Raw genomic sequence first — 264,333 nt, 5'->3', positions numbered from 1 at the left:
TTGGTAAACGTTAAGAGAGGATTTCCCTGCCTCCCTCCCCAGAGCTGGTTTCCTTAGTGCATTTCACTCAATCCCAGGCCGGCAACGATGCACGCTCACCTCAAGCGTGCAAGGCTCACAGCTGCTCGGCTAAATGCGGCTGTAATCGGCTAAACTCGGCCATTGTCATCTGCATTCGGCTGGACTCGACCCTTCGGCACGGATCGCCTCGCTTCGGCCGAACTCGGAGCCGCTCTCTGCGCTCGGCGCGGCTCGGCTCGCTTCGGCCGAACTCGGAGCCGATCAGTGCGCCCGGCGCGGCTCGGCTCGCTTCGGCCGAACTCGGAGCCGCTCTCTGCGCCCGGCGCGGCTCGGCTCGCTTCGGCCGAACTCGGAGCCGATCAGTGCGCCCGGCGCGCCTCGGCTCGCTTCGGCCGAACTCGGAGCCGATCAGTGCGCCCGGCGCGGCTCGGCTCGCTTCGGCCGAACTCGGAGCCGCTCTCTGCGCCCGGCGCGGCTCGGCTCGCTTCGGCCGAACTCGGAGCCGCTCTCTGCGCCCGGCGCGGCTCGGCTCGCTTCGGCCGAACTCGGAGCCTCTCTGTGCGCCCGGCGCGGCTCGGCTCGCTTCGGCCGAACTCGGAGCCGCTCTCTGCGCCCGGCGCGGCTCGGCTCGCTTCGGCCGAACTCGGAGCCGATCAGTGCGCCCGGCGCGGCTCGGCTCGCTTCGGCCGAACTCGGAGCCGCTCTCTGCGCCCGGCGCGGCTCGGCTCGCTTCGGCCGAACTCGGAGCCTCTCTGTGCGCCCGGCGCGGCTCGGCTCGCTTCGGCCGAACTCGGAGCCTCTCTGTGCGCCCGGCGCGGCTCGGCTCGCTTCGGCCGAACTCGGAGCCGCTCTCTGCGCCCGGCGCGGCTCGGCTCGCTTCGGCCGAACTCGGAGCCGATCAGTGCGCCCGGCGCGGCTCGGCTCGCTTCGGCCGAACTCGGAGCCGCTCTCTGCGCCCGGCGCGGCTCGGCTCTCTTCGGCCGAACTCGGAGCCGATCAGTGCGCTCGGCGCGCCTCGGCTCGCTTCGGCCGAACTCGGAGCCGCTCTCTGCCCTCGGCGCGGCTCGGCTCGCTTCGGCCCAACTCGGAGCCGCTCTCTCCGCGTTCGGCTGAGCTCGCCTCGGCTCGGCTCCCTGACGGCGGGCAAGCGGCGCCGCCTCACGTTAAACTCGCCCGGCTCGGGGCTCTCCTGCTGCCGCGTCCCGCGGGCGGCCCGGCCATCGCACGGACACGATCGGGAGCGCGGCGTGGCACAGGAGCTCATTGGGCAGTGACCGCACTCGCGCTAATTAGCGCGCACGAGAGCAGCGGGCTCGGTTCGGCTGAGCTCGGCTCCGTTCAGGCAGCCTCGCAAGCCTGGCCTCGGTTCGCTCGAGGCCGTCAGGTTCCGCCGGTCTCGCCTTGGTTCGGCCGAAGGAGGCGTCGTTCGCTCGTGTTTTTACAAATATCTTTCTATATTGACTGTATATTTCTATATTTAATTTTATACTTCTATAATACTTCCATTATTCCAAATAAAAACCCCGTCTCTAACCAAATAAATAAAAAAACCCTTCTTTTAAAGGATACTGAAATATTTTTTATTTATACTTTGTATAATTATACATTCATATTTTAATTTATCGTTTCTTTGGATGTATTACATTAATAATGATATATTATATATATAAAATTTTAAAATAGATTTAAATTATTATTTAAATTATGTATAATATCTACTGCTACAACTAATTTTTTCTGATATTTTAAATTTTTATATTTATCTGTATGTATTTATTATATATTTCTAAACTTAGATTTCTACCTTTATATTATTTGCATTTATAATTTTTACAATCAAAACACTGCCTATTGACCAATAAAGAAAACCCGCTTTATTTAAGTATTTTAAAAATATTTTCATGTTTATAATTTTCATATTTATATTTATAATTTGTTCAATATTACATGAGAACACACCTGCTCCTGCACCGCAGTGGGGCCCCCTCTCCTGGGGACCTTGGGGTGCCCCAACGGCATCAGAGCCCCGAGTCTTCACCCCCTTCTCCTCTATTTAGAAACTACACTGGAACTTTTTTCTGGAAATAAAGACATTACCTAAATCCTCTCCCCGTGTCCTAGACAGATGGATATTCAGTTATTAGTTGGCTGGGCAGCAGTTTCTTAAATAGAATGATAAACAAGATGTGAACATTTCAGCTACAAGCAAATAGGCAAATCTGAACAAGGTACTGGTGGGCGACCACTGAAGTTATTTTGAAGGAATTTTTTAAACAATAAAATATTGATACCACAAAAATAAAGCAAAAAGCTAACTACTGGCTAAGAAAAAATTAACTTTTGACAGCAACAACATTCCAACCACACAGGCTTTTTCCCGATGTCATACCTTATAACTACCTCTCTTGGGAATTCTCATCATGTATCCCAAAAGGAATAAATACCTCAGAGCGTCCTAAAGCAAAAAGTAGCACACATGAGCTCCTCACACTCCCGGGAGGCCTGCACAGCGTGCACTGAGTCTGCAACAAATTCTGCTCAGTGAGAGTCTGCAAACAAAGGTTCAATTGATGAATTGAACTGATTGTAAAGGGAGGTTTTCTAAGCACAGAAGCACAACAAAGAACAAGCAAAAACAATTCTTAAAAAAAACCTGCAAGTTTTATTTAGCATATATGCGACTGATTTCCACCCTGTGGCTTCTCACTTTGATTCGCGTCTGTAGGTTCAGGAAGATGACAATGCACACTCTGCCCTCCCTGAGCCCCCCACAGCAGCTGAGCGCTGCTCCGTGCGCTCAGATCGTCAGGAACTGGATTGCCCGCATGGACTGGAACTGCTCTGCTGCAGATTCAGGAGAGAGAGGCTGGCTGAGGCGTCGTCCCAATTCCATTTCTGTGTGACGAGAAGCGGTTTGTTCCCAACGGGTGCAACAATCCCCAGCTCGCTTCCATGGTGAGTACCGATGGCACACAAATGGCAGCCTGAGGAAATCGTGTTCTGGGCTCTAAGTGGTCGGGACAGGGTCTGATTTTTTGTTTTGCATCTGTATGATGATTAGTACGACAGGGCCCTGATCGATGACATGGCAGCACAGAATTAAAAACTCCTCAATAGGATTACATCGACTTCTAGGAAAAGACAAAAGCCTAGGACCCTTCTGAAATCTATTTTTAATGCGAAGCACACGGATTGTCACTATGCTGTGCCTTCCAGCTTTTCAAAGCAGCTTACCTCTGAAGACCAGAAAACATTTATTTCTACAGAAACAATGGGCAACCCCCAGGCTAATCTCAGCACTACTGTTTAATAGGGGATCTGCCAGCGTGCCAGTCCAGCTTCAAGTGTGCTTTATTTCAGTCTAACATCCCCTCAAAATTCTTCTCACATCTCCCAACCCTGACATCTTATTTTTCCCTAAAGCTTCTCATCATTAGCAATTTCCAAGTAACATGGTATTTTTACAACATTCAAAAATGTCATGCTGGACTGTGCTAGAGAGTAATTTGCAAATATAAGCTTAGCAAAGTTTGAATTGACTTGTCCAGAGAAAAAACCTACAAGTGAACACCTACACCTGCCTACAAAGAGCTAACAAGCCCCTGGCAGCTGCCAGCATCAAAGCACAGCGGATGTTTCTAATACAGGGTAAGGATAACAATATCACCTTTTGTTCTCTCCAGCTTGTTTTCCCTGCAGTCATATTTTGCTTCTTATGATTTTTTTAGTCTCTGCATCTTCTTGGACAGCACCGAGCCCGACGACAAGGATACGAGAGTCTTTCCCTGCCGTAGGGAGAGAACCAGGAAAACAGTTAAAATAAGAACAGGGTAGTTTGAAATTCATACTTCCAATGAGAAGCAGCGCCTTACAAACAGAACAAAAGTAAACAAAGCATGGTACCTCCCTGGGGACAGAAGACTTACAAACTCTCCAGGATTTACAATTCTAGCGACCAACCCCTTCAGGACGGCAGCCAAGTGTCCCATGAGGTGGTGCTGCACCAAAGAACGATCTGAGAGGTTCCAAAGAGTGAAATGCACAATATTTTGCAAAGCCGTAAAATCTTGCAAAATAACAAAAATACAATAGATGTAAACTACAGGGTAAGAGTACAAGTGTTCACTTTAAGAGCTGGAACCATCCAGGTGAGCACCTGATAACTGGATCCTCACCAGAGTTTGAACCCTTCAGGACACAGAAGGGTTTTCCCCAGAAATTTCACAGACTGAGTTTTGATAGAAGTATACTTGCCAGACCCTCAGAAACATCACCCATTCTCCAGGTGTCTGGAGAGAACTGCAAATGGCTCTCACGTAGTTTGAGCTAGCTCTGTAAGGTCTCAGGGTGAATTTCACCAGATGCAACCAAACTGGGCAACTCCCAGTGGGACAGAAGGAACCCAAAGCTTGGGTTCGCAGAGCTGCAGCAAATACTGAGGAAACAAACATAACAGCGTAAAAAATAATAAACCATCCTTTTTTTTTCTCTTGCTTTTGTTTTTTTCTTATTCAGATCAGCATAGCAATTAAAGAGAAGGTGAAAAACTCACCATTACTGAACATTTCATCATCTGTAGGCTGAGCATCCTTAGCACAGAGGACTCCAAAGTTAAAATTCACCGATCCCTGGGAAATAAAACCAAATATTGTATGATAAACAATCAAACAGCAGACGTAAAAATTTGTTTCCTCTAAGGACTTTCGGGTACGTATGTACCTTTGCATACATCCAACACATTGGAACATACACTTTATACCATCTCCTAATAAGTAAAAATTTACCTTTAAACTTTGATAGTACAGCATAAAATTATGAACTTAAATTGGTGATCTGTTATTATTAAGTTGGTGCCTAAAGTTATTTCTGCTGTCAGGTTCAAAAAAACATTAATTTTTTTTACTGGAATGAGCAATTGATTTCAAAGTCATCACAAGCCCACCAAAACACAAAGCAGTATTCACTGGATGGGTCTGTGAGCTAGAAGTAGTTAGGCTTGTACTTCCCTCTTGCTATTCCAGAACCAATAAATCCTGTCAACAAAACCAGGATCTATGGCCCACTGCTGTGAAAGATTCTACGAGGATGATGGTTTGATTTGTGTTTAGAAGTTTTGATTTGAAATGGCCAGTTCAATGGATAAAGACAGTTTAAGTAGTATTACATTGCTATTATTATTATTTCTATTATTATTTTTACTATTACTACTGCTATTGTTATCATCTGCTACTGGAAGAAACAAACCAATAGTACCTATACTTAATTACTTTTATTTCCAGGAAATAATAAAGAAAAAGAACCAAACCAAAAAAAGTCACTTCCTACCTTTTATATCAAGGGATGAAAAATTGCTCTTGGGCTCTTCTCCAATTTATCAAGACTCATAGCACTGAAAGGCAAACAAAACAGTGCTTTATAGAAGGGCAAGTGCACATTTCAAGGCTGAACCACCAACTGATTGCAGTGACAGCAGTTACAACATGAATCGTTCCCAGAGCCTCTGTTAAATGGAATGTTCTGTGGAACTGCCGTTTCTTTCCCAAAACACTAACTTCCAACACTTCCTAATAATATTTTGTATTTTAAAACAAAAGAAGTTAGTGAGACTCTGTGCGGAGGTCAGGTTTAAATTTATTTCCTTCTAAAGCACAGAGCTCTGTTCCATCACCCTTCACTTCGGCTCTACACTGAATCGTGGTGAGCATTTGAGGAGTGCTCAATAATCAATTCTATTTCTCTCTTTTTCTAGCTCTCTCTATTCCTAAATCATTCCAGACAAGTCAAATGAAAAATGAAAAAAACAAGTTCAGCATCAAAGTCACACTTTTTCCCGTTGTCTGGTCAAGAACAGGCTCTAAATCCACTTACTGCTGCCTTCAACGATTCAGACTTGCAAAAGCAGTCTTACATATTTTACAGGTTTATCATAAAACCCACAGAACGCAAGCTCTGAATTACAGGAAAAGGTACACAGGCAAATATCTAAAGGGATCACTTATTAGTAAATACATACCTTGGTAGAGATCGCACTGAGAACCTTTCTGAGGGACTCTAAGGGACGCATGTTTTCTGAGCACCCTATAAACAAGAAAAGCTAGGATATAGTACAGGACATCCCCACTTTTTCTACATATTCAAATGGTATTTTTAATAAAAACAATTCAGTTAAAAAAGAAGGAAGAAAACCAAGCTAATTTTACTCAGCTGTATTTACTGCCGATTTAGAGAAAAATCCCGGGCAGCGTCGGCCGTTGCGGCACACGTCGCGCCGGCAGCAGGGCCTGCCGGGAGTTGGAGTCTCGGGCTGGTAGCCACTCATGTGCCGCGATAGCCGTTGCGTCACACGCCGCGCCGGCAGCAGGGCCTGCCGGGAGTTGTAGTCTCGGGCTGACAGCCACGGCTCCGTCCCCCGCCACCGGGAGCTGCAGTCCCTCCCGGGCATCAAACGGGTCCTTCGCCCCAGGGCGGGGAAGGACCTGAGGCAGGACCGCTCCTCCCGAATGCCCTCTCTTTTCCCCTCCAACTCTTTTTCTTTTTTTAACGCTGTTTTTCACCCCTTTCCCTTCCCTTCCCTTCTGCTCTCCTGCTTTCTTTCCTTTCCTTTCCTTTTTTTCCCCTTCCCTTTCCCTTTCCCTTTCTTTTTCTTGTATTTGTAATCTTGGTTTTCCTTCCTAGCTTTAGAATCAAAAAGCAGCAGTAGTAACTTTCTGGCTACCTGGGAGTAAAAAAAACCCCAAAACTATAATGATTGAAAGAAAACTATTTATTCCCTGGGAGCCTGAAATTTTCTACTGCTGCACATGACACAGAGCTTTTTATTCCTTCTTATATACAGTTGATATTTTATACTCGCTTTATACACCGCCCCCTGCCGTCTGCACCGGCGCTCTGCAGGCAGAGTGCTGCGGCGTCGTTCGGTTCTGTTTAAATAAACTCGGCTAAATTAGGCTTGGTTCGGCTTAGGTCTAAAATCGTTTCGGTTCGGCTTTTCGTCTAAATTCGGCTTTTCCGGCTCTTCGGCTGAACTCGGCCCGGTTGGGCTAAAGTCGGTCATATTCGGCTCTTTGTCTAAATGCGGCCAATGTCGGCTACAGTCGGCTATCGGTTACACTCGGCTATCATCGGCTCTTCGTCTCAAGTCGGCTGTGTTCGGCTACACTCGGCTCTTCGTCTCAAGTCGGCTGTTCGGCCACACTCGGCTCTTCGGTGAAACTCGGCTATTTTCGGCCACACTCGGCTCTTCGGTGAAACTCGGCTATTTTCGGCCACACTCGGCTCTTCGGTGAAACTCGGCTGTTTTCGGCTACACTCGGCTCTTCGGGGAAACTCGGCTGTTTTCGCCCACACTCGGCTCTTCGGCTCTTCGGAACTATTCGGCCCGGCTCGGCTCCCTCAGGGCGGGAAAGCGGCTGTCAGAGGACCCCGGCACAGCGAGGCGTTTCCCCACATGCCTGTCACAAACCCGCCGAAATACGCCCGCCCGCGGCGCCGCTGAGACGACAGCATGTGTCGGGTACACTTGAAACGTCACAGAAAATACCACCGGGGCCGCGCCGGGGTCGGTATTCCATGCAGGCAGTCCACTGACACCCACCCCGGTCCTCCACTTCCCCGCCCTTTTCGCCGCCCTGTTGAGAAGGTCAACCAAAAGTCCGCGACATCCGCGACGCGCCACTCCCAAGGTGGCGGCCTCTCGGCGCAGGGCTGCAGTACCGCGCTCTGCCCACAAGGCGGCAGCACTGCCGCCCGCCCCAGCCGGGGGCGCAGCGCGCCTCGGGGCTGCGGGCAAGCAAGGTGGCAAAAAAGAACAGGGGCGATCCCCGCCGAAAACTGCTCTGAAATAAATGCCCCAAAACAACCGGGAAGAGGAAAAAAAAAACTTCTGTCTCTTATCTAATAGAACAAAACAAAACAAAACCTCAACAATTTCTTTAAAAAAAAAATTAAATATTTAAAAAAATATTTTTTTCATATTAATATTCACATTTCTATTTACAATGTATATTGATGTACACTGTCCATTTATACATTTGTTTTTATGAATACATTTCTATTCCATATTGCATATATCCCTAAAACTTAAATTTATTTTTATATGTTTATACATATTTTTACATAGTAAGTATATATTTCTGTTAGGATTTTTACTTCTGTAACACTCGCAGTACTCAAAATAAAACCCCTGCCTCTACCCCATACATGGCAAATAAAACCCCCTTTCATCTCAACTGTATTTAATTTTTTTAAAAAAACATTTTTCAAATTTATATTTAAAATGTTTACTGATGTATGATCGATTTTGCATTTATATTTAGCGATTTATTTATAAATTTATATTCTATGTTACATGTGTTCCTATTACTTATATTTTTATATACTTTTATTCATATCTTTATATATTTATTATATCTTTCTGTGTTAGGATTTTTACATCTGTAACACTTACATTATTTAAAATAAAACCCCTGCCTCTACCCACATTAAAGCCAAAAAGAACCTCAGTCTTCTCAACTGTATTTAAATATTTTTTAAAATTCTGTTTTTCAGGTTCATATTCACTTTTACATTTAAAATGTATACTAATGTATACTCTTATTTGTATTCTCCATTACATCTCTTCCTATTGTTTATATTTACTTACATTTTGTGTTTATATATATATATTTATATCTTGATTTTATATCTCAATATTTAGAAATATATAACAATAATATCTACATTAATATTATTTAAAATAAAAACCCTGCCTCTAACCCAATAATAAAAAAGACCCCAACCCTTTCTTTTAAAAAATATTTAAATATGTTTTATCCTTATGTCTGATTTTTATATTCATATTTGTATTTATAATGTATATTAATGTCTATTGCTTACTTATACATTTATCTTTACCAATGTCAAGTTATAAATAAATTTATATTCTATATTACATCTGATGCGAGTAGTTATTTATATATTTTATACATATTTTTATGCATTGATTAAATATTTCTGCGTCAAGATTTTTACTTCTCTAACACTTATAATATTCAAAATAAAACCCCTGCCTCTACTTAAATAAAAGCCAAAACATTCCCTTTCTTTTAAACTATATTTACGTATTTTTATATTTATATTCCCATATAATGTTATTTATATTCTATACTACAACTCTTCATATTACTTACATATATTTATATATAAATTTATATTCATACTTTAGCAATTTCTCTTTATATATTTATTATATATTTCTATCTTAAGATCCACATTTCTATATTACTTATATTATTTAAAATAAAACTCCTGCCTCTAACCAAATAAAAACCAAGGACACCCCTTTATTTGAACCAGATTTAAAATTTAGGAAGTAAATTTATTTTTCAAAATTTAATGATATTTATATGGATATTTTTATTTATTTTATTCATAGATATTATATATATTAGAGAGAATACCTTCTAATATAATAATAGATATATATTTTCTGTATCATATTTTTTTACTTATATTTATTTAATTTAAATAAATATATACAAATATATATATACAAAAACAACCTGATAAGAGACTAAGAACTTTTTCAACAGATAACCACAGTACTAATTTCAGACTTAGAAAAACATTTAGGCGTAATCACTACCACAAAATTAACCCAAAGTAGAAAAATTACCAGAAAACCAACAAAACAAGCTAAACTCATTTCTGAGCACCATAGTCCTTCCTCACTCACAATATGCAATTAATTCTCTCCTGCCATTTACATCCCCAGCATCATCCCATACTGAGCATTCCTGGCACCAGAAGTCACTCGGAGCCAATTAACATCCAACTTTCCCTTCCTCAGGACTGTGTGCTTTCTGTGTCTTTATGCACACAAGGAGCAGCTGTCAGACCCAACTCTCAGCAGCCTAACAAGCACTCAGATGTTCTCTCCAGGTTCAGGGGTTGCTCACTGTGAGGCAGCCTTCAATCCAGTGAGGATTGCCTCGCTTCTTCCCTGGCAGTAGCCTTGCACAATTACCTCAGCTGGAAGTCAGACCCCACTCCCTGAATTCTCATCTCTGCCTTTAAGTAATGCGTTGTGTGGAAGACTGTGCAGCGGTTTCTGAAAGAAAGTGATTTCAGGAGAAATGGGAAATTCATGGTGTCCAGTTTCTCAGTTAGTTGGTGTCAGGTGTCATCTAATAACAGCACCATCAACAGTTTCAGCACTACCTCTGTGCAACCAACACTTGTTAGGACATGAAGTGCAGTGCTGTCATGGCTAAAGTGAAGTGCTGTCATGGCTAAACGCTTTCAGGGATCAGGGAAATGGGGAGGAAGCAGGAAGGCAGGAGATCAGGAGTTTCACAGTGCCTCTCACCATAGCTCTGTGCCAAGTACTTGACACTGGCAGGGGTCTGTGCACAAATCACAAACAGGGCAGGGCTGCTGGGAACTGCCTTGAACCGTTTGATTTTCCAGCATCAGCCTCATTCCATGGTTACGGCAATGGGAAGATGCCACCAGCTCACATCCCAGGCAGCAGACCAAGAACTCAATGTCACAACTCACTTTATCAGTTTTTTGCCCAATCACACAAAGCAAAAGCACATTGACAGTAGCTCTATCCAACCACTGTAAGCACAGGTACCTTTGGTTAAACAATGCTTGCTTATTTCAAATACAATACCTGCTTGTGAGCCTTAAACACAATGCACAGAGCTCCAGTATTAAGCCTAGAACTTCCTAATATCTTGCTAGATAAACTTTCTGTAGCTTAGGGAGTTATTCTAGGCAAGTGTTAATACACAGACCATTGTTCCATTTGTTCTTGCTTTTCCACAGTTTAAATAGTTTTTCTGCTGACCAATCTCATGGCTGCTGCTCAGCTCTGATCACAGTTCTGCTGTCTCTGAGGCCTGCCTTTTGCAGCTTTCCCAAACCCCTCTGATTTTACGCATTCCCACAGTACTCAGTGCTGGATGAACCCTAGTGCAGAAACAGAGGAAGCAGGATTTAGTGAGTCTACTCACCCAAAGTACTGGGAAAGAAACTCCCTATCAGATGAGTTCTGCAGATCACAGACAGGAGGAAATGTAGTTACAATGGGTTACGCCTGAGAACTGTGCTCACATGCAGTTTCCCGGGGGGTTTTTGGCCCTGCTAGCAAACGTCACCCTTGGAAGCACATGAGCAGAAACAGATGGGTCCCCCAGTGAGCGCCTTGCTAAGATAACCCTCACAAAAAAACCATTCCATCCCCTGTGGTAAATTATAACTGCTGAACTGCCAGCTGATGGCATTGCTGCCCCAGGGCTCTGTGTTTGTAACTCTGCACACGTTGGGAGCGAGAGCAGCTGAGCTGACACCTTTCTATGGGGAAGAGCCTTCAGTTTGCACGTCCTTTTCAACCATTTCAAGCAAAGACACCGGCCCAGGGTTACAAGGAATAACAGCTGTGGAACTTCTCCTTGAAAATGCTACAGCTGAAATAAAGCTGCCAAGGTGTGCTGATATGGGCCATTCTTGTTTCTCACACAGAACCTGTCACAAAACTAAATGCTGCAACAGGAGCAGACAGCATGCCAAGCAGGCACTGCTGATCTGAAATGCATCCAAAATAACTAAACCTCCTGAGCCTGGAAATCCTGGCTTGAAATTCCATTACAATAAACTTTCCAGCACTGGCACTCTGGGATTTGGAAAGTAGAGTCTGTTCTCTTGGTCTTGCTAATTCCTTGATTTATCCTCACTTTTGTGTTCAGCCCCAAATAAGCCAGATTCTACTCAATTACAGTCTGAACTGGACAATATTTCCCTACTCAGCTGAGTGGTGTTCCATCACAGTGAAATAAAAAAAAAGGCTACAGGTCTTTTCTTTCCTTAGCTTGCTATGCCTACTTTTTTATTACTACTCCATTTTCCTAGAAACCTACTTAGACTGGGAGAATACTACCAGTTACCTGCCTATCTGTGAAAGTTATCACAAAAACCAGAAGAAATAATCCAGATTAGGACCAAAAACAGCCCCCCCAAAAATTGCCACATCTGCAGAAAAGAATTCCACCAATAAGCCTGTTCTGGTGCAGATATAGCAGGCAGAATTTTTTCCCAAGCAAAATACCGCTGGACCTTGACTGATCCTTCACATTGAAATGAAGTTGTACTTTTGTACCTGGGAAAATCACTGCCAGTCTCAGTCACAGGTGCATTGACAGAATCCTAAAAGATGCTGAGAACCAGTCCTAAATTCATTTATGACTTCAGTTCTGTTATCAGAAGGATAGCATCAGTTTTCTTTGTCCCTATCTAGTTTTCTTCCTCGATTTTCAATTTCCCAGAAGGGAAGCCCCAGACTCCCGCATTTGTCCTTTCCTTACTGGAAGCCTCCTCAGGGAAGATGAGGTATTATCAGATGTCATTTCTTCCCTTGTCCTGGGGACCCTCAAACACCACCACAGTCTGATTACTTGTTTAGAGACAAAACCATTTGAATTAGTGCTAGGAACCTTGTCCCACCTCTATTGGACCTCTATTTCTGCTTCTCTTGTATTTTTATTTCACCAGACTGCAACTTGTTCAGATTTGTTTGTCAGCAAACCTGGCATGTCAAAAAATTGTTCAACTGAGAAGCTCCATCTCAAAGTGCTTAGGCTATCAGATAACCCAGGCAATGTTTTACTCACACCCTGATAGTTAAAACTATTAAACTTGCATCCCACCTAGCATGTTGACACAGCATTACCAGGAAACAAAGTTTATTTTGTCTATACATGCAAAAATCATGAGGTGAAAGACGTGGCAGAGCATTTTGACTGATACAGCAAAGTTCTTACAACATAAAGTAGTGTGTGTGGTTTTCCTGGTTGGGTTTTTTTTTTTTTTTTTGTTTTTGTTGTTGCTGTATCTTTATTTTTTTTAATAATACACAAAGTTCAGTCATTTGAGAAAATCATCAAAGAGTAATTGCCACACCAGCGCTATTTAGCATGTTCCTTTCTCCTTTTTTCCCTGACTGAAACCCACATCAAGTAATTACATGCAATTAAACATATTCTTTCCAATGCTTTTGCCTTGTTTTCTTTTTTCATTTCACTACAATTACTGTGAATTCTCTTTTACTCATCAACTTGCACTTTTCAAGCAAATTTTCATGCATTTTATGCATCAAAAGGGCCAATACCTCAAAGAGGAGGATCTTTGTAGCCTGCCCTGATGGAGGGCCATTTCATCCAAATCTCATCATTTTCATCCAAATCTGTTCTGCGCCTCATCAAGGCTCTGATAATGGGCTCTACACAGCAGAAATAGTCAAATTGCAGTTTGAACCAGAGAAATGTTTTTTATTTGCTGCAAAGTAGCAATTACACGAATCTTCAGCTACACAAGGGAACCTCTCAAACAACAGTGCTGTAAATCAAGCAGTTTGTTCACTTGAGATAGGAACCTAATAAGAGAAAAATAGTCTCCAAAAGAATTCATCCCATCATTGAATTTTTAGGCTGTTTGAGATACAGACTGTGTCTGGATGCCTAAGGGGGTCTTAAGAGCTACACAGGCAGTGGTATGGTGCAAATAACAAACACATGTGAGTCAGCACTGACAGACAGAAAGGGTAGGATCCCTGTCCTTTATCAAATCACTATGGACAGGATCTTCCTTGTCTCAAATACTTTAGGAGCACAAACACTCTTCAGCCTCCATTAAATAACATGGTATTGACTCCTCTCTATGCCAAGGATTGAAGAAACATGCTACAGCCTCACCTAGAGGAGTTATAACAACTCCCAGTCCTATGCACAGGTGACCTGTCCAATTACTAACTAAAACAGATTAATAACAGAAATATAGTCAGAGACCAACAGAACTAATAAACCTTCTTCTATAGAACATCATACTTGTTTCTCATCCTCTCCATGAACCAGTCGCCACCAAAAACATATTGGGAAACCAGAGAGCCTGAAGGAAACCATTCCTCCATGCACTCCATGTTCTTAGCACTCAAAGCTCCAAGGAATTTTCCTTGAGCAGGTAAGGATATGGTGACAATGCACTTTGAGACTATTACTGCATGATGCTCCCAGGCAATCCATTCAAACAGACTGATTCACCTCAGCCCAGCTGAGCACACCACAGGAGCAGAATAACTCTGCTAGAGCTGGTTTCTGTATGGAACAGGCTGATGAGCTCCAGCCACTGTGCTGTGCCCAGTGATTCCAGCTCACCTCTCTGAATTTCTGCTGAAATGGGAGGGCAGGTTGCCAACACAGGCTGGGATTAGACAGAAGGCAGCACTGGAATCAGCTGGGGGCTCAGGACTCAGGAGCTCCCCACCTGAGAGCTCACATGTGTTTTGTTCTGCTGAAAATCCAATTTTGTCACTGGTCTGGAAAGAGGAGTGTTCTTGAATCATTTTCATCTGAGAAGCAGTTGAAAATATGTATATAAATATATAGTATTCATAGAAATATATCTTATATAGAATATATACTTTATAGATAATATTATATCTATTGTTATATATAATTATATATTTTATATATTATATATTATTAATATATATTATATCTAATTCTATATATCTAGAGCTATATCTAGAGCTATGTGTTAAACCATCCATTTTTGCCTGAACATCAGTTCCCTGTCTGAAGTTAAAATTATGAACAGTGAACATGTTATGGACAGTGGAAGCTGAAAGCCAAACTAATTTACAGATGGATCCTGAAAACTCAGCAGAGTTAGACTACTGAAGTCAAAAGGCTCCAATATTTTATTTTCTATTTTAACCTAAAAAGGATAGTCTGGTGACATTTCAGGTTCAAATTGAGGTTGGGACAACAATTACAATTGAAGAAGTAAAATGCCACAAGTTCTGTACATGACTGGAATCAACTTAGTCCACACAGCTATGAAGGGGGTGATACCAGCAGTAATCAATTCCTAATGTTATTTCCTGTGAGTACAATGAATTGTATAAACATAAATGCTCAAGAGTTAAGTTTATGTTTGGATTCTTCAAAACACAAACTTTTAGGGATTATAAAAACGCCTGGCTTTTCCTTCTTCCTCAGAGAATTCTCACCTGGTATTTTGCTTTGACAATTTATGCTTCTATTCTGAATCTGAAAATAATCATCAGTAACTCAAACGGGCATAGGAAAATACATTATTTTTTGCCAGTCAACCCATGATACCACTGCACAGTTTTGTGAGGGAAAGTTTCATTTGCCTTCCAGCCATCAGGCACTGGCAAGCATTCAAGCAAGCACATCCATTCAGATGAAGGACCGGCTTGTTGCATGACTGAGCAGCCAAATTCAATTCATACTTGGAGTGAAACTAATTAATATTTGTAAATAGAATATATACTTTATATATAGTATTATATAGATTATATAGAATTATATATTGTATGTATTATATATTATGAATATATATTATACATAATTCTAGATAACATAGAGCCATACCTAGAACCGTATCCGGAAGCATACTTAATACATATCTAGTAGATATACAGAACATAACATTCTGGAACGTACCTAGAACTGTATCTAGAACGGAACCCAGAACACACCTAGAACACAATCTACAAATATTCGTAGAGTCTAGAACATGTCTAGAACGCACCTAGATCGCAAATCTAGAGCCCAATACAAAGCAATATAGAACGCAATTTAGAGTCTAGAACGTGCCTAGAACACAATCTAGCGCCCACCTAGAACGGAATCTAGAACATAGCTATAACGCGCTTTAGAACACACCTAGAACGCGATCTAAAACACGCCTAGAACGCGCTCTAGAACACACCTAGAATGCAATCCAGAACGCGCTCTAGAACATGCCTAGAACGCGCTCTAGAACACAATCTAGTACACGCCTAGAACGCGCTCTAGAACACACCTAGAATGCAATCCAGAACGCGCTCTAGAACATGCCTAGAACGCGCTCTAGAACACAATCTAGTACACGCCTAGAACGCGCTCTAGAACACACCTAGAATGCAATCCAGAACGCGCTCTAGAACATACCTAGAACGCGCTCTAGAACACAATCTAGAACACACCTAGAACGCGCTCTAGAACACAATCTAGAACACACCTAGAACGCAATCTAGAACATACCTAGAACGCGCTCTAGAACACACCTAGAATGCAACCCAGAACGCGCTCTAGAACATACCTAGAACGCGCTCTAGAACATACCTAGAACGCGCTCTAGAACATACCTAGAACACACCTACAACGCAATCTAGGACATACCTAGAACGCGCTCTAGAACACGCTTAGAACGCAACCTAGAACACACCTAGAACGCAATACAGAACGCGCTCTAGAACGTACCTAGAACGCAATCTAGAACGCACCTAGAACGCAATCTAGAACATACCTAGAACGCGCTCTAGAACACGCTTAGAACGCAATCTAGAACATACCTAGAATGCGCTCTAGGACAAACTTAGAGCGTAACCCAGAACATGCCTAGAACGCAGTCTAGAACGCAGTCTAGAACGCACCTATGACGTAATCTAGACCACACCCAGACCATATTCAGTGTACGGAACTACATCTAGAACATACCTAGAACGCACCTAGAACAAGACCTAGAACTGTATCTAGAACCTACCTGGGGCCTTTTACGACAGTCGCGCTTTACGGCCGGTTTTACGACAGTCGCGGTTTACGGCACCTTTTACGACAGTCGCGCTTTACGGCGCCTTTTACGACAGTCGTGCTTTACGGCACCTTTTACGACAGTCGCGCTTTACGGCATCTTTTACGACAGTCGCGCTTTACGGCACCTTTTACGACAGTCGTGCTTTACGGCACCTTTTACGACAGTCGCGCTTTACGGCACCTTTTACGACAGTCGCGCTTTACGGCACCTTTTACGACAGTCGCGCTTTACGGCCGGTTTTACGACAGTCGTGCTTTACGGCACCTTTTGCGACAGTCGCGCTTTACGGCACCTTTTACGACAGTCGCGCTTTACGGCACCTTTTACGACAGTCGCGCTTTACGGCACCTTTTACGACAGTCGCGCTTTACGGCACCTTTTACGACAGTCGCGCTTTACGGCCGGTTTTACGACAGTCGCGCTTTACGGCCGGTTTTACGACAGTCGCGCTTTACGGCACCTTTTACGACAGTCGCGCTTTACGGCCGGTTTTACGACAGTCGCGCTTTACGGCACCTTTTACGACAGTCGCGCTTTACGGCCGGTTTTACGACAGTCGCGCTTTACGGCACCTTTTACGACAGTCGCGCTTTACGGCACCTTTTACGACAGTCGCGCTTTACGGCCGGTTTTACGACAGTCGCGCTTTACGGCACCTTTTACGACAGTCGTGCTTTACGGCACCTTTTACGACAGTCGCGCTTTACGGCACCTTTTACGACAGTCGCGCTTTACGGCCGGTTTTACGACAGTCGCGCTTTACGGCACCTTTTACGACAGTCGCGCTTTACGGCACCTTTTGCGACAGTCGCGCTTTACGGCACCTTTTACGACAGTCGCGCTTTACGGCACCTTTTACGACAGTCGCGCTTTACGGCACCTTTTACGACAGTCGCGCTTTACGGCACCTTTTACGACAGTCGCGCTTTACGGCCGGTTTTACGACAGTCGCGCTTTACGGCACCTTTTACGACAGTCGCGCTTTACGGCACCTTTTACGACAGTCGCGCTTTACGGCCGGTTTTACGACAGTCGCGCTTTACGGCACCTTTTACGACAGTCGCGCTTTACGGCACCTTTTACGACAGTCGCGCTTTACGGCCGGTTTTACGACAGTCGCGCTTTACGGCACCTTTTACGACAGTCGCGCTTTACGGCACCTTTTACGACAGTCGCGCTTTACGGCCGGTTTTACGACAGTCGCGCTTTACGGCACCTTTTACGACAGTCGCGCTTTACGGCACCTTTTACGACAGTCGCGCTTTACGGCCGGTTTTACGACAGTCGCGCTTTACGGCACCTTTTACGACAGTCGCGCTTTACGGCACCTTTTACGACAGTCGCGCTTTACGGCCGGTTTTACGACAGTCGCGCTTTACGGCACCTTTTACGACAGTCGCGCTTTACGGCACCTTTTACGACAGTCGCGCTTTACGGCACCTTTTACGACAGTCGCGCTTTACGGCCGGTTTTACGACAGTCGCGCTTTACGGCCGGTTTTACGACAGTCGCGCTTTACGGCACCTTTTACGACAGTCGCGCTTTACGGCACCTTTTACGACAGTCGCGCTTTACGGCCGGTTTTACGACAGTCGCGCTTTACGGCACCTTTTACGACAGTCGCGCTTTACGGCACCTTTTACGACAGTCGCGCTTTATGGCCGGTTTTACGACAGTCGCGCTTTACGGCACCTTTTACGACAGTCGCGCTTTACGGCCGGTTTTACGACAGTCGCGCTTTACGGCACCTTTTACGACAGTCGCGCTTTACGGCCGGTTTTACGACAGTCGCGCTTTACGGCACCTTTTACGACAGTCGCGCTTTACGGCACCTTTTACGACAGTCGCGCTTTACGGCCGGTTTTACGACAGTCGCGCTTTACGGCACCTTTTACGACAGTCGCGCTTTACGGCACCTTTTACGACAGTCGCGCTTTACGGCACCTTTTACGACAGTCGCGCTTTACGGCACCTTTTACGACAGTCGCGCTTTACGGCACCTTTTACGACAGTCGCGCTTTACGGCACCTTTTACGACAGTCGCGCTTTTACGGCCGGTTTTACGACAGTCGCGCTTTACGGCCGGTTTTACGACAGTCGCGCTTTACGGCACCTTTTACGACAGTCGCGCTTTACGGCACCTTTTACGACAGTCGCGCTTTACGGCACCTTTTACGACAGTCGCGCTTTACGGCCGGTTTTACGACAGTCGCGCTTTACGGCACCTTTTACGACAGTCGCGCTTTACGGCACCTTTTACGACAGTCGCGCTTTACGGCACCTTTTACGACAGTCGCGCTTTACGGCCGGTTTTACGACAGTCGCGCTTTACGGCACCTTTTACGACAGTCGCGCTTTACGGCCGGTTTTACGACAGTCGCGCTTTACGGCCGGTTTTACGACAGTCGCGCTTTACGGCACCTTTTACGACAGTCGCGCTTTACGGCACCTTTTACGACAGTCGCGCTTTACGGCCGGTTTTACGACAGTCGCGCTTTACGGCCGGTTTTACGACAGTCGCGCTTTACGGCACCTTTTACGACAGTCGCGCTTTACGGCACCTTTTACGACAGTCGCGCTTTACGGCCGGTTTTACGACAGTCGCGCTTTACGGCACCTTTTACGACAGTCGCGCTTTACGGCCGGTTTTACGACAGTCGCGCTTTACGGCACCTTTTACGACAGTCGCGCTTTACGGCACCTTTTACGACAGTCGCGCTTTACGGCACCTTTTACGACAGTCGCGCTTTACGGCACCTTTTACGACAGTCGCGCTTTACGGCCGGTTTTACGACAGTCGCGCTTTACGGCCGGTTTTACGACAGTCGCGCTTTACGGCACCTTTTACGACAGTCACGCTTTACGGCACCTTTTACGACAGTCGCGCTTTACGGCACCTTTTACGACAGTCGCGCTTTACGGCACCTTTTACGACAGTCGCGCTTTACGGCACCTTTTACGACAGTCGCGCTTTACGGCACCTTTTACGACAGTCGCGCTTTACGGCCGGTTTTACGACAGTCGCGCTTTACGGCCGGTTTTACGACAGTCGCGCTTTACGGCACCTTTTACGACAGTCGCGCTTTACGGCCGGTTTTACGACAGTCGCGCTTTACGGCCGGTTTTACGACAGTCGCGCTTTACGGCCGGTTTTACGACAGTCGCGCTTTACGGCACCTTTTACGACAGTCGCGCTTTACGGCACCTTTTACGACAGTCGCGCTTTACGGCCGGTTTTACGACTGTCGCGCTTTACGGCCGGTTTTACGTCAGTTTTTTCTTGCCCATCTTGGCGTTTTTTCTTGCCAGTTTTGGGGTGTTTGTTCCAGATTTCTTCTTGCCCATCTTGGGGGTTTTTTTTGTGTTTTTTTCTGGGTTTTTTCTTGCCCATCTTGCGGATTTTTTCTGAGGTTTTTTCTGGAGTTTTCTTGCCTATCCTTGGGTTTTTTTCTGGTTTTTTTTTTTTTTTTTTTCCTTGGTTTTTTAAGGGTTTTTTCTGGTCCATCTTGGTTTTTTTTCCTGGGAGTTTTCTCACCCATCTTGGGGTTTTTTCCTTGGTTTTCTGTGGGTGTTTTCTGGGTTTTTTCTTGCCCTTCTTGGGGGTTTTTCTGTGATTTTTCTGGGTGTTTTGTGGATCTTCTCCTTGCCCATCTTGTGGTTTTTTTTGGGGGGGTTTTTTTCCTTGCCCATCTTGGGATTTTTTTCCCTTTTTTTTCCGGTTTTTTTTCTGGTTTTTCCTGGGTTTTTTCTGGTCCATGTAGCATTGTTTTTCTGGGATTCTTCTTACCCATCCTGGGGTTTTTTTCTTGGTTTTCTGTGGGTGTTTTCTGCATTTTTTTCTTGCCCATCTTGGGGGTTTTTTTCTCGGTATTCTCACCCATATTGGGTTTTTTTTCTTGGTTTTTTGGTTCTTTTCTAGCCTATCTTGTGGTATTTTTCTGGGTTTTTACTTGGCCGGGACCAAAAAAAAAAATCAGCCAGGGTGGAAGGCAGCTGGGGATTTTTTATTCTAAATTTAACAAGGAGTTGCAAAACCTGGAAAGCAAAAGTCACACACACAAGGTTAAATCCAGTCAGCATGCGCTCACACACACAGAGACGAGCAGACAGACACAGCCACGTGCTCTCACACATACTCCTTCCACTTACATGCTCACTGTGGCCCTTACCTGAGATGCTGAAGAAGGTGCTTTGACACATCTTCTGGCTGCCGCTCCTTGAGGTAAATGGCAGATCCTGGGGAAAACAGCAGCCACGAGGACCTGTGAGACAACAGGAAGGGTCAACAGGTGGCTGACAGCTAGGACTTGTCCCCACTCTGGACTGATAAATTTTCTACCCAAAATCCCACGAAAGACAGATGAACAGTAAAGTTGTTATAACTGTTCTACCTAACTGTGACTACGTGCCAGGGCAGGGCAGCTGCGATCATAAGTGGTACAGTGTAAGTACACACAATATAAGCTGATGCATACAGTGCAAGTCCACATAGAGTGTAAGTACACACAATATAAGGCGACATGCTTACATACATGCCAATTTTTAAATCTGTCCCAGGGATTCCCAACCTGCTACTCTCCCATCTCCAGGCCGTGGCCCCCGACTTATCTTTTGGATGATAGGTGATGGGAATCCATGTTGCACCTGCAATGAGTCTGCCTCGGAGGGCCCCATGATCACCTGTTAGCCTCTGGTCAGCTACAATAAAGAAAACCAAAACCAAAGTGTGAGTTCAGAGTTATGTGGGCCTAATCCCAGCAAGGCAGCTACTTGCCCTCTCCTGAGTGTGCCTGGCTCCTTCAGGCTCCAGCTTCATCCCGATTCCCAGGCGGTGGCCTTCATTAGTGGTGGCACCTGGGTTAGAGAAAGGCAAAGTTAAATGGCATTCCTCTGAGTGCAGTGGAGGACCTTGTATGCTGTAAGACATGGGAACGCCTCTATTTGGCTTCTGAGAAGCCTTGTGTGGGGGGGCCCTCCAATAAACACCCTTTCTCACTCTGCTGCCTGCAAACCCCCTCCCAAGAAATCCTAAACTGGATACCTGCTCACCCTCCCTCTCCCAGTCACAATCCTCAACTCACCTGAAGCCTCAGTTGCAAACGTCATCCTTGACACTGGGCAGATCCCTCTTGTGACACCATGAATCTGCTGAAAAATCGTTATGCCTAAGAGCTGAGCAATAACAACTACTTCTCTCCGCTGCTCACCTTGGCTGCTGGTATCCAGATTGACTTCCTAAAAAGAAAGACAAAACACAGAGCTGTAACAGAGTCACCATACACACTTCTGCTGCAGAGACAAATGGGGCCTTACCTCCTTGGGGGAATCCCCTCACCTGGGATGGGGCTCGCTGGCACAGATTTAAGCCATCTGAACCTGAAAAAAAAAATTAGGACAAGAGTCAAAAAGTTGCATGATAACTGAAGAGCTCCAGAGATCCTATGTCCATCTGCAAATCCCATCTAGAGTCCAGGTACACCCCACATTACAAACTTCAAGTCCCTGGGATTCTCCTATTGCAGCTGGCTATGTGGCAGGGCAGAGCAGCCCCATCCCAAATATGTGCAGACACCCGTGACACAGGACAGACCAGACGTGACAAACAAAGGACACAAGACACAGACAGAAATCTCTTGGCAAGGAAAACAGCTGCAAGGACTGAGAGAATGCAAAAGAAGATGACCGAGCTGAAACCGATGGTGAGCTGATGAGGCTCAGAGAACCCTGGAGGAAGAGGATGCTAAACTGAATTATTTCTTCCAAGAACTGCAAAGATGGATGCCTAGGAATCCTACAATCAGAAGCCTCTACCTAACTTTGTATTATTACAAAGTCCTAATCCACCATAATGGATCCTGGTGGGGCATAGCTGTCCATACAACTGAGAACAAGACCTGAAAAGACAACTGACTGGATGCTTCCAAAGAGGTAACTTTTGACTGGGGAGCTCAGACAGGCATCAGAATTGCATCTATGGCCTGGGTGCCAGGCCAAGGAATGCAGAGATGACAGATGCTACCAATGATGCCAGGGTTTCTGACAGGACCCTGAAAGGGCTAAGGAAAAAGACATGAGATACACAAGCAACACATAAGGCACAATAGACAAGTGACACGAGACACACCAGGACTGCTCTGCCCTGCTGCACACATCAGCACTGTGATCAAAAGTGAGACTTGGCTTTCATGGGGCCTAAGGGGCCACTTCATGGACACCCCCAGCTCCAAGGGGACTCCAAAACCCCTCCCAGTAATTCCAAAACTGCTTTCATCCCCTCTGTGGGTCATGGCCCTCTACTTATCTCTCAGACATCATGGGATGCTGGTCTCAGGTGCAAAGAAAGGCCACCTCGTCAGCTGGGAAGGTCCTCCTGTCACCGCGCTGGTGGCTCTCAGACAGCTGTATTATAGAGAAAACTAAACATCAGTGCCTGATCTTGGCACCACATCACCCAAAACCCCACCAGTGTGCTACTCACAGTGCTCCTAAGAAGGCCCGGCACCTCCTACTCCTAACCATGACCCTCTGCCAGGGATGCAAGGCATCTGCACCTGAAAGAAAGTTAGAACATATGTCAAACGCCTCCAGGACAACTCACAAGCTGCAAACACCTTATGCCAACCTAGGAATAGCATCTAGAGCCCAACTACAGCCCACATTACAAATTCCAACTTCCCAGGCTTGTCCTACTGCAGCATGCCACGCGCCAGGGCAGAACAGCTCCGGCACAAATACCTGCAGACACCCGTGACACAGAACGTGACAAACAGGGGGACATGAAACACGACACATCATGCTTGTGGTGAGGGGATTGAGGGGGGAAGGCAAAAGGCACCCCAAAGACACACTAGGGAACGCGGCACACCGGACAACGTGACACAGACCGGAGCTGTTCTGCACTGCCCGCCTAAAAGCTGCCATCAAAAGTAAAGCCTCTCCCTTTAGCTATCCTAAGAGGCCCTTGCAGAAGATTGCTTTTCCATCTGGTAATTTTTAAATCTGGCCTGAGAACTCCCAACCTGCTACTCTCTCATCATCCCATCTCCAAGCTATAGCCCCCAACTTATCTTTTGTTTGATTGGTGATGTGGATCCACATTGCACCTGAAATGAGTCTGCCTTGGAGGGCCTCGTGGTGGCCTGTTAGCTTCTGGGTCAGCTACAATGAAAAAAACCAAAACCAAAATATGAGTCCAGAGTTATGTGGGCCAAATCCCACCAAGGCAGCTACTTGCCCTCTCCTGAGTTTGCCTGGTGCCTTCAGGCTCCAGCTTCACCCTGATTACAAGGCTGTGGCCTTTATTAGGAGTGGCACCTGGGTTAGAGAAAGGCAAAATTGAATAGCATTCCTATGAGTGCAGTAGATAACCTTGTGTGCTGTAGCACATGGGAATACCTCTGCTAGGCTTCTGAGAAGCCTTAGGGGGGGGTCCTCAAATAAACATCCTTTTCCACCCTACTACCTTCAAACTCCCCCCACCCACACTAATTCCTAACTGTATACCTGCTCACCCTCCCTCTCCTAATCACAACCCTCAACTCACCTGAAGCCTCTGTCTCAAACATCATCCTTGACACTGGGCAGATCCCTCTTGTGACATGACGAATCTGCTGAAAAAAGTATGGTACTTGACACAACCCAGAATCTCTGGAAGCTGCACTCCTTCTAAAAAAAAATACAAATCCAAACAATACCTAAACCAGAAATTACAAATGCACTTTACCACCCCTAAACACAAAACCCAAAATCGTGAACCTAAATGCGCCTTCTATTCCATGCTGTTTACTTCACAGAATCTTCAAAGCTTCAGTTCTTTAGATGCCCAGAAACACCCGCTAAAAAGAAGCTGAGATAAGCTGAAAGAGCCTCTTCACTGAAATGAGAGGAGAGCTCTTACCCCAGCACATCCCAGAGAGGGAATGAAGCCCCTCAGCCAAGGCTGGGGTTAATATACCCCTGATTGTGCCCGCCTCTCGTTCCCATGGCACCCAGGAAAAGGGAGGGGGCGAATCCCACCGGGTATAAAAGCCCTCAGAGCAGCTGCAGCTGCTTTGCTCCTCTGACTCAGATTCAAGGGGAGTAAAGGGCTTGTTATAGAAGAAAGCTCTTCATAAAAATAACAGTGCTTTCTTTTTGTATTGACTACTTGGAGCAGAAGAACAGAAAACTGGTAAGACATACAAATTTGTGTTTGGGTAGTATAGCTAGATAAATTGGGTAATTTGCTGTTAACTTTCATAATTATTCCTTGGTGATTACTGTGTAGTATATCACTCAGTAGGATGGAGGAGAATACTAATGATGTACATAGGCTAAGTCTCCTTAGGACTCCTAATTAGGCCTATCTACTTTAGAAACAAAAATAGGAAAAAAAAAAAAAAAACAAAAAAAAAAAACAAAAAAAAAAAAAACAAAAAAAAAACAAAAAAAAAAACCAACAAAAAACTCCTGGGCAGCATAAGGGTTAAGTACATGCCAGGCTCACCCTTCTCTGAGATAGCTGGCCCAAAGGCACAGAAAGAAGTGCCCAGAAATGAATGTTTAAATCTTTAAAATGCTGAAAAAGACAGAGCTTCCTTCAAGTGAACCCATAAAAATGAGAAACCAGGGCAGTTAGCTCCACTGAAACTGATAAAATGGCAAATAAACCAAATATGCCCTTTAATTTATTCTCCAAAAATATTGTGAAAAGAAGGGTTCTCCTCAATTTAAATTCCTCCAGCAATGAAAAAAGAGAGATTTTTCCCTCAATCAAAACCCTTAACAACAAGAGACAGCTGGGAAAGGTTTGCAGGAGGCACTTAAGACTCACAAAGCAGCCTTACTTTGTGGTGGTGGCAGCTTGAGTCAGGGAGACATCTGGTGTGATGCACAATTTTCAGCATGCAGCCAGCCACTCTGGGCCACAGGCCCTGAACACCACTGCTGGCCCTTTTCCCTGGCAAACAAAAGTCCAGGTTCCTGGACTTTTAGTCCAGGTTCCTAATGGCATTTTACAGGAAGCACTTGCCGCTATCAAAGTACCTTGATTTGGCACTGGTGCCAGCTTGGGTCTGGGAGGCGTCGTACGTATTGTGGAATTTCAGGAGCCAGCTGGCCACTCCAAGCCTGTCACGATCCGTCCCAGTGAATGGATGATGTGATGGTTTGCAGGGGTGATCTCAGGTGCAAAGAACCAACAAGGCACAGGGGATTTGCAGTAATAATCAAAACAAATGCATCTTTATTGAATGACCACAGCAAAATGTGATAGAGACATTAAGGGAGAGAAAAAGACAGAGAAAGAGAGAAGAAAAGGGGCGTGGGGGGAGGGCAGGTATAGCTACCAAACATAGATGCGTAGAAGTCCTTTGGTCCAGTCCAGTTGAGGATCTGCCTGTTACGTCGGGGAGATCTCAAAATCTCTAGCTAACTCAGAGATTTTTATTATGATAATTCTATTGAAAATTCTGAGGAGGGGGGAGGAGACAGACACAATAAGGAATAGATGTAACAGTTAGTCCATGTTCTCAGCAGTAAATGAGAGCCATTGTTTTTTTGGTCCAGTGGTCACAAGCTGCAGGCAAACATCTCGGTTTGGTCAGCTTGCCTCCCACACACACTTCCTCCGGGTTGGGGGTTTCAGTCCCAGTCCTTGGAAGGAGCAGAGAGAAGCCTTCTCACATAGGGGTTTCATGTCTCAGTCCTTGATGGAGAAGCTTCTTACATCTCAGTCTGTCTGTCACAGTGGTTGTAAAACAGGTGAAGGTCTTCTGTGGGAGACCCTCTGAAACTCAGGAGAAGTCCAGCCAGGCCGAGAGGTGGAACAGCTTCCAAGGCTATTGTTGCAAAAAGGGCACAGTGCCCCTTCTTCTCATTGGGCTCAGTGTAGCATACAGCAAGCAACACCTGTGAAAACAATAACTTAACACTGTGCTTTCAGATCTCAGGGCCTTTGGCGTGTGACTTTCTCCTTCAGAGCCAGAGATTTTAGACGGGCGGGGGTCTTCTCTTCAGTGGTCCCCCAATGACAATTGTGAGGCAGATGAGGGAAAATTCGGACAGACTCTCATAGGGCCACAGGTCCCTGAACATCAGGGCCGGCCCTTTTCCCTGGCAAACAAAACTCACCAGTCCCGGTTCCTGATGGAAGATTGCAGGACTGTCAAAACAGCCCGAGTTGCTACTGGTGCCAGCTTGGGTCTGGGAGGCATCCGGCACAATGCGGATTTCAGGAGCCAGCCCAGGGGACAATGGCCACACCCTGCCAAGCTCCACCCACGGAGGGGACAGTGGCCACACCTTGCAAGCTCCACCCACCTAGGTGACCATGGCCACACCCTGCCAAGCTCTGCCCATCTAGGTGACAATGGCCATACCATGACAAGCCCCGTCCCCAAGGTGGCAATGCCGACTCCTGCAGGTGACAAAGGGCCCCTCTCCTTTAAGCCCTGGCCACCCTATCTGACAGAGACCCCGCCCTTTTAAGGCCCGCTCATACCCTCAGGTGCCACTCTGGGCGCCGCCATCTTTGAACCGGGCGCAGCCTCCGCCGCCGGTGGGCGTTGCGCGAGTTCCCAACGGATTTTTTCCACCGCGCCGCCCTGATCAGTCTTCCCTGCCCATCCCGCCGCTCCTTCCGCCGCCGCTTCCGCAAAGACGCAACGCAGCTATGCTCGGCCTTGACCTTAACAAACATGGCGGCGGCGCGCCCTGCCTGCCCCTGCCGTAGGGGGAGGTGGCGACGGCGTGCCGTGATGATGCACAAAGCGCGCGACGGCCTGGCGGCGGGGCCCGGTAGGAGCGGGGCCGATTCGGGGCTGGGCGGGGCTGAGAGACCGGGCCGGGCCCGGGCCGGGAGCGAGGGGAAGGGATGACACCGGGGACACCGGGCACGGCCGGAGGTGGCGGGGAAGGGAGGCCTGGGGGGGCGGGCTAGGCTCGGGGGTTCCATTTTGCCGCCCCTCAGGTGAGGCCCTGCCCCGATGCCGCTCCTGGGCAGGCTCGGATAGCGCGAAAAAGGATTTTAGGGACTGTGAAAATGCAGGGAAAAGAATATTAGGATGGCTCCGAGGATGTTCTAGGCAGGAGAAAGGAATGAGTCCATCCCAGGCCTTGAGTCCATTCCCAAACCTCGGGAATGGAGCAGTCATTTATTTTCAGTTTAATTTAATTAATAATTATCTGCCATTAAAATCAAAGATTACGCCCTAGAGCTCCCCAAGCTGTGATTTCCCCTGTGTCTGGTTGATTTGAAATCGCCTGTTTTCCTTGGATTTGACTTTTCCCACCGTGGATAACAATCACAGCCCGTTTTTGGGGCTGTTTATCCTAATTAAAGGAGTTTCTCCTCTTCCTCTGGATCCCCCTGGACCGGGATAGAGGCACCAGTTTTGGGACTTCCAGGTGCTTTTTCCGTGGAAAAAGGGAGGCTGGGAGGCTGGAGTTTGGCCTGGAGGGAGCAGATTTGGGATCAGCCAGGATCGGGAGGAAATCTGGGAAATTTGTCCCAGGGGTATCCCAATCTGAGGTTGGGATAAATCTGGGGGGACTATCCCAGTCTTTTCCTCAGTTTTGGGGACTTTTCCCCCTCCAAAACCCTAAAATCTGTGAAGGGGCTGGAGAATTCCTGAGGAAAATTGGGAAGGGGCTAGGGAATTTTTGGGAAGGGGCTGGAGAATTCCTGAGGGAAACTGGGGAAGGAAACCTTGGGAACTTTTAATCCCCATCCCTGCACATTTCCAAGGGTGCAAACTCCCAACTCTGCCTGCCTGACCCCAAACCTCAATCCCAGTTTACCCCATAAAAAAACCCCCAAAAATCCAACCCCAGATCCTTGAAGAACCCTGATTTTTCCCGGTTTCCCAGAGGTTTTGAGGGATGCCCAAGAAATTCCAGGGAGAGAACAGCAAGTCGGCGGCGGCGCGCGCCCGCAGGGCCGAGGCCAAGGCGGCGGCGGAGGCGCGGCGGCAGCAGGAGCTGGAGGATGAGCTCTGGAAGGACGAGGACAAACACGTCCTGAGGAAGGAGCAGAGGAAGGTGGGGATCCCGAAATCCAGAGAGGGAGGAGGTTCCTGGGGTGGCTGTGACCCCCGTGGATCTGTGTGCCCTTCCCAGGAGGAGTGGGAGAAGCGGCACCTGGAGCAGCTGGAGCTGCTCCATCCGTGGGTCAATCTGTGGGTCCATCCATGGATTCATTCACTAATCCATAGGTCCCTCCATGAATCCCTCCATGGATCCCTCCATGAATCCCTCCATGGATCCATCCATGAATCCCTCCATGGATGCATCCACAAATCCATGGGTCATTCCGTTGATCCGTCCATGAATCCACTCATGAATCAATCCATGGATCCATCCATGAATCCATCCACGGGTCCATCCATGGATCCATCCATCAATCCATCCACAAATCCGTGTTCCCTCCCAGGAGGAGCGGGAGAAGCGGCGCCTGGAGCAGCTGGAGCGCCGCAAGGAGCTGCAGCGGCTGCTGGAGGAAGAGGACTCCAAGCTCAAAGGGAAAAGCCCCAAGCAGGGAAATCCTGGGAAAATCACCCGGGCCCAGATCGAGGAGAATGTGCGCAAGGAGCAGCAGCAGAGGGAAAACGCAGATGCAGGTTTGGGAATTCCTCTGTAATTCTGGGCTGGGCAGCTGCTGCTGCTCCAGGAGACACCTTGGGAATGGCTGAGGGAAGCTTGGGGTTCCCGTTCCCTGCAATTGTCCCCAAGAAATCCTGGATGTGGCGCTTTGGGGATGGGGTTTGGTGTTGTGTTTGATCCCAAAGCTCTTTTCTGGATGTAGAATTCTGTGATTTACACTCCTGGTCCTGGGCTTCTTGATTTTCCATGTCCACGTCTATCCCATTCCCACATTTCCCATTCCTACATTTCCTTTTGCAGAGGAAAAACTGATTTGATTTTTTTTTTAGGAAAAATTGAGTTTTCCAAGGAAAAAAAAAATTTCCAGAGGAAAAATTGAAGTTTTTTTAGAGGGGAAAATTCCAGATGAAAAATTGAATTTTTTAGAGGAAAAATTAGGGTTTTTAGAGGGGAGAACGGACTTTCCCTGGGGGGTTTTAAAGGAATTGACGAGTTTTCCAGAGGCATGATCCGTTTTTCCCGAGGGAGTTCCTTAGCATTCCCAGTTTTCCTGGCAGGGGAGAAGGAGAAATCGCACCTGGAGCTGCCGCTGGAGGAGAACCTGAACCGGCGGCTGCCCGAGGAGGGCTCTGTGGAGGCGCGTAGCATCGAGGACGCCATCGCTGCCCTCAGGTGTGCCCCAACCCCGAATCTCTGCCAGATCCCCCCGAACCACCCCCCAAAGGTGGTCCCCTGGGAGTTGGGATCCTGGCGGGAAATTTGGGATTTGGGGTGGCTGGGGAGGGGGTGCTGTGTCCTGGGGTTCTGGGCAGGCAGGGGTTGGGATGGGGGTTCCTGTGGGATTGGAGGATCCGGGAAATCCTGTGGGGGTGGGGGGTCCCTGAAATCTGTGGGGGATTCCTGTGGGATTGGGGAATACAGGAAATTCTTTGGGACTGGGGCCACTTCCTTTGGGATGAAGCTGCCCCTGCTGTCCCTGGGGCCATTTTGTTTGGAATTGGGCCATCCCTGGTGCCATTCCCTTTGGGATCGGGGCTGTTTCCCTCAATACCAGCTCCATGCCTGTCCCTGTGCCCTTGGGACTGTGTCCCTCCATGTCCCCATCCCCTTGGGATCAGAGCCATCTCTGCTATCCCTGGTGCCGTTCCCTTTGGGATCAGGGCCATTTTTTTGGGTTTGTGTCTATCCCTCTCCCTGTCCCTCCCATCATGTCTGTCCCTGTCCCCATCCCCTCCTGACCATGTCCCTGTTCCTCACTGTCCCCGTCCCCCATGACTATGTCCCTCCCTGTTCCGTGGCATGTCTCAGCCCTGTCCCCATCCCTTCCTCAAGCCTGTGGCTCGTGGGATGTGTCCCCGTCCCCCCTGATGGACACATCCCCGTCCCCCCTATGGCTCGTGGGATGTGTCCCTGTCCCTCCCTGTCTCCCCAAGACCATGTCCCTCCCTGTCCACCAGCATGACCGTGTCCCCCCATGTTGCCATCCCCTCCTGACACGTCCCTGTCCCCAGTGTGTCCCTGTCCCCCTGTTACTATGTCCCTCCCTGTCCCCTGCATGCCCCATCCCCTCCTGACCATGTCCCTCCCTGTCCCCAGCGTGACCCAGCCCTGTCCCCATTCCCCCTGTGACCATGTCCCTCATGTCCCCAGTGTGTCCCAGCCCCTGGAGCGCCACCCTGAGCGCCGCCTTCGCGCCGCCTTTGCTGCCTTCGAGGAGCTGCAGCTGCCGCGCCTGCGGCGGGACAACCCCAACATGCGGCTGAGCCAGCTGCGCCAGCTGCTCAAGAAGGAGTGGATGAGGTCCCCCGAGAACCCCCTGAACCAGCGCCACAAACCCTACAACAGCCACCAATAGCCCTGTGCCTCCCTGGACTGGGATCCTCACCAGGACCCTTCTACCCCCGCGGGGTTTTGGGGGTTTTTCTCTCTCCCCACCCGTGGATTTGGGGCGAGCTCGAGGTTGGACTGATGCCACCTTCTCCTTCCTGAAATTCCCTGGGAAAAGCGGCTCTCAATGGCTCTCAGGTGTCCCTTGGCATTCCCTCCTTGGAGTTCTGGAGTTGTCACGTGGAAAATGCTCCTGGGGTGTGAACCTGAAGTGATTCTAGACCCTGGATCTCCCCTGGGTGTCCCTGGTCCTGTTTCCTCTGGGACTGGGGTATCCCTGAAACCCCTGCTCCTGGGATATCCATGAAATCCCTGCTCCTGTTTCCTTTGGGACATCCCTGAAATCCCTGCTCCAGTTTCTCTGGGATTGGGATATCCTTGAAATCCCTGCTCCTGTTTCTTGGGAATTTGGATGTCCTTGAAATCCCTGTTCCCATTTCCTTTGGATTGGGATATCCCTGAAATTCCTGCTCCCATTTCCTTTGGGATTGGGATATCCCTGAAATCCCTGCTCCCATTTCCTTTGGGATTGGGATATCCCTGCTCCTGTTTCCTTTGGGATTGGGACCATTTTCTTTGGGATGGGCCTATCCCTGAAATCCCTAGTGCCATTTCCTTTGGGACTGGGGCAGAAGCATTGGGAAGAGGGAAAATCCCTCAGGGAGGAGTGGGAAAAGCCTTTCCTGGGGGGGACAGGCACTCCAGGTGACATTCCCAGTGTCCTCTGGAATACTGGGCCCCAAATCCACCCAGAGGAGGGATTCCCATCCTTTGGGAGTGGAATTCCTTCCCAGGAATTGGTCTGGAGGTGCCATGCAACTTCCCCAAATCCCATGGGATTCATCCAGGCTCATCCTTTTCCCTCTTTTTGGGACTGCCCCCACTGGGCTGGGCACTGTTCCCACATCCCAGAATTCCCAAATCCAGCCAAGGAGGAGTGACACCCCCACCCCACCCCCCCCTCCCTTTGTGTGAGTTTGGTGTGTTTGAATTCAATTAAAAATTTAAAGAAAAAAAACCAAAATCTGATTAAATTGGGGAAGGGATAATTTGGGAAGGGTTTGGGGGGACACTTTCCCTGCCTTGCTCAGTTTTATCCCTGAAAATGTGGAAGATCCCCCTTGAACTGGGGGTGGGATTCCTGCTTGGACTGAGGGGGGTTCTCTCCCTTTGGGACCCCCCCCCCCAGGTTGTTGCTGAGGAGGGGAATCCCCCATCGCACTGCTTCTGGAATGAGGAACCCCCAGGAGTGTGTCCCCACCTGTTTCCATTCCGGGAATTCCCCTTCCCGAATTCCAGTGGTGTCCCCTGGGAATTCCCTTTCCCAATTCCCTTCCTTTTCCCATCCCCATTCCCCACTCCCATTCGCTGTTAAATTCCCCATTCCCTGTTCCCATCCCCATTCCTGTTCTCATTCTCTGTTCCCCATTCCCATCTCTGTGCCCCATTCCCATTCTCTGTTCCCCGTTCCCATTCCCCATCCCTATTCCCATTCCCTGTTCCCATTCCCATCCCCATTCCCTGTTCCCCTTTCCCCTTCCCAATCCTATTCCCAATCCCATTCCCAGTGTCCCCTCATCTCCCCCCAAATCAGCCCCATGGGATCAGGGGGAATTGAGGGGACCCCAAAATATTTCCGGGGTACCCCCCGGCTTTAGGGGATTTGGGGGAGCCCCTCCATGCCAGGGGGTCCCCATTAAAGGGGGGAATCCCCCAGCGGGGGAAGGGGCGGGATTAGTGGGGAATCCCCTATTTCCCGTGGGATTTGGGGGAATCCCGCAGTGCGGTATCCCGCAGTCCCGGTATCCCACCCGCGCCGTCCCCCGGCAAAGCGGCTCCTGAGGGGACGGGGGGGATCCCCGCTGCAGTGGAGGGAGGGGTGGAGTAGGGAGGGGATTCCCTGTCCCTCCCCCCTCGGGGACTCCCCTCCTCCCTTTTTCCATCACTTGGTGGGGGGAGAGACGGGACATTGCCATGGCAACGAGCGGGGGGGAGGACAGCGGGATCGGCTGGCATGGGGGAACCCCCCCCGGCCCCAAATCGGGCATCATCCCGCCAAACCGAGCACCCGCCCTGTATCGGGCATCCTCCCCCTATCCCCGAGGCCCCGCCCTCTCCCGCCCGGGTCCCGCCCTCTGCAGCACGACCCCCCTTCAGCATCCCCTCCCCCCGGCGCCGAGCGGGGATTGCGGGCGTGGGACCGAACAGAGGGATAGGGACACACGGAAAGGTGACACACGGTCAGGGACAGGGACATACAGTCAGGGGACACGGACACAGGGACAAGGGCACACGAACAAGGACATAGAAACAGGGACAGGGACATACGGACAGGGGACAGGGACACAGAGACAGGGACCCCGTGCTTTGCACATACACCCATGCTCACCGCTCCTCGCCCCCCGTTCTTTGTTCCCCGCAAACCTCCGCCCCTGTCCCCCGAACCCGCCGTGCCAGCCCCGCTGCTCACCCCCCCACTCCCCCCGTGTCCCCAAATCCCCGTGGTGTGACAAAGGACCGGGGCTGCGGGAAGGGGGCGACACTCCAGCCTCCCCCCCACCCCGTGTGTGACACGCCCAACCCGGGGTCACCCCACGCCCCCTCCCCACCGCCAGCACCCCCGGGGGCGACACCGACACCTTAGCGGGAGGCACAAAGCCCCACCTGGGGGCCGCCCCGATGTCACCGGTGTGGGGGGGGAGCCGCGGGTGGGCGATCGCCCCCGGCCCCGCGGCTGCGGCGGAGCGCGGGGAGGGGACCCCGTTAGGCGGCGGGATTTATCCGCAGCGGCGGCCCGGAGCCTCCGGGAAGAACCGGGAAGCCCCGGGAAGCCCCGAGAGGCGGCGGGGCGGGTGCGCGCGGCTGCGCGTGTGGAGCGGCATCGTAACGGCGCCGCATCGCCGCCCGCAGCCCCCGCGGCCGCCGCCTGCGCGCTGGGGAAACCGAGGCACGGCGCGGCAGGGAGGGGCTCGGCGGCACCGCGGAGCCGCTGTCCAGGCTCGCCCCCGGCCCCTGGTTGTGCCACCGGGACCCGCTGGGATCCCGGGCTCGGCGCCGCACGTGTCGCCGCCACCGGGCCATGGTCAGCGGCGGCAGTGCCCGAGGGCAGCGGAGGCCGGGGGTTGGCGGCAGGTGGGTGAATTTGTGGGGGGTCCGCGAGGGTGGGGACCCCCACCGCCCCTCCGCTCCAGGGGCGGCTACCGGTGCTGGGGAAGCCTGTGGCTTGCGGGAATCCCGGGAATCCCCTGGCTCGGGAGGATCCCCCCGCTCGCGGGAAGCCCCCGGCGCAGAGGCGGGGGGGTGCCCGGGAGGGTTGGCAAGGGGAGGGGGCACCACGGAGGGGTTCCCCGGGGGTTCCCCGGTGTTCCCAGGCTCCGGGGTGTCCGAGGCCTACTCAGCCCCATCCGGTGCGGCGGCGGTGGGGGGGAGTTGGGGCAGGGGGGACGCGGGAGCAGCCCCCGGCGGTGACAATGAGGACGCTCTGGGAGTGACAGTGGCCGGCTAAAAATATCGCGGGCTGCCACCCACCGCCAGCGCCGCGGCCTCAAGGTCACTGCCCTGCCGGGGGGGACGCGGGGGCGTGGGGCGGGGAAGCCCTCGACCCCCCCCGCACGCTGCCGCTGTCGCCAGTGTTGCTCCTCCGAGCCGAGAGCCGACAGCGCCCGCCGCCCTCCGGGGCCCCCCGACGCTCCCCGTAGCACGGGGCCGTGGCAAGTGAGCCGGCGCGGGGGTGGCAGCGGCGGGGGAACACCCCAGGGGTGGCAGCGGCGGGGGGGACACTCCGGGGGTGGCAGCGGCGGGGACCCCGCGCGTGGCGTTCCCCGGTGTAGGGTGCGGGGACAGCGGGGATGTCCTACCTGGGTGGTGACGAGGGTGGGGACAGCGGGGATGTCCTGTCTGGGGGGTGTTGTGGTGTGTGGGGACAGTGGGGACGCCCTCCCTGCGGGTGTGGGGACAATGGGGATATCCAGCCTTGGGAGGGGACGGCTGTGGGAACATCAGGGACGCCCTCCGTGTGGGTGTGGGCACAGCAGGGATGTCCTGCTTGGGGGCTGTTGTGGTATGGGGACATTGGGGACGCCCTCCCTGCGCTGTTTGTGGTGTGGGGACATCGGGGACTCCCCTCCCTGCGGGGTTCGGCTGCTCGGGGCACCCCCGGCTGATGGAGTCAGGGAAGTTGGGGATCCCCGTCCTTGGGGACAATGTGGCTGCTGTCACCAAAGGCCTGAGCACGGCTAAGGGCTTGGTGGCACTCGGAGCTCCCTCGGTTTTGGCCGCCAGCTGCTGGGGTGGCACAGTGGGGTGGCACTGATGGCACAGGGGAGTGACAGCGATGGCGCAGTGGGGTGACACCTGGCTCAGCAGCCACAAAAAGCAGGGGGACCCAGCGCCACAAGCACAGCTGTGACACCGGGGTGGCACGTCCCGCAGCCACCAGAGCCGGCGGGCCCCGGGGCCGCAGCCGAGCCCGGGGGGAACCGGGGGCTCCGGGCGGGTTCGGGCACCGCGTGGCCCTTGCGGCTTCGACGTGCGGGGCGCAGCCTTTGAGACGGGGACCGTGGGGACACATGGGGGCCTTCCCGCCCCTCGCGACCTTCCCGGTGACCTTGGTCCGCCGCTGGGGACCCTGCGCTGGGGGGGACTCCCTCCTCAGGGTGGGGACCTCCGCCCTGCAGCGGGGACACAGGGCTCCACAAGGGCGTGGGCTGGTTTTGGGAGACCCCCCCCGTCGCCGAGGGCTTTGTGGAGGTGCCAGGGGCGGCGGGCACGGCTGTGTCCCCCGCGGGTGGCCCCGAACGGAGGTCGGCGGTGGCCCGGCGGGGGCAGCCAGGCGGAGCGGCTTTGTCCTTTGGCTGAGCCGAGCGCGTGGGGGAGGCGCAGGGAGAACCCGGTGCGGCGGCTTTGTCTGGGGACGCCGGCGCGGTGGCGGCCAACGGGGGGCGTGGGAAGCCCGGATCCCCCCCGCTGCACCCCCCGGGAGCCCCCAGCCCAGCCCCACGCACCCGCGGGGCCCCAAGCAGGTACAGTGGCCCCTGCCGCGCGTCCCCTCCCGAGGCGGGCGGGATGGGGATGGGGTCCCCCCTTGGTTTGGGGGTGTCGCGAGGGGGATCACGTCTGTGTCTGCCAACCCTCAGGACATGGGGGCTATGGCCGTGTCCCCTGGATGCAGCGGCGGTCCCGGGTCTCCCGGCGGGGCTCTGCAGAGGGATTTTCTCGGGGAGACCACGACACTAGGCGGGGATTCCCCGGCGTCGCGGTGGGGCCGGGGAGCTTCGGGTGTCCCCGAGGGTGTGCCACCTCCTGTGCCTCCCCCTGAGCTGTGGGGGACACACGGACGCCCCACGGGTGGCACCGGGCCCGATCCTGCGTGGGGGAAACCCCTCCAGGCCGGGCACTGCCCCTGTGCTCCCACCCCGCTGTGCCGGGGAGGGGAAAACAGGGAGACCTGGGGGTTAGGGTGTTACCACCCCCGGGGGTCCCCCGGTGGCACGGCTGAGCCCTCCCGCTGCTTTTAGGGGAGCCGCGTGGCCTCGTCCTGCTTCCTCTCAGCCGGTCCTGTGCCTCTCCAAAGCACAGTGAGCCCCCCTGCCCTGCCCTCGGAGGGCAGCGGCGGTGCCGCCCCCGGCCCGCCCCTCGCCGGCGGGTGGGCAGCGGGGGCCGGGGGCTCCCGCGGGCACCGCCAGCTGCTCCCGGCCTGGGACATATGGCCAGGATTTGGCGGCGGCCGCAGGAACCGGGACCACGCGGCGGATTTTTGGGGACGGACGGGGGGGGCAGCCGGAGGTCTGACGCACTTGGTGCCCCCGGCCAGCCCCGGGCCGCGGTGGCGGCTGGCGGGGAGCCCCGGTGACCCCGGGCGGGGTCATCGCGCTGAACCCGCAACCCCGAGCACCGCAAGCGGGGGTCACCCTGCTGTCCCCGCGGTGCCACCAGCCCGGCTCCCCCCGGATTCGTGCCTCACTCCGCAGCGATGCCCGGGCAGGAATTAGCGAGAGGAGAATAAATAAAACACCCGCGGGGAGCCCGCCGCTATTTATAGCCGCGCCCTCCCCTCCTCTGCAGTTGCTCAGAGGCAGCGCCGCTGCTCCGGGCACAGGGGGAGCAGGGGGTCCCCTTGTCCCCCCGCTGCCACCCCACTGTCACCCCCGGGGCTCTGGGGGCTGCTGCAGCCCGGCCATGGGGTGTCCCGACACGTGTCCCGGCCGCGGGAAGTGCTGTCACTCTTTGCTGTTGCCACCGTGGGTCCTGCCCTAGCTTGGTGGCATCTGCAGCTCTCCCTTGTCCGTTGTCCCCGAGTAGGGGGTGGCAGAGCCACCCGTGGCTGTCCTGATGCAGTGTCACATCCCGGAGCAGGGACCCTGGTGGCTGAGGCTCAAGGACATGCAGTGACTCTGGACCTGCCATGTCCCCATCCCCACCTTGGGGACAATGGGGACAGGCAGGACCACCCTGGGCATGCAGCCACCAGCCAGACCGTCCCCTTAGGGACAGGGGACAGGGAACAGAGACTAGGGACAGGGGATAGGGGACAGGGACAGAAGGCCTCCCTGGCATGCAGAATCCATCCCTGGGGATGCTTGGGCAGGGGGAAGATGGATCTGGGCCCTGTTTGCGGCCATCCAGAGCAGTGAAGCCACCACGGAGCGGTGCCTCATGAAATATTCAGCGTCCCCAGCCCACGGTGGCCTCACCCACCCCCATCCGAGGTGACAAAAACTTTTCCGGGCTGTGGGGCCTGGCACAGCCTCCAGGGCCCTGGAGGCTGGGGGGAACATTTCCCCTCGTCCCTGCCCGCTGCGGCTTTTTCTTCACCACACCGAATATTAAAAAGAAATCGGAGCCCATTTTCCTGCCATAAATTTGGCAGAATGGAGAGAAAACGATCCGGCCCTGGAGAGGAGCCAGGCCCGGCCACACATCGGGAGCAGGGGTGCGCTGGAGCCGGCCCCGCTCCCCCGGGGCTCCCTGAGGTACCAGGGGTGGCTCAGGCACCGCGGGCCCTGCAGCCCCCTGGGAATGGGAACAGTAGGGGCTGTCCCCTCCTGGTGGCCCCAAAGCCTGGGAGGCGCTGCAGGGATGGGGGAGCGCCCGGGGGCTCACGGGTGATTTGGGGTCTGGGGAGTTGTGGGGTTTTGTGCAAGGGGGGTTTGTGAGGCGGCAATGGGGGTGGAGCAGTAGGGCCGCTCATGCTATGGGGTTTTGGTGTGACAGAGGCCCTCATGCTATGGTGTTTTAGTGTGGTGCAGCCTCTCACACAACAGGGTTGTTGGTGCAATAGGGCCCCTCGTGCAATGGGGTTTTTTTAATGGTGCAGCTCCTCATGCAGCAGGGTTTTAGTGAGACACAGCTCCTCGTGCAATGGGGCTTTTATGGGATGTAACCCCTTGTGCAATGGGATTTTCATGTGATAGAGCCCCCTCGCATACAGTGGGGTTTTCCTGTGGTGAGCTCCTTGTGCAATGGAGTTACTGGTGCAATAGGGCTGATGTGCAATGGGGATATTTTTATGGGGCAGGCCTGTGTGCAATGGGATTTTTATGTGATGTAATCCCCTCATGCAGTGGGGTTATTTGTATGGGGCAGCCCCTCATGCAACAGGGTTATCATGTGATGTAACCCCTTATGCAATGGGGTTGGTGCAGTAGGGCTGCTTGTGCAATGGGGGTTTTTGTACAGTGCAGCCCCTCGTGCAATGGAGTTTTTATGGGGTGTAATCCCCCATGCAATGAAGTTTTCGTGTCAGTAACCCCTCGTGCAACGGGGTTTTTATGGGATGGAACCCTCCGTGCAATGGGGTTATTGGTGCAATAGGGCCCTGCATGCAATGGGTCATAGGTGTGGTGCAGCCCCTCCTGAACAGGGACATCAGTGTGACACAGCCCTGTCTGCCAAGGAGACACTCGTGTGACACAGCCCCTTGTGCCGTGGGGACATTGGTGTGACACAGCCCCTCGTGCAAAGGGGACATTGGTGTGACAGAGCCCCTTGTGCCATGGGGACACTCGTGTGACATCCCCTCGTGCCTGGTGCTTGCTGGTGCAGGGCATAGTGTGACCCCTGGGGGTGGCACTGCCCGGGCAGGACCCTCCTGGGCTGTGCCGGCTCTGTCACCGGGAGGGTTTGGGGACCCCCTAATGCCGCGTGTCCCCTGGGCAGGCGTGGAGGGAAGCCCATGGCCCCCGGACCCCCGGACCGGCCCCACGCCTGGCCCCGGCCCCGCAGCCCCTGACGGTCACGGGACCCCTCCGGGCAGCCCCGGGGAGCCCCAGCAGGTACGGAGGGGTCACGGGGGGTGTTTTGGGTTGCACTGGGGATATTTGGGATGCACCAGGGGAGTTTTGGGGTGACTGGGGGTGTTTTGGGCTGCACTGGGGGTGTTTTGGGGAGCATCGGGGATGTTTTGGGTGCACGGGAGTGTTTTTGGGGGGGACAAGGGGGAGTGATAAATTTTGGGGTGCAGCGAGGCTCGAGAGTGGGGAGGGGGTTCCGAGAGGTGCTGAAGGGTTGGGATGGGGAAGGGGCGTTTTTGGGGAGGGGGGCGCGGGGTCCGGGGGTCTCCGGGAGGGCACGAAAGAAGCAGGGGGCGTGGCCAACACAAGGGGGCGTGACCAAGGGCGTGGCACGGGCTCGTCAGCGGGGGCGGGGGCTGCACGGACCAATCGGATCGCGGGATATGCTCGGACCACGCCTCCAACCCCGCTCCCGGCGCTCCGGTGCCGCCGCCGCGCGCCCCCGGGGACCGGCTCGGGCTGCGGCGGCGGCGGGACCGGGACCTGGCCCTGGCCCGGCGGGCAGGCCCCGGGCACGGCAGGTACCGGGCACGGCAGGGCCGCACCGGGAGTGGGGGGAGCCGCGGCGGAGCCCCCCCGGCAGCCCCGGGCACGGCGCGTTTGGGAGCGGCGGGGACGCGCAGCCGCCGCTCGGGACCAGAGATGTCCCGCGGCTACGGGGAGGGGACAGGGGACAGCGGCCGCCGGGAGCGGAGGTGGCCGAGTCCTGGCTGCCGTGTCCGCAGCGCGGGGGGCGGGACGCGGTTCCGTGGGCAGGACACGGACACGGCCCCGCGGACAGGACGTGTCCCCTCGGGCGGGACGCGTCCCTGTGGTCACCGTGTGTCCCCGCCATGGACAGGACACGGCCGCGTCCCCCGCGAGCGCCACGCGTCCCCGCCGTAGGCGGGACACGGACCTGTGGTCGCTGCGTGTCCCCGTATGGGCAGGACACGTCCCCCACGGGCCGGACATGTCCGTGTGGTCACTACGTGTCCCCCACGGGCAGGACGTGTCCCCACCGCCGTCGAGGCCGGGCAAACACCCCCCGAGGCCGGGCGAGATCCTCTCTCCCCGCGTCCCCTCCCCGGCCACTCACCGTGTCCCCCCGCGCGTCCCCTATCCCACAGGTCGCCCCCGCGCCGCCGAGCCATGCGGGATCGCCCGGTGCTGTCGCCAGCAGAGCAATGAGCAGCTGCCGCTACAATGGGGGGGTGGCACGGCCCCGGGGCCCCCCAAGCGCCGCCCGCACCCCGCAGCCGCCGCACCGGGACCCGCAGCCGCCGCTGCCCTGCCCCAGCCCCCGCCTGCAGGTAGTGGTGTCCCGGCCCGAGCAGCCCGGGACGGCGGAGCCCGGCCCCACCGCGGCATCCCCGGGGCAGGGGGCGGCGGAGGAGCGGCGGAACCAGAACATCGGCTACAAGCTGGGCCACCGGCGAGCGCTCTTCGAGAAGCGCAAGCGGCTCAGCGACTACGCGCTCATCTTCGGCATGTTCGGCATCGTGGTGATGGTCACCGAGACCGAGCTCTCCTGGGGGGTCTACACCAAGGTGGGGAGGGGTCTCAGGGTAGGGATGCGGGAATCCGGGGTCCGGCTGAGCTCACGGTGGTTCTATGGTGTCGTAGGAATCGTCGTATTCGTTCGCCCTGAAATGCCTTATCAGCCTGTCGACGCTCATCCTGCTGGGGCTCATTGTCATGTACCACGCCAGGGAGATCCAGGTGAGCGCCCCTGGCCGGGGGGGGCGGGGGGCACCTGCTGGCACCTGGCTGGGGGTGTGAGACCGGCAAAAAAACCCAAAAAACAAGGAAAAACCTGACCCCAAAAATAAATAAAAAGAAGTTTTGGGTTTATACTAAAACAAGTCATCCTTAAAATAATACCCATGAGTTAACATAAGTTAATACCTCCTCAAATTAATTCAAAACCCCTCAAATTAACCTAAACTCCTCAAATTAACCCAAAACGCCTCAAATTAACCAAAAAAACCCTTAACTTAACAAAAACACCTCTCAAATTAACCAAGAAAATCTCAAAGTAACAAAAAAATTCAAATTAACCAAAACCCCCTCAAATTAACCAAAACACCCCCTCATATTAACTTCAGACTCCTCAAATTAACCAAAAATCTCGTTAAATTAACCAAAATACCCCTCAAATTAATAAAAAAAAGCTTTACTCAACCAAAAAAACCCCTCAAACTAACAAAATAAATTTCAAATTAACCAAAAAAACTGCCTTAAATTAACCCAAAAGACCTTCAAATTAACCAAAATACCCCCTCAAAATAACCAAAATTACCCCCTAAATTATCTCAAAACCCCTCAAATGAACCCAAACCTCCGCAGCTGTTCATGGTTGACAACGGCGCCGACGATTGGCGCATCGCCATGACCTCAGAGCGTGTCTTCTTCATCGCGCTGGAGCTGCTGGTGTGCGCCATCCACCCCATCCCCGGGCAGTACCTGTTCACCTGGACGGCCCGGCTGGCCTTCACCTACGCGGCCTCGGTGGCCCACGCCGACGTGGACATCATCCTGTCCATCCCCATGTTCCTGCGGCTCTACCTGATCGGCCGCGTGATGCTGCTGCACAGCAAGCTCTTCACCGACGCCTCGTCGCGCAGCATTGGCGCGCTCAACAAGATCAACTTCAACACGCGCTTTGTCATGAAGACCCTCATGACCATCTGCCCCGGCACGGTGCTGCTGGTCTTCAGCATCTCCTCCTGGATCATTGCCGCCTGGACAGTGCGTGTCTGCGAGAGGTGAGTGGCTGGGGAAGGAGAGGAAGGTTGTGGTTTGAGGGTTCTTGTTTTGGGCTTATCATGCGGTTTTCATGGGGTTTTTGTGGGTGGAGGGAAAGTTCGGGGTTTAGGGGTTCCATTTTGGGGTTTTCATAGGTGGAGGCAAAGTCCATAGTTTAGGGGCTCCATTTTGGGGTTTTCTTGGGTGGAGGTAAAGGCTGTAGCTTACGGGTTCCCATTTTGAAGTTTTTGCGGGTGGACTGAAAGGTCAGGGTTTGGAGGTTACAGTTTTGGGGTTTTCATGGGGTTTTCATGGGTGGAGGCAAAGGTTGGGGTTTAGGGGTTCTATTTTGGGGTTTTCATGGGTGGAGGCAAAGGCCATCTTTTCGGGGTTCCATTTTGGGGTTTTCACGAGGTTCTGAGTGAGGAGATTTAGGTGGGAGGGGCTGGGGGTGCAACTGAGGAGGTATCAGGCAGTTTGAGGGGTGGGGAGACCCCCATGGTCAGGATGTTTGGGGTTTCTCAGGTGGAGTTGTCCCCAGGCTCCTCTGTGTCACCTTGGGGTGGGGCCTGATGGGTCTGGGGGTGACAGAGAGGGGACCAAGAGCTGGGGGGTGGCAAGAGGATGAAAACTGGGGGTCCCTCAGCGGGAACCAAAGGTTTGGGGTCCCACAGAGGGGTCTGAAGGTTGAGGGTCCTGCAGAGGGGTGCAAGGAGCTGGAGCTGCCAAGGGGACCAAAGATTTGGAGTCCTGCAGAGGGGACCAAAGATTTGGGGTACCACAGAGGGGTCCGAGATTGTGACCTTGCCACCGAGGGGACCCTCCAGGACTTTCCCTCAGGACGCTCCTCAGCTGCTCCCCGCGGGTGTCTGGGATGTCCCCGCAGGGTGTCTGGACTGTCCCTGCAGGGTGCCGAGAATGTCCCCGCAGGATGCCAGGAATGTCCTCGCGGGGTGCCCGGGATGTCCCCGCCGTGTCCCCGCCCCTGCTGGCCCCGAGCCCCCCCAGCCCCCCGGGGTCGCGCATTAACCGCTGTTGTTTTCCCTCCCTGCCCGCTCTGCTGCTTGCAGGGACAAACTGTGAGTGACCGCGGGGACCGTCCCGAGTGACCGCAGGGACCGTCCCCCGCCCCAGGCTTCTGCTCCCCGAATCCCCAGAATTTAGGATTGGCTGCGGCCGAGGGCGGGCGGGGGGCGCGGAAAGGGGCCTGGAGCCCTTTTCCTCTTGGAACCTCAGCAGCTGTTTCCTGTCCCCTCCCCACTGTCTCCCGCCTTGGGGACCTCCGTGGTGGCCGTGGGGAACTTTCAGAGAGACCCTACAAGGAGCTGGGAGTCTCCAAAGGGTTTTATTTTCTCCTGGGATCCGACTTTTGTCCCTTCACCTTTCCCCTCCTGGCCCCGCGCGTTTTGTGTTCCTTGAGGGGGAATCCCGGGTGTTCCTTGGGAATGCGGGTCCCGGGAATTGTCACCATGCTGTCACTTCCCCCCTCGCTTCGGGCAGTCCCTGCCGAGTCCCTGCCGGGTGAGGTTCCAAGCCCATACCGGGTTGGGAAGCAGCAATCCTAAATTCCTGATGCTTGAGACCCCACAGTCCCACCCCGGCTTGTTCCTCTGTCCCTTTTCCCTTTTCTGACCCCATTTTGCCTTTTCCCACCCCCTTTCCCTTTTGCCACCCCATTTCCCCTTTCCCATCCCATTTCTCTTTTCCCAGTCCCATGTCCCTTTTCCCACCCCATTTTCCCCTTTCCCAATCCCATTTCCCCTTTTCCCACCCCATTTCTCTTTCCCCAGTCATATTTTCCCCTTTTCCCACCCCATTTTCCCCTTTCCCCAGTCCCATTTCTCTTTGTCTCATCCCATTTCCCCCTTTCCCAATCCCCTTTTCCCCTTTTCCCATCTCATTTCCCCGCATGTCCCTGTCTCCTTGCCCGGCTTGGCCGCTGCTCTGTGTCCCCCAGCTGGGCTTGTCTCCACCCTTGGGGACAGGGGGGTGGTGGCACCATGGTGTTTGTGACATCGGAATCTCACAGTGTCCCCCGCTATCCCCTCCGGTGTCACCTGCGGTGGCCTTTGGGGATGTACAGTGACATCGGCATTCCGCGTTTTTGGGGACAGTGGTGCCACCTCTGTGCTGTCCCCTCAGCGTCCCCCAATGCCAAGGGGACACAGCTCGGCTGTGGGACACCCCTTGGTGTCTCCAATTCTGGCTTGGGGACAACGCCCCAAATCCACGATGGGCACAATGGGCACAAAATGGGGGGGGATCCAACGACCGTGGTGACATCGCTGTCCTGCACTTCTGGGGACAGCAGTGCCACCTCTGTGCTGTCCCCTCATTGTCCCAGTGGGACACAGCCTGGCCATGGGACATCCCCATGGTGTCCCCAATTCCATTTTGGGGACAACGCCCCAAATCCACTGCAATGGGCACAAAATGGGGGGGAGGAAACAAATTATGGTGGTGACAGCGGTGACAGCAGTGCCACCGCCCTGCACAGGTACCACGACAAGCAGGAGGTGACCAGCAACTTCCTGGGGGCCATGTGGCTGATCTCCATCACTTTCCTGTCCATTGGCTACGGGGACATGGTGCCACACACCTACTGCGGCAAGGGCGTGTGCCTGCTCACCGGCATCATGGTGAGCGTGGGGACAGCCGGGGGACACGGCTGGGGACAGGCTGGGGACACGGGGACATGGCTGGGGACAGCGACAGGAGACAGGCAGGGACACAGCAGGGTACACCAAGAGGGGACACTCTGAGGGGACACTGCATGGGGACATACCAGGGGACACCAAGAGGGCACATGGAAGAGTACACCAAGAGGTGACAACATGAGGGGACACGGCCTTGGGGACACCGCGAGGAGATTTTCCACTTGGGAAAAGTGATTATTTTTAACTCCAGATTGAGAAGCAAACTGGAATTTCCGTTTCCTGCCATGTTTTTGTTTTTAATTTTTAAACCCAAAATAATGCAAAAATGCAAACGAACAGGTGGAGATAACACTGTCCCAAATGTCCCCGCAGGGCGCCGGCTGCACCGCGCTGGTGGTGGCCGTGGTGGCCCGGAAGCTGGAGCTGACCAAAGCTGAGAAACACGTCCACAACTTCATGATGGACACGCAGCTCACCAAGCGGGTGAGAGCGCCTGGCTTGGCCCAAAAAATGGGGAAATCCTGGTAACAATGGGAAAAAAATGTTAAAATTGGGGAAAATTCCATTAAAATGGGGGAAATCCCATTAAAAGTGGAAAAAACTCTGTTAAAATTGGGGTGAATCCTATTAAAATTGATTAAAAGGGGAAAAAGTCCTGTTAAAACCCATTAAAATGGGAAAAATCCCCTTAAGACTGGGAAAAGCCCATTAAAACCTGGAAATACCACATTAACCAAGAAAAAATTCCATTAAAATAATGAAAATCTCAATTAAAACTGCAAAAAAAATTAAAAGTGGGGAAAACCCCATAAACAATGGGAAAAACCCCCAAAAAACTGGAGAGGAAATGGGAAAAAATGGGAAAAAGCCAATTCTGATGTCCCTTCATGGGTGCCCTGTGGGATTTGGGGTCGCAGGTGAAGAACGCCGCTGCCAACGTGCTCAGGGAAACGTGGCTCATCTACAAGCACACCAAGCTGGTGAAGAAGATCGACCACGCCAAAGTTCGGACCCACCAGCGTAAGTTCCTTCAAGCCATCCATCAGTAAGTGCCACCGCTTTTCCTGCTTCCTTGTCACCCTCCCTGGCCACAGGCCTGTCTCCAAAGGGGGTGTATCCCCTCTGGGTGGGTGACAGATGGTCAGCATTGGGGTGGCCTGGGTTTGTCACCCTGGCGGGTGTCTCTGCTGGGTTCGTCACCTGGTTTTGGTCTCTGTCCTGTCCTTGTCCCCGGCCTTTGTCCCCATCTCTTGGCCTTGACCTCTGCCCCATTCCTTGTCCCCATTCCTTGTCCCCAATTCTTGTCCCCATTCCTTGTCCCCCCATTCCCAATGTTCCCCTCCCCTGGCCTTGTCCTCTATCCTGTTCTTGTCCCCATTCTTGTCCCCTGTCCCTGTCCTTGTGCCTTGTTCTCTGTCCCTCATTCCCTTGTCCTCTGCCCTCTCTCTTTGTCCCCGTCCCCTGTCCTTGTCGTCCATCTGCTGTCCCCATCCCTGTTCCATCCCTGTCCTCTTGTGCCATTCCGTGTCCCCCGCCTCTGCTGTCCCCTGTCCCTGTCCCCATTACTGTCCCCCTCCTGTCCCTGTCCCTCACCCCCCCACCGGTCACCTTTGAGGTGACCCTTAGGCACCTCCATCTCCCGGGTGGGGTCTGCGGGTGGCCTGGCTGGGACAGGGGGGTCCCTTTGGGTCCCTTTTTGGGGTCTCTTTGGGGTGGTGGTGGTGTCACTGCCGCGCTGTCCCCTCGCCTTTAACCCTTTGTTTTCCCTCTGCTGCGCCGCCCCCGCAGAGCTCAGAAGTAAGTGCCCCCCCTCCCCTGCCCCCCCAGCTTTGCACGGGCTCTGCCTTCACATTTGTGGTGGGGGGGAGACCCCAAAAACCCGGGGGGGGCTGATTTGGGGGGGAGGGGCTGAGCTTGATGGGAGGGGCTGCACGTTTGAGGGAGGGGCTGCATGGGGGGGGACAGGGGGGACAGAGGTGACAGAAGTGACAGCACTGCCGGGGGAGGGGGGTCACAGAGCTCCTGAGGGGGGTGACAGTGCTACCGGGTGGGGGGGGGACACCACGCCTGCATGGTGACAGTGCTGCCGGGGGTGTCCCCAAGCCTGCCATTGTCCCCTCAGGCTAAGGAGTGTGAAGATGGAGCAGCGCAAACTCAACGACCAGGCCAACACCCTGGTGGACCTGGCCAAGGTGAGCTCCTTCCAAAAACCCCATTGCTGTGGGGTCAGACCAGCTTTGAACCCCACATTTTTATGGGATCAGCCCCTCCCTAAACCCCCCCTTTTTATGGGGTCAGACCCAGCTCCTACCACTCCCTGTTTTTATGGTATCAGACCCCCTGACCCCAAAAAACCCCATTGTTATAGGATCAGCCCCCCCCAAATCCCCCTGTTTTTATGGGATCAGACCCTCCTCAAACCCCCCATTGTTTTGGAGTCACACCCATCCCTGACCCCGAACCTCCCATTTTTTGGGGTGGCACTGATCCCTGCCCCAGACCCCAATGTTTTTGGGGTCTCGCTGACCTGTGCTCCCACAGCCCTGTTGTTTTGGGGTCCCCCTGACCCCAACCCCCATTGCAGACACAGTCGGTTATGCCTGACCCCAAACCCCTGTTGTTATGGGGTTTCACTGCCCCCAACCCCCATATTTTGGGGTCTCGCTGCCCCCAACCCCCATTGCAGACACAGTCGCTGACCCCTTCCCCCAAAGTCCCCCTATTTTTGGAGTCCCCCTGACCGTGCCCCATTGCAGATGCAGTCAGTGATGCCTCACCCCAAACCCCCCCTATTTTTGGGGTCCCCCTGACCCCAAATTCCTTTGTTTTGGGGTCCCCCTGACCGTGCCCCATTGCAGACGCAGTCGGTGATGCTGGAGCTGCTCTCAGAGCTGCAGGAGCGCCATGAGGAGCTGGGCCGGCGCCTGGGGGCCCTGGAGGTGCAGCTGGAGGCGCTGGGGGGGCTCCTGCAGGCGCTGCCCGCGCTGCTCGGCCGCACCCTGCGCCAGCCGGCGGCCCGGACAGCCCCGGGGACAGCCCTGGGGACAGCGGGGACACCGCGGGACACCACCGCGCCCTGCAGCCCCCGCCACGGCAGCAACAGCAGCGACAACCCCGAGCTGTCCCCCCGGGCCGCCTCGGACAGCGGATGAGGGACAGCGGCAGGACACCTGTGTGTCACCCGTGTCACCGTGTGTCACCCGTGTCGTCTCGGACAGCAGCTGAGGGATGGCAGCGGGACACCTGTGTCACTGTGTGTCACTTGTGTCACCCGTGTCACCGTGGCCGAGGGACAGCAGCGGCACACCCATGTCACTGTGTGTAACCTTGGGGTGATGGGGACAGCACCGTGTCACCGTGTGTGACCATCACCCTGGACGGCAGCTGACAGACGGCAGCGGGACACCTGTGTGTCACCCGTGTCACCGTGTGTCACCCGTGTCACCTTGGACAGCAGCTGAGGGACAGCGGCAGGACACGCGTGTTATGTCACCATGTGTCAGTCACCTCGGGGTGATGGGCACAGCACCATGTCACCGTGTGTCACCACGTGTCACCGTGTGTTCCCTCGGCCAGCAGCTGAGGGGTGCTGGGGCCACCCTCCTGTCCCCTTCTGTCACCCTCCCACCCCTTTGGACTGTGGCAATGGGGTGGGGGGGGCATGGGGCACCCCCCTGTCACCTTCTGTCACCTGGGACAGCGGATGACGCCGTGGCGGGGAGGGGGTTGGGGACACCCCCAGACACCTTGGTGTCCCCCCCAGTCCCAGGAGGGCGGTTTTGGCGTGTGGGGGGAGGGTCTCAGAACCCTTTGTACCTCCCTGGTTTTGGGGTGCAGGGGGATCTCCCATCCCCTCACTCTCCCCGCGGTTTTGGGGTGCGGGGGATTCCCCGTGTTTATCTCTGGCCATCGTGTGGCTGTTCCCGTAGCTTTGTTCTGGAAAGCTCTGTATAAAAACTCCTGCGTTCACTGTGCTGGACCCCCCCAAACCCCCCCGGGACCCCCCAAGTGGTGGGAGCCAAGCTGAGCCTTTTTTTTTGGGGGGGGGGGGGTGCTGGAGAGGGGAGGGGACAAGGGACAGAGGGGACAAACCAGGAGCCATGAGTGGTTTTTGGGGGGAGGCTGAAATTTGGGGACAGGGTGGGGGGGGTTCGAAGAGGGGGGAGACCCCCGTGGTGAGCCCCAAAATGCGGGCAAGGGGGTGTATTTTTTCGGGGGAGGGGTCTCCATTCGTGGCTCTGCCCCCAAAGTGACCTTGGCGACGTCACCGTCACCTCTCCGTGCCTCAGTTTCCCCCAGCTGGAAATTTGGGGGGGGGGGGGAATTTGGGGGGGGCACCCCTGGATGCAATTCTGAGCCCATCTCCCACCCCCTGGAGGAGCCCATCCCTCCCCACAGTCCTGGACCCCTGCCCAGGGTCCGGTTCTGTCTGCTTCCTCTTTGCGGGGGGGGGGGGGGGGGGGGGTCGTGGGTGGGATTTGGGGGGGATTTTGGGGGGATTTGGGGTTTTTTGGGGGAGCTGAGGCACAAATTAAAGGAGCCTGAACTGGACGTGTCGCTCTCTGCTCGGCCTGGGGACGGGGGTTTGGGGGGATTTTGGGGAGGTTTGGGGGGGATTTTTTTGGGTTTTGGGCGGATTTTGAGGGATTTTTGGGTTTCCCCCTCCCCGTGAGCTCCCCCCACCTTGGGAACTTTGTGGAGGTGACAAAACCCCGCGTGGGCTTTTGGGGCAGATTTTGGGGGACCCCAGACCCTTTTTGGGGCGCCGGGAGTGTGAGGGACACTCCGCGGGTAGGGGAGTGGGGTGGTGGCCCCGTGGTGGCCCCGTGCGACAATCGGGGTGGCGCAAGGCTGTCAATGATTAACGCACGGTGCCGGGCAGCGGTGGCACTGGTGGCACTGCTGGTCGGGTACTGGGGAGCAGCCAGGAGACATCGCGCTGTGCCCGGGCGTCGCGTGTGTCCCCTCCCCATGCGACGGGCAGGTAACGGCGGTGGCAGGGGACCGGACACCGGCCATTGTCCCCAAGGGCTGGCGCGGGGAGGGGACAGGAGGGGACACGGGGTCCCTGAGCGTCACCAGCGGATGTTTTCCGCTCATCCCAGCCCACACTGGGGGGACAGGGAGACCCCGAGGGACACGGTGGCCTCGCGGTGCCACCAAAGAGGGATGACCGCAGGTGGCCCGTGGGGGAAACTGAGTCACGGTGACACCGCGGCTTTTGTGTCCCCTCCAGGGGTGGCCTCGAAGCGTCAGGAGCCCCCGGGGGTGCCGCGGTCGCCAGGGGCGGTGACATCCCCGCGAGGTCCCCGCCGTGTCCCCCCGCACGGCGACAACACCACCTCAGCGCCGCCACCCCCCGGGTGGCGATGTCGCCGCCAGCGCGTGCCAGGCGTGTCACCTTCGAGGACGAGCTGGTGACAGCGCGGGGGACGGTCGGTGCTGCCGGGGCGCGGGGGAGGCCGGGGGACGGCGCTGGGTCCCCAAAGGGGCCCCCAAAAGTGTCATTGCCGGACAATCCATCCCGATCCCGGCGGGATTCATCCCGGCATTCCCGATCCCAGATAGATCCGTCTCGATCCCTGTTGGATCATTCCCGATATTCCCGATCCTGGCTGGATCCATCCCAGCAGGATCCATCCCAATCCCAGCGGGATCCATCTTGGAAGGACCCATCCAAACATTCCCGATCCCGGCTGGATCCATCCTAGAGTTCCCGATCCCGGCTGGATCCATCCCGATCCAGATTGGATCATTCCTTGCAAGAGCCATCCCGATATTCCCGATCCTGGCTAGATCCATCCCAACAGGATCCATTCCAGTCCCGGTGGGATCCATCCTGGAAGGATCCATCCCAACGTTTCTGATCCTGGTTGGATCCATCCCAATCCCAGTGGGATCATTCCCGACTTTCTCGATCCTGCCTGGACCCATCCTGGCAGGATTCCCGGTATTCCCGATCCCGGTGGGATCCATCCCAACAGGATCCATCCCAACATTCCCGATCCCGGCTGGATCCATCCCGATCCCGGTGCCACTGGTACCGCGACAATCGGGGACGGCCGGGGACACCCCCCGAGACACCCCGGGGTCCCCTCCCCTCATTTTGAGGTTTCTGGGGAGGCCCCGCCCCCGTTGCGCCCCCCCTGGATGTGTCCCTTGCCCCTTCCACAGGAACTGGGATAATTAAACATTGATTAATTCATTAATTACCTTTGGTAATTAAAAAAAACCTCCAAGTTTTTTTTTTTTTTGGGGGGGGGCGGGACGATCTCAAGCCTTCCCCGCTTTGGGGACGCTTCTGTCCCCAGTTTCCCCTTTTGTCCCCCCAGAATTTCCCCAAACCTCCCCCGGGGGCTCCTCCCGATTGGGCCCAGCCCCCTTTTAACCCCTCCGTGCCCGGTGCTGCCCCCCGCCCTCCCCGGGGGCGGGACCCGGGGCCGGTGCCGCAGCGCCGCCGCCGCCGCCGCCTCCGCCGCTCCCGGCTGCCATTTTAAGGTGAACAAAGCGGCGGAGGAGGCGGCAGGTGAGCGGCTCCGCGGTACCGGGAACCCCCGGTACCGGCACCGGCAGCGCGGGAGGAGGGCGGTACCGGAACGGGAGGGAGCACCGGGGGTCTCCGCTCCCCGCTGCGAACGGGGGTGGTTCGTCCTTCCCCGAGGCACCGGGGGCCTCGCCGGGCTTCTCTCCGGCACCGCGGGCCGGACCGGGAGCGGCCACAGGATTCCAGTGTCGGTACCGGGGTCCCCACCGGCACCAGGGTCCCAGCCAGTACCAGATTCCAGAGCGGTACCGGGGTCCCCACCGGGTCCACACCGGTACCGGGGCCCCAACAGGTTCACATCGGTAGCGGCCACGGGATTCCAGAGCGGTACTGGGGTCCCCACCGGCACCCGGGTCCCCGTCGGTTCCGGATTCCAGAGCGGTAGCGGGGTCCCCAGCGGCTCCGCGCCGGTACCGGACTCCCCGACACCACCGAAATCCCCTCCGTGCTGACCCCGGTAGTGCTCCCGGTACCGGAGCCGTCCCCGGCCCGGCTGCCACCGGCGACACCGCGCTCCGGTCCCTGCTGCAGATCCCGGTGACCTCCCGGGGGTCCCAAGTGGAGTCAAATGGGGGGATCCGCCCGGCACCAGGAGATTTGGGATCGCTGGGACCGGGGCATTTGGAATCGGTGGGATTGGGAACCGGGACCTTTGGGCACCCCCAAAACTCCTCCCCGCCCCTCTCGGGGGTCCCGCCGAGCCCCAGTACCGCCGGAACTGGCGCCCACTTTGAGTTTCCCACAGGAACTCGCCTTTCCCCCAGCATTTTGGGGTTTTTTTTTGTGTTTTTTTTCTGGGTTCTCTGCATGGCACGAGGGGGTCCCCACATTAATTTTGCTGATTTTAACCCCCCACCCCAAATTTTCCAGCCGCTCTCCTCGTGGCTCTGCCTCACGTGGACTTGGTGATTATAATTATTTTTAATTATTTTGATTTTGATTGTGATTATTTTGATTTTTAATACGTCCGGATCAGCTTAGGCTACCTGCTTCCCATCGGGGAATTCCAACAATCCCAATTAATTCCCTGCCGGCTTCGGGCTGTTGGGGACAGGGAGGTGACACCGAGAGCCTGGGGTGGCACCGGCTGGTGACTCACTGTGCCTCAGTTTCCCCACGTCAACCCACGGTGATGCCGTGCCTCAGTTTCTCCACAAAACTTTTGTGGCGTCTCTTTATGGAGTCTCCAAGGTGCTTGTGAGGTCTCCAGAGTTTTTTTTGGTGGGGTCTCCAAGGTTTTTTGGGGGGGAATCCCCCGGTATTTTTTGGGGGGGGTGTCTGAATTTGTTTGTGGGATCTCCAAGGTTTTTGTGGGGGTTTCCAAGGTTTTTTTGGTGGGGTCTCCAAGGTTTTTGTGGGGGTCTCTCCAGGTTATTTTTGAGGAGGTTTCCCAGATTTTTTTGTGTGGTCTCCAAGGCTTCTTTGGTGGGATCTCCAAAGTTTTTTGGACACCCCAACTCTGTGTGACAACCCTGTGCCTCAGTTTCCCCACACAAACCGCCGCGCCTCCCACTCCCTCTCCAGCTGGGTGGCGACGATGACAAAGGGACCAAAGTCCTTCCTCCACCACCTCCTCTGGCGACAGAACCTCCCTCGAGCATTCTGTCCCCTGTCCCCTGCAGGGATGTTCACCAAGAAACCCTACGACAGCGCCTACGGGCCACCCCCCGCCTCCTACGGGCCACCCACGGGTGACTACGGCTACGATTTCGGCGCCCGCTCGCCGCCACCAGGCTCCTACTACATTGAGGACGTCCCTCAGCATTTCTACAAGTGGTCGTCACCGCCGGGGCTGGTGCGGCTGCTGGAGGGCGCGGTGATGCTGCTGTGCATCGCCGTGTTCGCCTGCGTGGCCTCCACGCTGGCCTGGGACTACGGCTATGGCTACGGCGGCGTGCTGGGCACCGGCCTGGGCGGTTTCTACGGCTCCGGTTACTACGGCAGCGGGGTGAACTACGGCTACGGCTACGGGGGATACTACGGAGGCGTCACCAACCCGCGGGCGGCCAACGGCTTCATGATCGCCATGGCCGTGCTCTGCTTCCTGGCCCAGCTGGGGCTGTTGGTGGCCAGCTTGAGCAAGTCCAGCAGCTCGCGGTCGCGCCGTTTCTACCTGGTGGTCATCGTGGTGTGCGCCGTGCTGGCCTTGGTGATGCTGGTGGCCAGCATCGTCTATGTGGTGGGGGTGAACCCGCAGGCACAGATGAGTGGTGGGGGGTACTACTACAGCCCGCTGCTGGCCATGTGCAGCCAGGTGTACGCCGGGGGCACCGTGCTCAACCAGTACCTGTACCACTACTGCACCGTGGACCCACAGGAGGTCAGCGGGGACACCCCGGGGGATGGGGACTACTGGGAGGGAATGGGGACCACCAGGGGACGGGGACTACCAGGAGGGGACAGGGACCACGAGGAGGGGCAGGGACTACTACGAGGGGATGGGGACTACCAGATGATGGGGACCACGAGGAGGGGACAGGGACTACTGGGGGACAGAGACCACCAAGAGGCGATGGGGACTACTGGGAGGGGAGGAAGGGCCACCAGGGAATGGGGACCACTAAGAGGGGACAGGGACTACCGCGAGGGGATGAGGACCATCGGGAGGGGACAGGGACCACCACGAGGGGATGAGGCTATCGGGAGAGAATGGGGAGGAAGGACCACCAGGAGACAGGGACCACCAGGATGGGACAGGGACTACCAGCAGGGGACAGGGACCACCAGGAAGATGGGGACCACCGGGAGGGGAAGGAAGGACCTCCAAAAGATGAGGGAAGGACCACCAGGAAATGAGGGATGGACTGAGGGAGGGACCTCCAGGAGGGGAGGGAGAGACTGAGGGAGGGAGGGAGGGAGACACCCCCAAAAAATGAGGGAGGAACCCCCAGGGGGTGAGGGAAGGATCCCCACGGAAAGGTTTGGGATTCGGGAAGGGCAGAGAAAAATTTGGGATTCAGGAATCAGCCCCGCCCCCTCGCTCACCTCCCCCCTGCTCTTCCCCGAGCCAGCCCCAAACAGCAGCGATCCCAAAGCATTCCCGGACCCCGGTGCCGGTCTCAAATCATTCCCAGATCCCAATCCTGGTCCCTATCCCGATCCCAATCCCGGTCCAGGTCCCGCTCCCGGTCCCGTGCCTGACCAGGCCGGGGCCGCTCCCCCCGCCAGGGCTGGAATTGGAATGCGGCGTTTCCAGCCCGGCCGGCGGAACCGGGAGCGCCCGGGGCCGCCCGGGACTGGCACGAGATGGGGGCCCGGCAGTGCCCGGCTGGCACCGGGAGCCCCCAGATCCTGCCCGTCCTTCCCAAACCCCGAACCTTCTCAAACACCCCAACCTTTTCTGTCCTTTTAGAATCCCAAAACTTCCCAAATCCCAAAGGAGGTTTGGGAAGGAGAGGAAAGATTTGGGGTTTGGGAAGGTTTGGGAAGGACAGAAAAGCTTTGGGATGTGGAAAGATTTGGGGTTTGGGATTTGGGAAGGACAGGGAAATGTTTGGGATCTAGGAAGGTTTAGAGTTTGGTATTTGGGAAGGTTTGGGGTTTGGGAAGCACACAGAATCTTTGGGATTGGGCTCACCCAACACCACGAGGATTTTGAGGATGAGAGTCCCGATGCCAGGAATCCCTAAACCCCAAATTCCCAAACCCCTGAATCCCCAAATTCCCAAATCCTGAATTCTTGAATGTGGAATCCCCAAATTCCCAAATAATTCCTGAATAATTCCCAAATAACCCCTGCACTCCCTCAGGCTGTGGCCATTGCCTGTGGGTTCCTGACTGTGCTCCTGCTGTGCCTCATCTGCGTCCTGGCGCACAAAACGCGCAGCAAGATCTGGAAATACGGAAAACACAACATTTACTGGGATAAAATCCCTGCTGAGCCCCAGGGACCTGATGTCGAGGAGTGGGTGAGAGCTGCGAGTTCAGGATTTGGGGTTGTTTGGGACTTTGGGATTGTTAGGATTGTTGGAAATGTTGGATTTTGAGGTTTTCAGATTGTTGGAAATGTTGAGAGTTTGGGATTGTTGGAATTTGGGAATTGTTGGGATTGTTGGAATTGTTGGAAATGTTGGGATTTTGGGGATTGTTGGAATTGTTGGGATTTTGGGAGTTTTGGCAGTTTGGGATCATTGGAAGAGTTGGATTTGGGGGATTTAGGGGATCTGGAGACACTGGGAAGGGGTTCGGGGACACCAGGAGGGAACTTCAGGGGAACTTGGGGACTTGAAGAGGTGTGTGGGGACACCAGGAGAGGTTTGGGGACCTCGTGTGGCGACGTCAGGAGGGGGTTTAGGGACCCCAAGAGTGCTTGGGGACACTGGCAGGTGATACTGCCAGGCGACACTGCCAGGTGACACCGGGGCCACGGCGCGGTTTCGGTCTGGCCAATGATTAACCGGGAGGTGGCCCTGGGAAAACCTGGAGTGGTGCCATTGGATGGGGACCTTGGGGACATCCCGGTGTGGCCAGCATGGCCCGGGATGTGTCACCTGCTGGGGGATGGGTGAGAGTGTCACAGCGTTCCCGTGGGAAGGGTTGGGACAGTGGCTTTGGGGACACTCCTGTCCCTGTCCCCTGTCTCTATCTCTGTCCCCTGTCCCCAACCCCTTCCTTGTCCCCTGTCCCTCTCCCCATCCCTGTCCTCTGTCCCCTGTGTCCCCATCCCTGTCCCCATCCCTCTCCTCTGTCCCCAAGCCACCACTCCCAGTCCCGTGTCTGTGGGGCCATGCTCTCTGTATCGATTTTTATTTATTTTCATTTTATTTAATTTTATTTATTTTCATTTCTTTTGATCCTGCCCGCCTTTATTTGCTCAAAGCCCCTCCCTGGCCGAGCATTTCCTGTCCCTCTGGGGACACGGTGACACCCCAGGTGCCTCCCCCCCATCGTGCCACCTCCCCCGCTTTGGGGATGTCACCCCCTTTGGGGACATCTCTGTCCCCAGATGCCACCACAACTTGGGGACACACCGGGTGGCCCCCAGGAGGGGACAGCGGCGGAAGTGGCGTGTCCGGCCGGATGTCTCCAAGGCCACCAAGGCAGCGGGGACCGGAGTCCGGCACAAACAACCCACAAAGGGCCGGAAGGAAGGGGACGGGGGGCAGCCGGATGTCCCTTGTCCCCCTGTGGGGCCACCCCAAACCTCTGGGGGCGTCACCCTGAGGGTGGCACCAACCGCCAGCTCTATTCCTTTGTCCCTTTTGTCGCTGTCTCTCCACGAGCATTTGGGGTTTTGGGGGTTTTGAGGTTTTTGTGGTTGTTGGGTTTTGGGGGTTTTGGTTTTTTTGGGGTTCTTAGGTTTGGGGGTTTTTGGGTTTTGGGGTTTCTGGGTTTGGGTTTTTTTGGTTTTGAAGTTTTAACTTTTAGGGGGTTTGGGTTTTTGAGGGGTTTCTGGGTTTGGGTTTTTTTGGTTTTGGATTTTTTTGGTTTTGGAGTTTTGGAGTTTTTCGGTTTTGGGGTTTCTGGGTTTTGAGCTTTTTGGGGATGTCCCTGGAGGATTTGGGGGGACTCCAGGTGGGACAACAACCCCTGGTTTCCGTGGACTTTCTGCCGGATTTCTCAGGGAATTTTCGGGGATTTCTTGTGGGATTATCAGGGATTTCTTGGTGTATCTTCAAGAAATCTTCTGGGGTTTCTTGGTGAATTTTCAGGGATTTCTCGGACAATTTTCAGGGAATTTTCGGGTGCTTCTCGGTGAATTTTCAGAGATTTCTGCGTGGGCCAATTCCCACGCAAATTTCTCGGGACATTTCTCGCCGGCTTCTCCTTTATCCCAGCTGAGTTCTCCCCCAAAATCCCAAATCCCTTTTTCCAGGTGAAGAACGTGTCGGGCGGGACGAGCGTTCCGGACGAGGCCGCCACCGTCGCGTACTCGGAGAAGGGCGGGACCCCCGGGCCGGCCCCGCCCTACAGCCCCCCCTTGTACAGCGACCCCCCCCAGAAGGGCTGGAAAAGGTGGGGAGGGGGCGGCAGCGCCGGGGGACGGGATGGGGAATGTGGGGAATATGAGGAGGGGGCGGGAAAAGATTGGAGGGGTCTGGAAATTTGGGGAGGGGTCGGGAGAGTGGTGGAAAAAGTGGGGAAGGGGCAGAAGAAGGAGGGAAAGGTGCGGAGTGGTCGGGGAAAGAATGGGGGGGTTGGGAAATATGGGGAGGGGGCGAGAAAAGATTGGAGGGGTTGGCGAATTTGGGGAGGGGGCGGGAAAAGGACGGAAAAAATGGGGGAGGGGCGGAAGAGGGAGGGAAAGGTGAGGACAGGTCGGGAAATTTGGGGAGGGGTCGGGAGAGGGATGGAGAAGGGTGGAAAATTTGGGGAAAGGGCGGGAAGGGGTGGAGAAAATGGAGAAGGGGCAGAAGAGGGCAGGAAAGGTGAGGAGGGGTGGAGAAATGTGGGGAAGGGCCGGGAAAGCGGTGGAAAAAGTGGGAAGGGGATTAGAAAGAGGTGGGGAATATGGGGAGGGGTCTGGAAAGGGGTGGGAAAGTTTGGGAGTTGTGGGAGGGTTCGGGAATGGGTGGAGGGGTTAGGAAATAAGGGGAGGGATCAGGAGAGGGGTGGGGAAGGATTTGAGGGGTCGGGAAAGGGGGAATCCCCCTGTGCACCCCCAGGGCCGTGTCCCCGTGTCTGATGTCCCCATCTCCCACCAGTGACCCCCCCTCGGACCCCCCCTCGCCCTCGGAGGAGCCGGACGCCGCCCATCCCCCCCACAAGCCCCCCGCCCGCCGCGGCCGCCGGGGCCGGCGCCAGCCCGAGGGCTCCCAGGGCTCCCAGGGCTCCCAGTACGACACCGACCCCGCCACCGCCCCTGAGTCCAGTGACGAGCGTGACAGCGAGCAGTGGCACAGGTGACACTCGGGACAGTGCTTCTCACTGGGTCTCTGTGGCCCTGTGTCCCCATGTCTGGTGTCCCCATGTCTCCAGTGACCCAAATGTCCCCAGTGCCCCCATGTCCCATGTCCCACACCCAGTGTCCCCATATCCCAATGTCCCCGGTGTCCCCAGTGTCACCAATGTCGCCAATGTCCCCAGTGTCCCCATATCCCAAATCCAATGTCCCCATATCCCAAATCCAATGTCCCCAATGTCCCCAATGTCCCCGTATCCCATATCTAATGTCCCAATGTCCTCATATCCCAAATCTCAATGTCCCCATATTCCAAATCCAATGTCCCCATATCCCATATCCAATATCCCAAATATCCCCCAATGTCCCCAATACCCCCATGTCCCCAGTGATGTCCCCATGTTCCCCTGCAGGCTGTACCCCCCGATCAACTCCCCGGGCACACGCCAGCGCTACAAGGCGGATTTCGGGCAGGAGCTGCGGCGCTACAAGGAGCTCTGTGCCCACATGGACGGGCTCAATGAGCGCCTGGCACAGCTGGCAGCACAGCTGGACCAGGTGCCCGAGGACAGCGCCCAGTACCAGGTGTGCCCCTGCTACCCCCCAGACCGCCCTTGGTGCCCCTTTTCACCCCTTTTTGCCCCTTTTTCCTTCTTTTTACCCCTTTTTCACCTCCACTCCCCGCTTATTTCTTCCCCCATTCACTCCCTATTGTCCCCTCTCTGTCCCCTCTGTCCTTTCCATGTCCCTGTCTCCTCCTGTTCCTCTGTCCCTTCCTGTCCCTCTGTCCCTCTGTCTCCTATGTCCTTGTGTCCCCTGTCCCTGATCCCGCTGTCCTTCTGTCCCCTCTCTGTTACCTCTGCTCCCTTTGTCCTCCCATCCCCTATCCCCTGTCCCTCTGTCCCTGTCCCCCCCATCTCCCCTGTCCCTGTCCCCACTGTCTCCCCCGTCCCCTCTGTCCCTGACCCCGCTGTCCCCGCAGGCGCTGGCCGAGGAGTACAACCACCTCAAGGACGTGAAGAGGGTGAGTTCTCAGGGCTGACTTTTAGGGTCACCTGCCTCTTTGGTGACATCCCCCATATCCCCAAAATATCCCCAGAATGTTCCCAGACATCTCCTAAAGTCCCCAAATGCCTTCCCAGAGCCCGGAGTACCAGGACAAGAAGCGGGAATCCAAAACCCTCCGGAACAAACTTTTCCACATCAAAAGGATGGTCAGCGACTATGACAAGCTCCGGGGCTGACCCCAAAGCCACCACCCCCCAAAAAAAAGGGACATTTGTAGGGGGGACACCCCAAAACCCCACCCTCCGACCCCCTCCAAAGACTTTTGTGCCTTTTTTTGTCTTAAAAAATTCCAAAATTTATCATTTTGAGCCCTCCCCAGTGCCAAGGGTGGGAGGGGGGAATGATGGCAGCTGTTGGTGTGACCCCATCTCCACCCCAAGATGTCCCCCACACCCTTCGGGATCTACCCCAGTGCCTTCCCCTGGTTGTAAATAGGGTTTTTTATGGGGTTTGCACTCCCCTAGCTGCCTTAAAGGGGTTTTGGGGGTCCCAAACTGGGGTTTGGGCGACAAAAAAAACTTTTTTTGGGTTTTTTCTGGGGGGAAGGATGACCCAAATCCCAAAATATTTTGTAGGGAATTGGTGGGATCTGTGGGAATCGTGTAATATTTTAATTGTTTTGTAATAAATTAAGTGTAACTGTTGATTTTCATTTAGGGTCGGGGTGAAATGAGAAGGTTGAAATTCCCCTAAATTTGGGAGGGGACTCCAAAACCCCTCCCAGTTGTGGAGGGGAAATCCCAAATCCCTCCACTTTGGGAAGGAAATCCCAAATATCTCTGTTTAGGCAGAAAAATCCCAGATCTTGAGAAACCCAAATCACCCAAATACCAAATTCCCCCCTCCCCAAAAAAAAACCCAAACTGAATAAGAACCCCTGAAATCCCCAATTCCCCCAACCCAAAAAAAATTCCCAATTTCAGGATTTTTATGGAATGTTCCCTATTTTTGGAGTGGGTTTTATCTCCTCAGTTCCAATTTTTCTGCTGTATCCCAAATCCAGTCCCTGGGATTGCAGGAAATGTCTTTAATTGGCGTTAGTTAATGGGTTTATATGGCATAGTGAGGATTCCAATCAGTGAATAGTCCTGGAATCCCAAAATCCTGAAATCACAAAATCCTGAAATCCCGAAATCCTGAAATCCCAAATCCCAAAATCCCAAATCTTGGCTCATTCCAAACCACCGGAGTTGTAGGAAACATCTTTAATTGGCATTAATTAATGAGTTTATATGGCGGAGCGAGGATTCCATCGGCCAGGTATGGTCCCAGAATCCCAAAATCCCAAATCCTGAAGTCCCAAATCTTGGCTCATCCTGGTGCCAGCTGGGGGGAGACAGTCCCGGCGGGGGGGGGTCTGTGTCCCTTGTTGTCCCCTCCATCTTTGGGGACAGCCTGGGGACAAGGGCAGGGCCCCAGAGCTATTTGGGACAACACTGGGAGCTCTTTTGGAGACAACACCAGGTCCCCAAAACTTATGGGGACAACCTCAGGTCCCCAAAACCTTTGGTGACAACATCAGGACCCCAAAACTTATGGGGACAATGCCAGGACCTCAAACTTTTTTGGACAACACCAGGACCCCAAAACTTATGGGGACAATGCCAGGACCTCAAACTTTTTTGGACAACACCAGGACCCCAAAACCTTTGGTGAAAACTCCAGGACCCAAAACTTTTGGTGAGAATGCCGGGACCCCAAAACTTTTTGGGACAACACTGGGATCTCTTCTGGGGACAACCTCAATATCCCAAAACTTTTTGGGACAATAGTAGAACCCCAAAAATTCCTGTGACAATGCCAGGCCCCAAAACCTTTGGTGCCAACCCCACAACTCTGCAGGCACAACCCACAAGGGTGCACCCCCGTTCCGGCAGGGCCAGGAGCTGCCAGCATTGCGGAGAATCCCAATCCCCTTCCTGGGGAGTGTCCGTTCTGTTCTCTGGCCCATTCTGCTGTCTGGCCCATCCTGCTGTCTGTCTGGCCCATTGTCCAGCCCATCCCACTGTCCAGCCTGTCCCTACTATCTGGCCCATCCCGTTGTCCAGTCTGTCCCATTGTCCAGCCTGTCCTGTTGTCCGTCCATCCCACTGTCCAGCCCATCCCATTGTCTGGCCCATCCCATTGTCCCGCCTCTCTCGTTCTCTGGCCCATCCCCCTGTCCATGTGTTCTGCTCTCTGGCCCGTCCTGCTGTCCGTCCATCCCGCTGTCTGGCCTGTCCCATTGTGTGGCCCATCCCATTTTCCAGCCTGTCCCATTGTCTGGCCCGTCCTACTGTCCGCCCTGTCCCATTATCTGGCCCATCCCATTTTCAGGCCCATCCCATTGTCCGGCCCATCTTGTTCTCCGGCCCATCCCACTATCCATCTGTCCCGCTGTCTGGCTTGTCCCGCTGTCCATCCGTCCCGCAGTACATCCATCTGTCCCACTGCCCATCTGTCCGTGCATCCATCCATCCATCCTGCTGTCCGTCCGTGCATCCATCCGTCCCTACTGCCCGGCGCCGTAGGGCCAGTTGAAGGTGCTGCCGGACAGCAGCATGTCGCGGATCAGGGTCTCGATGGGTGTCTTGCCCACCAGGCGCATGAAGAAGAGCTGTGAGATGAGGGCGGCGGGCACGGCGCGCAGCGCGGGCAGCCGCAGCAGGAGCCGCCCGAAGCGCTGCGGCTGCGACGGGAACTGTGAGCGCTCGTACTCGGTCAGCGCCACCTGCGCCTTCTCCTGCAGCGTCTCCACGTGCGCCGGGTCCGACAGCCCGCAGGCGTCTGCCAGGGAACAGAGAGGGTTTCGATGTGTGGGGGGTGGCATGGGATCTGTTGGGAATGTTCCCAAATTCAATATCGCCTGAATCCATTGGGAATAACCCCAAATCCATTTGAAACAGCCAAAAATCTAATATCACAAAACCCACTGGGGATATCTCCAAATTCATTCGGAATAACCTCAAATCCATTGGGAATATCCCCAAGGGAATATCCCACAAGGCAGTATTCCCAAATCCATTGGGAATATCCTCAGATCCAATCTCCCAAAATCCATTGGGAATCTCTCAAAATCTATTGGGAATATCCCAAAATCCAATATCTCAAAATCCATTTGAAATATCCCAAAATTTAAAGAAATATCCTGAAATTTATAGGGAATATCCCCAAATCCATTGAGAATATCCCCAAATCCATCAGGAATCTTTCAATATCTCAAGTCCCCAAACCCTCAGAAAAACCCGCAAAAACATTTCCCTGTTCATTCCCAACTTCAGATGGACCCAACCACCAGCTCTTGGAAAAACACAGGAAAACCTCTCCTTACTCACTCCCAGAACCCCCAAACCCTCAGAAAAACCCTCAGAACAACCTCTCCCTACCCATCCCCAACCCCAAAAACCCTCAGGAAAACCCCAGTCCCTCCCACCCGCCCCCAGCCCCTCACCGGGTGTGAAGAGGGCAATGGCCTTGAGGCAGCTGTACTCGGCCGAGTCCACCTGCAGCCGGTTGAGCTTCTCCACCTGCTCCTGGAAGACCCGTATCTGATCCATGAAGGCCACCACCCTCTCTGCCGACATGGGCGAGGCGTGGAAGCCGGCGGCCGCCAGCAGCGGCGCCATGTGCAGCGGCAGCGCCGACTGCGCCGCGTTCAGCACGAACAGCTCGCTCCAGCTCAGCCGCAGCAGGGCCACCTGGTCAGACACGGGCAGCTCGGGGAAGAAGGGGATGTTCCGCGCCCACTCCACTGTGCTGAAGAGCAGGCGGGCGGCCAGCTCGCAGATGTTGTCGATGCCCATGACGCTGCCCGGCGGCTGCTGCTGCTGCGCGTACTGCGAGCCGTAGCGCGCCGCCGGGTAGGGTTCGGCGCGCAGCAGCTGCGAGATCAGCTCCGACACCGGCTGCCCGTTGAAGAAGTCGCCAGCTGGGAGGGGATTGGGGCTGCTGCTGGAGTGGCTGGGGGGAATTCGGCCCCGCTGCACGGCTGGAGGGGGAGGAAGGTTGGGGTTTTCATGGTGAGCACAAAACGTCCCATTAGATTTTCATCCCAACCCAAAAAATCCCACCACATTTTTATCCCAACCCCATATGGATCTTCATCCTGATCCCACATGGATCCTACTGGGTTTGCATGGTAAACCCAAAAGATCCCACCAGATTTTCATCCTGACCCCAAAAAATCTCATCAGATTTTTATCCTGATCCCACACAGATCCTACTGGATCTTCATCCTGATCCTGCATGGATCCTACAGGGTTTTCATCCCGATCCCAAAAAAATCCCACCAGATTTTTATCCTGATCCCACACGGATCCTACTGGATCTTCATCCTGACCCCAATCAGGTCCTACTGGATCTTCATCCCAATACCAAAGAAACCTTCTGGATTTTCATCCTGATCCTAAAAAATCCCACTGGATTTTCATCCTGACCTCACAAGGATCCCCCAAAAATCCCAAAAAAAATCCACAAAAAAGAGGAAAGAATTAGGGTTTTTTCCCCCAAAACCTTGGATTCCCAGAATTCCTGGATTCCTTGGGAATTTTTTCCCTACCTTCCTTCCTCATGCCCACTCGGAAGCACTTCTTGAGGCGGCAGTACTGGCACTGGTTCCGGTGGTGTTGGTCAATCTGGCAATCCCGGTTGGACCTGCGGGAATCATCGGGATCAGCCGGAATTAGCAGGAATTTCAGCCCACCCAAATCCATCCCAGGCATCCCAGAGCCCATTCCCCAGTTTTTATGGGATTTTGTTGAAATGGTCATTGCTGATGGGTTTTTTTTCATGATGATACCAAAAAATTCCATTGTATTTTCATCCTGATCCCAAAAAATCCCACTGGATTTTCATCCTGATCCCTGCCACATCTGGTAACGTTTTTGGGATTTAATTGTTGGTGAGCCCATGGATGCAGCTCCAGGAATTCCACGGAATTCCAGGAACTTCCTGTGGGATTGGGCCTGAAATCCCTCAGGCAGTGTTGACCCCAAATCCCACAGGATTCTGGGATAAAGGGAGAGAATTCCCCCCAAATTCCTCAGAGCCTGCAAAAGGATGGATTCATCCCAAAATTCCTCAAATTCCCAAAAACCCTGGAAAAGGGCTCCTGGCCCATGGATTCATCCCAAAATTCCCAAAATCCCTGGAAAAGGGCTCCTGTCTCCCATTTCCACATGGAATCTCCCATCCAACCCCCCCAGATCCCATTCCCAGGCTGATCCCAGAGCAGGAAATCCCTTCCCAGTAGGAATCAGGGCGGGAAAAGAGAATTTGGGATGAATTCTGCGGTTGGAGCCGCGGGAATCCCACCACAGAACCTTCCAGAATCCCAACACAGAATTAATTCATCCTCAACATCCCCGGCGCGGCCGGGAACGTGATCCCGATGAAAAGCAGGATCAGGAGCAGCCCTGACGTCTTCATCCAGGCCTGAATTCCCAGAAAACGACCGGAAAAGGCTCAAAGAACTGGGGAAAAAACGGGAATTATCCCAGAATATTTTTTTCCAGTGATGAAAACATCCAGGGGAGCCGCCAAGGTCTGGGAGCAGCAGGAAAAGATTCCAAAATTATCCTGGATTATTTTTTCCCCAGTGGATAATTCCTTGGAATTTTGGGAAAAGATCCCAAAATTATCCTGGATTTCTTTTCTCCAGTGGATAAAACCACCTGGATAATACCCACTGTGCCTGTGGAATTTTGCGAAAAGCTCCCAGAAATATCCCAGATTCTTCCCAATGGGCAAAATCACCTGGATGATCCCACCACAACCTTGGAATTTTGGGAAAAGCTCCCAAAATTATCCCAGAATTTTTCCAGTGGATAAAGTCACAAGGACAATTCCTTGGAATTTTGGGAAAAGCTCCCAAAAATTGTACCGGATTTTTTCCCAGTGGATAAAACCATCTGGGTAATTCCTTGGAATTTTGGGAAAAGCTCCTCAAAACTCATCCCAGATTTCTCCCAATCCCAGCAGGAATTCCCTCAATCCCTCCCCAGCTCCAGGGGCGGCACAGGCCAGAATCCAAAAAGGAAAAATTTCCCTTTTTTTTTTTTTTCAAAAGTCAGGAAGTGACTTGGGAATTTTTGGCTTTTCCAGAGGAACAAAGCTCCAGGATCCCGCTTTTGTTCTGGGAATCCAAACCGGCCCCAAGCTCATTTGCATATTCAAAATGCCTTTAATTATCGCTCCCGCTAATTACCCGCCCTAATTAAGTCATTAGCACAGCCCGGGCCTTTCGGAGCTTCCCAAATTTCCCAGCTCACTGCCTCCTATCCCACTGGAAAACTCCAGGGGGGATTTTTGGGAAAGGTTTTCCCGATGCTGGGGGAAGGTTCGGCTCTTGGGAAAAATCCGGGAGGAATTTACGGAGCTTTTCCCAAAATTCCAAGGAATTAATCAGGTGTTTTTATCCATTGGGAAAAAAATCCAGGATGATTTTGGGAGCTTTTCCCAAAATTCCAAGGAATTACCCAGGTGGTTTTATCCACTGGGAAAAATCCAGGATGATTTTTTGGGAAGGTTTTCCAGCTGGGAATTCTGGTCCGTGCCACTCCTGGAGCTGGGGAGGGGTTGATGGAATTCCTCTTGGGATTGGGAGAAATCTGGGATGAGTTTTGGGGAGCTTTTCCCAAAATTTCAAGGCTGTGGTGGGATCATCCAGATGATTTTGCTCATTGGAAAAAATCCGGGATATTTCTGGGAGCTTTTCCCAAAACTTCTAGGAATTATCCTGGTGGTTTTATCAACTGGAAAAAAAAAATCTGGGATAATTTCAGGGGAACTTTCCCCAAAATCCGGGATTTTTTAGGATCGGGAGCCGACTCCTGCCAAGATTGGATCAAATGGCTCCTGGATGATTTCCAATCCTTTTCCCTCCTCCCAAAAATTCCAGAGCCCTCCCTGAGCCGGGATGAGGGAATGGGGACCCTCAGAAATTTGGGAATTCTGCCCTCTGGGAGCAGCCTGGGAACTCCCTCGTTCCAAACTCTGGGAATTCCTGGCGGTTCTGGCAGCTCCGAACTTCCTGGGGATCCCATCCTGGATTCCTCAGGGATCCCGGATCCTGGAATTCCAGAGGATCCCCGCTCCCATTATCCTGGAATTCCAGGGACTCCCTGCTCCCGGTATCCTGGAATTCCAGAGGCTCCCTGGTCCCGGTATCCCGGTGGACTGCTGTCCCCGGTATTCCAGAGGATCCTGCCCCTGCTGGATGCCGGTGTTCCCGGTCCATCCCGGTGTTCCCGGTGCTCCCGGCATTCCCGCGGTTCCCGTTGGATCCCGGCCATGCCCGGGGTGATTCACGGGCACCGCGGGAACGCCGGGAGCGCCGGGAACACTGGGATGGACCGGAATGGACCGGGAATGGACCGAGATGGACTGGGAATGCCGGGAGATGGACCTGGAATGCCGGGAATGGGGACAGCCGGGGCTGGGGGATACTGAGATGGATTGGGGGGAAACCTCAGCTGAACTGGGAGCCCCTGGGCTGAACTGGGAGCGCCGTTTCGAGCTGCACTGGGGACCCCTCATTTGCACTGGGAGCCACTGGTTTGTACTGGGAGACTCTCGTGCTGTACTGAGAGCCACTGGTTTGTACTGGGACACCCCCAGCACCACCACACCGAGACCCCAACTCATCCCCAACCGGGATCCCCCGCTGTCCCCCCGCTGTCACCTGCAGGTGTAGCTGAGGTTCCTGCGGATGCTGCGCTTGAAGAAGCTCTTGCAGCCCTCGCAGGTGAAAACGCCGTAGTGCTTCCCGCTGGATTTGTCCCCGCACACCACGCAGTCCGCGCCGGCCCCGGGCCGCTCCTCCTCGCCGTGCTCCGCGTCGCTGCCGCCGCCGCCGGGGGACGCCGCCTCCTCCGCTCCGCCGCCGCCGCCGCCCCCGGTGCCACCCGCTCCGCCACCGTTCGGTTCGCCCCAAGCGCCGGCCACCATGGCCATGGCTCCGCGGGGCCGCGGGGGCTCAGCGCCGCATCGAGCGGAGCCTGCCGGTGCTGCTGCTCCTCCCGGTGCTTTTTCTCCTCCCGGTTCTTCTGCGCCCGGTGCTGCTTCTGCTCCCGGTGCTTCCCCTCCCGGTGCTGCTTCTGCTCCTGGTTCTTCCCCCCGTTCTTCTCCTCACGGTTCTTCTCACGGTTCTGCTCTCTGGTTCTTTTCCTCACGGTTCTTCTCCCGGTTCTTCCCCTCCCGGTGCTGGTTCTGCTCTCGGTGCTTCCCCTCCCGGTTCTTCCCCTCCCGGTGCTTCCCCGCGCCGAGTTCGGTAAGTTTTACCGAGGAACGGCCGGCTGGGAGAAGCTCCGCTTTTTGGGGTAGTTTTTTAGGGATTTTTTTGGGGTCGCCCCCTCAGGGATTTGTCGCTCTCCTCCTCCTCCTCCTCCTCCTGCCGGTTCACGGCCCCGCGGAAAGTTTGCGGCGGCGGCGGCGGCGGGGCCGGGGCGCGGCGCATCCCCCCGCGGGCACCGGCCGCATGCGGGGCCGCTCCCGCCCCCGGTGGCTCCTGCGCTCCGCGGCACCGGCTGGAAGGAGGAGGAGGAGAAGAGGAGGAGGAGGAGGAGGAAGGAGGCGGCGCTGCCCCGGTTCGCCCTCGCCGCTCTCCGGGCCCCGCCGCCGCTCGCAGCCCGGTGCCGGTGCGGCTGCGGGTGCGGGTGCGGCGGGACCGGCTCCGCCGAGCCCCGGGGCTCTCCCCGCCTCCCGTGAAAGAGCAAAGTTCAGCCGCTGCCGCGGTGGCCGCCCTGGATGCTCCTCCCCGGCCTCCTCCCCTTCCGCTCCCGGGTCCTGCCCCGGTCCCGGCCCCGCCGCTGCCGCCACCGCCGCACCGGGGCCGCTCCCCGCCCCCCGCGCCCCGCGGGTCGGGAACGGCCAGCGGGGCCGGCGGGAGCGAGGGGAGCGGGGATGGAGAGGGCGGTTCGGCGCCGGAGGCGGCGGCTGGGGCCCCTCCCGGGCCCCCTCGGCCGTTCGGGCACGCCCGGGGCTCGGCCGGCACCGGGAGCGCTGGGAAACCGGGATCAAACTGGGAAACCGGGATGGGGCCAGGAAACCGGGATCAGACTGGGAAACCAGGATCAAACTGAGAAAAAGGGATGGGACTGGGGAACTGGGATCAGACTGGGAGCCTGGCACTGGTATCCCAAATCAAACAGATCCCGGGATCCAGGCGGGGGCCTGGCAGGAGCCCCACGTGGCACCAGGATCCCATCACGGAACTGAGAATCTGGGATCAAAATGGGATCACTGGGATTCTGGGTCAAACTGGGAACCTGGCACTGGAACTGGGATTACAGGATGTAGCTGGAATCCCAGCATCAAGCTGGGAGCCTGGTGTTGTGCTGGGAGCCCCACATTGCACCAGGACAAAATCCTATGGCCCCATAAACCCCCAAGGCCCCAAAAGGTCCCTGCGGCCCCATAAAGTTCTGAGACCCCAAAAACCTCTATAAACTCCCCATGGCCCCAAAGTTCCCCGCAGCCCCATAAAGTCCCCGTGGCCCCAAAGGTCCTGCGGCCCCATAAATGCGCCTGCAATGCGGTCAATCCAGTCGGACCCGTCTCCCGGTGGGTGCTGGGATTCCTGGGAATCATTAACCCGGGATAATCGGGATAATCCCAGCGGGAAAAGGTGCCTGACCCCGGCACCCCACCCTGCCCCGGGCACTTACGGGGCAAAGTCCCCGAAGTGACCCCAAAAACGCCACAGTGTCCCCAAGGTGCCAGGCTGGGATCGACCTTGGAGTTCCTGATCCGGGTTCTGGGTCGGGATTTAGGGAAAAGCAAAGCTAAGCCTGGAATTGGGGTGCAGCAGAGATGGCTATAAATGGAATTAAACCCCAAATTTCCTGGATTTAGAGGTTTGATCCTAAAGCCAAACAAATCATGGTATAACCCCTGGAAAATCCAGCTGGGAATGGGGTCAGCTTTGGGAGATCCACACCAATCCCTTGTCCCCACAATGTCCCCAAGAGTGGGGTGCCATAATTCCCTGGATTTAGGGTGCTCTGAAAGGATCCCAGTTCCCCAAATCATGGGACAATCCCTGGAAAATCCAGCTGGGAATGGGGCTGGCTTTTGAGGGATCTCAATCCACAGAGTCCCCCTGTCCCCCCAATGTCCCCAAGAGTAGGGTGCCCCAGTTCCCTGGAATTAGGGGATCCCAATTCCCCTGATCATGGGACAAGCCCTGGGAACCCCAGCTGGGAATGGGGCTGGGTTTTGGGGGATCCCAATCCGGGCCCAGTGGGGTCACCCCCACCCTTCCCCTGTGCCAGGCTGGGATTTGTGGCCTTGGGTTCTCTGGAAAAAAACCAACCCAAACCCCCCAAAATACCCCAAAATAACAATCCAGGAACAAAGGTGTAAATCCGATCTGGGTTTGTTTTGATGTTTGATCTCCAGAGGAATTCCAGTTCCTGAATTCCCAAATTCCCGAATAATTCCCATTCCTCCTCCTCCTCCTCCTCCTCCTCCTCCTCGCTCTGCTCTGCTGCTCCCGCCCCACAAAAGGGCCCCAGGAAGGCTCCGAGGTTTTTCTGGGCTGCTTTTTGGGGTCAGCGGCAGCTCCAGAGGCTTCGGGATGGTTTGGAGTTCTGGTGGGGTGTGAAGGATGGGGTTGGGGATGGTGGAAAAGCAGGAAAAGATCCCAAAAATCATCCCAGCTCCTTCCTAATGGACAAACCCGGCCTTGATGGAGAGATCCTAAAAATCATCCTGGATTTTTTTTCAGTGGGGGAAATCACCTGGGGATCCCCAGTGTGGATTTGGGATTGGATCGGGATTGGGCTGGGATTGGACTGGGATCGGATCAGGATTGGACTGGGATTGGATCAGGATTGGACTGGTTCCACCCCATCCCTCTGTCCATCCGTCCCCCCCGATGTCCCATGGGTGAAATGGAGCATTTTGGGGTCAAATCCCTGATTTTCAGCCACTCTGGGCGTTCAAGCCTTGCTGTCCCCACATTGCCCCTTCCCCCGCCATGTGCCCGGTGTCACCCCAAGGAGCGGTGACGGTGACACCTCCGGACAATCCCCAGGGCTGACCTGACTTCTCCACCTTTCCAGGGGGAAACTGAGGCACCAACCAGGGACTCGCGGTGGCCACGGGCTCAGGGGGGCGTGGCAGGGGGACGTGCCAACGCCAGGTGCCACCTGCCATATCCTGGTGCCACCTGCCGTGTCCCCTGCTGTCCCCAGCCCCGAGGTGGCCCTGCCTGTCACAGGGCCCTGACCCCGCACAAAGCAAATTTGAATCTCAAAAGGAGCCAAGCCCTGACCTCTGACCTCGGGGTCAGCCGGGCCCCCAGACACGGACACGGACACTGGACAGACACTGGACACGGACCCCATAGTTTCCGAGTTTCCCCATAGATTTCCGAATTTCCCCCGGGATTTCCGGGGCTCCCCATGAATTTCCGAGTTTCCCCAGGGATTTCCGGGGCTCCCTAGATGCAGGTCTCGCCTCCTCGCTGCAGCTCCCGCAGTGTCCGGGCCAGGGCTCGCTCCCTGCGGCCGTGCTGGCCCTGCAGCGCCGCCGCCCGCGCCTGCAGCCGCCGCAGCTGCTCCGCCTGCTTGCGCCGCGCCCCACGGTACGCCAGGGCCAGCGAGCTGCGGGCACCGGGGGCATCAGGGGATTGGGGGCACCCAAGGGGAGCAGGGGGTTTGGGGGGTTTGGGGATTTAGGGAGCCGGGGAATGGGAGGAGCTCAGGGGGTTTGGGGCGTCGGGCGATTTTGGGATTTAGGGATTCAGGGAGTTGGGGGGAGCAGGGGGATCCAGGGGAGCCGGAGGTTTTGGGATTTAGGAAGTCAGGGAATCGGGGAAGACGGGGATTTTTGGGATTTGGGGATTTTAGGAGTCAGGGGAGCTGGAAGATCCAGGGGAGCCCGTGATCTGGGGATTTAGGGAGTCAGGGAGTTGGAAGAGCTGGGAGCATGAGGGGGAGCCGTGAATTTTGGGATTTAGGGATTTAGTGAATCGGGGGAGCCAGGGGTTTAGGAAGTCAGGGGGATGAGGGGAGTCAGGGCTTTCAGGGAGTCAGGGAGACTGAGGGAACCGAGGGGACCCAGGACACCCGGAGGACCCAGGGACACCCAAGGGACCCCGGCCCGTGCTGACCTGTGCGCCTGGAGGAGCTCCAGGGTGACGGTGGCACTGTGTCCCTGCTGGGCACGGCTGGCAGCGCTGCCCCGCTCCAGGGCCAGCGCCAGCTCCCGGGCACGGCCACGCAGCTGCTCCGTCCTGGGGACACGGGGCAGTGTCACCAGGGCCACCCCGAGCCCGCCCCACCAGCCCGCCCAGCACCATTCCCAACCCCACACAATTCCAGCCCCACACCATTCCCTGTCCCCACAGAATTCCCAACCCCACACATTTCCCGATCCCACACAGTTCCTGACCCCACACAATTCCCAATCCCCCACAGCTCCCATCCCTCACCTGGCCCGGATCCGGAGCAGTTCCTCCCTCGTTCTCTCGGGGTCCGGGGGGTTTCCCGGGGCCATCGCTGCCCCCCGCCCCTTCCGCGCCTCCTGCAGAGATTTCCGGCTGTCTCCCATCCCTCGGCATCCCCCAAATCCCGGGAACGGCCCCACGGGATCCATCCCTACCTCCTCGGAGCTGCTGCCGGAGCTGCTGCCGGAGCTGCTGCCGGAGGCTCCGTCCCGCCCGTCCCATTCCCGGTGCTGCTCCCGGTGCCGCTCCCGTTCCCGCAGCAGGAGGCGCAGCGCGGCCTCGCGGGGCCCGTGCGCGGCCAGCAGCAGCTCCAGGGCTCGCTTCTCCTTCTGAGCCAGCTGCAGCCGCGTCCGCAGCTCCGCCAGCGCCTCCTGGCACCGCGGGGAAACTGAGGCACGGCCGGGGAGACAGGGGGGCACCGGGGAGGGAAGCCAGGGAGGGATCCATGAAGGGATCCAGGGAAGGATCCCAACCCCACCTTGAGCACCGCCAGCTCCTGCAGCAGCTCCTCCTTCTCCGGCCGCCTCCAGCCGGGCAGCAGCGCCCGCGCTTCCCGCAGCGCCCGCTCCGCCCGGCCCCGGGGGTCGCGCTCCGGGGGAGGCTCCGAGGGCTCGGCGGCGTCCAGCAGGGACCCCTCCACCGCCGCCTGCTCGGCGCGGAGCCGCCGGATGAGCTCCCGCAGCGCTCCTTCCTCCATCCCCCGGGGCCTGCGGGGCGGGCACGGCGGCGGTGGGCGCGGGGCACCCGGGGGGGGCTCAGCGCCGGGACCCCCGCGCCCCCGGTACCTGTGAGCCCCGGGGCTGTCCGCGGGGTGCTCACGGCTGTCTGGCTCCGCTGGCCCCGACGGCTCCGGTGTGGCGAGGCCAGGTCCGGGTGCGCAGTCCAGGCTCTGTTCCGGTGTGGCGGGGCCAGGTCCCGGTTCGTGGCCCGGGCTCGGTTCCGCCGCGGTTCCTGGGCACGTTGCGGGCAGTGCCGCTGCCCAGGGGTGCCCGCAAGGTGGTGTGGGGGGCATTGGGATGCCCCACAAGCTCCCTGCATCCCCCCGAAGTCCTTCCAGTACCTCCCGGTATCCCTCGTGCATCCCCCACTGCCACACGTGGGCCTTACACATCCCATTGGCATCCTCCCTGATTGCTCCCCAGTATCCTCCCAGTATTCCCAGTATCCCCCCAGTATCCTCCCAGATAACTTCCCAGAATCTTCCCAGTATTCTCCCCATCACACCAGCGTCCCCCCTCATAACCTCTCAGTTTCCCCCAGCCCCCTGTGTCCCCCCCGCTGTCACTCACCCCCACGGGTGCCACCCTCCGGTGCCACCTTTGCCCGCAACAGGTCCAGGAGGGCGACGTAGGCGCCCCCACAGCGCTGGCTGGGGGACAAGGGGCTCAGGAGGACTGTCCTCAGCCCTGTCCCCATCCCCGTCCCCAGCCCTGTCCCTGTTCCCATTCCTCATCCTTGTCCTCATCCCCACCCAAGTCCCCATCCTGATTCTGATCCTAGTCCCGATCTTGATCCCTGTTCCCATGCAGTCAATCCCATCAATCCCATCAATCCCATCCCATCCCACCCCTATCCCTATTCAGGTCCCCATCCCGAGGGTCTCAGGGAACTGTCCCCATCCTGTGTCCCCATCCCATGTCCCCCGTCCCACCTGCAGCTCAGTGCCAGCCGCAGCCCGCTGCAGCTCAGTGGAGCTGTCCCCATCCCTGTCCCCTGTCCCGTGTCCCCATCCTGTGTCCCCATCCCGTGTCCCCTGTCCCACCTGCAGCTCAGTGCCAGCCGCAGCCCGCTGCAGCGCGCCTCCAGCCGCCCCAGCTCCATGCTCAGCCGCTCCGCCTCGCCCTTGCACTCGCCCAGCGCCGCCAGCAGCTCCCGGTTCACCTCCTGCAGCCGCGCCAGCATCCTGCGGGCCCGCGGGCACCGGGGCAGTGCCTCAGTGACCCCAGGGGGGGTCGGGGGACTCTGGGCTCGGGATTTGGGGAGGACTCGGGGTTCGGGGGGTACTCACCCCTGTAGCTGCGGCAGCCGCTCCTCCTGCTCCCGGCCCGGCCCCGCCGAGGGCTGGGGGGACAGCGGGGCGTGGGGCTGCAGGGGAGGAGGCAACATGGAGGGGAGCGGCCCGGGGGGGGTCATCCCAGGGGACGGCACCCCGTGGGACCGAGCACCGCCACCACCCCGGGTGACATTGCGCGGAGGGGACGCCAGAGCCCCGTGCCAGGGCAGGACTCCCCCGTGCCCCAGCCTCGCACTCACCCGGTGCCCCGGGGGGCTGCTGGGCCCGGGGGTGTCATCGACCCCGGGAGTGTCACCGACTCTGGGGGCGTCGCCAGTCCCAGAGGCGTCGCCTGTCCCGGGGGTGTCACCGACGCCAGGGGTGTCACTGGTCCCGGGGATGTCACCGACGCCAGGGGTGTCACTGCCAGACCCTCCCGGCTCCTCCAGCCTGGCCAGAGCCTCCCGCAGGTCTCGCACCTGAGCCGGACACGGGGCTCAGCACCGCCACCGCTGCGGTGACACCCCGACGGTGGCACCCGGGGACACCGCGAGGGTGGCACCCGCTGTCCCGCACCCACCTTGCCCTGCAGGCGCTCCCGGTCGCCCCGCAGCGCCCGCAGGGCGGCCGTGGCCTGGCCCAGCTCCTCGTCCCGCTGGCCCAGGGCTGTCCGCAGGCTCGCGTTCCTCGCCGCCGCCGCCGCCACCTCCGCCGGTAGCCCCGGTCCCGCCGCCGCCTCCGGCCAGCAGCGGCGGGCCCAGCCCGGTGTCCGGCTCAGCTCCTGCAGGCTCTGCCCGTGCCAGGCCGGTCAGTCCGTACCCGCCGTGCCGCCGAGGGCACCGCGGGCGTGGCGAGGCTCACCTGGAGTGCCCGGTGCCAGGCCGGGGCAGGCGGCGGCCACGCCGGGGGCTGCCGGCGGCGGCAGAAGGCGGCGCGCTCCAGGGAGCTCACGGCGTGCTGCAGGCGCTCGAAGAGATCCGGGCTGCGCGCTGGGGACAGCGACAGCGACACGGTCGCCGTCAGGGCAGGGACAGAGCGGCGATGGCACCTGTGGTGGCATGGGGGGCGGCGCTCACCGTCCGGGCTGGCAGCGGCGACAGTGGGGACAGTGGCGGTGGCCTCCCAGCCGTCCTCATCCTCCCTGCGGGGCGAGGAAGGGCACGGTGATGTCCCGGTGTCCCCTCGCTCCCGGTGTCCCCTCAGTCCCGGTGTCTCCTTAGTCTCAATGTCTCCTCAGTCCCGGTGTCCCCGCGCTCCCGGTGTCCCCGCGGGTGGCTCTCCAGGTGACGGTACCTGGCGGGGCGCTGCTGTCGCCGCTGCTGTCGCGGGGCCGCCCCTGCCAGCAGCGGGATGTCCTCGATGTCCCCGGCCACGTCCTCCTCATCCTCCTCATCCTCCTCCTCCGCATCCTCCTCCTCTTCCTGGCGCGAGGGCCGGGCCGGGGTGCCCGTGGGGGTGCCCGTGCCCCGTTCAGCGCCGGGGGCAGGGCGGGTGGCACCTACCGGGCTCTCCTGGCACAGGGATGAGCTGCGGCCACCAGCCCGGCCCGCTGGGCCACCGGCCCCGTCCCGGTGCCCGGAGCGGGAATTCCACCGCGGAGCGCGGCACAGGGAGCCCCGGGAGCGGGTGGGGTCAGCCCCGTTTGGGGTCAGCCCCGCGCTGTGCCCAGCACGGACAGTGCCCCTCACCTCCTCCATGCCCGCGGTCCGGGATTGTCCTGCCCGTGGCTCCCAGCACGTCCCAGTTCCACTCTGAGGGTCCCAACACGTCCTGGTTCCACACAGGGGCTCCGGGATGTCCTGGCTCCACACCCAGGCTCCCAGTAAGTCCCAGTTTCCCCGCAGGGTCTCAGCAGGCCCCGCTCTATCCCGGGGTTCCCGTTCTCTCCCAGTCCCCCAAAGTTCCCGTTCTCCCCCGGTTCCCGCTGTCTCCCGGTTCCCTGTTCTATCTCCATTCCCCCCAGGTTCCCGTTCTCTCCCGGTTCCCCTCACATCCCCGTTCTGTCTCAGTTCCATCCCAGTTCCCCCCGTTCTGTCCCAGTCCCCCCGAGCTGCAGTTCTCTCCCGGTTCCCCCTATTCTGTCCCAGTTCCGCCCACGTCCCTGTTCCATCCCGGTTCCCCTCATTCTCTCCCGGTCCCCCCAGGTTCCCCCCGTTCTGTCCCAGTTCTCATTCTGTCCCGGTTCCCCCCCTTCCGTCCCGGTTCCCCTCATTCTCTCCCGGTCCCCCCCGGTTCCTCCCGTTCTCTCCCGGTTCCCATTCTGTCCCAGTTCCCCCCGTTCCGTCCCGGTTCCCCCCGGACCGCTCTCGCCCGGTCCCCTCCCGTCCCGCGGCACCTCCGGTAGCTCGGGCAGCGCCTCCGGCCCCGGCCGTGTTCCTGCCGGGATTTCCTCTTCCTTTAACCGTTCAGCCGCTCCGCCTGGGGGGCACAGCGGGGCCTTTTGGGGTGCTCAGCCCCCCTCCCAACTCCCCCTCAAAAACCTCCCAAAAACCCCAAACCCCCCTCCCAAATCCCCCACCCACCCCGGTGCCAGGCCGGTGCCACCCTCACCCCACAAAGCACCCCCTGCAAAGGGACGGGGACCGCAAAACGCTTTTGGGGGTGCTGGGAGAGATTTGGGGTGCTGTGAGAAGTGGGGGGATGCTGTTTTTGGGGTGCAGGTGGGTATATGGGGTGCGGACAACGATATTTGAGGCACAGGCGGATGTTTGGGGGGTGCACGTGGACATTTGGGGTGCGGGAGGCAGTTTTGAGGGTGCACATGGATATTTAGGGGAAAAAACGAGCATTTGGGGTACAGAGGGTGGTGCACGGGGATATTTGGGGTGCAGGAAGCCGTTCGGGGACGTTCACACGATGTTTGGGGTGGAGCAGGGGGATTTGGAGTGCGGGCTGTGGTTCTGGGGGGTACACGGGGATTTGGGGCGCACGTGGATATTTGGGGTGCAGGTGGATGTTTGGGGGGTGCACATGGATATTTGGGGGGCGGAAGGCAGTTTTGGGGGTGCACATGAATATTTAGGGTAAAACACGAGTACTTGGGGTGCAAAGGACGGTGCACGGGGATATTTGGGGTGCAGGATATTTGGGGTTCGGGGGAGTTCACACGATGTTTGGGGTGGAGCAAAGACGCAGCGCGGTTTTGAGGGGCATTGGTGGGGCGGAGGGGGCGGTGTTCCGGGGCTTTGCCGGAGGTCGAGGGGGACTACAACTCCCAGCAGCCTCCGCGCGGCGCCATTTCCGGCGGAACGGGGTCGTAACAGAGCGGTGAGCTCTGGGGGAGCTCAGGGAGATTTTGGGGGACTCAGGGGGCGAACACGAACGGGAGAAAGGTGGGGAAGGGGGTGCGTGAAGGGGCGGGGCCGTGAGGAGGCGTTCGGAGCCTGGGGGTACTCCCCATGGTGGCGGCGGGGCACCCAAAGGGACTACAACTCCCATCAGCCCTCCCGCGGCGCCATTTCCGCCGGAGCCCGAGCGTCAGCGAGCGGTGAGCGCAGGGGGCTCGGGGGACTTTTGGGGGGTTCAGGGGTGTTTTGGGGAGTTTTGGGGCATCGAGGGCGAACAGGAGCGGGGGGGGGATGGGGAAGGGAGGGAGGGAGGAGATGGGGGCGTGGGGCTGGGGAAATTGGGCAGGGGAGGGGCGTGGGAAGGTGGGGGGCGTGGGAAAGGGGGTCCGAGAGTGGGGCTGAGTGGGGAGGGGGCTGCAAGGGGGAGGGAAGTGAGTGGGGGACCCCCCAAACTCCTCCGAGCCCCTGCCCCTCGTACGCCCCACTCCTTGGAGCCCCTCCCCACGCAGAGATCACCCCAGAGCCCCCCGGGTTTGGGGTCACAGCCACACCGGACACCCCTGATTTTGGGGTTACAGCCACACCGGAATTTCCCCACTTTAGGGGTCCCAGGCACAGAGAACCCCCAGGTTTCGGGTCCCAGCCCCACAGCACCCCCAAAACCGATGATTTTGGGGTGCTAGCTCCAGCACACCCCCCGGTTTTGGGGTGCCAGCCCCCCAGTTTCGGGATGGACACGTCGGAGCCGGGCAGCGCCGCCGAGGATGAGGAGGAGAAGGTTCCAGATGTTCGGCCCCGCACCCGCTCCAACCCCGAGGGCGCCGAGGACCGAGCCCCGAGCGGGCCGGGCAGCGTGGGCAGCCGGGGAGAGGCCCCGGGGAACCGGGGAGAGGCCCCGGGGAACCGCAGCGAGGGCGAGGGGGAGGCGGCCAGCGCCGGGCACAGCCCCCCCGGGCAGCCTGGCACGGCTTGGCACGGCCCGGGCAGTCACGGGCAGCACGGCGAGGTGACCGTCAGAACCCCGCGGGTCAACTGCCCCGAGAAGGTGGTGAGTGACTGGGAGGGACTGGGGGGGATTGGGAGGGACTGGAAAGGGTTGGGAGGGGGAATTGGGGGTGACTGGGATGGACGGGGGGGGATGGAGGGGATTGGGGGGAAATGGGAGGGACTGGGGGGGGGGAATTGGGGTGGACTGGGAGGGGATTGCGAGGGACTGGGATGGACTGGGGACACCCTGAGGGTCCCTGGGGACACTCGGGGGTCTCAGCTGTGCCCCCCCGCCAGATCATCTGCCTGGACCTGGCCGAGGAGATGGCAGTGCCCAAACTGGAGTCCTTCAATGGGTCAGTGCCACGGGCTGCCAGGTGGTGTTTTTGGGGTGCCGGGTGGGTTCCTGGGGTTTGTGGTGTGTTTGGGGTGCCAGGCGAGGGCTTGTGGTGTTTCTGGGATTTGTGTGGTTTTTGGGGTGCCGGGCAGGGCTGCCAGGTGTCTCTGGGATTTGTGTGGTTTTTGGGGTGCCAGGCAGGGCTTGGTGGTGTCTCTGGGGTTTGTGGTGTGTGGGGTTTGTGTGATTTGGGGTTTTTGTGGTTTCTCGGGTGCCCTGAGCCCGTGCCCCGCAGGTGCCGCAGCAACGCCCTGACGGTGGCCCAGAAGATGATCGAGATGTTCGTCAGGACCAAACACAAAATCGACAAAAGCCACGAGTTCGCCCTCGTGGTGGTGAACAATGATGCCACCTGGGTGGGTGACACGGGCACAGCCACAGGGTGGACGGGGGGGCTGGGGTGCCAGGGGGCACCGGGCAGGGACAAGGACAGGGATGGGCACAGGGAGAGGGGGCCTGGGGTGCCAGGAGGGGACGGGCACAGGGTGGGGACAGGGACAGGAATGGGCACAGGGCAAAGGGACAGGGAGGGACACAGGGGCGGGCACAGAGCTGGGGACAGGGGTGGGCACAGAGCTGGGCACAGGGGACAGGGTGGAGACAGGGCCAGTGCCAGCCCGGTGCCCCCGCAGCTCTCGGGGTTCACGTCAGACCCGCGTGAGGTTTGCAGCTGCCTCTACGACCTGGACACCGTCGTGTGCCAGTCCTTCAGTATCCTGCCGTGCCACTGGGGTGTCCTGGGTGCCACCCGGGTGGCATCAGGGGGTCCTGGGTGTCCTGGGTGCCAGGGGGGGTCCCTTCTTTGTCACCGGGGTGCCACTGGGGTCCCTTGTGTGGCATTGGGGTGTCTTGGGTGCCAGGGTGGCCCTGGGGGTGGCCCTGGGGGTGGCACAGGTGTCTCGGTGGCCCTGGGGGTGGCCCTGGGGGTGTCACAGGTGCCAGGACCAGCCTTGACTCCAAGCTCAGATCTGGATGGGCTCTTCAACCTCATGTGAGCACTGCGGGGGGTTCCAGAATGTTCTGGGGGTGCTGGGGGGGTTGGAGGGTGCTGGGGGGGGTGGCACCTGAGCCCTGTCCCTGTGGCTGCCACCCTGACCCAGGGGTGCCGCCTGTCTCTGTCCCCTGTCCCTGTGGCTGCCACCCTGTCCTGTCCCCATGGGTGCCACCCTGACTCTGTGGGTGCCACCCCATCCCTGTCTCTGTCCCCGTGGGTGCCACCCTGTCCTGTCCCCATCCCAGCCAGCAGAAGGTGGAGCTGCCAGTGACCGACAACGTCCAGACCATCCCCCCGCCCTTCGTGGTCAGAACCATCCTGGTGTTCGGGCGCCCGCGCTGCCAGCCCCACTTCTGTGGGGGCGAGCACGTCAAGGTCTGGGACACCCCAAAATCCCCCCTGTGACACCCCAAATCCCCCACTTCTGTGGGGGCGAGCACGTCAAGGTCTGGGACACCCCAAAATCCCCCCTGTGACACCCCAGAGTCCCCCCTGTGACACTGCAAAATCTGCCCATGCCACCCCAAAATCCCCCACTTCTGTGGGGGCGAGCACGTCCAGGTCTGGGACACCCCAAATTCCCCCCTGTGCCAACCCCAAAATTCCCCCATTTCCACTCTCAAAATCCCCCCATGCCACCCCCAAAATCCCCCCTTTTCCACCCCAGATCTCCCCATGCCAGCCCCAAAATCCCCCTGTGCCAGCCGCAAAATTCACCATTTCCACCCCAAATCTCCCCCAAAGCCCCCAAATCTCCCCCCAAAGCCCCCAAATTCCCCCTTTTCCCCCCAGAAGCTGCTGCAGTGCCCCTATTTCTTCTTCGACGTTGTTTACATCCACAACGGGGTGGATGAAAAGGAAGACGAGAGCAGCTGGAAGGTAAAAGGGGACAAATTCCCCCAAATTTCCCCCAATTCCTCTCTTTCCCCCAAATCCTCCCTTTCCCCCTCCCCAAATTCCCGCATTTTTTCCCTCATTTGTCCCTGTTTTTCTGTTTTTATTTTCTTTATCCCACAAATTTTCCCCCCCAAATTCCTCAATTTTTTTGTGGGAATGGGGTGGTTTGGAGGAGAAATGGGAGGGATTTTGGGGGGAAATTGGGGAAAAAAGGGGGGTGGGATTTTGGGAGTGGGGGAGATTGGGGTAACAAAAGGGGGAAATGGGGTGGAAATGGAGGAATTTAGGGGGAATGGGAGGATTTAGAGGAAAATGGGGTGGGAATGGGGGGGATTTAGCAGGCAATGGGAGGATTAGGGGAAAATGGGGTGGGAATGGGATGGGTTTGTGGGGGATTTAGGAGGCCAAAGGACCCTGGGGGATCACCAACAATGGGGTGACAAAACCACAGAATTTTGAGGGGAATTTTTGGACAAATCTAGAAGACAAAAAGAGGAAATTCCTCGGGATTTGAGATCAGGACAAGCCAAATTTAACCCCTTTATGTCCCCGTGTGTCCCCTCGCCAGGACATGTTCGGGTTTTTCGGCAGCCTGGACACCAAAGGCACCAACTACAAGTACGAAGTGGCCCTGGCGGGGCCGGCGCTGGAGCTGCACAACTGCATGGCCAAGCTGCTGGCGCATCCCCTGCAGCGGCCGTGCCAGAGCCACGCGCACTACGGGCTGCTGGACGGGGGGGACAGCCCCGAGGGGGAGGCCGCCAGCTGAGAGAGGGGACAGGCCGCCCCTCAGGGGACAGCCCCGAGAGAGGGGACAGCCCCGCCACTCTCTGAGGGGACAGGCCCGAGGGCGATGCCACTGCCCGAGGGGACAACCCTGTGAAAAACGCCAATCCCTCGTTTTTAAAATATTAAAAGTTGAATAGGAATGAAATGGTTCTAAAGCCATCAGTGTAATTAGAGGAATGCAGATTTGGACCACTGGGATTTAGGACTATAGGAGAGAATAAAAACAAACGGTTACGGACAGTATGGGTCCCTCTGTCGCAGCTCCATGGGGACATCCCGGAGTGACCATTCACCTCTGGCCACCACGGGTAGGGAGGGGACAGGGGATGGGGACAGGGACGGGGGACAGGGACATGCCAACGCTGCCTTGAGCCGCAGCCATTCCACAAATCCTCATTTTTTAACCCATTTCCAATAAGCCCTGGCCAAACCTGTCTCGCTCTCGCTGCAGGGGACACAGAGCTCCGTGCTGGAGACAGATGGGAACCTCAGCGTCCCAGCGGTCACCGAGGCCACCCCAGCTTGTCCCCGCGGCTAGGGCAGAGCCCTGTCCCCTGTCCAGCACAAACAAAAACCTATTCTGGGCCCTGACCTGCCACAAACCTCGGCCCACGCGCGCGCGACAATTACGGTGTCGCCAGCAGTGCCACTGCCACATCCCGGCACGGCCACGGCCGGAGCGGGTCCTTCCGTCCCCGTCTGTTCCCTCCTGTCTCCTCTGTGCCCTCCTGTCCCCTCTGGCCCCCGCCTGTTCCCGCTGTCCCCCGCCATGGACCCCGCGGTGCCCCGGGCCACGCTGAAGGTGCTGGCGCTGTGCGCGGCGCTGCTGCTGCTGGTGGCGGCGGTGACAGTGGCGGTGGCGCTGCTGCTGTGGCGCTCCGAGGCGCTGGGGAAGCTGCGCGGCTGCCGGGAGCGGGCGGCCAACGAGAGCCGGGAGCTCGGGGCGCGCCTGGCCGAGCTGGAGCGGCACCGGGAGCGGCTGCGGAGCGACGGGGACGCGCTGCGCCGGGAGCTGGCGCGGGCACGGGGCGACAGCAGCAGGGACAATGCCAGCCTCGTGTCCTGCCGCCAGCGGGCGGTAGGTGGCAGGGATGGGGACAAGGAGGGGTTTGGTCACTTGAGGGTGGAAAATGGGATGGGGACAACACTCCCTGTCCCTTCAGCAGCGTCCGCTGTCTCCACAGGTGGCCGGAGGAATGGGGACTAGGAGGGGTTTGGTCGCTTTGGAGTGGCAAAGAGGATGGGGACTGCACCCCATGTCCCCACAGCAGTGTCCCCTGTCCCCTAAGGTGGCAGGGAGATGGGTACAAGGAAGGGCTTGGTCACTTTAGGATGGAAAATGGGACGGGGACAACACTCCCTGTTCTCTCAGTAGCCCCTCACACCTGTCTCCAGTCCCAGTAGGTGGCCAGAGGGATGGGGACAAGGAGGTGTTTGGTCACTTTGGGATGGAAAGTGGTTGGGGACAACATCCTGTCTCCTCAGCAGTGTCCCTCGTCCCTCCCTCCCTGTCCAGCGGCCAAGCCCGGAGGCTGCTCCATCCCTGGGAGAATTCCCAGTTCCAGCCAGGAGGGTGAGCTGAGACACAGGCACAGCCACCTGGGGGGCACAGCCGCCACCTCCCTGCAGGGACACCCCAAAAAGAGAGCACCCCAAAAAGATGCTCCCGACTCCATCCTGGTGGGGCACAGCCGCCACCTCCCTGCAGGGACGCCCCAAACCCGAGCCCGGGCGGCTCCCGGCCCATCCCGCCTGTCCCGCTCCCGGCAGGGCCGCTGTTCTCGGCTCCATCCCGGTAATTACCGGGTCCCGAGGCAGCGACGGGGCCGCAGCTCCTGGGTTTGTCCTTCCCGGGTATTTTTAGCTGTGGTCGCAGCCGGGAAAGGGCCCAGAGGAAGAGCCGGGTCCCGCCGCCCCTCTCGGGCTCATCCGGCTGAACAATGGCCCGGAGAGGCTGGAAAATGTCCCCGTTTCCCGGGGCTGGCGCCGGGAGCCGGGCAGGGCTGGGCAGCCTCTTGGAGAGCTCCTGTCCCCTCCCTGGCACCACCGGTGGCACCCGAGGGCTGACCTCGGCCTGCTGGGACAGGCCACAGCTCCCCCAGGAGGAGTGCCACTTCAGGAAGGAGGGATTGTCCCCAAAGCCACATCCCCAACGCTTTGAGGGACGTGATGGGAGGGGGACAGGCACCCAAGGCCACCAGGAGTAGGGGGACACTTGGGGACGTGGGTGACCCGGGGCTCTCCTGTGCTCCCCACCCTCAGGATGAGCCGTCCCTCCAGGGCAGAGGGATTGTCCTCAAATCCATGTACCCCACCTTTGGAGGAGGATGAGTGGAGGACCCAAGGCCACCAGGAGCGTGGGGACAGTTTGGGGACAGGGGTGGCAGTGAGGCAGAGGAGCAGGAGGGCTCTGGCAGCAGAAGAAGAGTCGAGAGTGGCGGAGGGGTGGAGAGGACACTGCTCACGGCTGTCCCCACGGGTCCCCTGTCCCCAGGCCAGGCTGGAGGCCAATGTCACCGCGCTGGGGGACGAGCTGGTGGCGCTGCGGCGCGAGCGGGAGCAGCTGGCCGGTGACAAAGTGGCGCTGCAAGGTGAGCTCTGTCCCCCCGCGGGGAGCCCGGCCCGAGGGGGCTGCGCTCCGCCCTGGGGTGACACCGGTGTCGCCGCTGTCCCCAGAGGAGGTGGCGCGGGGCGCGGAGCAGGCGCGGGAGCTGCGGGGGCGGCTGCAGGAGGCGCTGGAGGAGCAGCGGGAGCAGCGGGAGCGCCGGGAGCGCTGCGAGGCGCGACAGAGGGAGCTGCAGGACAGCCTGTAAGGGCCCTGGTCCTTGGTGACACCCCTGTCCCTCGGGGACATCCCCTGTCCCCCGGGATCATCCCTCTGTCCCGCGGGGACATCCCCCTCTAAGGTCCTCGTCACCGTCCTCAGGGTGGGCCACCCCCAGAGCAGCCACACCCCCACCCTTGTGACACCCTGTCCTGTCCCTCCCTCCTCATGGAGACCCCCTCATGTGTCCCCCCAGTCTGCTCCTCCCTTTCCCTGTCCCTGTCCCCTTTTAGAGACGCCCTGTCCTGTCCCTCCTCCCCCTGGGGACCCCCGTGTCCCCAGCCGGGGTCAGGGCCACCCCCCAATGTGTCACCGCTGTCCCCACAGCCGGGACTACGCGGCCGAGCTGGAGATGCTGCGGCGGCGGGGCCGGGACAGAGGCAGCGGGCGCAGGTGTTCCCCGGGCCAGCGGTACTTGGGGGGACCCGGGGAGGGGGGAGAGCCCGGACAGGGGGGGACAGCCCGAGGGGACAATTCTGAGAGGGGAACAGACCGAGGGGGACAGCCCGGAGAGGGGGGACAGCTCGGGGAGGGGGACAATCCGGGAATGGGACAACCCAGGAAGGTGTCACAACCCACGGACTGGGAAATCCCGCACGGGGGGACATCCTGGGAAGAGGGGACACCCCCGGGAGGAGGGGACACCCCCGGGAGGAGGGGACACCCCCGGGAGGAGGGGCAGCAAGGAGCGGCGGCTTCACCGCCCTTGTCGCCGTGTCCCCGGGGCAGCAGGACCCGTGCGGGACTCACTCCCCGTCCCTCCCCTTGCAGGAAGGGCTGAGGTCCCGCAGCCCCCTCGGCCACATCCCCGGTGCCGTGATGTCCCCAGCGCTGCCACCTGCGGGGCTGGCTCGGCCCCGGAGCCGCCAGCGCAGCGCGGGAGCCCTGGGGGTGGGACACGGGTCCTGATTCCATTGATCCCCTGATCCCATTGGGTCCTGATGCCATTGATCCATTGATCCCTGATCCCATTGATTCCCTGATCCCACTGATCCCTGATCCCATCAATCCCTGATCGCATCCCATGTCCTGATGCCATTGATCCCTGATCCCACTGTGATTCCTGGCCCCATTGGGTCCTGATCTCATCCCATGTCCTGATCCCAATCCTGATCCTGGTCCCGACCCCGATCCCGATCCCAATCCCGACCCCTTTGTGCCACCATCCCGTGTCCCACTCCTGCCGTGTCCCCATCGCAGCCAGACAGGGGACAGGGGGGTCCCTTCTCAGCTTTTTGGGGCAGTTTTGGCTCATCCCGGGCACGGATCTCCCTGGAATCCCCTCCGGGAGCTCCGGCCACATCCACGGAATGATGGATGTGAACCCGGGAACAGCTCGAATCTGGGGGATTTGGGGGAGATTGGGCAATAAAAGCTGCGCTGCTCACCAAAACATGTCCCTGTGCCACCAGCTCGCTGTCCCCTGCTCCTCTGACCCCAACTGCCCCCTCCCCAAACCCAAACGTGCCCCTAAACTCCAGGGATTTCCTCTATCCCGAACCCCAAAACACCCCGAGGAGGGACTGGGGGACTCAGAGCCACACCCTGTCATGGGGCCACCCCCAGTGTCTGTCCCCTCACGGGGACATCGCCGCCACGGTGGCCCCGCCCAGCCGGGAGTGGCAGAGCAGGGGTTGTCACCGTGTCCCCACCCCGATCCCGCTCCCTGCGGGTCCCTGCGGGTCGGGGCGGCCTTGGGGACATGGAGGGGACTGAGCGCAGGGAAAAGGGTGGAGTTTGGGGTGGCATGGCTGAAGCGGGAGACACTGCTCTTTGTCCCTCAGTGCCACCTCAAACCAGGCGTCTGGGGGTGTCGAGGTCCTGGCTACGGCCACTGTCCCCCTGTCCCCATCCCGTGGGGATGTCGCGATCCCCCAGCCCCGCAGGACGCCCGGGGGGTTCCGGGGGGGTCCCCGGGGTGTTCCGAGGGGTTCCGGGGGGTTCGGGGGGGCCGAACCGCGGGGCGCCCCGGGCGCTGACCCCTGGCCGGTGGCTGTTTCCTGCCCTGGCTGCCCCGCGTCCCTCGGGGACCGGGAAGTGTCTGCGATGGCCCGGCCGGTGTCGCTGCCGGAGCCATTCTCAGCTACCGCCGCTTCCTTTTCCTGAGCTGCAAATAACAGTGAGTCACCCGCGGGGACAGTGCCACCCCCGAGGGGGGACACCGCCATCCCTGGATCCCCCCGAGGGGACACTGCCACCCGCGCCCCCGAGTCGCCGGTGTCACCTTTGGGATGCCCCATGCCGGATCCCATCCCGAGGGCTCCTCGCAGCCTCCCAGGACGCCACATATCCCTCCCATTCCCAAATTAACCCCTCCAATTAACCCCCGCCCTGATTAACCCATCCCCACACCGTGGGAATGCTGTTCCCAGTTTGGGAACTTTGTTCCCAGTTCGGGGATGCCGTTCCCAGTTCGGGGATGCCGTTCCCAGTTCCCCTCCCCATCCCGAACCCTCTCAGGGCTGGGGGGCCGCTCTGGCCCCACCCAAGTTTGGGATTTGGGATCCTCCGCTGGGAATGGCTCACGGGGACACCGGGATGTCACCTCTGTCTCCTCCCGGCGGCTCGGGGGGCATCCCTTGAGGGAACGGGGGGCTCGGGGAGGGGGCGGGACACTGGGATGTCTCCTCTGTCTCCTCCCGGCGGCTCGGGGGGCTCGGGGTTGGGGGGGCCCGGATGCGTCGCTGCCCTTTGCACAGGATGCGGCCGCAGGAAAATCCAACTTTCCTGGAAACCCTCTTCAAAGTGCACCCAAGGATGCTGGGAAGCCACGGCAGAGCTGCTCCCGGTCCCTGTCCCTGTCCCTGCCCTGCCTTCCCACGGGGGCTTCGTCCCTGCCTCACTCGGTGCCACCCGAGCTGTCCCCGTGTGCCACCCCCGTGCCACCCTCGGGGTCCCGCCCGGCACTCTCGGCGGGATCAGGGCTGCAATTCCCACGCCAGGGGTGGGAATTTTGGGGCGGGAGGCAATTCCCGACAATTCTAATCAATTCCAGGCAATTCCAAACAATTCCAGGCAAAGTCCAGGCAATTCCAGGAGCGCAGGACACCGAAATGGGATGGGATCGAATCAAATCCCGTGATTTTGGTGCGGGAGGAAATTCCAGGGATGCGCCGGGCACTGAAATGCATTGCAAGGAATGGATTCCCACTTTTTTTCCCCCCTCTCCACTCCAGGAGCAACAATCCCAGGAGAAGCTGCGCCCCGATCACCCGGCGGGATCAAATTCTCCGGAATTCCCGTGCCAGGAGTGGGAATTTTGGGGCAGGAGACAATTCCAGACAATTCCAGGGGCGCGCCAGGCACCGAAATGGGATGGAGGGAATGAAATCCCCTTTTTTTTCCCCTCCACTCCAGGAACAACCCCAGGGCCCAGATCACCCAGTGGGATTGAATTCCCTGCAATTCCCACGCCGGGAGTGGGAATTTTGGGGCAGGAGACAATTGCAGACAATTCCAGGGGCATGCCAGCCACCGAAATGGGATGGAGGGAATGAAATTTCCTTTTTTTTTTTCCTTTCCACACTTCAGGAACAACAAGCCCAGCAGAAGCTGTGCCCTGATAACCCGGCGGGTCCCCGGGAGCATCCGGCACGGCAGGAAGGAGCCCGGCAGGAGGAAATATTAAATCCTGGGATATAAACACGGCGGCGGGAGCAGCCCCGCCCCGGCGCGGCCCCCCTGAAAAGCGCAGTCCCCACGGGGTGGGGCGGCCAGAGCGGCAGCGAGGATGGAGAAGAGCAGCTTCGCCATGGCCAAGTTCGGGCTGGAGCACAAGGAGGCGATGCCGAAGCGCGACTGCGGCTTTTACCTCAAATACATTTTCCTTTTCACCTCGCTGATCCAATTCCTGATCATCCTGGGGCTCGTGCTCTTCATGGTGTACGGGAACGCCCAGGCGGGCACCGACACCCACCTGAGGCTGCTGGAGGAGCAGGTGCAGAGCCACTACCGCAGGATTGTCGCCCTGGGTGCCACCAATGCCAACCTGAGCCGCACGCTCAACGCCACCCTGAAGGACAGGGACAAGGTGCAGGGGATGGCGCTGAAGGCGCAGAGGGAGCTGGAGAAGTGCAACAGCAGCCAGGCCTCCAGCAGCATCCCGCAGGTGAGCCCGGGCTCCTGGGAATCCCGCGGGAGGGTGGCACCGCCTGCAGGTGACGCTGCTGTCGCCTCCTCGTCCCTGCGGGTGGTGACAGCGAGGGGACCCCAGAAAGTGCGAGGGGATTTTGGTCAAGGGGGTCCCAATCTTGGCGTTCTCTTCCTTCTCCTCCTCTTCCTCCCTGGAGCTCTCTCAGAGCCCCTGAAGTGGTGCCCGGGGATCCTTTTGGGATGATCTGACCACTCTCCTCCTCCTCTTCCTCCCTGGAGCTCTCTCAGAGCCCCTGAAGTGGTGCCTGGGGATCCTTTTGGGATGATCTGACCCCTCTCCTCCTCCTCCTCTTCCTCCCGTTGCCCTGGAGCTCTCCCAGAGCCCACGAGGAGATGCCGGGGGGTCCTTTTGGGATTCTCTGACCCCTCTCTTCCTCCTCTTCCTCCCGTGCAGCTGCGGGAGCTCCTGTTCCAGCAGCTGAGGCTGAAAGAGTGCCAGGTGATCACCACCCTCATCAACAACACCTGCACCGGTAAGAGACACCCCCAGCCCCAAAAAACCCCTGGGGACCCCCAGTATCCCCTTCCTACTCCTTGGGGACCCCCAATTCTCCCTCCCCAATCTCCTGGGCACCCCCAGCACCCCCACATGACCAGCCCCAGGCAGAGGCGTCACCCCAAGCCACGGGGTGGCACCTGGGGGGACCCAAACCCCCGGATCCCAAATCCCCCAGAGCCAAACCCTGTCCCCCAACTCCCCTCAAGCTGAGAAGCTGCAGCTGCAGCGGCAGCTGGACCAGGCCAGCTTGTCCAAGAGAACCCTGGAGGGCAGCAGGCAGCAGAGCCAGGCCGAGCTGACCAAAGTGACCCAGGAGAAGGACAAGTGCCAGCAGGACCTGCAGAGTGCCAGGACCGAGGGCGACCTGAGCAGGATGGAGCTGGATGTGCACAAACATCGCTGCAGCTCCCTGCAGAGCGACGTGAGCGAGAAGATCCTGAGGGTTTTGGATCTGGCCAAGCAATACCAGTGCAAAGAGGCCGAGAAGGAGCTGGGGCAGATCCGGGAGCGCGTGGAGGAGCTGCTGCGGCGGCAGAAGGAGCGCGACTCGCTCTTCGTGTGGAGGAGCAGCTGCGAGCTGAGCGTGCAGCAGTGCCGCCACAACTGCTCCCGCGACACGCAGCAGCTGCAGCAGAGGATCCAGGGGCTGGAGAAGCTCCAGAAGGACGGCGAGGAGGAGAGGAAGAGGCTGCAGGCAGACAAGGAGAAGGTGGGGAAGGAGCTGGAGGAGAAGAGGAAGGCGGCGGCGGCGATGGAGGAGTCGCTACGGCAGCAGCTCGGGGTCTGCATGGGAACCAAGGTGGGGACATGGCGCACTGGGGACATGGGGACATGGGAACACGGGAACACGGGGACATGGGACATTTGGGCACTGGGGACATGGGGACTCCCATGGGGACATGGGCACAGGCACCTCTGCACTGGGATTTTCCTTCCTGACACCGGGATTTTGTTTATGTGGGAATTTCCTGCTGGGGGCGGTGCCACCCCTGAGCACTGCCACCCCTGAGCACTGCCACCCCTGAGCAGTGCCCACTTTCCCCCCAGATGTCCCACCTGGACCTGCCGGGCTCGCGGGGGCCAGGCAGCGCCGCCCGCTCGAGCTCCTTCCCTGGCACAGGCGCCTACATGGAGCTCCTGAAGAACCCGGCCACGCTGGGCACCATGGGTGAGTCCCGGGGGGACTGGGGACAGGCTGGGGAGTCACCATGTCCTCTGGGTGCCCACCCCATCCCATGCATCCCATCCCAACCCCATGGATACCATCCCATGGCATGGAAACCATCCCATGTATCCCATCCCAATCCCATGGATCCCATCCCGATCCCAGCAGGAATGCAGAACCTGGTGGAGCTCCAGCAGATGCTGCAGCTGATGGAGCAGTACACGGCCACCCTGAAAAACGCCAGGTGAGGGGACAGAGGTGACACCGGGCCACCCTCCCCGGGGCACCCAGTGCTCCTGGAGCTGCCCCCGACCTGATCCCACTTTTCCCACAGCGGATAACGCTGGAAAATCCCACGGAAAACCAGGAGAGCCGCCCAGGAGGTGCTTCCCGCAGCACGGATGGCAACCCCTGCCCCAGAGCCACCCTCCCTTTGTCCCCATGTCCCCAAGCCCACCCCACATGTCCCCTCAGATGTATCCCTGCCTTTCGGCTGGAGCGGGACAACAGCCGGCCCCGAATCTGGGGACAACTTGCTGTTTTGTGTGGATGGAAATCCATGGAAAAACTGGGAATTTTGGGAGCGGGAATTCCACACAGAGGGGTGGGAAATGCCCAAGGATGAGGGACAGTGACGTCCTTGTCCCCCAAGAATGAAGGACGGCGGTGTACTTGTTCCCCGGCCCCAAATTTGGAGACAACTTGCCGCTTGTGTGGGTGGAAATCCATGGAAAAATTGGGAATTTTTGGAGGGGGAGTTCCATCCCAGCTCTGCAGAGAGGGGTGGGAAATGCACAAGGACGACCTTGTCCCCAGAGGATGCAGCACAGGGATGTCCTTGTCCCCAAAGGACGAGGGACCGTGCTGTCCTTGTCCCCCCGCCCCTCCCGGAGCGGAGCAGGGATTTATTCCCAGGATTTATTCCCGGGATTTACGGCTGCGTTTCCTGTGGAAAATCCTTTTCCTGCCCCGCCGCCCCTGCCCGCACGCCAGGCGCCACCAAGGCCTCCCGGAGTGTCCCTTGTCCCTTTCCCCATCCCAAGTGTCCCCCGAGCCGTGTCCGTGCTGGGAGAAGGGCACTGCCACCTCCTGCCACCCCTCCAAGGATGGCGATGCCACCTCCCCCCCCACCTCCTGCCCAGCCCCAGGGTGGGACCGTGGTGACAAAGGTGACAAAGTCTCACTGTCCCTGAAGGTCCAGAGGGGCCTCAGGCACTGCCAGAGGATTTCCTGGAATTCCTCCATGGATAATCTCGGAGCACCAGGTGCTTCCCGAGCTCCTGGCTGGGTGGTGGCACAGGGGGGTGGCACAGGGGTGTCCCCAGGAGATGCCACCGTTTTTGGGGTGGCAGAGCACCAGCAAGACCCCACATCTGCCACGGCTTGGGGGAATTCCGTGGACTGGGAGGGATCCCAGGGGTTCCCAAACCCCCCACGCTAAATCCTTGGGGTCGGGGGGCACAGGGATGTGCCCCATGTCACACTGGGGATGGGGACACCCCAGACAGGGACACCGGGGGTGGCTTTTCTGCTCCTGCTCCTTGTTTGTCCCCCTGGCCAGGAACTGGGACTTTTTCCGGGGGTTTTTCCCACATTTGGGGCTCAGGACACACTCCCAAACACGGTCACCAGCGAGGGGACAACAGCAAAACCACCAAAGGCACCACAGTTTAATCCTGGTGACATCCCACACCATGGAGTGCCACCGTCACTTCCCAACACAAAAATCCCTAAAAATGATATCCAGGATGTCCTCGGCGCCCACGTGCCCGGTGATCCTGCCCAGCTCCCGACGCGCCACCCGCAGTTGCTCGGCCGCCACCGCCAGGTCCCCGCTGTCCCCAAGGTCCCCAAAGCGCTCCAGGGCCGCCGCGCACGCCCCGAGGTGGCGGCTGTGCCTGCTCTGAGTCAGGCTGGGAGAGCCTAGGAGGGGATCCCCGCACCTGGAAAAGGGATTGGGAACAGGATTGGGAATGGGGATTGGGAACGGGAATGGGGATTGGGAACAGGATCGGGAAAGGGATTGGGAATGGGGATTGGGAATGGAAATGGGGATTGGATAACGGGAAAGGGAATGGGATCGGGAAAGGGATTGGGAATGGGGATTGGGAATGGGGATTGGAAATGGGAAAGGGATCAGGAATGGGAAAGGGATTGAGAAAGGGATTGGAAACGGGAATGGAAAAGGGGATCAGGAATGGGGAAGGGGATGGGAAACGGGAAAGGGATCGGGCATGGAAAGGGGATAAGGAATGTAAAACCAGATCGGAAATGGGAAAGGGGATTGGGCAGGGAAATGGGATAAGGAATGGGAAAGGGATTGGGCATGGGAAAGGGATCAGGCATGGAAAGGACATAGGGCATGGAAAAGAGGATCAGGCAGGGAAAGGGGATCAGGAAAGGAAAAGGGGATTAGCCAGAGAAAGGGGGACCAGCCAGGGAAAGGGGGATCAGCCAGCCCCAAAAACCAGGACGAGGGTTTGGGATCCCCCCGGACTCACAGCTGTGCCAGCTGCTGTGTCAGCAGCTCCAGCAGCGCCTCCAGCCCCTCACCCGTCTTGCAGGACAGCAGGGTGGCAGGTGGTCCCTGTCCCTGGGCACCAGTGGCACTCGGGGACCCCCTGTGCCCCCCCAGCAGGTCAGCCTTGTTGAGCACCAGCACGCAGGGGGTGCCCAGGGGCGGCTCCAGCGCTGCCAGCGCCGCCTCCAGAGCCACCGGCGTGGGTGACACCGAGGTGGCATCCAGCACTGCCAGCACCAGGTCAGCCTGGCACAACCTGGGGACACACACAGGGCGATGTCATCTTCTGGGCTGAGCTGTGGGGACCCCCCCCAAAAGCCTCCCCAAAGTCCCCAGAGCTCACCGGTCGCGTGCCCGGGCCACCCCCTCGCGCTCCACGGGGTCGGTGGCCTGGCGCAGCCCCGCGGTGTCACTGAGCACCAGCGGGTACCCCCCGATGTCCAGGGCCACCTCCAGCACGTCCCGCGTGGTGCCCGCCGTGGGGGACACGATGGCGGCCGGGCGCCGACCTGGGGACAGCGGGAAAGCTCCAGGGGGATCTGGGAATGATCCCAACCCCTCCGTGCCCGTGGGTGACACGATGGCCTGCGCACAGTGGGAATGGCTCCCTCTGGAGGTCCGGAACGCTCCCTTTTCCCCGAGCCCCACTCACAGAGCAGGTTGAGCAGGCTGCTCTTGCCCACGTTGGGGGGGCCGGCGATGACGGCCCGGACCCCCTCCCGCAGCAGCTCCCCCCGGCGCCCGTCCCGCAGGTGGCCCCGGAGCTCCTGCAGCAGCGCCCGCACGGTGACACGAACTGCGGGGACACGGAGGGGTCAGCCCGGCTGGGGACACGGCGGGGACACAGCAGGGACACTGCAGGGACAGTCCGGCTGGGGACAGCGGGGCCCGAGCCCCAGACTGGGGAAAAACACCAGGAGAGACCCCAGGTCCTAAGCCTGAAATCTGGGATAAAACACTGGAACAGACCCTGAGTCCTGACCCCTAAATTTGGGATAAAAAAACGGGGCAGAAGACCCCAAGTCCCAGTCATGGGGACAAACAAGGACCTGGAGTGGCTGGATGGGACAAGCCCCCTCTTGTCCCCATTCCCAGTGTGCCACCATGGGGACACAGCCATGACATGGGGACAGCAGGGGCTCACCTTGGGTCAGAACCTCTTCCTCCACGTTGTCATCCTCGCTGAAGTCGATGTAGGCCTCCAGGTGGGCGAGTGCCTGCCATTGGGGTGGGAATCAGCCCCGAGCTGCCGGCCACCGGGGAGGGCTCGGCGGCCACTGGGGAGGGCTGGGTGGTATCCGGGAGGGCTGGGTGGCCACTGGGAAGGGATGGGCGGCCCCGCAGGTGAGCCCCACCTGGGTGAGGGCGTGGCTCCAGCGCTGGTAGAGCCGGCCCAGGTCGCCCTCCATCTGCCGGAGCGCCTGGCGCCGCTGCGCCTCCGTCTCGGCCCCGATGAGGTCCCGCAGCCCCTCGGCCGCCGTCAGGTCCAGCTTGCCGTGGGCAAACGCCCGGCGGGTGAACTCGCCCGGCTCGGCCGGACGCAGCCCCGGCAAACGGCCTGGGGGGACACCGGGCATGGCGGGATGGAGGAGGGCCCGGGAAATGGGGTGGGGGAGCAGGAGGAACCTCCGGGATCCCAAAGGAAAGGGGAAAGGGTACAGGGGGAAATGGGACACGGGATGATCGAGCTGAATCCTTGAGATCCCAGAGCGAAAGGGGAGGAGGGACGGAGAGGATCACCCGGCATCCAAAGGGGAAGAGGGAAAGGATCGGGAGGGCTGGGAAAGGGGCAGGAGAGATGGCATAGGATGGGGAAGGGCTGGAATAGGGTCAGGTTGGGATCAGGGCTCACCCAGGGCCCGCAGCACCCCGCTGACCACGGCGGGCCCCCCGTGCACGTGCAGCTCGGCGCAGTCCTCCCCGGTGAAGCTGTGCGGCCCTGCGGGCACACGGGGCTGGGTGGGCACCCCGGCTGCCAACCCCCGCCCCCAAACCCCAGTTCATGCCCCCCGACCCCTACCCCGTGTCCCCAACCCCACATCTGTGTCCCCAAACCCCAATTCATACCCCCCGACCCCAGCCCCATGTCCCCAGACCTATGTCCCCACCTGGGAACCACACCACGAGCCCCCTGTCCAGGCTCTCGGCGGTCTGGGGATCCCGGATGCGCCGCAGGGCCATGACCCGGGGCGGGGGCTCGGGGGTCCCGGTGAGGCTGCGCAGGGCGGCCCCGCTGCCCGGCCCGCTGGCCCGGATCACGGCCACGCCGGAGCGCCCCGGCGCCGAGGACAGCGCGAAGATGGTGTCACCTGTGCCCCGGGTGGCACCTGTGCCTCTGGTGTCACCTGTGCCCCGGGTGGCACCTGTGCCCGCCGCGGGTGGCACCGCCGAGCTCAGTGCCCGCGCACACCTGGGGGATGGGGGGGCATTATGGGCACCCCCGGTGGGCACGGAGGGGGCGCGACCCCCGTGTCCCCAGCCCCGTGGGGATGAGACCCCTCCCCAGGTGTGTGCTGACCTCAGGTGTTCCCTCCCCAGGTGAGACCCCTCCCCATGCACCCCCTTTTCCAGGTGAGACCCCTCCCCAGCTGGGACCCTTCTGCACGTGTGCCCCCTCCCCAGGTACGCCCAAACCCCGGCTCACCCACTCCCGTACCCGCGCATCCCACAGGCACCAGCGGTGTCCTCCCTGTCCCCGTGTCCCCTCCCTGTCCCCTCTGTCCCTCTGACCCCCCCTGTCCCCTCACCTGCCCCTCGCCGCCCTCATGGCCCCGCTCAGCGCCATCGCTGCCCTCCCCGCGCCCGCCTGGCCCCGCCCACCACCGCACGCCATTGGTCAAACCTACCGAGGGGGCTTGGTCATAACGGTAATTCTGCTTCTGATTGGTTAATAACTTGCAAAGCCGCCGCACCGGCCTCAGCGCCTCCGCCCATTAACGCACGCTATTGGTCAAGACACATTGAGGGGCGGGGCTAACCGTGAAACACGGTTTCTGATTGGTTAGTACGCAAAGATCACGGCACCCTGGTGAAGCCGCGCGAACCCCGCGGTTCCGCCCGGTCCCAGTGAGAAACATTATTTAAATTATTGTAATATTTGATATCTATTTATATTGAAAGAAAGTCTAAAAATTTATAAATTTTATTAAGAGATAAAATCCGGCGCTGGGGTGCTTGGCTATTTGCTTGATATTTCTATTTTTATATTTTTAATTAATTAATTTTTATTTCTATTTATTGATATGAATATGCAGGTACGCCCTGTAAAGGATCAGTCTGTAGAGAACATGTTTTAAGTGAAATTAATATAAACATAAATATAAACATAAAAATAAGCAGAAATAGAAATAGAAATATATTGAATATATAGTTTTGTGCAAATAAATAATATACATTTAATATATTTTATGTATATAAATAATATATATTTAATATAGTATAGTAGTGGTTTTGTATTAAATATATATAATTTTTATATAAATATAAAAATATATAAAATATATGTATATTTATTTAACTTAAACCATATTTTCTATAGACTCCATTACAGAGGCTCATGCAGATTTATAAGGGTTTAGCTTAAAATATTTCTTTGCATTTAGACATTTTTTTGCTTGGTTTTAACCTTTGACTTGTCTTCTCGCCATCTTGTAGATTAAACCAATATATTTTACTTCTTCTTGTGGTTAAATAATGATAACGATAATGATAATGGTAATGATAATGATAATGGTAATTATAATAATAATTTAGATAGTGTATATTTTATTCTTTATATTATTATTAATTAGATATTATTGTTACTGTTGTTAATTAGATATCATCATCATCACCATAATTATTATTATTATTATTATTATTAGTCCTGTCACTATTCCAATTCCCAAAATCTGGGCTTGTCTTCCAGGGGGGATAGAGGCACGGATGGACTGGGATGGACTGGGATGGACTGGGACAGCCCGCACGGCCCCGGTGACCCCGTGCCCCCCCCGTGCCCCCCCAGTCCCGGGCCTGGCAGCGGCTCCCGCCCCCCCCGTGCCAGCCGAGGTGACAGCTCGGGGACGTCTCCCGGTGGCACCGGGCAGCCGGGCTGGCACCGGGCCCAAGTCCCGCATCCCGGGGGGCTCCGAGCGGCCGGGCTGGGCGGGACCCCCGGTTCGGAGTGGCTTTGGGGGGGCTCTGGGGGGCTTTGTGGGACTTTGGGGGGATCCCCAGCGCTGGGGCGGCCGCTCTGGGCGGGGGGGGTCACCCCAAATGTCACCGGGCAGCGCTCACCCCGCTCGAGTTACCGGGAGCCGCCTCACCGGGCGGGGGGGGCACTGAGGGGGCACGGGGGGGCACCGGGGGCACGGGGCGGTGACACTTGGGGACACCGCTGGGGACAGGCCGAGCACGGCGAGGGGGGCGATGTGGGGAGGTGGGGGGGGGACACCTCGGGGCACACCGGGGACACCGCGGGGGCGCCACCGGTGCCACCCCCGTTCCGAGCCGCCCCCCGCGCTCCCCCCGGGACCCCCCCGCGGGGCGCGGCCGGACACGCGTGGCCGGGAGCCGCGGCCAACCGGAGCGTACCGGGAGCGGCGGCGGCTCCGCGCTCCGCTCCGCCGCGGCCGCCTTTGTCCCTCCTCCCGGCCGCAGCGGCGGCGGCAGCGGCGGCCCCGGCGGCCCCGGCGGCCCCATGCACCGGCCCCGCCGCCGCCGCCGAGCCCCGCACCATGCCCGAAGCGGCGGCGGCCGCGGCGCAGGACGGAGAGCGGCCCCGGCGGGGCCCGGTCGCGGAGGAGCGAGCGGAACCGGCGGCGCCCTCCGGAGTGCTGGGTACGGGGAACCGGGGGGTGCGGGGGGGGCTCGGGGGGGGCCGGGATGCGGCTCGCTGCGGATGCGGGCCGGGAGGCGGTGGGGGGGTCGGGGCTGCCGGTACCGGAGCTCTGAGCATCCCCCCGGTACCGGCACGGCTCCGAGCCCCCCCGCCGGGGCGGGTCCCGCCTCATTGCGGGGGGCTTCTGTGGCTCTCGGAGGGTTTTTTGTCACCTTTCCCCCCATTCCGGACAGCCCCGAGCCCCCCCGGGATGGCGCTGGCAGCCGACGCCGTGTCCCCCCCCCTACCGGTGACACCCCCCGTGTCCCCCCCATCCCGGGAAGGCGTTTTGCCCCCGCCACCCCCCCTTGCCAGGCCCGTGCCCCCCCCAGCACGACAGGGGGGTGGCGCAGCTCGCAGCCTTTGTGTCGCTGTCCCCACGCCGGCCTTGGGGTCCCCTCCCCCGCGTGGCGCGGGGCCAGGTGACATCCCCGGATCGGGGTCCCCGCGGCGGGGGGGGCTGGCGGGGCCTGGTGGCAGCTGCGGCACCGAGCGGGGCTCCTGCCGGCGGTGGGTGACCCACTTCGTGCCCCCCGGGACACCGCTCGGTGCCCGCCACGCCGCAGCTCCGGTGACCTTAGCCCGGGAGCCAAGGTGAGCGGCACGGCCGGCGACAAACGGGGACAAGCGGGGGGACCCGGGGGGTGGCACACGGCGCGCCGGCCCCGCCGAGCCTTCGGGGCCACCTCGGTGGTGGCACCGCGTGTCGGGAGGGGCCGCGGGGACAGCGGGGTGAGGGTGGCGGTCACCCCCCAAGCTCAGCCTGCCTGGGGGTGCAGGGGACCCCCCCTTTTCCATGAGCTTGGGCACGGAAAGCCCCCCCCGGCCTGGGTCTGTGCCCCCGGGGTGGGCACTGCCCCACGCGGGTGGCAGTGGCCCCGCAGCCGCCACCCGCGCCGGGTGGCACCGCTGCGGGCAGGACATAAATAATGCAGGGTGGGTGAGCTCAGCCTGCCGGCGTCACCCGGCTGCCCGGCCAGGGTGGCTCGGCCACCGCCGCCAGTGCCCCGTGCCCACCGGGCACACTGACAGCCCCGCAGCCTGATATCCCCATGGCCTGGCACCCTAAAACACGGGCACCCTAAAACACTGGCACCCTGAGAGTCTGGCACCCCAATACCCCAACACCCAGCTACCTCTGCACCTCACCACCATGCACCTGTACCCCAACACCCTGGTACCCCAACATCCCCAAAGCCTGACGCCCCAACACCCTGGTACCCCAATACCTCCGCCCCCCAGCACCCCTGCATCCTGATACCCCAACACCCAGGCACCCCAACACCCTGGCACCTTGGCATCCTGATACCCCAACACCCTGGCACTCGGGCATCCCTGCACCCCAGTACCCTGACACCCTGGCATCCCATCCCTGTCACCCCCAAGAGCCCTGCACTGTAATACCCTGGTACCCCTGCACCCAGAAACATCAACCGCCTGGCACCCCAACACCCAGACACCCCAACACCCAGACACCCCAACACCCGAACAGCCTGGCACCTCAAGAATCTGGCACCCCAACACCTCAGCACCCTGGCACCCAATAACTTGATACCCTGGCATCCCAACACCCCAACATCCCAGACCCCTAATACCACAGCACCCCGATACCCCAACATCCCCACACCCGGGCACCCCAGCCCCCCCAACGCCCTGGCACCCCAATACCCGAGCACCCCTAAACCTCAATCGCCCAGCAGCCTGGCACCCCATTGCCCCACGGCCTGGCACCCCCTTACCCCCAAACCCTGGCACCCCCTTACCCGCACAGCCTGGCACCCCCGCACTCCAGGGCAGGACACGGCCGTGCCCAGCCTGCCGGACCGGTGCCACAGCGGGGGTGGCATCCTGGCGCCGTCCTCAAGAGCCACCCTCGGCTCGGGGACAGCGGAGCCTTTCAGAGCCCGTCAGGGCGCAGAGTTTGGGGGGTCCCAGCAGAGGTTCCCGGGTTTGGGGGTCCCACAGAGGTGCCCGGGTTTGGGGGTGGTCCCAGCAGAGGTTCCCGGGTTTGGAGAGGTCCCACAGAGGTTCCGGGGTTTGGGGGTCCCACAGAGGTGCCCGGTTTTGGGGTGCCTTCCTGGCATCATCAGCTCTGGCATTTCCTGTTTTCCCGGGCGGTTTCCGGCACCCCGAGCCCTTCCCAGCCCCGGGGCGCCGCCACATCCCGGGCCGAGGAGGGGACACAGGCAGGGAAGCGACAAGCGGGGTCCCCACCGTCTCCCTCCCTCCCTGCCAGCGCCGGGTGGATTTTTGGGATCCCTCCCCGTCCCCACCCTCCCCGGGCGGCGCTTTGGGGACACCGGGCACGGGGACAGCGCGTCCCAGCGGCGCGGCCACCCCGGGGCGGGGCTGCGGCCGTGTCCCCTCGGTGCCACCGCACCCGGGGGTGCTTTGGGGACCGTCCCCACCGCAGCCCGGCGCGGCGGCGCGGTTTCCATGGAGACCGGCTGCTTTTCCCCATCCCCGTTTTTCCTGCGCTTTTCCGTGCCCGGGCTCCGGAAGGAGGTGAGAGCCCTTGAGGACGCTCCGAGGGGACACCCCGCGACATTGGCCACCGCCGGGGGTGGCGGGGCGCGCTGGCGGCTCCTCCCCGCAGCTGTCGGGGCCGATTTTGGGAGCTGCCGCAGGAGAAACCCGATGCCAGGGCGGTGGCACCGCCGTGCCCCGTGCCGCGGCCGGGCTGGGGACAGGCGGGGACGCGTCCCGGTGCCAGCCCGGGGCTCCGGGGCGCTCTGGGATCCGCTGCCCGCGGGGGTTGATCCCTGCCCGGCCTCCCCCGCAGATAAACTCTTCGGGAAGCGGCTGCTCCAGGCCGGGCGCTACATCATGTCCCACAAGGCCTGGATGAAAACGGTGCCCACGGAGAACTGCGACGTGCTGATGACATTCCCGGGTAGGAACGGGCCGGGAAACCGGGGAAACCGGGATAGGGGCGGGGTGGGACTGGGAAAACTGGGATCAGGATGTGGCCAGGAAAACCGGGATTGGGGTGGGGCCGGGAAAACCGGGATCGGGATGTGATCGGGAAAACCAGGATTGGGATGTGGCCAGGAAAACCGGGATAGCCGGGGCAGGAGCGGGTGGGGATGGTAGGAAGATCCCGGGAGGAGGCAGAGGGGATGGGGAATTGGGGGATTGGGGAATTGGGGGATTGGGGGATTGGGGATGTGGGATTGGGGTGGGACGTGGGATGGGGCAGTATTGGGGATGCAGGGAGGGGTGGGGACGTGGGAAGGGATAGGGAATGTGTGGATGGATGGGGACCGGGACAGGGACACGTGACAGGATGGGAACAAGGATGAGGGACACCTGGAGGGATGAGGACTGGGATAGGGACACATGGCAGGATCAGGAGTGGGGTGAGGGACACAGGGATGGAAGGGCACCGGAACAGGGATGAGGGACACGTGGCAGGATGGGCACCGGGCCGGTGACACGGGGCAGGACACACGGCGCTGTCCCCGCAGACAGCACGGATGACCACACGCTGCTGTGGCTGCTGAACCACATCCGCCTGGGCATCCCCGAGCTGATCGTGCAGGTGCGGCACCACCGGCACACGCGCGTCTACGCCTTCTTCCTCACCGCCACCTACGAGAGGTGCGTGCCCGTCCCCGGCATGTCTCCAGCATGTCCCCAGCACTGTCCCAACACTGTCCCCACGCTGCCCCCAGCTTGCTGCGCGGGGCGGACGAGCTGGGGCTGCGCAAGCCGGTGAAGGCGGAGTTCGGGGGCGGCACCCGCGGCTTCTCCTGCGAGGAGGATTTCATCTACGAGAACATCGACAACGAGCTCGGCTTCTTCAGCTCCCAGGTGGGGACGGGGTGTGGGGAACGGGGTGTGGGGGTACGGGATGTGGGATAAGGGGATATGGGATACCCGGATGTGGGGCACAGGGATAGTGGGTACAGAACAACGGGAATCCAGGGATATGGGGGTGTTGGGATATGGGGATAGAGGATATGGGGATCTGGGGAGGCTGGGTGAGGATACAGGCACCCCTGGCACTGGGGACAGGGACAGGCCAGGGCCAATGGCAGCGTGTCCCCCGCAGGAGAGGCAGAGCATCATCCGCTATTGGCTGGAGAACCTGCGGGCCAAGCAGGGCGAGTCCCTGCACAACATCCACTTCCTGGAGGGCCAGCCCATCAGTGAGTGTGGCACCCGGTGACAGTGCCATGGCAGCCAGTGACACTGCTGACACTGCCACGTGTGGCACCTGGTGGCACCTGGTGGCACTGTCCCTGTGGCACGGAGTTCCCACGTGCCACCGTCCCCATTGTCCCTGTGCCAGCCCCACCACCCCAGGGCCACACGGAGTGGCAGTGGGGATCCCGGGCCGTGTCCCCACTGTCCATGACCCCCTGTCCCCATTGTCCCCATCCCTGGGGCGGGGTCTGTAGGATCCTGGTGGGCACAGAGCTGTCCCCACTGTCCCCACCCCTACTCCCGCCCCCCCAGGGCCCCTCGGGGCGGCAGTGGGGACCCCGGACCGTGTCCCCGTGTCCCCGCTGTCGCTGACGCCGTGTCCCCGTGGCAGTCCCGGAGCTGGCCGCACGGGGGGTGATCCAGCAGCTGTTCCCGCTGCACGAGCAGAGGATCCTCAAGCGCCTGATGAAGTCCTGGGTGCAGGCGGTGTGCGAGGCGCAGCCCCTCGGTGAGACTGGGGGCGCTTTGTGGGGCTCGGAGGGTTTGGGGTCACCTCAGGAGGGTTTGTAGGGCCCTAGCCCTTCAGTGAGCTTTGGGGTGACTCCAGTGGAGTTTTGGGGTCCCGGCCCCACTGATGTCCCCTGTGTCCTGCCCAGATGACATCTGTGACTATTTTGGGGTGAAGATCGCCATGTACTTCGCCTGGCTGGGCTTCTACACCTCGGCCATGGTGTACCCGGCCGTGTTCGGCTCCATCCTCTACACCTTCACCGACAGCGACCAGGTGGAGCCTCTGGGGCCACTCTGGGGGCTTCCCAACCTTCCTGGGGGGTTTCCATCCCCACTTGGGGTTCCCATCCTTCTGTGAGGGTTTCCACACTCTTTTAAGGGTTTTCATCCCTCCTTGGGGTTTACCAACTCTTCTTGAGAGTTTCCATCCTTCCTTGAGGTTTTCCATCCCTCCTTGTGGGGTTTTCCCCCCATCCCTGATGGATTCCTTCCTCCTTTTCCCTCAATGCCCCACCCCATCCATTCCCTCGGGGCTGGGGGAACTCCCAATGCCCCAGGGCTGCATTTGGGGGCTGTGGGGGCGGGGAGGGGACCAACCCCGGTGCAGTTGGTGCCGTCTGTCCCCCAGACCAGCCAGGACATCTCCTGCGTGGTCTTTGCCATCTTCAACGTCATCTGGGCCACGTTGTTCCTGGAGGAGTGGAAGCGCCGCGGCGCCGAGTTCGCCTACAAGTGGGGGACGCTGGACACCCCCGCAGAGTCCCTGGAGGAGCCGCGGCCCCAGTTCCGGGTCAGACACCAGCACGGGGTCCCCTCCCTTCTGGGGCCCCATTCCTTGGGGTCCTGTCCCTTCTGGGGGTCCCATTCCTTGGGGGATCCCATCCCTTTTGGGGTATCCCATTCCTCAGGAAGGTCCCCAGATCCCATCCTGAGGGGGGCTCAGCCACCAGCCCCAGGGTCCCATCAGGGGTTTCTGCATCTGTGGAGTGCCTGGAGCTGTGGGGTGCCAGGATCTGTGGGGTCCCTGTCCCTGTGTGTGCCATGGGCCGTGGGTCCCTGGTGCTGTGGGGTCCCTGTCCCTGTGGGTGCCCAGGGGTTCCTGTCCCTGTGCCCGTGGGTACCCCATGTCTCCCTGTCCCTGTTCCTGTCCCTGTCCCTGTGAGTGCCCCGTGGGTCCCTGTCCCTGTCCCCGTGGGTGTGCCATGGCTCCCTGTCGCTGTCCCTGTCCCCTGTGTGTGCCACGGGCCGTGCCCACAGGGCACCAAGCGGATCAGCCCGGTGACCAGTGCTGAGGAGTTCTATTACCCGCCCTGGAAGCGCCTCCTGTTCCAGAGCCTCGTCAGCCTCCCCGTCTGCCTGGCCTGCCTCACCGTTGTCTTCCTCCTCATGCTCGGCTGCTTCCAGCTCCAGGTGTGGCACCGGCCCTGGGGACAGTGACAGTGGCACTGCTCTGGGGACAGTGACAGTGACACTGCTCCTGCTGCTGGTGCTGCTCCTGCTCCTGGTCCTGCTCCGGTCCTGATCCTGGCCCTGATTGTCTCCCTGTGCCATCCCTGTCCCTGTCCCATCCCTGTCCCCACCTTGTCCCTGTCCCCACAGGAGTTGGTGCTCAGCATCCAGGAGCTGCCGCGCATCCTTCGCTTCCTGCCCAAAATCATCCTGGCTGTCATTGTCACCACCTGTGACGAGCTCTACAAGAAAGTGGCCTTGTGGCTCAATGACATGGGTGCGTTGGGGACCCTGTGGTGGCCCTGGGGTGGCCCTGGGACCCCCGGGCCCCCCTGACTCACCCTGTGCCCTGCAGAGAATTATCGGCTGCAGAGCGCCTACGAGAAACACCTCATCATCAAAATGGTTCTGGTGAGGGGACACGGGGACACAGGGACACTGGGACACTGGGGTGACACTGAGGGGAGATTGGGACACGGGGACATTGGGGACACTGGGGGACATGGGAACATGGGGGGACATGGGGGCACGGGGACATTGGAGACACTGGGGACATGGGGGACACAGGGGCACACAGGGACATGGGGGCACAGAGGAGACACCAGGGGACTGGAGGGGGCCAGGATCACGGACACGGGGGAGTGGGAGGGACTGGAGAGGTCCTGGCAGCTCTTGCTGAGGGGACAGAGGGGACAGAGGGCACTGGGGGGTCCCAGTGGCTCTTGGTGAGGGACAGAGGGGACCAGAGAGGTCCTGGAGGGACAGAGGGGACCGGAGGGGTCCTGGCAGCTGCAGAGGTGACAGCTGGGGCTGGAGATGTCACAGAGGGGACATGGAGGGAAGCAGAAGGTCTCAGCCAGCGCTGAGGGGACACCGAGGTGACCGAAGTGCCACCCTGCTGTCGCCGCCAGTTCCAGTTCGTCAATTCCTACCTGAGCCTTTTCTACATCGGATTCTACCTCAAGGACATGGAGCGCCTCAAGGAGGTGAGGGGACCCTGCCAGCGGGGCCGATGTCCCCACAGTGTCCCCAACACCCCTCCACCGCCTCTACCACCACCGCATCCCTCCGCTGTCCCCGCCTGTGTCCCCGCCCAGCGCGGCTCACGGCGTGTCTCTGTCCCTGTGTGGTGTCGCCGTGTTGTCCCTTTTGTGTCCCTTTTGTGTCCCTTCCGCAGCTCCTGCTCATCCTGTCCCTGTCGCAGAGCCTCGCGCGGCAGCTCCGGGAGGCTCTGCTCCCCTCCATCCTCCTCCACCTCCACCTGTCCCTCATCTTCCTCAGGCGCCTCCTGCGCTTTTGCTGGACCCTGGGAGTATCCAAAGTAGGAGCGCGGGGACACCCAGGGGACCCAGGGGACACCCAGGGCACACCCAGGGGACCCAGGGGACACCCAGGGGACACTCATGGGACATCCAGGGGGCTCCCAGGGGATACTCAGGGGACACCCAGGGGACACAGGTGTCCCCAGCCAACTCAGGGGGGCGGTGGCGCTGCTGCGGCCCCGCCCCATGGGGGTGTCAGCGGTGGGCGGGGGTCACAGCAGAGGGGACACTGTGGGGGGTGACACAGAGGGGTGGGGACACCACAGGGACAGCAGAGAGGATCAGGGACAGCGCGAGGAGACCGCAAGAAGAGCAGGGACACTGCGGAGACATCAGGAGCGGGGACAGCACAAGGGAAGCAGAGACACCACAAGGGGAGCAGGGACATTGTAGGGACAACAGGGAGGAGCAGGGACACTGTGGGGACATCAGGAGCAGGGACAGCACAGGAGCGCCAGGAACCCCGCGGGGCCAGGCCGTGGGGACATTCCCCGGCCATTGGCGTGGGGAGGTGACGCCGCGTCCCGCGTGTCCCCGCAGATGCTGGCCACGCTGCTGATCACGCGGCAGTTCCTGCAGAACGTGCGGGAGGTGTCGCAGCCGCACCTGTACCGGCGGCTCCGGCGCGGCGAGCTGAGCCTGCGGAGCCTGCGGGAGCTCGGGCGGGCCCTGCTCCGCCTGCTCGCCCCGCGGCCGCCCCCGCACGGCCCTGCGGAGCGCGGCGAGAAGAAATGCCTGAACGGCGGCTGCGGCGTGCCCGAGGAGGAGGAGGAGGAGGCGGCAGCGGAGGAAGAGCGGCGCGGCTCGGACTCGGAGGAGGAGAGCGCGCTGGACTGCGGGCTGAAGCTGAAGAAGGTGAGCTTCATCGAGCGCGCCGAGCGCCGCGCCGAGCCCGCCGGCACCGAGGACGAGCCCTTCCTGGAGGAGGGCAGCCCCACCATGGTGGAGAAGGGCATGGACCCCGCGGCCGTGTTCGAGCTCTGCGAGGAGGAGGAGGAGGCCGAAGCGCAGCCCGGCAGCCCCGGCAGGGCGGCGGAGCCGGCGGTGCTGGCGAGGAGGAGGAGGAGGGAGGAGGAGGAGGGCGAGGAGGAAGGGAGGAAGCGCAACCGCGCCTCGTGGATCGATCCCCCCGAGGAGGATTACTCCACGCAGCTGACCCAGGCTGAGGTGGAGAGCTGCATGAAGAAGTATGAGGTGGGTGGCTTCTGTCCCCTTTGTCCCCTTGTCCCTGGACCTCTTGGGTTCCCCAAGGTGTTCTGGGGCTCTCTGAGGTGTCCCTGTGGCCATCAGGATTCCCCAGGTGTCCCATGGGGCCCCTGAGGTGTCCTTGTGTCTGGTGGCCTCCCAGAGTGTCCGTTCCTGAGGTGTCCCATCAAGAGCCACCCTGGAGCCCCCGGTGACCTGTGCGGTGTCCCCGCTGTCCCCTCAGGACACCTTCCAGGACTACCAGGAGATGTTCATCCAGTTTGGCTACGTGGTGCTGTTCTCCTCGGCCTTCCCGCTGGCGGCTGCCTGCGCGCTGCTCAACAACGTCCTGGAGATCCGCAGCGACGCCTTCAAGCTCTGCACGGGCCTGCAGAGACCCTTCGGGCAGCGCGTGGCCAGCATCGGCCACTGGCAGGTGGGACAGGGGACATGGGGACATTGGAACATGGGGACAGCATTGGCTACTGGCAGGTGGGACAAGGGACACGGGGACAGCGGGGACAGCATCAGCTCAGTGTGATCCCCATTAACCACCACACTAATTAACAAATTAATCAAAACCACCCTTAATTAATGCCTCAACCGTGTCCTGCAGAAGGTGATGGAGGCCATGGGCATCCTGGCCATCATGGTTAACTGCTACCTGATCGCTCAGTGCGGGCAGCTGCAGCGCCTCTTCCCGGGGCTCAGCCCCCAGGCCGCCATCGTCTGCGTCGTGGTGCTCGAGGTACCGGGGGCAGCGGGGCTGGGGTCACCCCAATGGGGGCTGGGGTCACCCCAATCAGGGCTGGGGTCACCCCAGGGTCACCTCAGTGGGGTTTGGGGTGCCCAGGCTGGGTCACGGCTCAGGGAGGTGATGGCCGAGGGTGGGGATGGCCAGGTGAGTGCTGGGCTGGATGAGCCAGAAATCCCTGGGTACTCAAATCCCTGGGTATTCAAATTCTGGGGTACTCACAGCCTTGGGTACCGACAGCCTTGGGTATTCAGATCCCTGGACAATTAATTAATTAATTCCCTGGACACTGGGCCAGATTTTGGGGCGGAAATTCCAAATTTTGGGATGGAAGGGGTGGATTTTGGGATGGAAGGATGGGATTTCAGGAGTGCCAGGAATACTGAGGTGTGTCCCCGTGTCCCCCTGTCCCCGTGTCCACAGCACTTTGCCCTGCTCCTCAAGTACGTGATCCAGGTGGCCATTCCCGACATTCCCGCCTGGGTGGCCGAAGAGATGGCCAAGCTGGAGTACCAGCGCCGTGAGGCCTTCAAGGTGGGTCCTGCTGGGGTAGCATCCCCAAGGTGTCCCCAAGGTGTCCCCAAAGTGTCCCCAGCACCACTGGGCTCCCAGAGGTGTCCCCATGGCCGATGGCCTCCCCCAAATGCCCCTGTGACCTCCCTGAAGTGTCCCCAAGCCCAGCGTCCCCTGAATGTGCCCCTCAATGTGTCCCTGATGTCCCCTAGATGTGTCCCCTGTTGTGTTCCCATGCCTGGTGTCCTCCTCGATGTCCCCATGCCCAGTGTCCCCTCCATGTCCTGGTGCCCCCTCGCTGTCCCGGTGTCCCCTCGATGTCCCCTGTCGCTGTCCCCAGAAGCACGAGCGGCAGGCCCAGCACCATTTCCAGCAGCAGCAGCGCCGCAAGCGCGAGGAGGAGGAGCGGCAGCGCCACGCCGAGCTCCAGGCGCGCCGCGACCGCGACCCCGCCCGCGACGAGGCCGCCAAGGCCGGGGACACCGGGCAGGACCCGGCGCACGACAAGGGCCAGGCCAAGGGGAAAAGCTCCGGCGGCTCCTCCGCGCACGGCCCCGACAAACCCAAGCGGCCCAGCTCGCTGCTGGCCACCAACAACGTGATGAAGCTGAAGCAGATCATCCCCCTGCAGGGCAAGTTCCTGTCCGGGGGCACCGGCGCGGCCGGCACCGCCACCGCCAGGTCGCCGCAGTCGCCCACGGGCAGCGAGAACAAATTGCCGGGGTTCCTGAGCTTCAAATTCCTCAAATCGCCCGAGACTAAGCGGGACGCGGGCACCGAGAAGGTGCAGTCGCCCACCAAGCCCTTCAACCCCGGCAAGCTCTTTAATTTCGGCAAGTCCGAAGGGCTCGGTGCCAACGGGGGCGCGGCCGGAGCGTCCCCGCAGCCCCGCGCGGGGCCCTCGGCGGACGCGGGGCCCGGGAAGTCGCATCTCAACGAGGAAGGGGCGCGGGAGGAAGCGGAGAACCGGGCGGAGGAGGAGGGCAGCGGTGCCCGGCTCTGACCGGGGGCTCCGGGGGTTCCGGGGGATCGGGAGGAGCCGGGCGGGGGAGGAGAGCGGCGGTGCCCGGCTCTGAGCGGGGCTCCGAGCGCACGGGGAGCCGGAGAACCGGGCGGAGGAGCAGGAGGGCGGCGGTGCCCGGTTCTGAGCGGGGCTCCGGCGGTTCCGGCGGCTACGGGAGCCGCCCGGTCCCTGCTGCGCGCGGCCGTGGCCGTCGGGAGCCTCTCGCCGCCGCTCGCCCGCGGGGCCGGCCCGGGGGCCGCCAGCGCCGCGCTCCGCTCCGGTGCTCTGTGCTGCGTGTCCCCGCCGTGTCCCCCCGCTTCCCCGGGCTGTGTCCCCCCGTGTCCCCCCGGTCCCCCGGGCTGTGCCCCCCCGGGTCCCCCCGGCCCCGCCGCGCGAAGCCGCCGCCACCGCCCCGGGAGCCGCGGGGGGACGGCGGGGGAGGCCTGAGAGCGGCGGGGCGGCGAATCCCGGTACCGGGGGCACGGCGCGAGTTATCCCGGTGCGGCCGGAACATCCCGGTGCGGCTGGAGCATCCTGAAACTTCCTAGGCTCACCGGGGGCAGTTATCCCGGTTTCCACGGGAACCGGGGGCAGTTATCCCGGTTTTTGGAGCATCCCAAACTCTCCCATACTCCGTTTCCTCCAGAGACGCCGCGCTCCAGCCTTTGGATCCCCGGGAGCCACATCCCGCTCCCGGAATTCCCGGGATCCCCGAGACGAGCCCGATTCAGCCGTGCCTCAACCCTGCTCCGCCCGCTCCCCCCGCCTGGATCCCGGATCCCAATCGCGGATCCCAATCCCAAATCCCGGAGATCCTTCCCGGGAGTTTTCTAGCCGGGAATGGGGCGCATTTCCCGGGAATGCCGTGCATGGGCAGCGTTTCTTGCACTAAATCCCAACCCCGATCCCGCCGCCGGTGCCGCTTCTCCCAAATCCCAAACCCCAGCGGGACATTCCCGGCTCCAGCTCCGAATTCCCTGGAATTCTGTCGCAATAAAGGGCGGGACAAGGAGGGGACACGGGGAGGGACAATGCGGGAGGGGGTGGGAGCCGCTTCGCTGCTGCCGCGGGAAGGAATTCCTGGATTTCCCAGATTCCCGGGATTCCCTGGATTCCAGCGGGATCCATGCTGGGAATGCGCTCCCTCCTTTCCCTGCTTCGCTTCGCGGGGTTGGTGGCACTTGAGGACATCCATTCCCAAAGGGAAAAATCTGGGAAAAGAGGGAAAAGCTGGGAAAAGGGGGGGAGGGGGGGAAGTGGTCCCAAGCCCCCTCCTGTTCCCTCTTCCCAAAAATCAGGTTGGAATTTTTTTCGGGTTTTTTTCCCCCCTCCTCTTTCGAAGAATCCATGGAATTTTGGGGTTTGGGGTTTTTTTTTTGGGATCCCAAATCGAAGCCATTTTCCAGAGCAATAAGGGCAGGAAAATCCGGGATTCCCAAAGGGAAAAGCTCCGTGTTCCCACTCCGGGTTGGGAAAAATCCCGGTGGGATCAGGGATGGAGACTGGGAAAGAAAATTTGGGAATTGGGGATGGAAACTGGGATTAGGGATAGAGTTTGGGAATGGGGGTGGAGATTTGGGAATTGGAGATGGAATTTTGGATTGGGGATGGAGATTTGGGGTTGGGGATTTTGGGATCTGGGAACAGGGAGGGAGATTTGGGAAGGAGATTTGGGAACGTGGATGCAGGAGGATCCCAATCCCCCCACCTGCCCTGGCCCGGAATGTCCTGGAGAGATCCTGGGGCAAATCCCACGAAAAGGGAGCCCTGGGAACGTTGGGAATTCCAGGAAAATGAGACCCCCGAATTCCAGGAGGCTCCAGCTCCTCCTCCCTCCCTCATCCCACGGGATTTTCCCAAAAATCCCCGGGAATGGCTTTGATCCCATTTCCCTCTGGAGTGGAGAATTCCCAGAGGGAAAACCCCCAAATCTGGGGAATTTTCATCCCTTTCCCAAAAAACCAACAAGAAAACCTCTGGAATTTTGGAGGAGGGAAAAATTCGGGAATGGTTTTTCCTTTGATTTTTTTCCTTGGAGTGCGAATTCCATGGGAATTCCAGGAAAGGAAGGAAAGGGAGGGGGGAGGGGGGGTTTAATTTATTTATTTTTAATTTATTTTTGTAAAATCCGCAATAAAAAAGAAATTTATTTCGACAGCTCATTTGCATCTCATTTGCATTTTTGAAATTTTGAATTAGGCTCCGGGATCTGGAGCAGCATTCCCAACCTCTGGAAAATGAGATCCAAATATTCCCAGGAGCCAGGAAATGAAAGGATGGAAAAATCCAATTAAATCCTTGAAATCCCATCAATTTCTTGTTGATAAAAATGTAGAATTGTTGGAAATTACTGGAAAAAGAATTCCGGTGGATATCTGGGATTTTAGCAGGAATTTTGGGAAAATCCAGGTTTTTCCAGCTCTGTAATCCCAGATTTTGGGTGGAAATGGAAGGATTTGAAGGGAAAATCCTGGAGCTGGGAATGACAGAACTTCCTAGGGTTTGGGAATGGACAAAATTGGGTGGAAAAATCCCAAAAAATTCAGGATTTGGCTCTGGGAATTCCAGGAATTCCAAGCCCTGGAGGTGTCCAGGGAGGGAATCCTGGGATTTGGGAGCTGCAGGACACAGAAAATCCCGGGATGAGGAGGAAGAGGTGGGAACTGGGCAAAAAACGCCAGAAATATGGTGGAGTTTGGGAATTCCAGGTGGGAAGGCACCAGGAAGAGGCAGGAGGGGAATTTTCTGGGAATTTTCCAGAAGATTTCCTGAATGGGATCAAGGGAAGGGGGAGACAGAGCTCCAGGAATTCCAGGGCAAAGCTGGGAATGAGGTGGAGGAGAGAGGGAAGGGGGACCCCAAATCCCTCCGCAGATCCCAAACCCGCCCAGCTCTGGCCAATCCCGACCCTTCCCCCCAGAATTTCCCACCCATTTTTCCCGGGATAAATCCCCACTCCCCAGGCTCCCATCGCCCTTTCCCAGGAGGAAGAAAATCGGGAATTCCAGCAGGAAGTGCCAACTCTTTAATGGAACAACATTCCCGAGCCTCGGGAACCCCGGGATCCGCCCTCCTCTCCTGGAATCCCCAGAATTCCTCCTGGAGATTCCTCAAATCCAGCTCCTCCCGGAGTTCTCCAGCTGGAAATCCCAAACCAAACCAAAATCCCGAGAATTCCGCTTGTCCTTCCCCTCCCCCCACCCCCCAACACTGCATTCCAGGAGTTCCAAAGTCGCTTCCATAAAAAAACCAACCAACCAAAACAAAACAAAACAAAACAAAACAAATTGGGAAAAATGGAGGCAGAGCCAAAGTTCTGGATTGAATTCCAGTCCCAAATTCCGAGAATTCCGACAGGAGCCGTGTCCTGCTCCTCCTGAGCTTCTGGAGGAGTTTTGGCCCTTCCCAGCCCAGAGTTCCGAGGGTGGATCCGGGATTTTCCGGGAAAAGGGGCGGCAGGAACCCTCCCAGAGTCAGAGCTGGGAATTGATCCTGGAAATCTCCTGGAGAAATCTTGTGGGTTTCCCAGCAAGAGGAGGGAGAAAGGCCCCGAATTCCGGGATTCCTGCGGGAATCAGCTCCTCATGGAAAAGCAGCTGGAATTTTGGGATCATCCAGTCCTTTCCCGAAGTTCCCCATGGATCCTGAGCCTCTGGATGGTCCCGGAAAGGCGGCTGGGAATTGTCTCAATCCCGAGGATTTGGGCAGCATGGGATGGGCTCTGCATTCCCGGAATTCCAGCCTGGATTCTTCCATCCTGGATTCCTGAATTCCATCCTGGATTCTTCCAGCCCAGATCCTGAATTCCACCTTGGATTCCTGAATTCCAGCCCAGATCCCAAATTACATCCTGGATTCCCGGATTTCCTGCCTGGATTCTGGAATTCCAGCCTGGATTCCCAGAATTCCAGCCTGGATTCTTCCAACCCAGATCGCAAATTCCAGCCCAGATCCCAGATTCCATCCTGGATTCCTGGAATTCCAGCCAGGATTCTCCCAGATCTGGGGCCGCTCCCAGTCCTGGGAATTCCGAGTGATCCCTCGGACAGGATCCAGCAATTCCCGGGAGAAAAATCGGGATTTAAGGATCGACGCTCCCGGCTTTTCCAGAAGGTGGGGGAAAAAATTCCGTGGATCCAGCCCCAAAAAAATCCCAGGGTTCCAAATTCCCAGGGATCGGCTCCAGCCATGATCGGAGCCTGGGAAGGGGTTGGGAATTTTCTGGAAAAATGGGAAAGGCCTCACAGTTGTGGTTGGGTTGGGAATATCCAAAGGATTCCTGGGAATTTCTCCAGGGGGACGTGAAGGGAAAAAAATTCCTGGAATTTTACAGGGAGGGGATGTGGGGAATCCTGGGAAAAGGGGATTTTTGGGAAGGGAGGAGATCCCAGAAAAAGTGGGGTTTTGGGAATGAGGAATTCTGGGGTGTCACAGGGAATAGATGCCAAGAATCCCAAAAGAAGTGGAATTTTGGGGGTAAAAATAAAAGGGGGGGAGTTGTCCTGGAATTTCACAAGGAGCAGATCTGAGGAATCCCAGGAAAAAGGGAATTTTGGGAAGGCAATAAATCCCAGGAAAAGGGGATTTTTGGAAATGAGCTCACCTGGGAGATCTCAGGAGCAAATCCCAGGAATCTCAGGAAAAGGGGGAATTTTGGGGAATTAGGAATTCTGGGATACCCCAGAAAAACCAGGAATTTTGGGAATTAGGGCCCCTAAGGACGAACAATTCTCCCTCTCCATAAAAACCCCATAAATACAAACCAAAAACCAGGCACGAGGCAAATCCCAAATAAATAGGGCGGATCCTGGGAATTCCCAGCGGGTCAGGGGAGGGGTGCGGGAGGTGAGGAGAAGCGGGAAGAGCCTTGGGAACTCCCGGCTCCGGGGTGTTTTAAGTGTCCTCGGTCATGTCCTGGCTGCCGGTCCGGGCGATTTTGCGCGGCGGGGCCGAGTTCTCGCCCTCGAGCTCGCCCTGCTCCTGCTCGCGCTTCTTGGCCGCATTCTGCAACAGCGCCGGGCGTCAGCGGGCAATGCCGGGGCAATGCCGGGGCAATGCCGGGGGTTCGGGGGGTTCCGGGGGGTTCTAAGGGATTTTAGGGGATTCCAGGGGTGTCCAGGGGGGTTCTGGGGAATTTTAGGGGGTTCCAGGGAATTCCAAGGCCAATTCCCAGGGAATTCCAGGGCAGACTCCCAGCATGGGGATCCCCAGTGTTCCCACATGCTGGGATTCCCAAATCCCCATATTCCCAAATCCCAACATTCCCACTCCCGAGTATTCCCATTCTCAACATTCCCACACCCCAACCATTCCCAATCCCAAATTCCCAAACCCAACCACTCCCAAATTCCCAACCACAACCTCCCTCAATCCCAATTCCCCCCCATTTCCAGGGCCAGAACCACCCCAGGATTTCCTGCCTGGAATTCCCACATTCATCATTCCTACAGGAATGATTCCTGCAATGAATCCATCCCAAATTCCCAGAAAAATTGGGAAATTTGGATCCCAAATGTCACCTTTTTGTCCCACTGCTGGTGGAGGTAGCGCAGGAGGATGTTTGTCTTCTCTGTCACGATAACTACAAATAATTCCAAGGAAAAACAGAGAAAAAAATGTCAGGTTTTAGGAGGATTTCAATGCGTAAGGAGGGAGGAAAAATTGGGAATTGTTGGAGGGGAAAAATGGGAATAAATAAAGGGGAAAATAGGAGTAATTAAAGGGGGAATTGGGAATTAAAAGTGGGAATATTGGGAATAAATAAAGGGAAAACTGGGAATTAAAAGGGGGAATACTGGGAATTAAAAGAGGGAATATTGGGAATTAAGAGGGGGAGCTGGGACTGTGGGATGTCCCTGGTGGAGCCGATAAAAATCGGGATTTTCCCAGCAGGACTCACTCTGTTCCGAGGGGAATTCTCTGGTGGGCAAATACACCGAGGGCCGGCGGTTCTGGAACGGGAACGAGAGAGAGACTCAGGGACGGGATGGGAATGGGGGGGATTTGGGAATTCCGGGATTGGGGAACACTGGGATGGGGAATTCCAGGATTTGGGAATTCAAGAATGGGAAATACCAGGACTGGGGAACTCTGGGATAGGGGAATTCTGGGATTGGAAAACTCTGGGATATGGGAATGCCGGGATTAAGGAATTCCAGGATCTGGGAATACTGGGCTGGGGAATTCCAGGATTTGGGAATTGCGTGACTGGGGAACTGCAGGATTAGGGAATTCCAGGATTAAGGAATGGGGCCCTGGAGCACTCACGGAAGCCTTGCAGACGGAATCCGCATGGAACCTGCTGAAGTTGCTCTTGTTGTACACCGGGAGTCCCTTCAGGAAATCTGCCTGGGGAGCCACAATTCCCAAAAATCCCTCAGGGAACGGGCAAGGACAGCCCAGGGAACCCCAGGGATTGGTGTCTGTCCAACCGACCCCAAACTCCAGGCCCTGAGGGGAAATTCCCGGGATTTGGGCAGCTCCAAACTTTCCTTCCCCAGATAAAATTCCCAGGGTGATCCCAAGGCTGTGACGCCTAAGCCCCCCCACAAAACAAATGGTTCAACCCAACTTTAGGGTGATCCCTAACCCCCCTGATAAAACAAATGGTTCTGCCCAACTTTAAGTTACCCCTCACCCAAAATAAATGGTTCGGCCCTCCCTTAGGGTGCCCCCCACCCATATTGGGGTGCTCCAACTTCACTCCCAGCCCAAATCCCACCCTAGGACTCCCAAATCCCCCAAACCCCGCCCTGGGGTTCCACTCACTCCAAACCCCGCCCTGGGGCTCCCCAAATCCCCCAAACCCCGCCCTGGCTCTCCCCTCACCCCCAAATCCCCCAAACCCCGCCCGGGTCTCCCCTCAACGCCACCCCTGAGGGCGGGAACCCCTCACACCCCCTCAGCCCCGCCACCTCCGCCCAGGCCGCGGCGGGCGCGGGCCCTACAGGCCGGAAGCGGCGGCGGCGCCGCCGCTGCGGTACCGGGAAGGCCGCGGGCGGCGCGGCGGGGCCCGGGAGCCGCGGCCGGGCCGCCGAGGTCGGCGCGGGGCCGCCATTGCGGCGGGGGGCTCACGTACCATCTTCGCCGCCACCAGCCGGGAGGAGCCGCCCCGGCCCGCCCACTGTCATGGCCGGCCGCCTCGCGCGCGCCGATTGGCCCGCGCCCCAGAACACTGCGTTTCCATTGGGCGCCGCGCCTGTCAATCGTCGACGGGAGGGTTGGGTCGAGGCAGGAAGTGCCCGCCCGGAAAAGCGGGGCGGATACAGTGCGGGAGGACCCGGATGGAGAGCGGCGCGGGGCGCGCCGGGAGCTGTAGTTTGAGCGGCGAGTCCGCTCTTCAATTAAGGGGCTGCTCATTAAGTGCCGGCTCATTAGCGGCGCTGGAAAAAGAGAATTCCTTCTCTATATCCTATCCCAGAGGTGATGCTGGAATCAGGAGCCCAGAGGATGGGGCAGAGGCGCTGCTAAGTGAAGAAAACCTGAATTCCACCCCTAATTCCACACCCCTAACTTTCCCAAATATCTGCCAGATTCCCCCTCCTCGTTAAACTCCCCACCCTAATTAACGCAGGAGACACGCTGGGATTTCAGCACATTCCGCATTCTCACGTTTATAAACAAACAAAATTTTAAAAACTTGGAATAAACACACGCAAAACGTGAGGATAATTTAATAACGGAAGGAACAGCCGCGCCCCAAACCCCTCAGAGGCACGGTGTGACAGGGCCAGCAGGGCTGGGCACCTCCTCTAGGGCCCGGCGGGGTCATCCCGAATTCCTGGAGAAGAATTCCCGGAGAATTCCGGGGTTCCCTCAGTGGCTCAGGGATTTCCTGCCCTTCAGCATCCGCCGCAGGATCACGGCGACCCCGCCGGGAGTGCTGATCCGTTTGATCCAGCCATGAGTCTTCTTCCGCTTCCAGTTGTTGGGCTGGTACTCGTTCCCCCGGGATTTTCCACGGATTTGTCGGAAATTCCATGCTGGGGCCAAGACGCGGCAGAGAACGGCGGCGTTGGAAGTCCCGGGAAGAGGCTCCGGAGCGTTTGGGAGCAGCGGGAAAGGAAAACCTCGCAGCAGGGAAAAGCTTGGGGGAAATTAAAGCAGAAAAAGGAGTGAGAAGAAGGAAATAAAGGATAAATTTAGAATTTTAAAGTTGAGATTTCCCCTCCCAGTACCTGCTGCCCCCTGCCCGCGCCCACACCGGGCCCAGCGCCGCCATTTTGCTCCGCCCGCCAATAACGCCGCTTCTCATTGGCTCCGTCCTCCCAGCCAATCACAGCCGGCGCTGCGCCGCAAGGGCTGATGGTGGTTGTAGTCGTCTCGGGGTCGTGAGAAGTTACCATGGCAACGGCGCCACTGCGGCCTTGTCGCCTCGGGGGCTGTCTGTTGTTCCCCAGGATGTCGCGATAGGGCCACGAAGCCACTCCCAGTGCCTGGAAGGGCTCCATGAGAGCTGGAGAGGGACCTGGGACAAGGGATGAAGGGACAGGAGCCAGGGAGTGGATTTGGGATGGGAAAAGGGAGATTGGGGGGGGGGGGGGGGGGGATTTTAGGAAGGAATTCCCCGAGCAGCTGAGCTGCTCCAGCCCTGGAATGTCCAAGGAAAGGTGGAATCAGCCTGGGATGGTCCAAGATGGGACTGGGTGGGATTTCAGGTCCTTCCAAGCCAGATAATTTCAGGATTTTCCTTTTTGTGATCAATCCCAGCCCAAGAGCAGAAGCAGTTCCAGGATTTTTCCCTCCTCGTTTTTGTGGCCCAGTGGGAATGAGGGGATGTGGCTCAACCCTCCCCGAGCCCAAAATCTGGGAAAATAAACCCAAAACTTAGCCCTGGTTTGGTGTTTAGCCTCCTGGGGGTGGCACTGCCACACCCCTGGTGCTGCCACACCTTGGTGGCACTGATGGGTTTGGGACACTGCCATATTCATGGCACTACCACACATGTGACACGTTGGTGGCACTGCCATGTTTGTGGCACTGCCACCCTCATGGCACTGCCCATGGCACTGCCACACTCGCCCCCTTTGCCATCCCAAAAAGCACCACAGTGTCACCACCCCATCCCAAATGCCACCTCTGTCCCTGTCCCCTTCTGTCCCTGTGCCCATCCGTGTCCCTGTCCTGTCCCCTCTGTCCCCATCGCTGTCCCTGTCCATCAGCCGCAGTCCCTGTCGCTGTCCCCATCCCTGTCTCCGCTGTCGCTGTCCCTGTCCCCATCCCAGTCTCTGTCCTCATCCCTGTCCCCATCCCTGTCCCCTCTGTCGCTGTCCATCAGCCGCGGTCCCGCCCCTCCGGAGCTCTTCGGGCTTTGCCTTTTCCATGGCGACCGCTCCAAGGACGAGCCCGGAGCGCCCCCGGAGCGGGCACGGGCGGCACTCGGGGCCGTTTGGGCAATTTGGGGCGTTTTGGGGAATTTTCGGGGGGGGCTGAAGGAATTCACTCCCTCCCGCCCCCCCAAAAACGCCGGAAAAAAAAAAATCGGGATTTTTCACCGCCCTGCTCCGCCTCCCCACCGGGAATTCTGCGGAATTCCAGGATTTGCACCGGGAACTCGGCGCAATTCCAAGATTTGCACGGGGAATTTTGCCGAATTCCAGGATTTGCAGCGGGAATCCTGCGCAATTCCAGGATTTTTCCCTCCTCCCGCATCCCCGGAGCCCCTGGGCCATCGATGAGGTGAGCGGCGCTTTTTTCCCCCCGCGGGGCTGCGGGAATGTCCTGGCGCCCGAGGTGCTGCTGGTGGAGGGGGGGATGACCCAAAAATGCGGGAATTTTTCCCGTCGGGAAAACCAAAATCTGGGATGCGAGGGGGGTTGGGATGTTGTGGGGCAGAGAGGAGCTGGGAAAAACCCGGATTTGTGCAGGTGCGCCAGGGAGGGGGGGAAGGAGGAAATTATCCTGGAAAACCAACTCGGGGAAAAGCTTCCTTCATTCCTTCCCTCCTTCCTTCATTCCTTCATTCCTCCCTTTATTCCTTCCCTCCTTCCTTCATTCCTTCCTTCCTTCATTCCTTCCTTCCTTCATTCCTTCTTTCCTCCCCTCGTGATGCAACGGCGGGGATGGATTGCTGGGGGGGAGGGGGGTCCGATCCCGCTGGAATTTCGGCTGGAATTTTGGGAAAACCTGCCCGAGGTGGAGGGAGAGGCTGGGCTGGTTCCAGCGCCTGATCCCAAACCCTGATTCCAGACCCTGATCCCAAATCCTGATCCCAACCCCAGATCCCAAGCCCTGATCCCAAATCCTGATCCCAAAGGCTCCTGATTCCAAACCCTGATTCCAAATCCTGCTCCCGAGTCCCCCGTGCCATTCTTGTGTTCCCTGTGCCAGCCCCGGTGCCAGGATCCCAAGGCCAGATCCCGAGGCAGGATCCCTTTGGCACAATCCCAGTGGCACGATCCCTTTGGCAGGATCCCAAGGATGGATTTCTCTTGCTCCAGGATCCCTCTGCCAGATCCTGCCATTCCCGCCTCATTTCCATTCCCAGTCTTACATAAGAGGCATTGAATTCCCAAAATCCTGAATTCCTGAAATCCCAAATTCCCAGATTCTCAATTTCTCAAAATCCTGGATTCCCAAAATCCTGAATTCCTAGATTCCTGAATTCCCTGATTCCTGAATTCCCCGATTCCAGGATTCCCAAATTTCCAGATTCCCAAATTCCCATATTTCCATATTCCCATATTCCCAGATTCCTGATTTCCCAGATTCCAAATTTCCCAGATTCCCATGTCCCCGGATTCCCAGATTCCCACATTTCTGATTTCCCAGATTCCCAGATTCCCACATTTCTGATTTCCCAGATTGCCAGATTCCCAAATTCCCACATTTCTGATTTCCCAGATTCCCGGGATCCCTCGGGCAGCCGGAGCGGGGCTGGAAAGGAGCCGGGTCGGGATAATCCCCCCCACCATCCCGTTTCCATGGCAACGGGCGCCATTCCCACCTTCCCGCATCCATCGGGATCCTGTTCCAGCCTTTCCCCCCGGATGCTCCGGGCACCGAGCGCGGGGGAGGTGGGAGACGGGAGACGGGGATCCGGGAATCTGGGATCAGGGATCCTGGGATCTGCAGATCTGGGATATGGGGATCCAGGAATTTGGGAATCTGGGAATCCAGGAATCCAGGAATCTGGGATCCGGGGATTCAGGAGTCTGGGAATCTGGGGAACTGTGATCCCACTGGAACAGGATCCTGATCCTGCAAGAATGGGAACTGGCATCCTGCAGGAATGAGGTCTGGGATCCCGATCCCACAGGAATGGGAATTGGGATTCTGATCCCACAGGAATGGGAACTGGGGTTGTGCAGGAATGGGATCAGGATCCCGCAGGAGTGGGATCTGGGATCAGGACCCCGCAGGATCAGCGCTTGTATCCCACCTTCTCCTCCCGCTGCCATCAATAATTCACCGTGTTAGTTTTCCCTCCACCATAATTAACCCATTCCCAACCTCCGTGCCCCCATTCCCCGAATATTCAGCTTTTCCCTGAATATTCCCAAAATCCCAAGATTTCAACTCCAGCAGCGAGCTTTGGGAACAGCCTGGATAGTCCCACACCCCACATTCCTTAGTTTATTTTGTGGAGAGATTTTAATTAAATTTTAATTCCCACCTCGGATGCTGCTTCCGACCACAGCCATGTTTATATTTAATGGGATAAATATTTCAATTTTATGGGATAAATATTTATCTTTGTGGGATAAATAATGAATTCCCAGGGCTGGAACTTCCCTGTGCTCCACATTTATTGGGAAAAGGGAATTTTCTGTTCCAAACAAGCTTTTTTTCCCCCAGCTTTTTTCTTTCAGCCTGAATAAATCCCTTTTCCAAGGGCTTGATGGGAACTTCAGGGCTTGGGGACAGGGATGTGACCCAGAAAAAAGCAGGATGGGGAATCGTCCATGTTTCCATGTTTTTCCCTGGTTTTCCACATTTTTCCATGCTTTCCCATGGTCTTCCTTGTTTTCCCAATTTTTTCCATGTTTTCCCCCATTTTCCCAGGCATCACCATGCTGACCAGCATCACCGACGGCTTCCTCTGCTGGAATTAGGACTGAATCCCATTTTTCCCCCATTTTTCCCCAATTTCCCCCATTTTCCCAGGCATCACCATGCTGACCAGCATCACCGACGGCTTCTTCTGCTGCCTGCTGGGCAAGACCCCCAATGCCGTGGGGCCCCTGGACAGCGTTGAGTCCAGTGACGGTTTCACTTTCCTGGAGGTGAAGCCCGGCCGGATCCTGCGCATCCACCACAGCGCTCCCGAGCGCCCGGGACCCCCGGAATTCCCGGGCTCGTCCCCCGAGCGCGGCGCCGTGCGCTGCCAGCGCCGCATCACGCTCTACCGCAACGGGCAGCTGCTGATCGAGAACCTGGGCGAGGCCTCGCGCCCCGAGAGCGCCCGCAGCCCGCGGCGGTGCCCGCCGTGCCCGGTGCCCGAGGCCAACGGCGAGCCGGGAGCACCGGAGCCCGCCGGGGCGGCCGCCAAGCGCCGCAAGCGCAAGCCCAAGAGGGTGGTGACGGTGGACTGCAAGAAGCGCATCACCAGCTGCAAGGGCACGCACGGGGACGTGGTGCTGTTCTTCATCCACGGCGTCGGAGGCTCCTTGGACATCTGGAAGGAGCAGCTGGAGTTCTTCTCCAAGCTGGGCTACGAGGTGGTGGCGCCGGACTTGGCGGGGCACGGCTGCAGCTCGGCGCCGCCCGTGGCCGCCGCCTACACCTTCTATGCGCTGGCCGAGGACATGAGGGCCGTGTTCAAGCGCTACGCCAAGAAAAGGAACATCCTCATCGGGCACTCCTACGGGTAAGGGGCTGGGAGCATCCCGGAAAATGGGAATGGACACAAACCCCAGGTTTTAGGGGTGTGGGGTTCCCATTTTGGGATTTTACTGGGATTTGGAATTGGGCTGTGTTCAAGCGCTACGCCAAGAAAAGGAACATCCTCATCGGGCACTCCTATGGGTAAAGGGGCTGGGATCATCCTGGAAAATGGGAATGGACACAAACCCTGTGTTTTAGGAGTTTGGGGTTCCCAATTCTTTTATCCCATTTTTATCCTGTTTCACCCATTTTTATCTCATTTTTATCCTGTTTCTCCTGGGATTCAGAGCTCCTGAGTGCCCTTGGGGCAGGCACCATCTTGGTGTCCAGCTAATCCCAAGAGGGAAGTGCAAGGGCAGGGGCTATAATTAGGATAAACCAGGATTAGGGCTCCTGATTAGGTGCAGACTAACGAAGGAGACGGAGCCCTGCCACGCTGACACCCTGTCCCAATGTCCCCTCAGGGGGGCCTTCTGCACATTCCTGGCACACGAGTACCCCAAGCTGGTGCACAAAGTGGTCACAATCAATATAATTAGTATAATTAATAATTAAAATAGGGAAAGCCAACACTCTGTGGTTATTTTTAACCCTTTCAGGGTGTCCTTCTGCACGTTCCTGGCTCACGAGTACCCCGAGCTGGTGCACAAGGTGATCATGATCAACGGGGGCGGCCCCACAGCGCTGGAGCCCAGCCTGTGCTCCATCTTCAACCTGCCCCCGTGTGTGCTGCACTGCCTGTCCCCCTGCCTGGCCTGGAGCTTCCTCAAGTGAGTCACCGCTGCCACACACAGGGTCCTGTGCCACCCAGAGGGAGTCCTGTGCCACCCACGGGTCAGCCTGGCACTGCCACTGCCAAGGGAGGGGACACAGTGTGGCTTTTGGGGGTCTGGGGGCTTCCTGTGCTGCTCAGGGGGCATCCTGGCACTGCCAATCTGAGAGAGGGGACAGGAGGTGGATTTTGGGGGGGCTGGAATCTCCTGTCACCTCTCAGGGGACTCATGCCAGCAGTGCCACTCTGAGGAAGGGGAGAGAGTGGCTTTTGGGGAGCTGGAGGGCTGGGGCTCACCCTGGCACTGCTGAATTTTGGTCTGAGCCCCCTCCCCCTGTGCCAGGGCCGGCTTTGCCCGCCAAGGTGCCAAGGAGAAGCAGCTGCTGAAGGAGGGCAATGCCTTCAACGTCTCGTCCTTCGTGCTGAGGGCCACCATGAGCGGGCAGTACTGGCCCGAGGGCGACGAGCTGTACCACGCCGAGCTGGCCGTGCCCGTGCTGCTGGTGCACGGCATGCACGACAAGTTCGTGCCCATCGAGGAGGACCAGAGGATGGCAGAGGTACAGGGTGGCACCTCTGAGATGGGTTTGGGGACTCTACCCCCCAAAATGGGGGGGGGGTGGTGCTGTGGAGCCTTGGGGAGGGAGGGGGCAGTCCTCTTGTGACCTGAGGGACATGGTCAGGGTGGGACAGGGATGGGCAGGGTCAGCTTGGCATGGGCAGGGACATGGGTGGGACATGGGCAGGGACACTTTGTCATGGGTGGGGACACCTCTCACCGTCCCAAGGTGCTCCAAGCCCTGCCAGGGGCACTCCCTGGGAGGGGACAGAGTGGCTTTGGAGGGCTGGGGCAGGGCTGGGGCTCTTCCTGGCCCTGCCACTTGCCAGGGAGGGGACAGAGTGGCTTTTGGGGGCTCGTGCCACCTCGGGAGGGGTCTCACCGTGCCGCTGGCCACCCACAGATCCTGCTGATCGCCTTCCTGAAGGTGATCGACGAAGGCAGCCACATGGTGATGCTGGAGTGCCCCGACACGGTGAACACGCTGCTGCACGAGTTCGTCCTCTGGGAGCCCGACACGCCCGCGGCCCGCGGCGACGGCGACACCAAATGAGGGCCAGCGACACGCGGGGACAGCGGGCTGGCTGCTCCCGCGGCAGCGGCGGAGCGCGGAGCGGGCTCGGCCCAGCCGCCAGCCCGGGTTGTGCCCAGGGCCGAGCGAGGAGGAGCCCCGGGCTGCGATGGCAGCGCCGGGAGAGGAGCGCGGCGAGTGCCCAGGGCCGGGGACAGCGGGGACACGGCACAGCCTGTCCCCAACCCCGACAGGACAGCGGGGACACGGCTCGGCTGGTCCCCAGCCCCAGATAGGTCACAGTCGGTCCCCAAACCTCGGGGACACGGCACAGCTGGTCCCCGACTCCGGACACGCCACCCCCGGCACTGGAGCAGCTCCGTCCCGGTTTTTTTTTGTCGCCGTCGTTGTCATTCCCGCGCACAGCGACACGGGGAGGACGTGGAGAGTCCCGGGGACACCGGGAGGACACGGAAGGACCCGGGGACACCGGGAGGACGCGGAGGGTCCCCGCAGGGACTTTTGGGGCAGTTTTCAGGAGAATCCAGAGGCTCCCCCACGTCGGGATTTGCCTGGATTTTGGGGGTTCCTTGTGGGGTTCGACGGCTCCTGCTGGCATGAGGAGGAGGATGATGCGGATGAAGATTCCCGGAATGTCCCCAGTGGCACCAGGGCCACGTCCCCGCTGCCAGCAGCGCTTTTAGGGCAGAGCCCCTCCGGGCCAGCCCCGGGCCTTTCCCGCGGCTCCGTCCCCGGGATCCGCCCCTGGAGCAGCGGGGGACAGCGGGACGCCATTCCCGGAGATTCCCGGTGATGATTCCCGGGATTCCTGATAATTGCCGCCCGGTTCCCCGGGATCCCGGACCACCCGATCCTACCCGATCCCCGCAGATCCCGCCCCTCCTGTACAAACCCCCCCCCCCCCCCCCCCCATTCCCGGGAGCCGCCCGAGGATGTCCCCGGTGCCACCCGCAATGCCAGGAGCTGCCACCACTCACCACCCCCCCTCCAAAATCCCCGACATTTAAACCAAAGAAGGCGCCGACCCCACGGACACCTCGCCCCTGTCCCTTGTCCCCAGCCTGTCCCCTGCCCCACACGGGGCTGGCACCGCACCGAGCGGCTCAGGGGACCCCGCGATGTCCCCGCTGATGTCCCCAGGGTGTCCCCCCTGTGCCAGCCCCGCCCGCTGCTGTCTCATAATGAGAATTTTACCCCAAAACCGCCAGCAACGCCCCCCAGATGCCACGCACCGGCTGTGGGGTCACAGCTCTGTCCCCTCCCCCCGGGAGCCACATTCCTGTCGCGCTGCCACCCCCGCTGCCACCGCCGCGTCCGTGCCAGGACCCAGTAAAGCCGTGCTAAATGCCAGCCGTGCCAGGACCCCTGTAAATCTGTGCTGAATGCCAGCCCGTGCCATGGCACCCAGTAAAGCCGTGCTAAAGGCCAGCCGTGCCAGGCCACTCAGTAAAGCTGTGCTGAATGCCAGCCCGTGCCATGGCACCCAGTAAAGTTGTGCTGAATGCCAGCCCATGCCAGTGAAGCCGTGCTCCATGCCAGCCCTGCCGGGTCCATGCTGGGAGCACTGGGGCAGGGACGGGATCCCAGAATTCCCGGGGAAGGATTTACTGGAAAAATCAGAATGTTCCCCAAAAATGTCACACCCTGGGGGTGCTCGGTGTCACCTTTGGGCACTTGGTGTCACCTTGGGGTGTTTGGTGTCACCCTGGGGCGCTGAGGGTGTCCACAGGCTGCTCATGGCTCAGTGCAGGACGAGGACACCGAGGACACCCTGGTGCCACTCGGGCCCAGCCAGCGGCCACAGGCCTGGGGGTGGGCACGGGGACAAGGGTGGCACCCACCGGCATTGGGGACAGCCCCGGGACCCACTGGCTGTGCTGGGAGAGTTGGGGGCTGTGGGATTGGGAATGAGGGATTGGGGATGGGAATTTGGGATTGGAAATGGGGAGTTTGGGGTTGGGGCTGCGGATTTGGGGTTGAGAATGGGGAGTTTGGGGTTGGGGCTGGGGATTTGGGGTTGGGGTGTGGGATTTAGGGTGACGCCAATCACGGCGGATGACGTCACACACAGGGGGCAGGGCCAAGACACTCAGCGCCCTCCAGTGGCCAGAACTGGCACTGCCCGGTGCCACCAGTGCCACCAGTGCCACTCAGTGTCCCCAGCCTGGCACTGCCCAGAGCCCCCAGTGCCACCGGGTGTCCCCAAACTGTGGACACTGCCCAGTGACACCCAGTGCCATCAACTGGACCTCGATCCCCATGACCTGGAGGTGACACAGGCCCAGGAGAGGGGACACAGGGCCGGGAGAGGTGACACAAGAGGGGACACAGGCCCAGGAGAGGGGACACAGGGCCAGGAGAGACCCCAGCCCCACAAAGCCACCACGACACCACAAATCTGGTATGGGATCAAATCCTGGCTTTAATTCTGACCCAGATTTTCCACTTTTCTCCAAGGAAATATTTCCCCAAACAATTTGGGGAAATTCTCTCCCAGATTTGGCCTTCCAGGCCTGAAGTTTTGTGATTTCCTTGAACTTCATATTCCAACCAAAATGGAATGAAGTGGGCGGGGTCACATAATGAATATGCATGAGTCTGTTAAGTGATCCTATTAATATGTAAATTTTGGGAATAAAATCCCCAAATCTGGGGAGAGGAGCTCTGAGAATTTCGCATATTTGGGAGGTTCAATAACCATTCCACTTTCTTTATTTAGTTTAATTTTTCTTTAATTCTTTAAAGAAAAAATTTCTTAAAGTTTAGTTTTTCTTTAATTCTTTAATTTTTTTCTTTCTGTGCCTCAGTTGCCCCCAAACCAAGTGGGACCCTTGGGCACCCCAAAGCGGGCATGAAGCCCTGGTACCTTACTCAAAATATCCCAAAAATATCCCCAAAACATCCCAAAAATATCCCAAAAAAACCTGCTCCACTTTTACGACTTCATGTGACAGAATTAAAAAAAAAAAAAAAAAAAGCCAAAAAAGAAAGAAAAATAAAAAGAGAAAAACACCAAATATTTACCAAAATTTCCAGACCTGTTTTTTTTTTTTTTTTTTTTTAAGGGCTTTTTTTTTTTTCCCCTTTTTTTTATTATTTTGAGGCGGATTTTCGCCATCTGGAGAATGAAAAGGCTCTGGCAGGGCTGGTGAAGTGTCAGCGAAAAGGATTTAAAAATGTTGTTTTTATTATTATTTATGGGCTGGAACCCCAGAGAGGGAAAAGGAGCCAAAAAAATGTTCAAAAATAGATGGAAAAAGCCAAAAAAAAAAAAAATCGGGATGTTTTTTCCAGAGGTGGCTGAAAAATAAAATAAAATAAAATACCTTGGAAAAACACAAATAAATTGGGGGGTTTTAGAGGTCGGGGCTTTTGAGATTGGGAATTTTTGGGATCAGGGATTTTTGGGGTCTGGGATTTTTGGGGATTGTGGTTTCTGGGGATTGGGATTTTAGGATCGGGGATTTTTGGGATTTCTGGGACTGGGGATTTTTGGGATGGAGGTTTTTGGGATCAGGGCATTTTTGGGATCAGGGATTTTGATGATCGGGGGTTTTTGGGACTGGGGGATTTTTGGGATCGGGGGATTTTTGGGATTTCTGGGATTGGGGATTTTGGGATCAGGGCTTTTGGGGATCAGGGATTTTCCCAGCTCCCAGCAGAGGGAACGGCGGGAGCCCAGCAGAGTCTCTTGGCTAGGCGGGCTGGAATTCCACAGCTGGAATTCCACAGCTGGATCAGCTGGAATGCTCTGGTTTGGGATTCCCGGGTATTCCAGTGTGGGGTCCCCAAGGATGCTCAGGTCCGGGATTCCCAGGGATTCCCTGATTTGGGGTTCCCTGGAATGCTCCAGTTCGGAATTCCCAGGGATTTCTGGATTTGGGGTCCCCAGGAATGCTCCAGTTCAGGATTTTTGATTTGGGGTCCCTGGGAATGCTCTGGATATCTCGAGATGAGCTGGTTTGGGGTGCCCAGGGATTCCCAGGTTTGGAGTCCCCAGAGATGCTCCAGTTTGGGGTCCCCAGAGATGCTTGGGTCCAGGATTCTCTGATTTGGGGTTTCTGAAATGTTCCAATTCGGGATTCCCAGATTTAGGGTCCCCTGGGATGCTCAGTTTGGGATCCTCTGCTTTGGGGTCCCCGGGGATGCCCCATTTGGGGACAGGGCCTGGAAAGGGGATCCCAAATCCTTCCCTTCCCCTTTTCACCCCCTGTTCCCTCTCGTCCTGTTTTATTTTGGGGTGGATTTTTCTCTATTTAGGGCCTTTACAGCTGCTTCCTTTTAATCCTTTTCATTCAGAGCCTGTCATTACATTTTCCATTCTTTCAAAGAAATAAAAAAACCAAAACAAAAGCGGCTTCCCAGGGGCCTTTCCAGCTCCTTATTCCCGGAGGTTAGGGGCAGAATATCCCAAAATATCCCCCAAAAATCCCAAAAAATAAAAAATAAAATCCCAAATCCTTCCACTCCCGCTTCCCTGTGGAGTTTTTAGGTGGTTTTGGGATGCGTAGGAGGGGGGAATATCCCAAAAAAAGCCTCTCCGAGATCCTGACGTGCTGGCACATCCTTTCCCCGTCTCTTTTTGGGATCTGGCCATCCCAAATTGCTGGGGCGGGCCAGGAGCTGCCGGCTCTGGGCTCCCGTTCCTGCTTGGAATGGGGCCGGGAATGGGGAAAAGAAGCTTTTTCTGAGTTTTTCTCATCCCATTTTTCCTGTCTCCCGGGATATTCCCAGCCCTGCTCCTGCCTCCCAGACCCTCCAGGGTTAAATCCACCTCTGGGGCACCCCAGTATCCAAAATCCATTCCCCAGAATCCGAGGGGCCTTTCAGGGCATCATCCTCGCTCCATCCCCATCCCACATTCCATGAAAAAGTGGGAAAATTGAGGGATTTCAACCCAAAACCTGCAAAAATCCCCCTGGGATCCCCCATCCCACAGATCGGGGTCCCCAGGGTGTCCCTGGGATTGAGGTCACCCCTTCTGTCCCTCGTTTTTTTATTTTTGCCCTTCCCTCCCCACTTTTTTCCTGGAACCCGGTGGGGACAATTCCTGGAACCCGGGGAAATCAGGATCCAGGGAAAAACAGGAAAATCCGGGATAAGACGAACCCAGTATAGGGAAAATCCAGGATAAGGAGAACCCAGGACAAGGAAAATCCAGGATAGGGAAAATCCAGGATAAGGAGAACCCAGGACAGGGAAAATCCAGGATGGGGGAAATCCAGGATAAAGAGAACCCAGGACAAGAAAAATCCAAGATAAGGATAACCCAAGATAGGGAAAACCCAGGACAGGGAAAATCCAGGATGGGGGAAACCCAGGATAAAGAGAACCCAAGATAAGGAGAACCCAGGACAAGGAAAATCCAGGATGGGGGAAACCCAGGACAAGGAGAACCCAGGGAAAAACAACCCCGAGGACAGGGAGAGCCCAGTTCGGGGAGCAGCCAGGTTTTGGGAAGGCGGGGTTGGGCCGGCACCTCGCCGTGGAATCTCAGCATTCCAGGTGCCTCCTCCCTCCGGCGCCCCCCCGCCGCGCCGGCATCCGCCCGCGCTGGGATCGCGGCCCGGCGGGACCGGGCCGGGACAGCGGGGCCGGGCTTTGGCCGCCGCTCGGGCCAAGGAGCCCCCCCGGGGCCCCCGCGCCCCCCTTTGATGCCGCTTCCAGCGAGAAGGGTGGAAAAGAGGGTGGAAAAATGCCGCGCCGGGGCCAGGGCGGCTTGGAGAAGGGAAATGTTGTCCCGGGTTTGGCCCCATAAACGCCGCCTGTTCCATTACAGCATCCGCGTCTGGGCCGGCGGGAGGCGGCGAGGGGGGGACACCCAAAAATAACCGCGCTGGGGACACCCAGGTGGCAGCGGGACAGAGCCATCCCCGCCACACCCTGCGGGGGTCACGGCGGGGGTGCCCGCGCGGTGCCTTGGCACGTCCCGGTGCCAGCGGGGGCTCCGGTGGGTGCCCCCGCCCCGGCTGCCACGTCCCGCTGGCACCGAGCGCCCCCCGCCGCCGCCAGCCCGGCCGAGCCCGGCCCAAGGCAAACAGGAGCGGCCGGGACGGTGCTACCGAACGGGGGCAGGGGCTGGGGACAACGGGGACATGCGAGGGACACGCGGGGGACACGTGGGGGACACGCGGGGCCGGTCCCCGTCCCGGAGAAGCCCAGCAGCCAGACGGGTGTACAAGAATTGTATATTTTGTAATAAATAATGTACAAACCCGCCCGAATCCGGGCCGGCACGGTGCCCGAGGTGCCGCGGGGGTGGCACGGCAGGGAGGGAGTCTTATCCGCGTTATCCTTGGGGTTTCCTCCCCAAAATATCCCCGTTTTCGGGAATGAAAGCAGTGCCCCCAGCTCCCGGCGCGGACACACCGGGGCTGCGCCGGTGGCACCGGGCAAAGCACCGGGCGGGCACCCCCTTGCCATGCCCGCCCCTGCCCCGGTTTGCCCCCAGCCCCTCTTTTATTCCTTTTATTTCCATCCCGTCCGGGGGGCCGCCAGCGCGGGGCTGAGCACCAAGAGGAGGCAGCGACAGCACCGGGGGGTGGCGGGACCCCCTCCCCACGTCCCCGCCGTCCCCTGTCCCCCGTCCCCCCAGTCCTCCGGGCGTTATAAATGAGCGCGGCCAAAAGCGGCGGGGAAAGGGGGCGACAAAGCAGAGCCGGGGAGGGGACACGGAGGGGCCTCAGGGCTGTCCCCGCGGCCGGCCCGGTCTCCGCTGGCTGCTGGGGGTCCGGCGGGTGCCCGCGGGCCCGGACGGGGCTCCGGAGGCGAAGTCCATCACCTCGGGGGGAGCGCGGCGCAGCTCGGAGCTCCCCATCTCCCTGCGGATGTCGGCCAGCGCCTCGGCCGGGGAGCTCAGCAGCCGCTGGAAGAGGCTCTCCCTGCCCGCCGGCCGCTCCTGGCACTCGAAGGTGACGGCTGTGCCCTGGCCCGCCCGCATCTCCCTGGAGAAGCCGTCCGAGGTGCCCGCGAAGCAGCGGCCGATGGCGATCTCCTTGGCCAGCCGCGGGTTCTGGTCCGTGACGGTGTAGATGCCGTAGTTGTGGCCCAGCGGGTCCAGCGGGGCCAGCATGGAGAAGGCCCCGGTGTGGTTGTTGTCGGCCAGCGGCGGGTGGCGGCTCAGGTAGTCCCGCAGGAGCCCGTTGATGGCCGTGCGGCGGCAGCTGCCCTGCGGCACGATGGACACCAGGGTCCTGTCGGCCAGGCTCTGGTCGAAGAGCATCCCGCCGCACTTGAACTCCACGCAGGCGCCCGAGGTGTCGTCCAGCAGCGGGTCCCGCACGCTCCGGCTGTCCCGCAGCCCGTAGAGCTGGTCCCGCGTGCGGGGGTGGCTGCCCCCGACGTTCCTGGACCTCACCATGTACTCCTGCGGCCCCTGCAGCTGCACCTTGATGTAGCACGCCCGGAACTCCTGCGGGTTGGGCCACCACGCCAGGTAGTCACCGGTCCAGGAGGTGACGTCGCTCTCCTTGAAGGGCACCACGTTGTACTCGTACTTGTCCACCTCCACGCGGTAGAAGCGCAGGTGGTTGGCGCTGACCGGCGCCTCCTCGCACTCCCGCAGGCTCCGGTAGGAGTACACGGGGCCGTTGTTCTCGTCCACGTTGTTGGGGTCGGGTTTGGCCACGTTGATCTGGAACGCCGTCTTCTTGAGCGCCGGGTCCTCGTGGTCCGAGCGGCGGTAGCCCAGCTTGTTCAGGTAGGGCTGCGCCACCCCCACGGCATTGGGGTTCAGCTTGGGGCTGGAGGCCACGGCTTCCAGCTCCTCCCCGCCCAGCGTGGCCGTCACCAGGGCCGTGTAGGCGTCGGGGTGCCGGGCGTCGCAGAAGGCGGGCAGGCAGGCGCCGTTGGGGCCGGTGACGGCGCTGTCGAAGCGGCCCCAGGCCCGCGGGTTGCTGGGGAAGCCGGGCTGCGGCTCCAGGTTGATGAGGCTCACCACCACCCCTTCCAGCTGCTCGTAGGGGTTGAACTTCTCGTTGCTGTAGGCCCTGACCTTGACGAAGCAGCGGCGATCCTCGGGCACGTCCAGGTTGAAGAGGCGCCGCTCACGGATCTCCAGGTTGCCCACCAGGAATGTCCTCTCCTCCCTCCTCCTCCTCCGCCCGCCCCCGGCCGGCCGCAGCTCCGCCTCCTCCTCCCACAGGCCGCTCTCGGGGTTCAAGGACCACAGCTTCATCTTCTGCAGGTGCTCGGCCATCCACACCTGCCCCGCGTCCATCCTCACCTGCACGGGCCCAGCCTGCAGCGCCGTGCCGCTCTCGCCCTCGCGGAAATCCACTGCAAACATGCCATAGGTGCGCAGGGGCACGATCTCGCCCTCGGCGTTGGCGAAGCTCAGGTCGCTGGAGGCGGCGCTGGCCGTGCCCACGTCCCTGGGGTCCACGAAGGTGACGCTGGCCTTGACGGTGCCGTTGAAAACCTCCCCGGACGGGCGCAGGAAGGCTCCGGCCGGCAGCACCAGCTCCCCGACGGGCTCCCGGCCGCCGGCCTCGCCCAGGGGGATGGCGTTGTTCCGCCCTCCGTCCAGCTCCACCGGCTCCTTCTTGCGCAGCATCTTCACCTCCTGGTACACGGCTCCTCCCCGCGGGTCGAAGGGCAGCACCTTGACGGCGTCCACCAAGCGCTGCTGGCCATCCACGAAGCGAGCGACGAGGCGCTGCGTGTCGGGCGGCACCTCGATGGTGAAGGAGCCCTGGTAGCTGGTGAAGCCCACCTTCCTGCCTCCCAGGAAGATGTGGCCGAAGCGCAGCGGCTCCCCGGTGTCGGCCGCCGTCACCCGGCCCTGCACCAGCACCCGGGGCTGCGCGCACGGCCCGCAGCCGCACTCGGCCACCACTTTGAGGGGCAGCACGGAGCCGGCGCACGGCACCTGCCGCAGCTCCATCCTGCGCACGCCGCAGCACAGCCCCGACTCTCCCCCGCAGCCCGAGGGCTCGGCGGGGCCGCCCGGGCACGGCGAGGCCGGGCAGCGCCCCACGTTGTAGTAGCGGGAGCCGCTGGCGTCCTGCGGGCACTCGCTGGGCAGCTCCACCAGGCTGGGCTCCGGCTCCGCCCTGCAGCTCTGCTGGCCCGGGGCTGGGGGCACGGAGGGGACGGGGATTAGAGGGGTCAGCGGGGGTCTCGCCACCCCGGAGGGGCCCCCTGTGCTTGCTCACCCAGCACGGTGAGCTGCGCGGGCGCCGAGCGGATGGCGCCCGCCTCGGAGCTGGCTTTGCAGTGGTAGGTGCCAGCCTGCTCCAGTGCCAGCCCCCGCAGCGCCAGGCGGCCGCTGCTGCGCTCCGCTGTCCCCTCCAGCAGCGTCCCGTTGTGGTACCTGCGGGGACAGGTGACAGGCGACAGGCTCAGCGGTGACACTGCCACCCCCGCCCGTGCCCGCTGTGCCTGCCGTGCCAGCTCACCAGTAATATTTCTGGGGCGCGGGGGTGCCCGAGGCTTTGCAGCAGAAGGTCACGTCCTGCCCGGCCTCCCGCACCCTGGCCGCGGGCTGCAGAACCATGTGGGGTTTCTCTGCAAAGGACGAGAGGGGCAGCGAGCCCATGGGCACCCCCGGCTCGCCCCCAGGGGTGCCCCACAATCCCCCCCACCTTCTCACCGAGCCGGTGCAGCCTCAGGTGCGCCTCGGCCACGCCCGAGCCGTTGGTGACGGTGATGGGTGCCAGCCCCGGGGCGAAGCCATCCCGGTGGGCGCTGATGTTGGCGGCTGGGCCCGGGCACAGCCCCGAGGCCGAGAAGCGCCCGCGGGCATCGCTGCGGGCCAGCAGCACGGGCGGGTGGCCCTCCAGGTACACGCGGGTACCCGGCAGTGCCACCCCGGCCGCTGTCGCCACCGTGCCCCGCAGCGTGTGCCCGGGGCAGCCCGCGGGGGGCTCCGAGCCCGTGGGCAGCGGGGGCACCGCCGAGGGGGCACCGGTGGCGTTACCTGGGCACGGGGGCGGGCGGCATTTCTGCACCTCGGTGGCACGGCCGGGACACGGCGGGTTCTTGGCCGTGCGGCAGCTCCGGCGCCGGACGCGCGTCCCCGAGCGGCCGCAGCTGCGGGAACACGGACCCCAAGCGCCCCATTCCGTCCAGGTGGGCTCTGAGGGGACATTCCCGGTGGGAACGGTCACCGTGACCCGTGCGGTCACCCCCGGGTCACACCCGCGGCAGAGCAGCCTGAGGTGGGTGGCACCAGGTGGCACCGGGTGGAATTTCACAGCTGCTCCTGCTGCAGGGGCTGAGGGGGATTCGGGTCCTTGGAGGGACCCCTGTCCTTGTCACACCCCGGTGCCACCTCCAGCACTCTGTGGCCGCCCCGTGTCCTCTCCCCACAGCACCCGAGGACAGGGAGGGCTCGGGTGGCAGTGCCACGCTGTGTCCCCTCCCGGCAGCCCCCGGGGACAGGCGGTGGCACCGCCAGGTCCGTACCTGGGCAGGGCCCGGCGCTGCAGGGCCGCCGCTCGGTGGCTTTGCCGCGGCACCGGAGCTCCCGGAGCGGGGCCGGGCTGCGGGCGCTGCCGCAGCGCCGGGAGCGGCTCTGCGTGCCCCGGGTGCCGCAGGCGCTGCGCGAGCAGGGGCTCCACGGGGACCAGTGCGACCAGTACACGTGATCTGCGGGATACTGGGCGTGACTGGGGCCCACGGGCTGGGGACGGCGGCCAAGGGGTTAAAGGGGGAAGGAACGCCCCCGCCCCACAGCCCAGGTGGGACGCAGGTGAGATATGGGTGGGACACAGGGGAGACAAACATGAAATAGAGGTGGGATAGAGGTGAGGTGAAGGTGAGACACAGGTGGGATGCAGGCGACATAAAGGTGAGATACAAGTGGGACACTGGTGTGACACAGGTGGGATACAGGTGAGATAAAGGTGAGATACAGGTGTGCCCCAGATGTGACAGAGGTGGAATACAGGTGTGACAGGTGTGACAGAGGCGACACACAACTGTGTCAGCTACCCCCCAGGTGCCCCCCAGGTACCCCCAGCTCACCCAGCGGGCACAGGAAGCGCACGTGGTAGTTGGCACAGGCGGTGCCCGCCGGCTGCTCGCGGTGCAGGCAGCGGAAGCCGCGCTCGGGACTGGCATGGACCACCTGTCCCAGGGCCTCGGGCAGGTGCCACTCGGTGCTGCGCGCCTGGATGGCCACGGGCCGGGCACACACGCGGTCCCCGTAGTAGAACCTGATGGCCGCCAGGCTCTCGTGGTCACCGTCACCGCCCGGGTGGTCGATGTTGAACCACGAGGTCCAGGCGGCGCCTTTGCCTGAGGGGGACGCGGGGACAGCTTGGGGACGGGCTGGGGACAATTGGGGACAGCTTGGGATGGTTTGGGACAGCTTGGGGATCATTGGAGATGGGTTGGGAACAGCTTGGGGACACAGAGGGTGTGGGGATGGAGGTCACCACTGAGGGGCTGCTGGGGTGGGGATGGCCAATGGGGCAGAGGGAGGGACACGGGGTGGGGACATGGAGAGGGGACAGGTGACCCCAGGGGACACAGCCCACCCTGTGGGGACACAGACAGGGGACACAGGTGACCCCAGGGGACACAGCAGGGTGGTCACCACCAAGGGTCACGTGGGGGGTGGCATGAGGTCCCCAGACCCATGGGAATGTCAGGGATGGGCAGTGCCCCTGGGGACGCTGAGGGGACACGGTGGCCCTCGGGGTGGCCTCACCTGCCGTGCCCAGGTCCAGCTCCTCCAGGTCAAGTGTGGCTTTCCAGGGCTTCCCACCCGTGCCAGCCTTGCCCGGCTCCGACTCGTTCTCCAGCGGCTCTGGGGACACAGGGGTGGCACTGCCACATTCCCGGGGTGCCAGGCCCACCCTGTCCCATCCCTGTCCCTGTTCCCATTCCATTCCCTGTCCCATCCCTGTCCCCGTCCCCGTCCCTGTCCCTCTAGTGCCAGGATCCCGGGAAGGACACAGTTCCCTTATCTCCATCCACCCCTCCCCTTTGGCAGATGCAGCACTCCCTTCCCACCCCTCACCCCCTGCCACCACCCTGTGTCACTGTCCCGTGCCACCACCCTGTGCCACCAGCCCATCCCCACCCCTTCCCCCCTTCATTCCCACTGGGAACCCCAAAACCTCGGTGGCACAAAAACCCCAAACCCCAAACCCAACTCCCAAACTCCAAACCCCAGACCCGAAACTGCTGACCCCAAATCTCCAAACCCCAAACCCCCAACCCCAGCTGCCAAACCCAAACCTCAATACCCAGACCCCAGACCCCCAACCCCAACTCCCAAATCTCAACTCCCAAACCCCAAACCCCAGACCCGAAACTGCTGACCCCAAATCTCCAAACTCCAAACCCCCAACCCCAGCTGCCAAACCCAAACCTCAACACCCAGACCCCAGACCCCAGACCCCAACCCCAACTCCCAGCTCCCAAACCCTAAACCCAAAACTGCTGACCCCAAATCCTGAAACCCCAAACCCAAACACCCCTTACCTGCCACCCTGGCAGCATACGAGGCTCCCAGCATCGCCAGCACCACCAGCAGCTGTGCCAACCGTGCCATCGGTGCCACCCGTGCCAGCTGTGCCACCCGTGCCATTTGTGCCAGCCGTGCCAGCTATGCTGGCTGTGCCAGCTGTGCCAGCCGTTCCAACCGTGCCAGCTGTGCCAGCGGTGCCAGCTGTGCCAGCGGTGCCAGCTGTGCCAGTGGTGCCACCCGTGCCAGCCCTGCCAGCCGTGCCAGGGCCGCTCCGGGCGCGAGTGAAGCCGCGGCGGGGCCGGCCCCGCTTTTATCGGGAGCGGAGCCCGCCCGGGGCAGCGCCGCCGCCGCCGCCGCCGCCGCTCGGGTCCAGCTGCGAAAATTGGCTGAGGGATGAGCCGGGAATGCGGCGGGAGGGAGGGGAGAGGAAACAAAAATACTCGGGAATAAAAAATAAAAACTGCGGGAAAAATAAAACACGGGAAAAAATAAATATACGGGGGAAATAAAATATGGGAAGAAATACGGGGGAAATGAAAATATAGGGGAAAATAAAAATACAGGAAAAATTAAAACTGAAAACTACAGGGAAAATAAAAATACGGGAAAAATAAAAACTGAAAACTACAAGGAAAATAAAAATACAGGAAAAATAAAAACTAGGAGCTATGGGAAAAATAAAAACTAAGCAGAAAATAAAAATACGGGGAAAATAAAATATGAGAAAATAAAAATACGGGAAAAATAAAAAATACAGGGAAAATAAAAACTAGAAAACACAGGAAAAATAAAAACTAAAAAGTATGGGAAAAATAAAAGTGCAGGACAAAATAAAAACTAAAAACAACGGGGAAAATAAAAATATGGGGAAAACAAAACTGCGGGAAAAGGGAAAAGAAGGAGCTGGTGCCGCTCTGAGGGGTTGGAGGGCACTGGGAGGGCACTGGGAGGGCACTGGGGGTACTGGGATGGACTGGGAACACTGGGGGCACCGAGGGCCATTGGGTGCACTGGGGACACTGGGATGGACTGGGAGGGCACCGGGGGCACTGGGATGGACTGGGAGGGCACTAGGGGCACCGGGAGGGCACCGGGAGGGCACCGGGGGCACCGGGATGGACTGGGAACACTGAGGGGCACAGGGAGGGCACTGGGGGGCATTGAGTGGACTGGGATGGACTGGGAGGGCACTGGGGGGCACCGGGAGGGCATTGGGTGCACTGGGGGCACTGGGAGGAACTCGGAACACCGGCTGCACTGAGGGGCACCGGGAGGGCACCGGGGGCACCGGGGGGTTTGGGATCAGCGGCCCCGGCATGCGGAAATCCCGGCGCATTCCCGGCATTCCGGCGGCTCCGGGAGGGGGGCTCTGGGGGCTCTGGGGGCTCTGGGGGCGCTGGGGACAGAGGGGACAGTCCGAGGGGTGGCTCGTCACCCTCGGGGACATCCCCGTGCTCTGGGGGTGGTTCCCGTGTGCTTTTCCTGGGGTTTTTGTGGGTTTTTGGTGGCATTCTGGTGGCATTTTGGTGACATTTTGTGGGATTTTGGTGACATTTTGGTGCCATTTCAGCCCTGTGTGATCCCGGCAAAGCCGCTGTCCCCCTGGGTGGGTGGCAGGGGAGGTGACAGTTCTGTGCCCAGCAGCAGGGGGTGGCACTGCCAGGGGTCAGGCCAGGCCTTGCAGTGCCAGGACAAGTCCCCAACCCAACCCAAGGCCACCAAGGTCCCCCTGTCCCCACCTCCAAACAGCCCCCAAACAGCTGAGGGACCCCAGCGCTGCATGTTGGGGTCGCAGGGCCACCCCCGGGGGTTTGGTTTGGGGTCCCAGGGGTTTCTTTGGGGTCCCAGGGTTTGGTTTGGGGTCCCAGGGCCACCAGCACTTTATTTTAGGAGCCACCACCACTTTATTTTTGAGGTCACAGGGCCACCAGCAGAGCTTTATTTGGGGTCACAGGAGTTTATTTGGGGTCCCAGGGCCCACCAGGGGTTTTTGGGGTCACAGGGCCACTGGCAGGGTTTTTTGGGGTCCCAGGGGCTTTTTGGGGTCCCAGGGGGTTTTTGGGGTCCTGGGGGTTTATTTGGGTTCCCAGAGGTTTATTTGGGGTCCCAGGGGGTTTTTGGGGTCACAGGGCCACCACCAGGGGTTTTTGGGGTCCCAGGGATTCCTTTGGGGTCCCAGGGATTTCCTTGGGGTCACAGGGGTTTATCTGGGGTCCCAGGGGGCTTTGGGGGTCCCAGGGCCACACCAGAGGTTTGTTTGGGGTCCCAGGGGTTTCCTTGGGGTCACAGGGCCACCACGCAGTCGCTGCCCGGGTACTCGGGGGGGCTGAGCCCGAATTTCCTGCGCAGCTCCTCGGGCACGAAGCGCCCGGCCAGGAAATGTCGCCGTCCCCGGAAGCGCCGCGCCACCTCCTTGGGGGCCGCCAGCGACACCAGCACGTCCGGGCTGATGTCACCGCTGCCACCCGCCGGGCCGGGCAGCCAGCCTGCCCCGGGGAGGGGACAGCGGTCACCGGGACAGCGGGGACAGCCTGGGGACAGCGGGGAGGGGACACCCAGGGACATGGAGAGGGGACACGAGTGACCCCAGGGGACACGAACGGTCGGTGGGGTCACGGACAGAGGACAGGTGTGACCCCAGGGGACACGCGCCACCCTTGGGGACACACGGGGTGGCTCAGGGGTGGCCCGCTGCTGCTGTGGACGGTGACAGAGAGGGCACAGGGAGGGCACAGGGAGGGCACAGGGATGGCAAGGGCGTGGCACGGGCGGAGTTTGTCCCCGCGGGTACCCACCCCGGGGAGGGTGACACGACCAGGCCGGGGGGGGACACGGGTGGTGACACTGCCAGGCCTGGCCAGCAGCACGCGGCTGTTCGGGAATGCCAGCTGGGAATGCCAGCGGCCAGTGACGTCATGTCTGGGCCGGGCACTTTGTTATTTCCTGTGGATGTCCCCAACCCTGCCAGGGCCACCGAGGGGGGGTCCAGGGATGTCCCCACCCCGCCAGGACGTCAGGGATGTCCCCACCCCTGCCAGGGCCCCCACGGGGGCTCCCAGGGTGACACTGCCACGGGTGCGGTGACAGCAGCGCGGGAGGGACCTGGGGGACATGGGGAGCACCTGGGGGGACACGGGGGACACCCAAAGGGACACGAGGGACACCCGAGGGGACACGGGCAGCACCTGAGGGGACATCCAGGCTGACGATGGGGATGCGGACGTGCCTGAGGGTGGCCAGGATGGCCGCGCACGGCTCCGTCCCCTCTGTCCCCTGTGTCCCCTCGGCTCCCAGCACCGCGTCCACCACGGCGTTGTAGGCGTCGTTGATGAGCTGCACCTGCAGGGGACAGTGACAGCGACATCTGCGGTGTCCCCGTGTCACCTCTGACGGCACAAACCCCCGGCCGTGCCAGAAAAATAAAAAATAAAAAAAATCCCCCCCAAGTGGAGCAGCGAGGGAGGGGCCGCGCAGCCGAGACGGCGAATTTTGGGTCAAATTCCTCCGTTCCCAGTGCTGCGAGGTTCCAAAAATAACAGAGCCGGTGGCTGCGGGCAGCGGCTGCTGGATTTTCTGGATTTTCTGGATTTTCTGGCATTCCCGGGATCCCAGCAGCGCCGGGATGGGGAGGGAGAGGGGGAAAAGGATGGGGAAAGAGGGAGAAAAGGAGAGCTGGGGGTTTGGGGGGATTTGGGGTTCGGGGAGGGGAAAGAGAAGGAGAAGAGGGGGATAAGCAGGGGGATTTCAAGGGAAGGATAAAGGGAAGGAGAAGGACACAACCAGGGGGATTTTGGGGATTTGGGGTCTCACAGGGGGAACAGGGGAGGAGAAGGGGCCAATCAGGGGGATCTGGGGCTGGCGTCACCTCGGTGGGCAGGTAGGACAGGAAGGGGATGTCCATCTTCTCGCACTGCGTGGTGAAGTCGCGGTGCAGCGGGTCCGGGGAGCGCTTGGGGTAGAAGATGGTGGGCTCGTAATCCTGGGGGAGAAACGGAGCCCTGGAGCCGGGGCACTTGGGAGGAAGGCCGGCAGGAGGAGGAGGAGGGCGGGGGGCTGAGGTACCCACGAAGCTGCGCAGGTGGCGGGCGCACACCAACCCCACGGCCCCGTTCTGCGCCGGCCCGCACGCCACCAACAGCGTGGGCTGCCTGCGCCGCAGAGAGCGCAGCGGGAACGCCTGCGGGGACAGCCGGGGGGACAGCGTCACATGGGGGGGACAGGGACAGCGTCACACCGAGGGACAGGGACAGCGGGGACAGCGTCACACGGGGGGGACAGGGACAGCATCACACCGAGGGGACAGGGACAGTGGGGACAGCCGGGGGGACAGCGTCACATGGGGGCAGTGGGGACACTGTCACACAGGGACAGGGACAGCGAGGTGGCACTGGCACGTGGCAGGGACAGGGGGACACAGCAGGGACAGGGGGACATGGTGGGGTGGCACTGGCACACAGCACCCAGCATGGGATGGAGGTGGCACAAGGAGCAGGACAGGGATGGGATCCATAGCACGGGATGGATTGGCATGGTCTGGCATGGCACGGTATGGCATGGCAGGGCATGGCTTGGTATCCACAGCAGGACTTGGGTAACACTAGGAGTGGGATGGAACACAGACCGTACTGGGATGAGGATGGTGCCTGTGGTGGGATGAAGATGATGCCCCAGGTGGGACGCGGATGATGCCCCAGGTGGGACGAGGATGCTGCCCACGGTGAGACGAGGATGATGCCCCAGGTGGGACGAGGATGCTGCCCACGGTGAGACGAGGATGATGCCCCAGGTGGGACGAGGATGATGCCCCAGGTGGGACGAGGATGCTGCCCACAGTGGGACGAGGATGCTGCCCACAGTGGGACGAGGATGATGCCCCAGGTGGGACGAGGATGATGCCCCAGGTGGGACGAGGATGATGCCCACGGTGAGACGAGGATGATGCCCCAGGTGGGACGAGGATGATGCCCCAGGTGGGACGAGGATGATGCCCACGGTGGGATGAGGATGATGCCCCTGCAGGGCCGTGCCTGCAGCCCCCCCGTCCCCATCCCCGTCCTGCCCGCTGCACATTCCAGGATGGCTCGGGCAGGGAGGGACGGAGGGAGGGACGGAGCCTCTGTTTATCCACTGACGGATTTTTTCCTGCTCACGGATCCTGGCTCCGGGACCCGTCCCCAGTGCCCGGAGCGGGACACGGCCCCGGTAGCCCGGGCTGGCCCCGGCCCAGCGCCGGCCACGCCACCGGCGCCTCCTGGCACTGGGGACAGCGCGGGGACACCCTGGGGACACCCTGGGGACACCCCGGCGGGCTGGGGGAGCCGGAGCTGGGGCAGCCCCGAGGAAGAGGAGGATGCCGAGCGCCACGTGAGGTCAGGGATGCTGCAACAGCTCCAGCACCAAAACATTTCTGCTCCTCATCAGCGCTCGGAGCAGGGAAAGGCCGATGGAAAAGCTGAGGCGCCCGGGACCGGGGCACAAAGCTGCCCTTGATGGACGCCTGCTCCTCCTCCTCCTCCTCCTCCTCCTCCTCCTCCTCCTGCTCCTCACATCTCGCACGAGCCCCGGGCGATCCCCCCAGCAGCGACATCGCCGGGGCTCGGGGACACCCGGGCACCTTTGGGGACCTCCATGGCCCCCGCCCCGATCCCCGGTGGGGACTCCAGCCCCTCTGTGTGTCCCCAGCCCCTCTGGGTGTCCCCAGCCCCTCGGGGTGTCCCCAGCCCCTCTATGTGTCCCCAGCCCCTCGGGGTGTCCCCAGCCCCTCGGGGTGTCCCCAGCCCCTCTGTGTGTCCCCAGCCCCTCTGTGTGTCCCCAGCCCCTCGGGGTGTCCCCAGCCCATTGGGGTGTCCCAGCCCCTCTGTGTGTCCCCAGCCCCTCTGTGTGTCCCCAGCCCCTCTGGGTGTCCCCAGCCCCTCTGGGTGTTCCCAGGCTCACCTTGGTGACAGCCACGGCACAGGCGTGTCCGCACATCTCGATCAGCTGCTGCCGCCCGAAGCGATAATCCTCCAGCAGCTCCTTCTCCATGGCCTCCGCCTCGGCCTGGCTGCCTTGGGGACAGTCCCCGCTCAGGACAGGGGGACAGAACTGTCCCCACCCCCAGAGGACCCGGGACCCCGCTCCGCCCCCGGGACGGGATTTTGGGACACGGGGCGAGCGCGCCGGGGGCTCGGGGTGGGCACTGCGGTGGGGACGGGCACGGAGGTCACAGGGATGCCACATGGATGCCACAAGGATGCCACACGGATGTCGCACCGAGGGGACCGTGCCCGCACGGGCCGCGGCGGGAGCGGCGCTCGGCAGAGCTGGCGGCGGCCCCGGTTCCCCGGTTACATAAAAGCGAACAAAGCCGCGGTTGTTCCGCCGCCGCCGAGCCCGGAGCTGGCAGCGCCCAGCGCGACAGTAATTGCTCACATCTGTTGGCTTCACCTGCGCGGGCGGAGCGGCCTGGGCCGCCTCCAGCGCCCGCCGGGAGGGAACGCGAGCCCCGCCGGGCCGGGATCCCGGCGGTACCGGGGGAACCGAGGGGAGCCGGGGGATCCAGACCCGGCGGTACCGCCGGGATGGAATCTGAGCAGGACGGGATCTAGACCCCGCCATACCCCGGGCTGGGGGGGAACCGCTCAGAGCCAGCCCCGAGAGGGGACCCGGCAGTGCCAGGGGGCAGCTGAGGGGGCCCGGGTTGGGGTCCTGGGTTGGGGTCCCGGGTTGGGGCCCCAGGCTGCAGGGCCCTCCCACCCCATCCAGGCTGTCCCCACGGACGAACCGTGTTCTGGCAGAACCCCAAAAATCCCTTTTCATTCCAGCAGGGCCCCAGCAAGCTCCTGGTTCTCCCATTCCCACATCCCAGTCCTTGGCTGTCCTGATAAAACTGCCAGGAAAACTTCATCCCGTCCCACATTCCCGTCCCACATTCCCATTCCACATTCCCATCCCTGTCCCCGATCCTTTGGTGCCCTCTAGTGAGCCCCAGCCCTGTCGCAGCCCTGTCCCAGCCCCACACGGGGGCTCTGGGGAGAAAGCCGGGGCGGGAGGGGCGGGAAGGGAGCGAGCGGTGCCCGGAGCGCTCCCGTGCCGAGCGGGGCTGGCGGGAGTGGCCGGGCCCAGCTGTGTTGTCCCTCGAGCCACGTGTCCGCAGCAATTCCCGGGAACATTGTCCCTAATCGCTGCTGGCAGGGACACCGCGGGCTGGCAGGGACACCCCGGGCTGGCACCGGCCCCGGGCGGGGACACGGCCGGGGCTCCCCGCGAGCTGCGGGCCCGCCCCCGAGCCCATCCCGGTCCCGCATCCCGGTCCCGCGTCCCGGTCCCGCGTCCCCGATCCATATCCCAGCTCCACATCCCGACTCTTTATCCCGGTCCCATTCCCCTCTCTGCGCCCCCGATCCCAGCTTCACACCCCAGTCCCACATCCCGGTCCCATTCCCCGGTCCCGTTCCGTTGCTCCCTCCCGGTACAGCCCGTCCCCGCAGCGTGTCCCCGGTGTTCCCGATGTCCTCTCTGTCCCCGCCGTCCCCGGTGCCCCCGGTGCCCCATCCCTGCCCATCCCGGTCCCGCGCTCCGCTCCCGCCGCCTCCCGGAGCATCCCCGCCGCCGCCATGGAGACCCGGGATGCTGCGGTTGCTCCGGCAACGGCGGCTCCGCGGGTACCGATCCCCCCTCCCCGGGCCCAGGGACACCCGTGGGGACCGGGACCCGCTCGGTGTGGCGCGCGGGGCTGGCACCGAGCGGGGGCGGCTCCCGGGACACCGGGGATCTCCCGTCCCACCCCCGCGGGGTCCCGGGGCAGCCCCGGCTGAGCGGCACCGCCCGGAGCTGCCGGGGGCTCCTCGGGGGGACCCCGGACTCACCTGAGGTACCGGGGCGGCTCCCGGGACGGGCTGGGCGCGGAGCTCATGGCGGGGAGCGGGACCGGAGCGGCGGCGGAGCCGAACCCCGGCGGGAGCGGAGCCTCCGTCCGCGGCTGGAGCGGAGCCGCTGCAATCTCCGCGGAGCCGCCGGTCGGAGGGGAGCCCGCGGGAATGCCGAGGACGCTCCGGTCCCACCGGGAACGCCGGGGATGCTGCGGTCGGAGCGGATCCCCCGGGAATGCCGGGGATGCTGCGGTCCCACCGGGAATGCCGGGGATGCTGCGGTCGGAGCGGATCCCCCGGGAATGCCGAGGATGCTCCGGTCCCACCGGGAACGCCGGGGATGCTGCGGTCCCGCCGGGAATGCCGGGGATGCTCCGGTCCCACCGGGAACGCCGGGGATGCTCCGGTCCCACCGGGAATGCCGGGGATGCTCCGGTCCCACCGGGAACGCCGGGGATGCTGCGGTCGGAGCGGGGCGCGCTCGGCGGTGCCGCCCGGGGGGAGGCGGCTCCGGTGCCCCCGCCCCGCTCCCGCCCGGCCCCGCTCCGGGAATGCCGCCCGTGGTTCCCACCCGGGAATTTTGGGGTTAAACCTCCCCAGATCGGGGTTTCTCCAGCGGGATCCGCAGCCCCGGGAGCGGGGGGCACGCGGGGAGGGGACGAGGACACGGCCCCTCCCTCCATCCCGAATTCCCAGCCCGAAATCCCGGGAAAATCCCCCGGGAGCCGCCGAATTCCAGGGAGAGAGAGAGGGAGAGGGGGTGCGGGCTGTGTCGGGAGCCGCGGGGCTCCCCATCCAAAGGGGGCGACCCCAACCCCAAAGGGGGGATCCCAACCCCAAATGGGGGGGCCCAAACCTAAAAGAAGGGGATCCCAATTTCCGGGAGAGGGGGTTTCCCAATTCCCAGTGGCAGTTCCAATCCCCAAAGGACTGACTGATTTATTTATTCGTTATTTATTTATTAATTATTAATGAACAGGCGTCAGAAGAAGCTCGGGACGGGGGGATCAGCCTGGAGAGGGACAGGAAAGGGGGGAAAGTTCCGGAAGGAGCCGGGAGAGGCGGGGTCCGGGTTTGGGGTCCAGTCTGGGGTTCGGGGTGAGGTTTGGGGTTTTGGGGTGTCAGACGTAGTTCTGCAGCCCGAACTTCTCCCGCTCCAGCTCGGCCGGGGGCCGCAGGTAGTAGAGCTCCTCCACGGTGGGGGTCACCCAGCGATCCGTGTGGAACCGGGACTCGCCCACCTGCAACAGCGGGAATGGGCTGGGAATCACCGGGCATTGTGTAGGGAATTGGGCTGGGCATCACCGGCAATCACTGGGAATTGTGTCGGGAATTGCCAGGAATTGTGTCGGGAATCACCGGGAATTGGGCTGGGAATTGTCCAGAATTGTGTTGGGAATCACCGGGAATTGTGTTGGGAATTGGGCTGGGAATCACCGGGAATTGGGCTGGGAATTGTCCAGAATTGCGTCAGGAATCACCGGGAATTGTGTTGGGAATTGTCCAGAATTGTGCTGGGAATCACCGGGAATTCCCGGGATTCTCCACCGCAGGCAGGGCCTGGCAGCCAGGGGTGAGCCCGAGGGCCAGAGGATCCCAAATCCATGGGGACGGAGTTAAATCCCAGGGGATCCCAAATCCCTGGGACCCCACAGAGCCAAATCCCGTGGGCTGGCTGCGTCCCATGGGATCCCAGAGGAGCCCCCCTGTTCTGCCCCCTGCCCCCCGGGAATCCCACACCTTCCTGCCCGGGGTGACCTCAAATGCCATGGGGTCCCAGAGGGGCAGCCCCCCTCATTCTCCCCAGAATCCCGAACCTTCCAGCCCGGCACGTCCCGCATGATCTTGGCCTCCTCCTCCAGGTTCTCCCGCAGCAACCGCAGAGTCCTGGGGGACACAGGGCACGGGAAGGGACCCCGATGCCAAAGGGGGATCCCCATCCCGTACGGGGGACCCCGATCCCATACAAGGAATCCTCATCCCAAAGGGAAGTTCCCAATCCCAGCGGGGGCATCCCAATCCCACAGAGGGACCACAGTCCCATGAAGGGGGACACCAATCCCATAGAGGAAGTTCCCAATCCCAAAAAGAAATTCCCAATCCCAAAGAGATTTCCCAGCCCCGTACCTGCGATCGGACTCCGCCTGCAGCAGCGGCATCAGCGCGATCCGAGCCTCCAGCTCCTCGATCAGCAACCGCCTGCAGGGACAGAACGGGGGAAAGGGGAACTGGGGGGACTGGGAGCACCGGGAATGGGGCACCGGGGGTCCCGGGGTGTACCGGGATCCGGCTGTGAACAGCCCATCCCGGGGCGAGCAGCGCAGGGAGGAGCCCCGGGACCGCGCCGGGGGTGCCGCGGGGGGCTCGCAGCGTCACCTGCGCTCGCGGTTCCACTTGACGAGGCTGTAGTATCCGAGCAGGAGGCTCCCGATGCCGAGCGCGAACAGGCTGTACCCTGAGGGCCGTGAGGGGAGCGGGGCGCGCTCAGCGCGGAGCGGCCGCACGGCCCCGCTCCTGCCCCCGCCGCCCCCCGGCGGCGCCCCCGCGGCCGCCCCCGGGCTCACCTGAGAGGCCGCGGCGCGGGAGGTGCCGCTTGTAGTCGATGGGGCCGTACCCGCCCGGCGGGGCCATGTCCTGCTTCACCTTCGGCGCCGCCATCGCGGCGCGGGTCGGTGACGTCACTGCCCCGCGCCGCCGGCCCGCCCAGCTCCCGCGCGCGGGAAACTCACGTGATGCAGCCACGTGACCGTAGGGACCCCACTTAAAGGGGCAACGCGCGCTTAAAAGGGCAATGGCACGTCAATTCCTTGGGATCATCTCCCACCCAATTCCACGGGAATTTGGGACAATCCCATGGGAATTCCCACACGGCCGTGAATTGTGGGAGAAATCCCTCTGGGAATGTCCCTGGCCCGCTCTCCTTCCAGAGGGAAACATCCATGGGCTCCGTGGGCTTTCCTGGAATGTTCAGGTGACACCCAAGGGTGCTGGAGCAGGAATTCCAGCTGGGAATGGAGAAGGCTCTGGATTTATGGATTTGCTCCATCCATGAAATTCCACAGGAAATCCACAAAAATCCCGGATTCTTGCCACCTCCTTTTCCCCTTCTCCCGATTATTCCCCATTTTTTTTGGGAACAATCCTCAGGGGAGGAAGGAGCAGATCCGGCTCTGTCTGGGGATCCACGAGATCCATCTCAACCCCCAAAATCCTGGGAAAGTGAGGCAGATCCAGGAGTTTCTCTGTTTATTGTCATTCCAATTCCAACCCCCCCAATTAATTATTGATTAATTAACGATTCTGGATCCTTCCACTGGCGGGATTAGTGAGAATTATTAAATTTTTGGGATTTACTCTGGAATATTTTGAGTCCCAACAAATCCAAGGGGAAAAAACCCTGCCCTGTTCTCCTTCCTTCCCAAAGGAGAGGGAATAAGGAGCCAAATTTGAGGTTTTCCCCCCAAATCTCCTGTAATTTCCTCCATTTCACCCCTTCCCGCAGCCTAAATTCCCGGTTTTCCATCTGGGATTCAACTTTGGGAATTCAATTCCAATTCTTCCCCAAAAACAAAGGGGATAACTGGCTGGGAGAATCCAGAGGTAAAGGAAGAATTCCCAAAATGAGGATAAAAATAAACACGGAATAAACCCCAATCCCGAATCTGCTGGAATTTTGGGTTTTCTTCAGGAATGGCAGGCGCAGGAATCCCTGGGATATAAAAAATTCGGGAATTCACCTTTTTCCCAAGCTGGGAACGCTGAGGAAGGAGAGCCCAGGACAGAAAAAAATCAATTCCAACCCTTTCTTTTAGCGAAATTCCAAATCCCAACTGCCACGAGGGAAATCCGAGAAGAACCACACGGCTGCCCCGGCTCCACCGCGGGAATCGTCCCATGAAAATCCGGGATCTCTTTATTTCACAAGTCGCTAAAATCTAAATTACAACGGCGCTTCCTCGCTCCCCGCGGCGTCCCAGGAAACCCCAAAGCCCCGGCGGGAATCCCGAATTCCCAGCGGGAATTTTATGGCTTTAGGGAGAAGGGATCCAGGATCCCGAGGGATCGGTGGGAGGGGGAGGGTTGGGTGGGCTTCCCACGGATCCAGGAGACCTCTGGGATTCCAGAACTCCAAAAGCCTCAGCCTTTGGGAATGCCAAAGATCTCGGCATTCAGGAGCCCCAGGGGATCTGGGAACCCTGAAAGGGATCCAAGGGCCTCGGGGAATCCAGAAATCCAAAAGCCCTCGGGGATCTGGGAATCCCCAAATGGATCCAACAGATCTCAGGGATTCTGGAATCCCAAAGGGGATCCAGTCAGAGAATCCCAAATCCCAAAGGGGATCAATAAACTCAGGATTTGTTCCCAAATTCCCCCCTCCTCCACCATTCCCAAACTCTTCCCTTCCAGGGCAGAATTCCACAATGGGAATTTTCTGTTTCTTTGAGATTTTTCTTTTCCCCCCATTTTTCCCATTTTTTGTGGGGCTTTTTCCTGGAAAAAGGAGACTGGGAAGAGGTTTGGAAAATCTGTATTGAAGAGCTGGAACAACCTTGAACCTGAACCATCCTGATCCCAAAAAACCCCCATGGGAACAGGGAACTGGGACTGCGAAGGAAAATCCATCCCGGCCTTCCAACACGGAATCTCCTCCCAGACTGCTCCCAAATGTGGCAGGAACGTGGATGGAATCAAACAAATCCTCCCAATTCCCGGCAGCATTCCAAGAACGTTCCGGAAAAAACCACGTCAGAACCAGGCTGGATCCCAGGAGTCGCATTCCAGGTGGGAATTTGAGTTTCAGCCCCATCCCGTAAAATATTTTGGTTTTCCAGCCTCAATCCGTGCTGGATTTTCCCTTCCAAACAAATGTCCCCCCCATCTCCCAAATAATTTTTCTTTGGGATTTATCCTGAATTATCCATCCAAATAAAATCAGGATGGAATATTTGCAAGTCTGGATGCAGAGACTTGTTTGGATTTTTAATTCCAAATCCTTCAATTCCAACATTCCTGATTATTTTAATGAAACAAAACTGGCTGAAATTCCAATTTCCAAGGGAATTCTGCTGGGATCCAGAAAGTTTTGACATTGTTTTTATCCCATTAAATCCTTCTGTGACTCTTCCATTCCCTGGGGTTTTTTTTCAGGAATCATCCAAACTCTGGGAATAAATGAACCAGGTTTCCCCCTACCCCAAAAAAAAAAAAAAAAAATTTTAATTGGAGGAATTTTGTTGGGATTTTTTTTTTGGGGAATAAATGAACTTCTTCCAAACGTTGGCATCCATGAGGAAAAAAAACAGGAGAGGAAAATTCCCCTGAACCAACCCCAAAAAATTCCACGTGGGAAAGGAACGGCAACTTTTCCATAAAATCCAATGGAACTGAAGGAATTCCACGCTGGTGGCATCTCCCAGCCCAAGCCTGGAATGAAAACAAAACTCCAAATTCCAAAATTCCAACCCAATTCCCACATCTGAGCTCTTCACATCCCTATGGAAAACACCCCACAATCCACGTCCAGCTGGGAATTCCGGGGGTTTTAATCCAACAAATCCCAGTTTGGAAAACAAGGCTGTTGTTTTTTTTTTTTTCCTAAACTAAATCCCTAAACATGGAAACACCAGGAAAAGTGGGAAAAGGGAGGAGGGGGTTTGTCCCTCGGATACGAGGGGTTGATCCCAAAGGAATTCTTGGCTTCAGCGATTCCTAAGAAAATAAATCCGGATTTTCCTGAATTTCCCCCCCCCTACACACACTTTTTTTTAAATATATATAGATCTCTAAATTATATATATTTATAATTTCCCCAAGAAAATTGCCCAAATTTCCCGAAGAATTCTCCTCACTGGAATAAGGCCTGGAATTCTGCTCCTTGCATTTGTCTGGAATTCAGGAAGAAGCCCAAGGAAAAAGAGGATGAGAAACCAAAAATGAAACCAAACTGGCCCCCAGATGGATTTTGGGTTGAACCTCTGGAATTCCCAAAAAAACAATGGAAAACTCCATCCCAAATGGATACAGGAGCATGCTTGGGATGCCTGGAAGAACTCGAACCACGGAGGGAAGGATTGGGAATGGCTCCCAACCCTCCCTGCCTGCATCAGCTTCTGGAATTCCTGTAAATTTTGGAATAATATCCCTCAAAACAACAACAGAAAAGGAAGGGAAAAAACCCCAAAGAAACAAAACCAACCCAACCAACCCTCCCAAAGGAAAAAAAGTTCCCAAAAAGTTTCGCTTTGGAGTCTCTGGGAACGTCGGGAAGGCCCAAAATTCGCGGGATGAGAAAGAACCAAGGTGGATTTTGTCTCTCAGTAACTGCAAAGTTTGGAAACTACCAACGGTTCCAAAGTCTGATTCCAACCAGAATCCAAGGAAAAAAGTGGGAATTTCCCGCAGCAATTCCCACCTCCCAGCCAAGGTTTGGGTGGCAGCCAAAGGGAGAAAACCAAACCAAACTCAACCGGAACCAGAGATTTGCACTTTCCTCCTTCTTCTTCTTGGGATCGTCGGAATTTTGGGAATCTGGGGATGTGCCGCCTGCTTTCCCGGCTGGAGGAGGAGCAGGGATCAGGAGCAGCCATGAACTCGGCTCACTAAACGCAGGATGAGGCTGGAATTCCTCTCTCCACGCCCCAAAATTCCGGAATTCCGGAGTGTTCCCAGCAAAAAGTTCGGCGTCGGCGAAGGCAGAGAGGAGTCGCTGAGTCCTTTCATGGTTTGTTGTTTTTTTTCTTTTTGTGCTGGTGCCAAAAAAATTTCAAAACTAAATACGGAAAAAAAGCCAAAAAAAAAAAAAAAAAATTAAGGAATTCTTCCCCCTTTCCCTGCCAGCTTCCATGAAAAATCTGGGAGCCAACGGAGCCGGGCTTCGGCCGCCCCGACGCGGTCACTTCTCCCGGCAGGGACGGATGAGGAGTGGTGGTGCTGCATCCTAGAAAGCCTCGGGGCGTTATCCAGCTGGGATTAAAGCAGATTCCACGGAATTGTGGTAGAAAAGAAAGGATGGCAGAGCCTGGAAAAGTCCTCCCTCGGGAATTATTTCCACGTGGCCGACTGTGGGATGGAGCGGGGCGGGATCATGTCCAGGAGATACTCGCGCTGCCGCTCCACGGCCGAGGCCGACTTGTGCACGGCCAGCGCGGGGCTGACGAAGGGCAGGGCCCCGCCTGCAGGAAAAGGGAAATTTGGGTCACGGAATAGCTTGGGAATTAGGGAAAATAATGAAAAATTGCATAGAAAATGCAGCGCAATTATCCCAGTGCAATCTGGCGCCTTCAGGTTCCAAACTCATCCCAAGAAACGCAGAGGTTTTGGATCAAGAATCAGGATTTGAGCCCTCTGGAATTACGGAGTCATGGAATGGCTCAGGAATGAGGGAAAAATAATGAAAATCCACATGGAAAAGTAATTCCCACCCCAAAATTGGGAATTTTGGGCAGCGATGACACCAACTTTCACCTCAAACCCTCAGCACCACCCCTCAACAGCTCGCCCCCAGAACCTGGGAATTTTGCAGTGATCCCAAGGCAGTGTGGGCTCCCGGGGCACCGCACCTGTGCTGATGGGGTTCTTCTTCCAGGCGGCGCCGCCCTTGCTGCCGGCCCTGTCGGCGTGCTTGCCGGGCCGGGCGCCCAGCGCGGCGCTGCCCGAGGAGCTCTGCAGCTTGGGCGAGGAGCTGAAGGGGTGCAGCACGCCCCGCGAGGCGCCACGCGACAGCTGGCTGGAGCTCTGCAGGGAGCAAGGACAACGTCACCCGGGCTGCTGCTGGACTGCAGGGCCGTGGGGCTGGATGGTCTTTGGGACTGGAATTTTTGGGATTGGATAGTCTTTGGGACTGAATGATTTTTGGGATTGGATGATCTCTGGGAATGGATGCTCTCTGGGCCTGGATGACCTTTGGGATTGGGTGATTTTAGGGATTGGATGATCTCCAGGAATAGATGATCTCCTGGAAAGGATGATCTCTGGGCCTGGATGAATTTTGGGATTAGATGCTCTCTGGGCCTGGATAATCTTTACAGCCTGGCACAACACCCACACCCCCCACCCCAAACCCAACCCGAGGCCCAAACCCTCAGGCCACCCCCCAGCCCCGGGACCCTTTTCCCTCAGGCAATGGCGGCTCTGGGGCCGCTCCCTCACCTGCTTGAGCGCGTGGTGCTGCCCCACGGGCTCGGCCTTGGGCTGCCCGGGCGGGGCCGTTTGCTGCAGGATCCTCTGCTCGATCTCCTGCTCCTGCTGCAGGGCCTTGACGAAGGCGGCCTTGAGCCGGTTCGTGTGCTCGGCCTTCAGGGCCTTCTTCTGGTTGGAGGCCATGCAGGTCTCGCACATGATGGTGCCGTTCTTCTCCTCCCGCCAGCGGCACGTGAAGTCCGTGTGGCACTGGGCACACAGGTAGGGCTCCCGGCAGGACACGGCCACCGCCACCTTCCCTGGGGGACAAACGCGGCGGGTCAGCACTGCTGCCACCTTCCCTGAGGGACAAACACCAGGGATTGGCCACCGCCACCTTCCCTGAGGGACAAACGTGGCGGGTTAGCCCCAGTTGTGGCCCTCCATGAGGGACAAACACCTGGGATTGGCCAACGCCACCTTCCCTGAGGGACAAACATGGTGGGTCAGCCCCAGGGTCACCTTCCCTGAGGGACAAACATGGCGGGTCAGCTCCAGTGTGGTTTCAGTGACGTTTAAATGATTTCTGGGAGGTTTAAATTATTTAACCACATTTTAACCTTGCATTTCTGGAGGTTTAACTGATCACAGCCAGGTTTAACCGATCGCTGCCAGGTTAAACTGACCCCAGGTGGGTTTGAGATGGGCTCTGCCCCTCCGGGCTCACCTTGGCTCTCCAGCAGGTTCTGCACCACCTCCTCCAGCCCCACCAGGTAGATGAACTCGTTGTTGGCAGCGCTGGGCAGGAAGTTCATCTCGGGCGCGGGCGGTTTGGGCGGGGGGATCTCCAGCAGGGTCTTCTCCAGCTGCTTGCGCAGCGCCAGCTTGGCCGCGGCCTGGCGGCTGCCCGGGGCCTCGCCCGTGCCCCCCAGCGCCGTGCCACCCGCGGGGGCCGCGCCCGCCTGGCCCGAGGGCACCGCCGAGCCCTTCAGGGACGTGGGGGATGCCTGCGGAGAGAATGGGATCCATGGGATCGCTGGGGTCATCGGGAATCAGGGGAGTCCCCAGTGCCACCCGCGGGGGCCGTGCCCGCCTGGGGGACATTGACCAGCAGGCTGGCATTGGTCAGTCCCACCATTCCCACCCCATTCCCAGCAGGAATTCCCAGGAACCCTCACCTGGGGGATGTTGACCAGCAGGCTGGCGTTGGGCACGTTGGCCACGCGGATCAGGCCCTGCTGGATGATCCTCTGGCCCTGGATCTGCACCGAGGGCACCGAGGCGCGCGGCGCCAGCAGCAGCGGCGGCGGGCCCGTGCTCGAGTGCTGCCGGATGGTGTGGATTTGCTGGGAAAACATGGAAAACAGGTTGGGAAAATGTGGAAAAGGGGTTGGGAAAATGTGGAAAAGGGGTTGGGAAAACACGGAAAAGGGGTTGGGAAAATGTGGAAAAGGGGTTGGGAAAACACGGAAAAGGGGTTGGGAAAACATGGAAAAGGGGGTTGGGAATCCATGGAATTGGTGAGATAGAAAGGATAATTAGAAGGAAAACCATGGAAAAGCAGAAATTGCCTCCCACCTCCTCTTCCAAAAACCCCCCAGAAGCCAGAACACCCTGAATTAACCCCAAAAATCCCGTTTTTATTGGGAGCACACCCCATGGGATGTTCAAATCAACCAGAGGAGGGAAATCCTGAATTTTTCCATGGAATGGGAAGGGGAGGAGGGGGAGCTCACCTGGGCCCCTCGGACCAGGGGGGGCATCACAATCTGGGGGCTCTGCTTGGAGGCGGCCGCTTGGCCCCCCCGGAGCAGCGGGGGCGGGAGCCCCGAGCCCGGAACGCGGCTGGAGGAGGGCTGGAAAAATGGGAAAAAAACGGGAAAAACCGGTCAGAGCAGGGCTGGGAAATGGGGGGGACATGGGGGAAATAATGGGGGAAAAAAGGGTTGGGAAAGATGGAAATGGGGGAAAAATGGAGGGGGAGTGTTGGGAATTGTGGGAATGGGATAAAAATGGGGGGGAGGGGAAGTGTTGCAAATTGTGGGAATGGGAATACTGGGATGTGTGGGAATGAAGTGCTGGGATTTGTAGGAATGTGGAATGGAAATGCTGGGATTTGTGGAGGGAAGGAAAACCTTGGGAAAAATCAGGTAAGGAGGAAAGGAAGGCAGGAAAAAATGGGGGGAAAAAAACTGTTGGGATTTGTGGGAATGGAGAATGGAAGTGTTGGGATCTGTGGAGGGAAAGGAAAAGCAGGGGAAAAAAGGGAGGAGGGAATAAAAACATTGGGAAAAATCCTGGGAGAGGAATCAGGAGAAAGGAAAAGCTCCAGGAGAAATCATGGAAAAAGAAAAGGAATCACAGAAAGGAAAAGATATGGGAAAAAGTCCTGGGAGAGGGAAAGGAAAAGCAGGAAAAGAAAAGGAGGAGGGAAGAAAAAGTTCTGGAAAAATCATGGAGGAGAAAAAGGAATGAGGAGAGAGGAGTTTGGAAAAGCTGCTGCCTGAGGATTCTTGGGACTCCAATCCTCAAAATCCCTCCTGGTGCTGGGCTGGGATATTCCCAAAATTCTGAACTTCCCTCTGCATCCCAATCCTGGCATTTCCTCTTTCTTCCCAGCCCCTGAGATCAGGGATCTCCCCCTTCCCCAGGACGTGGGCATTCCATTCCCAGGGAATCCCTCCCTCTGGAATTCCTGGACACTCCAGCAAAACCCAACCCAGGTTAATTCACCCAAAATTCCAGAGGAATTGTTGGGATAAACTGGATTATTTGGATTAACTCAAAGATTCCCTGAAGGTTTTCCAGTTCCTCTGGAAGTGACTCCAAGGTAAAGATTTCCACACCTCTGGATTTGGGAATGGCTCCTAAAGGAGAGCAAATCCCTCCCTTTCCTGGAATTCTGTGGGTTTTCCAAGGAAAATCCATCGTGCTGGAGCACTTTGGGAATTTGGGTCCCAGGAAAAAACAAAAAAAAAAGCAGGAATGTTCTAATCCCAAAGGACTCCAGGGGTGAGTGACAGCTGTCCCTGGATTCCTGGAACTTCCTTCCCTCGGGGTTCCAAGGATTTAATTCAGTCTGGAATGGGATTTTTTCCAACCCCAAATCTCGGGACTGCCTCCCAGAAAATCCCGGGATTCTCTCAGCAATTCCAGAGAGAATCACCGGATTCCCTCGGCAATTCCAGAGCGAATTCCCCGTTCCCCACAGGAATTCCCTGGCTCAGCAAGGGGTCCCGCTGCAGACCCCACCCCACCTTTCCCCCGTCCCGTTATCCCTAAACCCGTGGGAGCTGGGCGGTGCTGGCAGCTTTTCCCGGGCATTCCCGGCTCTTCCCGGGATTGTCCCGGCTTTTCCCGGCTCCCACTGACCTGGAGGGAAGTTTTCCCAGCGGGAACAGCCTGAGGGCCCCGCACCAAGGGCGGGGGCGTGGCCGCAGCGCTTCCAGAGGGGCCCGAGGAAAGCTGGAAAAGGAAAAAGCGGAAAGAGAGCAGCGGGAAAAGGCGGGAAAGCGGGAATGCAGAGAGCAGGGAGCGCACGGCGAGACCCGGAGCGTCTGAGGGGAAAATCCTTGGGAGTGGCACCCACTCCTCCTGCTCCGCTCCAGGGGAAAGAGTTTGGGAATTGGTGGGAAAATCCTTGGGAATTGGTAGGAAAATCGGTGGGAATTAGTGGGACAATCCTTGGGAATTAGCAGGAAAATTGGTAGGAACTGGTGGGAAAATCCTTGGGAACTGGCAGGAGAATCCTTGGGAGTTCACAGGAAAATCCTTGGGCATTGCCCGGAAAGTCCTTGAGGATTGGCAGGAAAAACCCCGGAAAGGGGAGACACCAGGGAATTAAAAATCCTGGGAAACAGCTAAAAATGCCAGAAAAAGGTTCAAAAAAATCCAGGAAAAGAGCTTCCAAAAATCCAGGAAAAAGGCCACAGCAGGGGGTTAAAAACACTGGGAAAAGATCTGGGAATTCCTGGGAAAAGAGCTGGGAACTCCTAGGAAAAGGGCTGGGAATTCCTGGGAAAGCAGGATTTTCCTACCTTGGGCGCCGGCGTCTCCTTCTGGCTCTGGCTCTGCCGGAGCTTCTTGAGCAGCACCAGCTTGGCCTCCTCCAGCCTCAGCTCCTCCTGCAGCTGCTTGATCAGGCGCTCCCGCTGCTCCGGGCTCCGCTGGAATGCCAGGAAATCCAGGGAAATCCCAGAGAAATCCCAGGGAAAATCCCAGGAAAATCCCAGGGAAAGGGGGAGAACCCCGGGGGAAGGCAGAGACACAGGCACGGTGAGAATTCCCAAAATTCCCAACTGGGACTGGGGAGTGGGAGAAGTGAGGAGAGGGAGTTCCGAGGTGAAAATCTGGGATTTTTCCACGAAAAAATTCATGGCAAAGAGTAAATGAGGAGGATTCCCAGCTGGAATTGCTTCCTGGCTTTTGGGATCGTGAATTAACGGGAATGGATGGAGCTGGGAGGGGAAAATGTGGCTGATCCTGGGTTTTTCTGACCCTAGCCCGGTTAAACCTGACCCAATCCTGGTGAATCCTGACCCAATCCCAGTTCCTCCTGACCCAATCCCAGTTACCCCAGACCCAATCCCAGCTCCTCCCAGTTCATCCTGACCCAATCCCAGTTATTCCCGACCCAATCCCGGCTCCTCCCAGCAGCACTCACCAGCAGGGCCTCGGTGCCGGGCTCGGGCAGGGCCAGCCGCGCCAGCCCGTTGACGCGGGGGCTCGAGGGCTCGTTGTCCGACAGCACGATCACGTCCGGGGAGGGAACGCGCCGCTCCCGCCGGCACTCCCTGGAGCCACCAACGGGAAACAACCCGGGAACGGGTCAGGATTCCCAGGAAATGGGGAGCAAATCCCGGGGGAAATGGGGTCAGTGCAGGGGGAGCAAATCCTGAGAAGAGGGTCACTCCAGGAGCAGCCTTTCCGACACTTTTCCAGCCCTTCCCAACCCTTTTCCAGTGCTCTTCCAATCCTTTTCCAATCCTTTCCCAACTCTTTTCTAGCCCCTTTCCCATTCCTTCTCCAGGGTTTCTCCAGTCCTTTCCCAGCCGTTTTTCCAAGGCTCTTCCAGCCCCCCAGGGAATGCCAGGGCTCGGAAAAGGGCCCAGGCTGGGAATTTCAGGAATGGGAGAATTCCAAAGGGTCTGGAACGCCCTCTAGAGGGCACAGCGAGCCCGGGACTCCCCAAATCCAGGGACTCCCCAAATCCAGGCATTTCCCTCTGGAAGTGGCACGGGTGGAGCATTCTCAGCTTTTCCCTGGAGCTGGAAAACTGGGATTGACTGCGTTGGGATAAAGGCTGGGAATGAGAAATTCCCAACTCCCAAACTCCTTTTCCTGCTGGAATTCCAGGAATTCCATTGGCAGCTCCAAGGAAATGGGGCTGGGATGGGGTCTGGATCAGCAGGAATTGCCCCTGGAATGGGCTGGGATTCTCTTCCCAACTTTTCCACCATTCCAAAGGAAAAACCAGGAATGTGGCACCAGAACCTCCCAAAAACTGAACTCCAACCCCACCCCAGCCACATCCCAATAAAAACCAGAGTGAGAAGGGACCCAAACCCTTCCCCAAGCCCAAGAATTCCCGGAATTCCAAGGCATCCTCACCCTTTGGATGTGCTCATGTCCACGGGCTCATCCCCCGCTGCTGCTGCTGCTGCTGCCGGCAGCTCCACTTTGATGGTGGCTTTGACTTCCCCACCTTTCAGCGTTCCCGGGACTTTCCCGGCTCCGGGATCCGCTTTGATCTTCATGTCCCCCTCGGAGCTGAGCTCGGACCCCAGAACTCCTTTGTCCATCCTGAGTTTTTTACTGTCGGGCTCCGAGTCCCGCTCCAGGGCGCGCTTCTGGCTCCGGGTGCGGCATGAGTCCTCACTCATGGTGAGGGGCTGCGGGGGAACGGCCAGGAGAGGGTTAAACACGGCGGGAATGGCGGGGGAGAAAAATATCCCGGGAAAGGGTTAAAAACATTGGGAATGGCAGGAAAAATCATGGGGAAAATACCCCGGGAAAGGGTTAAAAACACCGGGAAAAAAAATCCCCGGGAAAGGCGGAGGAAAGATACCCCAGGAAAGGGTTAAAAATAGCGGGAACAGCAGGGGGGAAATACCCCAGGAAAGGGTTAAAAACACCAGGGAAAAAATCCCGGGAAAAACGTAAAAACACCAGGGAACGGCGGCGGGAAAAATCATGAGGAAAATACTCCAGGAAAGGGTTAAAAACAGCAGGGGAGGAAAAATCCCGGGAAAGGGTTAAAAACACCGGGCACGGTGTGGGGGGGAATACCCCGGGAAAGGGTTAAAAACATCGGGAATGGCGGGAAAAATCATGGGGAAAGGGGGAGGGGGGGGGAATCCCAGGAAAAGAGAGACATCAAGGGGTTAAAAATCCCAGGAAAAGGGGAAAAATAATCCCAGGAAAAGTGAGACATAAAAAATCCTGGGAGAGGAGGGGGAAAAACCCTGGAAAAAGGGAGGAAAATATCTCGGGAAAAGGGGAGAGAATGGGGAGTTGAAAGTCCCGGGAAAAGTAAAAATTCCCGGGAAAAGATTCCGGGAGCTGAGAGACAACAAGGAGGGGAAAATCTGGGAAAGGCGCTGGAAAATCCCGGGGCAAGGGAGACACGAAGGGGTTATAAATCCCGGGATTTTGGGATGGAATTCCTGCATTTCCAACCAGGACAAAGTCTGGGAAGAGCAACCCAGGAAAGGCTGGGAAAGGGAGGGAAAAACCCTGGAAAATGGGCTGGAAACACCCAGGAAAAGGGAGGGGAAAAGCCTGGAAAAGGGAGGGGAAAAGGGGCTGGAAAATCCCTGGAAATGGGCCTGGGAAAGGGATGGGAAATCCCTGGAAAAGTGAAGGGACAGCCCTGGAAAAGGGAATTCCCGGTGTTTTTCCTGCTGGAAATCTCTCCCAGGAGAATTCCAGCCCATCCCAGTGCCCAGGGCAGGAAAAGGGAGAAATAAAGGAAAAAATTCCACCAAAATCCCAGGGAAATCTTGGAAAAGGAGGATTTGAAGGATTTTTCAGGAATGGGAACGGGGTTGGATTTGGAGGGCAATTCCCAAATAAAATCCTGATGAAAATTCCAATAAAATTCCAAAGGAAAAGGAGAAACTTGGATTGAAAATTCCATCTTTTCCCACATCCTGGAATTCCTCTCCTGGAATTTTGGAAGCCAAAATTCCAACAACCAAAGATTCGGGAACAGAAAATTCCCAGAGGTGGAAAAGTGGGATTCCAACACTTCCAAATGTTTCCCTTGGATTTGCCGCTCCCGAGGATTCCCAGGAGGAATTCCTGGATGCCTCAGCCTTGGATCATCCCAAAATTCCTGAGAATTCCCTTTCCTGGGAATATTTTCCCGAGATTTCCCAGGAAAATCTATGGGAATTCCAGGCTGAACAATTGATGCCAATCCTTGGATGCGGCCACGCCAGGGGAAATTCCCAAACTTTTCTGTGGGGATTCAGCGCCAATCCCACATTTTCCACCCCAAACTTTGGGATCCCAACAGGTGGAAAAGGGGGATCTGTGCCCCGGGAAAGCCCCGCTCCCGCTTTTCCCGGGATTTTGGGGTGGGGATTCCCGGGAAAGGAGAGGGGCAGGGGAACCCCCGGATCCCGCCGGAATTCCCGAGCCGGCATTCCAAGGGTTAAGCGCTGCCATTTCCGCGCCATTCCCGAGAAATCTCCGGGAACAAAATGGCAGCGCTTAACCCTTGGGATGCCGGCGGGGACCGGGAATTCCCGCCGGGAGCCCCGGGCTGGCCCCGCTCCCCCCATTCCCCGCCGGAATTCCCGCCCCGATCCCGCCGGGGTTTTTCCCGGCTTTCCCAAACTTCCCGGGAGTCATTCCCGGGCTGGGAATTCCCTGAAATTCCCGGGATTCCCCGCCCTGGGATCCCTCTGACTGCCGGGATTCCCTGCGGGATTTCTCCCGGTTTCCCCACATTTCCCAGGAGTTACTCCCAGGCTGGGGATTCCCTGAAATTCCCGGGATTCCCTTCATTCCTGCCAGGATTTCTCCTGATTTCCCCAGACTTCCCGGGAGTCATTCCCGGGCTGGGGATTCCCTGAAATTCCCGGGATTCCCTGCCCTGGGATCCCTTTGATCCCCGGCAATTCCCGGGATTCCCACCGGGATTTATCCCGATTTTCCCACCCTCCCCGCCAGGTCATTCCCGGATTATCCAGCACCGGGAATTCCCGGCGTTTGTCCCAAATCCCTCAGGAATTATCCCGAGGTTCCTCCAGAGCTGGGAAAAATTTAGGATCAAACCCCTCGAGCAGCTCCAGGAATTTCAGCCAGGAATTTCAGCCGGGGTATTCCCGAGCCTCCCAGATGGAATTTTTATCCAAGGGAATGGAAATTTTTGGGGAAATTTGGGAAATTTTCTGGAATTCCCACATGAATTTGGGGAAAATCATCCTTCAAATTCCCGCTCCTGGAAGTTTGGAGCTCCAAAGGCTCAGGAAAAGCGGGAGAGGAGAATCCCAAAATTCCACTGGAGTGGGAAAATGGGGAACAGAGGCTGCCCAGGAAAATCCAGAGGGAATTCCTGGAATTTCTGTGGATTTCCTGGAATTTCTGTCAAATTCCAGGTGAATTTTCCCTGGGGGGAGCTGGAATTCCAGGAGGAATTTGCAGGATTTTATGGGAATTCTGGGAATTCTCTGGTTTCATTGGATCAAAGCCAGGAAAATTCCTGGAAAATTCTTCTTTTCCCACGGGAATTATTCCCAAATTGTTGCCAGCTGGAATATTCAGGACACAAGGACTGCGATTCCCTGGCTGGGATTATTTGGGAATGCAGAGAGGAAATCCAGGAGCAGAATTCCCAACTTCTTCTGGAATTTTCCAAGCAAATCCTACCGTTATTAATTAATCATTAATTAATCATTCATTAGTTATTTCTCCATTGTTGATTTTCCATTCCAAATTCCTCCTTTAAGGGGAAAAATTCCAAGATTCATTTGTTGGGAAGTGACTGAAATATTCCTGAGTCAATTTAAATATTCATAAGATTGTTCATATATTCATGAGTTAATTTAAATATTCCTGAATATATTTTAATATTAATGAGGAATTGCAATCTGATCTTTCCCAATTAATTCCTCATTAAGGAGGGAATTTCCATCCTTAAATGTTCCCATTTTCCAGCCAGGAATGGGGACATTCAGGCTGGGAATTCCTTGGAATTGGGATCCCAGAGATTCCTGCTGGGAATTCCCTCCCTAGCGGGATCATCCCAGAGAAACGTGGGAAAAGCAGCAGGAGAATTGCAATTCCCAAGAAATTTCCTTATTCATCCACCAAAATTCCTCAGTTTTTAAAAAAAATAATTTCCCAGGAATTTTGGAGCCAAAGGATCCCGGGACAATCCCGGCCCTCTCCCAGGACAGTCCCTTCCCTATCCCGGGAATTCCGGAGCCACAGGGTCCGGGACAATCCCATTCCTATCCCGGGACAATCCCGGCCCGTTCCCTATCCCGGGAATTCCGGAGCCACAGGATCCCAGACCCCAGGACAATCCCATTCCCATCCTGGGATTCCCCTTCCCTTTCCCGGGAATTCCAGCCCCACAGGATTCCCAGGATTCCAGGTGGGATCAGGGCGGATCCATCCCAGGAGAAATCCCGGAATTCCTGCGGGGACAGGGGAGAGGGAAACCTGAACAGGTGAGATGGGACAGGACAGGGGAGAGGGGACAGGGGAGACCTGCCCAGGTGAGCAGCCACACACGGGAGCCCCCTCAGGTGAGACCTGCCCAGGGCACGTGGGACCCGCACAGGTGAGATGGGACAGGTGAGACCCACACAGGTGACAGGTGAGACCCACACAGGTGACATCTCCACCGGGCAGGTGAGAACCCAACAGGTGAGACCTCAGCAGGTGAGACCCTCCCCAGGCAAACAGCTCTGGGGGCAGGGGGGAGAAGCTGCACAGGTGAGCCCAGGACAGGTGAGACCTGCACGGGACAGGTGAGACCTGCACAGGTGGGACCTACTCTGGGGAATCGCTGCCAGGTGAGCCCAGCCCAGGTGAGAGCTCAGCCACGGCTCCCCTCTGAGCACACCCAGCCCCAAATCCCAAATCCCAAATGCCAAAATCCCCAATCCCATCCCCACTCCAGGCCTGCCCAGTCCTGCAGGACAATCCTGGCAGGAATTCCAGGAGCTCTGGATCCTCTGGAACTCCCCAATCCCTTGGAAAATCCGGGAGATTTCCTCAGGAATTGGCTCAGATCCCTCAGGAATTTGGGAATTCCCGGGGATTTTTGGGAAAGCTCCTCTTGGAGCTCCTCTCTGGCTGTTCCCAAAGACAATTCCAGGCCCGTGCACAGCAGAGGTTCCCCGTCCCATCAAACCCCAGGAATCCCGGGAACTGCCAGCTCCTACCTGTCAGGGAAGGTCATGGGGTCCCGCTGGGGAGAGCCAGAGCCGAGGATCCTGCGGGAACAGAGAGGGTGAGAATTCCAGGAATTCCGGGATTCCCACATTCCCGAGGGAGGCAGCCGGGGTTTGCAATGCTGGGATTTGGGAATGCTGCTGGCACAGAGCTGGGATTTGGGAATCTCAGAATGACGGCTCCGTCCCGAAAATCGGGAATATCAGCACGGCGCAGCCCCGGGATTTGGGAATCCCAAAGTACAACACAATCCTGGGAACTGGGAATCCCCAACTGCGACACAATCCTGGCAATCGGGATTTGGGAATTCTGATTCATCCTGCAAATTTTCCAGGCACTGAAATCCATGGAATTCCCAGATTTCCCTTCACTCCCAGTTTCCATCCATGGAATTCCCAGATTTCCCTTCACTCTCAGTTTCCATCCATGGCATTCCCTGATTTCCCTTCACTCCCAGTTTCCATCCATGGCATTCCCTGATTTCCCTTCACTCCCAGTTTCCATCCATGGCATTCCCTGATTTCTCTCCATTCCCGGTTTCCATCCATGGCATTCCCTGATTTCTCTCCATTCCCGGTCTCCATCCATGGCATTCCCAGGTTTCCATCCATTTCCAGTCTTTCTGGGCCAGGAGCAGCTCCCGGGGCCTTCGGCCATTCCCAGGTTTCCCCGGCTGCTCCGGCCCCGTGATCCCGGGAATTCCAGGGGGAATTAGCAGAGCTCACCCGGGGCTGTTGGTGGTTAAGAGGATCTGGGAAAATCCCAGGAAATCCTTTGGAATTCGGAGCTGCCCCGGCCACTTTTCCCAGAGTTTGGGAAGCTCTGAGGATCCAGGAGAGCTGGAATTCCTTGGATTTCTCTGGGAATTCCTGGAATTCTGGAATTCCAGCTGTGCTAAGGCTTGGGATTCAAAGGAAGGAGTCCCCAGTTGGATCAGGAGTGGGAAAATCCTGGAAGAGTTTGGGATTTATGGGAAAAACTGGAGAGGGAGGGCAGCCTGGAAAAACCTGGGAATGTCCCTGCCTGATCCCCGAGCTCCTTCCCACCCCAAAGCATCCCAGAATTCCACGAATCCAGGGAAAAGAGGGATTTATCCCCTTTCAGGATTCATCTCTGGCTTTGGAATCCCATCAACGACATCCCTGGTTTGGATCGGAATTTTGGGATTTGAAACATTCTTGGAACACCCCAATTTCCATCATTCCCAACTTCCAGCCCCTTTCCCACTGATCCAAGATCACTTCCAACCTCATTCCCAAAATCCCAGACAGATCCCAGCCCCTCTCCCAAAATCCACGGCTTTCCCAGCGATCCCAGCCCCTTTCCCAAATTCCCAGGCACATTCCAGCCCCTTTCCTGCTCATCTCAAGCAGCTTCCAGCCCCTTTCTCAAAATCCAAGGGATTTTGACACTTCCCTCTCCTCTCCCAAAATCCCCGGCAGATTCCAGCCCCTCTCCTGCCGATCACAGGATGATCCCAGCCCTTTTCCCAAAATCCACAGCAGATCCTACTGCTTTTCCCGCTGATCCCAGGCCAATCCCAGCCCTTTCCTGGTGATCCCAGGTTGATCCCAATCCCTTTTCCAGGATCCCAGGCCGATCCCAGCCCAATCCCAGGCTGATCCAGCCCTTTCTCACTGATCCCAAGCTGATCCCAGCCCTTTCCCACTGATCGCAGGTTGATCCCAGCCCTGTCCCGCTGCTCCCAGCCCGATCCCGGCGCTGCCATCCCGGATTCCCCAAGGCCTCCCTCCCTCTGTCTCTCGCTGTCACTTCCTGTGCCTCTCCCAGCTCCGGTTCCCGGCAGCACGGAGCGGTCCCGGAGCCCAGAGCTGGGATTGGAGCATTCCCGGGATTTGGGACAGCTCGGGAATGCCAACCCGAGAAGGCACCAAATCCCGGACAAGTCCAAGGAAAACCCAGCAGCGGGCTGGGAAAATCCTGGAAAACCAGCCAGGAAACACTTGGGAAAAGCCGGGATGTGAATCCCAGTTCTGATCCCGGGTGAGGCATTCCCGGCTGGAATTCTCGCGCGGGGCCACTCCCGGGAAAAGTGAGGAGATGCTCGGGAAAAGCCGGGATGTGGATCCCGACCCCGCATCCCGGCAGGATCCAGCCCTGGCAGGATCCCATCCCGGCCCGGGAGCCGTTCCCGGCTGCAATTCCCGGCTGCAATTCTGCAATTCCCTCTGCCCACCGTGTGCTGTGCGGGGCCAGGATCGTCCCGCATCCCCCCGGGATTCCCGAGATCCCCCCTGGGCAGCGCATCGCGGTGCCAATCCCGGTGCCGATCCCCATCCCGGTGTGGATCCCGGTGCGGATCCCGGTGCCGATGCCCATGCCGAGCCCGGGCAGCGCATCCCGGCGCGGATGCCGATCCCGGTGCCGGTGCCATTCCCGGTGCCCCGGGCGCAGGAAGGGCGGCCGGGGACTCTTATTGTGACACGGCCCCGGCCCGGCCCGGCCGCACGGCCCGGCCGCGGCCACCGCGGGGCTCCGGCACCGGGGGCACCGGGGGGCACCGGCCGCGGGGACAGCGAGGGGGTCGCGGCTGCGGACGGCGGGGATTGACCCCCGGGGACACCGGGAGGGTCACGGTGACCGGGGGGTGCCCGGGGGGGTGGGCGGGGGGTGCCCACGGAGTGACCGGGGGGGTTCCGGGGGGTCCCTCCGTGTCCGTCCGTGTCCCCCCCGTGTTCCCGGTGCGGAGCGCGGGGGGGAGCGGGCACGGAGCGCTCGGGGCGGCGGCGGAGGAGGAAGAGGAGGAGGAGGAGAAGGAGGAGGAAGAGGAGGAAGAGGAAGCAGCCCGGCGGAAAGCCCGCAGCAACTTTCCCAAACAAAAGCCGGCGGTGCCCCGGGGCGCTGGGCGGACGGCGGAGTCGGGGCTCCCGGGGGGACGAGCCCCGGGATCCCGGAGCGGCCCCGGTGCCGCGGGCTCGGGGCTCAGGGGCGGCCGGGGCCGGAGCCGCGGCCAGCGGGACTTTGCACTTTCCGGGCTGCCCGCACGGCCAGGAAATGCCGCAACTTCCCCGGCAGCTCTCCCGCACCCCGGCCTCCGTTCTCCCAAAATCCCGGCGGTGCCGTCGCTCCGGTACCGGAGCCAATAAACGCCGGCAGAACTTTTACCGGGAGAACTCGCAGGGCGCCGCTCCGGTCGCTCCGCGCCGCATCCGCAGCGAGCCCGCCCCGCGCTCCCGGCTCCGCTCCGCTCTCCCCGCGCCGGCGCCGCCGCTCTCCCGCTTGTTGCTGCGCTTTCCCGGGGCTCCCGTGGCCGCCGCGGCTCCCGGTGCCGATAATGCGCTCCTCACACATGGAGTCGCGGCGGCACCGGCAGAGCATGCGCGGGGCGGGGCGGCCGAGCGGCGGGGCCGGCAGAGGGGACGGCGTTGGGACAGCGGTGAGACAGCGTGGGGACAGCGGGGGATAGCGGAGGGGACGGCGCGGGACAGCGGGGACAGCACCGGGGCAGCACCGGGGCCGCGCCGGGCCGGGCCCCTCACGGCGCTGCGGCCGCCGCCGCTTCCGGGCGCGGCGCGGGGGGAGCCGCGGCTGTGTCGCGGGCCGCCATTGGCCGCGGGGGTCGCGCGGATGATGAGAGGAGGGCCCTGATTGGCTGGAGCGGCGGGCGGGGGGCGCGCGGGCAGCGCCGCGCTGGGAGAGGCCACGTGGAGAGAGGGGACAGCGAGGGGAGACACAGGGGACAGTGGGGACAGAGAGAGAGGGGACAGCGAGGGGAGACACAGGGGACAGTGGGGACAGAGAGAGAGGGGACAGCGAGGGGACAGAGAGGGGAGACACAGGGGACAGTGGGGACAGAGAGAGGGGACAGCGAGGGGAGACACAGGGGACAGTGGGGACAGAGAGAGGGGACAGCGAGGGGACAGAGAGGGGAGACACAGGGGACAGAGAGAGAGGGGACAGCGAGGGGACAGAGAGGGGAGACACAGGGGACAGTGGGGACAGAGAGAGGGGACAGCGAGGGGACAGAGAGGGGAGACACAGGGGACAGTGGGGACAGCGAGGGGAGACAGGGGACAGTGGGGACAGAGAGAGAGGGGACAGCGAGGGGACAGAGAGGGGAGACACAGGGGACAGAGAGAGAGGGGACAGCGAGGGGACAGAGAGGGGAGACACAGGGGACAGTGGGGACAGAGAGCGAGGGGACAGAGAGGGGAGACACAGGGGACAGTGGGGACAGAGAGAGGGGACAGCGAGGGGAGACAGGGGACAGTGGGGACAGAGAGAGAGGGGACAGCGAGGGGAGACACAGGGGACAGTGGGGACAGAGAGAGGGGACAGCAAGGGGACAGAGAGGGGAGACACAGGGAACAGAGAGAGGGACAGAGAGGGGACAGAGACAGGACAGTGGGGACAGAGAGAGGGGACAGAGAGGGGAGACACAGGGGACAGAGACAGAGGGGACAGCGAGGGGAGAGAGGGGGGACAGAGAGAGGAGACATGGGGGACAGTGGGGACAGAGAGGAGACAGAGAGAGAGGGGACAGAGAGGGGAGAGAGAGAGAGGGGACAGTGGGGACAGAGAGGGGACAGCGAGAGACAGCAAGGGGAGAGACAGAGGGGACAGTGAGGAGACAGGGAGAGAGGACAGAGGGGACACAGCGAGGGGACAGAGAGAGGGGGGACAGCAGTGACAGCAAGGGGACACTGAGGACAGAGGGGACAGCGGCGGTGGCCGACGGGGCAGAGCCTTTGGGGGGCACCAGGACAGGGTCAGGGCCCGGCTCCAATCCCAAATTCCCGATCCCACAAAAGCTCTGCAGCACCGGGACTGCCCAAGGAGAACCCCCAAAACCCTCCTGGAGAATTCCCCAAATGCCAGGAAATTCCCTGAGAATCTCCGAGCTCCCCAAATCCCAGCAGATCCCCCCAAACCCCAGGAAATTCCCCAAATCAGTGCCCAGCATCTCCAGGATTTTGGGCAAAGACTTTTCCAGGGCAGTTTGGCTGAAGCTAAATCCAAAATCCCAAGTTTCAATTATTTCCCACCAAATTAAGGAATTGGGAGCTGTGGGATTATGATTATTAATTATTGATTATTATTCTCAGATCCCTGTCGTGCTTTTCCAGCTCATTACCATTTTTCCCTCACCCTCCTGTTGCTCCAATCCAAAAAGAAATCCCTAAAAGCCCCAAATTCCCATAGTTTGGAAGGATTTGGGAAGGTGAAATCCAGGCAGGATCAGGAATCCCAAATATTCCTGCAGGGGGGAACACGGGGATGATCCCAGAGAAAATCACCCCAAAACCTGGAAAATCCTATGGATGCCACCCTAATAGTGGGAAAATTCCATGGATATCACCCCAAAACCTGGAAAAATCCAATGGATGCCACCCCAAAGTAATGAAAATTCCATGGATATCATCCCAAGGCTGGAAAAATCCCATGGATGCCATCCCAAAGGTGGAAAATCCAATGGATCTCACCAAAAACTTGGACAAATCCAATGGACAATGTCCAAACCCTGGAAAGTTCCAGGGATATCACCCAAATTCTGGGAAAACTCCATGGATTCCATCCCAAAACTTGGAAAAATCCAATGGATGTCAACCAAAACTTGGAAAATTCCATGGATGCCATCCCAGAACTGGGAACATTCTATGGATAACACCCCAAAGCTGGAATATCCAGTGGATATCAACTGGAAAAATCCAATGGATGCCACTCCAAACTGGACAAATTCCATGGAAATCAACCAAAACTTGGGAAATCCCATGGATGCCATCCCAAACTGGGAGAATTCCACCCCAAAGCTGGAAAAATTCCATGGATGTCACCCCAAACATCCCAGGGCACAGGCAATGGATCTGGGATTTGGGATGGGAATCCCAGGGCACGGGGAATGGATTTAAGGTGAGAAAGGGGAATTTGGGTGGGAGTTTGGGCAGGAGTTCCCGGCTGGAATGGGCTGGAATTCCCAGAGAAGCTGTTGGGATCCACTGCAGAATCCCAGGATTTGGGATGGATCCCTGAGATTCACCACAGAGCCCCAGAATTTGGGATGGACCCTTGGGATCCACCGCAGAATCCCAGGATTTGGGATGGATCCCTGGATTTCACCCAGATCCCTGGGATCCACCAGAGACCCCAGATTTTCCCACAGGCTCTCAGCTTTTCCAGCATGTTTTGGGGAAAAGCCCCGGATTTGGGCACTTTGGGAGAATCCCTCGGGTTTTCCAGTGAATCCCAGAGTTCTCCAGGGGATCCCTGGACTTTGGGGCAGACCCTCGGAGTGTTGAGGAACACGCTCCCAAGTCTTCACGCAGATCTTTGGATTACCCCAGAAAATCCTCGGGATTCACCCAGAGCCCGGGGTTTTCCAGGAGAATTCCAGGATTTGGGGCAAACCCTCAGGATTTCCTGCAGAGCCTCGAGTTTTGGCACAAATCCCTGGATTTTGGGACAGCCCCTCAGGTTTTAAAGCAGAGCCCCAGCTTTTCTGACAAACGCTCAAGTTTTGGGACAGACCCTCAGATTTTGGGACAAGCCCTCAAATTTTGGGACAAAACCCCAGATTTTCCAGTAGAAAATCCCTCGAGTTTTCCAACAGATCCCCAGATTTTGCAGCAGAGCTCCGAATTTCCCTGCCACCCCTGAGGTTTTCCAGTGCATCCCCAGCTCTCCCTTCAGCCCCTCAGATTTTGGGACAAACCCTCGAATTTTAGGCCAAGCCCTCAGATTTTGCCGCAGAGCCTCGAGTTTTCCAGCAGCCCCTGGGATTTCCCAGCAGATCCTCAGCTTTCCCCCAGCCCCTCAGTTCTCCCAAAACCCCTCAGCTTTTCCTGCATCCCAGCTTTTCCCTTCAACCCCTCAACTTTTCCTGCAGCCCTCAGTTCTCCTCAAACCCCTCAACTTTTCCTGTACCACTCAGTTCCTCCCAAACCCCTCAGCATTTCCTCAGCCCTGTTTTTCCCCCAAACCCCTCAGCATTTTCTGCACCCTTCAGTTTCCCCCAAACTCTTCAGTTTTCCCCAAGTCCCTCAGCTTTTCCTGCATCCCTGTTTTTCCCTTCAACCCTTCAACTTTTCCCCAAACCCCTCAACTTTTCCTGTACCACTCAATTCTCTCCAAACTCCTCAGCATTTTCTCACCCGTTTTCCCCCCAAATCCCTCAGCCTTTCCCGCATCCGTTTTTCCTTTCAACCCTTCAACTTTTCCTGTACCACTCAGTTCTCCCCAGGCCCCTCAGCATTTCCTCACTCCTCTTTTCCCCCAAACCCCTCAGCTTTTCCTGCATCCCTGTTTTTCCCTTCAACCCTTCAACTTTTCCCCAAACCGCTCAACTTTTCCTGTACCACTCCGTTCTCCCCAAATCCTTCAGTGCTCGCCAAATTCCTCAGTTTCCCCCAAACCCCTCAGCATCCCCCGCACATCCCCGTTCCTTTCCCCTTTCCTCTCCCCGCTCATCCCCGCTCATCCCCGCTCCTTTGCCCGCACATCCCCGCTCATTTCCCCGCGTTTCCCCGCCCCGTGCCCAAAACTTTCTCCGTGTTTCCGGAGTGCGGCTGCGGGCCCGCCGCGCACCGGGGGACACCCGGGGGCTCCCTCGGGGCTGCCCGCGCTGCCCGGGCCGTGGCCCGGTGGCCCCGGTGGCCCCGGTGGTGGCCCGTCCCCTCCCCCACTCCCCTCCCCCGCCTTCCCAAGGCTCTGGCACCAATAATCCGCCTTTGCTGACATGCTCTGGTGGCTGTGCCTATCGGGCAACTCCCAGGATGCACTCCCGCTCCTCCCTGGCACCCCCTCACCCGTGCCCACCCTCCCCTCGGACTTACCAACCTTTTCTTTCTGCCTTTTTCTTTTTTAAGCTTTTTTTTTTTTTATTATTATTATCTCCACACCCCCCGCTCCCCCCCACACACACCCGGCCGCACTTTCATCCCCCGTGAACCCCCCTGGCGCTCCGGCGCTCTGCCTCAGCCCGGCTCCCCGCGTCCCTCACGGGGTCCCCCCTCGCCACGGGCGCCTTTTGGCCGCTCCCTTCTCCCCTCGCGGCCGTGCCCCTCACAAACCGCCGCGGATCTCCGTGCCCGGCGCTCCCCCCGCGCTGCCCCGCGCCCCGAGCCGCCCTCAGGGGGAAGGGGGTGTGTGTGAGGGGGTGTCCCCGGGTCCCGTCCCCCCGGGGGCGCCGCTGGGGCGCGGGTGTCACTCACTGTCCGGAGCCCCCTCGGAGCCGCCTCCTCCTCCTCCTCAGCGGGGCCCGGCCCGGACTGGGGCCGTGGGGGGAGGGGAGGCGGCTCCCTCAGGTGGCCACTGACAGGAGGGGGGGGCGGGGGGGGGCTGCGCGCGCAGGGGGACCCGCCCCCCCCCCACTCTCCGTGCCCCCCCCATCCCCCCGCCCCTCTCCCCCCTCCCCCCTCCGTGCCCGCCCCTCTCCCCCCCTCCGCTCCCCTGTGCCCCCCCCCCCCTCGCGCCCCCCCCGCGGGACCCCCCCCGTTGCCAGGCAGATTTGGGACACCCTCGCGCCCGGCCACGCCCCCTGCCCAGGCCTGGGGCGCTGCGTTGGGTGGGGTTTTTTTTTAATCTTTAAACTAATGATTGACAGCCGCGCCGGCAAATAGAAAGGTGGGTTGCCTGCCCTGCAGCCAATCGGCGCGAAGAGTCGGTAGTAGCCCCGCCCCCGTAGTAGAGCGGTGATGGAAAGGGCGCGGTTTGTTTTTGATTGACGGGTATATTGTCCAACCAGCGGCGCGACCCCGTGATGCGCGCCGCGCCCCTGCTGTGAGGGAGGAAAGAGGCGTGGTCTGTATTTGATTGATAGCTGAAATACCCAATAGGAGACAGAGTTCACCCAAGAGCAGCCAATGGGCGCGCGGCCCGCGGGGAGGGGGCGGCGCGGCGGGCCGGGCCCGGCGGCTCGCGGCTGTTCCCCCGGGGCCGGGCCGCGCTGGCTCCTCCCGGGGCCGGCTGAGGTGATGGCGGCGCGGGGAGGGGCCGGCCCCGCCGCCCTTATCCGCCCGCGCAGGCCGCGCTGGGGCCGCAGATAGGGGGGGCCGGCGGCAGGAAGCGGGGGAGGCCCCGCGGCCGGCGGAGCCGGTTCTGCGGGAGGGACGGAGGGCGGGGTGGCGGCCGGGCCGGCTGGGGGCCGGGACTCGCGGCGGGGACAGGGCCGGGACAGGGCCCGCGCCGGGGATGAGGAGGGGCCGGCCCCGCTCGGTGACTCCGGGGCTGATCTGGGTCAGAGCGGCACGGTCCGGTCCAGTCCGGCTGCTCCCCGGGATCAGGCCCGGTGCGATCTGCGGTCAATCCCACGGGGATCATTGCCGGTGGGATTTAACCCTGGGATCGTTCCAGATGGAATCTGGGATCATTCTAGATGGAATATCGGAACATTCCCGGTGGGATTTGTGGTCATTCCTGCACGGATTTAATCCTGGGATTTGGGGTCGTTCCCATTGGGCTCTAACCCTTGGGATCATTCCTAGTGGGATTTGGGATCATTCCCGCAGGGATCTGGGATCATTCCTGGTTGGATTTGGGATTTAACCCTTGGGACCGTTCCCATTGTGATTTGGGATCATTCCCATTGTGATTTGGGATCATTCCCACAGGGATTTGGGATCGTTCCCGCAGGGATTCAATCCCACAGCTTTGGTTTCCCTTTTTCCTCTTTTCCTCCAAAATTCCAAGGAATTTCAGCTCCTCCTTCCCAACTCTGCTCCATTAAAAAAAAAAAAAAAAAAAAGGAAAAACTGCCACGAAAAGCTATTAAATAATTTAATATACAATGGTAAAAAGCTCTGTACATTGGAATTTCCGCCGGGAATTTGGGGATTTGGGAATTCCGGCAGCAGGAGGAGCCCCCGGGAGCTGGGATCAGCTCAGAGCTCCCACCCCAGCCCCCCCCCCGAGAATTCCCACTGGATTTTCCGGCTGTTTCACCGATTTTGATGGATTTTCACGGGAGATTGAAGGCAGAAAATTGGGAATTTTGGGGATTTTTTGGGAATTCTGCTCCTTCCTCGGCATCTCCGGGGGGTGGGAAAGACTCTTTTCCCACCTGGGGAATTCCCAAAGCTCAGCCCCAACCACAGCTCTCCGGAATTGGGATTTTCCCCAGTTTTTCCCCATTTTTTTCCGGGTTTTTCCCAAAGTTTTTGGGATTTGGCCGCCCTGGAAGTGCTCAAATTCAGGCGGGAGCAGCCTGGAATAGTGGAAGTGTCCCTGCCCTGGGATTGAGATCATCCCGAGGCTTTTCCAGCCCAAAATTTGGGAATTTGAGCCCAAAATTGCAAGCTGGATCATCTGAGTTGGGCCTGAAATTCCAGAATATTCTGGAACGTTACGGAGTTAGAAAGGAAAATTTGGATTTCCTGGCTGGGATTTGGGAATTTCCCAAGCCAGGGAAATTCCAAGGAAAAAGATTCCAAGGAACTGTTGCACCCCAGAGGAAATAAAAACTGGGAATGTGCTTCCCAGAAAAATCAAAAACTGGGAAAACTCCCCCAGTTCCTGATGAAAATCCCCAGATCCCAAAATTCCGGCATGGTTCTATCTCAGTGGGATTCCAAATATCCCAAAAAAAAAACCCTGGGAGCCTCTGGAATTTCCCATGGGAATTCCCAGCCCTGGATTCAGGCTGGAAAATCCCTGGATTTGGGAATTTTTGGGGATTTTTTTTCCCTGTTTTTTGAGTTCCAATGGCACCAAGGATTTTCCTTAATCCCCACAAAAATCCAGAATAAAAACTCTCAATCCTCAATCCCCAAAACTTCCAGGGATTTCCAGGTCCTTTGCAGGCCTAGGACCAGGATTTCCGTAGGAAAAAAAAACCCTGGAAAATGCAATTTTCTGGGAATGGGACCAAAAAACCTCATCCCTGGAATGAATTCCAGAGGGAAAAATTGAGGAATTTGAGTGGAAAAAATTCCTTGCTCTGGAAAAAGATGGGATTTGGGAAAGGAAGATGATGGGAATGAAGGAATTTTAAAGGGATTTAAAGGGAATTTTAAGGTTCCTTCTCATCCAGGTGGGATTAAAAATTCCCAAAAATCTCTGGCAGTTCCAGGGCTTTGGCTTTCCTCTCTCCAAGAATTCCAGAGTTCTTTTCCTTCCCCCTTTCCCAGAAATCTGGAGAAATTCCAACTGGGAAAAACAACTCAGTTCCAGCCCAGGCACTGCTGGGAGCCTGGAAAAACTTCCAGCTCTTTTCTGGGATTCAGCATTCCCAGATTTCTGGGAAATCCACAATAAACTGGGCTAAAACCAGGGAATTTAACCTGGAAAAGGGAATTTTGTGCCGAGGGCAAGGCTGGAATTCCATCCCAAACCCCTGGACTGGGACTTATTCCCAGGATTTGGGAATCCTTAAGGCACAGGTGGTGCCTTCAGCCTGGAAAAATTTGGGATCAGCAGGAAAACTCCGGATTTTCCCCAATCCCAGCGGCGTGGGGAGAGCTGTGGCTGCGGGAGGGACATCCCAGGAAACCCTGGAATTCCTCCTTCCCAAAAAAATGGGAATTTCCCCTGGGGGAATTCCAGCTGGGAATCCAATCCATGATTTCCTCATCCCCTTATCCCCGAGGATTCCCAGCCCTTCCTGGCAATTCCCTGCAGGATCCAACCTTGGCATTCACCTGGGCATTCCCACCTGGAAAAGCAGCTCCGGAGGCTCTGGGAATCCCTGGAAAATTCCTGGATTTTTCTCACTACCAGAGGGAATTCGGAAGCTTTTCCACGGATTTTTTTTGTTTCTTTTCCCAAGTTTTTGACGCTTTGTTTTTCCCCCCCTCACGGGATGTTGTTGGTGGATATCCTGGAGTTTTCCCAGGAGTTTTCCTGGAGTTTTGCTGGAATTCACAGCAGACTGGCCAGGCTGGTGGTGGGGCCGTTCTGGGCCTGGAACTGGACTGGGGGGGGTCCATCCGTCCACTGCAAGGGAAAAACGGGATCAGAATCCCGGGAAAAACTCCCAGGAAATTCCCTCAGCATCACAGAATTCCCAGGAAAACCCTCCCTGCCCCGGGGATCCCAAATTCCAACCCCTCATCCCGCTGGGATTTGGTTTTCCAGGGGTTTATTTGGGATTTCAAAGCCAAAATCCCAGGGAAAAATTCCCTCGCAATCACAGAATTCCCAGGGAATCCCAAATTCCACCAGGGAACCCTGCTGGGATTTGGTTTTCCAGGGGTTTATTTGGGATTTCAAAGCCAAAATCCCACTGGGAGGAATTTGGATGATCCAGAGGGAAGAAAATCTCAACTTCTGATGCGACAGCACTAAAAAACCCTTCAAAAATCTCATTCCCACCCTCATCCTGATTTCCTTTGGGATATTTTGGAGGGATTACTTTCTGGGAATGCAAACTGCAGGATTCCAAGGATTGGGGAGGGATTTGGATGATCCAGAGAGAGGAAAATCCCAACTTTGGACACAACAGCACTAAAAAACATTTTTAAAAGTATAAAAATGACCTCAAGGGTCCTTTTTGCCACGGGCAAAGTGGGAATTTTGGGGATTTTGGGAATTGCTGGGCTCTGACCGTGATCAGGTTGTGCTCGGGGAGGCTGCAGGCCTCGATGTGGTCCTGGAGCAGCTGCTGGGAGAAGTTCTGGTGCATCTGGGCGGCCTCGTGGGCATCCATGGCATTGCCACACGCCTTGTTCAGGTCTGGGAAAGGCAGAGAAATCCTGGGATTCACCCCATTCCCGCCTCTGAGCTCCCCTCATCCCAAAAATCCTCCCTGGGTTTGGGGTCTGCACCAAAATCCCATGGATTCCCTGGGATTGCATGGAATAAGATCCCGAAATTGCCTCAATTTGAGGCAAAATCTGCCCCAAAAGTTCCACCGAGAATCTTTCCCTTTTCCAAAGGAATTCTTGGGATCCCAGCCCATTCCCTCCCCACCCTCCCGGCAAGAATTCCTTCCCAAAATCCCCATTCCCATCCCAAACCCATTCCCCGTGTCCCATCCCTCCATCCCCTCTCCCAAACCCTGCCCATCTCTCCTGGAGCCCCTTCCCCTCTGGGATCAGCTCCTGGAGCTGCACATTCCCAGCCCTGGGACCAGCTCCTCGCTCTCCTTGGCATTCCCACCCTCCCTGAGGCTCCATCCCAGTTTTCCAGGACAATCCCAGATCCTGAATCGCCCCTGGAGCTGCCCATTCCCATTCCCCAAACCCTTGGGATGATCCCCACCCTGCCCAGGCCATTCCCCAGTTCCCAGGCTGCTCCCAGAGCCCGGATTGATCCCAGATTTATCCCGGGTTTATCCCGGATTTACCCCGGAGCAGGGCGGAGGACCAGAGCTGCACGGACATGTCTGGGATCTTGCTGGCCAGCTGCATGGCTGGCACCACCATGTTGTTGCTTTCCTAGGAAAATCGGGAAGGGAAAGGGGAAAATTGGAATTTTGGGAATATTTCCTGCGCTTTCCAGCACGGATTGAGTGGAAAAGATGGAACATTGCCGGTGGGAAATTGGATTTTTGGATGGAAGGCAGGAAAATGCTCAAGATTCCCAAGGGTTGCTTGGGATCGAAGGGAATAAAATCCCAAAATTCCCAGGGATTCCCTGTGGTGGAAAGGAATCAGATCCCAAGGATTGGCTGGGATTGAAAGGAATAAAATCCCAAGATTGCTAAAGGTTCCTTGGGATTCTAGGGCAATGGATTCCCAAGGATTCCCCGATTTCAGTTGGGATTTTTTGGGGGATTTGTTCTGGGAATGCCAATTCCAGGATTCCAGGGATTGGGAGGGATTTGGATGATCCAGAGGGAAGAAAATCCTGATTTTTGATGCGACAGCACTAAAAAACCCTTTAAAAACCCCATTTTTCCCAGCCACGTCCCGATTTCCTTGGGGACTTTTTGGGGATTTTTCCTGGGAATGCCCCAGGCAGGATCCGGGGCGGGAGGGCTCTGCAGTCACCCTGTGGTTGCCCAGCACGTAGAAGATGTGGCCCAGCAGCACCAGCGAGCACGCCGTCAGGCGGTTCAGGTCCTCGGCGTTCGACATCTTCAGCGTCTCCCGCAAAAAGCGCCTGGAAAAACAATGGGAAAAACAATGGGAAAAACGGGATTGGAGCCCCCCGAGCAGCCTGGGGTGACCCTGCAGCGATGGAGGGGCAGCAGCTGGCATAAAGGAGCTCGGAGAAAGGGAGTTCCTGGGTTTTCTCTTGGATTGGGCCCTTGGAAGGTGCAGATCCCTGGGATGGAAAGGGATGAGAGGAACGAGATTCCCAGGAGTTCCTTGGGATTAAAATCCCAAAATTCCCAAGGATTCCAGGGAATAAGGGTCCCAAAATTCCCAAGGATTCTTTGGGATTGCAGGGAATGAGATCCCAAGGATTCCCTGGAATTGAAATGGAATAAAGTGCCGAAAATTCCCAGGGATTCCAGGGAATAAAAGTCTCATTTTATCAAGGATTCCCAAGGATTGCAGGGAATGATTCCCAAGGATTCCCAAGGCAAGAGCTCAACCCCCACCACATCCCTGCTCTTCCCCCCTGGCCAATCCAGGAGAAATCCGTGGGAATGGGATGGACACAAAGCCTGGGCATTCCCACTCCCATCCCAAAAAAGCCAGGGTCACTTTTCCCACATTTTCCCCACATTTTTCCCAGGACTTGGACTCACTTGGCCTCGTTGTATCTTCCCTGGAAAAAGGAGAAGAGCCCTCGGATGTAGAACGCTGCAGCCCGCAGACAGTGGGAACTATGGATATAAAAACCATGGATACCTCAGGATCCCACCCAAATTCCCAAGAATTTCACCCCAAAATCCTCCCGAGTTTCCCCTTAGAATTAAGTTGGATTTTTTCCCCTAATTTGTTGAAAATCCTGCTGCAAATCCGCCATTCCCAGCCCGGAACGTTGGGATTTGTGGGAATTCTCACCTCACTGGGAAGTTGTGGTCGGGATTTATCCTTTCCAATAAACTGTAGAGCTGGAAAGTGGGAGAGGAAAAAGAACAATCAATTTTCCAAGGAAAAATCAACACCAAAACAGTGAAATTCCACCCAAACCGGCCCACGTTTATCCCAATATTGGGAATTTTAGGCTTGTTTTGATCCCAAAAATCCAAGTTTTATCCCAAATCTCTTCCAATTCCACGGCATTTCCTGGATAATTGTATTCCCACGGAAAACTTGGAGCTGGTGGATCTGATAATGAATTTGATACTGGATTTGATTTGATACTGGATTTGATTAATGAGAACCAGAATTTAACTAAAGAATTCACAAACTTTAAGGATATTTTCTGCTCCCCCCATGAAGGAGCTGCTGCCAGCAAGGCCCTGATGGCAAAAACACCCAGAAAAAGGCAAATCCCAGGGGTTTTCTCCCCAGAAAACTGGGATTTCTCAATCCCTGGTGAATGAGATTCTGCCAGCAAGGCCCTGACAGAAAAAATGCCCTGGAAAAGCAGAATTTCAGGAATTTTCTCCACAGAAAGTTGGGATTTCTCACTCCCCTCATGAATGAGATTATGCCTGCAAAAACACCCAGAAAAAGGCAAATCCCAGGGTTTTTTTCCCCAGAAAAGCAGGATTTGAGAGCCCAGCTCACCTCCTGGTGCCGATTGCCCTCGCGGATGTAGACGCTGGCCAGGTTGGTGACAATGAACGCCCACAGCTCCTGGTGGGTTGTGAGCTGGAAAGGAGAGAATTCACAAATATTTCAACTTTTCCTCACGATTTGTTCATTCCCATTAAAAAAATCCTGGCTAAAAAAAATCACACATTGATATTTTAATGCTAAAAATCCCCCCAGATCCAAGGAAAATCGTTAATGAATAAGGGAATTAAGGAAGGTTTCCCTTCCAAATTCAAATTGCCATCCTTAAGTTTCCGGGAGAAAATTTGGGAATAAAATCTCACCCTCAGTGCTGTAGTGAATTGTGCTTCTGCATTATCCATGCAGTTGACAGAGATGCAGTACAGACCCTGCAAAATAAAGGATAATTGTGGGAATGCAGCCCAAAACATTCCCAAATCCATCAAAATATTGGGATAACAGCAGGAAAAAGGGAGCAACGAGTCTCAGGTGTGGGGAAAATAAGGCATTTCCCCAAAATGTCCTTTAAAATAATTTTTTCATGGGGAAAAAAAGCTTAATTTAGCTAAAAAATCTTTATTAAAATCGTGGATAATTCAGTATTCCCTACAAAAACCTTTTGCCTTCTATAGTTCCCACATAAAGCCATCTCCTGTGGGCACAGCTGAAATCCCTGGATTTCCCCTTTTCCAGCTGATTCCTCCCCAGTTCCCCCTCCCTTCATGAAGAAACTGCTGCCAGACAAGGCCTGGATGTCCAAAACACCCAGGAAAAGCCAAATCCCAGGAATTTTCTCCACAGAAAAGTGGGATTTTCTCTCCAGGAATTGCTGGAGCAACTTGGGACAGTGGGAAGTGCCCCTGCCTGCCCAAGCCATCCTGGAATTCTGTTTCCAAAGGGTTTCCAGGTGGGGACGGTGCAGCTCTGCAATTCCCAGGGTATCTCCTCTCCGGCATTCCGGGCGGGATGCAGAATCCCCCGGTTTCACCCCAAACTCACCAGGAGCGTGTGCAGCTGGGCAGCGTGGTTGGAGAAGAGCCTGGGGGACTGCTGGCACAGCTGGCACACCTGGGAGATCTGGGCAAGAACACAAGTCCCCGTTTTTGACGCTTTTCCCCCAGTTTCGTGCTCCAATCCCGCCCCTCGCACCCCTCAGGGACGCAGGGATCTCGCCCAGGATCCCAGGGGAGGCTGGCTGTGCTGCCCGCACAGGAAAAGGGATTTCCTCACATCCCTCCCACGTTCCAGCTGCTTTGGAGCGCTTTCCTCCACCCCCTGGGACTCACAGCCATGGGTCCCTCCAGCTTTTCCAGGAAAGGTGGGATAAAACCTCCCAAAATCCGGGATTGGGATGAGTTTCAGGAAGCTGAATCCCTCCCCATTCCCAGCACAGTATTCCCAGTAAAGCTGACAGCAGGGATTGGATGATCCAGGCCCAGGATGGATTCCCAGGATTTTAAAATTATTGGAAAAATGAGAAAGAAAAAAAGTGCAGTTTCCTCTGGAACAACCCAAATGAACCAGGAAACAGGAGGAAAAGCAGGAATGTGAAAAACTGGGAAACACCTGGACAAGTCAGGAACCTGAAGAGGAAGAAGCCACTCTGGAATGGATGGAATGGGAAAAACCCACTGGAATCAGCCTGGAATTGCCACCAGGAAGGTGCCAATCCAACCAGTTATTGATTATCCCATGATCCATTCCAAAGTGCCCTTAAATGAACATTTAAGAGGAGCCAATCCCACATTTCCCAGGTCCTGAGCCCCACCAAGGCTGGCTGTACCCACGAATAACCCAGCAGGAATTCCCTCCTGAGCCCAACACTGCAATTCCCACGGTTTAGAGGCTGTTCCTGCAGAATATTTCCATTTTCTGGGAGCTTTCCCAGGCAGGAAATGCTGGAATTCCCACGTACCTCCTGCAGGGCTGTGGCTTTGTGTCCCGTGACCAGCCTGCACATGATGATGTGCTCCAACAGAATCACTTGGAATGAGGACAGGATGGGGCTGCAGTCCAGCACTGCCAAAGGAGCAGGAGCAATTCCATCAGGCATTTATGGAACGATTCAAATCCCACCCAAAAAAAAACCCAAAAGTTGATTTTTGTACTCCAAATCCACCACCCAGCCTTAAAATCAGAGGTTTAGTCTTAGTTTTAGTTTTAGGCTGACCCAGCAGCTCAGCAGGGCTGTGGGATGGGTTTAAATGAAAAATAAATAACGGGATTTTCCAGGATTTTCCAGCTGAATTCCAAGCCCTTTTTCCTTACTTTTGAGCTTCTCCAGCTGCATGAGGGCTTTGTCCGTGTACTTCTGAGCCTTCTCCAGGTAGCCTGCCTGCATGGAATGCATCACTGTCACCTGCAAGAAGCACAGCAAGGATTATCCCCTCAGGAATTCCCCTGGGATGCAATCCCACAGCAAAAATCCCTGGAAAAATCCCTGGAGCACCCCAGGACAGTGGGAGGTGAGACTGAGAGGGCGGGAATGGATGACTTTAAAGCTCCTTTCCACCCCAGCTATTCCATGACTCCCAAAATTTATCTGTGCAGAGAGGGAAGGGCTGGGAATTCACAGAATTACTCAAATCCCAGATTTTTTACCAAGGACTGGAATAATCTCCAAGAAATGGAACAAAATCCTTCAGCAATTCCAAGTCCAACTCTCCTCATGTTGGTAAAATTAAGGCAAAGTGGCCTGATTTGTACAAATACCTCCATTTTTACTTGACTAGAGTATTGATTAATCAGGTAATTAATTACTTATTAATTAATTCCCATTTCCACCTGGAATCTCCACACACACTGAGCAGCCCCCTCAGCATCACCCCACGGACATTGAGGGGAAAAAAAAAAGCACAAAGAGTTGATAAGATTAAGCCAAAGTGGCTCTGATTTGTACAAATAACTCCATTTCTATTTGAGTCTGGTACCAATTAGTACATTATTTAATAATTAATTAAGTAATTCCCATTTCCAGCCTGCAAGCTCCTCACACACTGAGCAGCCCCCTCAGGATCACCCCAGGGTCCCTGAGGGAAATCAGCCCAAAGCAGCCCCAAACCCCATCCCTGCCAGCTCCAAACCCCTTGTTAGCCCTCATTAATTAACGAGGAGCTCTCACCAGGTAGACCAGCACACACATGTGCTCCTTGGGCAGCCAGTGGAAAAGGTCGGCGGGGTTGCTGGGCAGGATCTCGTCGTCGTGCAGGGTGGAGATGGTCTGGATGCACTGCTGCAGCTGCTTCAGGCACGGCTTCACACTCTTCACCTGCCAGGAATTCACAAAATCCCCGGGGATTCCTCACATCCACTGCTGGAGTGCTCGGGGAGAGGGGAAACCTCCCAGCAGAGTGGTAATTCCCATATTCAGGGCGTTGGTTTAGGATTGACGACACTCAGTGCTTCACGGGGGTGAACGGCACCAAGGGATGCTCAAAATATTCCCAAAATCCCCCCAAAATTCCTTTATTCCCTCCAACACACCAGGAAAGCAACAGAGACCACCATGGATACAAAAATATCATGGACAACATTTCCAAATTAACATGATTTCCTCACTGTCCATATAATTTGGGAACAACACTAACAGGAGTTTGCTTCCATTACAATAAACCCAAAAATCCCCTCAGGGCTGATTTTTTATGGAATATCCCATCCCAAACTCCCAGCTGGAGCGTGGCACGTACCTGGCCGGCATCCAGGTAATGTGTGACCTGCAGGACCAGGAAGAAGACCCTGAGGGATTCCTTCTGGATGGGGTTGCCCTGCCAGTTCTCCACGATCTGCCCGCACAGCGTCAGCAGCGGGTGAACCTCCTGCAGCTTCCTCTCCATCAGCAGCAGCTGCAATTCCCCAAGGAAAAACCAGGAAAACTTGTCAGGATAAACCCTCAGGGAGTGACAATTCCCCGTGGAAAACGGGGCTGCCTCAAGGCTGGAATTGCCCAAAGCCAGGCTGGAGCTGCCTGCGGTGGTGGAAGATGTCCCTGGTTCTCCCAAGCCAAACAATTCCAGGATTCTCCAATTCCATGGATTCCCCAATTCCAGGGATTAGGATCAGAATATTCACCTGATTCCCAAAGCCCTTCCACCCCACCAGCTCTTCCATCCCTCATTACAAAAGCTCCAGTGAAAATTTGCAACAATCCTTTTATTTTTTCCAGAAGAAATGAGGGGGAAAAGCTGGATTTATCCTCAAGAACCCTGTTTATCCCTTCCCCACTCAAAAAAAAAAAAAAAAAATCCTCTGGAATTTACAATTAAACAATAAAAAATTTATTTTTAAAAGAGTTCCAACTCACCATCCCCTTGCTGAGCAGAAAGAGGGCTCTGCAATGAAAGAAAATAAAGTTAAATTCCAAAAGAAATTACTCCTTCCACAAAGAGAAAAACACCAAGAAAAAATATCCGCCTTTTTCTCTCTCTAAAAACGGGAAAAAAGAGGTTTAAGAGAATTGGGGAAGGAGATCCCAGGAAATTGAGGCAGGGAATCCCAGGGAATTTGGGCAGGGAATCCCATGGAATCCAGGCAGGGAATCCCAGGAATTCAGGGAAGGAATCCCAGGAAATTCAGGGATGAAAGCCCAGGGAACTGAGGCAGGGAATCCCAGGGAATTCAGGGATGAAACCCCATGGAATCCAGGCAGGGAATCCCAGGGAATTCAGGGATGAAACCCCATGGAATTGAGGCAGGGAATCCCAGGGAATTCAGGGATGAAACCCCAGGAAGCCAGGCAGGGAATGCCAGGGAATTCAGGGATGAAAGCCCAGGAAGCCAGGCAGGGAATGCCAGGGAATTCAGGGATGAAAGCCCAGGAAGCCAGGCAGGATATCCCATGGAATTCAGGGATGAAAGCCCATGGAATCCAGGCAGGGAATCCCAGGGAATTCAGGGATGAAACCCCAGGGAATTGAGGCAGGGAATCCCAGGGAATTCAGGGATGAAAGCCCAGGAAGCCAGGCAGGGAATGCCAGGGAATTCAGGGATGAAAGCCCAGGAAGCCAGGCAGGATCCCTGAGGAAGGCAGCGCTGTCACCTGGTGTACTCGGAGCCCACCACGCGCGCGTACTCAGCCCCCACGCCCAGCAGGTCACAGGCCGACACCAAATCCTTCTCCAGCGTGTGCAGTTGCTGAAAAACGGGAATAAAAAACGCCATGAGAATCGAGGATTTGCTTCACGATTCCCAAAGAAACACCATTATCCCTGGATTTACAAATTCCTGCTCCTTAAAGGGGTTTTAGACTCGCTTTCCAGGGAAATCGGGGGCGTTTCCAAGGATTTGTATGAGCCCAGAAGGATTTTTTATCTTCAAATTCCTAATTAATGAGAAATTTGTTAAAAATTGGAGGCAGATCCTGCAAAGGGTGAAAATCCAGTGCCGATCTGATTCCAGGGATTGTCAGACTGGGTCAAGAGTTTTCCCAGCAAGAGGAACCCCCAAGGTGTGCTCCCAAATGTTATCCCTTTCCCAAACCCAGGTGGGAATTCAGGAAGAGAACAGGCTCCAAGGAAATGGGAAATCAGGGAAAAATGGGAAGCTCCAGGGAGAGGAGAAGCTTCAGAATCCTCAGGATGAACTCCTGGAAAACTAAATATTTCTCAATTTCTGGGAGACTAAATATTTCTTAATCAATAGGAAACGAACGTTCTTTTTCCATAAATACACTTCAGTATGTCTCTGTTCTCACTGATATTTTCTATTTATAAATATTCTGGAGCGTATTCCAGAGCAGGAACAAAAATTTTCCTTGGATTCTTTTCCTTGCTCCTTTGCCTCCTTCCCCCATCCCTCATTAAACATAAAACAATCAACATTTCCAAGCCCAGCAGGATAAACCCCAAAACGGATTTTTTCCCACCATCATTGGAATTCCAGGTCCCTAATCCCCACAGAGTGATCCTGGCTGATTCCTTGATCCAATCCAACACAGATTCCCACCCTGGATTTGCCTTTTCCCTCTCCATTAACAAATTTTTAGGGTATAAAAGGATAAAATCCACCCATTAACAGCAATTTTTTAGGGAATAGGGTTAGGGTTAGGCAAGGCTTCCAGGCTGTTTTGAATGGGGATGCATAATTTCTGCAGGATTTTTTCCCAAGGAATTGCTGCTCCAAGGACTCACAGCCAGCTGGAAGAGCAGCCTGCAGTGCCAGTAGGGAGTCTGCTGGGAGATCTGGATGGCTTTGCGCAGCAGGGGCTTGGCCGTGTCCACGGAATTCTGCAACACAGACACCCCCCGTAACCAATAAACCCGGATCCTGGGACCCCACAGCCCTGGAATTCCCTGCAAAACCACGCTGAACCCTCCAGGGAGGGCTGGGAGAGAGGGACCAGAGTGTTGGAAGCAATAAAAATAAAATGGGGAAAGTCTGGGGCTGCTGCGGCCTTGGAATGTCCAAGGTAGGGCTGGATGGGATTGGAGAAATCTGGGATTTGGGGAGGACTGGAGCAATCTGGGATTTCGGCAGGACTGGTGGAATCCGGGATTTGGGAGGACCGGAGAAACCCAAATTCGAGGGGCACAGAGGAGTTTTGGGGGTTTCTCTCACCTCCTGGCAGTAGAGCTCTGACAGCAAACTGGCTGCCTCAAACTTCACATCTTCAAACTGGGGGATCTGGCACCAGGGGTTAAGGGAACCACAAAGTCTGGGTGGGAAACAGCAGCAAAACCTCCAAAACCCCTCAGGAAAACAGGGATGAGATTTAAGGTCCTTTCCAACCCAAAACACCCATTCCATGCTCCCACCCCGAGGCCCTTGAGGTGTTTCTGGAGTTTCCTTGGAGCTGTTTGGAGCTGGGAGCCCTTCCTGGATCCCGGGAAAAGGATACCTGCTGGGATATCAGCCACTGCAAGAGAACACAGCGGGTTACGCTGGCACCAACACCCTTCCCCTCCGTGCCAGGAGCCTCCCACCGCCCCCGGCCCTGCTCCCCATCTTTTCCAGCTGCCAGCACCCCTCGGCCGCCCCTCCCGCTACTCTTTACCTTCTCCAAGTGCCCAGATCCGCGTCCCCACCACCCCCAACCCTTCCTCCATGCAGCGGCACCCCCGCTCCGCCCTTCCCGTGCCCCCCAAGGCCATCCCAGCCCCGCTCACCGCCTTCTCCAGGTGCCCGCGGGCCTGGTCGCCGTTGCGGGTGTGGTGGTAGAGGACGGAGCCGAGCTGGAGGTGCGTGCGGGCCTCCATGCGGGCCGGGGGCTTGCGGGGCAGCACGGCCTGCAGGCAGTGCACGCACAGCCGCACCTTGGGCGGGCTGGACGTGCGGAAATGCTCGGCCAGGCCCAGCAGCGCCAGGTACCACGACTCGCCCGCGGCCGCGCCGCCGCCCGACCCCGAGCCCGGCGCAGGCCCGGCTGCGCCGCCGCCGCCTCCGGCACCTCCGCCGCCGCCTCCGGCACCACCCGCGGCTCCCGCCGCCTCCCCGGAACCACTCCCGCCGCCTCCCGCCGGCTGCGGCGGCTGCTGAGGCGGCGGCGGCTGCTGAGGGGCCGCCGCGCCCGCCGCCACCGCCGCCATCTTGGGGCCGCCGACAACACCGCCGCGAGGCGCGGGGCACGACGGGACTTGGAGTCCGAGCGCCCCAGGCGCGGAGAGGATGTGGGAGTTGTAGTCTGCCCTTTCGCACCGATCGGAAGCGGGGCGAACCGGGGAATGACTGTAGCGGCGGAGCCGCCAAAGCGGGAATGTTCGGCCGCCCCGTGAGCGGGGCTCGGTGCGGCGGGAGGAGCGGGGAGAGCGGCGGGAGGGCCCCTTGAGGGACTACATCTCCCAGGGGCGCTTGCAGCGGCGCGGCCCCCGGCGCGGCGCGCCCGGCGCGGGGCATGCTGGGACGGGGGCTCCAAAATGGACAACCACAGGGATGCGCCAGGTACGGCCCGGCCCGGGCGACTCCTGCCGCTCCCGGCTCTGCCCCGGCCCTCCCGGGGCTCTGCCCCGGCCCTCCCGCCTCGCTGCCATCCCCCGGCTCGGCCCCACCGCCCCCGGGGCTCCGGGAGCCGGGGGTGGGGGTGTGCGCCCCGGGCGGGGGTGTGCCGGCACAGTCGGGGGCTGGGGGAAGCCCCCCCGTTAAATTCGCTCCTTTTTTTCCCGCAGCGGACCCAAGCCGGGAGTTCGGGATGGTTCTCCGCGTTCGTTTCCGGCTCGTTTTCCCCCAGGGAAGCCGGGCTGCTGGTTCGGGATGGCTCCTCTGTTAATTTCCCCCCGTTTTCCCACAGGAAAACCGAGCCTGGGATCCGGGATGGTCTCCCTGTTATTTTTCCTCCTCTTTTCCAACAGGGAAACAGAGCCGGTAGTTCGGGGAGGCTTCACTGATTATTTTTCCTCTCCTTTTCCCGCTGGAAACCCAATCGTTTATTCCCTCTCTTTTCCCGCAGGAAAACTGAGCTGGTGGTTCGTGGAGACCCCACTGTTGATTTGTTCTTCTTTTTTTTTCTATTGGGAAGCTGAGTTTGGGATGATCGCACGGTTTAATCCTTCCTTTTTCCCACAGGGAGGGCAAGCCTTGTTTCAGGATGATTCCCGTGTTAATCTCCCTTCTTTTCCCGTAGGAAATAAGAGCCTTGATTCGGGATGGTTTCCCCGTTAATTCCCCCTCTTCTTCCCACAGGGAATGCGACCCTCGGTTCAGGATGACTCCTGTTAAATCCCACCTTTTTCCTTCAGGAAAGGCGCCCCTTGATTCGGGATGGTCCCTGACCATTCCCCCTTTTTTCCATAGGGAAGACCAGCCTTGGTTTGGGATGGTCTCCCTATGAATTCCCTCTTTTTTCCTCAGGGAACGCGTCCCTGATTCTGGACTATTCCCGAGTTAATTCCCGCCTTTTCCCTCAGAGGAAAGGGCCCCTGATTCCGGACAGTTCCCGTGCTAATTCCCACCTTTTCCATCAGAGAATGCGCCCCTCATTCTGGACAATTCCCAGACTTATTACAACCTTTTTCCTCAGGGAACTTGCTCCTAATTCCTGAACAATTCCCGAGTTAATTCCCGCCTTTTCCCTCAGGGAATGCGCCCCTGATTCCGGACAATTCCCGAGTTAATTCCCGCCTTTTCCCTCAGAGGGAAGGGCCCCTGATTCCGGACAGTTCCCGCCTTTTGCCTCAGGGAATGCACCCCTGATTCCACACAATTCCCAGGCTAATTCCCGCCCTTTTCCCTCAGTAAATGTGCCCCTCATTCCAGGTAATTCCCGAGTTAATTCCCACCCTTTTCCCTCAGAGGGAAGGGCCCCTGATTCCACACAATCCCCATGCTAATTCCCGCCCTTTTCCCTCAGGGAAGGCGAGCCGGTGGTTCGGCGTGTCGCAGTCCAAGTCGGCCAAGACGAGCGTGAACATCCTGCAGCAGGAGGAGCTGATTGCCCAGAAGAAACGGGAGATCGAGGCGCGGCTGGAGCAGCAGGCGCGGCAGAACTCCCTCAGCATCCCGCAGCTCCCGCTGCTCGGAGAGTACGTGCGGATCCGTCCCGGGAATCTGCCTGCCAGACATGGAGGGGCGGGAGGGGAGCTGAGGGAGGAAAATCCTAATTTTAATGGAGGAGGAAGGCGATTTGGGGTTCTTTTGGGAATTCAGTGCTAGGTGAGGAAAATGACCAGTTCCAGGAGTTTTTCCTGTCCCCAGTCCCACATGGGAAGGGCAGGGAAGCTCCCAGATTCCAGCTCCTGTTTTCCTGTCCCTGTTCAGCGATGATGGCTCCGAGAGCGAGGCCTCTGTGTCCAACAAGTTTGTGAACGATGGGAGCTTCCTGCAGCAATTCCTGAAGCTCCAGAGGGAAAAATCCAATGCTGGTAGGTCCTTCCTTTCCTAGTCCAAACTTGGAGTTCTGTTCCCTTCATTCTCCCCTCAGAAACTGCCCCAAATCCCCCCAATAATTCTGGGAACGCCCCAGCTCCCAACGTGGGGAAGAAGCAGCCGGGGCAGACCTGGAGCTTCTCCCAACCCAAACCCAGGGTTCCCAGGAGGAATTTCCCTTCCTTCTCTCCTCAGAAAACACCTGAAATCCCCCCAACAATTCCAGGAATACCCCAGCCCAAACCCCAGGATTCCCAGGAATAATTTCCTTTCATTTTCTCCACAGAAAAATCCCCCAACAACTCCAGGAGTGCCCCAGCCCCAAACCCCAGAAAGAGACCGCCAAAGCAGGCCTTGAGCCAAATGATCCAGGCTTGGAGCCTTTCCCACTCCAAACCCAGAATTCCCAAGAGTAATTTCCTTTTGTTTTCTCCACAGAAAGTGCCCCAAATGCCCCCAACAACACCAGGAATGCCCCAGCCCCAAACCCAAATTTCCCAATAATAATTTCCCTTTGTTTCCTCCACAGAAAGTGCCCCCAATGCCCCAAACAGCGCCGGGAATGCCCCAGCCCCAAACCCAAATTTCCCAATAATAATTTCCCTTTGTTTCCTCCACAGAAAGTGCCCCAATGCCCCGAACAGCGCCGGGAGTGCCCCAGCCCCAAACCCAATAATAACTCCTTTTGTTTTCCCCACAGAAAGTGCCCCAACAAGCCCGGGAATGCCCCGGCCCCACAGCCCGGGAAGAAGCCGCCAGGGCTGCTGGGGAAGCGGCCGGGGCAGGCCCGGAGCCTTTCCCACCCCAAACCCAATGATAATTTCCCTTTGTTTTCCCCACAGAAAGTGCCCCCAACACCCCGAACAATGCCGGGAGCGCCCCGGCCCCACAGCCCGGGAAGAAGCCGCCAGGGCTGCTGGGGAAGCGGCCGGGGCAGGCGCTGAGCCGCATGCTGCAGGCCCGCAGCCTCGCCCAGCCCAGGGCCAGCCCCGTGCTCAGCCGCCTCAGCGTCTTCCAGGGCCCCGACGAGGACGACGAGGAGGATTACGAGCAGTGGCTGGAGATCAAAGGTCAGCGGCAGCTCCTGCTTGGGGCTGGAGATGGGAGTGCCCATCCCGGGATGGGGTGCAGTGGGGACAGGATTCCCTCAGGCCCAGGCGTGGGGTTCGGGTCCTGGCACAGGGATCGGTTTGGGGTTCCCTCAGGGATTAAAGCCGGATTCTAGTGGGGAATGGGGTGGGATTCAGTGGGAGCCAACTCTGCCACAGTTAAAGCTGGGATGAGCTGGGTGCAACTGAAACCTCCAAACTGGGATGGACTGGTGGATTCCCAGTCCCTGGAATGTCCAGGGAAATTGGGAGGAGGGAAGGCTCCAGGGAAACCTTGGAGATGCTTCCAGAGGCTAAAGGGGCTCCAGGAGAGCTGGAGAGGGATTTGGGACAAGGGATGGAGGGACAGGGCATAGGGAATGGACTTGGGATTTGGGATGGGAATTCCAGGACACAGGGGATGGATTTAAACTGAGAAAGGGGAATTTGGGTGGGATTTTGGGAAGGAATTCCTGGCCGGAATGAGCTGGAATTCCCAGAGAAGCTGTGGCTGCCCCTGGGGAAGCTTGGAGAAGGGAAATTCTATGGAGACCTCAGAGCCTAAAAGGTTCCAGGAGAGCTGCAGAGAATTTGGGATAAGGGCTGGAATTCCGGGACCCAGGGAATGACTTCAAACTGGGTTTAGGTGGGATTTTGGGAAGGAATTCCTGGCTGGAATGAGCTGGAATTCCCAGAAAAGCTGTGAAAGTGTCCAAGGCACTCTTAGGATAGCAGAATAAGCGGGAATGGGATGAGCTTTAACCCCCCCCTCACCCCAAAGTTTAGATTCTCCACGTAGGATCCCCCGGGGCAGCTCAGGAAATGAGGAATTTTGCTGTGAACGCCTGTCTACAACTGCGTGCCCCGTTTCATCCTTTCTCTCCCCATCTTGCCGTGTGTCTGCGCCGTGGCTCCCGGCAGTAATTCCCTGTTTCCCGTTGTGGGGGCAGTTGAACCCCAAGTACTGACAGCCTCCTTAAAGTTTTGCCCCCAGAGGACGCGGAGACGCGGCAGGTGGTGGAAAAGCTGGCCAGGTTCGTGGCTGAGGGCGGCCCCGAGCTCGAGAAGGTCGCCATGGAGGACTACAAGGACAACCCTGCTTTCTCGTGAGTCTGGGGAGGATTTATCCCCTGGGAATGCTGAATCTGGGGGGAAAATGACAGGAAAGGGGGCTACAAGGACAACCCTGCTTTCTCGTGAGTTTGGGGAGGGTTCATCCCCCACGGAATGCTGAATTTGGGGGGAAAAGGGGACTACAAGGACAACCGTGGTTTCTCATGAGTCTGGGGAGGATTTATCCCCTGGGAATGCTGAATCTGGGGGGAAAAGGACAGGAAAGGGGACTACAAGGACAACCCTGCTTTCTCGTGAGTCTGGGAAGGGGTTTGTCCCCTGGGAATGCTCAATCTGGGGGGAAAAGGGCAGCAAGGGGGCTGGGGGTTGTTCTCTGTGAGAGGGAGAAGTTTGGGTTTGATGATCTTCCTTGAGGGGGAGAATTTGGGATTTGAGGGGAGAAAATGTTTGGATTTGAGGGGGAAAATTTTGGATTCATTGTTCTTCCCTGAGGGGAGAAAGTGTTTGGAATTTGAGAGGAGAAAATGTTTGGATTTGAAGGGTGGAAATGTTTGGATTTGATGGGTGGAAAAGTTTTCTAATCTCAGCACTGGTGGGCAGAGGATTCCTCCTTAATTTCCTTTCAATCAACAAAAATTGGGATGCAAATCCTTGGATTGAAACTCCAGAATCTAATTCCATGTTTTACGTTCATTCTGAGTAATTTCTCCATTTTTCCACGTGGGATTCAGAGTTGTTTCTATTCCAGAATATCAATATTTGGATAATAATTATTCTTTTTTTTTTCCCCTTTTTTCCAGATTTTTGCATGATAAGAACAGCAGAGAATTCCTTTACTACAGGAAGAAAGTGGCAGAAATTAGGAAAGAAAATCAAAATTCCCAGGCAGCCTCTTCCCAAAAAGGTAATTCCCACTAAAATCTGGGGAATGGCAACAGCAGGAGGGAAATTTGGGATTGATTTGGGACTGGGTGGAAATTTGGCTGCCTGCGAAGAAAATTCCCAGCTGGAAGGAGAATCAAATCCTTGTGCCAAAAATGTGGATTCCCAAAATATTCCTGGGATTTTGAATGGGATTTTCTTTGCTGTTGTCAAAAATATTCCAAAATAATTCTCCAACACTGAAAATTTAGGAAAAGGAGATTTTTCCCTTTTTTTTTTTTTTTTTTTTTAATTTTATTTTTTTGTTGTTGTTGGATTTTATTGGAGTATCCACCCTTATCCAGGTGAGATTTGGGATTTTCCATAGGGAGTTTCTCCTGAAACAGCCTCCAGGGGGTGCAGTGAGAGGGGGTTAAGTGGATTTATAGGGAATTTGGAATTTTCCAAAGGATTTCCTTTTGTTCCTGGGAAATTCAGGGAAAAAATCTTGAAATATGGATAATCCTGGGTGGTGTAATCCTGTGGAGAAATGCCTGGCACAAGGGAAAAATCTGAAATTTTTAATTAGGGATAATTCCAGGTGCTGTAATCCTATGGAAAAATGCCTGATAGAGGGAAAAATTACAAAGCCTTTAATTAGGCTTAATTCTAAGTGTTTTAATCCTACAGAAAAGTGCCTGGCACAGGGAAAATTTGGGATTTGGGCGCCCTAAGCTGCCTTACCTCTCATCTCTCCCATCCCTGCTCCCCAAAGCCAGGCCTAAGCTGGAGTTTTTGTGCTTTCATTGTACCAATTTTCCCACTTCAAACCTGGCTTTTGGCATAACTGTGCTCTTGGGATCCCAAGGTTCTGTCCCTGCTCCCAAACTTGGGTTTAAACTGAAGTTTTTGTGCCACTTTGTCCCAATTCTCCCCCTTTAAACCCGGCTTTAGGCCTCACTGGGATCCCTATTCCCCACCCCTGCACCCAAACTCGGATTTAAACTGATGTTTTACACTTTTTAACTGTTCCTTTGTACCGATTCTCCCCCTTTAAACCCGACTCTAGGCCTCTCTGGGGTGCTTAGGCCGGGTTAGGCTGGGCTGGGGTGAGCTGGGCCCAGGACTAATCCCTGCCTAAAGTTTCCCCCCCAGCCGACCAGGAGACGCGCAACTCGGCCGAGAAGCTGGCGCAGTTCGTGGCTGCAGGGGGGCCCGAGGTGGAGGCCATTGCCCTGCAGAACAACAGGGAGAACCCTGCCTTCAGGTACAGGGAATTCCTGATTTTTGGGGCTTGTTTTCCAGGGAATTCTTAGGAAATTCCATGGGGAAACTCCTGGAAATTCTTAGGTTGAAGTTTTGGAGCAGCGAGACTTGAGGCGCTCAGGTTTGGGGGGCTGAGGGAACTTTGCCCTGCAGAACAACAGGGAGAACCCTGCCTTCAGATGTGGAGATATGGGAATTCCTGATTTTGGGGGCTTTTTCCCAGGGAATTCCAAGGGAAAGTCCCGGGAATCCTGAGTTTTGGAGGACATTGGGGTTTTAGAGAAGTGGGACTTGAGGTGCTCAAGTTTGGGGGTCTGAGGTGGGAACTTTGCCCTGCAGAACAACAGGGACATCCTTGCCTTCAGATATGGAAATTCATTATTTGTAGGGGCTGTTTTCCAGGGAATTCCAAGGGAAAATCCTGGGAATTTTTAGTTTGGGGTTTTGGTGCAGTGAGAATTGAGGTGCTCAGGTTTAGGGTGCAGAGGAATCAGCACATTCCTGATTTTTGGGGCTGTTTCTCCTTTACGGGATTGTGTTCCCTGATGCCAGTGGAAGCTGCACTGGCTGCAGGAATGCACGGGATGGTGCTGGAGAGCTGGGAATGCTCTGGGAATTGCAGGAGGGAAATATCCAGTGCTGGATCCCAGCCCTGGAGAGCTGGGAATGCTCTGGGCATTGCAGGAAGGAAAATTCCTGAGGAAACTCTGCTGTATCCCAGCCTAGGAGAGGTGGGAATGTTCTGGGCACTCCAGGCAGGAAAATTCCACTGCTAGATCCCAACCCTGGAGAGCTGGGAATGATCTAGGAAAGTTCTGGGCATTCCAGGCAGGAAATCCACGGCTGGATTGCAGCTCTGAATGTGGCTGGAGAGCTGGGAATGCTGTTCTGGGAATGTTCTGGGTGTGCTTTGGGCATTCCAGGCAGGAATTCCATGGCTGGATCCCTGCTCTAAGGAGAGCTGGGAATGCCCAGGGAATGCTGTGATCATTCCAGGCGGGAATTTTACGGCTGGATCCGTGCTCTGAGTGGAGCTGCAGAGCCGGGAATGCTGTTGTGGGAATGTTCTGGGAACGCCTCAGGGATGCTGTGATCGTGCCAGCAGGAATTCCCAGCTGGTGCCGTTGTTGTTCGCAGGTTCCTGTACGAGCCCCACAGCAAAGGGCACCGCTACTACCGCCAGAAGCTGGAGGAGTTCCGCAGGGCCCGGGCTGCCCCCGGGGGCTCCCCTTTTCCCGGGAATTCCCAGGAATCCGGCCTCAAACGGAAAAGCAGTCCCGAGGCCTCTCCCTCCCCCGTGTGCTTCCCCCCGCTCCCCGTTCCCTCTGCTCTCCCTCTCCCCGTTCCCATCCCGCCGCCTCTGCCTCTCCCCATTCCCTCTCCCCTTGTTCCCGCTGCTCTGCCCATTCCTTCGGCCTCTCCTGCCCCCTCCTCATCCTCCACCTCCCCTCCGGATCAGCTGGCCCCAAATCCAGCTCCGATCCCAAATTCTGCCCCAGTCCTGAATCCAGCCATGGCCCCAAACCCAGCCGTGACCCCAAACCCAGCTGCAATCCCAAATCTTGCCACGACCCCAAATCCATCCGTGGCCCCAAATCCTGCTCCGGGGAGCACCAAAAAGAAAAGGAAGAGCCGGTGGGGGCCGGAGGAGGAAAAGGTGGAATTGCCCCTGCCCCAGCTGGTGCAGCAGCTGGATTCTCCCTCTCCCCTCTCAGGTGAGCGAGGTTGGGTTTTCCTGGGAATTTCCTGGCTCCAGAGTAATTTTTTATTTCCTGAGGTGGACATGGATCAAGTTTTCTACTGTCAATCCCATTTTTTCCCTGTGGTTTTATTTTTCCTTTCGCTCTGTGGGAATTACAAACAGAATTCCTTTTTTCTTTTCTTTTCCCTCCCTTTTATTCCCTTTCATTCCCCCTCTGAGATTTTTCCAATCTCCCAGGTTTTTCCAGAGGTTTTTCCCTGTTTTTTCCCTGCAGTTCAGGACCTGAAGGGTCTGGGGTACGAGAAGGGCAAACCCGTGGGACTGGTGGGAGTCACGGAGCTCTCGGAGGCCCAGAAGAAGCAGCTGAAGGAGCAGCAGGAGGTGAATCCCAAGAATCCTCCCTGAGTCCCCTCCCGTGGGAATAACAAAGGTTTTCCGATTATGGAATCCCTGGGAGCAGCGTGGGGCTGGAATCGGCAGGAATACCAGAGGGTTTGGGATTGAGGGCTTTTCCAGCCCTAAAATCCCAAATCCCAGAGGAGCTTTTCAGCCCTAAAATCCCAGATCCCAGAGGAGCTTTTCAGCCCTAAAATCCCAGATCCCAGAGGAGCTTTTCTGGGGCTGAATCCCATTTTTCCTGGGACAAATCCCATTTTTCCCTGATTCCCAGATGCAGCAGATGTACCGCTTGATCATGAAGCACAAGCACAGCTCGCCTGCCTTTCGGGGCTGGGATTTGGGATTCTTTAGGGTTTGGAGCAGTTTTTTGTGGAACGGTCTGTGCTCCACTGGGATTCCCAGCCCGAACCCTGTTTTTCCCAGGACAAACCCGGTTTTCCCTGTTCCCAGATGCAGCAGATGTACGACATGATCATGAAGCACAAGCGGGCGATGCAGGAGATGCAGCTGCTGTGGGAGCGGGCGCTGCAGCAGCACCAGCACGGCTACGACAGTGACGAGGAGGTGGACAGCGAGCTGGGCACGTGGGAGCACCGCCTGCGCCGCATGGAGATGGACAAGACCAGGGGTGGGTGGGAATTCCAGAGGGAATTCCATCCTTGAGGGGTATTAGAGTGGGTGGGACTGGGAATTCCAGAGGGGAATTCCATCCCTGGGGAGCACTGGAGTGGGTGGGATTGGGATTTCCATCCCATCCTCATGGATTGGGAGCTGCAGGAACCATCCCTTCTGGGATGCTCCACAAGGGATGCTCCATGGTTTTCCAGAGATCTCGCTGTGCATTCCTGGGAGGTTTTGTGCTCCAGAATCCTCCCGGAATCCAAATCTCCCTGAAATCCCAAGGGATTCTCCATGAGGGTTGTTGTCTCCATGGTTTTCCAGAGTGGGGTTCTCGCTGTGCATTCCTGGGAGGTTTTGTGCGCCAGAATTCCCCTGAAATCCCTGGGATGCTGCACAAATCCCAAGGGATTCTCCATGGATTCTCAGCCTGGGGATGTCCCGCATCCCTGGGATGCTCCAGGAGTCCCAAGGGATTTTCCATGAGCTCGGTGTTGTCCTGCTTTTGCAGAGTGGGCGGAGCAGCTGACCCAGATGGGCCGAGGGAAACATTTCATCGGGGATTTCCTCCCACCCGACGAGCTGGAAAAGTTCATGGAGACCTTCAAGGCACTCAAGGTGAGGATTCCTGGGATTCTGGGAATGCTCCAGACCCATCCCACAGCTGGGAGTTCCTCCAGCTCTCCTTGCTCCAGCCATTCCTGCAGGGAAGATCAGGGATCAGATTCCCACTGTTAGCACAGAAAAGGAGCAGTATTTGGGGTGGAATTCCCAAAGGATCCGTGGCTGCTCCATCCCTGGAAGTGTCCAAGGAATGTTGGGAGCATCCTGGGATCATGGGAAGTGTCCCTGCCCACAGAACTCGATGGGCTTTAAGGTCCCTTTCCACTCTGGAATTCCACAATTTGGGATTTTTTCTGGAATTCCAGACAAACCTCCCACTTGGTTCCTCTTTGGGATCAGTGTGTACCAAGCTGGGAAGAAAATGGGAATTTTGGGAATGGTGCAACTCCAGCACCTTCCAGTCCTTCCCAAGCCCTGGAATTCCTGGAAGCTGCCTCATCCCTGTTTTCCAGCACGGGGCCTGACATTCCCTGGGATTCAGGCTTGGGAAAGAACCGGATCTGAGGCTGGATCCAGGGAACAACCTGGAATTACGGAGCTGTTGTTGGAATCCCGGGAGATCCTGGCAGTTCTTTCCCAAAATCCCAGTTTGGAGGGGAGTAGAACTGCTTTTCCCATGGTCCATGGATTAAGAAATCCCCTTTTCCCTGCTTTTTCCTGCTGCAGGAGGGCCGGGAGCCGGATTATTCCGAGTACAAGGAATTCAAGCTGACGGTGGAAAACATTGGATACCAAATGCTGATGAAAATGGGATGGAAGGAAGGAGAAGGATTGGGATCTGATGGGCAGGGAATTAAGAACCCTGTCAGCAAGTGAGTGTCCCTATGGATTATTCCTTCCTTTTTTTCTGGGAATTCCTGCTGGAATCGCAGCCCAGCTGGGATTTCTCACCTGAGCTTGGAAAACTCAGCCCGGGAAAAAATTCCTGATTTTTTTTTTGGGAGGATTTTCTCCTGGTTTTGTTGCTGTAGCTGGAATTGGCTGAGCCCCCGAATCCTGAATTTCCGACCCAAATTTCCATCGGGAAGTGCAGCTCTAAGAATTCCTGTATGCACCTCCCCTCTCCCAGGATTAAATCCTTAAAATCAGAAATTCCTGGGAATATTTGCTCTCCTTGGAGTCATAAATCATGGAAATATTTTAAAAAACAGTGGGAAGCATATCCAGTAGAGGATATTCCAGCCAGGATCAGAACTTGGTGTGATCCCACGAGTCTTGGTTTCATTCCATGCCCAGAAATGTTGGGATTTGATCCCACTTTGGGTATTCCAAAGGTTTTCTTCGGGTGGATCAGCTTCTGTCCAAATTCCCAGGGATTTGGGATAGGAAACCAATCCCTGCTTCCATCCAAACCCTGGGAATTTGGGATAGGAAACCAATCCCTGCTCCCATCCAGCGCCAGGCCCTGGGGATCTGGGAGCAGATCCAGGAGGGTCCCGTGGCACGATTCCCGTGGGAATTCCTGGGCACGGAGGGGTGTCTGAGCCGCGCCATTCCCGGTGTTCCGCAGGGGCACCACGACCATGGACGGGGCGGGATTCGGGATCGAGCGCCCGGCGGAGCTGACCAAGGAGGACGACGAGTACGAGGCCTTCCGCAAGCGCATGATGCTGGCCTACCGCTTCCGGCCCAACCCGTTGGTACGGGATAACAACGGGATAACGGGAATGGGATTGGGATAACGGGAATGGGATAACGGGAATGGGATCAATGAGTGAGTACGAGGCCTTCCGCAAGCGCGTGATGCTGGCCTACCGCTTCCGGCCTAATCCCCTAGTACGGGATAACAACGGGATAACGGGAATGGGATAACAGGAATGGGATAACGGGAATGGGGATGGGATAGGATCAATGCTGGCATACCACTTCTGGCCCAACCCATTGGTACGGGATAACAACGGGATAACGGGAATGGGATAACGGGAACGGGAATGGGATAGGATCAATGCTGGCATACCACTTCCGGCCCAACCCGTTGGTATGGGATTTAATTGGGATCATGGGAATTGGGATAGGGTGGGATGGGATGAAGTGGGGTTGGGAGTGGGAATGGGATGGAGCCAGTGATGGGGGAGAGTCCCAGGAACAGGGCAGGGACAGATCCATTGGAATCCATTAGGAGTGTCCCAAACCCGGGCAGGCACAGGGACAAATCCCTCTGGGAATGTTGGCAGCTGGGAAATTCCTCTGGGATGGAATCCCTCTCCTCATCCTGCACCAAATCGTCCTCCCCGTATTCCCTGGCTGCAGAATTCTCCTTCCCATTCTTTTTCCATTCAAATCCCAGTTTTATTCCCAGCTTTATCCCAGTTAAACCCCTGCCAAGGGAAGCTTCTCCACGAATCCCATTATTCCTTTGGAATTACCATTTTCCAGGGGGCAAAACCAAGCGTGGAGTTTCCCTTTTCCCTTTCCAGCCAAAAGCTGCCTTTAATTTTGGGGGAAAAAACCTGGAAAATGTCAATTCTAGTGGCTTTCCCAGAGAATCCTGGTGATGATTTTTGGGATAAAATCCCCGATCCTGATGATTTTTCCATTGTTTGGTTTTTATTCCCTACAGAACAACCCACGGCGACCTTACTACTGAGGAGGGCTTTTCCCAACAGATTTCCTGGGAATTCTTATCTCAAACTTCATTATCCATCTCTTTTCTCCTGATGTTATCTGGCTTTTTTTGGAATCACGTCTCCTCCTTCCCCCATGGAAAAGCTTTCCCGGCTTTTTTTGGGGACACGGGGAGGGTTTGGAGCAGCCCCAAAAATCCCCCAGGGGACTCCAATTCCGAGGAGTTTGGGATTTTTGGGAACGGCAGATCTTGTGCTGCTCCAGGAGGGGGTGGGGATTTTATTCCTTGATTTTATCTTGGAATCCCAAATCCGAGAGATTTTGGGGAATTTGGGGAACCAGTGCCTCCAGTTTTGCCTCTGGATGGGCGGATCTGGCCTGGATCCGTTGGGAATTCCAGGATTTGATGGATCCAGGGGGGATTTATTCCCTTCCCGGGGATTTTGCCAACACCTCCTGTGCTTTGGGATGACAAAGACCCAAAATTCCAGCACCACACTTTGGAAAAATCCAGTTGGATTTTGTTTCCTAAAAATGGAAAAAAAACTCCTCTGGAAATACAAATTTTGTTCATGGAGTCTGTAAATAAAATCAAATTTGTTTGTTCCTTACGTTTAATCCTTGCAGTTTTTTGGGAAGAGAGGGGTTTTTTCTTAGGGTGGGAGGCTGCCCTGGAGTTGGGTTTTCCAAGCATTTTCAGGGGAAAAAAAAGCTGGATTTGGTTCTTGGGATACTTGATGTGATTCTTTGCTAATTTTATTAATTACGGAGTCAAGGGCTTGGCTTTTAATTAAAACCATTTCAGGGTGAGGAGGGAGTGGGGTTATCCAGGGAAAATCCAAAATCTGGGAGCCTGGAGCCCCAGGATCCCAGTCCAGATCAATCACAGTCCTTCCCTGGATCCCGTTCCCGATCCCATTCCTGATCCCAGTCCCGGATCCCGGTCCTTCCTTATTCCCGGGACTCCTTCCCTCCCTTCCAGGGTCCCCCTGTCCCTCCGTGTCTCCCCGTCCGTCCGTCCGTCTGTCTGTCCCGCCGTGTCGCGGCGCCTGCGGGCGGCTCTGTGGCTTTAAGGGCGCTGCCCGGGCCGGTGCCGGGGCCGAAGTCCGCGGGCCCGGTGCTGCGGCGGGGCCGGGATGCAGCTCCCGGCGGGCCCGGCCGCCCTGGCCGCCCCCCTGCTCGCCCTCCCGGTGGCCTTCGGGCTCAGCGCCGTCAGCGCCCTGGAGTGAGTGGGGACCGGGGGGGACCCCCGGGAGCGGGAGAGACCCCCGGGAATGGGGAACGGGGACCGGGGGGGACCCCGGGCGCGGGAGAGACCCTGGGAATGGGGGAGACCCCGGGAATGGGGAACGGGGAATGGGAAAGACCCCCGGGAATGGGGAACGGGAATGGGAGAGACCCCGGGAATGGGGAACAGGGAGTGGGGACCGAGAGGGACCCCGGCAGCGGGAGAGACCCCCGGGAGTGGGGAATGGGAATGGGAGAGACCGGGGAATGAGGAACGGGGGAATGGGGAATGGAGAGAGACCCCCGGGAATGGGGAACGGGGAGTGGGGACCAGGAGGGACCCCCGGGAATGGGGAACAGGGAACGGGAATAGGGAAGGGTAAATGGAAAAGGGAACGGGGAATGAAAAAGGGGAATGGGGAATGGGGTCCTGCCCGGGGAAGGGGGGATTGGGTCTCTCCTGGATCTGGGAATCCAGCCCGGGACAGGGGCTGGGTCTGTCCCGGATCAGAGGATCCAGCCCGGGTCAGGCACCTGGATCCAGGTGTTCCATGGGAAGGCGGCTGCAGGTGGGGTTTCCCTGCTGGTTTTCAATCCCCTCGAGAAGTTCAGACCCCGCAGCGCCTCTCCCGGAGAGCCCAAATCCGGGAATTGGGATGATCCCGGCCTGGGGCCCAAATCCCGGGAACTCGGGTGATCCCTGCCGCTCCCGGAGTGTCCCCGCTGTCCCCGCCGTCGCTGACGTGTCCCCGCCGCTGTCACCGCTGTCGCCGGGCGCCGCTTTCGCTTTGCCCGCCCGCAGTTCCCGATGCGGGCCTGCGGGAGCGGCTCCGGGCTCACACAGCGGGGTTTGGGGCTTTTCCGAACACACAGCCTGGAGGGGGACAGGGGGACATCACCGGGGCTGCTCCGGCCCCGTTCCTTTCCTAATCCCTGCTGGGATCACACCCACCCTTCTTTGGGGATTTTATCCATTCCCAATCCCTGCTGAGATCCCATCCTTTTGGGATTCACCCCCTGGGATTCGCCCCCTTTGGGGTTTTTTCCCCTTTGGGCTTTCCCTCTGGGGTCATTCCCAGATCCAGATTTCCCCCCTCAGAGGACGGGCACTGCCCTGCCCTGTTCTGGGTTGTGGGGTCTGATCCCGATCCCGAAGCTCAGCGGGATCGGGGCTGTTTGGGGGATCGGGGCCGTGCTGAGCTGCAGCGGCCCCGATCCCTCAGCAGCCCCCCGGCGCTGGGCCTGGCCGCGGTCCTGCTGCTCCTCGGCCTCGTCGCCCTCCTCATCCTCACCGGCGCCGTCGGCCTCGTCCACGACCCCCTGTTCTGCGGTGAGACCCCGGGGTGGGATTGGGGCTGGGGGCTGGGGTTGTGGGACCCCATGGAGCAGGGATTTGGGATCTGGGGGGAATCAGTGGGACTCACACAGAGCAGAGGTTTGGAATCTGGGATCTGGGATTTGGGGGGAGCTGTGGGACCCACCAGGGAGCAGGAATGTGGGATTCGGTGTTTTGGGGGACCCTGCTCGGAGCAGGAATGTGGGATTCGGGATTTTGGGGGACCCTGCTCGGAGCAGGAATGTGGAATTCGGGGTTTTAGGGGATCCACGGGGAGCAGGAATGTGGGATTCGGGGTTTTGGGGACCCCGCACGGAGCCCCCCGCTCCCCGCAGTGCTCGTGGTGTTCTCCTTCGTATCGGCCGTGGATCTGCTGATCGCGCTGGAGGAGGACGGGCTCATCTCGGGCTTCATGGAGCTCTACGTGCGGGAGGTGCCGCCCTGCCCCGCACTCCCCGCACACCCCGCTCGGGGCTCCGGCACCCCCGGACCCCCGTGCGACCCTCCCGGTGTCCCCAGCCCCGGTGTGACCCCCCGGTGTCCCCGCAGGGAGATCCCCACCTGCGCACGGCTCACGGGCTCCTCACCTGCTACTGGGACGGCACCGTGCACTACGGGCTGTGCCTGGCCATGGCCGCGGCCGCGGGGCGCAGGTGGGCGGGGGCGAGAACCCCGAATTTCCTGGGGAGGGGGCTCAGGGGGGCGGGAAAATCCCGAATTTCCTGAGGAGGGGGCGCGGGGGTCGGGGAGAATTCCGGAGTTTCCTGAGGAGGGGACTAAATGATCCCGGGAGGGCTCGGGGAGCTGGAAAATCCCGAATTTCCTGAGGAGGGGGCTCAGGGGGGCGGGAAAATCCCGAATTTTAAGGCGGGTCTCGGGGGTGATCCAGGGGGAACGGGAGGGTGGAAAATGCCGAATTTTGAGGAGGGGGCTCGGGGGTGATCCAGGGGGAAGGGGAGGGTGGAAAATGCCGAATTGTGAGGAGGGGGCTCCCGCTGTCCCCGCAGGAAGAACTACCGGGGGCTGGGTCTCTTCTGGCTGGGCTCGCTGCTGATGAGCGCCGTGGTTTTCCTGCTGGGCAACCTGATCGGTACGGCCGTGGGGAGGGGGCTCGGGCCGGGCCCGACCCCCGGGAGGAGGAGGAGGAGGGGGAGGAAGGCTCCGAGCCCACCCCGCGCTCTCTCCCGCAGGGAAATACAGCCCCGAGCTGAGCCCGTCCTTCCTCCTCAACCTGCCCTACCTCCTCCTCCTCACCTGGGCCGGCCTCCGGCTGTTCCGGCAGCCCCGGGCGCGGCCGAGCCTCAGCCCCGAGCAGGTGAGGCCGGAGCCGGGGCGGTTTGGGGGCTCCCAGGGCTGGATCGGGGGGTGCGCACTCCAAAAACCCCGAAATTCCTCTGGCAGATCGCAGAGGAGCAGCGCAAACGCCTCTACCAGCGGCCCCAGGACCTGCTCCTCATCCTCATCCTCATCCTCACCGCAGCCTTCACCTTCTTCAGGGGGATGGTGAGGGCTGGGGGGCTGGGGGGGTCCTGGAGGGGCTCAGGGGGTCCTGGGGGGGTCAGGGGGTCCTGGGGGGTCTCAAGTGTCCTCGGGAGGGTTTTAGGTGTCCTGGAGCATCTCCGGGGTCCCAGGGACGGTTTTGGGGGTCCCTGGGAGGATCTCGGGGATCCCTGGGGAGGGTTTGGGGGTCCCTGGGAGGATCTCGGAGGTCCCGAGGAGGATCTTGGGGGTTCCGGGGAGGGTTTTGGGGTCCCAGGGAGGGTTTGGGGATCTCGGGGAGGGTTTGGGGGTCCCGGGGAGGATTTTGGGGATCCCGGGGAGGGTTTTGCGGTCCCAGGGAGGGTCCCCTGCCCTCGCCCCCCTGTGCCCCCCAGGTGGTGCTGGACTGCCCGGCCGATTCCTGCTTTGACTACACGTACCTGCACGAGCCCTACCTGCGCGACCCCGTGGGTTACCCCAAAGTGCAGGTGAGGGGGGGGCACAGCGCGGGACCCCCTCCAGGTGCCCCCGGAGCCACCCGGGGTGACAATTGGGTGTCCCCCAGATGCTGATCTACCTGTTCTACCTGCTGCCCTTCCTCATCCTCGCCATCTACGGGCTGGCCGTGCCCGGCTGCTCCTGGCTGCCCGACTGGAGCCTGGTGTTCGCGGGAGCCGTGGCGCAGGTGGGCGGCCCCAAAACCCCGGGATTTGGGGGAAAAAATCCCCAAAAGGGTGGCCCCAAAATCTCGGGATTTGGGGGAAAACATCCCAGCCAGGAAAAGGGTAAAGGGTTTGGGCTCGGTTTTGGGGTGGTAAATCCGGGATTTGGGGGGCACATCTCGGGTTTGTGGGGCAGATCCTGGTTTTGGGGGGCAGATCCCGATTTTGAGGGGCAGATTCCGGGTTTGGGGGGCAGATCCCGGGTTTGGGGGGCAGAGCACAGCTGCAGCTGCAAGTGGAGCAGCTTGCTTGACTGGCTGATAATTGACTCGGCCTCGGTGGATTTGGACAGAACCCGGGATTAGTGGGACAGAAATAGGATGGAGAGAGACGCAGGGCTATAGATAGGATGGGCTGGAGCCAAAAACCCCTCCGAGTTTGGGGCTTTGCACCTTTCAGGGGCGGAACTTTGCACTCTTTGTGATCGGGGATTTATGCCTTTCAGGTCCAAGGGTCTGCGCCCTTTGGGGCCGGGAATTTTGCACATTTTGGGGCCGGGATTCTGCCCCTTTTAGGGACGGGGTTGCATTCTTTGAGCCTGGGGGTTGCACCTTTTGGGGCCGGGGCTTTGCACCCTTTGGGGCGGGGGGCTCGCACCTTTTGGGGCCGCTCCCCCGTCACTGTCCCGCCCCACCGCGGTGTCCGCAGGCTCAGTTCGCCCACCTGGGCTCCTCGCTGCACTCCCGCACGCCGTTCCCGTACCAGACCCCCGAGGAGGTGCTCTGGAGTTTCCTGCTCTCCAACGCGCTGTACGCGCTGGGCCCGCAGCTCCTGGCGCTGCGCTGCCTGCGCGCCCCGGCCTTCTTCGTGCTCCCGGCCGGCCCGGGCCTGGCCCGCGCCAAAAAGTGCCAGTGACGGGCCCGGCTGGTGCCCCGGGGCTGCTGGCACCACCCTGGGACTGCTGTCACCTCTCTGGATCTGCTGGCACCTCCCTGGGGCTGCAGTCGCACGCTGGGTCCCGCTGTCCCCACCCCGGGGATCCCGCCCGGTGCCCCTCGCCCCGCTCTGAGCTGGGAGCGGAGATGTCCCCAGAGATGTCCCCAGAGATGTCCCCGAGGTTGTCCCTAGGGGTGTCCCCAGGGTGTCCCCAAAGGTGTCTCCAGAGATGTCCCCAAAAGTGTCCCCGGGAGTGTCCCCAGGGATGCTCCGGTCCCCCAAAAGCTGTGGGGGGACCTTGGGACGCTCGGCGGGGACATCGCTGCAGTCACAGCCCCGCCCGTGTGGGGCTGGCGGGGCCGCGGTCCCTCCCGGTGGGTCCCAATCCCGTCCCGGTCCTGTCCCGGTGGGTCCCGGTCCCGTCCCGGTGCCCCGGCTCGGGCTGGGGGGATTCGGGGGTGGCGACAGCGCCGGAGGGACGTTGGTGACAAAATAAAGGAGCCAAAGTTCGCTCCGAGCCCGTGTGCCCGCTGTGCCCAGGGAACGCCGGGGCTGGGCCGGGGTCCCTGCGGTGCCAGGGTGGGCTCAGGGTGGGATTTTGGGGGTGGTACCGGGGATTTTGGGGGGTGGGCACACGGCGGGCGGGGGTGGTACCGGGTTTTTGGGGTGGCACCGCCGCGTGGGTGCCCGGGCTGGGGCGGGGTGGGCACAGCCGCCCTTGCGGCGCCCGCGGCGGGGATTTACCGGCTCCGGTTCCTGTGCCCGCAGCCCGGCCGGGGGTCCCGGCGGTGCCCGCGGCTCCGGGACGCACCGGGCGGGCCGGTGACCTTGGCGAGCGGCCGGTCCTGCGCAGCGCCAGCACCGGGGCAGGGCCGGGACGAGCTCCCGGTGTCGCAGCGGCGGCACCGGCGGAGCTACCGGAGGAGCCACCGGGGGAGGCACCGGGGGAGGCACCGGGGGAGGCAGCGGAGGAGTTACCGGCAGCACCGGCGGCCCCTCCCGCGGGCCGGCACCGGGCACACGGTGAGTGCGGGGCTGCGGCCGCCGCTCCCTCGCTGCGGGGCGGGCGCGGGGCACCGGGACGGGACCCCCGGCTGAGGGAGGGGCGCGGCGGGCGGGGGTCGCTCTCTGCGGGGCGGCGGCGGCGGGAACGGGGCTCCCCCCGCGCTGCGCTGTCCCCGCCCGGGCACCGGAGTCCCGCAGCCCCGGGGCCGCCGCCGCAGTGTCCCGCACTGCAACACCGCGCCGGGCCCGAGCGCCGCCACCGCCGCAGCCGCTGCCCCGAGACCCGCGGGGCTGCCCCGCTCCCGCTGCCCCCGCGGCGGCCACCGGAGAGCCCGGGGGGGCTCCCGCTCCCCCAGCCCCCGGACCGGGCACCGGAACCCCCGGGGCTGGGTGGGGGGTGCCCCGCTCCGTCTGCCCGGGCTGGGCACCGGGACCACCGGAGGGCTGCCCCTCTCCCCCTGCCCCCGATCGGGCACCGGGACCCCCGGGGGCTGCCCCGCTTTTCGTGCCCCCCGAGCGGACCCCGAGCCCCGGGCAGCGGCTGCCCCGCTCCCTTTGCGCTCCCTCTGCCCCCGGACACGGAGCGGTGACCGCCGGGGGTCTGTCCGTGCCCCTGCCCCCCGATGGGACCCCCGGGGGGCAGCCCCAGAGCCAGGCCGGCATTTGGGGCGCCCCCAGAGCGCGTGCTCCGCACCGCAGCCCCCCGAGCAGGGGGAGGCTCCCCCCGGCCCCTCCGCGCTGTCCTTGGGGAGGGGGCGCTGCCGGGGGTCTCGGGGGGCGCCGCTGCCCGCTCCGTGCCCATCGGTTCCCGTTCAGAGGTGCCATAAATAACGGGGGAGGTCCGGCCCGCTGCGGGATTCTCACCCCGCCTGGGAGCCCCGGGGCGCCCCGAGGTCAGAGCCGGGACCGGGGGGTCCCTGGGGGGCTCCGGGGGGCGCAGCGACCGCCCCAGCCCCGCCCGACCCCGCCTGGGCATGGGGCGGTGGCAGCGGGTGCGGGCACCCCTCGGGTGGGCACCCCTCGGGTGGGCATTCCCGGGCTGGGCATTCCCGGGGGTCCCCTCAGGCTCGGGGGGTCTGGGGGCGCTCAGGGCGCTGCTGTTCCCCCCCAGATGCGTCCCCAAAGCCCCTGGGCCGCCGGGCCCGCGGCGCTGCTGCTCCTCGCCGCCCTGGCGGCCCCCGAGGCGCTGCCCAACGCCCGCGGCAGGAAGAAGGTGGTTCATGTCATGGGTGAGTGGGGTCTGCCGTGGGGCTGGGGCGGGTCTGGGGTTGGGAAGCGCCCGCAGCCTTTGGGGTGCTGGGTTTAACGGCATCAAAGCGGGGCAGGGCTCTGATGTGGCCCCTCAGTCCTGTGGGAGCCACACTGGGGTTATCCCGATCTCTCCTTGGGGTTGGCAAAAAAGGGGAATTGCCCCCAAAGTGTGTCTCCATAGCGCCATCCCGCTTTGCCCCTAAAAAGAGGAACTCAACCCAATAGATGCTCCCACATCTCTATCCTACTTTGTCCCCAAATGTGACCTCACAGCCCCATCCTGCTTTGCCCCATAAAAAGGGGAACTCAACCCAATAGATGCTCCCACATCTCCATCCTTCCTTGCCCCTAAAAGCAGAGAATTTCCCCCAAAGTTCACCCCCCCATCCCCATCCTCCTTTACCCCATAGAAAGGGGAACTCAACCCAAAAGATGCTCCCACATCTCGATCCTACTTCGCCACCAAAAGAGAGGAATTCCCCCTAACATGTGACCCCACATCCTCATCTTTCCTGCCCCTAAAAGAGGAGAATTCACCCAAAATACACTCTTATCCCTCTTCGCCATGCCGTCCCTCCTGTGCCATCTCCGGCACGGTGGCGGTGCCCTGAGCCGTGCCCGTCCCGCAGAGGGTGACAGCGGCGCCGTGGTGGTGCAGACAGCCCCGGGCAAGGTGGTGACGCACCGCGGCGGCACCATCATCCTGCCCTGCCGCTACCACTACGACGTGAGCGCGCACGACCCGGCCGAGATCCGCCTCAAGTGGACCAAAGTGACGGAGCCCATGGCGTTCGTGGACGTGTTCGTGGCGCTGGGCAAGGCCCGCCGGGCGTTCGGCCCCTACCGCGGCCGCACGGCCCTGCAGGAGGACGGCGTGGGCGACGCGTCGCTCATCATCCGCAACGTGACCCTGCAGGACTACGGGCGCTACGAGTGCGAGGTGACCAACGAGCTCGAGGATGACACCGGCGTGGTCAAACTGGACCTGGAAGGTGGCTTGGGGTGTTCTCGGGCGGCATTCCCGGGATTTTCAGGGGCTGTGGGGTTGTTGTGGGGTTTTGGTGGTGGGGGGAATTTGGAGGGGTGGCTCATGGAGGTCGCGGGGTGACGGCTCAGAAAGCACCAGGGGACAGGGGGTGGCACAGGGAAAATGCTGCTTTAGGCGTTCAGGAGGTGGCAGAGGGGGTAAAGGATTTTTTAGTGGTTCAGAGGGCGCAGATTGGGGATGCCAGGGCTTGGCTGGACCCTGTGCAGGCACCACCGATGCTCCCAAACGGCAGAGCAGAATCTCCTGGAATCTGGGGTTCCCGGAGCTCCCAAAACCCGGATTCCCAGAACTCCTTGCAGAGGGACGATGAGCGAGATTTTCCAGGCGATTCTCCCAACCAGAATTCCCTTTTTCCCAAGCCCCAGAGCAGAATCTCCTGGAATGTGGGGTTCCTGGAACTCCCAGAACTCCTTGCAGAAGGACAAGGAGAGAGATTTTCCAGGCGATTCTCCCAACCAGAATTCCCATTTCCCCAAGCCCCAGAGCAGAATCTCCTGGAGTTTGGGGCTCCCTGCAGCCCCAAAACCCAGAACGCCCAAAACGCAATGCACAGGGACAATGAGCGGGATTTTCCAGGCGATTCTCCCCCGCTCCAAAGCCTCACCCCGACCCAAACCCACCCCAAACCAACCCCAACGCCACCCCTCGTTCTCAGGGGTGATTTTCCCGTACCACCCTCGCCTGGGGCGCTACACGCTGAACTTCCACGAGGCGCAGCAGGCGTGCCTGGAGCAGGACGGGATCCTGGCCTCGCACGACCAGCTGCACCAGGCGTGGCTGGAGGGCATGGACTGGTGCAACGCGGGCTGGCTGCAGGACGGCTCCGTGCAGTACCCGATCTCCCGGCCCCGCGAGCAGTGCGGCCGCAAGGACACGCCCGTGGGCGTCCGCAACTACGGCTACCGCCACAAGGAGAGCGAGCACTACGACGCCTTCTGCTTCACCTCCAACCTCAACGGTGAGGGAAACTGAGGCACGGAGGCTGCCCGTGATGGGACGGGGAGGATGGAGTGGCGGGGTTGGAACTGAGTTTAAGGAAAAAAAAAAATTTAAGCCAAAATATCTTTTTTTTTTTTTAAAGCCAAAATCTCCTCTTTCTGATCCAAAACCTCTTTTTTTTTTTTCTGAAATCCAAGCCTTCTTTTTTAAATCCAAAGTGTCTTCTTTCTTAGCCAAAACCTCTTTTTTAACTCCAAAACCTCTTGTTTTTTGCCAAAACCTATTTCTTTTTAATCCAAACCCTCTTCTTTTTAACACAAAATCTTTCTTAGTCAAACCCGCTTTTTTTTTTTTTTTTTTTTTTTTTTAACCCAAGACCTCTTGGTTTTAGCCATAATCTCTTCTTTTTCATCCAAATGAAAAGAAATCCATAATCCCTTCTTTTTCATAGTTTTGTTTTTTGTTTTTTGTTTTTTTTTTTTTTTTTGGTTGTTTTTTTGCAAAAACATGTTGTGTGGGTTTGGGGGTTTTTTTGTTTGTTTGTTTGTTTTTGGGGGTGTTTTTTTTGTTTTTTAACTAAAACCTCTTTTGTTTAAGGCAATGTTTTGGATGCTCCACAGAGCTTCCATCACCTCCAGCCCCCAAAACCGCGTTGGAGGCCCCACAGTGCTGATATCCCTCACCTTCCCCAACCTCCCCAAAACTTTTTGGGGTCTCCACAGGGCTTCCATCCATTCCCAAAAAACGCTTCGGGGGCGGCTCCAGAGCGGGGGCTCCCCCACCCCGCGGGACCGAGGACGCTCCATCCCCTTCATCCCCCCTTTTTCCAGGCAAAGTTTATTTCCTGAAGACCTTCCGCAAGCTGAGCTACGCGGAGGCCGTGCAGGCGTGCAAGAGCAACGGCGCGGCCGTGGCCAAGGTGGGCCAGCTGTACGCGGCCTGGAAGCTGCAGCTGCTGGACCGCTGCGAGGCGGGCTGGCTGGAGGACGGCAGCATCCGCTACCCCATCGTGAACCCCCGCGCCCGCTGCGGCGGCCGCGAGCCCGGCGTGCGCAACCTCGGCTTCCCCGACAAGAAGTACAAGCTCTTCGGCGTGTACTGCTTCAAAAAGGCCGGGGACGCGCCGCCCGTGGTGGCCGCGGGCTTCCCCAAGCGCGTGTGAGGGTTCGGGGCGCTCGGGCAGCGCGCCCGGGTTTGGGATTTGGGGTTCGGGGTTTGGGCCGAGCCCCGCGCGGCGCGGGGAGCTGCGGGCAGCCCCCGCCGGGACCGAGAGGCGGCGGCGGCGCGGGCTGGCGGCCCCGGGGGCGCTTGGGGGCCCCGGGGCGGCGGGAGGGGCCGGGCTCGGTGAGCCCCGCCGGGAGCCTGCGCCCCGGCCCGGAGCGGCTCCCGCTCCCGCAGCTCTCGCTTCTCGGCGCGCCTGTTGCATGCGCTAAAGCGCCGCAGAGCCCCCGCCCTCCTCATCCTCATCCTCGTCCTCATCCTCATCCTCATCCTCATCCTCATCCTCATCCTCAGCCCGTCCCCGCGCTGAACGAGCTCGAAATCTCCCCGTGGCGCTGGGCGAGGATTGGGGGCGCCGGGTTTGGCTCCGTCCGGGGTCCCGCAGCCCCCGGGGCAGCTCCCGCTTGGCTTGGCCGGAGCGGGGAGGGCCGGGGGGCAGCGGGCGCTGTGCCCACCCGGCCGGGCACCGCCGCAGGCTTTGGCAGCCCTGGACGTAGATGAAATAAAAGCTTCGGCCGCTTTGGAGAGCTGAGCGCGGCTCCGCTGTGTCCTTGGGCAGCCCGGGGGGCTCCGGGCCCGCTCCCCGCTCGCCCGGGGCATCCTTGGATCGGTCGGGGCTGGATCCAAGGAGCGGCAGCAGCAGCGGAGCCTCCCCGCGGGGTCACAGAGCTGGCAGGGGGCACCGCGAGGGTGGCACGGGTGGGGACCCCCGGTCCGGAGGGGCTCGGGACGCGCTCCAGCTGAGCACAGCCCGTAAATCACCTTTAACGACTGGAAATAAATGTCCGGGAGGGGACAGTGGGGCCGTGGGTGACAGGGGCCGGGGGAACCTCGGGGGCGGGTGATGGAGGGTGTTTTGGGCAGGAATCACCCCAAAAAATCCATTGGCGTCTCTCTATCTCGAGGGGGACACAGGTGACGGCCACCACCGCGAGCAGGTGGAGGATGTGACACGGGGGGCCCTGGGGGACAGTTTGGGACAATTCGGAATTGATGGGGGCGGTGAGAGGAGGCAGCTGGGGAGCGGCGCCAGGCGGGGGACACGTCCCAGGTTCCGCAGGGGACACGTCCCGGGGTCCCCAGGAAAGGGCTGGTGTCGCTCAACTGTTAAAAAAGTTTATTAAAATGTCCAGCAGTACAGAAAGGCAGAGTCAGAAATGGGGAGGGGGCGCCAGGAGGGGGGCGGGGAGGGGACACGGCAGTCACGTCGCAAACAGCAGAGGTCGGAAAGCGCCGCACACACACACACACACGCCAACTCCAACGGGGACCCGAAACGAGCGGAGAGGGGACAGAACCAAACCGAGCACCCCCAGAGCGGGACAGTGACCCCGCAGCCGCCGTGTCCCCCCCGCCCCAGCCGTGCCGGCCGCGGGGACGCCCCGGGGAGCTGGGGCGGGGAAATGGAGGGGGGGGGGCTGCTAAAAAAACCAGAGCCGCCCCGGGTGGGACCGGGGGGCTGCCTGATTCAGCCCCGGTCTGGGGACAGGGACAGAGCCCAGCTTGGGGGGTCCCCGTGGGGGCTGGGGGCCCAGCCCGGGCCGGGGGCTGAGCGCGGGACATGCAGGGAGGGCTGGGGGCGCACACGCAGCCGCCCCCTCCGGATCCTATTCCCTACGGGGCCGGGCATCCTACGGAGCTAAAGCCAAAAGGGGGCTAAAAAAGGGGTACGGGAGGGGTGGGACGGGGCCGGGGGGCGCCACCACCGCCCCCGGGGACCCCGTTGTGCTCGCCCGGCTCTAGAAGTAGTGGCCCTCCTCCATCCAGTCCAGCCGGAGGCGCTGGCGGCGTTTCCGCCGCTCCTTGCGCGGTTTGTGGTGGTGGTGCTGGTGGTGCGGGTGGCTGTGCCGGTGCCGCCGGTGCCGCCGCGCTCGGTGCGACCGCCTGGCTAACGGGGGCAAGGCGGGGCACGCGGGGGGGTCAGCCCCGGGTTCGGGACCCTTCCCACGGGGATCAGCCCCTCCCGGGTGCCCCACTAACGTTTTGTGCAGAGGATTTTGGGCCGGTCCCACTTGCCGCTGCTGTGGCACCTGATGGTGGGCACGTGGCGCTGGGTGAAGCCCTCGTGGCACTGGTAGCGCACGCTGGAGTGGATGTTGTACCGCTCCCTCCTCTTCCCCACCGGGAAAGCGTTCGGCACCTCCGGGGGGGGCCCGCACAGCACTGGGAACGGGGGGCACAGAGCTCCGTCACCCCCCGTTACTGGGAGGGGACAAGGGACAGCGGTCCGGGACACCCAGGAGCCCCCCCGGCCACCCCTGGGGACACCGCTGGTGGCTTCGGGACAGGCTCGTCCGTCAGGGTGGCAGCGAGCTGTCTGTCCCCAGGGTTTAATTGGCTAATTAATGGCCTTATTGGGGCGTCATTAGTGCGCGGGGTGGGGAGGAGCAGCTGGAGGTTAATGGAACTTCCCGAGGTAAGGAATGGGAATTTAATGGGTTCGAAGGGAGCAAATTAAACAAACCCGAGCGCTGAGGGAGGGATTGAGCGCGGGGAAAGAGGAAAAATGGAGATTTAGGGGCGAACTGCGGGAGTTGGCCTGGGAGAGGGGCTGGGGATGGGGAAAGGTCTGGGGATGGGTCTGGGGGCTGCGGGGTGGGGACAGGGACACCGGCACTGCGGGATGGGGACACGGGGACCTGTGGGATGGGAACACCAGGGACTGCGGGACGGGGACACCTGCGGGATGGGGCGCTACCTGTGCCCTTCTTGCAGATGTAGGGCAGGTTGTAGTTGCAGGGCACGTCGTTCCACTTGCCGATCTCGTGGGACACGAGCACCACGCAGTCCTCGCCGCCCGCGAAGAAGTTGTCGGGCTGGTTCTCCCGCCAGTTCTCGTATTGCTGCGGGGCCACCGGAGCGGGTGACGCCCCCCGCACCCCCTCCCCGTACCCCGAGGCCCCCGAGCCCCCCAAGCCCTCACCAAGGCGGTGTTGTCGGTCCACTGGAAGTCCTGCTCCACGATGCGGTCGTTGAGGCCGATCCAGGTGTTCTCGTGGCCGAAGCCTGCGGGGAGAGGCACCCGCGGCTCGCACGGAGGGGGCGAGCGGAGCCCGGGGAGGGGGGATCGGGGGATTGGGGACCCCCGGCGCACCGTTGATGAAGGCGTGCTCCTCCTGCGAGTGGATGCTGGTGAGGTGCCCGGCCCGGCGCCGGCAGTCGCGCTCCGCGTCCTCCCAGGAGCGCCGGCGGGCGAAGTAGCGGTAGCAGTGGCCCTGGAACTTGTGCCAGTTGTGGTCACAGCCCTCCGTGTCTGGGGGACAGCGCGACAGTGGCGGCACAGCCAGGGAGCGACCCCAGCCCCGCCTGGCGGGATCTGTGTCCCCTTCCGCGGGGTCCAGCGGTGACACAGCCGGGCCGGGGGACACCGGGGGACACCGGGGGACACCGGGGGACACCGGGGGACACCGGGGGGACACCGGGGGACACCGGGGCTGTCCACACCTTTCTCGCAGCGGCTGCCGCCGTAGCTGGGCAGGCAGAGGCACACGAATGAATTGACCTCGTCGATGCAGGTGCCGCCGTTCTGGCACGGGCTGGACAGGCAGTCATCGATGTCTGCGGGGACAGCGGCAGCTGCGGGCGCGGCGACACCAGCGAGCGGGGAGGGGACACCGCGCAGCGCCCGGAGCCGCGGGGCCGCCCACGCCCGGTGCCCGGCACTCACCGATCTCGCAGTTCTCGCCGGTGAAGCCCGGGGCGCAGCTGCAGCCGCACACGGTGCCGTTGGCGCGGCTCGTCCCGCCGTGCAGGCACGGGTTGCTCTGGCACGGGTCCGGCGGCGCTGCGGGACGGCACCGGCGCCCTGAGCCAGCCTGGGGGGCGCGGTGCCACCCCCGCTGCCGCCCCATCGGCTCCGAGCGAGGAAATTGGGATAAAAGGAGCGACACCGCCCAAACCTCCGCCTCAAAGCCTCCCACAGCCCCGGTGCCCGCGGCTCACCGTGCCCGCTGGCGTTGCCGGTGCCCGCCCAGGCCAACAGCTCCCGCTCGTCCAGCGCCGGCTCCTCCCCGCTGCCGCTGTCGGTGTCCAGCAGCGGGGACCCCCCCGGGCTCCCCAGCTCGGGCTCCGCTGAGGGCTCCGGGAGCAGCCCCGAGCTCGGGGACCCGGCGGGCTCCGTTCCCCCGGCCTGGGGGGCACCGGGGGACGGCCAGGGCCCGCGGGTGGCGGAGCCGAGGGGCGCGGGGGGCTCCTCCCGCCTGGCCTCGCCGGACGCGTCCTCCTCGCCGGGGGCCGGTGGGGTCGGGGGCCCGGGGGTGGCGCGGGGGGACAGGAGGAGCTGCTCGGCCGCCCCCGGCCCCGGCTCGGAGCGCTGGGTGGGCTGCGGGTCTGGGGGAGGGAAGCCTGCGGAGCCCTCCTCGGCTCCCGGCTCCAGCAGCGCCGGCTCCTCCGGCCGCTCCGCGCCGGCCCACAGCAGCGCCTCGGTGCCCGCGGGGGACGGGGACGGTGAGGGGACACCCCAGGCCGGGGGGGACGCGGCCGTTTCGGTGCTGGGCTCGGCTGCGCCATTCCCGACACCCCTGGATTCCTCCGGCTGCTCCTGGCGGGGCTCGGCCGCCCCTTTGGGAGCCGTGGGGCCGGAGCGGCCCCGGGGCGCGGGAGGAGCCCCCTCGCTGTGGCCGGGGGCGGCAGGGTGTCCCTCGGAGGGACCCTCCGGCTCCAGGAACGTCACCGCCTTCCTCTGCCGCTCCAGCGCGCCGTCCCCCGCGGCCCCGCTGCCGTCGCTGCCGTCCCCGCGGGGCTGCGGGGGCAGCTCGGGACCCTCGGCCACCAGCGGGGCCGGGGGCAGCGGCGGCAGCGGGGGCGCGGAGCCCTCCCGGGACGGGCCGTCCCCGGAGAAGTCCTCGGTGCCTTCCGCGGGTGGCCTCGGGGAGTCCCCGCGGGCGCTGGCCGTGTCGCGGTGTCCCCGAGCGTCGCGGGGAACGGCGGGGGACGGCGGCGGCACGGGCGGGGTCCCCGCGGGGGTCCCCGGATCCGCCGGGGCGGTGGCGGCGGCCACGAACCCTGCAAGAGACGGCGCGGCCACGGTGTCACCGAGCGGTGACCGCGCCGGGAGCCGCGCCCGTGTCCGGGGTCACTCACCGGGGCTGGGGTCCTCCTGCAGCGCGTTGGGGGACGCCTGGGGACCCTCCCGCCGGGGGCTCTCGCTGCCGCCTCGGGGGGGGCTCCACAGCTCCACGGCATTGGCCGCGGCTCCCCGCACCTCCTGCGCCAGCGCGGGGGCCTGGGTGACGGTCCCCGCTGCCACCGCGGGGTCCCCAGAGGTGACGATTCCCGCTGTCACCGCGGGGTCCCGGTGCCGCTGGAGCTGGAAGTAGCGCCCGTTGAGGCCGGGGTAGCTCCGCCTCGGGGCGCTGGAGCTGCCCGGGGTGGTGCCGGGGGGCTCCGGGGCCGCCCTGGGGACCGTGCCCAGCCCAGGCGGTGACAAGGACGGGCCGGCGCTGCGCTCCGGGGCTGGGCCGTGGGGATGGGCCGGGTGGGTGCCCGGGGGTCCCGCGGGGTCTCCTCGGGCCGCGCTGGCGCTCGGAGGGTCCCGCCGGGCGCTCTCGGCATCCACCGCGTTCAGAGGCTCCTCCTCGTGGGGCCAGGCCGGCGCGGTGGCCGCGGTGGGCGGCGGGGATGCGGCACGGCCCGCGGGCAGCCCCGGAGCCGCCGGTGCCGGTGCCGGTGGCGGGGCCGTGCCAGGGCGGTCACCGCGCGGTGTCCCCGCGCCGCCGCCGCCCGCCCGCAGCTGCTCGTCCTCATCGCCGCCCGGCGCCGCGGGCCCCGGCGGGGACAGGAGGTCGTGGCGGTCGCGGGGGACGTCGCGGGTGTCCCCCGACGTGCCCGGGTCCTCGCCGTGCTCCACCAGCACGTTGTCGCTGCCCGGCGGGTCGGGCGTGGGCGGCACCGGCAGCACCGGCGGCTCCGCGTCACCGGGACCCGCGGCTGTGGGGACAGCACGGGGGTCAGCGGTGCCACCGAGGGCACCCGGGGGTCCCGCAGCTCCCTCAGCACCGAGCACGGCATCCCCCGCCCCGCAGCCGGGCGGAGCTGAGCTCCCTCCCAGCGCCGCCCCCCTCATTTATCTCATTAATTCCCCAATTAAATATTAATCCGCAGCAATTTTCCCCGCGGGAAGGAGGGAGCGGCGGGGGGCTCCGGGGGGCGGCTCGGGGGTCCCCCTCACCTTTGTAGCAGTAAGCGTCGAACCGGGAGGCGGCGGGGGGGAAGCCGGTGCGGTTCGGGAACTGGTAGAGGGTGCGCACGCCCGGGGCCTCGCCCCCGCACTTGGGGCGCGCCTGGCGGATGGGGTAGCGCACGCTGCCGTCCGCCAGCCAGCCCGGGTCGCACTGGTCCAGGCCCTGTCGCCAGGCCAGGTAGAGCTGGCCCGTGGTGGCCAGCGCTGCCCCGCGGCTGCGGCAGTGCCGGCGGGCGCCCTGCCAGGTGAAGCGCCCCGGAGCCGTGGCGTAGAACACGGTCCCTGCGGAGAGGGGGCTCTTGGGGACGCCGCGACACGAGGGGGATGGCGCTTTTGGGGTGGCCCCGTGGCCTGAGCGCTGTGGCAACGCTCGGTGGCGGTGCCAAGGATGGCACGGAGCGCTGGCACCCACGCGGACCCGCTGGGCAGGGACGCCCGGAGGGGTGGCCGTGGAGGGACATCGTGGGGACACCATGGCCATGGAGGGGCATCGTGGGCACCCGGCCGTGCCAAGGACACGGAGGGACATCCTGGGCACCCAGCCGTGCCAGGGACATGGAGGGACATCGTGGGGACACCATGGCCGGGAAGGGACACCCTGGGCACCCAGCCATGCCATGGCCACAAAGGGACATCCCTGGGCACCCAGCTGTGCCATGGACACAGAGGGATATCGTGGGGACACCATGGCCGGGAAGGGACACCCTGGGCACCCAGCCATGCCATGGCCACAAAGGGACATCCCTGGGCACCCAGCCAGCCACACTGTGACCGCGGAGGGACAACGCGGGCACCCAGCCACACCATGGCCAAGGGAAGGACAGGGACACCCCTGGGCACCCAGCCGTGCTCGTGGCCAGGCCGTGGGCACGCAGGGACCCCCTGGGCACGCAGGGACCCCCCCGGGACCCCCCGGGCACCCTCCCGGCGCGCAGCCCTTGCCTCGCAGCTCCCGGGAGTAGCAGTACACATCGTAGCGCTCCTCGGGCTCCCTGCGGCCGTAGCTGCGCACGCCGGGGAGGCTCTCGCGGTCTCCGTAGCAGCCGGGCCGGGACAGGGTGATGGGGTACCTGCCGGGAGGGGCACGGTGGGCGCGGGGCTCCGCGAGGAGGGCGGCCCGGGGTGCCCGGGGGTGCCCGGGGGTGCCCGGGGGTTCCTGGGGGCTCCCAGAGTGGCCAGGCGATGGCCCGGGGGTGCCCGGAGTGGGCAGGGGTGGTTTGGGGGCGGTCTGGGGGGTGCTTTGGAGGCTGGCCCGCCCCGCGCTCTCACCGCACGCTCTGGTCGCTCAGCCAGCCCGCGTCGCAGTTGTCGTAGCCGTCCTCGAAGGCGGCCTGGAGGTGCTGGGGGGAGGCGATGACGGCGGAGTTGTCGCGACAGGCGCGGCGGGCGGCGGGGAAGCTCAGCGCGTAGCGCTCGCCCGCGGGCCGGTAGTGGAACACAACGCCTGGGGACAGCGAGAGGGGACATGGGGCAGCAGGACGCGGCTGCGGGGATGCGGGGCTGGCACGGGGTGCGGGGCTGGCACGGGGTGCAGAACTGGGACGGGGTTTCGGGTTCATGGGGTGCCCAACTGCCATGGGGCACTTGGGACACGGCTTGTAGGGGGTACATGGAGGGGAGAGCTGCCATGGGGTACGGGGAGAAAATAGGGTGCAGGGAATAAATTGTGTGAAGGGAATAAATGGGGCTCACAGTTCTCATGGGGTGCAGGGAACAGATGGGGTGCCCAGTTCTCACGGGGTGCCCAGCTCTCATGGGGTGCCCAGCTCTCACGGGGTGCCCAGCTCACCCTGAATGCCCATCCCACCCACCCTCCCTCAGCGCCAGGGGCTGCACGACCGCCCCAGCGCCCCCCTGGCCGTGCCCCATGGCCGTGCCCGCTCACCCGTCACCTCCAGCGGCAGCAGGTCCTGCTCATCGTCGATGCCCGCCACCACCTCGCAGCGGTAGAGCCCCGCGTCGCTGGCGCGGGCCGCCCGCAGCTGCAGCGAGGCGTTGGAGCGGTCGCGGCCGTAGCCGGGCAGCGCCACCCGGCCCTCGTAGGCCCGCACCACCTTCACGGCGCTCTCCTTGGCCACCAGGACGGGCGCGTCCTCCCGCTGGCCGCCGGCCGAGCGCACCTTGCTCCATTTGACGCGCGGCGGCTCCGGGGGCTCGTTGGGGCCCAGCGAGGCCGGGGGGTGCAGCAGGAAGAGGCAGGGCAGGGTCGCGGGCTCGCCCAGCCCCACGCGCACCGCCTGGTGCTGCACCCGGGTGATGTGGATCACCTTCCCCTCGTCCTGCGCGCCTGCGGGGACAGCGGCGCGGCTGCCCCGGGGGTTTGGGCACGGCACGGAGGGTTGGGGGCATGGCAGGGTGTGGGGGGCTCCGCTGAGCCCCCCAGGAGGGGCAGGAACGGGAGGATGGGGTGGGATAAAGCGCGGCCGCCCCATCGAGCGGCTGCAGCCCGGCCGTGACCCCTCTGGGGCGGAACCCCCACTCGGAGGGGTCCGCGCCCCTCCCCGGGGTGCTGCCCGGCCCCTCGGGGTGTCCCCAGGGTGAGGGCGCTGCTCTGCACCCATGGGTGCCACTCGGCTCCCGGGGGACACCAGCGCGCCTGGCCCTGCCACCACAGGGGGATCGCTCGCCAAGGACGCCCCCGAGCCCGGTGGCACGGGGAAAAGCCCCCCCGTGCTGGGATAAAGCGTGGCAGGACCGTGACCGCCCTCTCCTCATCCTCCTCCTCCTCTTCCTCCCGCGCTAATCCCGTCCCAGCCTGTGCAGGCTCCCAGCGCCGCCGCAAATCCCCCGCGTCTCGGGCCCCCCTGGAGCCCCCAGTGGGGTCAGGGACCAGCGGGGGGCCGGGGACAGCCACTAATCCCCCCCTCTCCCACGGGGCCTTCCTCCCCCCCGGCGCCTTCCTCCCCCTCCCTCTCAGCCCTCGGCTCATCGGGGCACAGGGAGCGCTTCGGGCTGGGCGACCCCAAATCCCCCCGATCCCAAAGCCCCGGATCCCAAAATGCCCCGGTCCCAAAGCCCCCGATCCCCAAGCCCCCCGACCCCAAACCCCCCGATCCCAAACCCCCCGACCCCAAACCCCCCGATCCCAAACCCCCCGATCCCAAAGCCCCCTATCTCAAAGCCCCCCGATCCCCAAACCCCCGGTCCCGAAGCCCCCCGAGCAGCGGTGTCCCCGAAGCCGGGGGGGACAGGGGGGGACACGGCTCCGAGCCGCGGCAAATCCCCGGGGGGCTCAGCCGGGCCTGGGGAGGGGGATTTAAGGATTTGCGGTCTCGCCTGCAGCGATCCCAGCGGAGGGAGGGGGCCTGGGGGCTTCTCCCTCCCTAATCCCACGGCGGCCCCAGCCCTGCCCGGGATTTATTGATGAACTGGCCCCGAGCTCATCATTAATTGCCGTTCGCTCCCTAACGAGCCCCGGCCGCCGAGCACTTACCCAGGACGGCGATGGGGAGCAGGGAGAGCCCGAGCAGGACCCAGCAGGCGGCATCCCCCATCACAGGGACCATCCTGGACCTGCGGGCACAGCGGGGCTGCCAGGCCGTGCCAGGCCGTGCCATGCTGGACCTGCCAGGCCGTGCCATGCCCGTGCCACCCCTGACCTGCCAGGCCGTGCCATCCTGGACACCCAGAGCCTGTCACCATCACCCAGGGGCTGCCACCATCACCCAGAGCCTGTCACCATCACCCAGGGGCTGCCACCATCACCTAGTGCCCATCACCATCACCCTGTGCCCACCATCACCACCCAGTTCCATCAAACAACTCCCACCACAACCATCGCCTGGCACAGCCATCACCCAATGCCCACCACAGCCATATTCCCGTGCCCACCACCATCACCCAGCTCCCACCAGCACCATCCCTCAGCCCTGGGGTGCCCAGCCAGCCGGGCAGAGGCACCGCGGGCACCCCCAGCGCCCCCCAAACCAACCCCAAAGTGCCACCACGTGCCCACGAGCCCGAGCCAACCCCCGAGTCCCCCCCAGATCCACGCTGGAATTCGCTGCTCCTGCTTTGTCCCATCCCTGCCCTGTGCCAGGCACGGATTTGGGGAGCACCGGGAGCCCCAAACCGAGTGTGCCTCACCCCCCGTCCCCGATGCTCCATTTCTCATCCCTCGGTGCCTCCCCCCGTCCCTTCTGTGCTTTTATGGGACGAAAATAGAAAGAAAGAAAGAAAGAGAGAAATGGCGAGAAGAAAGGAGACCCCCGCTGGCAAAGGGCCTTTTCGGGGATGCAGAACCGCGTTTAATCTGATTTCTCTTCGAGAAAAAAGCCTTGGCAGCCCCTTCCCCTCCGCGGGGCGCTCTGTCCCCAGAGCCACGAGCTGGGAGGGGACAGGGAGGTGACCTGGGACATTCCGGGCTCCGGAATGGGCGGCGGGGGCGCCTTTGGCCGGGTGAATCCCCCAGGGGCTGGAAAAGCCCAAAGCAGCCCCGGGGCAGCGCCAGCGGCTCCTGCAGCCCCGCTCGGGGAGCTCCGCGAAGGGAATTCCGCCGGGTCAGCGCCAAACTCTGCCCATTCCTCCCACTCCAGGGGGAAAATAGAAAATTCTCGGCAAACGATATAAATTCATTGGCCGAGTCGTGCCTCCCCTGCCATCAGCGTTCCTGCGGGATTTGCTTTCGCAGCAGGAGAAGCGGGAAAGGCCGGGCCGGCAGCACCTGGGAGAGCTCAGCTGTCCCCAGAGTGTCCCCGCGGCAGGGACGGGACACAGCTCTGCTCCTCCGGGGACACGCGGCACACGCAGGGGACACATTGCCATGGCTGTGCCCCTGTCCGTGCCCGCACCCCCGGCAAGGTGCTGAGCCAGCAAACAGCTTATCCTGGGTCAGGACAAGGGACACGGGACGCGCCAGCCCTGCCGGGCCAGGGCCACCACTCGCGGTGTCCCCACGGGCGGGCAGTGTCACCGGGGCGGAATCGCTCCCTGCTCGTCGCCGTCCGTGAATCCACGGGGTGGCACCGCCGGGGTTGGGGCAGCCCGGGGTGGCACCGCCACATCCCTGAGGTGGCACTGCCGCATCCCTGAGGTGGTACGGCCACATTCCTGGGTGGCACGGCCACATTCCTGGGTGGCACGGCCACATCCTGACCCCGCGGTGGCCCCGGGGCCGGCCCGGGATGGATCGCGGGTCCCCGGCAGGATCCAGCCGGGATTCCCGGGGAAAGCAGCGCGGGCTGGGCCGTGCGGGTGTCACCAGGCAGTGCCCGGTGGTGGCAGCGAGGCCCGGGGGTGGCACAGGGGGGCACAGCGCTGCCGAGGGACGGAGGTGGCCTCGGCCACCCAAGCCCGAATGTCACCGCGGGGTCTGTCCCCGCAGTCAGGGCGGTGTCACAATGACGTCCCCAAGGCCACGTGTCCCTGCCCCCGCGGGGACAAGGAGCGGGTCCCTGTCCCTGTCCCTGTCCCTCTCCCTGTCCCCTCGGTGTCCCCTCGGTGTCCCGGCCCAACCGAGAGGAATCCAAAATAGCGCCGGTGCAAAACGCCCCCCCAAATCCCCCCAAAGCCGGGCGAACATTTTCACATCTGTCACTCGCTGTCACCTCATGAATAATTCATCCTGCTCATGAATATGCAAAGTCGGGGCTGGTGATTATCTTGAGCTGAAACCGAGCTTAATTCCACACAGGCCGCCGGGACCACCCGGTCAGTGCGGGGGTCTCCTGTGCCCCGAGCCCGGGCTGGGCCGGGGGCGGATCCGGGACCCCGCCGGGACATTGGGGACAGCGCTGGGGACACGGGAGGGGTGGCCGGACAGAGGGGCACTGCCCACCCAGCCGAGATGCAGCGGGACATTGGCGTCCCCACCCTGCGGACCCCCAACCCGGCGGTGCCACCGGCTGTCCCCAAGCCCACGGGCTGTCCCCAAGCCCACCGCAGCCCCCCTGACCTCCGATGCCCCCGCGGGTCACTCCGGCCCGCGGTGCCACCAACGCACGGGCGACATGGCGGTGCACACCCCCAGCGTGTTCCCCCCTCACGGCTGCCATCCCTGGAGCTGCTCCTGCACCCCCAACCCGAGCCCCCCGGACCCTCCCAGCACCCACCTCCCTCCCGGCGCCGCGGGGTCCCGGGGGCCCCGGGCTGTCCTGCCGGTGTCCCGGGGGCCCCGGGCTGTCCTGCCGGTGTCCCCGGGGCCGCGGCGGGAGCCCGGCGGCGGGGCCGGCTCCGCGTCCCCTCCTCTCTGCCCACAACAAAGGAATTCTGCAAACCTCGCTGCCGTCACATCTCACAGGCAACGTGATGCTCCCCGCTCCCCCCAGCCTGCCGGAATAAATTAGCACCTCGGGAAGCTGTGATCCCGGCCAATATGGGCCCTTTGCCGGTGCGATTTTTATTAGGCAGACAGTCTGCAGCCTTTATTTTAGAATTTGCTCCTCTTTTTAAATTTTTTTATAGATTTATTTATTCTTGTTGCCCCGCTTTCTGCCTCTCCCTGCAAAGCTCCGGAGCCCTGGGCTCCATCCCAGCCCTGCCGGGGCTCGGCCACACGCCGGGAGCGACTCCCGACACCGCGCCCGTGACAGAACAGGGGGAGACACCCCGGGCCGGTGGGCCTGGCTCGGATCCAGGCACCGCTGTCCCACCGATTGTGGGGCTGCCGAGCCCCGCGCCCCACATCCATCCATCCATCCGTGCTGTGTCCCCATGCTGGGGACATCCCGGCCACGGCACTGCCACCCCGGGACAGGGACATTCCCGTCTCCGGACCCGCCAGGGAGCCACCAGCGTCACCAGCAAGGAACCGGGCGGCCCAGGCTGTGGCACCCAGGGGGTGACACTCGGGTGGCCCTGTCCTGCCACCCCTCTGCTTGCCCTCTGTGTCGCTGCCAGCTCCTGGGGGCTCAGGGCACGGTGTGCCTGTCCCGTGTCCCCAGTGTCCCGTGTCCCCTCAGTGTCCCCAGCCCATGAGAGCTCGGGTGCTCCCCGTGTCCCCCTGTCCCGGTGTCCCCACAACGGCGCTGGCCACGCCCCCATTGTCCCGGTGTCCCAGTGCCCCGATCCCCGCAGTGTCCCCTCCGGCCCCGCTGTCCCCAGCCCTGCACCCCATCCCTGACAGGGTCCCCTCAGTGTCCGCAGCATCTCCCCCGCGCCAGGGCCACCCTCCGTCACCCCGGCCCCCACAGTGTCACCCCCAGTGTCCTCCGTCCCTCTGCGTCCCCAGCCCGGATCCGTCCTGCTCCTGCCACAGCCCTGCCGGTGTCACCGTCCCCATCCTGCCACAGCCCTGCCGGTGTCACCGTCCCCATCTCCATCTCCATCCCCATCCCCATCCCCATCCCCATCCCCATCCCCGCCGGTGTCACCGTCCCCGTCCCCGCCGCGGGCCCCCCCACCCCCGCATTCCCCACCCGGCTCCATCCCGCTCCTGCCGTGGTGGCGCCGGTGTCGCTGCCGGTGTCACCGCCCCCATCCCCGTCCCCGCAGCGCTGCCGGTGTCACCGTCCCCACCGCCGCCACCGGGCCCCGCATTCCTGCAGCCCCCGCAGCCCCGCCGCGTCCCCAGCCCGGATCCGGCTCGGATCCCGCCATGGCGCTGCCGGTGCCGGTGTCGGTGTCGCTGTCACCGTCCCCATCCCCGCCCCCAGCGCGGATCCGTCCCGCTCCTGCCGTAGCCGTGCCGGTGTCACCGTGCCCACGGCCGGCCCGCAGCGGGGGCGGTGCCGGTGCCCGTGCCGGTGCCCGTGCCGGTGCCCGTGCCGGTGCCGCACGTACCTGCTCCGTGCTCAGGGCGCGCCGGGACTCATCGCCGCCGGTGGAGCCGAGCAGCCCCGCCGGCACCGGGGGTTAAAAGCGGCGCTCGGAGCGGGGGGCAGCGGGCCGGGCCCCCCCGGAGGGGGCCGAGCCGGGCCGGGCCGGGCCAATCGCGGCTGGCGGCGGGCCGGGCCCTCCCCGCCGGTGCCGCCGGTGCCGCCGCCCGCACCTGCCCGCAGCGGCGGAGAACCCGCGCCCGCTCCGCGCTGCCCGGCGCAGGGCGAGGGGCGGCCGCGCATGCGCCGCCCCCCCAAACCCGGGCCGGCCCCCCCAAACCGGGGCCGCCCCCTCCCCATGGAGCGGGGCCGCCCCCTGCGCCCCGCGCAGCGCGGAAGGGGCTGGGGGGTCCCTACAGGGAGGGGGGGCTCTAAGAGGGCGCTGGGAGAGATGGGGGGCCGCGGAAGAGGGGGGGCTCTGATGGGGGTGGGGTCCCGAAGGGGATGTGGTGGGGTCCCTGTAATAAGAGCAGGAAGGGCGGGGGGACCCAGCCTTGATTTTTTGGGGGTGTTTCCAAAGAGGGGAGCGTCTTCCAGCCCCTCCACACCCCAAAATTCCCGTTAAGCCATACAGGGCACAGCCCCAGACCCCGCACCCCCGTGTGGGGCCGGAATGGGGCGCGGGGGGGCTGGGAGATGCTGTGGGTGCATAAAGACTTCAAAAAGCCCCAAACCCCCCCAAAATGGCCGAGACTCTCTGAAGAGCTGCGCTACCAGAAACGACCCCCAAAAAGGGGGAAGGAAACCATCACTGAGCTTTGGGGGGGTTTTTGGGGGGGGTGGGTAGGGGGTCACCTTCCCGCCGGTGACCGAAGAATGCCAGCCTGTCTCCCACGACTTGGCACCAAGAGCAGAGAATCCCCCCTCCCCATTTCGCCCATAGGATGGATCCGTGGAAACCCGAGAGCAAAGTTCTCATTTCCGACTCCATTGTGCCAGACTTTCGGTGGCGTTTCCTGCCTTTTGTGAGCCCCCCCTGCTCCGGCACAGTCCCGGCGTTGCCGGCGCACAGAGCTCCTCTGTTCCCCTCCTTTATGCGGCTGCAGCTGGCGGGCCCGGCCCGTGGAGGTGCCCGGGCCGGGGGCACAGGGACGGGGGGCGCCGTCCCCGCGGGCTTTGCCAGGGGGAATTGGGGAGAGGGTCCCAGGGGTTTGATATCGCGGCTTCCTCCCGCTCCCGGAGGATCCAGACACCACAGGGATCTTTGGAGGGGGAACCCCGGGGTGGTTTTGGGGTGGTTCGGAGGAGAGGATGGGTCAGGGGTGGTCTGAAACCCTCACCTGGTGCCCCCCACCACAGCTGGGTCCTGCAGCCCCAAATCCTTCCTCCTGCAGCCCCAAATCCTTCCTCCTGCTCTTAGCCCTCCTGAATTTCACCTGGCAATCCGAGCAGGGATCGATGGGCTCATCCCGCATTCCCTCCGGGCCCAGCCCGTCCCCCGCGTCACCCACCCCAAAAAGCTCCACCACAGCTGCTCACAGCCCGACCCCGGCCCTCGAGAGGGCCCCGGAGCCTCTCGGGGACCCAAAGGTGAGGGAGGGGACACCCCGGGCCACCTCCAGGGGACACCGAGTCCCGGCAGAGCTCCGGGGATGTGCCACGGCCGTTTGGGTGGCAGGGGACAGCTCTGGCAGTGGCTGAGCCGAGCTCTGGCCTCAAGAGGAGATGAATGGAGATGAATGTCACAGCAGGCACCCTCCAGCGCGGCTCGGGGACCGGGGTGTCACCGACACCTCTCCCCCCTCCTCGGCAGCTGCTCCGGGCCCGGGGCCGCGCTGGGCACCAGCTCCTGCCCTGGCATCAGTCCGGCGTCCCAGTGTCCTGCCTGCAGCTGGGAGGGGACTCCAGCGGGTCCCAGTGCCACCCTCTGAGCCCAGGGGTGGCAGAGCCAGAGCTGGCACTGCGCGTGTCCCAGTGCCGCCCTCTGAGCCCAGCACTCTGTCCAGCATGGCAATGCCACATCTGGCACCAGGCGTGTCCCAGTGTCGCCCTCTGAGCCCAGGGATGGCAGTGCCAGATCTGTCACCGAGCATGTCCCAGTGTCACCATCCTCGCCCAGGGTGGGGTCCCCGCACCTTCCAGCCCCACATCCATCCCCAAGCTGCTCCCACGAGGCAGAGCCTGCTGTCGCCGTGTCCCCACAGCCCCGAGCCCCGCGGGTGGCTCAGGACAGCGCAATCGGGGTGTCCCCGTCCCTCGGGGCCGCTCCGGGGCCCCAAGCCCGGCAGGATCGGCGGCGGCGGCTGCGCGGGGAGCGCGGGCCCTGCGCGTCTTTTTGAGCCCGAACGCCGGGATTCTGGTGAAATCCTGCAGCAGCAGTGTTGCCGTGACGACCCTCCCGCAGTTTCCATCCGGAGATGTTTTCCTTTGTTGTGACAGGGACGCGGGGAGCGGCCGCGGGCGGTCGGGGTGCGGTGACAGCGCCGAGGGGCGCCCGCTGCGAGGGGCAGGGACCCGCGGGGACCCCGCTGCGGCTCCGGCCGGGGGCTGGGGGGTCCTCACTGCTCCAGTGTCCCCAAACCCCCAGGGGACAGCGGAGGGGCCGTGTTTGGTGACACGAGTGACGTGAGTTTGGTAGGACTCAGCCAGGACACAATAGAGGGGTGACGTGGCCAGCCCGCGGCGTGGGGACAGGTGTGGGGACAGCGATGGGGAAGGAGGGGTTCCTCTGTGGTGGCCACCCCGTCCCCCACAGGACAGAGCCAAACCGGGCGGGTGGCGCGGCCGGGAGCCTCCCGAGCCGCTCCGCTTCGGGGCGGCGGCACCGCGGGGTCCCGGAGCCCCGCCGGGCACAGAGCGGCCCCGGAGCGCGGCCCGGTGTCCCCGCACGGCCGCGGGGGGCTCGGGGGGACCCCGCGCCGAGCCCCCGGAGCCGCTTGTTATTCCGCTCAGCTCCGCCGGCGGCTAATGACGGCCGTTCCAGCAGAGCTGCCACATTCATCAGCGCTGCAGCTCATTAGCGAGGCCGCCGCCGCCGCAGCTGGGGCCCGCGCTCGGGGCACCGGCACCGGGACGGACGGACGGACGGACGGACAGGAGGATCCGTGGCTGGGGAGAAGCTGTGCCCGTCCTGGGGGAGCTGCCGGGCTGGGGCTGGGCAGGACGGCTCAGCCGGGGCTGCGGAGGGGACGGGGCGAGGCCAGGACGGTGGGGTCCTCCCCGAGCTGTCCCTGTCCCCTCATCCCTGGGCACGGCACGGAGGGCACCGGAGGGGCTGCAGCGACCCCCGGGCACGCGGCGATGCTGCCCTGGCCGGGCCCGGCTCCGCTCCGAGCCCACCGGCGGCGTGCATCGATTTTATTTGCGGTTTCCATGGCAACTGCCTCCTTCCCTTCCCCCCTTCCGGCGGCCGGACCCGCTCCCTCCCCTCGGGCAGCGCCGCCCCGCACCTGGGACACGGAGGGGACACGGAGGGGACACGGAGGGGACACGGAGGGGACACGGAGGGGACACGGGCTCTCCTTGGCCACCCCGGGGTGGCGATGCCACCAGCTCACCCTGTGCTGATTTTGGCACGGGACACGGGGACACCGGGCCTGGCCACAGTCAGCAGCAGGGCTGGCAGGAGGCCGCGCTGGCTCATTAATTAGCCAGGGCGCTAATTGTCCCATGCGGGGACACCGAGCGGCATCTCCTGTCAGCAAAGCCAAGCTCGTTAAGGGCACACGCCACCCTCACACCTGCTCACAGCGCTGTGACACGTGGCAGGCACTCGCGGTGTGGTGACACTGTTGGGGACAATGCAGCCACGCCGGTGCCCTCAGCCCTGGGGACTAAACGCCAGTTTGTGACTTAAAACCAGCCTTATAATAAATTTATGGCAATTATATCATTTACCCATCCCCTTCCAGGGGGATGCACCCACGGTCACCCTGCCCTGCTCCTTCCCAGCGCCGAGATGCCACCACGTTGTCACTTGGCGTCAATGACAAACGACGCCCGGCTGTGCCAAACCTTTCCTAAAGCTCCGTCCTGTGCGCTCGGGGGAATTTCGATAAATAACAAAGGCACGGAGAGCAGGCAGAGCTGGAGGGATCGGGGTCACCGGGATCCTCCCGGTTCCTAATGAACAGAGGATTCGGGATCACCGGGATCCTCCCGGTACCGAATGAGCATTGGAGGGTTCGGGGTCACCGGGATCCTCCCGGTTCCGCAGCACCGGAGGGTTCGGGGTCACCGGCATGAGGAGGGGGCGCTGGCGGCGGGCACGGGAGGAGGTGACGCGCACGGCGGTGGCAGAAGTGGCAGCTCTGTCCCCAGACGCGCAATTAGCCCAGGGGCAAATGAGGCTCCTGCGGTTTTTGACCCAATTTCTCCGGCGAAACTCGACGGGGGAAGGAGGGGAGGGGGGAGGAGGAGGAGGAGGAGGAGGAAGGCAGAGCCGGTCACGCGTGTGCTGCTGCGCCGCGTGTCCCCGCGGGTGTGCGCACAGGCGTGTGACATGAGTGTGACATGAGTGTGACATGAGTGTGACATGAGTGTGACATGTGTGTGCGGGCGGCAGCGCGTCCCCAGCCGGGACCGAGCCCCGGGGCGGTGCGGGGACGGGAACGGGGATGGGGACGGGGATGGAGATGAGGACGGGGATGGGGACGGGGACGAGGAGGGGAACCTGGATGGGGATGGCGACGGGGAGGGGGCGGCGGCTTCGCAGCTCTCGCCGCGTTTATTTTTGCCGGTGACGGAGCTGAGGCGGCCTCGGCGCGGCCGCCGTGACTCAGCCGGCACCGGGAGCTCCGCGGGGCTGCGGTGGGCAGGGGGGCTGGGATGAGCAGGGATGCAGGGATGAGCTGGGATTCTCAGGGATTCAGGGATACTGAGCCGTGCAGCGAGGTCAGGATAAACAGGGATGTGCGGGGATGCAGTGGTGAGCAGGAATGCGGGGATGAGCTGCGAGGTGCAGCATTGCTGGGCTGTGGAAGGATCCTGGGATCTGCAGGGATGCGGGGATTAGCAGGGATGTGCGGGGATGCAGGAATGTGCAGGGAGGTGTAAGGATTTGCAGAGATTTGCAGGCATTCAGGGATGGGGATGCAGGGATATGCAGGAATTCAGGAATGTGCAGGGATTCAGGAATGTGCAGGGATTCAGGAATGCAGGGATGTGCAGGGATGTTCTGGGCTGCAGGGATGGGATGTGCAGGGACTCAGGAATTGAGAGATTTAGGGATGCAGGGACACGCGGGGTTTCAGGGATGCAGGAACGCGGGGATCCCTCCCACTCCGCGCTCCTTCCCTGTCCCTGTCCCTGTCCCTGCCGCTCTCCGCCGGTGTCACCAGCAGAGCAGCCCCGGGGAGGTCCCCGCGCCCCCGCGCCCCCGCCCGGGCTCCTCAGCCCCGGGAAAGGAGCGGGGATCCCCGAGGACCCGCGGGGACCGGAACCGGGACCGGAACCGGGGAGCGGAACCGGGGGCGAGGTGTTTGCCGGGGGGCGGACACGCAGGGTGGCAGGGGGGACACAGAGAGGTGGCGGGGGACACGGAGCCGCCGTCCCGCAGTCCCCGCGGTGCCGGGGGCGGTACCGGACACCGGGAGCGGGGCGGCGGCTCCGCCTCTTCCTGCGGCGGGCGGGCGGTGAGTGCGGGGCGGCCCCGGCGGGAGCGGGAGGGGACCGGGGAGCGGCTCCCGGGGGTCCCCATCACACCCAGGTGTCCCCGGCCCCGTTTTGGTGTCCCTCTCACGCCCGTCCCTCCCCGCAGGCAGCGATGCCCGTGGAGTCCCTGGTGTGTCCCGACACGGCCACGCGGTGAGTCCCGGCCCCCGCGCCTGTCCCCGCTGTCCCGCCCCTGATGTCCCCCAAGGGGTGGCACTGTCCCCGCTGTCTCCGCAGGGTGAGCTCCGTGCTGAACCGGGACGTGAAGCACTTTGGGAAGCAGCACCTGTTCGATGGCAGCGAGGAGACCTGCTGGAACTCGGACCAGGTGCGGGGACAGGGACAGGGACACGGCTGTGACATCCTGCCCCACTCTGTGCCCCCCGTGACCCCATCCCTGTCCCCCCAGGGCACGTCCCAGTGGGTCACCCTGCATTTCCCCCGCCCCGTCAAGCTCTCCCAGCTGCAGATCCAGTTCCAGGGGGGATTCTCCAGCCGGCTCTGCACGCTGGAAGGTGAGGGTGGCTGGCAGGTAAACTGAGGCACAGCGGGCTCCTGCCTCAGCTTACCCACACCTGCAGCCTGTGGGGGCTCAGGGGGAGGCTCGGGGCGTTTGTCAGCAGTTCCCAAAGCACAGGAGGGGCTCTGGGGGTGAATAAAGAGGGGCTGGAAGCCTTTGGGAGCCAGTGGGACATTTTGGGACAGCACCTGGGAGCACCTGGAGCAGCTCCATGGGTGAATAAAGAGGGGCTGGCAGCTGGTGAGAATTAGGGAACATTTTGGGATATCACCTGGAGGCTCCTGGAAGCACCTGGAGCAGCTCCAGGGGTGAATAAAGAGGAGCTGGGATCTTCTGGGAGCCAGGGGAGATTCTGGGACAGCACCTGGAGGCTCCTGGGATCACCTGAGGCTCCCTTTTGCCCTCCCCAGGCTGCAGAACAGGTGAGGAACTGGTGAAAATATCGGAGCTGTACCCGCAGGACAGCCACGCCATGCAGATATCCTTTCCTTTCCCGGGGTGCTGATGGGGGCAAGGCAGGATTTGGGGATTTTTGGGGATTTTTGGGGATTTTTGCTGCTGAGCAGAGCTGGGGGAGTGCCCCCCACACCCCAATCCCAGCGTTACTCCTTGACTGGGCTCTGCACAGCTTCCAGGTGCAGGAGACGGTGCTGGACGAGCTGAAGATCACCTTTGGGAGCAGCACGGATTTCTTTGGCAGGGTGGTGGTTTATCACCTGGAGGTGCTGGGGGAGCGCCTCTAGGGGGGACCCCGGGGGCTGTCCCCTCTTTGGGGGCTCTCAACACCCCACAAGGGGGTCCCTGTCCCCTGAGGGGGCACCGGTGGGGCTGTGCTGGGCACAGGCGTGGAATGGGATCAATAAAAGATATCCCTGCTTTTTCTGGAATGGGATCAATGAAAGGTATTCCTGTTTTTTTCTGGAATGGGATCAATAAAAGATATCCCTGATTTCTCCTGGATTGGGATCAATGAAAGGTATTCCTGCTTTTTCATGGATTGGGATCAATAAGAGATATTCCTGCTTTTTTCTGGAATGGGATCAATAAAAGATATTCCTTTTTCTGGATTGGGATCAGTAAGAGATATCCATGCTTTTTTCTGGATTGGGATCAATAAGAGATATCCCTGCTTTTTCCTGGATTGGGATCAATAAGAGATATCCCTGCTTTTTTCCTGCAATTAGCCCTGGAGGGTTTGGCTTCAAGACAGAGGGGAAATGTCCCCTCTCTGTGCTGTCACCTCGGTGGCCACCCCTGAGCTGCTTGGGATGGCAGCAACAGAATCCTGTGGGATTTTCCCTCCTGGCTGTGGCAGCTTTATGGGAGCTTCCCTAAGGGACAGCTCTGGACAGGAATTCCACAGTTATTGAGGAAAAATTGAGGGGAAATTCTGAGTCTTGGCTGCCCAACACCTGGGATTAGGATGGGCTGAGGCAGCAGATAGGGCTCCACAGAGTTTAATTGCAATTAAAGTTTATTTCCAATACAAAGCAGCCGAGTCCAGCCAGGGCTGGAATGAGTGTCCCTGGATTTTGTGCATGGCAGCCAGGGAGAGGCCTGGGGTCCATGAGGGCAGAAATTCCTGGATTTCTCCATGCCTGGAGCAGTGGGATGAGGCCATGGCGATGCTGGGAAGAGCTGGAGATGCCTCCTCACTTCTTCTTCTTCTTGTTCCGGAACAGCTTCAGGATGTGGTTCTCGATGACCTGTTGGACTGAGGGGGGAGAGGGTGGGAGTCAGGGAAGCTGCTCTGGGAGGGATCTGGTCATCATCTTACTCCTGTTTTCTGAGGGAAACACCAGTTTTCTGAAGGAAATCCCTGGTTTTTGTGGAAAATCCTTATTTCCTGAGGGCAATCTCTGCTTTTTGAGGGGAAACGCCCCGTTTCTGATGAAGATCACTTGCCTTTCTTGTCTCCCAGGGCCATGGCCAGGTCCATGGGGGTGTACCCTGAATCCGTCCATCAAAATCCCCATTTTCTGAGGTAAAATCCCCATTTTCTGAGGTAAAATCCCCGTTCTCTGAGGGAAATCCCCGTTTTCTGAGGGAAATCCCTGTTTTCTGAGGGAAAACCCCTGTTTCCTGATGGGGGACACTTGCCTTTCTTGTGTCCTAAGGCCACGGCCAGGTCCATGGGGGTGTACCCCAAATCCACCCAGCAAAATCCCCTTTTTCTGAGGGAAATCCCCGTTTTCTGAGGGCAATCCCTGCTTTCTGAGGGCAAACCCCGTGTTTTCTGATGGAGATCACTTGCCTTTCTTGTGTCCCAGGGCCACGGCCAGGTCCATGGGGGTGTAGCCCGAGTCGGCCTCCTCGGTCAGGTCAGCGCCGCACGCTGTGGGGCAGCAATGGGGGCTGCCATGGGGACCCGGGAGCTGCCCTGGCCCCCAGGCTCTGCCCCCACGGCAGGGAGCAGCAGTTCCAGAGGCGGAACGGCAGGAGCGGAGCTGTGCCTCACCCAGCAGGGCCTCCACACACTTGACGTGGTTCCCGCGCACGGCGTAGAGCAGGGGGGTGCCCCCGTTCTGTGGGTGCAGGGGAGAGAGGAGAGGTCATTGCTGATCCCACGGGGCCCCTGCTGCCCCTCAGGGCTGCCCCACCCGCTGGGATTCCATTGCAGCCTCTACCAGCTCCAGACTGGGATCCCAACCCAGCCTGTCCCAGCTCCAGACTGGGATCCCCAGTTCCAGTCTGGCTCTCCCTGGGATCCCAACCCAGCCTGTCCCAGCTCCAGACTGGGATCTGCTGGGATTCCCCCTCCAACCTCGCCCAGTTTGAGGCTGGGACTCATTGGGATCCCATCCCAGCCTCTTCCAGTTCCAGACTGGGACTCACTGGGATCCCCTTCCAGCCTCTCCCAATTCCAGACTGGGATCCCCGGTTCCAGACTGGGACAAACTGGGATCCCATTCCCTCCTCTCCCAGCTCCAGGCTGGTGTCCCCCAGCCGTGCTGGTGGCACTGGGGAGGCTTGTCCGGATGTCCCTTATGTCCCTGCTGTCCCTAATGTTCCCACTGTCCCTGTTTTCCCCGCTGTCCCCAGTGTCCCCCAGCCGTGCAGGTGGCCCTCACCCAGTCGTAGGTGTTGATGTCCACGTCCCTGTCCAGCAGCATGGTGACGATGTCAGTGTAGCCGCCCATGCTGGCCAGGGCCAGCGCGCTCTCGCGCTCCTTGGCCAGCGCGTGGGGATCGGCGCCCTGGGGACAGCGGGGACAGGGGGACACTGGGGACAGTGGGTCACACTGCCCACAGCGGGGACAGCCCGGTGACACTGCCCATAGCCACCCTCCCTGGGCTGACACCGCCCTGGGGACAGTGGGGACAGAGGGAGATCCCAGGTTAAAAAAGGGAAATCCCAGGATGAAGGAGAGAGATCCCAGGAATAAAGACAGAGGTCCTGGAATAAATGAGGGAGATCACAGAATATAAAAAACAGACCCACAGGATCAAGTACAGGTCCCAGGATGAAAGAGGTCCCAGGGTCAAAGACAGATCCCACAATTAAGGAAGATCCCACAATTAACAAAGATTCCAGGGTCAAGGACAGGTCCCAGGGTCAAAAGGAAAATCCCAGGGTCAAGGACAAGTCCCACGGGTCCCAGACAGGACCAAAGACAGGCCCCAGGACCCAGGAGAGGTCCCAGAACATTCCGGAAGCCCCGGAGCTCCCTCACCCACTCCAGGAGGTGCCGCACGGTCTCGATCTCCCCGAAAGCCGCAGCCCAGATCAGGGGGGTGAAGCCTCTCTCGTCAGGTTTGTTCACCAAATTCTCACCTGGGCAGGGGACCACAGCCAGGTGAGCCCCCCCGGGCTCCCAGTACAACCAGTAAGGGCTGGTAAACCACCTCAGCCAGCTGCTGGATGGTTGCAATTGATGGTTTTTGAGGATTTTTCCGATCTCCAAAACTGGAGAAACCTCCACAAAAAACCCCAGTTCCTGTGGTTTTATGGCTGAGTGAAAACCAAGCGTGAGGTTACCAGAGGGGACCTGGCAGGTGCTGGCAGGGCCAAGGGGACACCAACCTTTCCTCAGGTGCTCCTTCAGCCGGATGAGCTCGCCTTGGGCAGCGAGCTGGTGGATGGACAGTGCTGGAAGGGACAAATCCATCAGGGAAAAGAATTGCCTGCAAATTCTGGGGTGGGAGCTGCCCCAGGGTGGCCCCAGCCCCTCCCCTGCTGTCCCCACGTCCCCTGCAGCCCCTGGGGACACTGGTGGCACTCACTGTCCAGTGTGGCCGGCAGTGCTGACACCTCGTTGCCTCGCTGTCTGTTGGTCAAGGTGTTGGAATGCTTCAGGGGGAAACCTGGGACAGCACAGAGGGTCTGCAGGTTATTCTCCATGAATTTGGGGTTATTCTCCATGAATTTGGGGTTATTCTCCATTAATTTAGGGTTATTCTCCATTAATTTTTGGGGTTAATCTCCATTAGTTTCTGGTTTATTTTATATTTATTCATTCTCTATTAGTTTATTCTCCATTTATTTAACTATTTATTTACTCTCCATTAATTTCAGGTTTATTGTCTATTTATTTGGGAATCCCAAAGTGTTTCCAGCCCCTGATCTGAGGTTTTATTGGGGAAAAAAAAAAACAGAGAAAATGAGAATTGCCATCTCCAGTTCCAGCGTGGAGCTGCAGCGACCTCTCAGGGCTGGCAGGAGGAGTGGGAACCAGACTTTGGGATTGGGATTTTCCACATTTTAGCAGCAGTTTGAGGCTCTTTTTTGGGAATCCCACAGTGTTTCCAGCCCCTGAACTGAGGTTTTATTGGGAAAAATCCAAGAAAAATGAGATTTTGAGCAGAGAAGAGCTGGAGCGACCTCTCAGGGCTGGCAGGAGCAGGCACCAATTTTTGGGACTGGGGTTGGGATTGGGATTCCCACCTTTGAGGCTCCTTCCCGGGATTTTTGGGATGGGAATTCCCAGGGAGTTTTCCCCCCTGTGCCCCACTCACCGTCCAGGGCCGGGGCCTCGCTGGGGCTCTGGGAATCCGCGGGAGCAGCCGAGCAGTTCCGGGGGCTCTCGGCTCCACCTGCAGCACCCGGGCACCTCGCTGTCGCCCGGGGCTCCTCTGGAGTCCCGTCCAGCTCGGGGTACCCCAAACAGACCCCACTTTCCAGGGGGACCCTCAGTTTGTCCCCAGCACTCCCAACTCACCGTCCCCACGCTCCGGCAGCGCCGCGTCCCCGTCCTGCTGGGGACGCGCCGAGGGCACCCCGCTGTCCCCCATGCTGCCTCTTCACCCTTTTCCCCCTTTTCCACCCAATTCTGGGGTGTCCCGGGCTCCAGGGGGCTCCCCGACAGCTCCTTCACCTTCCCTGCACAGGCATGGGGTGGAGAGGGGGGAAATAGGGACGTGTGGGGCAGACCGAGTGCCTGAGACCCCCAGTGGGGTCTGGGGTCCCCTGTGCCCTCCCCATCCCGATTCCTGGGGTCTTCCCTTCCCTTCCCTTCCCTTCCCTTCCCTTCCCTTCCCTTCCCTTCCCTTCCCTTCCCTTCCCTTCCCATCCCGATTCCTGGGGTCCCCCTTGCTCTCCTCACCCTATTTCTGGGATCTTCCCTTCCCTCCCCATCCCTGTCCCTTGTGTCCCCCTCTCTGTCCCCATCCCCATCGCCATTCCCGGCACTTCCCACCCTCCAAACCTCCGCTCCCGCAGCTCCTCCGAGCCCGGGACCCCCGGGACCTCCCCGACCTTCCTCCCAGCCCCTCACCGTCGGTCCCGATCTCGTTCCCCGTTCCCGTTCTCGGGTCCCGATCCCATCCCCGGACCGCGATCCCGTTCCCGCTCTCACCGCCGCCTCCCGGCTCTCCCGTCCCTCCCTTACCGCTCCGTTCCCCATCCTGTTCCCGTCCCCGGTTCCCGTCCCCGTTCCCCGGTCCCGCTCTCACCGCCGCCTCCCGGCTCTCCGGCCCTCATTTCCTGTTCCCCATCCCGTCCCGATTCCCGTTCCCGGTCCATTCCCGTTCCCGATACGTTCCCCATGCCCGTTCCCGATCCGTTCCTCATCCCGTTCCCGGTCTCACCGCCGCCTCCCGGCTCTCCGCCCCTCCCTTGCGGTTCCTGCGGGGCCCGGCGGGGCCGGGGCGGCCCGGGGGGGTTCGCGGAGCGCGGCCCGGCCCCGCCTCCCCCGAGAGCGGCCGTAAAGCGACACGAGGGGGTGGCAGCGGGACCGCCCGGCCTGGGGACACCGTGGGGACACCGTGGGGACACCGTGGGGACACCTCGGTACCGGGGGGGCAAAGGCCGCGACACCCCCAGACCCCTCTCAGGGCAGCACGGCCAAACCGGGACCCACCGAGTGTCCCCGCTGTGACAAACCGGGAGCCACCGAGTGTCCCCACGGGTGACAACGAGGACCGGGGTGGGGTCGGGGCGGGGTGACACCGATTTGGGGGTGGGGGCGACAAAGCAGAACGTTAGTCCCGCGGACACGTTTCCAGCCGGGGCTGTTTTCCGTGCCCGGGGCGGTTTCGGGGGCGCGCCGCCGGAAGCGGAAGTGGCGGCGGGCGGGATGGAGGAACCGGAGATGCAGCTGAAGGTGAAGAAAGGTGGGACCGGGACCGGGAACAGGACCGGGAAAGGCGGCACCGGCACCGGCACCGGCACCGGGACAGGGACAGGCGGGGATGGGCTGGGAGAGGCCCCGCCGCGGTGGTTTGGCCGCTGGGGTGTTGTGGTTTCATTGCCGGCCTTCATCCCCCGTGGGGAAGAGCGCCTGGGTGTCCCTTGGAGATTTTAGTGTGGATTTCTGCGGAGATATTTCCGAGATTTTCTGTGGATTTCCATGGAGGTATTTCCATGGGTTTCTGTGGAGATACTTCTGAGGTTTTATGTGGATTTCCATGGAAGTATTTCTATTTACTCCCATGGATTTCTATGGAGAGATCTACATGCATTTCCATGGATTTCTGGGGAGAGATTCCCATGGATTTCTCTGGATTTCCACTGAGCTATCTCCCTGGATTAGCCCTGCTCCCCCCGTATCCCGATTAATCCCGGTTTTTTCCCGTTTTTTCCCGTTTCTCCCGGCAGTGACGGACAAGTTCACGGAGAGCCTGTACGTGCTGGCCAACGAGCCCTCGGTGGCGCTGTTCCGGCTGCAGGAGCACGTGCGGCGCTCGCTGCCCGAGCTGGCCCAGCACAAGGTGGGGAACCCCGGGAATCCCAGTTCCCAATTCCGGGAGTCCCGGGAGCCGAGGGACCGAGCCCGCAGGCGCGGCTCCTCCGGGAATTCCTGCCCCAAAATCCCCACGGGAATTGTCCGGCCTGGAGCTGTGCCCTGTGCCCTGGGATTCCATCCCTCATCCCAAATCCCTTCCCTGTGCCCTGGGATTCCCATCCCAAATCCATTCCCTGTGCCTTGGGATCCCATCCCAAATCCATTCCCTGTGCCATGGGATTCCCATCCCTCATCCCAAATCCATTCCCTGTGCCCTGGGATTCCCATCCCAAATCCATTCCCTGTGCCATGGGATTCCCATCCCTCATCCCAAATCCATTCCCTGTGCCCTGGGGTTCCCATCCCAAATCCATTCCCTGTGCCATGGGATTCCCATCCCAAATCCATTCCCTGTGCCCTGGGGTTCCCATCCCAAATCCATTCCCTGTGCCATGGGATTCTATCCCAAATCCATTCCCCGACTCCTGGGATTCCACCCCTCATCCCAAATCTCTCTAGAGCCCCTTTAGGCTCTGGAAGCAGCTCCCAGGTTTTCCTGGGTCCTTCTCCCACTTTCCAGGGATCCAGGGGGGAGCCACAGCTTCCCTGAGAATTCCAGCCAGGAACTCCTGCCCAAATCCCACCCAGATTCCCCTTTCTCAGTTTAAATCCGTTCCCCGTGCCCTGGGATTCCCATCCCAAATCCCAGATCCATTCCCTGTGCCCTGTCCCTCCCTCCCTCCCTCCCTCATCCCAAACCCTCTCCAGCCCCTTTGGAGCCCCTTCCCCCTCTGGAAGCAGCTCCAGGTTCTCCTCGGATCCTTCCCTGCTGGGGTCCAGGGGCAGCCACAATTCCCTGGGAATCCCATCCCATCCCACCCCATCCCTTCCCATCCCATCCCATCCCATCCCATCCCATCCCATCCCATCCCATCCCATCCCATCCCATCCCATCCCATTCCATCAATCCCATCCCACCCCATCCCATCCCAGGCAGGAATTCCCTCCCCAGGCGCCGTTCCCAGCTCAGATCCTGCCTGATCCGTGCTGCTCTTTGTTTCCCTCGCAGTCGGACATGCAGAGCTGGGAGGAGCAGAGCCAGGGAGCCATCTACACCGTGGAGTACGCCTGCAGGTGCTGCTGGGGCCGCTGGCACTGCTGAAAACTCCGGGGAATCCACGGAATTCCGGGCTGGGAAACACGGCGGGATCCGGGCAGTGGGGATGGGAAGAGCTGGGGTTTGGGATTTCCACTTTCAGAGGGAAATTCCTGCAATTCTGGGCTGGAAAATCCAGGCAGGATCCAGAGAATTAATTGGGAAGAGCTGGGGCTCGGGATTTCCACCTGGAGAGGGGAATTCCTGGGATTCCGGGCTGGAAAACCCAGGGAATGAGTTGGGGTTTGGGATTTCCACTTGGAGAGGGGAATTCCTGGGATTCCGGGCTGAAAAATCCCGGGAATTAATTTGGATTTGGGATTTCCACTTTGAGAGTGAAATTCCTGGAATTCCAGGCTGGAAAACCCAGGCAGGATCCAGGGAATGAGTCGGGATTTGGGATGAGCTTTGAACAATTTGAGGCTGAAATTCTGGGCTGGAAAACCCAGGCAGGATCCAGGGAATGAGTCGCGATTTGGGATGAGCTTTGAACAATTTGAGGCTGAAATTCTGGGCTGGAAAACACAAAAGGATCCAGGGAATGAATTGGGACGAGTTGGGATTTGGGATTTTCACTTTGAGAGAGAGAAATTACTGAAATTCTGGGTGGGAAGACCCTGGGAATGAGTCGGGATTTGGGATTTTCATTTTGAGGGTTAGATTCTTGGAATTCCAGGCTGGAAGACCCAGGGAATGGGTCGGGATTTGGGATTTTCATTTTGAGGGTTAGATTCTTGGAATTTCAGGCTGGAAGACCCAGGGAATGGGTTGGGATTTGAGATTTTCATTTTGAGGCTGAAATTCCTGGAATTCCAGGCTGGAAAACCCAGCAGGATCCAGGGAATGCATTGGGAGCAGCTGGGATTTGGGAACTCCTGGCAGGAATTCCAGAACTTTATGAAATTTTTCCGGCTCCCCCCAGCGGAAACCTCCTCAAACGTGAACTTTCCTGGGGTTAGAGGGGGGACAAGCAGAATCTGGGAATTCCAGCTGTGTCCCACTCCCTCTTTCCCCACTTTTGCTGCTTTTGCCCCCTCTGCAGTGCCATCAAGAGCATGACTGACAGCAGCGTTTACTTCAAGAGCATCGACAGCCTGCTCAAGCATTCCATAGCCATGAAGGAGCAGCTCAACGCCGCCCAGGGCCGCAGGTACCCCGGAATCCTGGGGAACAACTCCAGGATTGTCCAGGACAGCATTCCCTGATTTTCCCCCATTCCCTGGGGGAAACCAGCGCTGTTTGCTGAGGGAAAATTTGGAATAAATTGAATTTTAGGGAGGATTTTTGGGAGATATAAATTGTTTGGAGTTTAGGGACGCAGGGATTGGGAAGAGGTACCCCCAGAATCCTGGGAAAAAAATTCCAGGATTATCCAGGACAGCATTCCGTGCATGCTCCCCATTCCCTGGGGGAAACCAGCGCTGTTTGCTATGGGAAAATTTGGAATAAATGGAATTTTAGGGAGGATTTTGGGAGATATGAATTGTTTGGAGTTTAGGGATGCAGGGATTGGGAAGAGGTACCCCCAGAATCCTGGGGAACAACTCCAGGATTGTCCAGGACAGCATTCCCTGATTTTCCCCATTCCCTGGGGGAAAACAGTGCTGTTTGCTGAGGGAAAATTTGGAATAAATGGAATTTTAGGGAGGATTTTTGGGAGATATGAATTGTTTGGAGTTTAGGGACGCAGGGATTGGGAAAAGGTACCCCCAGAATCCTGGGAAAAAAATTCCAGGATTATCCAGGACAGCATTCCCTGATTTCCCCCATTCCCTGGGGGAAACCAGCGCTGTTTGCTGAGGGAAAATTTGGAATAAATGGAATTTTAGGGAGGATTTTTGGGAGATATGAATTGTTTGGAGTTTAGGGACGCAGGGATTGGGAAGAGGTACCCCCAGAATCCTGGGGAACAACTCCAGGATTATCCAGGACAGCATTCCCTGATTTTCCCCCATTCCCTGGGGGAAAACAGCGCTGTTTGCAATGGGAAAATTTGGAATAAATGGAATTTTAGGGAGGTTTTGTGGAAATTTTTGGGGATATTCGAAGAGTTTGGAGATGCAGGGATTGGGAAGAGGTACCCCCAAAATTTTTGGAATTTTTGTGCTTTTAAAAGAAAATTTTGAGGGCTTTTTTTTGGGGGGGGGATTTTAGGGATTTTTTGGGGGGGTTTAAAAAAAAAAAAACCTGATGGATCTTTGGGATTTGTTTTGATTTTGGGGGAGATATTTAGAGATTTTTCTGGCTGCAGAAATGGCTGTGCCACCCCAACAGCAGCCCCTCACCCCAGCAACCACCAGCAGAGGGAATTTTTTAATTTCCCAAATTTCCCACATTTTCAAGCTGCTGAATTTGACTTTTCCTATTTCTTCCCACAGCACCATCACCCCCCAAGCCAAGAATCCTCCAGGCACTTCCTGAATTTCTGGTTTTCCATCCTGAATTTCCCAACCTTGGGAAGAAGCCAAAAAACCTCTGGGGCTGCACAGGTGGAGAAGCCCCTGAATTCCCAGGAAAACACAAAAAAGAAGAGCTGGAAAATCCCAAATCCTGCTTTTTGGGACTTCTTTTCCATGGAAAACAGGGTGGGTTTGTGTTTTTCCTTCCCTTTTTTTGTTTCCAGGCTTTTTTTTTTTTTTTTTCCCAAAAAACCTCCCAGATGAGGTCTTGCTTTGGGAATTTTGTGTAAAAAGCTGGAATGTGAGCAGCACTCCAGGCTTTTGTTGAGGAGGAATTCTCCAAGGAGAAACTTTCCCAGCTGCTGCCAAGGAATTGCTGGGTTTGGTTTTAACGAGGACGAGAATAAAAAGGAAAAAAAAAAAAAAAACCCAACAAGAAAATTCCTTTTGAAGGTTTTCAGCTTTTCTCCTGTGGCCGTGGGAGCTCAGAGCTCCTTTTTTATCCTGGGGTTTCCAAGGGCACGGAGCAAAGGAATGTGGAATTTTGGGCTTTCAAGGGAGAAAAAATTCCTGAAAATACTACAAAAAAAAATTCAAAAGGATTTTTTTTTTCTCGCACTCTTGGTTTTGGAGGTGACTGGGAGGGAGCAGAGCTTTGCTGTGGATCCCTCCTGGATTTTCCAGGGGGATTCAGGGAATGGCTGAACTCAAATTCCAGGGGAATTGTGCTTGGGATAGCAGGTGGAATTTGGGATAATAGCAGTGACTCCCCAAATCTGCTTTTCCCCACCACAAATCTGCTTTTCCCCACCCCAAATCTGTTCTTTGCCACCTCAAAACCACTCTGGGCCACCCCAAACCCCCTTCCTGCTACCCCAGGTTTGCTCTGACAGCTCAAATCTGCCTTTTTCCACCCCAAATCTGTTCCTGGCCACCCCAAACTGGATTTTCCCCACCCCAAACTGGATTTTCCCCACCCCAATCCCCCATCCATGCCAGTGCTGAGGATGAGGATGGAGCGGGGAGGAAGGAGAAGGGAAATCAGCCGGGATCTGCTGGGAAAGGCTGAAATGCTGAAATGGTGAAAATCCCAATTTCTGCTCCCCAGATCCTCTCCCACAGCTGGGATAGATTTGGGTTCCCAGGCAGGCAGCACTGGGATTTTGGCTGTGGATAAAGGAATTTTTCCAGGAAAAACAAAACCCAAAACCGTGAAAAACCATCAACTCTTCCTCCAGAAAACCCCTGGATTTCCCTCAGACCAACGTGGAGTCCTTGGTGGCTCTGTGGGACATCACATTGCTCATCTCCCTGCTGGTGACATTCCAGGGATGTCCCTGCTCCTGCAGCAGCCCTGAATCCAGAAGAGTCCTGTGAGTTCGGGACCAGTCCTGGGACTGGGATCTTCTTGGGAACTCCTTGCTCCTGGACAGTTCCCACTGGGATTCCCTTGGGAACTCCTTGCTCCTGGACAATTCCCAGTGTGATTCCTTTGGTAATTCCTTGCTCCTGGACAATTCCCACTGGGATTCCCTTGGGAACTCCTTGCTCCTGGACAGTTCCCACTGGGATTCCTTTGGGAACTCCTTGCTCCTGGACAGTTCCCACTGGGATTCCCTTGGGAACTCCTTGCTCCTGGACAGTTCCCACTGGGATTCCTTTGGGAACTCCTTGCTCCTGGACAATTCCCAGTGTGATTCCTTGGGGAATTCTGTGTTCCTGGGCCAGTCCTGGCATTGGAATTCTTTGCTCCTGGACAATTCCCACTGTGATTCCTTTGGTAATTCCTTGCTCCTGGGCAGTTCCCACTGGGATTCCCTTGGGAATTCTGTGTTCCTGGACCAGTCCTGGCATTGGAATTCCTTGCTCCTGGGCAGTTCCCACTGGGATTCCCTTGGGAGCTCCTTGCTCCCCGAGCTGGGGTTGCTGCTGGAGGCCGAGCCCGGCCGGGATTTGCGCTCCAGGGAGGGCGGGAAGGAGAATTCCCGGTGGATTTCTCGGCAGGGCCGGGGAGCGGCGGCCGTGCCGGGGCCGGGCTGGGCAGAGTCGTTCTCGTGGAGGGCCTGGGGAGGCTCCGAGCCCCGGGAGCTGCGGGCGGCGCGGAGCAGCGCGGGGAGCAGGGAGAGCAGCAGGAGCAGGACTGCAGCGGTCAGGATGCAGGCGCTGGCGATGCCGGCCTCCAGCTGCAACAGCAGCAGCACGGACAGGGCCAGGGCTGCGGGGGACACAGACAGGGCACCCTGAAAATGGGTGGGATTGGGGATTCCTGGGGTGGCTGAGGGTGGGAGAGGGCTCAGGGACAGCTCAGGAGACTCTGGGAAACAGCTCAGGAGCTGGGATTAAGGAGGGGTGGATTCCCAAATTCATGGAATGGTTGAGGCTGGAGAAGGGCTCAGGGACAGCTCAGGAGCCAGGATTACGAAGGGACGGATTTGGAAATTCCTGGGACACTTGAAGATTTCCTGGATTTGGAAGGTTCCAGCCCCATCCCAGCTCCCTCAGGAATTCTCCAGCTCCGTTCCCATCTCTGGACCCCTCCAGCCCCTACAGAACTCCAGCCTGGGGCCCTGGAATGGGAATTGCAGGCTGTGGGAAGGAGCTGGTGGAGCCATTTGTGAACCAGTGCAGGGCTGGGCTGGGGGTACTGGGGGACACTGAGGGACACTGGGGCCACTTGCCTGTGAGGTAGAGGCAGACCCCGCAGCAGAAGAGGCCGATGGCCGCGTGCCGGACGCTCCGGCTGTCCAGGAGGAACCAGAGAGCCCTGGGGAACAGGGAAAAGAGGGAAAACAGCCTCGGGAAGGGCTCCTGGCAGGGAAAAGAGCGTCTGGGCAGGCTCCAGTCCTGCTCTGAGCGCGGGGAAAAGGATGGACGGAGGAACTCAGAAATGATCCCAGTCCTGATCTGAGCTCAGGAAAAAAACCTGGAGTGAGGAACTCGAAACTGATCCTGGTTCTGATCTGAGCCCAGGAAAAATCTGGAACGGGTGACAGGGTCAGTTTGGGGGTGACAGCAACAGTTTAGGGTGACAGTGGCAATTTGAGGTGACAGCGGAATTCGGGGTCACAGCGTCACTTTGGGGTGACAGCACCAATTCGGGTGACAGCGCCAGTTGGGGGTGGCAGTGGCAATTGAGGGTGACAGCCCCAATCCGGGCTGACAGCGCCGAGGGTCCCCGCGGCGTGAGCGGCTCCTGCAACGCCACCGCAGCGCGGGGACATCGCCGCCACCTCCCGGCCGTGCCCCGAGCCCGCGGCCCCAGTCCCGCCTTTCCTCCCGGTCTGAGCCGAGAGCTCCAGCCGCAGCCGGGGAAACTGAGGCACAGGGCAATGGATTGCTGGAGGTTCCCAGGGAGAGGCGCAAAATCCTCCTGAAATTCGAATTATTGGGGAGGAGCCTCCCCGCGCTTTGCTCTGGGAGTTTTTGGGAATGGGATTTTTTCCTCACCTGCGACCTCGCAATTCCCAAGTTTCAACTTCACAGCTCCCAAACGGAGCAGTTACAGCCCAAAATCCAGGCTGGGATCACAGGAAAACCAGGAAAATTCACAGCCCGGGGTGGGGAATTTTTTGTTGTTAATTTTCCGGCAGAAAAGCCGAGTTTGTTGTGGGAATTTTTTGTTTTCAGGGAAATATTTTTGCTCTCCTCCGTTAATGAAGCGTTGGAAGAGGCTGAGGAGGCGCTGCTGGAATTTCTCCAGCCCGGTGCTCCGCGCAGAGCCGGGACTGATTGGATTCTCTAATTAGGGACAAAAAGCGGCTGTTGAAACGTCGTCATTCCCTTTCAGCGAGTTTTGACTGAAGTCAGAGAGGTCCCAAAATTGCGTGAGCCACCCCACCAAGTCCAGTCGTCACCAAAATCCTTTAAATTCAGATTACCCCGAGCTGTTTTTTAGTTTTAACCCAGTCGCTGGGCCAGGAGCCCCCAGCCCATTCCAAATCCATGAGTCTCCAATTATGGAAATGAAACCCCCTGGATTGCGCAGCCTGGTCTAAACTTGCCGGTCCCGACTTCTGGAGTCTCTAAAACCCAAATTAAAGAGCTCAGTTCCAGCCCTGGTGATCACGGAGAGGAATTTGGGGGATTTCCCACCCATTGCCCCCCACAGCCCCTTTTGGAGGGGACCCAGCGAATCCTCTCGCGGGTTTTGGGGCACCGGAGGAGTTGGCACCGGCACCCCTCAATCCGTGATCCCGCCGCATCCTCCAGCCCTTCCCTTCTGCCCGGACCCCTCCGGGCATCCCCGCCTCTCCCGGTCCCTCCAGCCCCGATCCTCGCCTCTCCCGAACTCCTTGATCGCCGGTCCCCGCCTCTCCCGCGCCTCCCGGTCCCTCCAGCCCCGGTTCCCGGTGTCCCCGCTCGGGGCTCTCACCGCTCGGGCCCGCGCTGCCCCCGGCCCAGCTCGGTGCCGAAGTAGCCGTGCAGGAGGCAGAGCAGGAGGCAGCTCACGTTGAGCACCAGGCAGAGCGCGGCCAGCACGGCCGACACCGGCAGCACGGCGGCGGCCACCGGCTCCGGGAGCGCGCCGGGAGCGGCGCGGCCCGAGGGCAGCTGGAAGATGAGGCTGGAGGAGAGCAGCGCCATGGCGGCCGACAGGGTCCCGAAGAGCAGCAGCACCGTCAGGGCTCGCTGCGGGTACGCGGAGGGCATGGCGGGGCCGGTACCGGCACCGGGAACCGGGGAAACCGGGGGCACCGGGGGTGCCGAACGTGCGTGCGCTCCCCGACTCGGGAACTCGGGCTGGGAATGAGAACCGGGAACGGGCACAGGGAACGGGCACCGGGCCGGTGCTGCCGCCGTTCCGCGGGGTCCGCCGGGTCGGGCCCGTCCCGCCCCCGGTCCTGCCTCCGGTTCTGCCTCCGTGCCGGACCCTCCCGGGCCGGCTCCGCCCCCGGTGGGGCCCCGGGAGCCTCCTGGGGGCGGCGGGAGGGAGCGGAGCGGGGGTGGGGACTGAGGACGGACGGACGGATGGATGGACGGATGGACGGACAGACGGGCACCGAGCCGCGCTCCCGTTCCCAGCGCTGCCGTTCCCCGGGAGAGCCCCGGGACTGACCCCGGTGTGGGACGGGGGTCCCGCGGTTCCCGCACGCCCCGGGAGCGGCGCCTTTGGCCTCCACCCGCGCCGGGACCGTCCCCGCAGCCCCCGGGGAGCTCCCGGCACGTTCCCAGTCCCGCACGGCTGGGAAAGGACCCTCGGCCGGCCCCCGGGACCCCCGCGCGTTTCCCAGGCCTCATAAATACCCTGGGAAGCGGAGCCCCCGCGGGACCCGCCCGGCAGCGCCGTCCCCGGGGCTGCTCGAGGTTCCCAGCAGGACCAGCCCGGGGGAATTCACCCCGCGGGTCGCCTGGCACCTCGGGAGCGGCCCCGCGCTTCCCGGCACAGCCATTCCCGCGGGGAGGGACGCGGGGACACCAGGGGACAGCGGGGGACATTGGGGTGCCACCCCCATCCCGGTGCCAGCAGCCGTGCCCAGCCGGGCCGTGCCATCCAGACCGAGCTGAGCTTTCTGCCTGCTGGAGGAGCAGTGCTGGCTGTCCCTCGCTGTCCCTCTCTGTCCCCGCTGTCCCTCGCTGTCCCTCGCTGTCCCTCCCTGTCCCTCGCTGTCCCCGCTGTCCCTCCGTCCGGTCCCGCGTGGGCGGTTCCCGCTGGCACCGGGGCCGTGCCGCTCTCGGGGCTATTTTCAAGTCCCGCCGTGTTGGCCTTGGCAGCAGCAGCAGCAGCAGCGCTTTGGCTCCCGGCTCCTTTCCAGCGTTTTTGGGAAGGCCCGGAGGGGGTGGCAGTCCCTGGGACTCGGCCCAAGGTCCCCAAAGCAGCTCCTGGTGACGGCAGCTCTGTCCCTTCCCGTGTCCTGACAGAGCTCAGCCGTGTCCCCGCCGGTGTCCCTTGGGGCGCAGCTCCCATCCCAGGGCATCCGGCACCCCAAACTCCACCAAATCCCGGGATTTTGGGGCAGGAGGAGCCTCGAGAGGGAGCTCAAAGCTTTGGGAGCTGGGAAGGAACAGGGGGGCACAACCCCTGACCCGGGGGGACCGCGGGGTCCCTGTCCCCAAAACCCCAAACACGGCTTTGCCTGGCACGGCTGGAGCGGCCCTGACCCGGGCCGGACCGGGACAGTCCGAGGTGAAGGAAGGACAGAACAGGGCAGGACGGGACAGGGATGTCCCACACCCAAAGAGCCACCCGAGTGTCCCCAAAGCGTCCCAGAGCTGGAGGGGACACCTGGATGTGTCACCTCGGACTCTGCCGAAGATCCGACCCCTCTGTTCTCCCCCCACCCGCTCTTCGGGATCAATTAATATTACTGGCGAGGCTCATTAACACTCCGCTAATTGCACTCTGTAAATCACGAGCTTTAAAAGCAGCTCTGGGGAAGATGTCACGTCCCGAACTCCTGAGAGCCTCATCCAGAAATTCCTCATTTCTCCCGGTTTTCCTCCTGGTCTTCCCGGGACTGGGAGTCGGGACAGGAGCCCCAGGATGTCCGGGGTGCAAAAATGTGGGGCTGGGTGGGACCCGATTCCCTGAATTCCCTGTTTTTCCCTGATATTCCCCGATTTCCCTGATTTCCCTGATTTCCCTGATATTCCCTGATGTTCCCTGATTTCCCCTGATATTCCCTGATATTCCCTGATTCCCTTGATATTCCCTGATGTTCCCCGATTCCCCGATTTCCCTGATATTTCCTGATATTCCCTGATTTTCCCTGAATTCCCCGCTATTCCCTGATTTCCCCGATATTCCCCGGATTCATTTTTCCTACCTGCAGCGCCCGAACTCCCGGCCACGCCCCTTTCCTTCACCCCGCCCCTCACACGGGCAAGGGCGTGACTATGCAAATAAACACCGTCCATTAACCAATGGCAGAGCAGCCCGGCTGCTGTATGCAAATCTTCGGGCGGGGCGGGCGGGGTTATGCAAATGTCAGCGGCGCTGCTCGGTCAGGCGGCGGCAGCGCTCCGGGGGCACGGACGGGACCGGGACCGGGACCGACGCCGGGTCTGACACCGGGACCAGCACCGGGACCAGCACCGGGACCGGCCCCGGGGCCTGCCCGGCTCCGCTGCAGCGCCGGGAGCGCGCGGGGCCGCCGAGGAGGGAGCGCCGCTGCCCAGGTGCGTGTCCCGCGGCGGGCACGGGGGTCCCGCGCTCCGCTGTCACCGGCACCGGGCACGGGGCACGGCGACAGGCGGCAGCAGCGCTGTCTGTCCCGCTCTGCCCCGCCGGGGCTCCGGCCGCATCCCGGGGCGCACGGGCACGGAGCGGGAGCGGGGCCGGCCCGGGAGGGGCCGGTGCGGCCGGGCCGGCGCCCGGCGGGCGGCTCTGGGCACGGCGGAGCCCCGGCCCCCGCCCCGCCGTCTCGGGATGGCGGGCTATAAAAAGCCTGCGGTTTGCGCCGAGCCCGGGCCGGTTATTTTTACTCGTGTCTGCGCAGGGTGGAACGCCCGGGTTTAACCCAAAAGTGCAGCCTGGGCGGCAGCCGCCCTGCCCCGGCCCCGCCGCCGCCCCCGGGGCCACCGGCGCCCCCGGGGGCTGCGGGGAAACTGAGGCACGGCAGCGGCGGGCTGCGGGGACAGCGGGGACAGCGCGCCCGGGCACCCCCGACGGCGCCGTCACCTCGCGGGGTGGCACAGCGCCCGGGCTGCGCCGGGCACGTGCCGGTCCCTTCCTGCTCCCGGGAGGGGACAACGCGGCCGCGGCTCCGGCCAGGGGCATCTCCAGGGTGGTGGCACCTCCATGTGGCATCTCCAGAGCGTCCCAGTGCACCTGGGTCCCCCTGGCACCCGTGGAGAGTGAGGTGGATCCTCGGCCAGATCCTCCTGCCCAGCACAGCCCGCTGCCAGCGTGCCCCTGTCCCTCCTGTCCCTGTCCCTGTCCCTCCTGTCCCTGTCCCTGTCCCCGTCCCTCCTGTCCCTGTCCCTGTCCCTGTCCCTGTCCCTGTCCCTGTCCCTCCTGTCCCTGTCCCTGTCCCTGTCCCTGTCCCTCCTGTCCCTGTCCCCGTCCCTCCTGTCCCTGTCCCTGTCCCCATCCTCAGGGATTTTTTACTCTTTTGATGACAGAAACTCTCCCAGCGCTGCCAGTGTGGAGTTTCCCAGGGAATGGATTTCCGTGGCAGCTCGGGATGAGCAGGAAAGGGGGGATGGGACCCAAAGAGGGGGGGCAGTGCCCCCGGGACCCCCCGGGCATCCCTGGGGCTGGGGAAGGAGCGGGGGGACCATCAGGACACCCAGGGCTGGCCCTGAGCCACGCTGCCAGCCGGACACGGCTCAGTGACGTCGGGGAGCTCTGGGGGAAGGAGGGACGTGGGTGAGGCCCCAGGTCTGGCTTAGGATCCCAAACCTGCCCAGGGCACCCACGGCATCCCGAAAAGTGATTTGGGAAACTTTGGGAAAGTTCTGTGCAAAGGGAGAGGGATCCTGATGGGTCCTGCCAGCAGTAAACCAGCCTAAACCAGGCAGTAAACCAGACAATAAACCAGCCTAAACCAGGCAGTAAACCAGGCTAAACCAGCCTAAACCAGGCAATGAACCAGCCTAAACCAGGCAGTAAACCAGCCTAAACTGGTCAGTAAACCAGCCTAAATCAACCTGAACCAGGCCTCAGGTCTGGTTTAGGACCCCAAACCTTCCCAAGCCCAGGGCACCCACGACAACCCAAAAAAGTGGATTTGGGGAACTTTGTGAGACTTTGGTGCAAAGGGAGAGGGACCCTGCTGGGATCCAGCACTGAGGGGCTGCAGAGCCTGGCACGCCGCTGTGGGGGCACCCAGAAGGATTTGGGGGGAAATCAGGACAATTTGACCCCCTTGAATTTCCCTCCTTTTCCCAGAAATCCCCTCAGGATTGTGAGGATAGAGCAGCTCTGTGGGCCAGGCATCCCCAAAGGCACAGGAGCAGCCCTGGGTGGCCCCAGCACCAAGTGGGGGCCACCCCCCAATTAATCCCATAGGAACTGTGGGTTCCTTCCCTGCATGGAGCCTCAGCCGTGCCCTGGGTTGGGGGGCGTCCGTGTGTCCGTCCACCCTCCCCGGGGCCGTGAGCTGCCTCGGTTTTGGGGCCATTTCGATCCTTCCTCCTTCCTCACACTCATTTTGGAACCGAAAATCCTCCACCCATCGGCCCCGGGGCTTTCGCTCTGTGTCACCCCCAGGGGGACAGCGACAGAGACAGTGACAGCGGGGCTGACGGTGGCACTGCCCCCAGAGCCCCCAGACCCGAGGGGTTTATGGCTAATGGGTGCTTGGGATGCAGGAATGGGGTTTGGGGGGGTCCTGGTGGTCCCAAACGCAAGGGGTTTATGGCTAACGGGTGTTTGGGAAGCAGGGATGGGGTTTGGGGGGTCTTGGTGGTCCCAAACCCGAGGAGTTTATGGCTAATAGGTACTTGGGAAGTTTGGAACAGGGTTTGGGGGGTCCTGGTGGTCCCAAACACGAGGGGTTTATGGCTAATGGGTGTTTGGGACGCAGGGATGGGGTTTGGGGGGTCCTGGTGGTCCCAAACCCGAGGGGTTTATAGCTAATGGGTGTTTGGGAAGTTTGGAACAGGGTTTGGGGGGTCCTGGTGGTCCCAAACCCGAGGGGTTTATGGCTAATGGGTGTTTGGGATGCAGGGATGGGGTTTGGGGGGTCCTGGTGGTCCCAAACCCGAGGGGTTTATGGCTAATGGGTGCTTGGGAAGCAGGGATGGGGTTTGGGGGTCCTGGTGGTCCCAAACCCCCTCAGGGCCCGTCCCCACCTCTCCCCCATTTCCCAGCCCGCTCCCCCGGCTCCCAGTCCCGCCCAGCCCCGTGCTGGTTTGTACTGGTCACTTGTTTAAACAACCTATAAAAAGCAGGAGGGCCCAGCACAGACTCCAAGCTCAACTTTGACTTTTCCCCGCGCCGGGCTCGGGATGCTGCTCAGCCCTTCCCAGGGGACCCAAACCACGGGGCCAGGGCTGGGCTTGGCCTCTGGGCACAGCACTCCGGGTCTGGTGCTGGTAAAACCCCCGCTGCAAACCCCATTTTAAATTCTCATTTAAAATCCCCATTTCAAACCCCATTTCAAATCCCCTTTTCAAGCCCCCGTTGCAAACCCCATTTTAAATTATCATTTAAAATCCCCATTTCAAACCCCATTTCAAACCCCCATTTCAGACCCCCATTTTAAATTCCATTTCAAGCCCCCATTTCAAACTCTATTTCTCAAACCCCATTTTTCAAACCCCAATTTCAAACCCCCATTACCCCCATTTCAAACCCCCATTAAATTCCCCATTCCAAACCCCATTTCAAACCCCAATTTCAAACCCCCATTCCAAACCCCATTCCAGACCCCATTTCAAACCCCCATCCCCACCCCTGTTCCCCTCCTGGTCCCATCACCATCCTCCTCTCCCTCCTGTGGGGTTTTGCTGCTCCTGGCTCAGATTTTCCCCTCCCTCGGGATGGAAACCCTTTTCTCCCTGCTGTAATTGTATAATTGTATTTTTTCTCCCAAAACGCTTTTTGGGAGCTGCCAAAAGCCACCAGCGGGTGTTTGAGAACCAATCCCCTCCCAGTCCTTCCCAGTCACCCCCAGCTCTCAGATTTGCAGCAAAACCCCCATAATTTGGTACAAAAACCCCTTTCCTGCACTTTCTGTGCCCCATGGGACAACGAATCCCTGGGCAGCTCCAAGACCCTGACTCGGGGGTGTTTTAGGGGAGCGCTCAGTCCTGGAGCACTTTTTCCTTTAATATCCCCCCTGCCTGAATTTTGGGATAAATTTGGTGGATTTGGGGTTTCTGGGCCCATCCAGGGGTGCTGGGGCAGTGCTGGAGGCCCCGTTGTGGTGCCGGGGATCCCATGGTGGCTCACGGAAAGAACACACAGCTCTCTCGGGGTTTGTTTGGTCTCAGCTCACTAATCAGGAGCTGGAACTGGGAATTTACACCCCTGGCGCTGTGCAAATGCCCCCCAAAGGCACAGGGGGGCTGTGGGGTTGGTTATAAACCAAATGCCAGCGTGGGGTTTGGGGTGAGGCCGAGCTGTGGGTGCTGGGTGCCACTGGAATGGTTGGGGTGAGGTGGGAGTGATCCCAATCCCAACCCCGATCCCAATCCCAATCCCAACACCGATCCCAATCAGCGCCTCTCAGGATCCCCTTGGAGTCACCCTGTGGGTGCTGGAACCTTCCAGGTCCCCCTGGGCATCACCCCTGGGGCACTGAGGTACCGCAGCACCCAAGGGTCTGTCCCTAGGAAAATCCTTGGAGTTATTTCATGTCCCTGCTGCGGGTGGGGGATGCAGCCGTCCATCCATGGATCCATCTATCCATCATCCATCCCTGTGTCCATCTATCCATGAATCCATCATCCATCCATTCCCGTGTCCGTCCATCCATCCATCCATCCATCCATCCATCCATCCATCCCTGTGTCCATCTATCCATGAATCCATCGTCCATCCATTCCCGTGTCCGTCCGTCCATCCATCCATCCATCCATCCATCCATCCATCCATCCATCATCCATCCATCCCTGTGTCCATCTATCCATGAATCCATCATCCATCCATTCCCGTGTCCGTCCGTCCATCCATCCATCCATCCATCCATCCATCCATCCATCCATCCATCCATCCATCATCCATCCATCCCTGTGTCCATCTATCCATGAATCCATCATCCATCCATTCCCGTGTCCGTCCGTCCATCCATCCCCGTGTCCATCTGTCTGTCCACCCCTGTGTCCATCCATCCCTCCATCCCCGTGTCCATCTGTCTGTCCACCCCTGTGTCCGTCCGTCCCTCCATCCCCCAGTCCTCCCCCAGGCTGAAGATCTGCAGGGACACGGGGGGGTCACAGCCGGTCCATCACCCCCTGCCCCAAACATCCCAACCCCGGGTTCCAGCCCCAAAGTGCCACCCCCAAAGTGACCCCCGGGGAGCTCGGGGTGTCCCCAGGGAGCGCCGCAGGTGTGGGAGGCAGGAGAACCCCCAGGGATGGTTGGGAACGGGAAAGCCTCTCCTTTTCCACCAGGGAATTCATTCTCGGCCCTTTCCGGCAGGGCCGGGGGGCTCCGGGCACCCCCAGGCCCTGGGGAGGGGGCACGGGGGGGGTCGTGCGTGGGCCCGGGGACACAGGGTGGCAGCGGGGCCGTGGGAACGGCAGCGCAATTTCCTTCCATAAATTAAAATTAGTTTTGATCAGCTAAAAATAGCAGCGAGCGCGCTGGTGAAATGGCAGCGTGCTGGTCGAGAGGGGGAGGGGGACACGCGGGGGGACCCCAGGGTCCCCAACCGCCCCCTGGCACCCGGCCTGGCACGGGGGGTCCCAGAGCCGTCCCCAACGCGGAGCTGCCACCGCGCAGTGTCCCTGCCCCGGGGCTTGGGGACAGCGGGGACAGGGCCAGGCCGGGGCTGTCCCCACTCCGGGGTGGGCACACGCTGGGGACATCTCGGTGCCACCCGTGGCTCTGCCCCCTTGGTGGCATTGGGGGATTTGGGGTGGCTCTTGCTGGGGGGTGGCAGAGGGGCAGGAATTGGGGGGTGGGACAGGAATTGGGGAGTGGGACAGGGATTGGGGGTGTGTGACAGGGATTGGGGTGTCCCAGCGTTGTGGGGGTGACAGAGGGACAGGAATTGGGGGGTGGGACAGGAACTGGGGTGTCCGACAGGAACTGGAGAGTCCCAATGCTTTGGGGGTGTCAGAGGAGCAGGAACAGGGGGGTGTGACAGGAATTGGGGGGATGTGACAGGGACTGGGGGGATGTGACAGGGATTGGGGTGTCCCAGCGCTGTTGGGGTGTCAGAGGGACAGGATTTGGGGGAATGTGACAGGGATTGGGGTGTCCCATCGCTGTGGCAGGCTCGGGGGGCGCTGGCACCCCTCAGCCCCGGTGTCACCGGTGTCACCAGCCCCTGCCCCTGTCCCGGGCTGGCTCACGAGGCCGCAGGGTGCGCGGGCGGTTTCGCTTTGCCGTCTCCTCGTGCAGCCACTTCCTGGCCTGCGAGTGGCGGAGGGCAAATTTAGTCTGCTGGAGCTTGAGAAAAAAAAAAGAAAGAAATTAAAAAAAAAATCCCCAAATTTAAACCTCAAACCAACGCTTTTGTTTGAGGGACCCTCCCCGCCGCCAGCCCGGCCCCTTTTAAACGCTCTCCCCATCCCACGGAGCTCCAGGAGCAGCTTCAGGAGCAGCCTCGGGGTTTGGGGTGAGAACTCCGCTCCCAAAGCCCCCAGAATTTGGGATCCTGTGATTTGGGATCACTGCCTCACCCCAAGGTGCTCGGGGAGGGATGGATGGGCTGGCCGGGCAAGGCCGACGGGATATTTTCCCCTCTAACCCAGCAGAATTTCCCGATTTTCCCCCATTTTCCGCTTGGCCACCATCTTCACGGAAGACAAAATGACCTAACTTCCTCCGAAAATCGATTTTTTTTTGCGGCCAAACTTATTTTTGGCGGCGCCGGGGCGGACTGTGGCTGGGGACAGCCCCAGGGCTGCGGGGCTCAGGCGTCTCTCGCTCTCTTCCAGCCCCGAGCCCGGCGGAGGAGGCCGAAATGGGCCGCAAAAAGATCCAGATCAGCCGCATTTTGGACCAGCGGAACCGGCAGGTAGGGCTGCTCGGGGTGAGGTGGGGTCAGGGAGAGGATGAGGAGGATGGGAGGCAGAATTACCCCGTGGGGAGCGTTTTTGGGAGGACTGGGCGCCGTTTCTGGGGGGTTTTCACGCCGGCCCCCCGCAGGTGACCTTCACCAAGCGGAAATTCGGGCTGATGAAGAAGGCCTACGAGCTGAGCGTGCTGTGCGACTGCGAGATCGCGCTCATCATCTTCAACAGCACCAACCGCCTGTTCCAGTACGCCAGCACCGACATGGACAAGGTGCTGCTCAAGTACACCGAGTACAGCGAGCCCCACGAGAGCCGCACCAACTCCGACATCCTCGAGGTAGCGCCCGGGGCGGCGCCGGGGCGCGCGGTGCCCGGGGACCCGCTCACGGTGCCCTCCCCGCAGACGCTCAAGCGCAAGGGGCTGGGGCTGGAGAGCCACGAGCTGGAGCTGGACGAGGGCCCGGAGCCGCCCGCGGACAGGAGCAGGAGGCTCGGAGAGGGCGCGGACCTGGCCCTGCCGCGGCCCAGGTTTTATGTGAGTCGCGGGTGGCACGTGGAGGGTCCTGTCCCCTCCATAGCCTTGGGTTCTGGTTTGTCCTGAAGGGCCCTGAGGGTCTCCAAGGGTCCCCAAGGGTCCCCAAGGGTCCCCAAGGGTCCTGTCCCCTCCCTGGCCTTGGGTTCTGGTTTGTCCTGAAGGGTCCTGAGGGTCCCCAAGGGTCCCCAAGGGTCCTGTCCCCTCCCTGGCCTTGGGTTCTGGTTTGTCCTGAAGGGTCCTCATTGCCCTCCTTGGCCTCTGGTTCATCCTGAAGGGTCCTGAGGGTCCCCAAGGGTCCTGTCCCCTCCCTGTCCTTGGGTTTTGGTTCATCCTGCAGGGTCCCCAAGGGTCCCCAAGTGTGCTGTCCCCTCCCTCTCTTTGGGATCTGGTTTGTCCTGCAGAGTCCTGAGGGTCCCCAAGGATCCCAAGGGCGGCTGTCCCTGAGCCCTGTGTGTCCCTGAATGACCCCAAGGGTCCCTATTCCTGTCCCCTCTGTGTCTCTGAGTGTCTCTGAATGTCCCCGAGGGTCCCTGTCCCTGACTCGCGTGTCCCCAAGGATCTCGAGGGTGGCTGTCCCTGACCCCCGTGTGTCCCTGAATGTCCCCGAGGGTCGCTGTCCCTGACCGTGTGTGTCCCCAGGGGTCCCGAGAGTCCCAAGGGTCCCTGTCCCTGACCCGTGTGTGTCCCCGAGGGTCCCGAGAGTCTCCATCCCTGACCGTGTGTCCCCTCAGAGCCCGGTGCCGCTGCCCGAGGCCGCCTACGGCAGCTCCCCGCCGGGCCCCGAGGGCTCTCTGGGCTCCCCGCAGGGCCCGGGCCGCCCCCCCGCCCTCAGAGCCGCGGCCCCCAAAGCACCGGGACGGTCCCCGGGGCCGCTGCCCCCAGGTAGGCTCGGGGACACCGCGGGAGTGGGCGCGGGGTGGGGACCCCGTCCTGGGCACCCCATCCCTGCCATGGGGGTCCTGTCCCCATCCTGGGCACCCCATCCCCGTCCTGGGCACCCCATCCCTGCCATGGGGGTCCTGTCCCCACCCTGGACACCCCATCACCCCCCTGGACATCCCATCCCTGCCATGCACACCCCATTACCACCACGGACACCTCATTTCCTCCATGGACACCCTATCCCCTCCATGGTGACTCCATTACCACCCTGGGCACCCATACCCTCCATGGGGACCCCATTTCCACCATTGAGCACCTCCTCCTTTCCATGGACAGCCCATTCCTTCCACAAACACCCCGTTCCCTCCATGGTCCCCCTACCATGGACCCCCAGCCCGGGCACCCCGTTCCCTCCATGGTCCCCCCACCATGGACCCCCCAGCCCGGGCACCCCGTTCCCGCCCTGGCCCCGTCCCGGCCGTGCCCACCCCGTCACCCCCGAGCCCCGCGGGGATTTTCCCCGCCCGGCCCCGCATGCAAAGCTCCCCCCGCGGGGCCTTCCCGGGCGCGGGGCCGGGGCTGCGTGGGCAGCAGCGGGGCCGCAGCTGTGGAAACACCGGCCCGGGGCGGCTCCAGCTGCTTCCTGTGCCCGCCAGCCCCGGCCGCAGCTGCGCCCTCACCCGTGCCCGCCGTGCCCATCCCGAGTGCCACAGCCTGGCACGGGGGCTCAGCCCATGGCGGGGACAGAAAAGGGGCTGGAAACGCCACAAACCCGGGGCTGGAGCAGGGAAACCCCCTGGGGTGGGAGGTGGCACGGGATGGGGACAGGCAGGGATGGGGACAGGCAGGGAAGGGGACAGGGAGCACCCCAAACTCAGGGATAGGGACAGGGAACATCCCGAATCGTGGGTGGGGACAGGCAGGGATGGGCATAGGCAGCACCCCAAACCCTGGGATGGGGACAGGCAGGGATGGGGACAGGCAGCGCCCCAAACCCTGGCATAGGGACAGGCAGGGATGGGGCAGGCAGGGATGGGGACACACAGCCCTGTCCCCTGTGTATGGCCCAGAGCCCCCTCCAGCCCTGCCCTGCTGTCACCCCTGTCGCACCCCGGTGTCCCGCGGGGCAGTGGCCGTGCCGGAGCGCGGCCCCGTGCCGGCACACCGGGGATCCCCGAGGCCCACCCGTGTGTCCCGCTGTCCGTCTGTCCCCAGGGCTCGGCTACCCCCTGTTCCCCGCCGCCAGCCTGGGCCGCGCCCTGGCCACCACGACGCCGACGCCGCTGTTCCTGGGGACCGAGGGCCGGCGCGGGGACAGCCAGGGCGGCCTGGCCAGCAGCCGGAGCGGCAGCACCGCGGCGGTGAGTCTGATGTCCCCAGGGCCACGGGGCTGTCCCCAGGGCCACACGGCAGTCCCCAGGGCCACACGGCAGTCCCCAAGGCCACACGGCTGTCCCCAAGGCCACACGGCTGTCTCATTGCCACATGGCGGTCCCTGAGGCCACACGGCTGTGCCCAAGGCCACATGGCTGTCCCCGAGGCCTCACAACTAACCCCAGGGCCACATGGCTGTCCCCAAGGCCACACGGCTGTCCCTGAGGCCTCACAACTGTCCCCAAGGCCTCATGACTGTCCCCGAGGCCTCACAGCTGTCTCCAGGGCCACACAGCTGTCCCCACAGCCATACGGTTGTCCCCGAGGCCACATGGCTGTCCCCAAGGCCAGACGGCTGTCCCCAAAGCCATGCTGCTGTCCCCAAGGCCACACAGCTGTCCCCATTGCCACACGGCCACCCCCAAGGCCTCATGACTGTCCCCGAGGCCTCACAACTGTCCCCAATGCCACATGACTGTCCCCAGGGCCACGTGGATGTCCCCAAAGCCATGCTGCTGTCCCCTCCCCAGACCCCGCTCCTCCCACACGCCCCTTCCTTGCTGGGGGACTCAGGGAGGGTTTTGGAGGGTCCCCCCGGGGATTTGGAGCCCAGAACCCATTGGGGTGCCCCCATTTGGGGTTTTGGGGCACAGAACCCATTGGGGTCTCCCCGGGTTTTGGGCCCAGAACCCATTGGGATCCCCCCATTTGGGGTTTGGGGCACAGAACCCATCGGGGTGCCCCCATTTGGGGTTTGGGGCACAGAACCCATCGGGGTGCCCCCGTTTGGGGTTTGGGGCACAGAACCCATCGGGGTGCCCCCGTTTCCCGCAGCGGCCGCTGTACCCCGCCCTGCAGACGCTGAGCCCCGGCAGCTCCGGCCTCCCGAGCCACGGCCTGGCCGGGTTCCCCTTCCTCAGCCCGGCCCCGGCGGGTGAGTGGCGCTGCCCCAGCCTTGTCCCCTCCCTTGTCACCCCCTCCCGCTCACGCTGTGCTCCCACCCCGCAGATTTTGGGGCTGGGGAGGTCCCGGCGCCCCCCGGATTCCTGCAGCCCCCCCAGGCCTGGCAGCACCCCCGGGACGTGGCGGCGCTGGGGTGAGGAGGGCTGGGGACAGGACAGGGGACAGGACAGGGGACAGGACAGGGGACGGGGGGACAGGGGGGGACAGCGTGGGGACAGGGGGAATATGGCTGGGGACAGGGCAGGGGACAGGGTGGGGACAGGGGGGACACAGCTGGGGATAGGGAGACAGGGCAGGGGACAGAGTGGGGACAGGGGTGGCCCTGGGGTGGGGACAGGGCAGGGGACAGAGTGGGGACAGAGTGGGGGACAGGACAGGGGACAGAGGGGACAGGGCAGGGGACGGGGGGACAGGGCAGGACAAGGGGGAACAAGGCAGACAGGACATGGCCTCACTGGGGTAAGGACAGGGGTGGCCCTGTGCTGGGGACAGGGGGGACAATGCGAGGGTGACGGCATTCTGCTGCACCCACGGCTGTCCCCTCCCAGCCATGGGTGGCACCGAGGGGCAGCCCCCCCCCACCCAAAGGGTGCTCTTAGGGGTCACCCCGAAGCACCCCCGGATTATTTCCAGCCGGGTTCCCCCTTGGACCTTGTCCCCATGTCCCCCCCAGCAGCTGTGCGGGCCCAGAACCAGCTCAGGACAGGAAGTGGGAGGGTCCCAACCCCTCCAGGGGTGACAAGGGGACACGGGGACCGTCCCTCACCCGTGCCCTGTCGCCGCAGGGCCAGCAGCCGGATGGTCCCCGCGGAGGAGCCAGCCGCTGTCCCCGGCGCGTCCCCGCAGCCCGTCAGCATCAAATCCGAGCGGGTGTCGCCGGGGCTGGGCTGTGCCCCGGGCACCCCCCAGCCCCCCCTGGCCCCCCTGGCGCCCCTCAGCGAGGCCCCCCGAGCCCCCGGCGAGCTCCAGCCCCGCGATGGCTTCGCCAAGAGCTTCCCCCCGTTCGCGCCGCGGCCGCTGCCGGACGAGCCGAGGGCGGCTGTCCCCGCTGTCCCCGCTGTCCCCGCGCGGAGGGGACAGCCCGCGGACGTTTGGCAGAGATAGCGAGGCCGGCGGGGCGCGGGCAGGGGGAGCAGCCCCCGCTCCTGCCCCATCTGAGCCCCTCGGGACCCCCCGCGCCCCCGGTGCCACCCCGGTGCCACCTGAGCCCGCCGTGCCCCCGGTGCCACCGGGCTCCTGTAGGGTCCCTCCCTGTCCCCACGCGGGGGCTGCAGCTCCTCGGGACCCCCCGTGCCCCGGGTGCCACCCCGGTGCCATCTCAGCCCCCGTGCCCCCGGTGCCACCGAGTCCCCTCGGGAGCTGGGGCCGTGTCCTGTGCGGTGGCGCTGGGCGCTGTCCCCGCCTGTCCCCGCCTGTCCCCAGCGTGTCCCCAGCAGCGGGAGTGGCCGGGAAGTGCCACGCGGTGGCAGCAGGACTGAGAGCAGCGGCGGCGGCTCCAACCCGGCAGCCCCGGCCCGATCCCGCGGCCAGGGGACAGGGGAGGGGACAGGGGACAGGGGACAGGGACACGGCCAGGGGACAGGGGCCAGGGGCCAGCGCTGCGCCCCCAGCCAGGGGCTCTTTTCTATTTATTATCTTCGCACCAATAAAGAGCTGAGGGGCTTGGGGTGTCTGTTGTGAGGTTTTTGGGCTCAGGCACCCCGGTTTCGGGTGGCATTGTCCCCACGGGAGAGGTGACACTGCCCGCACCCCCTCGGTGACCCCAAAAAGCCTCTCGGGGGCCTCAGAGCACGGGGGAGGAGGAAAACCCCCTTAAAATCGAGATTTGGGGGGAGAGGCAGGGGTTAAGGCCCGGCCCAGCTGAGCCGAGCCTGTTTTAGCTCGGCGCTGGGCCGGGTTTGGGGGTTCTGCCGATTTTGGGGTGGGGGGACATCCCCTGGGGGCTGTGCTGGGCACGGCCACGCTGCCGGGGGGTGACAGGGAGGGACAGCGGGGTCCTGCAGTGCCACCGCCCCACGGGGACACCCTGGGAGTGACAGGGAGGGACAGCGGGGTCCATGGGGACACCCTGGGGGTGACAGGGAGGGACAGCGGGGTCCTGCAGTGCCACCGCCCCACGGGGACACCCTGGGGGCGTTCGGGTCCCCCCAGCACCGCCTGGGCACCCCCAGATCGGGGTCAGACAGGGCCGGGGTCCCCCCGCACGCCCAGGGCCGAGCGGGGCCCCTTCCCTCGCTGGGCGGGGATGGATTACAGCCCCCAGATTAAACCCGGGGCGGGAGATCAATCCTGGGGAGAGTTTGCCCGGTTTAATGGAGCGCCGTAAATACCAGGCGGGATTAGGGGGCTGTGCCGAGCCGCGCCGGGCCCAGCGCCACCCCCGAGGGTGGCGGGTCCCCTCAGGGCCACCTTTGGGACCGGGCCGGGCCTGTGGCTGCGACACAGCGGGAGCGGGAGCGGGGGCTGGGGTAAGAGACTCTGATTGAATAGCAATGACTGCATGATTTATGGTTTGCATTATTGCACGCCTCATTTGAATATATGCTAATCAGGCTTTTTTTTTTTTCCGTTTTTTTTTTTTTTTTCCTCTCTCTCCCCCTGGTTTTGTTTGTAAGATTTAGATTTGCTATGGCAACCCGCTGGCATGGAAGGAGCGCCAGGAAATGTCAGGGCGAGGTGAGCCCCGGGGAGGCGCCGGGGGCTGCGGCGGCGGCGGCGGCGGCGGGGGGGACACGGCGGACCCGGCACCGGGACCGGGAACGGCGGCGGCACCGAGGGCAGGGCGGGAGCGCCGGGAGCCGCACATGCCAGCCGTGCCCGCAGCTCCGGTACCGCCCGTCGCGACAGGTCCCGAACCGGGCTCGGGAGGTGCCCTGGGGTGTCCCCAGCCCCGCTCGGGTCCCTCGGAGCGGCCTTGCTGTCCCTGTGTCCCCAGCCTGGCGGAGAGGGTGGCACTGCCCCAAGGGTGGCACCAGGGACCCGCAGCGGCCTCGGGGTGCGGGGGTGGCACCGGGCAGGGACAGAGCGGCGCTGTCCCCAGGCACGGCCCGGCGTGGCCGCCTCTGGGCTCCGCGAGCCCTCGCACCGGCCCGGTCCATCCCGGTCCATCCCGGTCCATCCCGGTTCCCTGCAGGCCCCGCCGGGGCGGCCGCGCTGCTCGGGGGGCTCGGGGGGCTCCAGCGGGGCTTTGTCTGCGGCCGGGACCTGCCGGGGGGACCCGCACCCCAATTTGGGGTCTGGGACCTTTCCGTCCGTGCCTGCCATGGGTGGGTTTGGGGTAATTCCGTCCCACAGCAGCGCCTGCCAGCGGATCGATCCCTCGGGGGCGGTGTCCCCGTTCCGAGGGGACATCCCGGGTGTCCCCGCTGTCCCCACGCTCAGCTCTGCCCGTCCGGTGCCCGGGGACACTCCGGGTTGTGTCACGGTGTCCCTGCAGGGCCGCCCTCCCCAGCCGGGACCGGTCTCCGCTAACCGAGGCCGTGCCGGGGCAGCGCCGAGCACCGGGGCTGCGACCCCGACGGAACGGAGCTGGCCGGTCCCTTCCTGGCGTCCCCGCCGCCTCAACCGGGGCCGAGCCGGGCACCGGGCGCTGCCTGTCCCCCGGTGCGTCCTCCCCCGAGCACCCACTCGGTTGTTTTGCAAAAGCCCTGAAATATTCATGGCGCTGCGCCGAGCGCCTCTTAATGAATTTTTGATCAAAACTCCATCGAGGAGCCCAAATCCGCCACCCGCTCCCCTAAATCCGCGCCCTCGGGGCCGGGGGGCAGCGGGCCCGCCGGTACCGGGCAGCGGGAGGAGCCGGGCCCGGCCCGAGCGCCTTTTACCGGGGGAAGCCCCCGGGCAAACCGAGGGCGGGGATGGCACCGCAGCACCGGGCGCGGGAACTGCGAGGCTCCCGCAAGATTTGGGGTGTCCGACGCCCAGGCCGGGCCTCCCGCCTCTCCCGGGGCCGGCGGGGAGCGACCGAGCCGCCGGGAAGCCCCGGTTGGACGGGACGGGCCGGGGACGCGCGTCCCGGTGCCCCCAGGCTCGGCCGCGGGGAATATTCGTTAATGAGGAAATGCAGAAGCGGAGCTCATTAGGGGAGAGCGCGGAGCCCGGGGCCATCCCGGAGCACCGGGCCCGGGCGGGCAGGGCTCGGGAGGGCACCGGGGCGGCACCGGCAGCGGCAGCGGCGCGGTCCCGGTTCGGCGGCCGCGGGTCCCGGTGGCTCCGGGGGCTCAAACCTGGCCTGGATCTCGTCAGGGGCTCCGGGTCTGCAGGGGTTGGGGGTCCCTGGGTGTCCCCCCTTCCCCGGGGCCGAATTTGGGGCGCGAACCCCCGGGCGCTGAACGGAGCCCCCCGGGGTATTTGGGGTCTTCTTAGCGTTCCCAAAATCCCGGCGCGCCCGGGGGAACGGGAGGAAGGGGCAATCCGTTCCCGGCCGCTTCCCGGGGTTTGGAGGTGTTAACCCGCGGAGCAGCGAGGGATTTGGGGTGGAATGAAATAAAACCCTGCCAATTTCTGCTTCATTTCCACGCAATGATCCCGCAGCGGCCCGGGAAAGGGGAGCGCCTTCCGCACCCCCGGAGGGGGGCACGGGGCAGGGGGACCCGCAAACCCTCCCTGCGCCCCCCATGGGGTGCCCCAAATCCCGAAGGTCCCCGGGGAGGCGCGGTGGGGTCCCCGGAGCGGCCGGTGCCACCCGCTGCCCGCTCAGGGCCGCATCGGCGGGGTCAGCGGGATTACTGCTATTATTATTATTATTATTATTATTATTATTATTATTATTATTATTATTATTATTATTGTAGTATCTCTCCTTTTTTTAAAATAATAAAATCCTCGTTATTTTTAGGTTCTGCCGCTGCCAGAGCCGCCCCCCGCCCCCGCGCTCCCCCCAGCCCGGTTCCCCCCTCCCTCTCCAAGCTCCGGGCGAACCTATCCCGCTCCCGACGCGAGCGCGTCATTCCTTACGTAGTAAAATATGGAGAAAGCAAGGAAAAAAAAAAAAAAAAAAAAAAAAAAAAAAAAAAAAAAAAAAAAAAAAAAAACCACGCATTTTTTCTCCCCTCCTCTCTCCCATCTCCATTTCCAAAAGGGACAAAATGGATGTTTGGGCGGAATCCGCCCCCCGTCGCTGCCGCCTCTCCCCGCGGCCCCGTTGGCGGCGGGGCCGGCGCTGCCCGGTGCGCTCGGGGGGTTCGGGCGGCGGGCAGACGTTCCCCGTTTAACCCCACGTAACGGCAACGTGATCGCGGGGGCTCCGCTTCCCGCGGCCCGGCCTGGATGGCCCCGGGCCCCGCGCCCCGCCCGCTGCCGGTGCCGGTGCCGGTTCCCCCCAGCCCCGGTGTCCCGGCGGTGCCGGCTCCCGCCGCCGCTAAGTCAGTAATGGACGCAGAGGTGCGGAGGGAGGTAAATAATCCCCTCCCCACTCCCTCTTTTTCCGCCGCCGTTTTTCCCCCTCTCCTGTGCCCCGCACTGAACTCCCCGCGCCGGTGCTGCCGCCGGTGCCGCCGGTGCCGCCGGTGCCGCCGGTGCCGCTGTGCCCGCGGGGCAGGGCAGGGCTGGGCGGGCACCGGCGGCCGCCCCGCTCCCCTTCCCGTTCTCCCAACTTGGAGGAAGTCTGCGAGGGGGGATCCCGCGCCTCCCCTTCCCTCGCCTGATATTTTTAATTTTTAAATTTTTTTTTTCGGGGGGTGGGTGGGGTGTTGTTCGCCCTCCCCGCGCCCCATCCCGGATTAGGGTCCCGGCAGCCCCGGTGTGAGTGTCGGGCTGGGGGCGAGGTGGCGCGGGGAGGGGGGCCCGGGGACGAGGCGTGGAAAGCTGCCCTCCCTCCGGCTCCCGCAGCGCCGGGAACAATGGCCACGGGCTCCGTGGGGACAATGCCCGGCGGAGCCGAGCTGCTTGGGTTGCAGGACACGTCCTCCACCGCCTCGGCCACCCCGGGCCCCGGCCCCCCGCTCCCCGGGCCACGCACCCCCCGCTCCCCCGGCACCGTGGGAAAACGCGTGGCCGCGCTCGGCGGGGACACGAGGGAGGGGACACCAAACTCGGCCCAAAGTGTCCCCGCGCCGCTCCGGGGTCCCCGCGGAGCCCTCCCGGCCGCTGTCACCCAGCGCGGCTCCTCCCGGGGCCCCGGCCGGTGCCGCGGCCGCGCTCAACAGGTCGGTACCGGGCCGGGCCCAGGTGCGCTCCCCCCGCGCCGCCGCCCGTTCCCAGCCGGGCCGCGCTCCCCCCGCGCCCCCCGCCCCTCATTATTCCTGTTATCCCAAGGCAGCCTCCGTGCCCAAACGCCGGCATGTGCGAGGCAAACAGAGCGCGATTGTTCCGAGCCTGGGAACGCGCGGAGGGGGCGCGGGGGCCGCCGCCCGCCGCCCCCCGCCCGGCCCCCGCTCAGACGCGATTGTGATGGAAATAGGCCTTTCCCCGCATGCTGTTGAACTTGATGTTGACTCCTTTTCTTTTTGGAGTTTCACATCTCCTCGCTCACTTGTTTTGTGGGAAAATTTTCTCCCGAGCTTCGGTGTGAAATTAATTAATCGGGGCCTCTAGATGGCAATGGGACACAAAAGGGGACAGCCCGGGGAAACTCCGGCAAACTCACAAAAGCCACCCCCGGGGTTTAGAGCCCCGGGGCCGGTCGGAGCGACTGCCCTGCCCTGCCCGGTGCCCGAGGTAAGGGGCTGCCGGAGCGGACTTTCGGTGTGCGCAGCTATTTTGATATTTTTTAAAATTATAATTTTGCGGGGAAAGGATTTGGGGTTTAAAAAAAATATTAGAGAGCAGGGAGAAAGGGGCGTGGGGATGCTGTGTGGGGTTGGGGCGTTGTGTGGGCATTCCCTTCCATCCCTGCGTTGGTGCGAGGCTGTAAAAACAACAGGAGGAAAAAAAATAGAAAGAAAAAAAAAGAACACAAGGAAAAAAAAATTCCCATGCAAAAGGCCGGGGTTGAATTCGGCATTTCTGGCGAAAGGAAGGAAAAATAATTAATTCTCTTGGTTTGTTGCTATTTTTCCCCTTGGAAAAAAAAAAAAAAAAAAGTATCTGGGGTTTTCTGCTGTGCCCGGCTGTGCCCGAGCGGGCACGGCGGGGATTCCGCGCCGTTGTTCCCCGAGCTGGGGAATCTCCGCCGCGCACGGGGACGGGGGAAAACCAGTTCGGCTCCCAGTCTGGACTGGGAATGGTTTGTTCGATCCCCAGCGCCTTCCCTCGCCCGCAGTTTCGGGATCAGCGGCGGCGGGGGGGAGAAATGGAAAATCAGATTTTCCTCGGAAGCGCTTGGCAGGGCAGGATGTGATGGCTTTGAGGCGCATCAATCTTTTGCAAAGCGTTGGGGGAATTAGGGGAATATTTCCGCAAATATTTAGGCCAAAAATACGAGCGTCAAACGCCATCCCGCTCTTTGTTGCCGCAACACCTTTGGGTGACAGCGGCTGCGGGAACAAAATCATGAAAATCTGTTAAATCTTTAGTTTTCCCCCGCATCGATATTTTCAGCTGGGCAGGGATTCGGGGGAATTTTCCCGGGGGTTTGGGGACCCCTTTTCCTTGGGATCGCTCCCCCGAGCTGCTGGAATGGAGCTGCGAAGCGGCGCGGAGGGAAACGACTCGTTGGGTTTTAAATGCAAATAATTCCCAGCGACGTTGGAGTCAAACGAGCGGAGGGGGGAAAAAAATTAGAGAAAAGAAAAAATTGGGGCGGGAAAGGGAAAAGAAAAAGATGAGGAGGGGGGGGGGGGAAATCTCGGTGGGGAAAAAAGCGGGGAGGGAAATAAACAGCAGAAAAATCCACTTTGGAAGGGAACCGGGCCGGGCGGGAGAGCGGCTCCGGTGCCCGGGGAGTGCCCGGTGCGAGGCCGCGGTGCCCAGGGAGGCTCCGGGGCCCACGGCAGGGGCGGGCTGGTACAGATTGATGGGCAGACAGACAGACGGACAGACGGACAGCCCCCAGGTGCGGGGCTGCCCCGATCCAGGCTGTCCCGGCCGTCCCCGCAGCCGAGGCCGTGTCCCAGCGCGGCCCTGCGCTGTGCCCGCCCCGCGGGCGGATGGCACCGGCCCCGGGCACCGCACGCCCTGCCCGCGGCGGGACCGGCCCCGGGCACCGGGCAGGGCTCCCCGGCGCCGCCCACCCCCGCCCCCGCCGCCGGCCCCGCCGCCAAAGTTGCTCCAAGTTAACGGAGCGATGGCGGCGGCTGCTCCTGACGCGTTTCTCTCTTTCCCTCCCCAGGTGGGCA

General features: G+C 59.6%; 28 protein-coding genes and 1 long non-coding RNA gene across 36 annotated transcripts; 15 read left to right on the top strand and 14 right to left on the bottom strand.

Moving 5' to 3' along the window:
* Window positions 1-3,694: 3,694 nt before the first annotated feature.
* On the bottom strand, window positions 3,695-5,412 carry LOC131568997 (uncharacterized). The gene is made up of 3 exons (XR_009275758.1): window positions 5,347-5,412; window positions 4,574-4,649; window positions 3,695-4,456 (listed from the first exon to the last, which is right to left on the bottom strand). It is a non-coding gene; the product is annotated as an uncharacterized LOC131568997 (long non-coding RNA).
* Window positions 5,413-27,288: 21,876 nt separating this feature from the next.
* On the top strand, window positions 27,289-32,105 carry CCDC124 (coiled-coil domain containing 124). Of its 2 annotated transcripts, none has more exons than XM_058821104.1 (5): window positions 27,289-27,438; window positions 28,510-28,680; window positions 29,072-29,258; window positions 29,799-29,913; window positions 30,892-32,105. In XM_058821104.1, the coding sequence occupies exons 2-5, from the start codon at window positions 28,522-28,524 to the stop codon at window positions 31,094-31,096; spliced, it is 666 nt and encodes a 221-aa protein (XP_058677087.1). In that variant the 5' UTR covers window positions 27,289-27,438; window positions 28,510-28,521; the 3' UTR covers window positions 31,097-32,105. The 2 variants fall into 2 exon arrangements, with proteins under 2 accessions (XP_058677087.1, XP_058677086.1); XM_058821103.1 differs by lacking the exon at window positions 27,289-27,438 and adding an exon at window positions 27,600-28,047.
* Window positions 32,106-34,095: 1,990 nt separating this feature from the next.
* On the top strand, window positions 34,096-47,955 carry KCNN1 (potassium calcium-activated channel subfamily N member 1). The gene is made up of 10 exons (XM_058821019.1): window positions 34,096-34,260; window positions 39,286-39,401; window positions 40,529-40,948; window positions 41,025-41,120; window positions 41,748-42,166; window positions 44,644-44,785; window positions 45,176-45,286; window positions 45,721-45,848; window positions 46,926-46,995; window positions 47,662-47,955. Exons 3-10 carry the CDS (start codon window positions 40,586-40,588, stop codon window positions 47,953-47,955), a joined length of 1,623 nt encoding a protein of 540 aa, XP_058677002.1. The 5' UTR covers window positions 34,096-34,260; window positions 39,286-39,401; window positions 40,529-40,585.
* A 3,345-nt stretch (window positions 47,956-51,300) lies between these two features.
* On the top strand, window positions 51,301-59,890 carry OCLN (occludin). The gene is made up of 8 exons (XM_058821137.1): window positions 51,301-51,329; window positions 52,970-53,667; window positions 55,097-55,255; window positions 57,163-57,302; window positions 57,992-58,189; window positions 58,602-58,773; window positions 59,171-59,212; window positions 59,331-59,890. The coding sequence occupies exons 2-8, from the start codon at window positions 52,972-52,974 to the stop codon at window positions 59,430-59,432; spliced, it is 1,509 nt and encodes a 502-aa protein (XP_058677120.1). The 5' UTR covers window positions 51,301-51,329; window positions 52,970-52,971; the 3' UTR covers window positions 59,433-59,890.
* Window positions 59,891-60,455: 565 nt separating this feature from the next.
* NR2F6 (nuclear receptor subfamily 2 group F member 6) lies at window positions 60,456-67,199 on the bottom strand. The gene is made up of 4 exons (XM_058820992.1): window positions 66,917-67,199; window positions 63,794-63,888; window positions 62,687-63,223; window positions 60,456-62,022 (listed from the first exon to the last, which is right to left on the bottom strand). Exons 1-4 carry the CDS (start codon window positions 67,186-67,188, stop codon window positions 61,748-61,750), a joined length of 1,179 nt encoding a protein of 392 aa, XP_058676975.1. The 5' UTR covers window positions 67,189-67,199; the 3' UTR covers window positions 60,456-61,747.
* A 2,578-nt stretch (window positions 67,200-69,777) lies between these two features.
* On the bottom strand, window positions 69,778-75,580 carry USHBP1 (USH1 protein network component harmonin binding protein 1). The gene is made up of 15 exons (XM_058821017.1): window positions 75,368-75,580; window positions 74,973-75,190; window positions 74,756-74,820; window positions 74,499-74,668; window positions 74,260-74,415; window positions 73,940-74,158; window positions 73,695-73,771; window positions 73,449-73,589; window positions 72,976-73,055; window positions 72,472-72,637; window positions 72,165-72,393; window positions 71,842-72,057; window positions 71,672-71,763; window positions 71,351-71,473; window positions 69,778-70,841 (listed from the first exon to the last, which is right to left on the bottom strand). Exons 1-15 carry the CDS (start codon window positions 75,374-75,376, stop codon window positions 70,679-70,681), a joined length of 2,124 nt encoding a protein of 707 aa, XP_058677000.1. The 5' UTR covers window positions 75,377-75,580; the 3' UTR covers window positions 69,778-70,678.
* A 1,568-nt stretch (window positions 75,581-77,148) lies between these two features.
* On the top strand, window positions 77,149-81,261 carry BABAM1 (BRISC and BRCA1 A complex member 1). 3 transcript variants are annotated; one of them, XM_058821073.1, is made up of 9 exons: window positions 77,149-77,166; window positions 77,650-78,014; window positions 78,251-78,309; window positions 78,586-78,706; window positions 78,983-79,061; window positions 79,317-79,341; window positions 79,590-79,719; window positions 80,140-80,223; window positions 80,810-81,261. In XM_058821073.1, exons 2-9 carry the CDS (start codon window positions 77,697-77,699, stop codon window positions 81,008-81,010), a joined length of 1,017 nt encoding a protein of 338 aa, XP_058677056.1. In that variant the 5' UTR covers window positions 77,149-77,166; window positions 77,650-77,696; the 3' UTR covers window positions 81,011-81,261. The 3 variants fall into 3 exon arrangements, with proteins under 3 accessions (XP_058677056.1, XP_058677054.1, XP_058677055.1); XM_058821071.1 differs by having other exon boundaries at window positions 80,137-80,223; XM_058821072.1 differs by having other exon boundaries at window positions 77,155-77,166; window positions 77,682-78,014; window positions 80,137-80,223.
* Window positions 81,262-87,577: 6,316 nt separating this feature from the next.
* Window positions 87,578-90,340, top strand: PLVAP (plasmalemma vesicle associated protein). Of its 2 annotated transcripts, none has more exons than XM_058821162.1 (6): window positions 87,578-87,962; window positions 88,401-88,479; window positions 88,712-89,304; window positions 89,553-89,673; window positions 89,839-89,914; window positions 90,005-90,340. In XM_058821162.1, the coding sequence occupies exons 1-6, from the start codon at window positions 87,585-87,587 to the stop codon at window positions 90,009-90,011; spliced, it is 1,254 nt and encodes a 417-aa protein (XP_058677145.1). In that variant the 5' UTR covers window positions 87,578-87,584; the 3' UTR covers window positions 90,012-90,340. The 2 variants fall into 2 exon arrangements, with proteins under 2 accessions (XP_058677145.1, XP_058677144.1); XM_058821161.1 differs by having other exon boundaries at window positions 89,836-89,914; window positions 90,005-90,336.
* Window positions 90,341-91,355: 1,015 nt separating this feature from the next.
* Window positions 91,356-95,024, bottom strand: GTPBP3 (GTP binding protein 3, mitochondrial). The gene is made up of 9 exons (XM_058821016.1): window positions 94,939-95,024; window positions 94,300-94,601; window positions 94,044-94,130; window positions 93,547-93,749; window positions 93,336-93,408; window positions 92,844-92,987; window positions 92,535-92,700; window positions 92,172-92,447; window positions 91,356-91,613 (listed from the first exon to the last, which is right to left on the bottom strand). The coding sequence occupies exons 1-9, from the start codon at window positions 95,022-95,024 to the stop codon at window positions 91,379-91,381; spliced, it is 1,572 nt and encodes a 523-aa protein (XP_058676999.1). The 3' UTR covers window positions 91,356-91,378.
* A 4,847-nt stretch (window positions 95,025-99,871) lies between these two features.
* On the top strand, window positions 99,872-107,934 carry ANO8 (anoctamin 8). The gene is made up of 17 exons (XM_058821158.1): window positions 99,872-99,942; window positions 100,517-100,649; window positions 100,724-100,862; window positions 101,104-101,200; window positions 101,590-101,706; window positions 101,855-101,982; window positions 102,337-102,498; window positions 102,966-103,118; window positions 103,308-103,434; window positions 103,513-103,568; window positions 104,069-104,143; window positions 104,335-104,478; window positions 105,020-105,673; window positions 105,909-106,100; window positions 106,281-106,412; window positions 106,842-106,952; window positions 107,272-107,934. Exons 1-17 carry the CDS (start codon window positions 99,876-99,878, stop codon window positions 107,932-107,934), a joined length of 3,150 nt encoding a protein of 1,049 aa, XP_058677141.1. The 5' UTR covers window positions 99,872-99,875.
* A 3,103-nt stretch (window positions 107,935-111,037) lies between these two features.
* Window positions 111,038-115,069, bottom strand: DDA1 (DET1 and DDB1 associated 1). The gene is made up of 5 exons (XM_058820991.1): window positions 115,013-115,069; window positions 114,202-114,282; window positions 113,834-113,885; window positions 113,454-113,515; window positions 111,038-112,938 (listed from the first exon to the last, which is right to left on the bottom strand). Exons 1-5 carry the CDS (start codon window positions 115,013-115,015, stop codon window positions 112,828-112,830), a joined length of 309 nt encoding a protein of 102 aa, XP_058676974.1. The 5' UTR covers window positions 115,016-115,069; the 3' UTR covers window positions 111,038-112,827.
* Window positions 115,070-115,591: 522 nt separating this feature from the next.
* On the bottom strand, window positions 115,592-116,193 carry MRPL34 (mitochondrial ribosomal protein L34). The gene is made up of 2 exons (XM_058821198.1): window positions 116,112-116,193; window positions 115,592-116,020 (listed from the first exon to the last, which is right to left on the bottom strand). The coding sequence occupies exons 1-2, from the start codon at window positions 116,186-116,188 to the stop codon at window positions 115,750-115,752; spliced, it is 348 nt and encodes a 115-aa protein (XP_058677181.1). The 5' UTR covers window positions 116,189-116,193; the 3' UTR covers window positions 115,592-115,749.
* A 3,842-nt stretch (window positions 116,194-120,035) lies between these two features.
* ABHD8 (abhydrolase domain containing 8) lies at window positions 120,036-122,803 on the top strand. The gene is made up of 4 exons (XM_058821197.1): window positions 120,036-120,742; window positions 121,359-121,529; window positions 121,875-122,091; window positions 122,494-122,803. The coding sequence occupies exons 1-4, from the start codon at window positions 120,048-120,050 to the stop codon at window positions 122,641-122,643; spliced, it is 1,233 nt and encodes a 410-aa protein (XP_058677180.1). The 5' UTR covers window positions 120,036-120,047; the 3' UTR covers window positions 122,644-122,803.
* Window positions 122,804-129,304: 6,501 nt separating this feature from the next.
* CILP2 (cartilage intermediate layer protein 2) lies at window positions 129,305-135,163 on the bottom strand. The gene is made up of 8 exons (XM_058821216.1): window positions 135,058-135,163; window positions 134,279-134,377; window positions 133,591-133,863; window positions 133,030-133,212; window positions 132,215-132,700; window positions 132,021-132,129; window positions 131,778-131,935; window positions 129,305-131,697 (listed from the first exon to the last, which is right to left on the bottom strand). Exons 1-8 carry the CDS (start codon window positions 135,161-135,163, stop codon window positions 129,305-129,307), a joined length of 3,807 nt encoding a protein of 1,268 aa, XP_058677199.1.
* Window positions 135,164-137,326: 2,163 nt separating this feature from the next.
* YJEFN3 (YjeF N-terminal domain containing 3) lies at window positions 137,327-141,783 on the bottom strand. Its single transcript, XM_058821223.1, is given in 8 exon segments — window positions 137,327-137,529; window positions 138,229-138,382; window positions 138,909-139,022; window positions 139,110-139,220; window positions 140,978-141,086; window positions 141,470-141,536; window positions 141,539-141,626; window positions 141,661-141,783. Coding segments are annotated over 8 exon segments (969 nt in total).
* A 2,048-nt stretch (window positions 141,784-143,831) lies between these two features.
* Window positions 143,832-145,575, bottom strand: NDUFA13 (NADH:ubiquinone oxidoreductase subunit A13). The gene is made up of 5 exons (XM_058821121.1): window positions 145,458-145,575; window positions 145,270-145,348; window positions 145,021-145,092; window positions 144,711-144,780; window positions 143,832-144,134 (listed from the first exon to the last, which is right to left on the bottom strand). Exons 1-5 carry the CDS (start codon window positions 145,549-145,551, stop codon window positions 144,015-144,017), a joined length of 435 nt encoding a protein of 144 aa, XP_058677104.1. The 5' UTR covers window positions 145,552-145,575; the 3' UTR covers window positions 143,832-144,014.
* A 4,137-nt stretch (window positions 145,576-149,712) lies between these two features.
* On the bottom strand, window positions 149,713-169,675 carry GATAD2A (GATA zinc finger domain containing 2A). Its single transcript, XM_058821309.1, has 11 exons — window positions 169,452-169,675; window positions 161,415-161,465; window positions 156,622-156,902; window positions 155,675-155,804; window positions 155,049-155,177; window positions 152,748-152,867; window positions 152,190-152,357; window positions 151,739-152,018; window positions 151,042-151,373; window positions 150,453-150,627; window positions 149,713-150,065 (listed from the first exon to the last, which is right to left on the bottom strand). The coding sequence occupies exons 3-11, from the start codon at window positions 156,891-156,893 to the stop codon at window positions 149,935-149,937; spliced, it is 1,737 nt and encodes a 578-aa protein (XP_058677292.1). The 5' UTR covers window positions 156,894-156,902; window positions 161,415-161,465; window positions 169,452-169,675; the 3' UTR covers window positions 149,713-149,934.
* Window positions 169,676-171,175: 1,500 nt separating this feature from the next.
* Window positions 171,176-184,453, bottom strand: MAU2 (MAU2 sister chromatid cohesion factor). The gene is made up of 19 exons (XM_058821308.1): window positions 184,034-184,453; window positions 183,766-183,783; window positions 183,486-183,551; window positions 183,059-183,154; window positions 181,969-182,063; window positions 181,234-181,261; window positions 180,620-180,775; window positions 180,055-180,201; window positions 179,202-179,292; window positions 178,849-178,952; window positions 177,933-178,010; window positions 177,257-177,322; window positions 176,946-177,029; window positions 176,274-176,323; window positions 176,015-176,092; window positions 175,308-175,419; window positions 174,662-174,752; window positions 173,921-174,048; window positions 171,176-173,310 (listed from the first exon to the last, which is right to left on the bottom strand). The coding sequence occupies exons 1-19, from the start codon at window positions 184,451-184,453 to the stop codon at window positions 173,236-173,238; spliced, it is 1,983 nt and encodes a 660-aa protein (XP_058677291.1). The 3' UTR covers window positions 171,176-173,235.
* A 135-nt stretch (window positions 184,454-184,588) lies between these two features.
* SUGP1 (SURP and G-patch domain containing 1) lies at window positions 184,589-197,484 on the top strand. The gene is made up of 17 exons (XM_058821015.1): window positions 184,589-184,622; window positions 184,722-184,805; window positions 185,030-185,107; window positions 186,039-186,116; window positions 186,211-186,382; window positions 186,618-186,721; window positions 187,568-187,795; window positions 188,796-188,919; window positions 189,688-189,791; window positions 190,892-191,015; window positions 192,152-192,729; window positions 192,991-193,097; window positions 193,566-193,743; window positions 194,245-194,351; window positions 195,024-195,169; window positions 195,868-195,997; window positions 196,918-197,484. Exons 1-17 carry the CDS (start codon window positions 184,589-184,591, stop codon window positions 196,942-196,944), a joined length of 2,403 nt encoding a protein of 800 aa, XP_058676998.1. The 3' UTR covers window positions 196,945-197,484.
* Window positions 197,485-198,058: 574 nt separating this feature from the next.
* On the top strand, window positions 198,059-202,637 carry TM6SF2 (transmembrane 6 superfamily member 2). The gene is made up of 10 exons (XM_058821120.1): window positions 198,059-198,147; window positions 199,373-199,479; window positions 199,821-199,918; window positions 200,035-200,138; window positions 200,493-200,575; window positions 200,676-200,800; window positions 200,887-200,988; window positions 201,360-201,452; window positions 201,530-201,649; window positions 202,335-202,637. Exons 1-10 carry the CDS (start codon window positions 198,059-198,061, stop codon window positions 202,539-202,541), a joined length of 1,128 nt encoding a protein of 375 aa, XP_058677103.1. The 3' UTR covers window positions 202,542-202,637.
* Window positions 202,638-204,678: 2,041 nt separating this feature from the next.
* On the top strand, window positions 204,679-207,967 carry HAPLN4 (hyaluronan and proteoglycan link protein 4). The gene is made up of 4 exons (XM_058821179.1): window positions 204,679-204,796; window positions 205,448-205,810; window positions 206,522-206,824; window positions 207,636-207,967. The coding sequence occupies exons 1-4, from the start codon at window positions 204,679-204,681 to the stop codon at window positions 207,965-207,967; spliced, it is 1,116 nt and encodes a 371-aa protein (XP_058677162.1).
* Window positions 207,968-209,404: 1,437 nt separating this feature from the next.
* Window positions 209,405-217,713, bottom strand: NCAN (neurocan). The gene is made up of 14 exons (XM_058821014.1): window positions 217,641-217,713; window positions 216,093-216,494; window positions 215,477-215,651; window positions 215,150-215,277; window positions 214,196-214,489; window positions 213,109-213,954; window positions 211,969-213,030; window positions 211,694-211,810; window positions 211,471-211,584; window positions 211,121-211,279; window positions 210,950-211,032; window positions 210,725-210,869; window positions 210,007-210,189; window positions 209,405-209,914 (listed from the first exon to the last, which is right to left on the bottom strand). The coding sequence occupies exons 1-14, from the start codon at window positions 217,711-217,713 to the stop codon at window positions 209,766-209,768; spliced, it is 3,930 nt and encodes a 1,309-aa protein (XP_058676997.1). The 3' UTR covers window positions 209,405-209,765.
* An 865-nt stretch (window positions 217,714-218,578) lies between these two features.
* LOC131568872 (collagen alpha-1(I) chain-like) lies at window positions 218,579-224,869 on the top strand. Its single transcript, XM_058821013.1, has 8 exons — window positions 218,579-218,605; window positions 219,008-219,148; window positions 219,840-220,445; window positions 221,639-222,410; window positions 222,952-223,029; window positions 223,354-223,491; window positions 224,489-224,526; window positions 224,657-224,869. Exons 1-8 carry the CDS (start codon window positions 218,579-218,581, stop codon window positions 224,867-224,869), a joined length of 2,013 nt encoding a protein of 670 aa, XP_058676996.1.
* Window positions 224,870-227,549: 2,680 nt separating this feature from the next.
* NR2C2AP (nuclear receptor 2C2 associated protein) lies at window positions 227,550-229,025 on the top strand. Its single transcript, XM_058821188.1, has 5 exons — window positions 227,550-227,706; window positions 227,791-227,881; window positions 227,963-228,068; window positions 228,484-228,552; window positions 228,701-229,025. The coding sequence occupies exons 1-5, from the start codon at window positions 227,666-227,668 to the stop codon at window positions 228,814-228,816; spliced, it is 423 nt and encodes a 140-aa protein (XP_058677171.1). The 5' UTR covers window positions 227,550-227,665; the 3' UTR covers window positions 228,817-229,025.
* A 527-nt stretch (window positions 229,026-229,552) lies between these two features.
* RFXANK (regulatory factor X associated ankyrin containing protein) lies at window positions 229,553-234,209 on the bottom strand. Of its 3 annotated transcripts, XM_058821110.1 has the most exons (10): window positions 234,101-234,209; window positions 233,233-233,393; window positions 233,030-233,107; window positions 232,298-232,378; window positions 232,098-232,163; window positions 231,748-231,848; window positions 231,145-231,270; window positions 230,532-230,598; window positions 230,328-230,408; window positions 229,553-229,787 (listed from the first exon to the last, which is right to left on the bottom strand). In XM_058821110.1, the coding sequence occupies exons 2-10, from the start codon at window positions 233,303-233,305 to the stop codon at window positions 229,726-229,728; spliced, it is 735 nt and encodes a 244-aa protein (XP_058677093.1). In that variant the 5' UTR covers window positions 233,306-233,393; window positions 234,101-234,209; the 3' UTR covers window positions 229,553-229,725. The 3 variants fall into 3 exon arrangements, with proteins under 3 accessions (XP_058677093.1, XP_058677094.1, XP_058677092.1); XM_058821111.1 differs by lacking the exon at window positions 233,030-233,107; XM_058821109.1 differs by lacking the exons at window positions 233,233-233,393; window positions 234,101-234,209 and adding an exon at window positions 233,966-234,080.
* A 374-nt stretch (window positions 234,210-234,583) lies between these two features.
* BORCS8 (BLOC-1 related complex subunit 8) lies at window positions 234,584-240,187 on the top strand. Of its 2 annotated transcripts, XR_009275752.1 has the most exons (6): window positions 234,584-234,625; window positions 235,110-235,222; window positions 236,306-236,370; window positions 237,435-237,542; window positions 238,771-238,977; window positions 240,030-240,187. XR_009275752.1 is itself a non-coding variant. In XM_058821167.1 (5 exons), the coding sequence occupies exons 1-5, from the start codon at window positions 234,589-234,591 to the stop codon at window positions 238,811-238,813; spliced, it is 366 nt and encodes a 121-aa protein (XP_058677150.1). In that variant the 5' UTR covers window positions 234,584-234,588; the 3' UTR covers window positions 238,814-239,134. The 2 variants fall into 2 exon arrangements, 1 of the variants encoding a protein (XP_058677150.1); XM_058821167.1 differs by lacking the exon at window positions 240,030-240,187 and having other exon boundaries at window positions 238,771-239,134.
* TMEM221 (transmembrane protein 221) lies at window positions 240,048-243,441 on the bottom strand. The gene is made up of 4 exons (XM_058821166.1): window positions 243,164-243,441; window positions 241,470-241,555; window positions 240,676-241,006; window positions 240,048-240,195 (listed from the first exon to the last, which is right to left on the bottom strand). Exons 1-4 carry the CDS (start codon window positions 243,439-243,441, stop codon window positions 240,048-240,050), a joined length of 843 nt encoding a protein of 280 aa, XP_058677149.1.
* A 2,307-nt stretch (window positions 243,442-245,748) lies between these two features.
* On the top strand, window positions 245,749-257,221 carry MEF2B (myocyte enhancer factor 2B). The gene is made up of 9 exons (XM_058821212.1): window positions 245,749-245,907; window positions 252,286-252,365; window positions 252,497-252,700; window positions 252,767-252,898; window positions 253,630-253,780; window positions 254,996-255,141; window positions 255,989-256,088; window positions 256,163-256,250; window positions 256,903-257,221. Exons 2-9 carry the CDS (start codon window positions 252,312-252,314, stop codon window positions 257,219-257,221), a joined length of 1,194 nt encoding a protein of 397 aa, XP_058677195.1. The 5' UTR covers window positions 245,749-245,907; window positions 252,286-252,311.
* A 1,524-nt stretch (window positions 257,222-258,745) lies between these two features.
* LOC131568871 (basic proline-rich protein-like) lies at window positions 258,746-262,508 on the top strand. Its single transcript, XM_058821012.1, has 5 exons — window positions 258,746-258,964; window positions 259,053-260,357; window positions 261,198-261,480; window positions 261,842-262,263; window positions 262,377-262,508. The coding sequence occupies exons 1-5, from the start codon at window positions 258,746-258,748 to the stop codon at window positions 262,506-262,508; spliced, it is 2,361 nt and encodes a 786-aa protein (XP_058676995.1).
* The last annotated feature ends 1,825 nt before the right edge of the window (window positions 262,509-264,333 follow it).

The sequence above is a fragment of the Ammospiza caudacuta genome, chromosome 28, assembly GCF_027887145.1.
Source record: "Ammospiza caudacuta isolate bAmmCau1 chromosome 28, bAmmCau1.pri, whole genome shotgun sequence".
NCBI classification, from domain to species: domain Eukaryota; kingdom Metazoa; phylum Chordata; class Aves; order Passeriformes; family Passerellidae; genus Ammospiza; species Ammospiza caudacuta.
Note: the sequence above shows the minus strand (reverse complement) of the source record. Positions and strands in the feature narration are given on the sequence as shown.

What these genes read in the sequence shown, in the direction of transcription:
- CCDC124 (XM_058821104.1), top strand. Translation starts at nt 28,522, where the DNA reads ATGCCCAAGAAATTCCAGGGAGAGAACAGCAAGTCGGCGGCGGCGCGC. An exon ending in GAGGGAAAACGCAGATGCAG is followed by an intron (nt 29,259 to 29,798) that starts GTTTGGGAATTC and finishes TTTTCCTGGCAG; the next exon opens with GGGAGAAGGAGAAATCGCAC. An exon ending in GACGCCATCGCTGCCCTCAG is followed by an intron (nt 29,914 to 30,891) that starts GTGTGCCCCAAC and finishes TCATGTCCCCAG; the next exon opens with TGTGTCCCAGCCCCTGGAGC.
- KCNN1 (XM_058821019.1), top strand. Translation starts at nt 40,586, where the DNA reads ATGAGCAGCTGCCGCTACAATGGGGGGGTGGCACGGCCCCGGGGCCCC. An exon ending in CCTGGGGGGTCTACACCAAG is followed by an intron (nt 40,949 to 41,024) that starts GTGGGGAGGGGT and finishes ATGGTGTCGTAG; the next exon opens with GAATCGTCGTATTCGTTCGC. An exon ending in GCCTGCTCACCGGCATCATG is followed by an intron (nt 44,786 to 45,175) that starts GTGAGCGTGGGG and finishes ATGTCCCCGCAG; the next exon opens with GGCGCCGGCTGCACCGCGCT.
- OCLN (XM_058821137.1), top strand. Translation starts at nt 52,972, where the DNA reads ATGTTCACCAAGAAACCCTACGACAGCGCCTACGGGCCACCCCCCGCC. An exon ending in AGGACAGCGCCCAGTACCAG is followed by an intron (nt 58,774 to 59,170) that starts GTGTGCCCCTGC and finishes CTGTCCCCGCAG; the next exon opens with GCGCTGGCCGAGGAGTACAA. An exon ending in ACCTCAAGGACGTGAAGAGG is followed by an intron (nt 59,213 to 59,330) that starts GTGAGTTCTCAG and finishes ATGCCTTCCCAG; the next exon opens with AGCCCGGAGTACCAGGACAA.
- NR2F6 (XM_058820992.1), bottom strand. Translation starts at nt 67,188, where the DNA reads ATGGCCATGGTGGCCGGCGCTTGGGGCGAACCGAACGGTGGCGGAGCG. An exon ending in AGTGGGCATGAGGAAGGAAG is followed by an intron (nt 63,224 to 63,793) that starts GTAGGGAAAAAA and finishes CTCCCCCTCCAG; the next exon opens with CCGTGCAGCGGGGCCGAATT. An exon ending in CATTGCCCTCTTCACACCCG is followed by an intron (nt 62,023 to 62,686) that starts GTGAGGGGCTGG and finishes GTTCCCTGGCAG; the next exon opens with ACGCCTGCGGGCTGTCGGAC.
- USHBP1 (XM_058821017.1), bottom strand. An exon ending in TGCCCTCGGCGGCACGGCGG is followed by an intron (nt 74,416 to 74,498) that starts GTACGGACTGAC and finishes TGCTGGCCGGAG; the next exon opens with GCGGCGGCGGGACCGGGGCT. An exon ending in GAGCTCCTCCAGGCGCACAG is followed by an intron (nt 70,842 to 71,350) that starts GTCAGCACGGGC and finishes CGGTGCCCGCAG; the next exon opens with CTCGCTGGCCCTGGCGTACC.
- BABAM1 (XM_058821071.1), top strand. Translation starts at nt 77,697, where the DNA reads ATGGACACGTCGGAGCCGGGCAGCGCCGCCGAGGATGAGGAGGAGAAG. An exon ending in TCAACTGCCCCGAGAAGGTG is followed by an intron (nt 78,015 to 78,250) that starts GTGAGTGACTGG and finishes CCCCCCCGCCAG; the next exon opens with ATCATCTGCCTGGACCTGGC. An exon ending in GTGGGGGCGAGCACGTCAAG is followed by an intron (nt 79,720 to 80,136) that starts GTCTGGGACACC and finishes TTTTCCCCCCAG; the next exon opens with AAGCTGCTGCAGTGCCCCTA.
- PLVAP (XM_058821161.1), top strand. Translation starts at nt 87,585, where the DNA reads ATGGAGAAGAGCAGCTTCGCCATGGCCAAGTTCGGGCTGGAGCACAAG. An exon ending in CCTCCAGCAGCATCCCGCAG is followed by an intron (nt 87,963 to 88,400) that starts GTGAGCCCGGGC and finishes CCTCCCGTGCAG; the next exon opens with CTGCGGGAGCTCCTGTTCCA. An exon ending in CATCAACAACACCTGCACCG is followed by an intron (nt 88,480 to 88,711) that starts GTAAGAGACACC and finishes ACTCCCCTCAAG; the next exon opens with CTGAGAAGCTGCAGCTGCAG.
- GTPBP3 (XM_058821016.1), bottom strand. Translation starts at nt 95,024, where the DNA reads ATGGCGTGCGGTGGTGGGCGGGGCCAGGCGGGCGCGGGGAGGGCAGCG. An exon ending in GGAGCCACGCCCTCACCCAG is followed by an intron (nt 93,409 to 93,546) that starts GTGGGGCTCACC and finishes CCCCAATGGCAG; the next exon opens with GCACTCGCCCACCTGGAGGC. An exon ending in GGAAGAGGTTCTGACCCAAG is followed by an intron (nt 92,988 to 93,335) that starts GTGAGCCCCTGC and finishes GTGTCCCCGCAG; the next exon opens with TTCGTGTCACCGTGCGGGCG.
- ANO8 (XM_058821158.1), top strand. Translation starts at nt 99,876, where the DNA reads ATGTCCCACAAGGCCTGGATGAAAACGGTGCCCACGGAGAACTGCGAC. An exon ending in TCATCATCAAAATGGTTCTG is followed by an intron (nt 103,569 to 104,068) that starts GTGAGGGGACAC and finishes TGTCGCCGCCAG; the next exon opens with TTCCAGTTCGTCAATTCCTA. An exon ending in GGACCCTGGGAGTATCCAAA is followed by an intron (nt 104,479 to 105,019) that starts GTAGGAGCGCGG and finishes GTGTCCCCGCAG; the next exon opens with ATGCTGGCCACGCTGCTGAT.
- DDA1 (XM_058820991.1), bottom strand. An exon ending in ATTCCGTCTGCAAGGCTTCC is followed by an intron (nt 113,886 to 114,201) that starts GTGAGTGCTCCA and finishes TTCCCGTTCCAG; the next exon opens with AACCGCCGGCCCTCGGTGTA. An exon ending in ACCAGCAGTGGGACAAAAAG is followed by an intron (nt 112,939 to 113,453) that starts GTGACATTTGGG and finishes GCGCTGTTGCAG; the next exon opens with AATGCGGCCAAGAAGCGCGA.
- MRPL34 (XM_058821198.1), bottom strand. Translation starts at nt 116,188, where the DNA reads ATGAGAAGCGGCGTTATTGGCGGGCGGAGCAAAATGGCGGCGCTGGGC. An exon ending in GCGCGGGCAGGGGGCAGCAG is followed by an intron (nt 116,021 to 116,111) that starts GTACTGGGAGGG and finishes ATTTCCCCCAAG; the next exon opens with CTTTTCCCTGCTGCGAGGTT.
- ABHD8 (XM_058821197.1), top strand. Translation starts at nt 120,048, where the DNA reads ATGCTGACCAGCATCACCGACGGCTTCTTCTGCTGCCTGCTGGGCAAG. An exon ending in CTCATCGGGCACTCCTACGG is followed by an intron (nt 120,743 to 121,358) that starts GTAAGGGGCTGG and finishes TAACCCTTTCAG; the next exon opens with GGTGTCCTTCTGCACGTTCC. An exon ending in AGGACCAGAGGATGGCAGAG is followed by an intron (nt 122,092 to 122,493) that starts GTACAGGGTGGC and finishes GGCCACCCACAG; the next exon opens with ATCCTGCTGATCGCCTTCCT.
- CILP2 (XM_058821216.1), bottom strand. Translation starts at nt 135,163, where the DNA reads ATGGCACGGGTGGCACAGCTGGCACGGGTGGCACCGATGGCACGGTTG. An exon ending in CAGCGCCGGGCCCTGCCCAG is followed by an intron (nt 132,701 to 133,029) that starts GTACGGACCTGG and finishes ATGTCCCCTCAG; the next exon opens with AGCCCACCTGGACGGAATGG. An exon ending in CGCGCAGCTCACCGTGCTGG is followed by an intron (nt 131,698 to 131,777) that starts GTGAGCAAGCAC and finishes CCGTGCCCCCAG; the next exon opens with CCCCGGGCCAGCAGAGCTGC.
- NDUFA13 (XM_058821121.1), bottom strand. Translation starts at nt 145,551, where the DNA reads ATGGCGGCGCCGAAGGTGAAGCAGGACATGGCCCCGCCGGGCGGGTAC. An exon ending in AAGTGGAACCGCGAGCGCAG is followed by an intron (nt 145,093 to 145,269) that starts GTGACGCTGCGA and finishes CTGTCCCTGCAG; the next exon opens with GCGGTTGCTGATCGAGGAGC. An exon ending in CAGGCGGAGTCCGATCGCAG is followed by an intron (nt 144,781 to 145,020) that starts GTACGGGGCTGG and finishes TGTGTCCCCCAG; the next exon opens with GACTCTGCGGTTGCTGCGGG.
- GATAD2A (XM_058821309.1), bottom strand. Translation starts at nt 156,893, where the DNA reads ATGAGTGAGGACTCATGCCGCACCCGGAGCCAGAAGCGCGCCCTGGAG. An exon ending in AGGAGACGCCGGCGCCCAAG is followed by an intron (nt 152,868 to 155,048) that starts GTAGGAAAATCC and finishes CCATTTTTCCAG; the next exon opens with CCCTCCTCCAGCCGCGTTCC. An exon ending in GAAGAACCCCATCAGCACAG is followed by an intron (nt 150,066 to 150,452) that starts GTGCGGTGCCCC and finishes CTTTTCCTGCAG; the next exon opens with GCGGGGCCCTGCCCTTCGTC.
- MAU2 (XM_058821308.1), bottom strand. Translation starts at nt 184,453, where the DNA reads ATGGCGGCGGTGGCGGCGGGCGCGGCGGCCCCTCAGCAGCCGCCGCCG. An exon ending in TTCTGCTCAGCAAGGGGATG is followed by an intron (nt 180,776 to 181,233) that starts GTGAGTTGGAAC and finishes GGGGAATTGCAG; the next exon opens with CTGCTGCTGATGGAGAGGAA. An exon ending in GTCCTCCGCCCTGCTCCGGG is followed by an intron (nt 174,049 to 174,661) that starts GTAAATCCGGGA and finishes TGCCTTTCCCAG; the next exon opens with ACCTGAACAAGGCGTGTGGC.
- SUGP1 (XM_058821015.1), top strand. Translation starts at nt 184,589, where the DNA reads ATGACTGTAGCGGCGGAGCCGCCAAAGCGGGAAT. An exon ending in CAACCACAGGGATGCGCCAG is followed by an intron (nt 184,806 to 185,029) that starts GTACGGCCCGGC and finishes TTTTTCCCGCAG; the next exon opens with CGGACCCAAGCCGGGAGTTC. An exon ending in AAGGACAACCCTGCTTTCTC is followed by an intron (nt 188,920 to 189,687) that starts GTGAGTCTGGGG and finishes CCTTTTTTCCAG; the next exon opens with ATTTTTGCATGATAAGAACA.
- TM6SF2 (XM_058821120.1), top strand. Translation starts at nt 198,059, where the DNA reads ATGCAGCTCCCGGCGGGCCCGGCCGCCCTGGCCGCCCCCCTGCTCGCC. An exon ending in CCACGACCCCCTGTTCTGCG is followed by an intron (nt 199,480 to 199,820) that starts GTGAGACCCCGG and finishes CGCTCCCCGCAG; the next exon opens with TGCTCGTGGTGTTCTCCTTC. An exon ending in GCCGCGGCCGCGGGGCGCAG is followed by an intron (nt 200,139 to 200,492) that starts GTGGGCGGGGGC and finishes CTGTCCCCGCAG; the next exon opens with GAAGAACTACCGGGGGCTGG.
- HAPLN4 (XM_058821179.1), top strand. Translation starts at nt 204,679, where the DNA reads ATGCGTCCCCAAAGCCCCTGGGCCGCCGGGCCCGCGGCGCTGCTGCTC. An exon ending in GAAGGTGGTTCATGTCATGG is followed by an intron (nt 204,797 to 205,447) that starts GTGAGTGGGGTC and finishes CCCGTCCCGCAG; the next exon opens with AGGGTGACAGCGGCGCCGTG. An exon ending in CTTCACCTCCAACCTCAACG is followed by an intron (nt 206,825 to 207,635) that starts GTGAGGGAAACT and finishes CCCTTTTTCCAG; the next exon opens with GCAAAGTTTATTTCCTGAAG.
- NCAN (XM_058821014.1), bottom strand. Translation starts at nt 217,713, where the DNA reads ATGGTCCCTGTGATGGGGGATGCCGCCTGCTGGGTCCTGCTCGGGCTC. An exon ending in CTACTCCCGGGAGCTGCGAG is followed by an intron (nt 214,490 to 215,149) that starts GCAAGGGCTGCG and finishes CCCTCTCCGCAG; the next exon opens with GGACCGTGTTCTACGCCACG. An exon ending in CGGCGAGAACTGCGAGATCG is followed by an intron (nt 211,585 to 211,693) that starts GTGAGTGCCGGG and finishes CTGTCCCCGCAG; the next exon opens with ACATCGATGACTGCCTGTCC.
- LOC131568872 (XM_058821013.1), top strand. Translation starts at nt 218,579, where the DNA reads ATGGGCGGCGGGGGCGCCTTTGGCCGG. An exon ending in GCTGCCGTCACATCTCACAG is followed by an intron (nt 220,446 to 221,638) that starts GCAACGTGATGC and finishes CCGTCCCCGCAG; the next exon opens with CGCTGCCGGTGTCACCGTCC. An exon ending in TGTTTGGTGACACGAGTGAC is followed by an intron (nt 224,527 to 224,656) that starts GTGAGTTTGGTA and finishes CGTCCCCCACAG; the next exon opens with GACAGAGCCAAACCGGGCGG.
- NR2C2AP (XM_058821188.1), top strand. Translation starts at nt 227,666, where the DNA reads ATGCCCGTGGAGTCCCTGGTGTGTCCCGACACGGCCACGCG. An exon ending in TGTCCCGACACGGCCACGCG is followed by an intron (nt 227,707 to 227,790) that starts GTGAGTCCCGGC and finishes CTGTCTCCGCAG; the next exon opens with GGTGAGCTCCGTGCTGAACC. An exon ending in GGACAGCCACGCCATGCAGA is followed by an intron (nt 228,553 to 228,700) that starts TATCCTTTCCTT and finishes GGGCTCTGCACA; the next exon opens with GCTTCCAGGTGCAGGAGACG.
- RFXANK (XM_058821109.1), bottom strand. Translation starts at nt 234,059, where the DNA reads ATGGGGAACGTATCGGGAACGGGAATGGACCGGGAACGGGAATCGGGA. An exon ending in TGCGGCACCTCCTGGAGTGG is followed by an intron (nt 231,271 to 231,747) that starts GTGAGGGAGCTC and finishes CGCTGTCCCCAG; the next exon opens with GGCGCCGATCCCCACGCGCT. An exon ending in GTGTGTGGAGGCCCTGCTGG is followed by an intron (nt 230,409 to 230,531) that starts GTGAGGCACAGC and finishes GCTGCCCCACAG; the next exon opens with CGTGCGGCGCTGACCTGACC.
- BORCS8 (XM_058821167.1), top strand. Translation starts at nt 234,589, where the DNA reads ATGGAGGAACCGGAGATGCAGCTGAAGGTGAAGAAAG. An exon ending in CCGAGCTGGCCCAGCACAAG is followed by an intron (nt 235,223 to 236,305) that starts GTGGGGAACCCC and finishes TTTCCCTCGCAG; the next exon opens with TCGGACATGCAGAGCTGGGA. An exon ending in AACGCCGCCCAGGGCCGCAG is followed by an intron (nt 237,543 to 238,770) that starts GTACCCCGGAAT and finishes TTCTTCCCACAG; the next exon opens with CACCATCACCCCCCAAGCCA.
- TMEM221 (XM_058821166.1), bottom strand. Translation starts at nt 243,441, where the DNA reads ATGCCCTCCGCGTACCCGCAGCGAGCCCTGACGGTGCTGCTGCTCTTC. An exon ending in GGTCTGCCTCTACCTCACAG is followed by an intron (nt 241,007 to 241,469) that starts GCAAGTGGCCCC and finishes TGTCCCCCGCAG; the next exon opens with CCCTGGCCCTGTCCGTGCTG. An exon ending in GAGCTCCCAAGGGAATCCCA is followed by an intron (nt 240,196 to 240,675) that starts GTGGGAACTGCC and finishes GTTCCCAAGAAG; the next exon opens with ATCCCAGTCCCAGGACTGGT.
- MEF2B (XM_058821212.1), top strand. Translation starts at nt 252,312, where the DNA reads ATGGGCCGCAAAAAGATCCAGATCAGCCGCATTTTGGACCAGCGGAAC. An exon ending in TGGACCAGCGGAACCGGCAG is followed by an intron (nt 252,366 to 252,496) that starts GTAGGGCTGCTC and finishes GGCCCCCCGCAG; the next exon opens with GTGACCTTCACCAAGCGGAA. An exon ending in GGAGCGGCAGCACCGCGGCG is followed by an intron (nt 255,142 to 255,988) that starts GTGAGTCTGATG and finishes CGTTTCCCGCAG; the next exon opens with CGGCCGCTGTACCCCGCCCT.
- LOC131568871 (XM_058821012.1), top strand. Translation starts at nt 258,746, where the DNA reads ATGGCAACCCGCTGGCATGGAAGGAGCGCCAGGAAATGTCAGGGCGAG. An exon ending in TCAAACCTGGCCTGGATCTC is followed by an intron (nt 260,358 to 261,197) that starts GTCAGGGGCTCC and finishes CATTTCCAAAAG; the next exon opens with GGACAAAATGGATGTTTGGG. An exon ending in CCGGCTCCCGCCGCCGCTAA is followed by an intron (nt 261,481 to 261,841) that starts GTCAGTAATGGA and finishes ATCCCGGATTAG; the next exon opens with GGTCCCGGCAGCCCCGGTGT.